Source organism: Rattus norvegicus, chromosome 7, assembly GCF_021556685.1.
Source record: "Rattus norvegicus strain SHRSP/BbbUtx chromosome 7, alternate assembly SHRSP_T2T, whole genome shotgun sequence".
NCBI lineage: Eukaryota > Metazoa > Chordata > Mammalia > Rodentia > Muridae > Rattus > Rattus norvegicus.
Genome location: NC_141540.1, coordinates 56283821 through 56572178, shown reverse-complemented (window position 1 = coordinate 56572178; position 288358 = coordinate 56283821). Strand labels below are relative to the sequence as shown.

The window sequence follows — 288358 nt, the reverse complement described above, 5'->3', positions numbered from 1 at the left end:
GGTGTGGGTACTGGGGACCAAGGTTGGGTTCTCTGCAAACTACTGAGCCATCTCTCTAGCCCCAAGAATTACTGTTCAAATGACTTTGGAAGGAGACTGACTGAAGTCCACATATTCTGTGCTTCCTCGGGAACTATATGACTGCCTCAGTAGAGTGAGTTCTGTCCTATCCGCTCATGCTGGTGGCAGGTATTAGATGTCCCCCTTCAACATGCCCCCTCAAGCATCGGTTACTCCTGGAGATTTTGGGACTCGCTGGTGGGCTCCAACCGTCTCCCTTGGTAACAACTGGATGTTATGGTTAGTTATCTGTGACAAACTGTGCCAGTGGATGAAAAAAGGCTTTGGTATCTGTTTTGTTGTTTTACTATATATACACAGTCCTTGGCCTTTTTTCCTAAAGAACAAATACATACAATGACAACTGCTTTTCCACCAATAATCAATACAAGTCTCAGGGAAAAAAATCTTTGGAGAGCTTTTTTTCCAAGCAGCGGGGTGTGTAGTCCTCAACTCAAGGAGTATAGCATTCTGTCTAAGCTCCACCCCCACGGTTACCTGGCAACAGCCAGGTATGCTTGACACTGTAAAAGGGGCTGCTTGTCCCCTCCTCACTCTCTTTCTCTTGCTCTTCCCCCTTTCCCCTTTGTCCCTTCTCTCCCCATCCCCTTCCCCCTCCACGTGCTCATGCTTGGCCTTTACTCCTCTCCTCTTCTACTCTTCTCTCTAGTCCCTCTCTCTTGTCTTGTCCTTTCATTAAACCTCTCCACCTGGAACCGTGTTGGCCTGGTGTGGTTTGTCCGGACGCCCTCTGAGATTTCTACCCCAACACTCCCAGGTTGTATAATTCAAGGCTATCTTGAGCAATAGCAACATAATGGTTGGACAAAGAATCCTTCCCTTTGGGTTTTTATTTTCCTTTTGTTTTAAAAGTCGCAACATGAAAGGAAGACTTCCAGTTTAAAAAAAAAATCTTTCTAATTTTTTTCTCAATGGTGTCATCCACAACCAAAATTTACACACTCTCAACAGAAATATCACACGGTGCTTCTTGCGTTCTTCATCGCTGCTTTCAAATTTAAATACAAGTAAAAGAGGACTCAGCGGATGTCAGAAACGAAGTCAGTCAAATTTGGCTTCATTATTTCTCAAGTGACTGTGCAGTGACTATTTTCACTCTAACCCCCCTTTTTGAGTTTTGTTACTTTGCATTCTTTTTTTTTTTTCTTTTTTCGGAGCTGGGGACCAAACCCAGGGCCTTGCTTTTGCTAGGCATGCGCTCTACCACTGAGCTAAATCCCCAACCCCGCTACTTTGCATTCTTAATTAGTGTCCTGAGGTACTAGGAACTGAGCCCACAACCCTACTTGGGCAAACACTGCCAATGAACTGCATTCTCAGCTCAAGCCCCAAGCATATAAGTGTAGGGATGCATAGAGTTGCATGGCTTGGAGATGTAAACCTCAGCTAAGGTAGACTCGGAATTCCAAGCTCTCAGAGTCTGCCCCAACAGGGACTTTATTGTGATTCCACGTGGAGCGGAGAGAAGGAGGTAGGGAGGGCAGAGGGCAAAGAGCAGGCAGTGTCTGTGCAACTGTCTAAACGTTACAGGAAGTACAGTGTTTGCTAAAGGGTCCAGATAAAAACGTGCTAAATTAAAGCATTTGCACATTTACTTAAACAGTCAAAAACCATGGTTTTCAGCTTGTGGGTTTCACCCCTTTGGGATTGAACGACCCTGTCACGGGGGCCACCTAGGACCAGCAGCATCACAGGTATTTATATTATGCTTCTTAACAGTAACAAAGTTACGAAGTAGCAAAAAAGATAATTTTTGGGGGGTTGGGGAGTCAGGACAACATGAGGAACAGATTAAAGGGTTGCAGCATTAGGAAGGTTGAGAAGCGCTGCTCTAAAACTTCAACCAGCTAAAGATAAGGATGTGGGTAGAATTTAAACCTGATGCTGTTTCGAATCGCTGGCATTCAATAATAAAAAGCAGACTGATGTTTTCAATTCATCGTTCAAGGTCTCTCCATATAAACCACTGACAGTAGCTAGGTACTCCTCCATCGCTGGGACCCACGGAGAGCAGTACCTCAGAGTCCTTCACCTGCAAGTTTGGGAAAAAACAATAACCCAGATCTGTAAGAGGTTTTAGGGCCAGTGAAACGGCTCAGCTGGCAAAGGCACTTAGCACCAGGCCTGATGGATGACCTGCGTTCAGCCTCCCAACCCCACAGGACTGAAGGAAAGGGCTGACTCTCACAACTTGTCCTCTGACCTCTGCATGTGTATGTACCATAACACTCGTGTATGCATGTGCATGAGTCATGTGTGTGCACACACATCCACTGAACTATCGAATGCGGCAAAAAAAAATCCTTTTAAGCATTTACAAATATTCTCATGCATTATTTCCTTATTTCTCAGAAAAAGCAAACAGAACCCTGAAGATTATAGTGCCAGCCCAGGGAGTTTGTGCGTTTGAAAGTCTTTTCATGTCTTTGCTCTGCATCAGACTGGCTGACCTGAACTGTGAGAATTAATTATTGCTTCTTATTGCTAAAGCTCCCACTGTAGCCATAAAACTGGTTTGCTTTGTTTTTATAACAAAGAAGTGACAGCATTTATGAGGGCCTGAGTCTAATTCCCATAACTGTGGACATACATACATACATACATACATACATACATACACACACACACATACACACACACACAAGAGTGACACAAGGTCGCACTCTTCATCCCAGACTTGCCTGGACTGGAATTCTCTATGTAGACCAGCCTGGCCTCTAGCAATCCTCTTTCCTTAGCCTCCCAGGTGCTGAGATTATGGCTGGAGCTGCCACATCCAGTTCCTTTTTTTTTTTCTTTTAACAGCTTAATTTAGAGTTTGGGACTTTGAAATAGGAAACATTCGTGATTGGCAGGACAGATTCGGGGAAGACAAAGCTCTTGGTACCAGCCAGAGTAAGCCTACTCCATAGGATGCTATAAGATACCACATCTAGATCAGAATAATGCATCACCCCATCCCCAAATGATAATAGCATCTATCCTCCTGCTTTACAAAGTCCTTTACAAAGACATTCTATCCCTCCAAACAGGAATTTCTACAATAATCAGGGTAAGTTTTGCCTATAGTTGGGGGTTTGAGTCATAAAACAGGAAAGGCTAGACAAAGCTAGGAGTGTTTGTGCTGGGGTTTGTTCCAAGATAGAGCAACTGCCCAGCACTTATGAGGGCCTGAGTCTAATTCCCAGAACTGTGGACATACATACATACATACATACACACACACACACACACACACACACACACATACATACATACATACACACACACATACATACATACACACACACATACATACATACATACATACACACACACATACATACATACATACATACACACACACACATACATACATACATACATACACACACACACACATATACATACATACATACATACATGTGTGTAATAGGACCCCAGACCTTAGCACAACTGACTCCATGATGGCAGCACCATTCAGGCTGTAAAACTCAGCGTGTAGACAGCACCTCCTACCAAAATGAAAACAAAGACCTAATCCATCAAAGTCCTTAGTTCTAGGAAAGTCTCTAAATGTGCTAACCTTGTTTTTTAGCTTCTGCAGTTTCACGGCTGGCTGCCGGATCTGGTTAAGTGAAGTATGCCAAGCCAGAACATGGTATGTGTGCTTAAAAGCTCACCCAGAGAAAAGCTCCGGGCTACACTGGGACCCTGAGCTGTGTAGTGACTGGGCAGCTACTGAAGACTTTCTGTTGCTTAGAGCTGTCTCAGCAGTCTTCTCTGGCGGATACCCCACAACGGTGTGTGCTTCTGTTAGGAATCAGGGTGCCATGGACACTGAAGACTGTGAGATGGAGGACACTAGGGACTTGGAATATAACAAGAGTGTTAAAGCCACTATTTGAAAACTCACTTCTACACTGATTTCACAATATCACAGATCAAATGTGCTTCCGTAGGAACCTCAGGTTACACGTGTAAACAGTCGTGCTCTGACAGCATTGTTTTGGATCAATGGTGGATTGTACACACAGGGACAGTCCCCTCTGACTGCCTAAGCAGAACATGGTGGCACGGAGCCATAATCCCAACATTTGAGAGGTCAAGGATGAGAAGACCAAGGCCACAGTGAGATCACGTGTCCCAACCACAAGACAAAGACCAAACAACATGGGGGTTCCACACATCCGTAATCCCAACACTTTAGAGACTGAGGCAGAGACTAGGATTTAAAGTGAACTTAGACATTCTTCTTTTAAAACTATTGTTAATTGTATTAATTTTTTCATTATATGTGTGAATATATATATATAACATGTGTGTGTGCATGTGTCATAGAACATGTATTAGGGTTCTTTGGAGGAAAGGAACCAGTAGAATGAATCTCTACCTAGATACAGAAAGAGTGGCTCACAGGCTGTGGTCCAGCTAGTCCAACACTGGCCGTCTACTAATAGAAGATCTAAGAATTCAGTAGTTGTTCAGTTCATGAGGCTGGATGTCTCAGCCGGTCTTCAGTACATGCCAGAGTCCCAAAGAAGTAGGTAGGCTCTAATGCCTGTGGAAGAACAGACTCATCTGAGAGCAAAAGCAAACAGGCAAAAAGTGAAACTGTCCTTCTCAGTCCTTTATATAGGCTTCTAGAAGAAGGTGTGTCCTGGATTTAAATCTTCTTACCTCAAAAGGTCTGGACTAAAAGTGGGTCTTCCTACTTCACATGATTTAATTAAGGAAAATCCCTCACATGTGTGCCTAGCTGCTGGGGTTTTACTTAAGTCCAGATGTATTCAAATTGACAGCCATGAATAGCCCTCTCAGACCATACGTAGAGATCAAAGGACAATTTGTAGGACTTGTTTCCTCTTTTCTACCACAGTGGCCCCAGGCATTGAGCTTAAGTCATCATCAGTCTTGGAAGAAAGCACCTTTACCCATCGAGCCATCTCACTGGCTTCTAGCCTGGACTCTACAACCTGTTTCAAAAACACCGTGGCTGGGGCTGTACCTCAGGATAGCGTGATTGTCTGGCATGCACGAGGCACTGTATTCTATGGCAGTCACAATTTAAAAAGATATCATATGGCCTAGTGATATCCAAGGTGTTTTAGTTTGTGAAAGTATGCTGTACTTTACTTATGTAAATCATTTAACAACACACTTCTCAAAATATACCCCAGTGTTTAGGAAATACCTGGCTAGACATATAGTGCATATAAACCTATGAAGTCCATGTATGTGAATGACTTATATACACCATACAGCTTACATGAAAACAGGTAAGTTCCATGCAACCACTTAAAATTATTTTATTTGTCTCCCCCTCCCCAATAAAGACATAGATTGAGATTGAGTTTGGAAGCAATATGAAGCAGATTGGTTTTGCAGTTTTTACTGAATAGAAATAGAAATCTGTGAGTTCATCAGTGTCTGCTAAGCAATAAGTATCCGGGAGCTGAAGTAAGGTATTTGAAGAAATCAGGTGATGAACTGAAAATATTTCTATGTACCTTGTGGACTAAGCACCTCTAGATTACTAACAAGATACTGCATACACAGTCTGAAGAGATGGCTTAGATCACTTGATAGTCTTCCAGAGGACCTGCGTTCAATTCCTGGTACCCATACTCATAGCTTACAACCACCTGGAATTCAAGCTACAAGGGATCCAGCGCCCCCTCCTGGACTGCATGGGTTTCTGCACGCACATGGGCATATACCCACACAGAGATCTACATCTAGCTATAATTTTAAAAATAATAAAAATAAACCTTAAAGTTTTTGAATACATTGTGCAAGCAGAGGAGGGGCTGGTGAGACTGTGTTCGGTTTCCGGAGCTCAACTATGGACTTGCAGAATGTAACTCACTTCCTGTCATGTTAGAGCGGGGATCAAAATTGTAGAAGCTTCCAATCAAGTGACTTTGTCAGAGAATTTGCTATGTGTGTTGACATACATGTATGACAAGGATTTCATATTCAGGTCACTGATTTTCATTAATTTTACCAGCTCATGAGAAATAGAAAGTCTATATATTTTATTTTCCAAAGAGTCTTATGGCACTCGCTCACTGAGAACTAACAGCATGATAAGCAATCTTGTGAGATAACAATTTTGTGAGATAATCACTATTAGTAGCAGAAAAAAAGTGAAGTACTTCTACCTTCCCCCAAACCCTTTGAAACCAGAGACTTTGAGCAATTACAGCACCAGGACACATTAGGCGCATTATAAGTGTGCAAACAAAGCTGACTGTAGCCGAGCCTGCCAGTGAGGAAGATAGGGCACTGCTCATTTTAAGAGCCTTTAGTCTCATCATCCAGGCTTTGACTCATGAAAGGAACCAAAGCAATTTAGCAACCGTGTGCTAAATGCTTATGCTCTAAAGAAGTTAAAACACAGAGACATTATTGACTGATAGAAACAGGCCCATTTCCAACAAGGCAAAAACTCTTGGCTCAAGCCAGGGTGCTAGAAGGCAGGGGAAGTACTCAGAAGACCAGGAGAAAACGGTTCTTCATAAGAAGGTGTAGGAACAAAAGAATTCACATTTAGACCACGAGAACTTAAACCACTGTGGGAAAAAGTGGAAAGAAAACAGTTTCTTCATCCCTGCATTAAAAGTTTACAGCCAACTATTCATAGATCCTTGTGTTTCCTGAAATTACAAGAGCAGTCTTTGCTGTCTGAAGTCATACAGAGCCAGTGTCCTTGTGTACTTTGCTAAACACTAGAGCCCAAAGACTTGAGGGTGGCAGGGTAGGGTGGGACAGACAGGCACCATTTCAACCTGGAGGGAAGCCAAGGCAGGAACTTGGAGCAGAAGCCATGGAGAATCTCTGCTTATTGGCTTGTCTGTTCAGCTGCCTTTTTCAGACAACCTAGGCCCATCTGCCTAGGGATGACACAGCGTAGAGCGGGCTAGGCCCTCTGATATCACTTGGCAATTAAGAAAATGACCCCCATAGACTCAGTCACAGGCTAATCTGATCTGGATGATTCTTTAGTTAAGGTCCCCTTTTCCAAGAGACTCCAGGTTTGTGTCAGCTATGTAACTGTGATAGCTAATAGATGAAGGGGTGGAGAGATGGCACTGGAGACAGAGTGCTCGATGAGAGAGCATGAGTACACAATTCAAATCCCGGGTACCCTTGTTAGCCAGCTAGTTTTGTTGACTCAGGCAGATCCAGGTCCATGAAGAGCTCCTATCTCAAAAGAGAAGATGGAGAACATTAGAGGAAGACAGCTGATACCCTCTGGCCTCCACACACAGGTAGATACAATGTGAATATGTGCTTGCAAACATACACACACATATAGAATCACACACACTCCACACACAAGTACACACCCATTCACACTCATACACACATACACTGGCCCACACAGATACACACACACACATGCACACACTGATACACATTCACATTCACACTCACACAAACACACACACGTACACACACTCACTTATACACACTCACATGCACATACACTGGCACATACAGATACACACATATATATACACGATGACACACACACACACTGACACACATTCACACTGAAACTTATTCACATACACACACAGATACATACATTCACTCACACACACATACATGGACACACACATTGACACACAGATACACAGGTACACACACTCATTCATACACACATACACATACACTGTCACACAGAGATACACACACATTCACACTGACACATACACATTCACATGTATACACACTCACATACAAACACATTGACACACAGATATACACACGATCTCTCTCTCTCTCTCTCTTTCTCACACACACACACACACACACACACACACACACACACACACACACACACCATATGTGTAATAAACACAAAGAGCTGGTAAACCTTGTTCCCTTTTTTGCCTCTAGTGCAGTGGTTCTCAACCTTCCTGATGCCGTGAAGCTTTAAAACAGTTCCTCATGTTGCGGCAACCCCCCACCATAAAATTTTTGTTGCTACTTCATATTTGCAATTTTGTTACTGTCATGAATTGGAACAGAAATGTCTGATATAAAGGATATCTGATCTGATATGTGGCCCTGGAGGATCACTGCCTACTGGAAAGGCTGTTAGTTTTCAGGAAAAACTCTGAAGGTGTACACTGTTGGGCTATTTCCCTGTGTACACGGGAAAGGTAATAAATCAATTGTGTCTCTAGTGTTTTCAACCACACTAAGGAAAATGTTGGGAGGGTTGATGAAGGCTTTTACCTTAGTGCAACATCAGCGAAAGTCTTTTAGCGTTGAGGAGAAATGTATCATTAATTAAAGATGCCATCTAAATGCATGTTCCAACCACTCACACCAACAATTACATCCACAGGCCATACTGTACCTTCCGAACCAGTCGCAGATACTTTATGTCGGGGCCTTCCTTAGAGTCCATCGTTTTAGGACGTTATCCTAAAAAAGGTGGATTTTATGAACACAGAAAAACAGTTGTTTCACATTCATGGTGCATATTTTTTTCCATTCATTTCTTTTAAATCTGGAGTATAATTCCCTGTGTGGAATTTTCTTTCCCATGTAGAGAAAGTGCTCTGTAACAAGCTCAATGTCTGCCTCCCAGGTTCCATTTAGGCTTTGCTGCTGCTTTGAGCAGAGTTCAGTATGTAGGTTTTGTCTGGTCTAGAACTCACTATATAGATCAGGCCAGCCTTGAACTCACAGAGGTCCACCCGCCTCTCCCTCCCAAATGCTGGAATTAAAGACCTGCCCCACTACCGCCGGCGGTAATTTTCTTTTTTAGATTTGCAGAGAATGAAAGTGGACCTGGCTGCAGCTGCTGTCAAAAGTGTAGAAGATGGTAGGATGGAAGGCTGGGTTGTGGGTTGAGCTGTAGCTGTAGGCACAGTAATGTCCTTAAAGCTACAGTTACTGCCGATTTTCACCAGCAGTCGCTCCTACCTGCTTCTCTACCTTTTACCCACAAGCAGTCAGTGGTATTCACACAGGAAGCTTTCAGTTCACACAGGAAGTGTTCATGCAGGAAGTGTTCACACAGGAAGCGTTCACATAGGAAGCATTTACATAGGAAGCATCCTCAGCACTAGTGTCCAGGCAATATCTGTGGCATACAATGCTCCATGGGTCCTTCTGTCCCTTTCAGCACTGCCGTGGTGAAACTCATTTTTAAGTAAATAAATGATTGAAACAAATAAATAACCAAGTCAATGTCAGTAGGCATGCAGGTCTTAGAATGATACTTAGCATGTAGAACATCTACTGGATAGTTCATACTCAGCTTATAGAGCATCAGGACAGTGACTACCTCATTCTTTTCTTTTTTCTTTTTCTTTTTCTTTTTCTTTTTTTTTGGAGCTGGGGACCGAACCCAGGGCCTTGCGCTTGCTACGCAAGCGCTCTACCACTGAGCTAAATCCCCAACCCAACTACCTCTTTCTTTGATGTGAACATGGACACAGGACTGGCACCGGCAATGTATGGTTCAGGTATCCTGTAGTTTAGAATTCTTTACTGTTGTGACCCTGAATGCTTTTGTTAATGAGGATGAGGCAAATAGGTATGGGTCTTAACCTGCAAGACCCATCCCCAGGTCTTGAGCCACTGGAGAAGCTACAGATTCTTCAGGAATGACTGCTCTTAGCCAGACTCTTTCCCTTGGTCTCTACCTGGATAACTTTCCCTCACCAAGTCTTGGTTTTCTTCCAAAGAAAGGTAATGGTAGTGCTTAGCTTCAATGACCCTTGTGGAATCAGATGTGATATAAGCAGTGGCATGATATGCAGCCTTAAGCAGGAGGCTGGAAAATATTGGTAGTTATTATGTGCTTATATTTCACACAGAGTAACTGACTTATCTCTCTTATGAGTCAACACAAAAGACCAAACTCTAGAACCTGTCAAATTGCAAGTCATGGTGACACACGGCTATCTAAGAAGATCACCTTTAAAGATGTCTCCATGGAAGTTGGATCTGTAGGTGCAGACACAAGTCCTCTGCTATCTGTCCCTCTAGCTGTCACTTCTGTTCCCCTCTTTGTGTAACTCGGCTTTCTTGTTAACCTCGGTACCCACTGACCAGTGCTACTGTTGCCTCTCGAGATACTTGATAGCATTGTGTGCTTGTTTTGTTTTGCTTTTTTTTCCCATCTGCTGCCAAGCTGAAGAATGATCATCATTACCCCTGTATTCTGTTCCAGCTTTGGTATCTATAAATATGAGAAAAGACATTGTCTTAGTCAGGGTTTCTATTCCTGACAAACATCATGACCAAGAAGCAAGTTGGGGAGGAAAGGGTTTATTCAGCTTACACTTCCACATTGCTGTTCATCATCATAGGAAGTCAGGACAGGAACTCAATCAGGTCAGGAAGCAGGAGCTGATGCAGAGGCCATGGAGGGATGTTACTTACTGACTTGCTTCCCCTGGCTTACTCAGCTTGCTCTCTTATAGAACCCAAGACCACCAGCCCAGGGATGGTACCAGCCACCATGGGCTGGGTTCTCCCACCCTTGATCACTCATTGAGAAAAATGCCTTACAGCTGGGTCTCATGGCGGCATTTCCTCAAGGGAGGCCCCTTTCTCTGTGATAACTCCAGCTTATGTCAAGTTGACACATAAAACCAGCCAGTACAGACATAGAGGAAAATTTGGGGTAAAGTCATGATTTTAGAATATGTGAAAGTCGAGCTTGCACGTGACAGAAAAATCTCCAGGTGGGTAGGATGACCGCCCATGATGCTTAGGCAAGGATCACGATCGGAGGCACAATAACCAAGTCTGAGAACCACTCTGCCTCAGTGGTGGCTGAGGTATCCAACACTCCCAGCCACCCCACCACCACCTCCACACAAGCTCTAGAACCTAGGCGAGAAGGAGTTTACAGAACCCAGATGATTCCGAGACGAGCCATCACCTCCTACGCCAGCTCTGACTTCAGGTCCCAAGAATAGCAGTGTGATGGGGTCCTAGTATAATTCTGGACTTTAGAGCTTCTGCCTTAAGTTCTCTCCCGAGACTGTCTTTTGTCTTGCTCTAAGCAGTGCCCAGTTCTCCAAGTTAGGACCAGGATCTTCCTCTTGACTGCTAGGCGTGTGGCTGAGATCTTACGTCATGACGAAACTCTCTGACATCAATAGAGGTTTGGCAGAGACTCTGGGTCCTTGTATCTTCCTCACCTGAACCCTGCCTCTTTGGGACTGCTGAAGATGACCATCATTACCAGTTCCCACAGCCTACTCACCAGAACTGTGTTTTGCCAGTCTGGTAGAAAACCTAGTCTCAAGTCTGACTCAGCTCTCCATCAAGGAGTACTTATAGCTCCCTGCTCCTTTAAAATTTTCTTGCCAGTGCCTACCAAGTGTCCGGGTAGACAAAAGGCTCTACCCAATTCTATCACAAACTGTATGACAAATGCCAGTACTTGATAAGCCAGAAACCAAGTTACCCATAGGGAGCAAGGGGCTGCATAAGAACATGGAGTAACTACAGAAATTAGGAAACATAAATGGACCATAGGGGTAGGAAGAGGAATTGTAGGATACCCTGGTGAATTGAATATGCTTGGCCCATGGAGTGGCGCTATTAGGTGTGGCCTTGTTGGAGTGGGCGTGGCCATGGACCTTAAGACCCTCCCCTGCCTGGTAGCCAGTCTTCTAGGGGCCTTCAGATGAAGAGGTTGAACTCTCGGTTCCTCCTGCACCATACCTGCCTAGGCATGGCCATGCTCCCACCTTGATGGTAATGGATTGAACCTCTGAACCTGTAAGCCAGCCCCAATTAAATGTTGTCCTTATAAGACTTGCCTTGGTCATGGTGTCTGTTCACAGCAGTAAAACCCTAAGACATATAGATTATATAAAGTGGGAAATGGAATAATGGTGAGGGAGCTCCAACTGGGGGAGGAGCAAAACACATCAGTCCAAAAGGAGAAGAGACAAGGGACACATCACACCAAGGTTGTTTGAGAAAGACTCAAAGAGTCACACTATTTTATTTTACCTAAAATTATATGTAACACATAAATACATTATATATAATGCATATATACACCATCTATATTTTTATATAGCTGGAAGTTAGGCCACTTAGGCAGACTGTGCTCCCCACAAGAATCACAGACAATAAAAAGTACCAGGCACCTCCTATTGAATGGTTGGCCAAGGTAGTTCAAGTGACTCCCTCCTCAAATAATATTATATTATTATATATTTAATAATGTATTATTAATAATGAGTTATTAACTTAGCTCTTGATTGCCTCTCAGGGGTTGAGGGTGGGCCACTATTGTTGATGACACTGCACAGAAAGTACTGTGGGACATAGGATGTCGATGGTTTGAGCTGGATCTGACCTGAAAGTCTCTTTCATGTAGTCTAGCTTCCATGGTTCTGAAAATACTATGCACGCTGCCAAGTGAAGGAGGGTAACGTCCTATTCAGCTACAACACAAACGTGCCATGACAGTTACCAGTATGGAGAGAGATGCAGAAAGGCACCAGAAGTGTCACTCACACGTCAGTGGCAACCAACAGCTGTCTAATTGGACTTAAGACCCACTCAACAGGGGGAAAACGTTCCTGGCACCGGTACCTACTCAGTTTCCTGGGGCTAGTGAGGTCATGGACTGTAGAAAATAACCGACTGCCACCACTGTGCTAGACTAGCATAATCGCTTACTACCTTCTACATCTTATCCTTACACTGACAGATAAGTTATGGCTGCTGCCTCTCATCAAAGAAGCCTTTCCTTACAGCAAACAGAGACAGTTTAAGGGTTATTATTGCCGTGTAAAACACCACAACCAAAACAATTTGGGGAGAAAATGGTTTATCTGGCTTATGCTTCCAAATTAGAGTTATCATTGAAAGGAAGTCAGGTCAGGAACTCAAGCAGGGCTGGAACCTGGAGGCAGGAGCTGATTCAGAGGTCATGGAGGAGGGCTGCTTACTGGATTGCTCCTCATGGCTTGCTCATCCTGCTTGCTTGCTTCCTCCCTCCCTCCTTCCCTTCCTTCCTCTCTCACTCCTCTCCTCATTTCTTTATATTTAAATGTATTCTTCTCCCATACATCTGCAGAAAAGAGCAGGGTTATCTCCCAGGGATATCAACTACACATGGCATAGCACATTACAATAAGACTAGGCACAAAACCCCATAGCAAGGCTGGACGAGGCAACCCAGTAGGCGGGGAAGGGTCCTAAGAGCAGTCATCCTGCTTTCTTATAGAACCCAGGACCACCATCCCAGGCATGGCACTACCTACTGGGAAGGGCCTTTCCCATCAATCACCAGTTAAGAAAAAGCCCTGCAGGCTTGCCTACAGCCTGATTCTTATGGATTTAATTGGTTTTTAATCAAGCATTTGAATGATTTTAACTGAGATTTCCTCCTCTTAGATGACGTTAGCTTGTGTCGAGTTGACATAAAACTATCCAGCAGAGACTATCTCAGAGATCTACTGCTGTAAACAATGCAGAGAGCAACATGTCACGGGGAACCCAAGCCCAACGGCTACATCTCTGTTACATGTTACAGCTCGTGTATCTATGGCCCAAGGAACATCTCAGCTGCGGAGGCAGAAAGATTATAAGAGCCAGAATACTAGGACATTTCTGTGCAACAGTATCTCTTAGAACAAACGAGACTTGGGCAATGGTGGTCTCAAAGGACGTGGAAGGTGGAAGGGGGAAATTTCCATGGGCTTCCGATCCTCAGACAAAGAACTACAGGCAATTAATGCCGGCTGGGAGTCAGAGAACTAGCCTCTCTCTGGGACGAGTACCATTATGGGTTGTCCAATGAAGGGTGGCCATGCCTGAATCCATCCATATACATACAAACAACAAAAATGGACTCAGTAGGCTATATTTCTATGTGTTTGTGCACACACACATTATATGTATATAACAACGATAATTGAGAAAGAGAGGGGTCAGCTTGAGACAGGGATGCGTGGGAGGGGGTATGGGAGGGTCGGTAAGGGGCTGGATGGGGCAAGGGAGGGGAAAGTGATGTTTCAGTTTTAATTAAAAAACGTATTTTAAAACCGGCTGGATATAGGACACAGAAGACTAGATTTTCATTGTCATTCAATTTAGATAGTTACTGTCATAGCAGATTATGCCTTCCCGCTCCGTGTCTTCAGTTTTTAAAAAGGCGCTAGGAAACCAACCTGGGGAAAGGCGTTTGTTTCTCCTTCCTAGGATAAATATAACATTTCAGATTTAAAGGGCTTTTCCATCTGTAATGAAACTTTCCTTAGTAAAGGTATCTAGCCCAGGAATATAGCCAGCTACTCCTAAGAAACTTCTGACAGCTGAAAGACTTTTATATGTACAACCTTATAGATAAAGGCAAACTTTATTTATAACACATTTTACTTCTCCCGTTTCCACAATTCATCTCTGCCAACTGCCTCAGAACCCCAAATCTCTAGTCGTCCTTTCTTTACCTGGGGATGATGTCTAAATCTCATGGCTCTGGCTTCTTCCTTGTATGGTACACATTTGTAGGACTTGCATATGCATGTGCACTCCTGCTGGGAATGACATATTTTTAAAATATGCTTATGCCCTTCCCTTCAACTCTCAGACTGTCAAGACAATAACCTGAAGAAATCGGTACTTTCCCAAAAGTCTCTTGTTGGGACAAAGAAAAGCCTGGAGCTCTTGGGTCAGCCAGAGGAGAGGATTTGACCCCCAGGAAGAAACTTCAAGAGTGCAGACAACTTGCTCCCTCTTTCCCCCTATTTAAACCTCAATCTCACATCAGGGTGGACTGGGTGTGGGGTCACATGACCTATAGTTCCTCATTTCAGTGTGACGGCATTGAATGGCTTTCTTTCCTCTCTTATCATGATTTATCTGTTTAATTGGCTCAGTGAGGGTGGGTGAGAATGAGCAACAATGTTAGGCCGTTATCGCTTGGGTTCTGAACTCCAGTACCATGGACTTCATTAAAATTGCTTTTCTCCTATTGACCTGTCCCATGCAAATTTAATTCTTAGGCCAACCATAAAACCTAGAAGGGTAGAAGAAACCGTTGTCTTCCCTCGCAGAACCATTCATCCCAGATCAAGAGAAGCCCAGGAACAAGGGCCCAGTCTTCAAGTTTGGATTTTTCATAATTATATGAGACTGAATATGTTAAGTTTCTAAAAATAAGACTGCCTCACAGTTAAAAGTAATTGACCCCAAGAGCAGCACAAGAGCTTTTCTTTTTTCTTTAGTTGACAAGAGAAGTTCGTCTCCACTGGATAGTTTAAAGTGATGGAAAGAAACGAGAGTACTGTTGAGATCGCATTCTGTGGGCTTGCATGGCTGTGCGGTTATGTAAGTGCAGAGCAGCACCTTCCCTAAGAGAAGCCCTGAGCTAATTCTGTCTCCTGCATCCTCAGTCCCAGCTCCCAGGATAAAAATGTCTACTGGGAGAGGATCTGAAACAGCCGGGTCTGGAACTTGTCAGCTGGCAGGGTGCCGGGTGACTCAGAGCCGGGTGACTCAGAGCCGTGTAATGCAATTAAGTGACTTGCACCGTCTCTGCCCCCCCACGTGCTGTGGGAATGTGTGGTCTTGAAAGCGGTAGCCACCCTTCTCCAGAAACAACCCTCTCCTCCAAGCACCCAAGGAGCACCATCAGTCAAAAAGATAGGAAGCTCAGACACCAGCAGTACAACCTGCTGTGTTCCTCTCAGGCAGGGGAAGGAATGAGTCTAAGAGAGGTGATGGTTGACTCGAGTTCTGACCAGGGCAGAACGGGAACTCTCAGCCTCCCTCATCCCTCCGGGATGCACCTGAAACCACTCGAGGTACCTCAAAACCACCATGCCCCGTTTCTGAGAGATTCCACTTTATTTCCCGGGTTCCTGCCTGGGTATGAGGATTAATATTTTTTAAGCATACACACACACACACACACACACACACACACACACACACACACACACACACACACACAAATCACACATACCATATATCTACACACATCACACACCATGCACACACATCATACACATATCACATATATACACATACACCACACAGGCTATCCTACCACCAATGGCCACCATGCTAGGAATCTTTGGGGGTTTTGTTTTGTGGTCGTTTGCCTATTCCACTAGTTAAACTTACAAGTAGGATTAGAATGAAAAACAGATTTCCTTCCTTCTTGTGTCATTATGCACTTTTGCCCCTCCCCACCCAGCAGTCTTTTCTCTTTGATATTTTTTGTTCCTCTTAACCAAATGGTGTTCTCACTTATCCCATGCCTATCCGCCCAATCTTCCTTGAATCCATTATTTGTGATCTGACAGCTCATCCTATTATCGTTGACTGCCACTCTGCAGACAATGGCGTGTGATGTCAGAACTTTGAAAAGAACGTGTTGTTTTCTTTATTGATAGGTTGAGTAGCTTGCTTCGTGCTTCAACTTCTTTGAGCGAAGTTTAGTCAGTCATCAACATGTTGGCATCTAACAAAAACCAAAAGTAGCTTCCCAGCCAGTCCCTCTTCATACCCTTCTGGAATCCCTCATGCTGCGCTCCACCATCCCCTTCCGCCAGGTGCCACCTCACTGCATGGAGTGGCCAGGGTAATGGGTAACTCACCCTTGTAATTTGAAGTTCCGCCCTCTTCATCCCCCGGCCCCAGATTTTTCTTTAATCCTTCCTTGCATGTTTGCCTCGGTCCTGGGCCTACCTATGTGCAAAGCCAAGAGGCGCTACATCCTGCTCATCACAGTGCCTCTGAGGAAGAGCAAAGGCGGTCAGTTTGCTCACCTCAGAACAATGGCGAACTGGTTAATGAGAGAGATAAGTCCTGAAAGGAACATGGTCGTGTGACAGCTGTGTTGGGTTTCTATGGCTGTGTTAGAGCACCTGACTCAGGGCCATGTGGCCCCTGGACCACCTCTCCAGTCCCATGGCTACTTTTTTGACCTTAGGATCAGGCAAGCCTAGAAAATGGAGGTCACATTGCTGGATTCAAGAAACTGTGCACTGTGGTTATGGACCCTTAGAAAATAGGCGATGCTTACTAGAGATCCCACGACCTTAACGTTTGTCCCAGATTTAGGAGATAACGAAATTTATACTGGAAAGCACGATCCATCTAAGATATTTCAAACAGAAAGACACAGAGCACCTGCCCTGCTGCCTCCTCTAGTAGCCCCAGGCTTCCCTGACACATCCTCACAGCAACGCCAACCCCCATTTCAGGACGAATCAGAGTTCTCATGCTCCTGACTCCCTATGTCCAGTTTAGATTTTCTGTCAATCATAGATAATCCCTGAGAGGAAACTGTCACTTCCACTCAGACGAGTCTCCACAAGAGTGCCAACGTGACTGCTACCTCAGGGTCTTCCCCCTCAGTGCTTGTGAAGTCGGAGAGCGCAGAGAGGGTACAGGAATCCTAGTGGGATGCTGAGCCTGTTCTCCTTCTCCTCAAGTTTTCACCCGCACAGTGTTAGTCTAAAATCTGCTACGGGAGCTGAAGCAAATAACGAGATGAGCTGGGGTGCAGCTATGCTGCCTGCTCTGGAGTCTCAGACAAAAACACGAGGTCTGCGCAGACTCAAAGGGTCTCACTGGATCTCACCACACTGAGCGGTCCTCTCACTCGCCCTCTCAGGAAGGATGCGGGAATCAAACTTCCTGGTTCTGAGAGTCTCTTCTTTTTAATATCAGGAGGGGTGTGTGTGTGTGTGTGTGTGTGTGTGTGTGTGTGTGTGTGTGTGTGTGTGTGTGTGTTATTCTCCAGTTTTTACTAAGGTAAAAAGTGTGAGTTTACGATTTTTCAGGGTTATCTGTGACTTTAACATATTCTGTGAGGTATCAAGTATACCATGGTAGAGCACTTGCCTAGCGCACACATGGCCCTGGGCACCATCCCACAAAAGTGTGTATGCGCGCACTACACATTCCTTAAATGTAAAACAAGATAAATACAAAAATAAATCCGGACCTGGTAGCTCCCATCTGTAATCCTAGCACTCGAAAGGCTGAAGGAAAGAGATTGAGAGTCTGAGGTCTGCCCCAAGCTCCAAGGTGAGATTCTATCTCAAATCAACAAGAACATGTAAAAATCATGCATCACGGTTGTGTGACCACTGTCTCCCAGGGCTACATTAAAGAGTGGGTAGGTGACATTTGTAACAGTATCTCTTCAAACTCCCCAAATAGCCCAGTTTTCCCCAGGGAGAAGATAGTTTTCATAATACCAAGCATTTGTCAACTTTCTGGACACCAGCTGCACAGATTGCAATGTACTCATGATGCCAGTGACCCAGAATGCGTTCAGACCCCACAGGCTAACTGCTTGGTCCCATGGAATTGTCTTATACTTCTGCTGTCAAAGGTTCCAGGTCAGCATGTGTATCTCTGACCAGTTTGTTATAAACTGGAGAGACCCCCCTCCCTCCTATTAGATAATTTTCCATAATTGTTTATGGAATCGATTATTATGTCTGCTGGTATATTAATAAGGGACATAATAGCCAGCCATGGTAGCACATGACTTTAATCCCAGCACTCAGGAGGCAGAAGTAGGAAGATCTCTGTGCGTTCGAGGTCAGCCTTGTCTACCAGCCAGGGCTATGTAGTGAGACCCCCATTTCAAAAACACAAACAAGCAAAAGGCCATAAGAAAGGATGCAGATGAATAAACTAGATAAAGAAGTTCATTGAGGGAGGTTTAGAAAGACTCTGAGAAAAGCGGCTTCTAGTCCTTTGGAGTTAGGGTCTGTTACTCTCTTGGCAGGCGCCTGTGACCAGCAACTTAGCAGCCCTGGGCCCATCTTTTGAGAGTTTTTATGACACCATCACCATATAGGCATTGTTATTCTCCGGTTCCTATCATCTCCCCAAAGGGTGGGGTAGGCACCTGACTGAAACTTCCAAGCTGCTCCTAATCATGCTTGGTCCTTCTGGTAGACCTCCCGCATCCTGAAGCTGTTAAAGAATCCACCAAGAGTCACTTCATGAGAACGAAAGATGTTCCGGCCACCCAAGAAGTCCCAAGGGATTTAAGAGCTCTGAAATCAGGAATCAGAGTTAGATACCAAATATTAGAATACAGGATACTCCCAGCTTCTTTATCACTCAGTAAATAAAAGTTTTAGGGGTGCTCTGTCAGAAACTAGGGGCTGAGACTATATATATACATAAAACACATGCATGTGTATAATTATACTAAGCTGTGCAATATTATATATGTATAGATGTTGACATCAAGCGCAGTATTATGAATCCGAATGGGGTTCTGTTGCCCACTCTTGGCAGTCCTGGTTTTCTCTCTGCCATGTTCCCTGAAGTAGCAGGAGGAATTTATGTAAAAGGATTTCACAGAGTTTTCCTGAGAGAGTTGCTTTGAGTTTCTGTTGTCTGCACTGATTATCTCAAACGCAATACCTGACCTACTTTATTTCCTATTTCTTGGCTTTTTAAAAATTCCAGTCACGAAACAGCCTCCTTTCCCCCCTCTCCTTTCTACCCTGTCATTTTCATAATGGATTTGTGGAAGTCACCATGGAAGCTTTTGTAACAGACATGGGGTTAGGCTGAGCTGTCATCGGGTGCTTCAGAGAGAGCTTCGGGGTGTGGAGGTGACTTCAAACAGCCAGCCAGTAGCTTCCACATCCACTGTACTCAGGAAAGGAAGCTACCAGCGGGAAAGGGAGAGGCTTGCTTACTGTTGGCAACACTTAAGATCAAGCAAAGCAGTGGGGAAAGGGATTGACGCACAGGAAGATGGCGTCTTCCAAAAACAGCCAACGATTTATTGTGAAGCATGGAACAGAAACAGAAGAGAAGACACAGGAGCAAGGAGAGCGGAATTCTGCCTTAGCAAGTCACAATCTGACCCTGCTTAGGAGCAGCAGATCAGTATGACTCAAGAGTCAAGGGGACAGAAGACTCAAGAATGGCTGTCGGTGGGGGCTGAACACAGACAAAGCTGGGTCTCCACGACAAACAGGCAGCCTGCACAGTCCAACCACTTGTCTCTTACCTGCGTCAGCCCCCATACTAATTTCCTAACAATTGTCTATAGACTTGGTATTTTGTTTTATGATATTTATTTTATTTTATAGTTTTGGTAACAGGGTTTCAAACTGTAGCCTAGGCTGGCCTAGAATTCACTATGTAACTCAAGTTGGCCTTAAATTCAAGAGATGTTCCTGCATCAGAGTCCCGCCCCTGCTGATTTAAAACAGCAGACATTGGTGGGGTTTGGTGATGTGAATTTGTAATCTGAGTACATTGGGAGGCAGAGGCAAGGAGAGCTCATGTTCCAGGATGGTTTAGGCTACCATGGGACCTTCTCTTAAACAAAGCAAATAAAACAACATCGAACAGCCTTAAATCTATTCCTTCACAGTTACAGAAGCCAGGAGTCCAAACTGAACCTCACTAAAAATTGCTCCAGGGAGAATTGTCTCTGTAGGCTCCAGGGAGACTGTCCTTCCCTGCCCTTGCTCTGATGATACTTGGCATCTGTACCTTGTGGCCATGTCCCTCCAACTTCTGCCTTCTTAACCACATCACTTCTCTTCTGTGTCCTCTGTCACATGTGTTAAGTCTCCCTCTGTACCCCTCATAAGATACATGCAATGGCCTTTACGGCTCACCTGTACAATCCAGTGTAATGTACCTATCTCAAAATCCTTATTACCACAGTAGCAAAGGGGTTTTGTCGTGATGGTTGTTGTTGCTGCTGTGGTTTGGATGTGCTTCCTTCCCAGGCTGTGGGTTAATGGAGGAAGGAGCGCTCACAAAACATCTGGGCTGGCCCAGGGTGTCTCCTCTGAACACTCGTTTGCCTTCTGACTTTTCCCCATGGCATGACGACATGTGATCCTGGAACTGTCATCCTGCTTGTGGACTTTATGGCCTCCAGAACTGAGCACATAAACATCTTTCTTTTAGTTATTTTTGAGACAGGGCCTCGCTGTGTAGTCTGTGGTAGCCTGGAACTTATTATGTAGACCAGGCTAGCCTCAAACTGAGAGAGAGAGAGAGAGAGAGAGAGAGAGAGAGAGAGAGAGAGAGAGAGAGAGAGGGAGAGGGAGAGAGAGAGAGAGAGAGAGAGAGAGAGAGAGAGAGAGAGAGAGAGAGAGAGAGAGAGTTGCCTGCCTTGGCCTCCTGAGTGCTGGGATTAAAGGTACAAACAACCACCCCCAGCTCCATACATCCATACATTACTTTCCTTTATAAAAACTCAGCCTTTTCTGTGATCGCTGGGACAGCAATTTAAGCCAACACACATGAGTGTTGGAGGTTAAGATGTAGAGGGGACCATTTTTCATTCAGTCCCTGAACTTGATACACAATCAAAGAGAGCCACAGATTCAACCTTCCCAGGGGTTCTTCAGCAAGCCACTGTAGCAGAGTGAAGCAGTTGAGGAAGTGAAGGCCTTGTTGCCCTTCGTTGACTCTTTCTCTCTTCTGTTCCCTTCCCTCTCCCTTCCCTTTCTCCTTCCCTCCTCAAATCCTTACCTCTCTTCCCTTTTCCTTTCTCATCCCTCCTCCTCTTCCTGTTCTCCTCTTTTCCCCTTCCTTCCTTTCTTCTTCTCTTTCCCTTCCCCACCAACCCTTTCTTCTCTCCCTTTCTCTTTTCTTAAAACAGAGCATTGCTGCACTGTAAAAGTAACCTTTATTCATGAGATGCGATAGTCATCTCAGAGTACTACTGAATAAAATTGCTCTTTCTTTCTAGCTCTTTCTCAACTCTGGCTGGCAGGTTCAACTCAGTCATTCTGGCTCAAACTCCTCTTCAAACTGACTGACTCAACCTGGCTTCTCTCAGCTTCTGACTGAATTACTATGCTTGGCCTCAAACTAACTGTGGCAATATGTTCTAATCTTCTGGCCCCCTTTCACTCTCTGACTCCCTCTGTCTTCATCTGTGCTTAGCTTGTTCTATTTCATACACACACACACACACACACACACACACACACACACACACACACATATTTTCTCTCTTGCTTGCTGCCTTAGTAGCCTCTTTTCCCCGTGTTGTTCTCATCAGAGTTGGGTGTATCTTATCTGTGACTCATTCCGTCAAATCTTTCTCTGATTTGTCGCTTTGTCTACCCCCTCAATAAGATGTTACTTTCAAACATGTCTTCTTCTTTTGGAATTAAAGGTGTTTACTAAGGGAATTTCTGCACTCCAGCTGGATCATATAGACCTAGAAGGTCTCTGGATGTGATCTCTGGGCTTTCCAGAATGAGTTTGTACTTTCTGCCTTAGGTTTCAAGGGCTGTGATAACAAGTAAGAGCTACCATGTCTAGTTTTTTGATTTGTTTTGTTTGTTTGTTTGGTCGATTGGTTTTTTTGGCTTTTGTTTTTTTGTTTTGAATATGGAGGCCAAAGGCCAATATTGGATGTCTTCCTCAATCACTCTCTACCTTTTGTTATTTTCCTTTTGAGATAGGGTCCTCAATGGGGCTGGAGCACTGATTTTGCTAGATTGGCTTTCCAGCAAGTCTGAGGAATCCTCCTGTCTCCACCTCCTCAGTGATGAAATTACACATATTGTTTTTACATGGGTAATAGGGATCAAACTAGGGTCCTCACAGTTGTCAAGCTAAGCCAAATCTCCAATTCTTCTCCTTCTTTTCCTTCTCTTCCTCCTTTATTCTGTGATTTTAAATGAAGGTCTTGCTATGTAGTCAGCATATTTTCTACCAAATTCATGACAGTCCTCTTGCTAAGTCCTCCTAAGTTCTGGGATTATGGGCATGTACACTCCTTGTTGTAGTGCTTCGTCTCATGTTTCCAATTGGCTTCTTAGACTGAATTGGGTTGGTCTGTTCTTTAATGTGTATTGTCTTAGTTAGGGTTTTACTACTGTGAACAGACACCATGACCAAGTCAAGTCTTATAAAAGACAACATTTAATTGGGGCTGGCTTACAGGTTCACAGGTTCAGTCCATTATCATCAAGGCAGGAACATGGCAGCATCCAGGCAGGCATGGTGCAGGAGGAGCTGAGAGTTCTACATCTTCAAATGAAGACTGCTAGTGGAAGACTGACTTTCAGGCAGTTAGGATGAGGGTCTTAAAGCCCACATCCTCAGTGACACACCTACTCCAATAGGGTCATACCTCCGAGTAGTGCCATTTCCTGGACCAAGTATATACAAGCCATCACATGTGTCTCAGTTGCTCTTCTATGATTATGATACAATACCACGCCCCAAAACAACTTGGAACAGAACAAGTATCTCTTCTTACAGTCTGTAGTCCCTCATGGAAGGAAGTCAGGGCAGAAACTCAAGGCAGGAATTATGCAAAGGCCCTGGAGGAGGACTATTTAGTTGTTTGATCCTCATGGTCTGTTCAATTTGCTTTCTTACACACCCCAGCACCCTAGTGACCTGGGCCTTCCCACATCAATAGCCAAGAAAATGTCCCCCCAAAGCTACCTACAGGTCAATCTTATAGGACATCTTCCTTTCTTTGTTTCCTTTCTTTCCCTTCCTTCCTTTTTTCTTTTTTTCTTTCCTTCCTTCCTTCCTCCCTTCCTTCCTTCCTTCCTTCCTTCCTTCCTTCCTTCCTTCCTTCCTTCTTTCCTTTCTTCCTTTTTATTTTTCTAGACAGGGTTTTTCTGTAACAGGCCTGGCTGCCCTGGAACTTGCTTTGTAGACCAGTCTGGATTTGAACTCACAGATATCTGCCTGCCTTTACCTCACTAGTGCTGGGATTAGAGGTATATGCCACAAAAAAGGTATATGCCCAGTGGAGAGAGACATTTTCTTAGTTGAGTTTTCCTCTACTCAGATGACTCTAGCTTCTGTCAGGTTGACACATAGTAACAAGGACAATGGAGTTCTTCAACAGGGGCGATTACGGAAAGTAACAGAAACATGCAAAGGGTGTGTTCTGTCTTAAATACACAGTCCCAGCTTGGGAAGTAGACACAGGAGGGAATAACTCAGGGCTTCAGCCTTATAGTTCAAGACCAGCACGGTCAATGCAGCAAGACTCTGCTTCAAAAAGGAAGTGAAGAAGAAAAGAAGGGGAAGAAGAAGGGAGGAGCAGAAACAAGCCAGCTTTTCTTATGTTGAACATCATTCTATGGATTTATCATTTTTACATAGCTAAGAGAAAGCCTTGTTTTTTTGGTCTTGGTGTTTTGTCCCAGTAATAAAAACCCTAAGACAAGTGTATCAAAGCAAAGCAAAACAAGACAAAACAAAAAACACCTTGGTGCTCTGAGGGTGGTAAACTCCTGACTCCCAGCATTTCAAAAGCTGAAGCAGGAAGTCAGGAACTAGAGGTCAGCCTGGTCTATCTAGCAGGTTTCAGGCCAGCTTGGGGTGTCAATCAATCACTCAGTCAATCCTTAGACACTGAAGTGCTTACTGCAGTGCCCCACTCTTCTTTTCTGGGTGTGTTGGGGGGCCGGGCATAGGAACACTTTTATTTTTTTAATTCCTGAACTTGGATGTTTCGTTTGGAACAATAGATGATGACAGATTTTTTTTTTTTTTTTTTTGTGATTCTCTGAACCTTAAACTCCAACTGATCATGTTGCATATTTTTGGTTAAATATTTATGATATCTGTGTGTGTGTGTGTGTGTGTGTGTGTGTGTGAGAGAGAGAGAGAGAGAGAGAGAGAGAGAGAGAGAGAGTGTTAGCATTCTGTCTAAGCTCCATCCCACAGTTACCTGGCAACAGCCAGGTATGCCTGACACTATAAAAGGGGCTGCTTGCCCCCTCCTCACTCCCTTGTTCTCTCTTGCTCTCTTGCTCCTCTCTTGCATTTGCTTTCCTGCCCCTGCTCTGTCCCCTCATTCCCTTCCCCCCATTCTGTCCATGTGCTCATGGCCAGTCTCTACTCCTCTCCTCTCCTCTCCTCTCCCCTCCCCTCTCCTCTCCTCTCCTCTCCCCTCCCCTCCCCTCCCCTCCCCTCCCCTCTCCTCTCCCCTCCCCTCCCCTCCCCTCCCCTCTCCTCTCCTCTCCTCTCCTTTCCTCTTCCCCCCTCCTGCCCCTACTACCCTCTTAATTCCCCTCCCCATGTCCTGAACAAACTCTATTCTATACTATACCATCCTGTGGCTGGTCCCTCAGGGGGAAGGGATGCCTCAACAGGAGCCTGCTGAGACACCTCCTTCCCCCATACCTCATCACACCTCCATAGAACATAGCCCCCTTTATCTTTTTATAAACACATCACAGAGACAGAAAGACAGAGAGAAAGAGTGACAGAGAGACAATGTGTATGTGATGATGCACATGTGTTTATGATGTATGTGCATGTTTGTGTACACATCTATGACACTGTTTGGGTGAATGGCGCGGAGGAGCATGCCCAGTTTATGGTCTCTGGGGATGAACCCAGGGCTTCATATGCTAGGCAAAAACTCAACCATGTCTACAAGTCTACATACCCGGCCAAGAAAAATGCTTTAAAGATAAATACATACACACACACACACACACACACACACACACACACACACACACACCAGCAAGAGTGACACCAGGAACGAGAGACTGTCAAAGCATGTAAGCACAGCTCTCTGGATAATCTCTGAGAGCCTGTAGCCACCCACTGTCTTTTCCTTAAGAAACCACAGCTTTGCCTGACAGGGACTCCTCTGGAACTCTTTCTGCTGCTTAAGCCAAGATCCTGGCTGTATCTGAATAGAAGTCTCTGGACTCCTCGGCAGCTGACAGCAAGGGGTAGTGCCTTCCTCTGGCAGTAGATTTCTCCTTGAAGGGGTGTCTCACTCTGACTGCTTGGCAGCAAGCTATTCTTGGCTGTAGAGGGGTCTCTGTCGCACACTGTGTGATGGACAGTTAGCTGTACCATGGCCTTTATCTATTTGCTGCCCGTAATGCCACCCTCCCTATGATGTGGCAATTTAATGTCTCAGCCTATTATCACTGTGACCCAGTGGGAGGGTGGGGATTGGCAAAAGTACTCCCTGTCTGAACACCCTACTTAATGGAAGACACCCCAGTCACCCCTTCCTCTCTCCCCCTCCTCTCTGTTGAGGCAGCATCTTCTTATGCAGCCCAGGCTGGCTGCCCTCGCCTCAGCCTCCCAGAGTGCCTGGGATTACACACGTATGCTACTGAGCCTGGAAGAAGAGCTATTTCTAAATCTGGGACAAGAGTCCCCTGGCAGGACGAGGAGGGGGAAAGCCAACCCTCAGCCAAAGCCCTAAAATCTTTTCATGGGAGGCAGTCTTAGTCAGTGCCCAAGGATTCCCGTCCAGTCTGCCGCCATGAATCTCTAAGAGAGAAGCCCTTGATCTTACTGTTTTGCTCTTTTTATTTTAGGTATTTCTTACTTCTTTACTAGAAACACTTGAAAATCTCCTACTGTACTGATGTAGAGAGAAGAGGATTAGTATATTTTTGGAGTTCAGCAGGACCATTCACTGAGGTAGAGGGAAGATCACAGAATAGGGCCCCAACCACCTCACTCTCAGTGCTGGCCTGTTTCAGACCAGCAGTTAGAAGTCCAGCTAGGAAGTGCTTAGTAACGTTGTCTGAATCATCTGGTTTCTCAAAAACAAAGCGTGTATTGTGTGTGTGTGTGTGTGTGTGTGTGTGTGTGTGTGTGTGTGTGTGTGTGTGTGTTTGTGTGTGCATGTGGTGTCAGGGGACAGCTTGTAGAATCGGTTTTCTCCCTCTCCCCTGGGTTCTGGGTGTTTAATTCAAGTAGTCAGGTTGACAGCAAGTGCCTTCACAGGGCGAGCCATCCTGCCAGCCATTTTTGAGTTTTTCTAAATAAAGCCGAGAGAGCAGAGGAGTTTAGGAGGAATCATTGGCTATTTTTATAAACTTAATTATATTTGCTTCTGCTCCTTGCAGGCGTTCTGGAATTCTCCGTAGGAGACCCATTCCTTTCTCTTTCCCTTTTGAGAAACAGGTGAGGGAACTGAACAATTAGCAAGCGATTGAATACAAGTTTAAAGACTTTACAAAGCATGGAACCCTGTCTCTCTCTCTCTCAGTAAAGCACTTGTACCTCGTGAACTCCCACAGCAAGCAGCCAGCTTGAGGGGAGGGAAGGAAAATGTTCTTTTACAATCAATGCTTAAACTATTTGGATGAAAGTACTTTGTGTCAGCTAACCGTTCTCATTTAAAAGTTGACTTCCTAGTAGAGCTGGGTTTCTCCCCTTTCCTCCTCTTCCCAGGATGGGGGTCTATGGAAGGGGTAGCTTGTTCCTTAGTGGCACTGGAAAGGTGGGGCTGAGGCTCTGGTAAGCTGGTGTGCTGTGTATGTGTCCCGTGCTCCCTGTGACAGCTGTCCACCCCGTCAGTTCGGTGTGGTAGGTTGGTACCCCTGGGATGCGGGAGGATCTTGAATCTGCTCATCCATGCATCTTGCTGGCCATGGCTGTAAAGTCTACAGCTGCGTTCTTTTGGCTTGGTGAACATGGCCTTCCTCACCCCATGACCTGGCTCAGGCTCACCTCCTCTGCTGGTTGTGACACATTCAATGAGACATTTGTCCACTAATTCCATCTCTTCTCCATCTTACCTCGAGCCCCCCTGTGATAGAATCTCTTTGCCTCCCACCCTACAGTGATGTCACCCATAGGGACATTTTGGGACTGTTAGACTCACCACAGGATTTAAGTTCCTAGTGGGGTAAGAGGTATTTTCTGATTTTCTTTGGGTTATTTTGAGTTGATTATTCTAGGTGATCACTAACACAGGAGAAACAGCTAAAAGAAAGGTAGAAGGCTCTTTTCATCAGGAAAACTTTTATCTGTGAAGGAGACCTTACTCGTGGGTGTCACTTTCTCTGTGCACACATTCCTTCACCGCTCAGCTCTAGACCAGTGCAATAAAGTGAATCATGCAAGTGTGCTCTGGCTTCCCCATGCATGGTAAAAATTATGACTGTAATGTGTAAAGAGTATTGTGTGTAAAAATAATAGATAGCCTTTCATCAAAAATATTTTATCACTTACAAAATGCTAAGGATCAGGCTGGTGGGGAGGCTCAGTGGGTAAAGGCGCTTTACCACCAAGCCTGACACTTGAGTTCCAGAATCCAGATAGACAAAGAAGAGAGCAACTCTCGTCATCCGTCTTCCGACCTCCACACCCATGTGTGCTCGCATACACGTAAAATAAATGAATGGATATAATTTTAGATTAAAAAAAAAAGAATCTACAAAAGTAATTGCCAAGGATTGCTTGGGCCACTGGTGTCTTATGGGTTGTTTGTAGCTGAGGGTTTTGCCTTGATGTTGAAGGCTGATGACTGTTCCAGGTAATAGGGGGGCAAAAGTTGGAACTCTATAGCAATTTCTTAGAATAAGATAGCAAAGTAGTTTACCTGACTGACTGGATCTTGGATGGTGGGTTTCCCTGTGGCATGTTATGCTTGACACACCAGGACTTCCAAAACTAGAATCAGCCCTCCCAAACCCTACTTCCATTTTATCTACCACATTTACAGAATGTTCTAGATCATTGTCACTATTCTAACAGCACTCACAGCCTTTTTACCGAGAAGCCATCTTAAGAAACTACTTTTTCTTATCCCCCTAAAGAGTCAACTCCTTATTCATTGAAGTTTTACCACTAGACTGTTGTGGTCCGCCCCACCCCCCCCCCCCCCCCACCTCCAAACTCCAGCATAACTGCAGCCATTTTGTTCCATGCCTGCCAGCTATTTCATATTGTTGCTGTAACATGCCTGCCAATCACTGACACAGAAAAATAACTTTGACTCAGAGCAGGGCTCTGCTGACCACACCCCCCTGCTATGTTCTGTATGTCCTAAGGAATTCCACAAAACTTTGGGTAGGACCCATCATCAAGTTAAAGGTCAATGTGAACTGTTCTGTCTAAAATATCTTGAGTCAGAACTGACCACTGTATAGCACTTCCTGCACCTGCCTATGAGTTCATGAGCTCATTGTGGGGTGTGCATGTGTGTGTGTGTGTGTGTGTGTGTGTGTGTGTGTGTATGTGTGGGGTGTGTGTGTGTGTGTGTGTGTGTGTGTGTTTCTTTATAAGCTGACAGAGAAAGATGCTCATTTAGTGTCGTGACTCAGTCCCAAATTCTGAGCTATAGTCCTGATCGATCAGCATCAGGGTGTGCATCCAATAAACCATCCTTGTCTGACTGATATCGGCGTTCCAGTGGTTTGTAGAGCACAGCACCCCAGCAAGACTATGCAGTTTGGCCTCATTTTCAGGCTGTACCTCTTCCCCTGGTTCTCTCCACAGGTCCTTTCTCATCTTCAGATACTTATTCTGGAGTCACAAACCCCTGAAAGTCATGAATGGTAGCTGAAATCACCTTCTTCCAAACTCTTTTTTTTTTTTTTTTTTTTTTTTTTGGTTCTTTTTTTTGGAGCTGGGGACCAAACCCAGGGCCTTGCGCTTCCTAGGCAAGCGCTCTACCACTGAGCTAAATCCCCAACCCCTCCAAACTCTTCTTGATGCTGTCATTTTACCTCCTCCTGTGAATTTTAAATGCTTTTATGGACATCTAGAGTGGTGAGTCCTTTCCTGAAGATTTTCCGTTTCCCCAGATCCACCAGAAGAAACTTTTTCCATGGCAGCTAGACTTTACAGAATATCATTCTTTAATAATAGGGCTGAAGCATTGAAATCATCCCTTGATCTGTGGGGCTGTAGAGTGGTTATTACATTTCCAGATACAGAAACAATCTCTCCATGCAGCTCCACCCTGATAAATGACCAGGAAAATTATCAGCGAGCAGTATAGATTTTGAAAATAACCTCCCCGCCCCGATTTTCAAATATCAAAAAAAGGTGCCTGATATATTCAATAATCCATGCTGTATCCAGGCAGGCTGTCCCCACACCTGGTTGTTCTGTTCAGAAAGCACAGGCAGGGTAAGTGTAACAACGTTCTTAAGGGTTCCAGAACCTTCAGAGTAATACCTCCTGAGGAGCATTGGCTCGGACTTTAGGTTACCAGCAGCATTAGCCCTGAGCAGGAGGCAGTCCTGGCATTTTGAAGGCCTAGCATTGCCTTCTCCTATCTAACCACCACAGTGTACCAGAAGGCTGTTTTCCAGGTAGGGAAGACCATGCCTCTTGACTGGATCTTCCGGGAGAGCACCCTGCTGCTTTTACATGACCTCTCACCTCCATGTTGCTACTTTCTTGTTCACAGCAGAAACACTTTCACTTTCCTCCAGCAGCTTGAACCAACCGGTGGCACCTAGTTTTCCCTCCTTCTCACTTTTTCTGTTTGTCTTTCTCACCGAGCAAAATCATTTCTAGCTTTTGATTTAGTCTTTCTCACTAAGTATTATCATGTCTATCTGTTGATTTAAAGTGAGAAATGCGTGATTACTCCTCTTCCTTGGAATGTAGGTCTGAAGAGTTGGTAACTGGCCTGATTTCAAAACTGTGTCTCAGAGGACAGAGAGCCTCGAGGGCAAGGAAGAGAGAGGTGGGCAGGTCAGGAGCACACATAGCATTTAGGGCTTAAGTTACATCCTGTAGGGCTTGAGTGTGTCCTTCTCTGAAGTTCAAGTGGCTGATGCTGAGACCTTTAAGGGGTGTTTAGGTCTTGAGGGCTCCTCCCTTCATTAAGGAGGCTGAGTCCTTTAAAGGAGAGTTCTCACAACACCCAGATACTTTTGTCACACAGACAAATGGAATTTCTCCCCCCTCCCTCCAAGACTGTGTAGCCAGCTGCTATCTTGGAAGTAGAGATGGGGCCTGCACCAAACACTGAACCTGCTGGCACCTTAAACTTAAATGTCCTTGCCTCCAGAACTTTGAAAAATATTCCCCACACAGTGCCTACTCTAGTATTTTGCAATGGGGCCGGTCAACAGACTCAAATGAAGGTCTAGTCACATTTCCCCGCCCTGAACTTATTAAGTCCCCTTATTAGCACCTAGAGGCGTGAGAGAGTGGCCATGTTAGCCACTAATGTTAGCTGCACACTCGTAACAACCAGAGAATGGATAGGGGCAAGGTTATTTTGCTTGGATCAAGGAAGAAGAACCTGGAGGGGAAAAACAGGACCAATCTTTGCATGCCTATAAAGAAAAAATCAAAGCAAAACAACAAAAACAAAACAAAACAAAACAGAAAACAAAAAACAAACAAACAAACAAAAATACAGGTAGAAACCAGCTCGTATTTTTCATTAGCCAAAGCAAGTTGCAGGGTCACCCTTAACTTCCGGATGGGACACGATGACCACATGTGATGTCTACAACCCCCTCTCTAGCAGGGAGGCTGGGGAAAAAGAAAGTTTATGTGGTTTGATGTGTCCGATCACAGTGCATTGCCTAAAGAAGCAGGTGACGGAGAGAATGCTCAGCCTGGCCTTCTACTTTCAATGGACTGTGTGTGGGATGAGTGTGCAGGAGAAAAGGAGAGAGAAAATCAGGAAGAGGACGAGGGGGTGGAGACAGAGAGGTGCAGCGGCTCTGTTACTGGCAGATCAAGGGAGAAGGGAAGGGCTCCGGAGTCTGCCTTTGAGCCCTCCTAGAGCTTCTCAGAGAAAAGCAGAGTTAAGGTTTACACAGAGACATCCGAGAGACAAAAGGAAAAGAATGTTTTAAGGAGGTGTGAAAAGCCCCGCATTCTGGGTGGTCTGATTAAAGCAGAGCCAATAATGTTCTTGTCAAGTTGTGCTTGAGCGGGGAGGGGATCCTTCAGACATGGAATAGAACATTCTGCTCCAGCCTTCACACCTTGAACACAGGAGAGTAGTCATCGCTTTGTTCTCCACTTGCATTTGACTCTCCCAGAGCAGTTCACAGTCAAAGTCAATTCCAAAAATAATAGCCTCCTTTGTCACTCCCAGTGTGGTGGTGGAAGATTAAATTCTAGAAAAATGCTTCGTCATTTCCATGGACTTCTTCCGGGGTGGGGATGCAGCTCAGCTGGGAAAGCACTTAGCGCGTGAAGCCCGGGGAGGGAGTATCTAGCGTCACCGGAGCCAGCGAGGCGGTGCGCACAGTCTCATCACTTCAGGAAGACCAGGAGTTTGAAGTTATCCTCAGCTATACAGTAAAATCAGGGCCGGCCTGAACTACATAAAAAACAGAGGGGGGGGGAGGGGAAAGGGGAAAAGATCGAGAGAGTGAGAGAGCGAGAGTGAGAGAGTGAGGGAGGGGGACCGGAAGGGGACAGGGAAGGGGAGGGGAAGGAGGAGAGGCAGAGGGAGGGGAGAGGAAGCGGGAGGGGGATGTCTGGTTCAGGAGCAGCCTCTGTTTATGGCTTCTGATGTAACTGCCTTCAGTACCTTCCCTCTAAGATCCCTTTCTCTCTACTCTCATGTGCAAATGGCCTCTCTATACTCCCACCTAACAGCTACGGGTTTTCACACCTGTGGAGATTTTCTTGATGTACATAATTAATCTCCCTCTCCTCCATTCTAGTCTGTCTCTTTTGCACAGTCATGCTCACGTAAGGCTCAGTCAACTCTGATTCCCTGGTGATTCTTACCAGAGATATTTTCTCCTTCACACCGAAGCATCAGGGTTCACCTCCTTTTCCCCTCTTCCCTGCTGTCCCTTCCATCGAAATACCTTCAGGTAAGTCAGATAGATGACTCACCACAATTCTTAGGTCTTGAGTAAACCTTGACAGCCTGACCCTCCTTCCTCTCTAATCGTCAGGTCCACTGCCCTGCTCCTTGGTTCCTTGGGACTCTGAGGCTAGTGACTGTTCTCCCTTTGTCCCTATGGGTGACTCAGAGCTTCTCTCCCAGTCTTACCTATGTCTACACTGATGAACTCATCATCCAAGAAGACTCTAGAGATGTTGAGAGTGACCGTGGTCATCGGTCTACTGTGTGTGAGCCTCTGTGCTAAGCGCTTTCCGTAGAGGATTATAATTACTCTTCCCAAGAAATCCGCACTGAATGGGTAGAGCTGGGGACAGGGTCGGGGCACCTCCTTCATGCTTTGGGAAATCTCTGGCTATGCCAGGCTCTACACCATTATTGCTTCACCATCACACCACGCCTAGAAAGGAGGAGACTAGGGATGAAGGGAGTTAGTTAAGCAGTCTATGAAGTAGGTCATCTCGTTGTCAGCTCTGCAAGCCTGCTTGCTCTCCTGCTTTGAGAGCTTTGTTCTGCTTACATCCATTATCCAAACACTCTTCTCTCACAACCACACAATGCCTAAATATTGCCTTCTCCTTGGTTATAAGGTACACACCTATCATCTTGATCATCTTTTCATCTTTGCCCTCGCCTGCCTTACTTTTCTCATCCATATATACCAGTAGCAGACAGGCCCTCTATTTTACTGAATTTTTCTTGTAATTTTGCAGAACTGGAGCCTGAACCCAAGGTCTCCTTCATTCTAAGAACTTGCGCTGCCCCTGAGCTACACTGAGAATGTACGGTTGTATCTGCCGGGGCTCCTTATTAGATTGGTTCCTTGGGGAGTGTACGGTCTCTGTAAAACAACAGCAAAAGCCTGGTCTCTAGTCACCACAAATACTCCGATAATTTATGACCGTACCCACACACCCCCCCTTGTTTCTGGGTGAGCCATTAATTCAGGGATAGTGAGGGGAAGCAGAGGCAAACTCAGTCTATGCTGACAGCATAGATTCTGGCTGTAGCCAAGCATGCCCTGCTGTGTGTAACTCCCTACTCAGCATTGTGCAGAAATGCTTACGTCCAACGCTATCCTCCTGCCCCAACCAAGAGACCCAGCACGGATGCAGAAGGTCAAAGGGGCTGTTTACTCTTCATAACGTAGACCCAAAGCTTGGGTAGTCAGGAACTATTTCAGGACAGTGAGAGAGATAGAGAGATCAGCAGAAGGAGAGGGAGAGGAAGAGGGAGAGGAAGAGGGGGAGGAAGAGGGGGAGGAAGAGAGAGGGAGAGGGAGAGTGTTCCAAAGAGAACCTGCCATCCTCCAGGAAGCAGTTTATCCTGTCAGATCCCCCTAAGTATTCATCATTCACCTCCCAAACATTTGACTGCTAAAACTATAACAACTTAGAGTAACCTAACTAAAAACTACAAGAAGCCCAGAACCCTGCTGTCGGCCTGACTGCCTCTGCATGACGGGAACATCTGATTAAGCAGCTCCCCTTGAGACCCTCAGTAATTGTAGAAGATAAAAATTTAGAGGGAGCGGGGAAACTGAGAAAGTCGCCCAACTGATGGCGCGCTTACTTTAGCATGCATAGAGCCCTGGATCCCCTCCCAGGGCCTGGGGAATCAGCCATCAGTGGCACACAGCTGGTATCCCAGCCTTCAGGGTGTGGAAGCAGGAGATTCATAAATTCAAGCTCATTTTTGGCTACATAGTAGGTTGAAAGCTAGCCTGGGCTACATAAGGAAACAACAGCACAACAACCACACCTATTGAAAATATTCTTTGAATTTGATACATTTGATCTAATTCTTATGCAGCATTAGATAACTACTTACCTTTTCACTCAAAATTCTGCCTCTGGGTTGGGGATTTAGCTCAGTGGTAGAGCGCTTGCCTAGCAAGCCCAAGGCCCTGGGTTTGGTCCTCAGCTCCGAAAAAAAAAAAGAAAAAAAAATTCTGCCTCCACCGGTACACATGACCAGTGCCAATTTCAACATTCTGGGAAATGAGACAATTTGTTTGAAAACATAGGGAGGGTGCTACTGCCAGCACTTGCTTACAAACTCAGTTTTTTCCTGAGATCCTGGTTCAATTCCCAGCACCCACATAGCAGCCCATAACTATCTGTAACTCCAGTAGTAGGGGATCCCACCCCCTCACACCGATGCGCATAAAAAACTAAATAAATTTTTAAAAACTTAAACGACACAAGCTGGTGATGTGGCTCCGTTGGTAGAGTCCTTGCGGGAAGCCTTAGGCCCGGTTCCTCATATCACATAAACCAAGAGTGGTGGCTCACACCTGTAACACCAGGCAGAGGTAGGAAGATAAGAGTTCAAGGTCGTGCTCATCCACAAGGCACTCTGAGGCCACTCTACAGACTGGAGAACCCATCTTAAAAACCAACCAACCAACCAACCAACCAACCAACCAAGATACATGTCGTGGTGATTTTTCTACTTCCCATCTGCTTCAGCTCTGTCTTGCTTTAGTTAACAGTCTCCTCCCAGCTCTTTTCACGCCTGTTCGCCTGCTGGTTTGCTGACTGCCCAGCGTTCTAAGTTCTTGTTAATCAGTGGATGGACACAAACAAACCACAGGGTTGGCTTCTCCCCCAGAAGATCACACTTTTTGCTCTTAACTTTATGACAATATGACTTCTGAAGACCTTTAAGTGGTAAGTTATTAAACCTTTATCTTAATTCAAAAGTTAAAACAGCATCTGTGGGTTTTAGGAAGTAATGTTAATGGAGCGCTTGAAATGCTTCCTTCCTAACAGGTAGGGACCCAATAAATCATTATTTGTACAAACATACAGGCTGACCACCTATTAAGCAGATAAATAAGTATCTAATATGACTTAGAGAACAACTGGAGAAGAAATAGCCACGATACAGCTAGACTCGTGGCAAATGTCAAATTCACAATAGCTACAGTAATTCCTGAGGACTCTCTTATAGCATTTCTTTCCAAACAGAGCAGAATTAGAAACAGAGTCCAGCCCGAGCTACATTAGACCTTGTCTCAAAAAACATTCATAACTTAATCTCTTTAAAAAGCTTTTCAGAAACCTAGGCCTTGTGGTGCAAGCCTGTAGTCCCATCTATTCGAGAGCCCGAGGCAGGCAAACTGTGGAATTCAGGGTCAGCCTGAGCAACTTGGAGACCTTGTCTTTAAAAGACCTGCTTCCTGATGCGTCAGAGAAAAGTCATCGCATAATGACATAGTAAGAAGTGACTTAAACACCCAGGAGGACAGAGGCGTTACTGCTGTGTCACTGTGCCTTTGGGCAAACACATTAACTTAGAACCGCCTGCTCTGTACTGCGGAAAGCCAGGAACGCAAGTCTGTGAAGATACTGGCCTCGGAGAGAATGCTAAATCACCGTTCTGTCAAAGATACAGGAAGACGGGACTTGCAGAGTAGTCAACGATACAAATGCTGATTTGCATTATTTTAGACATTACTAGACTTACACACATAAAACATCTGCCAGAACTTAGTGCTTGATGATTCTCCATGGGAGATTTGAGAGCCGTCTCGGGGAGAGACAAGGACTCTACAGGGGCCATGAATCGGAAAAAAGGGCAAGGGAAGTATTAGAGGCAAGGGAAGAAGAGCACCAAGTAACACACCCATGCCTAGAACCATGCCAACTGGAAGGTTCCAGAAAGAGCTTGTGCTTCTAATGTCCCTAACATTTTGGTCTCTTGAATCTAGACACTTAGAGAAAATGAATGGATTCACCCAGAAGAAATCTATGCCAAAATCCTAATTCCAGATTCTGTACATATTTAGCAGAAATCTGATGGATTTGTGGCCCAAACGTTTTTTGTTTTTTTTTTTTCCCCTTGACCCACAGTGATGAGACACAGAAAGTGAGGCTGTATGGCACAACAAGAACCTCAGACAACCGTGGCGTCAAAGGAAAGCGCAGTTGTGCTGTAAACTACTCCCTCAAGATTTTACAAGGGAAATGAAGACGAACCATAAAAAGACCGAAATCCCAGCACATTCCTGGGGCAACTGCAAGCATTGTCTGGACCAGCAGGAAACGGTACTTCTGCTCATTTTGCACCTAGAAAGATGGTATCGATTTTCATGTGGCAAACGTCATCGAAGGTGGTTCCATTTGTTTGTTTGTACGAGTGGAAAAGGTAGCTAGAAATTTGTCATAAAACATACATTATTATACGACAGCATGAAATGCCTCGTTATGAAACCGAAGGGCTGTGGTACCTCAGGTTGGTTGATTATGATCTTGACTGTACATGATCACTTGTACCCAATTGAATATGCGTGGTCCATTGTGCTGAAAACGTGTGACCCTGTATCAGAGGGATGGAGCCCTTATTGGTATTTAGATAAGCTTGGCTCAGAAGTCGTGGTGCCAGGCATCCACACAGTTCCTGGAGATCATTCACCCAGTTAGTGGCCTTCTGGGTTCTTCTCCTTTCAAACCGGAAGAGTACAATTTACACAGCACAGAGGTGAGTTTCAAAGATGAGATTTTTATAATAAGGAACTTAAGGGAAGAAAGAAGGCAGGCCCCTGGGCAGCTAGAGGGGTCCCAGGAGGCAGACATCATTGACCCGTGACTGAGTGAATCAGGCTTTACCGGATGGAAAAGGAGTGGGCTGGCTAATCCAGTTCCAGGCGGAAAGGTGTCTTGAACTTTCTGTCACGTCTTCAGTGCCCTTTCCAGGAAAGGATTACTTCTTCAGGGGGAAAGAGCTTAGGCAAAACCAGACACCCTTTCTGGAATTCCCCAGCCTCTGGCCACCGTGGAACCAGAGACAGTTTAGTTAACACTTCTGGCATCTCTGGCCTCCGGAGAGGACAAGTCTACTGACAGACTCACCGGCATTTCCAGCTGTTAGCCAAGATGGAGATGGAGGGTGGGGGTGGGGAGGAAGTACGAAGTCTCAGCTTGGCCGAGAGGCTCGTCTCAACTGTTAGTTGCCAGGGAATGTCAGTTTTCTTCAACGGAGTGATAAATGAGAGTATCAGTCACACTCCAGGACAGACCTCATACTCAGGAGAGGTTGGGCAAAACGAAATTCACTGCAAGTTTTTTAAGAGGGGAAAGGACAAGAAGTTGGATGGGTATGGATGCAGGGAAAGATCTGGGAGGAGTTGGGGAAGGGAAAAAAAATTGATCAAAATGTAGTATATGAAGTTCTCAAAGAATAAATAAAAACAGAAAAATATAGCTATTCCCATCCCCAATACCACTCACAATCTCATCTCTCAGGTCTTACCTGCTCTGTGAAGAGTCCGTTTGCAACCAAGACCTCGGATCTCACACTGAACTGGGGACCCCTGTTTATGTCGTGGAAGCCCCGCTTGTCCCAGAGTAAGGCTCATCATAGTATGTCAGTGTTTCTCACCCAGGACAAGGATTTAGAATCCTGTTTACTCCGGTTCCCTGGAGACTTACCCAGAAAAGACCCTCAGTAAACATGTGCTATTTGAAAAACAAAAAAAGTAGATTAAGATTTATTAGATTTGAGATGTGATGGATATATATTTAACATAAGTACTAACGAGGCAAAGAAAGTCGTGAAAACTGGTGGCTACTCCCTCCACCCCCCAAACACCCTCATCGGTTTTTTTTTTTTTTTTTTTTTTTTCCCCGGAGCTGGGGATCGAACCCAGGGCCTTGTGTTTCCTAGGCAAACGCTCTACCACTGAGCTAAATCCCCAACCCACCCTCATCGGTTTTAATGTGCCTGTATGCTCTCAATCTGGTTTCACAACCTTCAGGCGCTGGCTTTTCACAAGTAAGAATGTTATCAGCCTGTGGGTCATGGGCAGTGCTGAGCAGGTGGTGGTGTCGACAAAAGGGATGTGGCAGCCTCCTGATCTCTGCACTTTCCCTCAAAACAGAGCTAGACGACAAGTGTGGTAAAATGAAGCCACCCAGGACAAGATCTAGCCTAGAAGCAACTTAGACCAGGCCACTACCTGATCCACACAGTTTGGTAGCTTTAAGCAGAAGCACCATGCCAAGACAGTGCTGTGTGCCTGTAATTCCAGCATCCGGCAGCTGAGGCAGGAGGATCATCAGTTGGAGGCCAGCCTGGGGTGCATAGCAAGATTCCCCGTCTCAAAGAACAACAAAAGCCATGGTACCCATTACTTAAGCTCACAATCCATTGTCTCACAACTGAGTGGGGCTCAGCTGAGCAGTTCTTGGAAGCTTTCTGGGGCTCACTACTAAGCGTAATGAGCTCCCATCTTGGCTAAGTGATGCCTCCTGTGGGAGTGGACTTGTGTGAATACATTCCCCTGGGAGATGTCGTGACTGCTTCACTTTGTCACATTACCTCGAACAGTTTCTGCTCTGGTCCCCTCTACTAGATTTCCTTAGCTATTTCTCTCACTCACACCCAAAAAGTCCACAGGTACCTACAGCCACAGCTCTACCGTTACAGCAAATTTCTTTTTATAAATTTTATAAATGTGCTCCCTCCTTCCTTCCCTCTTTCCTTCCTTCCTTCCTTCCTTCCTTCCTTCCTTCCTTCCTTCCTTCCTTTCTTCCTTCCTTCCTCCTTTCTAAGATATTTACTACCCAAACTTTCAGTCCCCCAGAACATACCCAAACTGTCCTGGTCAAGACTACTTTTGTACTGCTAGGTCCACAAACCAATTCCCAGTCTTTACCTTTCCTAACCTCTGAGCATGTGACGCAGGTCACCGTTCCCTTCTTAACCCCTCCCCACCCCCACCTGGCTTCCCGGCTTTCCCCCACCCCACTAGATTCTCCCTCTAGTTCTCTAAGGGCACCTCCCGTCTCTCTTGAGATCAGAGTCTCCCAGAATTGGCCTGATCATTCTTTACTGTGAAAGACCCCCAGAGTGGGGAGACCCTCACTCAAGTCTCGGGATGACGCAACCCCCCAAGAACTCACACAAGACCGTCTTTGTTGTAATCACATGAGGTTTATCGATAGCAACCAGTGCACTGGGGTCGAGACTCGTATCCCACGAAGGGGCAGTGGAGTTCGACCCCGAGAGGCTGGGAGAAGAGGTATTTAATTAAAGGGAGAAACCACAGCCCCAGGGGGCAGGGATGGCGTCATAGAATAACAGTGAAAAATCACAAGGAAGAACTCTCTGTCTCCCAAGATTGTTTCCTAGGAGAAGCTGTCTCTTACTTCTCAGATTGTTTAACTTCATGGTCCGCTAGTTCCTAGGAGAAGTTGTTTCCTGCTTCTCAAGATTGTTCTCTAAGATTTATGGTCAGCTAGTTTCTGGGAGAAAGCTGTTGAGCTGGCCAATGTAATTATCCATTCTATAGCCCTAGGAGAGGCTTTTTGGAACATACAATTCTGGGGCCTAACCTGTTTTTTTTTTCTGCTCTAAACTTTGTGTCTAGGGGGGCAACTTTAAAACTTTTATCTTTCAACTGTCTTATCCCCTCCCTAGCTCTCCTCCCTTTTTGTTGGGTTTCTTGCCAATATCATCAGGCATTTGGTTTTAAGTAGTGTCGTATACTAATAATTCACAAGTTTACACCTAGCCTGGACCTCTGTTCCAAATCTAAGCCTATTTCTTTTGCAACCCACCAGATATTTCATGTGGCTCTGGGGTCTGTATAATGCTGATGTACCAAATGAATGCAAACAAAATTGCTTTTAAGATGGCTTAAGATGGGGACTGGAGAGATGGCTCAGTGGTTAAGAACACTGGCTGCTCTTTCAGAGGTCCTGAGTTCAAATCCCAGCAACCACATGGTGGCTCACAACCATCTGTAACAGATTTTGGTTTATCTGAAGACAGCTACAGTGTCCTCTTACATATTAAATAAATTATTTTTAAAACATGACTTAAAACAAGACAAGTTTATTATTTCGTGGCCCCGGAGCTCCAAAGTATAAATGATCACTGGGATGATTCGAGAGGTATGAGCGGGACTGTATTCCTTTCCTGAAGGTCCAGGAGAAATCTTCCTTTTGTTTTCTTGCTTGTGTTTCCTCGTCCAGCTTTGGAGGCAGCCTGTATTGTTCAAATGTGGTCCCTTCCACCCTCAAAGCCAGCAATGGCTGGCTGAGTCTTCTCTGCATCACCAGCTCCTCTGTAGCTTTATCCCCCAATTAAAAGCTTGTGACTATGCAGGGAAATATCTGAATTTTAGGTTAGTAGCCACCTTGTTTCCCTTTTGCCATGGACTGGGCCTTGGGAAAGCTTAGAGCCACTGATCTAACGGATATCATGCTCGTGTCAAACACACAGTATTAGAATTAGATCCCTGAGCTGGCTGAGCCCACCCACTCCTCCCTGAGTCTACACTAACCTCAGTAATGCTGACCTCGCCCTTCTGTCTGCTTAGTCCAACAGCCTCGCTCCCCTCTCCCTATCTCACATCTAATTGGCTAGGAAGTTCTGTGGCCCTTTCAGGATGTCATTAGGCTCTGGTGAATCCCATCAATCCAAGCACTGCTGTCATAGTTCCAGCTTCCCTACCACCCCCTCAGGTTGTTAACAGCCTCTTAGTCATTTTCTAACCCCTCTCTGGTTTCTGCCGTAGTCCAACAGGATTGAGAGGAATGAATACAGAGAGCCTGGGGGACTTGCAGGGAAGTAGACTGCCCCCCACCCCGTGTGTGATTCTGTAGTGTTGGTTGTGTGTCTTTATTATCGAGATATATATATAGACAGGGTTTCTCCATGTAGGCCTGGCTGTCCTGGAACTCACTCAGTAGACCTGACTGGCCTTGAACTTACAGAGATCTACCTGCCTCTGCTTTCCGAGTGCTGGGATTAAAGGTGTGTGCCAGTACCACCCAGCATTACTTGGGCATGATGAACAGATGAATGGTTCAGAATGGGAATCTCTTGAACCCTGCCTGTCTTTCCCACATTCAGAGAGGAGATCTCTCTCAAGTTCCCTTTTCTGACTAAAGAAACTTCCTGCAAAAGAGTTTCCCTTTCTAGGAATTCATCGAATAACTAAAAAGGATTAGCTATCAAAGTCACCACCATATCCCGACAGACTTTACATCCGTTTATCTGAGGGCAGCTCAGGGAGACTGCTCAGGTAGCATAGACAAGCTCTGTGTACAGTGATGCTCATGGCACCGCTGTCTACCTTTGAGCTTACATCCAGTTCTAAAACTAATTTCTTGCCGCTCAAATTTCTCTACATTAAGTCACTTACTGTGTATCAAAACTCCTTCAGTCCTTTATTTCCATCTCTGTGAAGGGCTATTGGGTTATCAAGTCTTCTCTAACACTACCGTGCACATCAAAGAATTTATATGCCTTTCTCTCCTCTTCGTCCGACTGCTGTCATTTCAGTGACCTTTTGTAGGGTGGAGGGCAAGCTCTGCTGTCTCTTTATTTCCTGTTTGTTCAAACTCACAGGATGGAGGTAGGACAGCAAAAGTGAACCCCTGAGAGGAAGTTTGGGCTTCAGGTGGCAAGCACAGGTTAGTGTAGGCTCTCTGATCATAACAAATGTATCGGCCGAGGAGAGAGCGTTGATTGTCGGGGCAGGGGGAACCATGTCTGTGTGTGGACATTTATGAGCACTATCTGCACCTTTCTTCCAAATGTGCTCTAAAGAAACATTATTGTTGGACTGGAGAGGTGGCTCAGAGGTTAAGAGCACTGACTGTTCTTCTAGAGGTCCTGAGTTCAATTCCCAGCAAGCACATGGTGGCTCACAACCACCTTTAATGAGATCTGGTGCCCTCTTCAGACCCGCAGGGATACATACAGATAGAACACTGTATACATAATAAATAAATACATCTAAAAAGGACAGAAAGGTTATTGGGTTATTGTTGTCTTGCTTTGTGATAGGGTTTCACACTACAGCCCAATATGCCCTAGAAGTCACTGTGTAGTCCAGGCTGGCTTCAGAGTCATGGCAATCTTCTTGCCTCAACTTCTGGGTTGCTGGGATTACAGATGTGAGTCAACAATAAAACAACAGTCCCTTCCTGAGATGCCTCAGTTCCATAAAATCCAGCTTTTGCCAAATCCACCATCTCTACCAGTCCTCCCTTGTCTGTGACTTCTTTTCTGGTGTCACCTTCCCCACTAGCCTTTCTCCACTCCCAAGGCCTTCCTGCTTTCTTTAGAGCATACCTGGGGCCCCTGAGCTGAGACGCTTGGCTGTGTTCTTTCTTTTGTAGCGCGTTCTTTTGCCAGGCGTTTGCTTGGGCTTGCCCCTTTCCCTGTCAATCATCCTTCAGCGTAGATTCACACCCAAGCATCCCCAACGGAACCACCCACTCTCCCCTCTCACTCTACTTCATCTTCTAAACTTGTGTGTAATTTACATATTTTGATTGTTTACTTTTTTTGTCTCTGGGGAATCAGAATATGCTATCCCAAAATATTCCACTTTGGCATATGGATTATTTTGAGAAACCAAAGGCATGGGAGTCTGAAAACAGAGTAGAGTTTTTCTTTTCCTATGGGAGATTTACATCTAGGAAGGAAACCTCCATTTAGGAAGTTGTCTCTGAAGCAAGAGGTGGGGAAATGCCTGTCAGTTACAGGAACGTCAATGGGGAAGTCATGTCAACAGAAATCACAGCAGGGTTATTTATAGAGAGAAATGTAGCTTTTATTCCCAGCTTTGGAGGCCTGGGAAGTCTGTACAAACCCAGGAGCATCTAATCAGGGGCACATGGCAGAAGGCATCAGTTGAGGGGCTGTTTCCTCCAGTTTGAAGACAGTCCATCCTGGAGAAGGTTCCCACCACTCAGAAAGTTTGCAAATCTTAGAAGACTGTGGATGCTCACAAAAGATAGGAGGCTATGGCGTTCTCTCCCTCAGATTATGTAAGCAGTTGCTGGTAGAGCTGCATGCAAATTGCAGGGAACTCCAGTGACAGCTTTGTTGAGACCTCAGCCATGCTGGGGGTATGGGGGCAGGGTTAGGGAATGTTTTTCAACAATATCTCTCATGCAAGTAACTCTCCTTAGCCATATTCCTGTAACCTCAGTAAGCCCATTAGTTCTTTGTCTTAGTTAGGATCTCTCTTGCTGTGTGATAAATCACTGTAGCCAAAAACCAAGTTGGGGAGGGAAGGATTTGTTTGACCTATACTTCCAGATCATAATCCATTATTGAAGGAAGTCAGGACAGGAGGTCAAACATGGATGAAACCTGCTAGAGGCAGGAGCTGATGCAGAGGCCATGGAGGGGTGCTGCTTACTGGCTTGCTTCCCCTGGCTTGCTCAGCCTGCTTTCTTATGGAATCCAAGACCACCAGCCCAGGGATGGGACAACCCATAAAGGGCTGGGCCCTCCTCCACTGATCACTAGTTGAGAAAATGCCTTACAGCTGGGTCTCATGGAGGTATTTTCTCAGCAGAAGCTCCTTCTTCTCTGATGACCCTAGCTTGTGTCAAGTTGACACAAAACCAGCCGGTGCAGTCCACTAAGCTAGACTTGTGGGATTGCGTCTCTGGCATGTTGCCAATGAGCCATTTGGGGTGAAAGGACATTTGTTCATGTCTCCCTAGGAAAAGTCATACAACAATATCACAGGATAAAACAGCAAGCCTGCTAGCTCTAGTGTTTCTTCCTGTTTTTTTTTTTTTTTTTTTTTTTGTTCTTTTTTTTTCCGGAGCTGGGGACCGAACCCAGGGCCTTGCGCTTCCTAGGCAAGCACTCTACCGCTGAGCTAAATCCCCAGCCCCCGTTTCTTCCTGTTTTTAAAATGCCACTAAAATCACTACAGGGGCTCCATGGATCCTCGTGATCCATCATTTGTGCAGACTCTCTAACTCCACCCTTCTTAACGTCCCCATCAATGAACTTACAGCTCCTCTGGTGCCCACTGTAGCGATAAAGAAGGTGTAGTCGAGTTGTTATGAACTAAGTTGTGTCCCCCTCAAAATTCGTGTGTTTATATCTTCAACACCAGCAGCTCAGCATGGGACCATCTTTGAAGAAAGGATCTTTAACCCCTGCAAAGCACTAAATGCGTCCTCACTATTAGTCTTTCAAATCACATTCCTTGTTCTTCCTGTAAGGCCGATGAGAGCAGAGAAGGAAAGACAGACAAGAGAACAAGCTCCCAGCAGCACAGGCTAGAGTCATCAGAGAGGAAGAAGCCTCAATTGAGAAAATACCTCCATAATACCTGGCTGTGAGTAAGCCTGTAGGGCATTTCCTTAACTTGTTATTGAAGGGGAAGGGCCCAGCCCATTGTGGGTGGTGCCATCCCTGGGCTGGTGGTCCTGGGTTCTATAAGAAAGCAGGCTGAACAAGTCAGTGAGAGCAAGCCAGTAAACAGCACCCCCTCCATGGCTTCTGTATCAGTTCCTGCCTCCAGGTTCCTGTTGAGTTTCTGTCCTGACTTCCTTTGATGAAAAACTGTGATTTGGAAGTGTAAGGCCAATAGAGCCTCTTCTCCTCAAGTTGCTTTTGTTCACAGTGTTTCATACAGCAAGAGTAGGGCTGGAGAGATGGCTCAGCGGTTAAGAGCACCGACTGCTCTTCCAGAGGTCCTGAGTTCAATTCCCAGCAACCACATGGTGGCTCACGACCATCTGTAATGAGATCTGATGCCCTCTTCTGGTGTGTCTGAAGACAGCTACAGTGCACTCACATACATAAAATAAATAAATAAATATTTAAAAAAAAAAAAAGAGTAACCCTAAGACATTTGGGAAAGACCTGTGAAGGGGGCAGTTCTAGTGTAAGACCTGACCTCAAGAGTTCTCTTGCAGGAAGACTCAAGGTGTTCCTCCTGGGGGTTTATCAGTCTTCTGCTGTCACTCCCTAAAGCTTGTAGCACACAGAATCCCAGAAATTCCAGGAGACACAGGTCCATGTTCACCAGCAAAGGCAAAAGAATGAGAATTAGCTTCAGTGGGAGCAAATGTCCGAAGTGCACGGTAGGATTGGCAGCGTCTTCTCCCAAAGACAGGAGAAAGGCACCTCTCTGTGGCTGTGTGATCAGCCTGGCTTCCTCTCTAAGGCATGGAAAACACCCAGGACGTTTTGTAATGAAGAGGGTCAAAGGGAACTCCTGGCTACTGATTAAAAAATCCAGTCACCTCAGAAAGAATTCTAGCATAACTGACTCTTCCCAGAAATAGGGGAAAGGGAGTGGGAGCTGAAAACTTCTTTTTATTCTGGCCTACAGTAGGCAATGGCTAGGGGTAGCTGTGGGAATGACATGACAGGTGGATTAAAGAAACTCAGCTGCTCTCACGGCTAGCCATTCCTGAGGATAGGGTTAAGAATCTACAAAGCACAGTTGCTTTACTTCCGGGAACTGTTTGACCAAAATGGAGGGGCTGCTCATGGAGTGCCCATGGCTGACATTTCCTGTCCCGGGGAACAGTGTTAGGAAACCCAAAACAAAAAGTCATGAATGGGATTTAGAAGTACAAAGCTAAATAAAATGCTACGCGTTGAGGATATGCAATGAAAACATGCGGATGTTTGCAGTTTTAGATCTGGATTAAAATCAAACACTGTTTACTGCTGGGGCTCCAGGAATACGCTGAAGTTCAGAATACTAGAATGTGTTTCCCTCATTAAGCTTGTACACGCTGATTTTTTTTTCTTCTTCTTTTCTTTCTATGGTGCTGAAGATTGAACCCCAGGTCTATGCAAGCACTCTATCCCTGAGCAGTGTTCTCTGACAACACCCCCACCCCCTCCGGGTGCACAGATCTTACTCTGGAAGCAGCAACCCGGCAGGCTCTTGTCTGCTCAGAACTAACACAAAGGGCAGAGGAGATTAGCTAAATCCTCCTGGCTGCCTTGTTTCCACATGGCTTTGTCAATTAGTCCTGGGATTGGAGCAGGGGCTGCTGAGTCCAGAGATGCCCTATTCTTTCCCAGTTCAAATACTGGCACAAGCAGACCTCACTGATCCTATTTCGAAATGTCAAGTTCCAATGTTCAGAGCATTTGAAGCTGTACAAACATCCTGCCTAAGCAGAGGGAAAACTCAGGGTGTTCCTCCTGTGGATGTGTTAGCCTCACGCTCTCAATCCTTAACGCTTCTAGCCAACAGAATCCCAGAAACTCCATAGGTCCACTTTTACCAGTGAGGACAAAAGAGAATAAGATTTGTTATCTGGAAGCTGGGAGTTAGTGGGAGCAAACTTCCAACCTGCACAATAGAAATGGCAGCGTCGGGGGCTGGGGATTTAGCTCAGTGGTAGAGCGCTTGCCTAGGAAGCGCAAGGCCCTGGGTTCGGTCCCCAGCTCCGGAAAAAAAAAAGAACCAAAAAAAAAAAAAAAAAAAAAAAAAAAAAAGAAATGGCAGTGTCTTCTTCCAAAGACAGAAGAAAGGCACCTCTCTGTGGCTGTGTGGTCAACCTGGCTTCCTCTCTAAGGCATGGAAAATACCCAGGACATTTTTGTAATAAACGGGGACAAAGTGGACTGCTGGCTACTGATTAAAAATCCAGTTACTTCAGACATCATTCTAGCACAACCAACTTGGAAGTACACGCTTTCTCACCCATTTCTGAAGGTTGCTTTGCCAAGTTATACAAATAATTTGCAAAGACATAGGTATTTAGCCAGTGGGATAAGGGAGGTTGGAAGAGAATTTACTTCTGTGTTGAAACAGTCTTTCTTACTAGGTAGCCCAAGCTAGCCTTGAACTCAAGGACTGGGGATACAGTTAAGTCCCACCTCGCCTGGTTTGTTTGTTTATTTATTTATTTACCTATTTTTTTTTCTTTCTTGTTCTGTTTTGGTTTTGTTTTTCAAGACAGGGTTTCTTTGGGTAATCTTGGCTGTCCTGGAACTTGCTCTATAGACCAGGCTGGCCTTGAACTCAGAGACCTGCCTGTCTCTGCTCCCCTAGTGTTGGGGTTAAAGGCGCATGCCACCACAGCTTAGCTATCTATTGTTTTTTTTTTTTCTTTCTTTTTTTCAGAGCTGGGGACCGAACCCAGGGCCTTGCGGTTGCTAGGCAAGCGCTCTACCACTGAGCTAAATCCTCAACCCCAGCTATCCTGCTTCTTCTTGGGTTTGCTCAGTGGCTGGACTGATGGAGACTAGGGCTGAACAACAAGTTTTCCTGACTCCCTGTCCTGTATCCATGACATGTGTTTGTTCCTCTCTTAAAGGTCCCAGCTCCTGTCAGTTATCTTCAGATTTCAGGTCTCTCAGCCATAAGCATGTCTTCCTTCCATAGACCCCGCAGTCACAGGATAGGGTGGAGGCCGCCTGATAGTGCCTGTCTCAGAATGCTGCTGCTGCTGTTGCTGCTGCTGCTCCTCCCCCTCCCCCCATCCTCCTCCTCTCCATCCCCTCCCCTCCCCCTCCCCCTCGACCTCCACCACCACCACCAATAATACTACTACTAGTTTCCATAAAACTTTTGCAAATAGTGCCTTTCCAGGTGCCTAGCTAGAATGTATCCTTTCCTTCTATGACACCATATACAAGTTCAGAAGCAAAACAGAATAACGACTTCTCCTAGCCAGATGAGGTGGCATGCGCCTTTAACCCTAGCACTCAGGAACCGACAGGTGGATCTCTGAGAGGTCCACCTGGTCTACAGAGTGAGGTCTTTCTGATCCTTATTATTGTCTTCTTAGTGTCTATTATTGGTGAGACCCTTTGTCTCAAAAAACAAACACCCCTCCCACCCCCAAAAAAGGGTAACAATGTCTCAGAGGCACTTCGCCCTTCTTTGGTCTCATATTTAACGTCTATCAGAGAGAGAGTTTTCTGTGTTCTTTATGCTCACACTAAGCTAGACCTTTATAACATCCTGATTCAACCTCATTTGTTTTTTGTTTTTTTTTTTTGGTTCTTTTTTTCGGAGCTGGGGACCGAACCCAGGGCCTTGTGCTTCCTAGGCAAGCGCTCTACCACTGAGCTAAATCCCCAACCCCTCAACCTCATTTGTAATGGTGATGTGGTTTGTTTTTTTGAAGACTCCTCTGCGATACACCCAGGGACAGGTCAGGGCGCTGCATCTGAAGACTACGTGGCACTCTATTGAGCAAAACCTTTTTGCTTGTCCTGTCAGAGTGTGCTATCTTGTGGTTGGTGTGCTTTAAAAGGAATAGGAAGGGAGAGGGAGCAGTTGACAGTACAGCGGCAGAGCAGGAGGGCAGCCACTCTTAATCCGTGGAGACAGAAACCCCGGCTCTGCAGAGAACAGGAAGCCTCTTTGCCTGCAAAGGCTGGTCTTCTAATTAGAGGTGGGGTCAGACCCTGAGCGAGCTGCTCAGCAGCACGAGAAAGGATGTCTGTCAGCTAGCCAATGTGTGTACAGCTTTGGTTTGTAGGTGCATTTGATCTTCCAACCGCAGCAAGGTTTTTTAAAAGTGGTTTCCGTGTATTCAGTCCTGGGGCAACACAGTGAAAAAAAAATTTTTTTTTTGGTTCTTTTTTTTTTTTCGGAACTGGGGACCAAACTCAGGGCCTTGAGCTTCCTAGGAAAGCGCTCTACCACTGAGCTAAATCCCCAACCCCAGTGAAAAAAAATTAGGGGGAGAACCCACGCTTACCTCAAACACGTCACCAGCCTTCTCCATCAGCCCACGCATTTCTACCACATTGCTCTGAGCGACATCAGTGGATGTCACCTGCACAGGGCTCCTTGAGTCCTGGAAGGAAGAATTGAGTAGAGGTAACCACCCGAAGGGGCAACAGAGACCACCGATTAGGACAAGATGTAGTTCCCAGTGAGAGAGGTCCGCCAAAGTATAGGGAAAGGTCCACATCCAACATGGGTTTTATGCTACGCACCACGGATTCTCTGGGTCATTTACATAGTGTAGGCTTGTCTGCACATGCTCTGTCACAAGTAATCTTATACATGGTTTCATGTGGTGGCAGGCATTGGTGTCTCACTATTCTCTTGACTCTTCACAATGTGATTTTTAGTATTACCTACATTTTGGGGCTCCTCTGGGCCAGATTCAGTTAGCCTGGGGACGGAAGTGGGAGCCAGCCTTCATCTGTGCCAACTTGTTCTTTCCGTAGTATGATGTTTTCCAGATTTCACACATGCCTTATAGCCCTCTGTCTGCCGTAGCCTCTTGCCTCATTAATAATAGTGATCATATTAGTGTGCGTGATATTGGTTGCTAAATAATAATTTTATTTATTATATAGTTGATTGTCTTCTCTCAACAAAGGGCTATATAGGTACTATGGAAATACCAGAGCTTGGATTTTCTGTAGTAATATAAATATTATATTTCTCTGCCAATAAGATAGCACCTAGCGGGGCTGGGGATTTAGCTCAGTGGTAGAGCGCTTACCTAGGAAGCGCAAGGCCCTGGGTTCGGTCCCCAGCTCCGAAAAAAAAAGAACAAAAAAAAAAAGATAGCACCTAGCACACTGAGACCTAGCTAATGCGACCAAGAAACTAATTTTTTTTTTAAAGATTTTATTCGTTTATTATATATAAGTACACTGTAGCTGTCTTCAGATACACCAGAAGAGGGCATCAGATCTCTTTACAGATGGTGGTGAGCCACCATGTGGTTGCTGGGAATTGAACTCAGGACCTATGGAAGAGCAGTCGGGGCTCTTAACCACTGAGCCATCTCTCCAGCCCCAAGAAACTAATTTTTAAAGTGTTACTTAATGCTAATTTATTTCTATTCAGTTTTAATTAACATGCCAACATTTGTATTTAAATAGCCGATAGCTACTGGGCTTGCTCTTACATACAGAAGAAGCTCCTCTTCTTCTACAGAATACAAACTCCAGAGAGATAACATCATACAAAAGAGGTCCCAACCCACATTGGGAGAGCAATCACAAACTGTGGCCTACAGCTTAAATCACACCAAGAGCATCTATATGTTGTTGTCATCCAGTAGACAACCTGAATGCTAAGAGATCATTGAAAGGAATGGTCATAATTGGAGCTGACAGTTCCGAAAGGTTTAGTCCATCATCATTGCGGAAAGCTTGGTGGAGTGCTGGTAGGTATGATGGTAGACAGGTAGCTCCGAGTTCTACATCTGGATCAGCTGCCAGGAGGAAGAATGATTGATGCTCAGTGGCTAGAGCGTCTGAAACCTCAAAGCCCACCCCCAGCGACACACTTCCTCTAATGAGGCCACACCCACTCCAACAGAGCTACACTCCTAACAGTGCCACTCTCTCTGGGCCCATGGGGAGAGTTTTCATTCAAAGCACTACAGAAGGCTTGTGGAGGAAACAGAATTTCAGGATGGTTGCTGGAGGCAGGAGAAGCTGGGAGCAGAAGAAGGAAAGGATGGAGGGGCTCAAAGATGGAGATCCATCGGAGAGGGAGGGAACTGGCTTGTGTTCCACCTGATGAAAGGCTGGGATGCAAGGGAGGCAAATGTGAATTGCTAGCCCTGATTGGTAACATGAGATGTCACTCATGAATAATGTGGACACTGGGAGGGATAGTGAGCTAGGGAAGAAAACAAACCAAGAGAGAAGGATTCTGCAGAAAATGCTATGTGCCGGGAGGTGGTCTGAGGGGAGGGTCTTTTGTAACTTTCCTCATTTCCTTAGATGTTTCTGCATATTAGGGGATCAGCCAACCAGTTTGTTGGTTTGTGGGCCTGTTCTCCTCATGGGTAAATAGTTGGGGCAATAGTAAAATACACAGTTGCCATTTAATATCAGAGGTAGCCCAACCCTGTCACCACTGATACTTTATTTGCTGTTGTAATTTTCTGCTTCCTACCTCTTCATCTATACACACACAATACACACACACAACACACACACCATACACACCACATACACACCATACACACCACATACAGACCACATACACATTTACCACACACCCACACCCACACACACACCCCCACACACCCCACACACAACACCACATACCACCCACATACACCACATACACATACACACCACACACCACACACACAGACACACAGAGAACACACAAACACCACACACACACACACCACACCACACACACAGACACACACACAGAAAACACACAAACACCACACACACACACACACACCACTCACACCACACACACATTTACCACACACCCACACCCACACCCACACCCACATACCACACACACACACACCACTCACACCACACACACACACACACACACCACTCACACCACACACACATTTACCACACACCCACACCCACACCCACATACCACACACACACACACACACACACACACACACACACAACACCATTTCTGCCAAACACCATTTTTAGGACACTGCCTTTGAAACCACCTGAGGGAAAGAACTTTCTTCTTGTCTGTCATGAACATGTGTTTCTAAAATCCAACAACAGTGCGATTCTAGAGAAATGAAAAGAAATGAAAGATTCAGGCCAAGTTCTCTATTCTTAGACTCAATACAAAACAATAATGTCATGCTGCTTTGAAGCCTTCAGCATCTTTGGCTCCAGTTTTATTTCCATGTATACTGGCAATAATAGGTGTCTGTCTGTCTGTCTCTTTCTCTGTGTGTCTGTTTCACTCTCTGTCTCTCTCTGGTGTGTGTGTGTGTGTGTGTCTGTGTGTGTCTGTGTGTGTCTGTGTGTGTGTCTGTGTGTGTGTCTGTGTGTCTCTGTGTGTATTTTTCTCTCTGTGTCTCTCCTCCCCTTCAGTCCCCTCCCTTCCTGTCCTCTCCTGAGGGTTGGATCCTAGGCCTCAGAAGGCATGCTGGGCAAGTGAACAGCCACTGAGCACCATACATCATTGTCTGTTGGACATTGAGTAGCTTAGATGCATGAAGAGTCTCTCAATTGGTGTATCACATGTGTGTAGAAATATATGTCTTATTTGATCTTCTATCCACTCACATATAGCTTTAAAATAAACCTAGTCACTTTGTACTAATCTTTAAGGGAATGAGATTTTGTTTGGGAAAGCATTTGATTTTTTTTATTTTCTTATAAATATTCATATGTAAAGGAGATTCCCTCCCACACTCCTGCAATGAAGACAGAACACTATTAATCTCTCATACCTAATATGCACCTAAGGGGTCCCAGCCAAAGAAGGGCACCATCGGGAGAGCAGTCACACACTGTGGCATAGCAAACACGTCCACATGTTGCCATCACCCAGTAAGCCATCTGAATAGTAAGAGGTCGTTGTAAGGAAGGCTTGTTGAGAAAACAGATTTTCGGGATGGTTGCCAGAGGCAGGAGCAGAGCAGGCGACATGAAAGGGACACTCTTGATGGGTTTCCTATCAAGAACATCCAGTGTGCTCCTAAACGGAATCCTGTAAGACAGATGCGACCCAGGCTTACAGTACAGCCCAGGTTTGTCATGTCAGATACCGAGCTGTGAATGGGTGGCCAATCTTCCACACACACTCCTGTTCACTGATACACGGAGACGCCGACCATCAAAGCTGGCAGAGAGGCAAGGAAAGCCGTCTTTAACCCTGTGCGAATCGACAAACGTGTACAGGTTTAGACTGTCGTCACGAAAGGCTCATAAACGCAACCTCCTTAAAGCTTTGTTCACTTCAAACTTTTCCGTATTTGAATTTCCCCTTCTTGCGGTACATTTTAGGAGAAAGGTAAAATCGTAGCGGATGCTTAGGGGAGGAAGGCAGGTGCGTGCCATTTGGGGACAGATTAGGGGATCGCTGTGAACCAAAGCTGGAAGGCTGGTGACACTACCTCTCCTCGTCTCCTTAGGACTCAGAGGAAAGTACGTTTTACTTGGTGGCCTGCCTCCTCGTTTTAACATTTCCATCTCACACCACAAAATCAGACTCGACCTTCAGAATATTCAAGACAAAGGCTTTCTTTTTTTTTCTATTAACTTTTTATTGGTGTGAATTCCATATCATGCACCCCAATCCCACTCTTCTCCCTCTCTTCTCGTACCCACCTTCTACCCTTGCACCTCCCTACCAACTGGACAAAAAGATCTCGTTGTGGAAGCTGTAGTGTGTCACAGTGTGTCCTTGTGTCACAGCGTGTCCTACAGTACACCCTTTTGACCACACTTCTTTGCTTGCAAATATTCATTGCAGTGTCTCTTTGGCCTGGTTCTAGACCTCTGGCTTCTGTTGCATCATCAATACTGGGTCCTCGCTGGGCTCCTCACAGATATCCTGTTATTGCCCTGTATCGTGGAGATCCTGTAGATTTGGATAGGTAAGGCAGACCCCTTGATGTATCCAGCAGTTCATGAATGGGATAGATGTTGGGGTGGGCAAATTCAAAGTCCTGGATCTGGGTGTTCTGGCTGGTTTTTTGTGCCACCTTGACATAAACTGGAGTTATCACAGAGAAAGGAGCCTCCCTTGAGAAAATGCCTTTGTGAGACCCAGCTGTAAGGCATTTTCTCAATTAGTGATCAATGAGGGAGGTCCCATTGTGAGTGGTGCCATCCCTGGCCTGGTAGTCTTGGGTTCTATAAGAGAGCAAGCTGAGCAAGCCAGGGGAAGCAAGTCAGTAAGTAACATCCCTCCATGGTCTCTGCATCAGCTCCTGCTTCCTGACCTGCTTGAGTTCCTGTCCTGACTTCCTTTGGTGATGAACAGCAATGTGGAAGTGTAAGCTGAATAAACCCTTTCCTCCCCAACTTGCTTCTTGGTCACGATGTTTGTGCAGGAATAGAAACCCTGACTGACACTGGGCTTGAGAGGAATCTGAGCTGGTCAGGCCCCGGCTCTCCTGCCCTCACGTTCTTGGAGCCAGCTCGCCAGCAACCCCCTCAACCAGGGCCAGCTCTGTCCTCCTGCCCAGGTGAGGTGCAGGGCATGCTCTCCAGAGTGTTGCAACCAGTAGGGACATGGCCAGTTCTCCCACTCTCAGAACCCCAGGGCCAGCTCCTCTGCCTGCCATGGATGTCAAGGGATGGGGACAAGGAGAAGGGCATCTCTCCCTTGTCTGTACCAGGACAACAAAGGTACAACAGGTAAACAAGAGTCAGGATCGGCTCTCCCACACTCATGCCCTTGGGGCTGGCTTACCAGCAACCTCCAGGACTGGCATTTCTAAGGCAATGGGGAAACTTTGGACATGTTATATGTTAGACTACTTCATTGTGTCACATGCAACTTCTTTGGGAGTGAAGATGGTCCTCGTTTTTAGGAAATGGGTCACATGATACGTGTCGGGGGACTCACGTTGCAATGTATTCTAAAATGGTTCAGCCTTAAAATGGTACACATTGGCAGAAAGTCACTGTGAAAAATGTTGACAATTGGTGGAACTAAAAACAGGTTACTTTTAACTCGTGCGGGGGGCCTGGAGCAGATGTGCAGATTGAGGTACATAGACTATACTCTGATATTTTAAATTCCAAGACAACCTTTAAAAACAGCAGGATATCCTTACGCCTTTTGTTTTAACAATGCATCTTTACAACGATCTACAAGCTGAATTCAGATTCATCATTTACAAAATCCCACACGTTTTGCCCTAAATAGGGCAGTGCTGGGACAGCCAGCCCCCTCTCATCTGACCGGCACTCAGCTCCTCTACTTTCCACTCCTGTACCCATTTTAATATAAGAGAGCACCCAGCCTGTGCATCCAACATCACCCATATCATCCCTCCCATTCTCGTATCCCGTCCTTGGCTACACCAGGATCTGGGCGGTCTACCCTCAGGAACAGACTCCAGAATATGAAAGCAGCAGTAACTTCGTCATCTGAGATACCCAAAACTCTCAATAAAATAAAGGACTGAGAACGGAAGATGGGGACCAGCAAGACATAGCTCAGTGGGTGAGGGGACTTTCCATCAAGCCTGACGACCGCAGTCTAATGTCCAGGATTCACAGAGCAAAAGGACAGAATCAATTCTTGTGTGCGGTCCTCTAACGTTCAGACATGTTTTGTCACAAGAACACGCCCATACATACATATCGTGCACACACATATAAATAAACATAAAAGAGTACACATAAATTAAAAAATTGAAATATCTTTAAAGAGTAGAAGGTGCATCCCAGATGGGCATGTGTCTTGGTTCATAATTCTCCTCATTCTTTTGTGGGAGGCAAGCTAGAGAAAGGATTGGAGGAAGAAAGGTCAGTGGGGGGAGGGGTATGAACAGAATATACACGAATCAAAACTTTCTAATGAAACCATTATTTTTGTATGCTAACAAAAAAAAAAAAAAAAGACTAGAGGAAAGCAGCCAGACCTCGTTAAAGTCGGACCTAGGCAAAGAGATCAATTATTTTCATTGCACTTAAATCTTTCAAAAAAGCAAAATACATTTTAAAAATTCCTAAGCCGGGTTTGGTGATATATACTTACAGGCCAAGCACTCAAGAAGGCGAGGTAAATGACTGCCATTATTTTCAGTTCATCCTGGACAACATAGCAAGATCATTGTAACCAACATAAGAAAATGGGCCTGCAGAAGTGACTCAGCTGGTGGGTGTGCTGATTGGGCAAGCACAAGGTCCTGAGTTCAAATCCCTAGCAACTACATAAAAATCTGGGTGTGACCCAACATGCCAATAACTCCAGTGTTGTGGGAGTTAGAGACAGGAGGTTTGCTGGGACTGCTGGATGGCAGCCAGGCTCCAGGTTCAGTGAGAGACCCTGCTTCAAAGGAATAAAACAGAGAGGAATAGAACATGACCCTAACATGCTCTTCTGGCCTCCACAAGTATGAACAGGCACACGTACCCATCCCACATACATGCACATACACCACACACATACACCTTCCCACACACACACACAAATTGAGAATAAAAATAGGAAATTTTAGGTCATATGAAAATTCATGTTGCACTTACACCATTTTACACACATTAGCAGTCACTGCTTGTCACATGATTAAAAAACTTTCTATAGATGCTGTTTTTAATATTTATAATCCAAAAGCTAAACATCATTTTGACACACTATTTCTAAATTCTGTCAAGGTATTGGTTTTAATTTTTCATCAATTACTAATATCATCATGACAGTCTTTGTGTTACTACTTCAGGGGATTCAGTCTTTCACATGGAAACACAACAAGGCTCATGCCATAGATGACCAAGTACTTTGTAGCAATTTGTCTATGTTTGTGTGTGTGTGTGTGTGTGTGTGTGTGTGTGTGTGTGTAGCTTGTCTATTCACTTATGAAAGAGTATTATTTGCTAAACCTTTCCAAGCACACATTACACTATTGGCTGGCTTTCTTCCTCCCCCTCAATAAAGCTTGCTATTTATTTTTTATTTAAGATTTATTTATTTCATGTATATGAGCACACTGTAGCTGTCTTCAGACACACCAGAAGAGGGCATCAGATCCCATTACAGATGGTTGTGAGCCACAGTGTGGTTGCTGGAAATTGAACTCAGGACCTCTGGAAGAGCAGTCAGTGCTCTTAACTGCTGAGCCATCTCTCCAGCCCGTATGTATGTATGTATGTATATATGTATGTATGTATGTATGTATGTATGTATGTATGTATGTATGTATGTATGTATGTATGTATGTATATGTATTTGTAGTTCTGGAGTATCTGTTGTAGGTATACAGACTTTCACTGCAGTTGACATCAGGCTACTAAAGGCTCACTGAGCATTAGAAAGCCCTAACCCCGGGCTTTCTGAGTTGGTTGCACCTGGCTCCTACACACACTGCATTTCCCTTGCTAAAACTGCCCAGCTCACTCACTGTGGATGCTAGAACTTCACTGCTTATTTGCACGTACCTGAGACTCTAGTGGTATCTCCTTGCTAGCACAGATAGTGACTGAACCCAGTGGTTCTGAGGCCAGCAGGCCCCTGTGTGACATCCATTATGGGAGCAAGGACCTTCTCCAGTCAGCTGCACAGCCAGCAGCTCCTTCGTCTGGCATCTGTGGGGGCTGCTCAGTGGCTTCCCTCACATGATGTCAAGCGCTTCATGAGGGTTCAGCCTGGAGACCAGCGACAGCCTTCCTAGGCTCCCAATCCTCACCCTGGGTCAAATCCTTTCATTTGGGTGGATTTTGTCGTCTGCAGTTGAATCCTGTTCAACACAATCCTGGTTCCTTACCACAGACCCAGGTAAAACAGCTTCGAGAACTTTCTAAAGTGGGAAGTTAATAGTTTCTGCGTATAGTTTTCAAAGTAACATATTGAATGAATATAAAATTATTTTGCCTCCTGCTTAAAATTTGCTGGAGCAGGCTGTAACCTATACATTAAAAATTCAAATTTAAAAAGAATACTATAGGAACAGTGGGATGGCCCCATGGGTAAAGACGTCTCTGCCGACACTAATGACACGCATGTGACCCCCACGACCCACAAGGTAAAAGAGAACTTGGTGTCACGAGATGTCCTTGACTCCCACACACATATCATGATACCCATATAGACACACACACACACACACACACACACACACACACACACTTTTTTAATTTAAAAAATACAGTAAAATGCTATACAATATAAATAGTACTAAAAGTGAATTTTCATGTAGAAAAAGTCTTTAGAGATAATAGTTCAGCATATTACAAATCAGAGGCCTTGCCTCTTTTACAACCACTGTGGTTTGTGTAATGAATCTGAATCATTATAGATAGTGAATCTATATAGATATGGGAATCTCAACTGTATTCACACTCCCCAGATCAGAACCTGAGAACTAGAGAGTCCCTGGCGCAGTATATTCAGAAAGTTGATCTGTCACATCCCTCAGCAGATCTCAAGCAAGTGGGCCCAGGGGCCGCTTGGGCACTTAACACCGTAGCTCATGAAGCACTATGTTGTGTTTCTTGGGTTCTATGGTCAAGTGGCTTTAAACTCTAGAAAGCCATTTTATTATATTTTAATTGGCATACAAGATTATTTCTGAACATCACCCCAGCAAACAGTAACTGTTTTTAAAAAGACAAAGACAAAGACTATGGACAGGAAGGTTAGCGCACATCAATAATTCCAGCATTTAGAAAGCTGAGGCAGGAGAATTGCAGTAAATCTGAAACCAGCTTGGGCTATACATAGAGAAACCATCCCAGAGAAACAAAGACCAGAAGAAACAGGGCTGGCAAGATGGCAGACAGGGCGTATGCTCTTGCCACCGAGCCTGATGGTCTGAGTTCTGCCTCACACGGTGGGAGGTGAACCCCAAGCCCTTTGCAGTATCTTCTGACCTCCACACGTGCGCTGTGGCTCTTCATGAGAGCACATATGTGCATGCACACATAAACATACATGCAAGCACAATACACATACATACACACATACAAATAAATAAGTAAACAAACATAAATAATAAAAGTAAGAGCTGGAAGGATATGGAGAAATGAACCCTTCCTGGTAGAAATGTAATGTACCCATATTGATGTGTTTATAAAAAGATAAAGAGAGGATATGTCTCGGGTTTCAGTACCAATGCTGTGTTTATTGGGGGGAATTAGAGGAAGGATCGAAAGAGTTGAAGGAGCTTGCAACCCCATAAGAACAACAATGCCAACCAATCAGAGCTCCCAGGGACTAAACCACTAACTGAAAGACTATACATGGACTGACCCAGGGCTCCAGCTGCATATGTAGCAGAGAATAGCCTTGTTAGGGCACCAGGGGAAGGGAAAGCCCTTGGTCCTGCCAAGGTTGGACCCCCCAGGGCAGGGGAAAAGGGAGGGCAGTAAGGGGGATGGATGGGGGAATACCCATATGGGGTAGGGGGAAAGGGAGGGGAAGGGGGGGCTTATGGACAGGAAACGGGGAAAGGGAATAACATTTGAAATGTAAGTAAAGAAATATATCTAATAAAAAATTAAAAAATGTAAAAAGGATAAAGAGCTGGGGGGTGGATATATTCTATGGAGGTCTGGGGAAAGGGGGTGCCTCAGTGGGTCCATGCTGAGGCATCCCTTCCCCCTGAGGGACCAGCCAAACGATGGTATAGTACAGAATAAAGTTTATTCAGGGCATGGGGAGGGAGTTAAGAGGGTAGTAGGGCAGAGAGAGAGAGAAAGAGAGAAGTAGAGAAATAGAAGAGGCCAGGGGAGAGGAATGGGGAGAGAAGGGACAAAGGGGGAAGAAGGCAAGAGCAAGAGGGAACAAGAGAGAGAGGAGGGGGCAAGCAGCCCCTTTTACAGGGTCAGTCATACCTGGCTGTTGTCACGTAACTGTGGGGGGAGGAGCTTGGACAGAATGCTAACCCATATGATAAACAGTACAGAGGGCCCTCAAATATTTTAAAGTAGATTTGCCATATGATCTAGCAATTCCACTATTTCTATCCACTGTATATGCATATATACTAAATGTATATAGACACTATATATGTACACACACACACACACACACACACACACACACACACACTCATTGGAATATCCATGGTGCGCTGTTCCTATGGACAATACATCAGTTAAAAATAGAACTCTAACAGGTGGCACTGGAGTGGATACTTTCTGCCAAGTTCCTCATCTGTCTCAAGGTCTCTCTGGAAGACGCTCCACCGTAAAGTCTGTCTTTGGATATCAACAGAGAACACTGTGGAAAGATTAGGATTGATTGACACCAGCACTCAGGCTAACTGGGTTGGGGGCCGTTGCTCCCCCATCCTTCTCCCCTATAATGAGAGGACATAAACGTCTAAGTCTGACGGGCTATTGAACCCTCACTTACCATTCTTGTAATGGTTTCCCTGCCTGTATAGATTTGTTTTTCTCCTGCTAATCTGTCTGCTTGTCAGAATCTTTCATTAGGTTAGGTCACCAAACCTTCATTAGATAAAGGGGACCCCTTTTGCCCCTATACCAGATATTAGAAAGCGGTGTCCACCAACCTAAATGAAGAGGGGCAGATGCTGTCCTACAGACAGTTCAGGCCTTTCCATTCTTGGCTATTCATTTGCCTTTCAGCCAAGACCTTCAGGGGAAACGGGGTTTCTACGATTTTGCCGAGAGAACATCTGAAGGGGCCATTGAAAATGAGCCGCTTAAGATAGCCCTGTTGTGTGCTTACCATCTCAGACAGTGATTTAGTCCATTGTGGTCCCAAGTGCTTGCTGGGAGCCGTACTCTGTCATGGCATGGCTATCAGTCAACTCTGGTTCCTGAAGCTACAGGAAATGACCAGCTTAGCCTCAGATGCCGACAGTGACAGAAAGGAGCAAAAGAAACCAATTGGCACAGATTGACTCCCTGGTCAAGAATTACAGTGATCAAGGTGGTAAGCCCGGGGCATTGTGGGTCATGATCAGGATTCATACTTATATGTTGGACTATACCCATGATGCAAGGTGGTGGGGCAGAATCTTTGGGATTTGAAGTTATCTTAAACATTGTTACTTTCAGGGATTACAGACAGACTTTGGGCCAAATGTATGATACAAATGTGTGGCCGAAAGGGATTTTAAAAAAATTGTAGTTTTAAATGTGATTTGGCCAGGTGTGGGAGCACACAGCATTAATCCCAGTTCTCAGGGGAGGAGGCAGAAGCAGGTGTACCTCTGAGTTCAAGGCCATCCTAGGGTTTACATAGTAAGTTCCGGGCCAGTCCTGCTATGCTTTGGATGAGAATGTCCTCCCTAGGTTCATGTGTTTGTATACTTGGTCCCCCATTGGTGGTGATCATTTGGGGAGGTTTAGTAGGTGTGGCCTTATTGGAGACACCGTGTCATTTGGATAATTAAAGACTGGCGCCACTTCCAGCACCCTCTCTGCTTCTTGGCTTTAGTTCTCGGCCCCCAGGTCCAGCCGCCATGTCTGCTCCTTGCTGCCGTGGCTCTCTGCCACGATGGCACGTGTCCCTCTGGATTGGCAAGCCCAAGTAAACCCTTTCTTCTACAAATTGCCTTGGCCATGGTGTTTCATCACAGCAGCAGAAGAGCAACTAAGGTAGACTGAGGGGGAAAGTGTGATTCGGTAGCATATTTAGGAATCAAAAGGTTTTACGAGAATTCCCAGTTTCTTTAAAAAAAAAATAGGCTTCTCAACATGGGTCCCACATTCCTTCATAAAATCCATCTAGTGGTTCTGAGTGGCAATTGTGCTCCACAGAAGGAGTACGTACTAGTGCCAGGTCCAAAGGAAAACTCCATTTCCCCAAGTTCCAAAAGGCACAAGGGACAAGCGGCTCTGGAGCAGATTATCACCAGAAAAGTCTTCTCGGACATCAGTTTAAGCCGATTGAAAGTGTTTATTAGCCGGCCACAGACTACATTGGGCATTAGAGATCCCAGTATAGCCCCAAGCCTTTCTTGAGGTGAGCTTTTAAATACAGACACCATGCTCTGGGTTGACATACTTTGGTTTCAAGAATGGTTAGCCAGAAGCAGAACTATGGAAGCCAAAAAAAAAAAAAAAAAAAAAAAAAAAAAAGCAGAGTTTGTGAGCATCATTTAGAAACTTTCCCAGAATTATGGACCTGGATGGATTGGGTCTTTGTTTTCATTATGGCTGAAGGTGATGTCCGTGTGATGGGTTTTATGCCCTGAATGGTACTGGGTGAGCTTTATGCCCTGAATGGTACTTGTGTCATGGAATCAGTTGCCGGGTCTACTAAGGTCTGCCGCCCTGTTACGGTTTAGTCAGCTCTAAACATTAGGACTGTGATAATTTTGAACTGATGTATACCACTTTCCAGCATTTTACCACAGAATACTAACAAATGCTGCTGTAAAATTTGCTGATCCCTTAACCCAGCTCTGGCATGTACGGACAGGTATGGGTCATTTCCTCTCTTCATTTTTTTTTTTTACTTCTTTTTCTCCACAACAATATTTCTTTTGTAGCAAATATTAGAGTAACTTCTATGTGTAAGACATCACATTGCTGCAGGGAGATATGGGGGGGCAGTAAGGTGGATGTATGGGGGAATAACCGTATGGGGGAGAGGGAGGGGAAGGGATGGGGAAGGGGAATAACATTTTAAATGTAAGTAAAGAAATATATCTAATAAAAAAATTTAAAAAAAAAAGAAAAAAAAAGAAACCCACAGGACACTGGAAAAAAAAAAAAGACATCACATTGCAAACTAGAAATTCAAACATGGATACAACACAGACTTTAGAGGCTAGAAACCAAAGTATTTGCAAGTTAGCTGACTAACGTAGCTTCTGTTGCAGCACTGGGCCGGAAGTGCACATCGGATTCCCACAGTTGGGTGGGCCAGCCTACTTGTTAAAAAGCAAAGCAAAACAAAACAAAACCATGTTGTGGGGCATCAGGAGAACACGTGCATGGTTTGGAAATGGTAGAATGTAAAGGTGATATGTCCAAAGGAGCTGAATAACCAGCTATGGCTCAGTGGGGACCTGTGAGGAATTGGCTTTTGTGTTACGGATAATGACCTAAATTGTCTTTAGACCATTAGTGTAGCTGAAATATCACTTTGAGAGCCTGCGGGTTTTACTCAGCTGGTAAAGCGCTTGCCTAGCATTCACAGAGCCCTGGTTTGATTATTGGTACCACATAAACATGGTGTGGTGGTGTATTTGTGAAATCCCAGCACTTGAAGGGTGATGCCAAAGGATCCAGAGTTCGAGGTTATCCTAACTACATGATGAGTTTAGGGTTAACCTTGGCTACGTGAGACCCAGTAAAAACTATGCGAGGAAAAAAATGGCTTTGAGGATTCTTCCAATATTGAAATCATTTTTTCTGCAAGTAAGTTCTTCTTAGATTGTATTGAGAGAGAGAGAGACTGAGATAGATTGAGAGTTTTAGTGGGAGAGAAAGAGGAGAGAGAGAGAGAGAGAGAGAGAGAGAGAGAGAGAGAGAGAGAGAGAGAGAGATTTAATGCACACACCCCTGTGTCATGTGGAGACAGAGGACAACTGTTGGGACTGGTTCTTGTCTTCCACCATATTTGGTCCTTCTGCCGTTGGCTTCTCCAATCTCTCTATAAGAGTTCTGGCATCCAGATTCGCACCACCTCATCCTGGTTTTTATGTGGTGTGATGGTTTACATATGCTCGGCTCAGGGAGGGGCACCATTAGAAGGTGTGGTCCTGTTGGAGCATGTGTGGCACTGTGGGTGTGGGCTCATCCTAGCTGCCTGAAATCCAGTATTCTGCTAGCAGTCTTCAGATGAAGATGTAGAACTCTCAGCTCCTCCTGCACCATGCCTGCCTGGATGCTGCCATGCTCCTGCCTTGATGATAACGGACTGAACCTCTAAACCCCAATTAAATGTTGTCATTTATAAGACTTGTCTTGGTGACGGTGTCTGTTCACAGCAATAAGACCCTAACTAAACATGTGGGTTAAAGTGGGTAGAACTCAGGTTACAATACTTCCACACCAAGGGCTTTGATCTGCTTGAACTATCCCCCTGCCCCTCATTTTGCAATCTTTGGTTTCTGATCATTTCCTTGCTATTTGAGACAGCCTGGATATGCAGTTCAGACTGGCCTCAAACTTGTGATTCTCCTGCTTCCACATGCCAAGTGCTGGGACTGTTGGCATGAGCCACATCCTTACGTGTTCGTGGATAATCTGGCAGTGAAAGGTGGACAGGCATGGAGAGTAGAGACTGGGAAGATCTTCTGGCACCAGAGCCCAAGGACGGAGCTCAAAGGTTTTCTTTACCCTCATTTGGCCCCACCTTCACTGAACAGAGTAAGGAGGGCCAACTTCAGTTTCTGAACTTGACAGGGCTGCTTTAGGGAGGATAACTTACTTCAGCAGGGCCTTCCCACAAGTGCTTGGAATAAGAGGATTTTGGGGATTTACACAACTCTTGGCTCCATTGTAAGGAAGGAGAGGAGGGAGTTCTCTGTTTCACTTCATCTGCTGGTCTATACCAAACACTCCAGTAAAGACACACAAAGACTCCAAGCTCCATCATTCTGCAGAACAAATGCCAGGCAAAAAGGAACTTGTTGGAACTGCAGGAGACAGCAAACCAGACCAGGTATCACAGCTATAAACCATGTCCTAGGCTGATTCCCACAGTGTCGGCCTGCACAGCCCCAGCCCCTGGACTCCTGGGCAGCTGTGCTCGGTGCGTGGCTGGAACAACATCTCACAGGAGCACAGCCAGACCCGGAGGCAAGGTGAATCGTGATCTGCGACATCACCCCTTGTTCCACGTTTCCGCCCCGGATAGCTCATGAAACGTAAATTTCATAAAATTTAAAATTCAAGGTCACAGATGGGCCCTGTCCTGGTTAGTTCATGTTGGCTCTCTTGTATGGGTAAACTCCCCAAGCTTTTTAGATAAAGCAAAAAGTTATCCCAGCCCAGAACCTTTTTGTCATATTTACGATTTCAAGTGTTGAGATTTTATTATGAATAAGACTTATACACATAAAGTGAAATCAATCCTTAACCACCCTGAAACAAAAATATAGACATATAACAGGAAACACTTGAAGTGAGGTGTGGCTGTGTCCCCCTCAAATTGCCCCCCAAGATCCTATGCCCAGTTTAGTGCTCTATCTGACAGGGAATTTTAAATTACTGTTTTCTTCAATCTGTCCCTTTTCAAATAGGGTCTAACTTAATAGAATAGGACACACTCCCACACTATGTAAAGGAAACGGAATGTGGCTGGTCTTTACCTGGCTGACCAACCTGACATCCTTGTTACAGAGAAGCAGCAGCACTTATAAATGGACCTACAGAGATGATTCTCAAGGCGTTATTTTAGGTAAGCTTTTTATTATGTCTGTGTGTTTCCACAATCGATAGAGAGTCTTCATTTTATATTTCTTATGTTTTATGTAACAGATATTTCCAGTCCACATACTTTTTCTCTCTCAAGGTTGTTTTTTACGACCCGAGTGACATGTTGCCTGTGAATCTTGCCTAGTAATTTAGTGTTGGTCTTCTGTATGTGACGGCATTGTGAACCGATCCCCAGATTAGGAAGCATGGTCTTTCCTTGGAAATAACTGGAGAGTTACAAGCCTGTCTGCAGACAGAGAAGTGATGGGATAGGGAAGGAGGTGTGCCCGGCAGAATGGCAGAACGTGCTGTTAGGAAGAATCTGAGAGGTGCACTCACTCGGGAAGATGTCCAGGGTAAAAGTACTAAGCACATCGAAGAACGTTGGTTTCGTTTAGATATCTAAAATATTAGATATAGAAACGTGTGCATTTACTAGCTGTGCACGGGAGAGCCCAGACACAGTGAGCACAGCCAGTCAACCCAACAGAAAGCAGATAAACTGATTGACACAGCAGGGGGACCGCGTGGGATCCGAAAGCTGCAGATTTTCGGCTGAATGCCTCTGAGGAGTTAGATTGAGAACGGCCATTCTAACCCAGAACAATTGTGAAACATTAAACTGAAAAAAGAAGGTGACAAATTCTTTGCTTCAGACTTGCCCTTGGTGCTAAGTGTTAAAATAACACCTTCCAAACACCCCCTTTCTCTCCTCTCCCTCAACGTGTCCCAGAGCCTCAAGTGCCAAGCTAATGCCTCACTCCTGTGCCAAATGACGGACCAGTTCACACGGCCTCGTGAGTAATTGGTGTCATCTCAGCCTTGCCTCTTCCCGGAGATGTTAGTGCATTTCGAAGGGCTGTGGACTATGTTAGCTCTGGGTGCTTCTGCCACCTTTCTGATTAGATGACCCAGGAGCAGCCCTGGGGACAGAGGGTCCTCTGGTGGCCATCACTGCTTCATCTTAGTGTCCCATAGGTGCAGGGACTTCATCAAGTGCATAGGTGCAGGGACTTCATCAAGTGCATAGGTGCAGGGACTTCATCAAGTGCATAGGTGCAGGGACTTCATCAAGTGCATAGGTGCAGGGACTTCATCAAGTGCATAGGTGCAGGGACTTCATCAAGTGCATAGGTGCAGGGCAGGGCAGGGCAGGGCAGGGAAACAACCGCCACCCAGTCACCCACCAACCCACTCACCCCCAGCCCAAGCCCTTTAAGGTCACACCGGTCCTTTCACTCTCGGTGAAGAACTAGATGAGGGGCTGGAAAAAGGGTGTCCTGGACTTCAGAGTTCAGGCAGCTCACATTTGCCAGTACCTCCAGCTGCAAGGAAGCTTGACTCCCACCTCTGGCTTCCTCAGGCACTTGTACATTCGTACGAATCCCACATATATGCAGTACGCATCACGTACTTAAAAATAAAATCAAGCTAAAGGCATTTTCCTCTTCTGTTTTCTCCCTGCCCACTATGCGAACTCCCTGGATCTGCCTAGAAACCCACGGTTACTAACAAATCTTTCGCCATGTTGAGCTGGCTACCAGGATCTATTCTGCAGAGACAAAAGGGTCTGGGTTAGTCTGCTCTGTTCATAAACTCGGGGCTGTTTATTAGTGTCTGCAATGCAGCTCGGCTGATAACTTCTCACGTCACTTCCCTTGAAGCCTCCGAACTCCTGCTTCTGACACTAACAGCAGTCGCTGTCCTGTGGTAGCACGACCACATTCCCACCGACCCCCTAGAAACTTCACGTAGCTCATTACCGTCATTATCAGGGACCTACCTTGGGGAATTTCAGTTTCGATCCAAGTGTGAAAAGATTCCACCCGCGTTTTTTTGAAGAAAATACTTAAGATTTTTCCATTCCCCAAACCATGCCAAGATGTTCCACATGCGTGAACTCAGAGACTACAGGATGTCTGGACTCATGTAAGGAAAGGTCCTTACATAAAGAGCAACATCAGCTCCCAGGAAATGCCACTGGCACACCCTCGGACCATTAACTTTGCAGTAACCAATGGCACATATCAATTTGGTGTTGTGTTTTCTTTTTCAAGACAGTGTTTCTCTGTGTAGTCCTGGCTATCCTGGAACTCACTCTCTTAAGCAGGCTGGCCTTGAACTTGGAGCTCAGACACAGAGCTGCGTGTCACCTGAACTGTTACTGTACACATCTGTGCAGTAAGAAACAGTAAGAGAGACGTCCAGAGTTCTAGGCATATAATAGATGACAATTTTTTATCCCTATTCTAAGCTGCTCTCAAGGTATTCATCCTTAGCCGTCATTGAAACACAACGAAAACTATACTGGAACTAGAGACATGGTGGTACAAGCCTCAGAGGCTGAGGCAGGAAGGTCTCGAATTCAAGTCCAGCTGCCGATGAGGCTGGGGAGTAGAATGCTTGTCTGACACACACGAGGAGGTGACGCCGTGATTTCCTGGACCTCGTGAAGGTACAGTTTCGGGAGTGCTTATGGCAGATAACTTTTTACACAAACTTTATACAGGTGTGTTAGCAGCATTCAAGAGACTCACACTTTCGATCCCAGCATGCTCGAGGCAGAGGCAGGCAGATCTCTGGATTCAGACTAGCCTGGTCTACATATCAAGTCCCAGGATAGCAAGGGTTACACAGAGAAATCCCTTCTCAAAAAACAGAGGGTGGGGGAGGGAGGAGCGGGGGAGAGAGAGAAGGAGAGAGAGGGAGAGAGAGGAAGGGAGGGGGGAGGGAGGGAGGGGGAGGGGAGGAGAAAAGAAATGTATGGTACCAGAGAGGGCAGCATAATCACAATCACACGATCACAGGACTCTGGGGCTTAAGTAGCTCATTTAGCTTCAGAAAAACAATAAAGGGAGGGGAAAGTGTTGGGTGGCCAGGCACAGGTGTTGGGGTTGATGGTGTAGATTACTGTCATAACGAGCTGGGTGGAAAGATACGGTTGGCTGCAGTCGGTGACTATGAGTTGTTACGTGTAACATCCGGTCCACAAAGCAGGGCGGTTCTCCTTCTGCTACTGTAGGATGGTTGTTTGTTTGTTTGTTTGTTTGTTGTTTTGAGTTTCTTGAGCCAGAAAAAAAAAGCAGTAGACAGCATTGGGTTGCTTCAGGTTACCTTCTTATACAAACTGAAGCAAAAGGCATTTCCTTCTGACTGACTGGGTCTGTCTTAGGGTTGACTGCTAGGCATCTTCTGAGGAGATAAATCTCTGGGTATAGAGTGAGGATGTAGGAAGATCCATCCTAGTTGTCGGTGGTAACTGTACCATGGGATTCCAGGCAGCATAAAAGGAGGAAGGGAGGGGAACCCAGCAACCATCCAACGGTTGATGCAATGTGACCAGCAGCCAGGTCGTGTCCCCATAACCTCCCACCGTGATATACTGTGCCTTCAGACTTTTAGATAGAGTAAGCCCTTCCTTCCTTAATTTGCTGTCCAATTTCGGGATTTGTTGCTGTGAGAAATGCCAGCCAAAAGCAGCTTGGGGAGGGAATGGTGCATTTGGCTTACATTGCTATGTCTCAGACTCCATTGCAGAGGGCTCCAGCAACGACTGAAGCAGGGATCGTGAGAGTATATTACCGAGTGGCTCTCTTTCTGCTTCTGCTCAGCTAGTTTCTTTAAACAACCCAAGACCACCAACCCAGGGACGGCATTATTTCGTTGTCCTGACCCCTGTCTCTCCCTTGTCTGTGAAGATGCAAAGAGAAAATAGCCATCTGCAGACTTGGAAGCATCTTCTCCAGAAACAGTCAGTGGTAACTCCAATTGGTCCCTCAGAACGAGGAGGAGCACACGTTTGTTAATTTTACCACTTGGTCTGGGGCATTTTGCTATGACATCTCGGAGCCAACAAACTCACAAGTCAAACATGCTAATACTATTTCAGTGAAATTATATTTAAACTAAGTGCGCTAAAGACAATAAATACTATTCTTATTTATAATAGGTCGCTTTTAAAAAGCAGTTAGATATAGATTTTAAAATATCCTAGTGCGTTTTACTCTAGGTACTACGATTGAAAGCTAAAGGATCTTTCTCCTCTATATGCTAACACACTGTACAAATCTCCTTGTAGAGTAGCATTTGTCTATTACGTCAGTTACCAGTCACAGATGGACAGCCCGTTAATGCACCAGGGGAAGAGACAGGTAGGTCCCTGACAAACAGTCCCTTATCCTCAAAGCCAGTAATGGAGAATCAACATGTCAAATCTCCCTTCCTGGACAGATGGCCTCCTTTTCATGTGTTCATATGACAAGATCAAATGACCAGACATGGTCTCTCTTTCTTAGAGAGATCTGCACCGTAGGCTGTCACCTAATTCCAGAAGTGCTTGGCCCATTATAGTCACAGTCCGTGCCTCAGTGAGGGAGTCTACAGAGATCTACCCAGAAATATCAACAGGAACTTCACCATTGACACTATAAATAGTTCCACAACTAACAACTACCTAAGACAACACCTGACAAACGTGTCAGGTCTGACGCTTCACCATTACCAGGAATGATTACAGGATGTACTTTATGATGACTGTAAAATTCAGTGGGTAGCTGTGATAGGTTAAATGTTATATGATGTGTTATGTAGTGGCTGCTTGCTTGGTCAAACTCTCTCTGGCATTGTGACGTTATCTTGTAAATGTGATTGGTGTGAACCTTAAGTAAAGGAAATTAGCTTGTTATTGTGCTATGCGTTATGTATATATCCATCAAAGATATCCAATTGATTTTGTTTGGATGAGAAAAATCCAACCTAGTATGTTGTGCTGGCTAGTCTTATGTCCACTTGACACACAAACTTGAGTCATCTGCAAGGAAGGACTCTCAATTGACAAGATGTCTCCACGAGATTTAGCTATAAGGCATTTCTCCAATTAGTGATCAATGGGAGAGGCACCCAGCCCATGGTGGGTAGTGCCAAATCTGAGCTGGTGGTCCTGGGTTCTACAGGAAAGCAGGCTGAGCAAGCCATGGGGAGCAAGTCAGTGAGCAGCACCCCTCCATGGCCTCTGCATCAGCTCCTGCCTCCAAGTTCCTACCCTGTGTGAGTTGTCTTGACTCCCTTCAATGTTGGACCACAATATGGAAGTGTAAGCTGAATGAACCCTTTCCTCCCCAGCTTGCTTTTTGATCATGGTATACGCCATTGCCACAATAGAACCCTTTACTAAGACACACACTAACTTTCTGAATGTTCACACCGTTCTCACTTTTCGATTTTATTGTATTTCGTAAGTTGCTGCTGATTGGTGGCATTTGCTCACTTCCTTGGTGTGAAAAGCACTAACACATGGTTGGGTGACAATGTTTTCCTGTTTCCTATATGCTCTTGACCCGCCTTTCACTGAACATCTCCTGTGAGTCACCACTCGGGTTTGAAGTCACACACCCTGCTTTGACTCTGATGTACTACTCTGCATTATGACAGATGTCACCATCCATGACCCATGTTCTATGGTAATGTCACTCAGTGCATCGTTGATTGCAACAGATACTCCCTCTTCACTGGTCTGTGCAGGTTCAGCATTAACACATTTTAGGATGGATTGGACTCCAGATTTTAAAATAACAAAGGCACACAGCGGGCACATGGCGGGCATGATAGCAATGGGCAGCAACACTGAGTCAGGGACAGTGGGATTAGCAGTCAAGACTGCTCTGTCCTCATAACAAAAGGCTCCTGCTTTTGGTGCCTTGGGGATTTTGTAATTACCGGGAATGGATTATGGACCCGTACCTGCCTCCTGATGAAATGTCACATGTTTTGAAATGGGCTTGTCCTTGTTTGAATAAGTATTAAGACAGAGTGTTCTCTGCAGGGAGAGTTCTTCCTGCCCCCTCACTTTTGTTGCATGTGGGACATTAATAAGATGCCAATGATCTCATCCTCCTGGCTTGACTTCCTTGGCTGAAGCTCCACAGAAGTGGCAGCAAGAGGCTCCAGATGCACTAGGCAGAGCTGGCTGGTGAGGTGCCCAGGCTCTCAGAGCTCTTAGGTCTCTTCCGAGACCTATACACTCAGAAGGCATCTGTCTCTGCTAATGTCACACTCTACAAAGCTTTCTTCTCCCTCTCTGCCCTCCCACTTCTGTTATTACCTTTTCTTGTTAAAGGCTCAACATAAATACATAAAGTAGGAAAGGCTCCAGAGTTTCAGTCCTCCATGGTCCATTGATGCTAAGCCTGTTGTAAAGGGGAATAAAATGGCGGCAGGAATGCTCAGTAGAGGAGGGTGCTCACCGCATGCCTGGCAGGAAGCAAACAGCAGCAGAGAGGGTCTGGGGTAAGGTAGAAACCCAGGATTCATCTTTAGTGACTGATTTCTCCAATCCAGGACCCACCTCCCAGCATAGCTTCTACTAGCTTAGAGCAAGCATTCAGCTTGTGAGACGGCAACAACTCTGACAAACATGCTTCCTTAGTCCACTGAATCTAGTTCATCTGCCAGGAAGATGGAGATGGACAGACTGACGGCCCAGAGACTCCCAATACCCAAGTTCCGTTTTGAAACAGAACATGCACAGAAAACAATTAGAAGCGAAGAAACATGTTCTCTTTAAATGGGTTTTGATACAACCAGCAGTGGGCCACATAGACTTGAATGTCCAAGTCTAGTCTGGATAAAATACATTCAAGTCTATGTGGCCCACTGCCGGTTGTATCAACCCTGTAGGCTCTGAATGCTGAGTAAGAGCTAGAGCCTACAGCCCAGCCATAGGAGAAGTAGAACGAAGAAGCTGGGGCTGTCTCCTTGCCAATGGCATCTCTTGAGTTTGGTCCTGTTTATTTATTAACCATCCCTGTTATGCAACGGGTTCCACATCCATCCTTATCTAATCTGACTTTGGGGGGAATCAAAAGTACCCAAAGAGTCAGCCTCAGCAGAACATCTCCCCACAAACTGTTAATCATGTAGAGCCTTTCACAAGAGCTGGCTCTCCAGAAACCTGCCTGAGGGGGTCCTCCTGCTTTTGACAGAAGAGCAGACCGTGCAGGAGGGTGGAACTCTGAGCTGCTCACAGCTGACCCAGTGGATGCTGTATGAAATACCATATGAAGATGCTGTCTGAAGACAGAGTACGGAAAAACAAGCCATCTTCTAATCGGGAGCATCCCCTTGCATAGACTATAGTACAAAGAACAGTGCTCAAGGGACTGGGGACAGAGCCTCCTGGCAAACTCTTGCAGAGCATGTGCACAGACAGCCCTGGCTTCGAACCCTAGCACTGTAAGAACCGTACCCAGCAGGATCAACTGCAAACGTGGATGCTCAGACCTTTTTTACCTCCTGCCTCAGAGGAGGTAAATCTCTTCAGCTTGGGAAGCAAATTAAAGACAGTGGATATAGGAATCTGCAGATCTCAGCAGACCCTCTCGGGGTAGAGGTTACCCTCAACACCAAAGCACAACCCACAAAGTACCTTCCTCGTCCTGTTTTCCCCAATTAGAATCTTGGCCCGATGCACTCGCCCGTTTGTGCCTTTTCCAGAAGTGTCTAGACCTGAGATCTGATTGCCCTGCGTGTGAGAACACCCGCACTGATGGCATTACACTAGGCCCTGTCATCTCTGACAAGCTGCATCCTTTGGCCCAGATTTGTCTCAGTCATCTCACTTGTGCCTGGATCTGTCTGGGGGAAAGGTCGTTTTGATATCTGGTGAGATCCGAGCATACTGTCAAGTCACAGTGGAAAGTCACAGCTAACATAAAAAAAAATCGTTTGTTAATTAACTAGACTTCTATCTCTGATGAGCTAGTGGCACTCTCTTATTAATTATCATATGCTAAACAGTCTGAAACACCACCCCCAGTGTAGTTAATACAGAAGCTACTTTGGGTACTAGTGTAAGTAAAGGCTTAATACTTCCCATAAATAACAAGTTCAAGCAAGGAACAATCTAATTTAGTCTCCACCTAGAAGCCAAGAAATGGCTAAGACTGTGTCCAAGCCTGTTTGATGCCATTAATTTGAGGAAACTGAGGCACAAAGAGATAAAATGTGTGATAAATGCTCCGGATTACACAACTGAGAAAGCTAGCCTTTGAACTTCAGACATTGTATACGACTGCACCTCATCACCAGCTCCACTTTTCAAGGCCATGAGGACTTCTGGGATCATTCTTGGTCAGGATTATTCTATTCTAGCCAAACAAGACTTCTTGCTAATCCTTGAAGGATCTCAGCAGACCCTTTCTTTAAGGGACCTGAAACCCTTGTCCTCACAAGCCTTTGTCTCTAAATGGCCTCAGGTTTCCCCCTAATACTTCTTTTGGAATCTAATCAATTATCATCTCAATAAAGCAGCCTTTTCCTTTCTCTACACATCATGGCCCTCCTCACCTTCAGTCGTTCCTTCTGGATTATATCTCCTTGTGGCACTTACTAAATGATCCAGTGTCACCAATATATTCATGCTTCGTACAGATAAACTGGACTGCCATGTTCACCACTTTTACCAGCTCCTAGAATAGTAGGCTGAGCACATAGTAAGCACTCAATAAATTTTCGCAGAAAGCAAGGAATTGAGGCAAGAGGTTGATTAGTTCAATACGATTATGATGTCGATTATCTGATCAGTAAACCACCACCCTGTGTGATTTTCACCACATTCTTACCTGTAACTCCAAGATTTGCTGTGTCATTTCTAGAGTTAGCTAAGAATCCTCGCTCCAGCATTCTTAGTGCCTGATAGTCGCTTATGTATCGATTACAGCACTTAGTATTGGTATTTATTAATCACTTAACTGGGCCAGCTTCAGAGTGGTGATAGATCAGATCTGTATTGCTGGCACACAGTAAACGCACACACACACACATACACACACACACACACACACCAGATACACACACATACACACACACCACACATACCACACACATACATACACATACACACATATACACACACACACTCACACACATACACACACATACACACACATACACACACACCAGATACACACACACACACACATACACACACACCACACATACCACACACATACACACACATATACACACACACACTCACACACACTCACACACATACACACACATACACACACACACTCACAGACATACACATACATACACACACTCACACACTCACACACATACATACATACACACACACTCACGCACACACACACACACACAGACACTCACATACACGAGAGAGAGAGAGAAGAGAGAGAGAGAGAGAGAGAGAGAGAGAGAGAGAGAGAGAGAGAATAAATAAAGGTAAAAAAATTAGGAACAAAAACAACAAAGAAAACAAGCCAATAGCCGGGCTCTGACCTACATGCTTCCTCTGGTTTATCTCATTAGGGTGTATACATTTTACATGTTGTGAGCCGTGGGGGTTAGTAAGCCACAATTAAATGTTTTCCTTTAGTAAGACTTGTAATGTTCATGGTGTCTCCTCATAGCAATAAAACACTAAGATGTCCCCAGTACCAGGAAATATGCTCTACCTGGGACCCCCAGTGGCCACACGTGGCAGAGACTCAGAAGCACTACCCATCAGGAACCCACAGCCACCACACTCCTAAGATCTACAGAACGGAAACCAATGGACAGAATTTCATCCAACAAAGATAAGGCCAGAGAGCAACAGCTAGAATCACAATCATCCTAGACCCAGATGCCTAGATACAGGCGCAAAAACACCATCACTAACACTGAAGATAATATACCTCCACCAGAACCCAGCAATAATGTTCTGCTCTACCAATGGAAGGGGAAGCCCTGGGTCCTGCTAAGACTGAACCCCCAGTGAACTAATCTATGGGGGGAGGGTGGCAATGGGGGGAGGGTTGGGAGGGGGACACCCATAAGGAAGGGGAGGGGGGAGGGGGATGTTTGCCCGGAAACCGGGAAAGGGAATAACACTCGAAATGTATATAAGAAATACTCAAGTTAATAATAAAAAAAAAATAATGTTCTGCTCTACTCATAGGTCGGTGTCTTGACCAGCCATCATTGGACAAGCTTCCTCCAGCAGGAGACAGGAACCAATACAGAGTTCCTCAACTGGACAGTGAACAGAAAATGACAGTCCTTGGAACACTCAGCCCTAAAAGGATGTCTTCACCAAATCCCTTCCCTCAGGACTCATAGCTGTGGAAGAGAAGGCAGAAAGACAGTAAGAGCTGTGGGCAACGGAAGGCATCAAGGGAACTAGCCTTCGAGAGAGGACAGGACTGACATGTGTCTGAACTCAGACAGACTGTGGCAGCGTGCACAGGGCCTGCACAGGTTCAAGCCAGAAGAGCCCAGTCCTGACAGGGGACAAAGACAAAAGCTCCTACCCCTAGCCAAGAACGTATCTCCAACTGACAACCTCTCCCAAAGAAAAGAGTAATTTCTCCAGGGAAGTTCTCTGCATATACAAACCGCACTTAAGGTCAGGCCCATGCCCAACAGTACATGGTCAACACAAGATGAACCCAGGGGTGTTTTTGGAGGGTCTTGCTTGATAATGCTTTATCTAGGCTTCTTCCCTCCACCCCAGCAGGTTTTTTTCCCCTTAGATTTTTTTTTTTTGCAATTTGTGTGTGTGTGTGTGTGTGTGTGTGTGTGTGTGTGCATCAATATATGTTCCTTTTACTTTTTCTTTGGCTCTTTACTTTTTGTTGTCTCTAACTCTATTTGTTGTTGTTGCTGTTTTTGCTGGTGTTGTTGTCCGCACGTTTTCTAATGAGAAAGAAGAGGGATGTGAATTTCGGTGAGCAGGGAAGTGGGAAGGACCGGGAAGAAGTTGAGAGAGGGGGAACAGTGATCAGAATATACTGTACCAAAAAACCAAATGCTGTTTTCAATGAAAATGAAAATTGTTAAAACAAGAAAAGTCAACAAAAGACACAGACAGGAATTTCACGAGAGGTCACCAAGATGGCCAATGAAATTTGCATATGTATTTAAATCCGGAACATGTGAAGAGCTCTCAATTAACATCCCAAGGTTAAAAAAAGTCCAGAAGAGTCATGGTATCGGGATGAAGCGTATATAAGACAGAAATCCCCGATGTAGTCAAGTTCCAGTTCCCAGACGTGGAGCTAAGGTTTGAAGCACGAAGCGCTAACATAGCTTGAGTCTACATAAAAGAACGAGAAGGCTCGGAAGAGGTTGTGCGTGAACTGTGTCCTGAGGGACGCACACAGGTCTGGCAGAGGCAGCTTCTCCTTAGCGGCTGGGCTGGTGGCATTCTTGATAGCAGGAAGGACAGAGATCAATAGGGGGAAGTCTCAGCAAGTCTCCCAAAGTGGCTTAATGACGGATAAGGCATTGTCAGTAAAAAAAAAAAAAAAGAAAAGAAAAAAAAAAAAGAAAAAGCTCAAGGTTGTACTGTGAGTATTCAAAAGAAAATTGATCAAAAGGAAACGCCTCTGTGGGTCATCGCTCCACCCCTCCCTCCACCCGCGTGGGGCAGCCCCACTCCTGCCCCGCGCTTACGCACTGTCAATCATTCCGACTTCCAGGCAGGCCTTTTCTTTCAGACCACTGAAATTGAGGCTTCTCTGCAGCCTGTATTGTTCCCCGTTTTCTCCAGGGGCTCAGGGCCGAGTTCACACCACTACAACTCATTTTTCCGTTTCCTTTGGTCTTCTGTGAACTCACTCCTAGGGGTCTTTGATCCGCAGACGCTACTGGACCCGGGTTTCTGCTCATTTGTGTGAGAGCCAGAGTGGCCCCTTCACACAGTTTCAGTGCTGGGCTTCACAGAAAGGACGAAAGCTCTGTCTGACACTGAGATGGCTGACTTCAGAGCCCCTTTATCTCTTCAGCGAGGGCACCCAGGGTCAGAGTCCTTTGATGTCAGTCATTCTAATACAGCAGCTCTCTACCTTCCTACTGCTGCAACTCTTGACACAGTTCCTTGTGTTGTAACAATTCCCAACCATGAAATTATTTTCGCTGCTACTTCACAACCAAATTTTTGTTAATGTTATGAATAGCAATGTGAATATTTTTGGAAATAGAAGCTTGTCTAACGGGTCCCGACCCACAGACTGAGAACCTGTGCTTGTTACTATGTGCACACAAGCATCCCTGTAGTCCTCAAAACTGTGAGCCTCTTGGAATCTTCTAGTGAAGAACTTTAAGAAGCAAAACAACAGCATCCCCACAACAAAGAGCACTTTCCAGAGAAAATAATTTCCAAGTGATTTTTCTGTTGTTGAGAGGTTCTCACTATGTAAATCAAGAAAGCCTCAAACTCACAGAGACCTATCTCTGCCTCTGCTGCTTACCAAGTGCTGGGATTGCCACTACTCTCAGTTCTAAGTGAAATTTTTAAAAGATATTTTATAATCTCTCATGTCATAGATGTACAATGTCATATATATATGCAGTGTCATATATACATTTATATATAACATTATATGTATAATCTAGAATCCATAAATCAGAAATGCTGTTGTTCCTTCCACATTGGAAGACCAACCACACAGCTCCAGTGTCCGTGAATAAGGAGAAAGGCAGCAGCAGCAGCAGCAACAGAGTAGACGCACACACCAGCTAGGGGTGAAGGGAGCAGGTAATAGCAGCATGGCTTCTCCCTTGGGCCTCTATATATGTGTCTTCTTGGGGACAAGGTGCTGTCCACTGTGGGGCAGGGTCTTCCCCACCTCAGTTAAGACTTCCAGGAACACTTTCTCAGAGCCGCCCGGAGGCTGAACTCAGTTCCAACCAAGCTGACAAACAAGACAGGCCGTGTGGCAAGGCATCTTCCTTTCCTAACACTCTGCTAAGGCAAGGCAGTGGCTCTCAACCTTCCTAATGCTGTGGCCCTAGAATGCAGTACCTCAGCTTGTGAGTCCCCCAACCATAAAACAATTTTCTCTGCTACTAATTCACAGCAGTAACTTTGCTACTGTTAGGAACTGTATGTAAATCAGATGACATTAGGTGACCCCTGTTAAAGGGCTGTTTGACCCCTCACCCTCAAAGGTGACATGACCCACACATCGAGAACTGCTGTCCTAGGATCTGTGGAGGATTGTGGGAAGTGAGGGGGAAATGAACAAAGATTCTTGAATGTGAAAAGAAGTTCTTAAAAGTTGAATAGGGTTTCAACGGACTTTCAAACAGGTCCTCTGATAAACGTCTTCTGCCATCCTTCATCTGAGGGTGATCTACTCTCCCGGTGTCTCTTAGGCCATCGAGATGAGGGATGGACACGTTCTGAATGAACGGCGGTGTTTTCCAAACAAAACCCACAGGCTCCCTCCTGTCCACCTGGAGGTGGCAGCAACTTAAAAAAAAAATGAGAACATTCTAGGAGTGCAGCGATTATGACCCAGAGAGAGTAGAAGTGGCACAGTTGGAGTATGTATCATTTTATGTCAGGGACTGGCACGCATGGAGTGCGTGTTAGTTTTACATTTGCAGCGTAAGAATATGGATCATAAGCTTCACAGGAGGCTGAGACGAATTACTACTCCCTGAGTGCCCTGGGCTAGACTTGTGTTCCTGTTAATACCAATAACGTATGATGGTGGTCTCCAAGAGCATCTCTGGTGGACGGCTTCCCAGGTCATGGGATGAAGGAAGCACCATGGAGGAGCTAAGAGACCAGGAAACCCCCGTGTCTCCCCATCTGAGTAATTTATAAAGCACCATAACGGTGTGAGAAATAACCCCATTGCTACCTTTCTTCTTGCAGTAAGAAATAGGAATTATCCAGGGACAGCATTTAACAGCCGAGGACATGAAGGCATTTCTCACCGACCTGAAGGGAAGCAGAGGGGGGCTGGACACCTTCACACACTCAGTCACTCTACGTGCTTTCTGAGTCTTTATCAAACAATCAGCTTTCATAGGCCCATAAATATTTTTCATTCATTTTCATTCATTCATTCATTCAATTAGCTGACTAGTTTTTGTCTGTCTGTTTTGAGACGCTTTCATTATGAAGACAGAATGGCCTCAAATTCATGATCCTAGCTGGCAAGTGGTGGGATTGGAGGCCCACGAATTCTATAATACATTTTAAATCAAGTTGTTTGTGTACATAGCCACTCCCAGTTTGCCCTCATGGGCTGAGAGAGACACCCCAGAAACAGCTCTGCTAAGATTTTTGTATTAATAACCTAATCAACCTCTGCTTTTGTTTTTTGTCTTCATTTTTTAGTACGTCACCCAAGCTGTCAAGTGTAGGGCATGTGGGACCGTGCTACCAGACAGGCGTAAGAACTGGTAAGGTTGCGTGAGCCCAGACTCCTCTCTGTGCCTGCTGTGGTACACGTAACCATGACACCCTACCGAAAGGACCATTGGCAGTCAGTCACGTAAAACAGTACCTGGAGTCCTTCCCCGTGCAAATAGAGGATCAGTAACATCTCAAGCTCAGCCGATGGAAAATATCTACCCCCTAAATCCCATCCCGCACCCCAAGATTTCTCTAGTCCCTGTCCACGTGGTGTAAAACACACAAGGATTATCTGAGAGTGGCTGTCTTTACTGAGCTGCAACACTTGGGGAAGAGTTCTCTCTCCTGAAACGTTCATCCCTGGATCTCGGACCTACCTGGCTGTCTAGGCTCACACCACCACCTCTGCTGCTGGCGTTGGCTCTGTCACTGCAGGTGATGGGAGACCCAGGGCCCCGGCTGCCTGTGCCTCACAGGCTGCCCAAACCTCTTGCTCTCTTCTAAGATCTATAACACTCCCAGCATTTCCAGCCTGACTGGAGCCCCATGGAACCCGCTTTGCCCCGTCTCAGTCTAGATTGGCATACGGAGGCTTCTGCTGCCCCAGAGGGAAGTGGGCAGACAGCAGAAGACAGTCAAGGTACAAATCTGATAGAATTTTTACTTCTTAAAGAGCCTTCAGTACGTAGGAAAGCAAATACAAATTCCTTGGCTTGGTATATAATTTACGATCTGGCTACATCTTGCTTATTTTAACCTCCCCCTCTGTGTTGAAACCACACTATTAGAAATTTCAAAATCCTCAGTGCTCCCAGTAATCTTCCCACACTCACTGTGTCAGTCAGCTTTCTACAACTTTAAAAAATACCTGGGGTTGGGGATTTAGCTCAGTGGTAGAGCGCTTGCCTAGGAAGTGCAAGGCCCTGGGTTCGGTCCCCAGCTCCAAAAAAAAAAAAAAAAAAAAAAGAACCAAAAAAAAAAACCTTAAAAGTAAAACTGATCCTGTGCCCTCCCTTTCCCCCTTTGCTAGTCCCCTGCATTGTTCCAGGTCTCTTACATGTCACATATGACACATGTGGTTTTATGTATCTATGCATAATCTATGATCCCATAAATGAGGAAAACACATGATACCTGCCTCTTTCTCTTTAAAACTACTATAAATCACAATGTCTTAGTCAGAATTCAAAATTGGTGGAAGTTTAAGTCCAGAACAAGTTAGCTTTATTGTTCTGGGCAACATCTTAGCTGTAATGTGTGGTATAATAAAACCAGTCCTCTCATGGCTTAGATGGAGAGAGGAAAGACTGGGGGAGGGGGAGGCAGACAGACACAGACTGGGGTCCGCTCTCCCCTTCAAGTTCACAGTCTCAGTAATCTGAAAGCCTCCAACTCTGCCTCTTCCCAGAGGCTTTACCACCTCCCAGTAGTCACCTGGGGAGCAAGAGTTTCACCATATTGTCCTTTGGGAGTCACTGAAATTCCCTTAGCACCACTTGCATTTTCAGTGACTGTAATCGTGACACTTACAGCCTTACATAGTCTCTTTCCAAGCATAACCTAACACTCGGCCTCTCATTCCCCAAAATAACGAGTCCGAGACTACTGAGTTATTGTGAAGAATTGCCTAGACCACGAGCTAGGGCTTGCTCTCTGACTGGATTGTAACTCAATTAACCTGTTTATTCTAGCTGGTCACCTTCCTCTCAGTTTTTATGTGACCATCTTCCTCAGAGTTTCAGGGCCAATCTCTCACACCTCAGACTCTCTCCCAGAATCCGTTCTCTCTACGGGAACTTCTATCTCCCTATTTTTCTGCCTCAGCTCATAGGCCAACAGCCTTTTGTTGACAGGTGAAGCTTCTACACATTGCACATTCCCTCTACAAGTGACCCTGCATGTCTAGCAAGGCTTACTTAGTTCCCCACCGCAGCGTCCTCTCTCCCAGAGAGAAGCAGAGGACGAAGGCCCAATATAGCTTGAAAGCAGGGGGTGGGGTAATAGTTGAGGTCAGAGGAGATGGGGTGCCTGCGAGGCCTCAGGATGTTTTGCGCAAAGACATTAGGAAGTCATTGGGTGAAACCTCTACCAATTTTGTTCCCCAAATCCCCGAGCTGTCTGTCTCTGTGACAGTGTTCTGGATCTATGTCACAGAAAGCATGGAAGCTTCCGTTTTTGCCCTCTGAAGATTCCCGATATTCAGCTACCCTGTGGAAAGGCCATGGGAGGGGGACCAGTTGGAGAGAGACAATCCACAAGACCATATGGCCCTAGGAAGAGATCACGTCAACAGAAGCTTCTATCCATCCTTGGCACAGGGCCAGGCATGCGGTGGAGCTATTTTGCACGTTCCCACCCCATCCACAGCTGCATGGGAGTTCTGTGAGAATTCTACCCAACGGATTGGAGACGGGGCTCATTGAGGTGCATACTTCTCTTACAGAGGCTCTGTATGTTGTCAGCACCACATCCGATGGAACATAACCTTCTAGAATTCCAGCTCCAGGAGGATCTGACGTCTCTGCCCTCTGAGGGCACCTGCATTTATGTGCACATAACCAGACACAGACAGATAGTTCAAAAGCAAAAACAAAAACAAAAGGAGAGAAAGAACCTGCCTGAGCCCAGTGAACCCATGGAATCATGAGAAAGGATGCGTGTGCCGAGCTAGTAAGTGAACTGGTAAGCAAACCCAGAGCCCACAGCTGAGAGAGAGCTTCCCTTCAGGCTTCTTTCCATAAGAGTGTGTCAGGTAGTTGATGTGCAGCGACTGTTAATGAGATTCGTGTCTGGTGTCATAACGCAGGATTCAGTGAAGACAGGTGGGCAGAGGGCGAAACTTCACATCCAGCAAGGGGTCATGTACACACTTGTCGACCTAGACAAACCTTGCTCCCTCTCATCCAATCAAGAGCTGTTAAAGATGCACAACTTGAGCATGACCTCTTCCCAAAGCTGGGACAGGCGGGAAGGGAAGGCAGCCATCCAACTAGCAAGAATGGGGGAGGACAGGGAGCCAATATCTGATTAGATGCTGCAGCAGAAATGGCTGACGCTGATTACCAGCTAGCCCTCTGAACTTCTGGTCAAGGACACAGATTCATCCCATCTCATTTGGCTTTATGCCACAGCCACGGACCAAACCTTTAGCCCTGGCCAGCTGTCCAAATTGGATGTCCTCCACTGGCCTTGAAAAAGCTAGAACAAGACACAATGTCCAATTCACAGCTTTTTTTCCCCTCAGGAAAATGCTCTACTGTGTGAGCCCATCTGTAGCACCAGCACCAGCATCTGACCAACAGCAGGATTCCAACGTCATCCACGGTCTCCTCCCTCTTTCCTTTACAGCATCCTAAAGTTGGTCCTCTATTTCAACTCCCTAATTTGGTTAATAAGACTGGTTATCCCCCCCACCCCGTTTAAGACCGTGACATTGTTTCCTCTTTTCAGTTGTGTTTCTTAAATCCATATCTATGTTTCTTAGATCCATCTTAAAGCCTTCTTTAAGCATTGATTTTTTTTCTTTTTTTTATGTATTGGATATTTATTTCCATTTCAAATGTTATCCCCTTTCTTAGTTTCCCGTCCATAACTCCCTATCCCACCCCCTCCACCTTCTTCTATGAGGGTGTTCCCTCACCCATCCACGCACCCTTTTCCACCTCTTCTATACTGGGGGGGGGGGTCCAGCTTTGGTAGGACCAAGAACTTTTCCTCCCATTTGTGCCCAACAAGGCCATCCTCTGTTACATATGCAGCCTGGAGCCATGGGTCTGCCCATGTGTGCTCTTTGGGTGGTGGTTTAGTCCCTGGGAGCTCTGGTTGTTATTGTTGTTCTTGTGGGGTTGCAAACCCCTTCAGATCCTTCAATCCTTTTCCTAACTCTTCCAGTATGTGTGTGTGTGTGTGTATGTGTGTGTGTTTGAGACAGAATCTATACATCTATACAAGTCAGGCTGCTATCAGACCCACAATCCTCCCGTGTCAGACTCCTTGGTGTTAGGAGTATGGGTGTGCACCACCAGTTGTGTCTTCACCTCCTCTTTTACATTGCTATTAACCTTTATTTTTAGTTAGCATACAAGGTATTTGTGTGCATCCTGAGGACTTCAAACATATGTATCCCTGCCCCTACCCACCCCTAATGTTTACTACTGGACACTTCTTGGCGTGTCTCCTAATTCCTACTTCCATAGCGCTTGCTTGGGTGTGCATAGCTCTTACACAGGGTTCCAATGCTTCCTCATGGCTAGTGCAGCTTCCAGGTTTGCTTTCCTCCAGTCTGAGTGTGCTCGAATTTTTCGTATGCCCGCAAGAGGCTTACAGTCTCAAGACTGCAACTCAAGAACACTGGGAGTTTTCGTCACTCCTCTGGTGAACTCAGAGCATGAATCCTGCTGGAGGCGCTTACTACTGAACCACCTCACTAATTCCACAGAACCAGAGCTAGTCTACAGCTTCAAAGCTGTCTAAGCTTTCAGTAACAAAGTCCCAACCCAAAGCCTCCAGTGTCACTGTGTAGCAAGCACTGGTGCCATGACTCTCCTACCCATGGTTAAGGAAACACCATGATTCATAGCGATCTTTCCGGTTGGGCTCAGTGCACCCTCAGTGCATCCTCCTCACAGCCCTTCAGAGAGCGACTGTGTAAGCTTAACATGTTCATTAACACCAAGCTGTCCCTTATAGCCTGAGGAAGTCCAGCACTGTACTGACATGCCATGTAGACCAGAGTCCTCTGGCATTCTGAATAAACCCTCAGGCCATGCTCCCCTCTGGCACTCAATTGGCCACCCCACAAGCTACAGGGTCAGTCATGTCTGGTGAGTAGTTCTTTCTCTAGATCATGAATTCTCATCCTGGTAGGTTACTCAAGAGATGCCTGGATGAGGGTCCATTTCAGCTAAGGCATAATTCATGGACAATCACCACGATGATTGACTAAGAATTTGTTTAGGTAGTATGGTCTTGTTGGAGGAAGTGTGTCACCTCGGGTAGGCTTTGAGATTGTACAGCTCTACCTCCAGGTCATCCTCTCTGCTCTGGGCTTTTATTTACATAATCTTTCAGCTTCCCACTCCAGCCACCAGGCCTCCCTGTGAGAATGGTTCTTTTATTCCTCTGGAACCATAAGTCAGAGCTTCCTTCCATAAGTCACTTTTGGTTGTTGTGCCTTATGCATGTTGTTTATAGCAACAGAAAGTAATTAATACAGTCCCCTCTCCCCACACCCCACAGACGAATCAAATGCTGGCTCCTGATCCCAGCACCCCTCCCCTACTTCTGATGCTTTAGGTTAACTCGTGTGCAGCCTCGCCAGTCCCCACATCCTGGATTTGGTGGGTCATTTGCTAGTATCTATGAACTAGCTCAGCTCCCCAGAAGCATCCAGTTGGCTCAGCAGTATGAGAAGTGTGTGGGAGACATAGCTATGTTACATTGTATCATGGCCATAATGGACACAGTGGGTGGTAAGATTTCTCCGTGAAGACTCATTCCACTTTGTAGACACTGGTTCAGTGACTTGTGATCAGCTCCATTTTTTTTTAGATCTCACTGAGTCAGAGCCAAAGACATCGGTTTTCCTCATTGTTTGGCAAGACTTTCATCCTCTTTTATTAAAAAAAAAAAACAACTGGCTTTATTTTTTTATCCTATAGGAGAAAGTAAGACAGATGTTAACAGTATTTCACGCTGGAGAAAGGACTGAGGTGCTGAAGTGGTTTGCAACCCCATAGGAAGGACAACAATTATCAATCAAGCAGACCCCCCCAGAGCTCCCAGGGACTAAACCACCAACCAAAGAGTACACATTGACAAACCCATGGCTCCAGCTGCATATGTAGCAGAGGAAGGCCTTGTTTGGCATCAATGAGAGGCGAGGCCCTTGGTCCTGTGAAGGCTGGTTTCCCCAGTGTAGGGGAATGCCAGGGTGTTGAGGTGGTAGTCGGTGGGTGGGAGTGGGAGCATCTTCATAGAAGCAGGGGGAGGGGGATGGAAGGGGGGAAGGAATAACATTTGAAATGTAAATACGTGAACTATCCAATTTTAAAAAATTGGGGAAAAAAAACCAAACAGTATTTCACGCACTAACTCAGAACTTCAAGGGTAAGGACGAGAAAAGAGCCACTTATTTTATGAGTTATTTATGTGTGGCCACTTCATTCCCAATAATAATGATAGTAAATAAAATAAAAAAGAATCACTCTTATTTGCTTTCCTATATGTATTTGGTTTTGTTCAGGAGCAAATTCTGCTAAGGACTACATATATGTGTCCCTTCCGTCTATAAGATTTGTGACAAATGAGCACAAACTCCCAAAGAATTAGCTACACCCTAAGACATGGAATGACATGAGATCCATGCCAAGGACCATTTCCAAAGGCTTTTTTCCAGGAGAGCCATTAATGTCATCTACACAAAAGGTTAAGGGAACAACTCACAAGAAGTACCTCCCAACCAAAAAGGAGGTGCCTGTGTCTGCTTCTGTCTTTACTAACGACAGAGATACTGATATGGATGCTGGCCACTGTGGTGGCTTCGTGCAAAAGGCAGATCCTGGTGGGAGAGAACCCCAGAACCACCTATAACTCAATGCTTGTTCACCATTGAGGATTCTCAGCTGTGACTGTAGCACTGCCCTCTGATTGGCTCAAGGGCTGCACCCTCCCAACCTCCCAATAGCTTAGATCGCATATCCAAGAGGTATCCATCAAGTCTGCTTAGAGATATCCTTCTAGACCTCAAGGATGACCAAGCGCATGGAGCTGTCATTGATGACAAGAACTCATGAGGAATTTCTTTCAGCAGTCATTTTAGTTTTTAATGGCCATCTTCTTTCAGTGTAATTGAAAAGATCCCTTTCAGAGAAGACTGTATCATGCCAGCTTCCACCGTGGTGCAACCATAAGTCTTTGTTTCATTAGCCATGGGGTAACTCTAATGAAAAATCCACGCTGATGAGCCAGGCCTGAAAGTAACTGCCCAGCTGACAGTCTGTAGGCTACGGATGAAAGCCTTATCTGGTAAGAGTGACCTACAGCAGTGGTTCTCAACCTGTGGGTAGTGACCCCCCAAAAGACTATTGGAAAACCCAGATACTTACATTATGATTCATAACAGTAGCAAAATTACAGTTACGAAGTAGCAATGAAAATAATATTGTGGTTGAGGAACTATATTAAAGAGTCACAGCCTTAGGAAGATCAAGAAGGATCTAGAGGTTATGTTGGGAAACTGACAAAATTATAACTCTCTTAATGATTGTAGGGATTTTAGCTTCTGTGTTGTTAAGACATCATGAAGATGTGGGTGATCTTGGAGGAGCAGGGGGAAAGGAAAGAATAGGATCAAAATACGTTGTATAAAAAAAAATCACACCCAAAAAAATCAAATCAACTCCCAAAAGAACAGGTCTAATTAAGAAATATAAATAACCAGTAAAAGATTTTTATAAAATCACAAGATACCATAAACTAATCATTAGAAAAACTTCCTAGAAAATGGTTACCTTTGCCATCAAGATGTTTGTTGCAAGGCATCATAGTCAATCTCCACACAATCATGGGGTTTCCTTGCAGAGCATTAGTAGTTAATCTCTTGCTACCTCTGATTTTCTTTCTTTCAGTCTTTCTTTCTTTCTTTCTTTCTTTCCTTCTTTCTTTCTTTCTTTCCTTCTTTCTTTCTTTCCTTCTTTCTCTCTTTCTTTCTTTCTTTCTTTCTTTCTTTCTTTCTTTCTTTCTTTCTTTCTTTTTATATAGAGGCAGGTTTATTGGGAAGCTGCTCTTGGCCCGAGGACCAAGGCCAGGGAAGTCACCATGGGGAAAGACAGGATGGGGGAGGGAGGGAGAAAGAGAGAAGGGGGCACATGTGCAGAGAGAGGAGAAGCATCTCTAATTTTCTTAAAGTCACCCTTTATGTTCCTCATCACTCAGTTCATTTCTCAGCGGATACTTAGGTTTCTTCTTTCCTGATGTATATGAAGTTATAATAAATCTCCTGTGACCCATCTTTGTCCTCTCCCTGCTCAATACTGCTGTAAATGGTGTGCCAAGCTACGGGCTATGTGACACTCTCTGAGTTATTTTGAATTTGGGGCTGTAAATAAATCATAAATGTTCCACATGGTTCATGAATAATTCATTTTGCTTGTGCTTTCTATAGAACGCCATGACTCCCAAATGAGATCCACGCTACCATTACCTTGGGGGGCGGGGGTGCAGGGGTTCGGATCACTCCAATCACTGCCTATTGAGCCCTAGAGAAGGAGTTTTTGCCCCCACCCGTGTCCACATAGGTTAATACCTAGAAGAAAAAGCAGACTTTCCCACACCTACCAGTGACACAGAGAACACAAGGAGCTAAAGATACAAGTCACAGTGCTATGGGGGTGTTCCAACAGAAATAGAAAACAATGCTTTCTCATCGTATCCTTACCCCATCTTCAGCCCTGTGCCCCAGTTCCTAGCTGGGTAATAGGGATTAGCCTCTTTCATAAAGGAAGCCAAGGCTGTACCCAACTTACCAGATGCCTCAAATCTCCAAAGTTTCATTCAGAACTTGGTTGTTTGGAACAGAACCATCACACCTTTCCTCAAAGAAGTAGGTAAGTGATTCCATCCCCAGGTGAACCACAGACTACTAAGTCACAGAGTACCCTAAGCAGGGCCAAGTGACAATCTGGACAATGGCCAGAGAGTGTCACATATCTCAGACAGGTTCATTGTGGAGCAGGACGAGCAGCTCTGAGCTTCCCTTTGTGTTCCAGCTTCTTCCCTTAGCCCCACCCCCAGCTTCTTACCAGCAGGTCCAGGAGTTGGAAGAGTGGGAGCCAAGGAGAGGGCCAGGGTAGGATGTGTGCCCATGTGGAGAGGTTGTTCATTTATTCCAGAGGTCTGGGGTCCTGTTTATGTGTGCTTTCTGTCTACTTGTTCTGAAGCAAGGCAGTCTATTCAATTCTTTAAAACACTGGTTCTCAACCTCCCTAATGCTGTGATCCCTCAATACTGTTCCTCCTGTTGTGGCGACCACCAAACATAAAATTAATTTTGTTGTTACTTCATGCCTGTAGTTTTGCTGCTGTCATGAATCATAATTTAAACATCTGATATATGACCTCTGTGAAAGGTTGTTTAACCCTCAAAGGGATCATGATTCACAGGTTGGAAAAACCACCGATTTAAAAGACTTAGTTTATTGTATGTGTATAAGTGATTCCCACGTGTGTGTATGTGTGCTAGATACATACCGAGTGTCTGTGGAGGCTAGAAAGGGTATTGGATTCCCTCTAACTGGTGTTATAGAGAATTTTAAACCACCACTGGGTGCCGGGAATTGAACCCAGGTTCTTTGGAGAAGCAGTAAAATTTCTTAAACACTGACCATCTCTCCAGTGCTCCATTAGATTCCTTTAGGCTCTCAAACACCCACACTGGAATCCCTCACACCATCATTTTGCCCTCCTGTGCAGTCCCCTGAGACATTTGGAATGAGTGAAGGTTCCCCTGCAGCCTGAGCTCCAGCAATATCAGATTTTCACATCAAAGTTCATCTCCCTTCTGGTACCCTGGAAATAGAACCCCTGCTCCAGAGGAATTTTCTAATACTTCTTGCTGTCTGAGAAGAAAGGAATGCTGACTCAGAATTGCAGATCTCTCCCTTTCTCTCTCTTTCTGCTATAGAGACACTTTCTTTTCTTGTGGATTTGGCAAGAGAACAATGAGGAAAATGACTCCCAGTCAATCCCAGGCAAATGCTGTGTATGGAAGGAAGACTGTAGGGCAAGAAAGCTGAGAACCACCGAGGTTGTGGGAGTGCAGAGAGAGAAAGGACTGCAGCTACTCAGGTCAGCTGCGGTGGAGACAGAGGAACAGATTCAGACAGGAAAGGAAGGGAAGGGGAAGGGACAGAACTCCTAGAATAGCTGGCATTAGTGCACGCACGCACACACGCACGCATGCACGCACGCACGCACGCGTGCGTATGATTACGGACTTTCAGATGTGCACCCTTGTCTCTTTGGAAAACATGATGAGAGCACACGCCTGGCCTCCTGGATCCCAACCTCAGAATGCTCCAAGGTTTGATGCCTTCCTTGAACCCGTCTGTCTGTCTCCCTCGGGTGACTGGCCAGCGAGGAGTGACACCTGGAAAGGTCCAGCAGGAAAGGAATTATTGAGGTAAAGGGACCACATGTAAGAGAGAATATCACAGAACTTCTCAAGTGGGGACCAGAAGGAGTTGCTCAGTTTTATAGTGAAAATACCTGAGAGTACAAAGACCCCATTTATCTGGAGTTTCTCTTTCCAGTTCCAGTTTCCCATGGTCAACCATCATCCAGAAATATTAAACAGAAAGTTTAGAAATAAAAATGTGTGACTTTAAAATTGTATGCATTCTGAGTAGCGAAAGTGAAATTTCACACTGTCCTGCTGTCCATCCAGACATGAATCGTTTTTTTTTTGTCCTGCAAATCCAAGCGACATATTCTATGACATATTCTATGTTGTCCCTCTTCCCCCTCAGCCACTTTGGTAGCCATCTTGCTTGTCAGATCATCTGGCAAAGTCTCACGATGCCTGTGTTCAAGAGACCCTGATTTTATATAGCAATAGCCTCAACGTGCAATCATAGCGACACTGGCAATTTAGACACAAGGGGCTGGATGCCCTTCCTTTAAGCAAAATAAAGAAAAGGTATTAAAAACAACTCTTCATGCAGATAGTTCTAAACTTTACAGTAAAAAAAAAACTGTCTTTGAAATTGTGAAAAAGGAAAAAGAAATCTGTGCTAGTTTTTCTGTGTGTACTTCAAACTACAAAGGCGATGTCACGATATGTGAAAACAGTTAAAATGGAAGAGAAATGAAATTTATGTGCGCACTGCGTTAGCTTCACCGTGTCTGTGACAGAATGCCTGACGTAACTAAAGACAGGAGTTACTTATTTTGCTCTAAGATTCAAATGTTTCAGTCCTTCATGGTGAAGAGGGTACCAAAGAGTCACCGTTAGGCACACAGGAAGTACAGGGGTGCAGTAACAGGAAGTGCCGGTGCAGGAACAGGATGCAGTGGTACAAAGCCAGGAAGGGCAGTGGCACAGTACCAGGAAGTACTGGTGCAGGAACAGGAAGCAGCCCGTAAGGCAGGATAGACAAATAGAGAAGGTTAGGGGGACATCATTTATCCTAGCATGTGTAATGATATTTGTTGTGATGGTGGCAGATACAGAGATATTCCTTTTATACGCAGATGTCCGAATAAGAATGTTAACATAACAGTGAATCGTGCTTAATGCCTAAGTATGATGGTCTTTCTACGTTGTCACTTGTAAATCTACAGTTTTCTAGAAATCTCTCCAGAAACCCTGTTTACAGTAAAGATCACATCTTACCTGCCTTGTGTAATGTGTGACTCAAAGTTTTAACTTATCAGTTTATAATCCTGAGGATCCTCACCAGCCGCTTTCTAATCTCTTGAGGAAAATAGGGGGGAAATGGTTCTTAGCAGCTCATTTAGATGTAACTAGACAGCCAAGACCATTCCTAGGCCTACCAGTGAGCACCTACAGACAGCTGTCCTTTGAGAAGCCAACCCTTTCTTTGAGAGCATCTCTTATTATTGACGCTGCTCTTTTTTTTTTTTTAATTTTTAAATTTTTTTTTTTATTAACTTGAGTATTTCTTATATACATTTCGAGTGTTATTCCCTTTCCCGGTTTCCGGGCAAACATCCCCCTCCCCCCTCCCCTTCCTTATGGGTGTTCCCCTCCCAACCCTCCCCCCATTGCCGCCCTCCCCCCCATAGTCTAGTTCACTGGGGGTTCAGTCTTAGCAGGACCCAGGGCTTCCCCTTCCACTGGTGCTCTTACTAGGATATTCATTGCTACCTATGGGGTCAGAGTCCAGGGTGACGCTGCTCTTAAATCTGTGCTAAAAACTTCCTTTTAAGAAATCTAACTCTATGGGCTAGAGAGTTGGCTCAGTGTTTAAGAGCACTGACTGCTCTTCCAAAGGTCCTGAGTTCAAATCCCAGCAAGCACATGGTGGCTCATAACCATCTGAAATGAGATCTGATGCTCTTTTCTGACAGCTACAGTGTACTTATATGTAATAAATAAATACAATTAAAAAAAAGAAACCCAACTCTATTTCATACTGGCTTGTTCTGAAATTCTCTTCTGTAGCACAATCAAGGATCTGACTTTACCTGAGTGGAAGTTCCTAAAGCACAGGGAAATGCCTCTGGTTGCTAGTGGTACTTCTGGGCAGTGTTTTGCTTCACCACCAGCACCATGACAAAATATTCTCCAAGGCTGTGGACTTACTGGCTTTCTTCCTCCAATCAGGCCCTATCCTTCACAGTTTAACACCTTCTAAATTCTTTCAAAAATTAAATCCGTCGATGGGTGGAACCATTCATGATATCAGAGCCCTTGTTACTCAATTCTTTCTAGAAACATCCTTGCAGAAACACCAAGAGTGTGCTTTGATAACTTGTAGGCATTTTCAATCTAATCAAAATTAACCTGGTGTGTGTGTGTGTGTGTGTGTGTGTGTGTGTGTGTGTGTAGAAACACTATATACCAGGCTCAGAGGTTTCTACAGTTGGGATTCTCAGCATGCACTGCTTGTGAATAAAGAGAATTCATTTTGGCCAGAGTGTGACTGCTTTGAGATAGACTTGTGAGACAAATTGCAAAGTTTTCCTGAAAATGGAAATTTAAGTTTTTTGGTTGACTGAGCAGATCCATGGTCTCGATGAGTAGGAAGAGGAATTACTTAATCTATGCATAACATATGTCACAGAATACAATGGAGGGGTCTGCAAGGGGACAGGAACATGTCCTCCAGAGAGTCCACAAACATTGCTCACAAGAGAAGTTGGACCAGCTCTTGGTCTTTTTCCAGGAGAGACGTTCCGCAGCCAAGAGTGATGTCGAAACAACACTGGCTGAATAACATTTTCTTCAAGTCTTATTACCCCTCTTCCCCTCTATCCTTTGCTCCAAATGTGCAGGAATCAGTGGAATCCTGGGGGACAGAAACAGAGAAGGTAGGAGAGCAGGCTGGCCCCCTTTCCCCAACACAGGTTCTCAGCAGAGGAGAGAAGACATTTTTAATTAGGGAACTAAAAACTTGACCTTAAATCTGCCTGGATTTCCCAAGAACTGTAAATAAAATTGTTTCGTTATCTGAGGTGATGGGTGAAGCAGAGGATCTGGTAAATCAGAAGATAAGAGGTAAGAGAAGCAAGAGAGGTTGAAACAGTGGAGGAAGAAAACCAAAGGATCCCACTCAGAGCCGCCATCTTTAAGGCAGTGATCTTGGCAGTCTGCACACACTGCAAGGGATGGGGACACCAGTAAGACCACTGTTGTCCTGAGATAACGTAGACAAGCCCAGGGCTCGAGAAAGGCATCCTCAAGCTGTGCTCTAGATTGCTACACCTCCATTCTGCAAACTGACATTGCACATGATGGCTCCCGTCTCACCGGTTCCCCAAGCTTGCTCTACTCCATTTCTAGGTAGGTTTTTTTTTAATTTATTTTTATTTTCTTAGAGTCCTCAGGTAACTGAAAGGCATTACCAGGTAGAGGTTTCCCCTCAACCCTTCTCCAAAGAAATAAATCAGCCAAGAAACACAAGTAAAGCTGAAATTAATTTAACCAAAGTGACAGGACATTCCAAAGACAGCTAGGAGTGGGCTGACCTGAAAGGAGCAGGTAGAGTCTAAGCTCTTTGGGTTCTGTATGTTTTCTTTTTTAAGGTTTATTAATATTTATGAAGCACATGATGTATTCATGGAAGTAAGGTGGCCCTCCCTCCTCCTGCTGCTCCAAATCATGATGGATCAAATCTCCCTTTTAGGATATTTCCTTCCATAATCCTTTTCAAAACACCAAAAGATATGGTGGGGCGGGAAGGGAGTGTCAAAAATGACAGTGGAAATGACATTATAATGACTCCAGGGTCTCTTGGGGGTACAGACCCTTTGTTAGTGCAAATGTGGTCACCGAGAAAACCTCTGAGGTCTGGGATTCACTCATAGCAGGAAAGATCCAACGGTGTTCAACCACAAGAGGCATGCTTAGCACTGGGAGACAGGGCTACCAGGACACAGCTGTAGTTTCCATGGTTACCGTTATGTAACTGCTTACTTAGCAGGTCCCAAGATGGTGCAGTGTATCCCTTAGCAAAATGCCTTCCACTTTGAACTTAATTGTCAAAAATAGCAAAATTGTTTTTCTCATTAATGACTGAATGGTATTCAGTTGTGTATACACGGAAACAATTTCTCAGTCTCCTTACCTGTCAATTACACGCAGATGCAGTCAGTAGCACCAAGAGTGGATAAATAAACTTGGGTGTTTTTTCATTTCCTTCAGTCACATACCCAGAACAGGAATGCTGGACCCACAGCTGACTTACTTTTAGTTTTGTGGGAGCCACCCACACTATATTTTCCATAATGGGTGTGTTAATTTCCTAATTTCTAAGTGTACAGATGCAGGGAGGTTCCTCTCTGTTTAATTCTGGCAGTCCTGCCTTGCCACAAAGGCCAGGCTTACTGCAACTTGAAATCCTCTCACCTTCACCTCCTACGTGTTCCAGGCCTTCCAGGTACTTGACCGCAGGTTCCCTTTCCTCCCTGTCTTCACCAGTACTTAACTGAACTTACGAAACACTCTGACCAAGAGCAAGCTGGGGAGGACAGGATTGATCTGGCTTACACACCCACAGCACGCTCATTGTTGAATGAATTCAGGACCGGAACACAAACAGGGCAGGATCCTGGAGGCAGAAGCTGATGCAGAGGCCATGGAGGGGTGCTGCTTACTGGCTTGCTCTCCATGGCTTGCTGAGCCTGCTTTCTTATAGAACCCACGATGGAGTGGGCCCTCCCATATCAATCACTAATTAAGAAAATGCCCTACAGGTTTGCCTTATGGGGGCACTTTCTTTTTATTTATTTATTTATTTTTTATTAACTTGAGTATTTCTTATATACATTTCGAGTGTTATTCCCTTTCCTGGTTTCCGGGCAAACATCCCCCCCCTCCCCTTCCTTATGGGTGTTCCCCTCCCAACCCTCCCCCCATTGCCGCCCTCCCCCCACCAGTCTAGTTCACTGGGGGTTCAGTCTTAGCAGGACCCAGGGCTTCCCCTTCCACTGGTGCTCTTACTAGGATATTCATTGCTACCTATGAGGTCAGAGTCCAGGGTCAGTCCATGTATAGTCTTTAGGTAGTGGCTTAGTCCCTGGAAGCTCTGGTTGCTTGGCATTGTTGTACCTATGGGGTCTCGAGCCCCTTCAAGCTCTTCCAGTTCTTTCTCTGATTCCTTCAACGGGGGTCCTATTCTCAGTTCAGTGGTTTGCTGCTGGCATTTGCCTCTGTATTTGCTGTATTCTGGCTGTGTCTCTCAGGAGCGATCTACATCCGGCTCCTGTCGGTCTGCACTTCTTTGCTTCATCCATCTTGTCTAATTGGGTGGCTGTATATGTATGGGCCACATGTGGGGCAGGCTCTGAATGGGTGTTCCTTCAGTCTGTTTTAATCTTTGCCTCTCTCTTCCCTGCCAAGGGTATTCTTGTTCATGGGGGCACTTTCTTAATCAGGGTTTCCTCCTCTCAGATGATTTTAGCTTGGGCCAAGCTGATGTAAGAACTAGCCAGCACGTGTACCTTATTGTCATGCTTGCTATCTTTCTGCCAGTCGACAGCGCCTGCGGTTCTGACTTGCATTTTCTGGATCATGACTGATGTTATTACTAAGGAAAGTTCTATTTTTTTCTTCATGCCTTCTATCTTTTGAAAATTAAAATGTTAACCAATTATCTGTTAAGAAATAAAATTCATCATCTATAGCCACTGGTGTTACTAACTTGCATTGATAGTGTTTAAGGCAGTTTGTATACATTTGATATGAGACAATATGCTATAGCTATTAGGGTACTCAGTTAAGGAAAATATCATGTGGGTTCTATTTTTAAAATAACCACTATGGGCTATCAAATTCTAGGTTGGGTCCACTGAGAAGCTGGGCTACAAGGTCCTTGCTGACACAGTGGGCCCATAAGTAGTTTAGAGTTTGTTTGTGTATCTTTTAAGGATTTGATCATTTGCTCTGATCAAATGTTTAATGTAGCGGGGAAGATGAAACTAAAGAGGTGGTTAGAGGCCAGTTTAAGCACTAGACTGAATACTCACCACCGTGTGAAATCAGAAGAGGCTTGTGTGGTGGGTACAGACTCTACTGAAGTTTACAGGAGATGGAGTTTTCTGTGGCTCTTTAGCCACCCGAAGGGAGAGAGTGGGCCTTCAGGGGTTAAATGAAAATGGAGTTCATCCCAGAGTAGGAGGAAAGGAGACAACTAGGAGAGCAAACCCTTGCATTGCCTCAATTCCTTAAAAAAAAAAAAAAAAAAAGTCTCTACATCTGTGCTTTAATTATAGACTTAGAGGATGAAATCCAAGATGTCGTGTGATTTAGGACTATTTTCTTCTTCAGCTTTGTTTCTGGCCACCTCCGCCCCTAGACTCTACACTGCACTACCAGAGCTACCTCAGGAAGCACAGTGCTTAGGTGTTGCTCCATCTGCCAAGTTTCTTGAGACCAAACCCTAAAATTTATCTTAGTTCCTTTCTTAGAACTTCTGAAAACCTGATAGCCAAAGAACAGACTACGTTGCTGGACATCAGAGGGGAGGAAACCATGTATAAATAAAGTCATCATTTCCCCAGGGGGAGCTAAAGCTGTACGATATTATCTCTGTACACCCTTATCACACACACTGAGAGATGAGCGGCCTTCAGCTTGGATCTGTACCAGCAACTATCGTGGACACTGTTTTACATGCTATTGTGAGATGCTAGATGACCACTGTGTACAGAGGGAGCTCCCTTATGTACTTGGATGGTGCACTCATTAGCAATCTACTTCTCCTATTTCCCAGCCACGGAATATGGGTTAGTTTCTCTTCTCTCCTTCTGTTACATCGTCTTCCTTTTTCACTGAACTTTGTCACGTGCTTGCCAGAGTTGGTTATGAAACCCATCTGGAATTCTCTCCTGTCATTGGAATTCCAAGAACTTTCTTACACATTGCTTGAGCCCTGTTCCACCAGACAACATATATTCTGCATTACAGACTTAGAGGCAAACTAAATTACCTCTCAGGGATAGGTTCGTTTTCAAAAGTATCTCAGGTATTTCAGAGCCCACTGCCTTAAAGACTCATCTTGATATCTGATACCTTGAATTCATAGTTCCAGTGTCCAAAGAGGAATTAGGACTGTTTTTTTATGTTTGTGTGATGCTAAGAATCAAACCAACAGTCTCACATATGCTAGGAGTGTTAGGTTTTTTTTAAAAGAACAGAACTGATAGAGTAAACATATGAATTTATTATATTGGCTTACAGACTATGGTCTGGACAATCAACAATGCCTGTCTCCCAGTAGGAAGGCTAAGAATTCTGTTGTTTAGTCACAAAACTGGTGTCTAAGAAGTTCCAATTTGGTGCTGGAGTCCCGAGAGCCCTAGAGAGCTTCTGGTCTTCATTCTATATCTGAGTCCCAAAGAAGTAGGTCCTAACGCTGGGCCAAAGTGCCTCAGTAACAGGTAGATGGACTGGCCAGTGAGAGTGAAGGCAAGCAGGTGAGGAGCAAAAGCTCCCTTCTTCTGTGTCCTTTCATATGGGCTGCTACCAGGAGGTGTGGCCCAGATTCAGGGTGGGTCTTCCTACCTCAAAGGCTTTAATCAAGACAATCCCTCTTAAGGCTTTTGCCCAGCTGCTTGGGTTTCAGGCGATTCCAAATGTAGTTAACTTGGCAACCAAGATCAACCATTGTGCTAGGCAACTGCTCTTCCTCTTGACCATTTTTGAGAAGGACATCCACAATTGGTATTTGCTTGGTATATAGGTAGTGGGTAAATTTTCTCATAATTCCCCAGAGATTGGTTTTAAAGGGGGAGTGGGTTAAAAAAGGAGTGCTCCCTGAGCACAATTCTAGGTACCCTCACACTTCCTGAGGTACTCCTTGGCCTCCAACAAGCCGAGAACTAAAGGGTAGGTCCCAGCTTAGGAAATGCAGCAGAACCTAGGGACAGCTTGTCTGTATTGAATCTGTCAATCTCCCGTCATACCAAGCGTCAAGCCTTTGAAGGATGCTCTGTAGCTGAGGTGTTTCAGGGGAAAGGTTCTGGCAGCAGTATATAGGGGGTTGGAGGAGATACGCCCTAGAGCCAAGGAACTCAGCAAGCCTGATGAATGCCCTTAATCAGAAGGTCATGCTCTAAGTTAACTTTCCATCCTAAAACAAAACATCTGGCATCTTACACATATGAAGAGAAAACTGGCTTAGCGCTCAGCCTCGGAGATCATAGTCTGTGACTGAATCTAGATCTATAATGAGGCAGCAGATCTGGCAGAAGCATGCGTAGGAGTGGATCAGCTTACCACATTCCTGGGAAGAAAAAGTCAGGAGAGAGGCCATGGTCAGGTCATTTGCCCGAGGATCTCCTGTGTGTGCCTACCTTTTAAAGACTTCCCCACCTCTTAAAAGTGTGGAAAGAGCCAGACCTGGGGTCAATCTAAGGCCAGCGGGAAAATTCCACCACAAACCTCCGAGTACAAAGACTGCTCCCTTCCAGGGAGCAGAGCTAGTTTAGTTCCTGGAACAACTGCAAACCAACTATCAGACAAAGCCACCTGTGACTCCCCAACTGGCTCCCTTGGAAAGTCCCAGATGGTCCACTGATCACAAGTCAGTTTGAAGGTTGCTTCGCCCCACCAATAGTAACCTGCCTAGTTACCATTGTTCAAATTCTGCCCTTATTGTTTGAAATCTGCCTCTATCAAAGGTATATAGCTCCCTGTTAGAGTCTGCTCAGGGTCGTGAAGTAGAGCAACCCCAGCGCATTGGCATAATAAAGCTCCTCTTGCTTTTGCATCGACCTCCACCTCCGTGAGTCTCACTCAAGGTTCAATTCAGACCTCACAGTGCCTCCGATACACAGGCCTTGGGAAATGTTTAAGGACTAAGCTGTAGCACTAGGCTCTGTGTTGGAGGAGAGAGAGAGAGAGCTGAACTGAGTGTCTTCTCAGCCCAAGAAGGGCAAAGGCTCTTTCAAAGCATGTAGGTTGAGGGCCAGGTCTCAAGGAGCAATGTCAGGTCAGAGCAGGACCATATCAGCCTATTATATCAAACGACTGTATCAGCAAAGCATGTAATCAGCGCACATGAAAATGGAAAACAACCTCTGCAATGTCAAGTGACACGATGTGAGTGAAGAAGAAAACTGAGGGAAGAGGCAGCATGGAATATTGACTCTCCAATTACCAGAACTCACCACGAAGAAGTGCAGAAACATCAGAACCTCAAAGGGTAGCCAGTGGTTATGTGATCTATAAATGAAAACTCAGGAGAATGCATACTAAGTTGTTGTTTTATTAAAACAAAAATACAAGTCATCCCATGAAGACTCCAGAGCCCAATGCTGGGGTGAAAACCTGCTACCTCAGAGAGCCAGAGAAAGCACCCGACTGACCTTCCCACTCCACCGATGTGTCGGAAGGGAAAAGCCCCTTCTCCACGATGTCTTAAATACCCTTCAACTCAATGACCCTCCTCTCCTCATGTTCATTCCTTGTCACTGGTTGCTTGCTCTGCCTCTTGACCTAGGGTTGACTTTATTTAGCTCTTGCATTAAAGGTATGTGTTAGGGCTGACACACTACAAGTACTTGTTTATGTACAATAACCAGAAAACTCTTGAGTTAAAGGTGTGATCAAGGACTGAGCCACACCAGGTTTTTCTAGTTTACAATCCTGGGATTCACAAAGCAATCAAATATCCTTCCACACTAAAGTGGCGTCATGCCTATGTCCTTCTTGATCATCTTTTTAACTTGAATACTGATAGCTGCAGGGAAGGGAGTGAATTTTTGCTTTTTTTTCTGGTGACATTAAATGTTGAGCAAGAGAAGCACTTCCGCTGGACAGAAAGCAACAACAAGGCTGAATTCTGCACATGTGCTAGAGGTAGACCCCAGACTCTTCTGGAATAAGAGGACATGTGGAAATTTTCCACCCACTAAGCAGATGTGCTGTCATGCCAGGCATGAGCAGCAGGAGTTATTCACAAGGCCACAACCCCATGTCCTCTCAGAGGAGCCATGAATGCGTGAATTGATTATATGAGACCCGGAGTTACCTTCCTATATTCCTGGGTAATTTTAGGTCCATGTTTTCCAACTCTGTCTCCATGACTCTCATGATTCTTAAAAATACAAAAAGAAGATCTTTCTTATAGCCTGGCTTTTAGATTTCATCAATGGCTTTACTTCCAATGGCCTTGACTCTCACTTTCACACATGTGTAGGCTTTACTAGGAGAACCTATGCAATCCTGGTAACATTGGTGGGGAGGAGAAAGGAAGACCTTAAGGGAGGAGGGATAATAGAACACAGGTGATGTGAACAGGGAAGAAGAAATAATAGGTAAAGAGAGACGCGGCAGGGTAGAGCAGAGGAGAGGACAGAAAGGGGCATAACTTACAGTAAGGGTGTTTGAAAAAGCCATACATAAATCTACTAAATCTAAATCTCTCTGTGTGTGTATAATATTTACATAAGTGTTTATGATATATAATCACTTGTGTGTGTGTGTGTGTGTGTGAGAGAGAGAGAGAGAGAGAGAGAGAGAGAGAGAGAACATAATTGAAGTTACCCTACACAGACAATAATGCTCCTACAAGAAACCATTGATTGCCAACTTAAAAGCCCAGTGCCAGTTGTGAGATACCTCCTTATGATTTGTTGGTCAAGTACATCACAGAATCATAGACACTGCCCCCAAACCAACACAGGATACTGCCATTGCTCTTGCTTGCCCAGCAGAGCTTTATGATAAGGCTCTACTGCTGAGACACCGCATACTCTGGTCACAGGACTTGGAAAGATCAAGTTATCACCAGGAAGCTTTCTTCCCATTGGGTAGCTTTCGTAGTGCTGGAAGGTGCTCTGTAGGCTTCTGTGACAAAGTCATCAACAATGTTCCCACCTGATACCCGTGACCTACAGTAATGGTCACCATAGTAACATGTGCCCATTGTACCATGGCTGCTAGAGGTAATCAAACTCTTTCTATTGAATATAAGAACCACTTCCCAAGAGGAACAACATGCCTGATACTATAAATCTGGCCAAGAAACCATGGTTGGGGACCTAATAGTTGCTAAGGGTGAACCTAATACTATTTTCTGCTAAATGGACATAACATCAGTCTTTCTAGACTTGTATCTCTATACCGATAGATTAATGAAGCTCTCAGACCTCATCCGAGGAGTTCTGTCATGCAGTGGATGCTAGTTAATGCTAAAACTCATGACTGATCAAAGTGCAGGGAGTAAGTGTAAGGCTCAGCAATGAGCTGAGTGTCTGTACCACCCCTTACACCCAAAGGCTCAAGGGACATTTCATTAAAGGGGTAGGGGAAGATTGTAAGAGTTAAAGGTTGTGAAAAACTAGAGGGAAACTGAGTCTTCTGGGAATCATGGCCTTGCTGATCTTAAGACCACAAAGCTGTGAGTAGCTGTGTAAGACCTGTATAAAGATCAAGACAGCTAGTATCCTATCAGGGAAGGAGACTGGGCCCATAAGTCCCACCCCTAACTGAGAAGATATTGACAGTTGAAGATTTCTAGGGGAGAGTCACCTTTCTTTACAGGTGTGCCTGGTAGGCCAACCCATGCTCTAGTAGATGAGTATATGGTCAGCACAAATGTAACTCAGCGAGTTGTTACAAAGGAAAGAAAGGGAACACAAGGTTGGGGGAGGTTGGGGAGGTGGGGTTGGATCTGGGAGAGATTAGTGTGAAGAAGCTAGGGGTAAATATGATGGAATGATGTAAGACATAAACTGTCACATTGTTCTTCTGCCTTGAGCCCTACAGTGATAGGTCACCTCCATGAGAATCAAATTCAATCACTTGGTCATGGAGGCATGGACACATTTCTGATACTTTCTGGCACTACCGTACCTACTTCCCAGTTCTCTGACTCCTGTCACTGATGGGGCAGGATCGACCATTGGTCCTGCACCTCAGGCATTATTCCTCAAAATTTCCTTCAAGTCTCTGCCCAAACCTTATTTCTTAGAAATGTTTTCTCTCTTCACAGTAGACAAAATGGCAGCCTTATCCCACGGAGAAAGGCCAGGAGCCCTGCGGAAGGAGATAGAGAGTAGAGTGGCACACAAGTCGTTCTCATGTAGGAACATCTTCTAACTGCGTTATCAATACCTAGTTAGAAGCGGTTTCCTGGTCACATGTGACTAAGTGATCATTGCAGTGTAAGCAGGTGACTTAGAGATCGAGCTCCTTTTGGAGGAGGTTGGAGGTAGATTTCTCTGTGTCTACCATGCCATTTTTGGCTTTGAGTTATTTGAATATGACTGACCCAGAAACAAAATAAAACTTTAAAGCGCAGACCCGTCCATCACACACAGAGAGAAAGCTCTTGAAATAGTAATAAGGACCTTGATGTAAGAAATACAAACTGCCTGTGAAAGGAAAGCCCTGAGAGTCAGAGCGGCAAATCAGCGGGATGGTGACGGTACAAAGGGATGTGGCCAAGAAAGAGAATACTCTATTAGCTCTGCCTGCCTGGAAAGTTTTCTTTTCCTCCATTTGTGGAAATGTGAGCTCCTTGCTTAGCAGGCTACAGAGAAAGGAGGGCGAGGGGAGGGGCAGCCAGTTGTGCAGTGTCTGTTTCCTTGGGAAATTTCACAGCCCTGTGCTTGGCTCCTTGGTCGACTGTTCTCTAACAGATTTTGCCAGCGTACTGGATGACCTTCTAGGGAACTCCTGCAACCAAGCTTGTGGATGTGGCCAGTTTATCGGAAAAATTGTCCCAGGAACTTGACTGTTCCAAACCTAGACAGCCAGCTTTTCTTTATTGGTTAATGTGCACGAGGAGTCAGTGTGCTTTGCAGGAAGCATGGGATCAAACCAGGAGGGGTCAATGCACTCCACTTCCTTTTAGGCTGTTCATCCTCCAGCTCCCCAAGAACAGACTGAGCCTCCCATCTGACCATACCCGAGTCCTAGGAGATCTTGTTTTGCTCTGTAGTTTAGACATTGTGGGATGCTCATGGTTCCAAGTTTTATAATTTTAGCTCAGACTTATTTTCTGAATTTACAACATATGCATCTAGATCTATCAAATGCACAGAGGATGCTCCTGGAATAGTACTAAGAACCCTGACCGAAAAAGATCCAAACGACAGTAGAGAAATGAGTCCTTTCTTCCCCAAGTTGCTTTTGCCAGATATTTTATTATAGCAACAGAAAAGCAACTAAGACACCCACAAAAAGTTGAAAAAAATACAAGGAATGTGAAATATTGCCAACTGGCATTAACCAATTTTATTTACATATATACGTGCAAACACAAACACACATAGGTGAACCATCTCAAAGAACCATCAAAAGTGTAGACACATTTTTTCCCCCTAAAACTACAATGCATGTCTCATAAGCAAGGATCTTCCCCTATATTGCTAGGTGGTTCTTGGGAAATGTAAATCAAATTATGTAATTCCTTTGCTAAAAATTCTCCTAAGGTTTCCTTCCACACAGAATTAAGGAAGAGAAGGATTTAGGTAACTCAGGTGTTAGAATCATGGGAGTGCTAGCAAAGGACAATGTACTGAAGAGGCTCATGGGCAGGAACAGGGCACAGCAGGGAGCAAATACAAGGACACAGGCCCCTGCTGCTCATCTATTTCCAGCAATGCATGCTGGGTCCGCTAACAGGAAACCAGCAGCTGTCAGGACAGAGAAAAAGGTCATGAAGAAAGTTTGGGGAGTCATAAATTTTTTTTGTACCTTGATTATGATGGGTATAGAACTGGGTGTACTTGAGCACTATGTAACAAAGGAGCTGGGTTTTGTTATTATGGAAATTATTATTTGTAAACTACGTTTCAATAAGTTGGACATTTAAAAATATCCTTCTTGTGTTAGCCAGCTTGTCTGGGTTTCCTTGCTGTTTCAGTGATGAAATACCCTGACAAAGAGCAACATAATGGAAGTTTATTTGGCTTACAGTTCTAGGTTACTGCCCATCGTTTTGGGGAACTCGAGCCCGGAACTCAACAGCTGGTCACATCATGTTCACACTCTGATCAGAGAGAAATGAATACACTCACATCACCTGCTTCCTGATTATCTAGTTTTCCACTGTTCCACATAATCCAGAACCTTCTGCCTAGGGAATGGTGCTGCCCACAGTGGACTGTTCTTCCTACATTAATGAACAATAAAGACAGCCACATACACACAACCTCACAGACCAAACTGATAATTAAAATGTGCTCTATTGAGACTCTCTTCTCACATGCTTTTGAGTTGTGGCAAGTTAACATTTACAACTATCACATCAGCTTTCTGTTAGTGTAACAGAATCCCTGAGATAATCAGCTTTAAAAGCAGGGAAAGTTAGTTTTGGCTCACAGAGTTGGAGGTTCCAGTCTGAGGTCAGTAGGCCTTGTTACTCTTGAGTCTGAGACACATTGACCCATCATGTAGAGCAGATGAAACAGAGGAAGCTGAGTGCCTCACGTGGCTGGAGAGCAAACAAAAGAGAAGAAAGGAGCTAGAGTTTGCTCTCACTCTCCCTTTTGAGGAAATAACCCCAATGACATAAGAACTCCCACCTAGACCTCACTTAAAAGCTCCACAACCTCCCCATAGCATCAGGTTGTGGATGAATTCACAGCCAAACATTAGCATTTTCCATACAGAAATTTTAATGCCAATGCTCTGTAATACTGAATTTTTCTATTTTTTTCAGTCTAAACTATATTGATTCCTAATATATCAAAAAGAGTACAGCAGTGAAATTTAACTCATAATGTGGTTTATCTATAGTTAGGCCCTAAATCAATGATGCTGTACTGGTGAAGGTACCATCTTCAGTCAAGAGCTGATCCGTCAAGCTTCTGCTATTTCAAGAATAATGTTGTTAGTGGACTTAAAGAATAGAGTTTCTCTGCATAGCCCTAGCTGTCCTGGAACTCCCTCTGTAGATCAGGCTTGCCTCAAACTCAGAGATCTACCTGCCTCTTGCTCCTGAGTGCTGGGATTAAAGGTGTGGGTCAACACTGCCTGGCAGCACTGGACTTAATTTTCAACAGTCCAGCTCTTCAGAAGGTCAACATCAGATGCTGTTTATGAAAATGAAATATGGAGGGAGGCTAGCAAGATGTCTCAGTGAGCAAAGCCACTTGCATCAAAAACCCAAGGTCCTGAGTTCAATCTCCAGGACGCTCATGGTGGAAGAAGAGAACTGAAAGTTGTCCTTTGACCTTCACTAGTGCACTGCGGCTCATGTGTATGTGCAGGTGTGCACTCATACACAATCAATCAAGCAATCAGTCAATCAATAAGATGAAATTGATAGTACTCCATTGAGCAATCAGTCCATCTATTTGTTACAAAGCAATGGGGGCGAACATAGACAACAGTGGCTGCAGACAACACAATGAATGACTCTCACAAACAGAAAGTTCCAGATGCAGAAGAGCACAATTTCACCTATCAAATATGTAAAACCTGGAAAAGCTACCTAATATTACAAGTGTGTCTGCTGCAGACGAGCTGGGAGCTGGCAGCTGAAGGAAGCCATGACAGGATTTCTTGGTGTGGGCAGTGTGATTTGATCCAGAAAATGGCTGTGCAAATGCATTCTGTATTACTTGTTGAGCTAAGAGAGTCATTGTCAGCAGTCACTTCTGCTGATATCTGAGGGTTTTTTTCTTTGTCAGCACCAGTATGTTTTAGCTGGTTCACAGAAGAAACTCAAACATATATCCCCTGTCTAGACCATGCCCTCTCATTGTCTAAGGTGCAGCCTTTTAATTTAGTGTCAAAGTCTCCAGAGCTGAGAGTGGCTTGGGAGATCTTGGAACTGCAACCAAGAAATGTGCAACTGAATGACATCTTCCATTATCATCAGTTTTCTCTCTGGATTTCTATCTGGGCCCTTGTGTGCACAGGCCCTTGTGTGTTTCTCTGTGTGGGTGTACATACGTAGGTATGTACGTGGAGACGAGAGGTTGAAGTCAGATGATGCTTCTCAGGGACCATCTGTCTTGTTTTTTAGACAGAATCTCTTCTTAGAGGGACCTGGGGCTCACTGATTAGCTATGGCTGGCTGGCCAGCAAGCCCCAGGTATCTGGCTGTCCCTGCCTACCCAGCACTGGGATCATAAGCATCCCCCCTCACACACACACACACTGTGACCAGCTTCTACATGGGCTCAGTGGATTAAACTTGTGGCCTCACACTTGTGTGGTAAACTCTTTACCAACCAAGCCATTTCCCCCTTGGGTTCCTTCGGGTTGCTTTGGTTGTTAAAACCACAATGTTGGGACTTGTCTGAACTATAAACACAGCAGGTCTCCAGGTCAGGATGTTCAAAATGGCTAACGGTGTATAGCCTCCCAAGATCTCTTCAAATGACAGAGATAACTTAATAACTCAAAAGCATTGGGGACACAACCTAATAGAAAAGGGCTTCAAGAAGTTGAAGATGTAAAAAAAGGAGGGTTGGGTGACCGGAGCGAGCCCAGAAACCCCAGTAAAGCATAAGCCCTGAACTTTAAGTTGGTTTCACTGTTTCTTGATGAGTTTTAGTAGTTCTTTGTGCATTTTTGGTAGAAGGCCTTCATGAGACATTTGCTTTGTATACATTTTGTCTGAGTCTGTTACTTGCCTTTGATTCCACACAGTGTTTAAGTTAACCTTAAGTCTATCTTTAATATCAGTTTTTCTACATGGATTTGGCCTACACAGATTTTTCACCCATGGTTCCTCTGAGAAGTCTTATAGTGTTTTATAGCATTGCATGCCATATGTATGTCTGTGATTAAGTTAAAATAATCCTTGGAATATCTATTAATACTTTTTTCAAAGACTTGAAAACCTTTTACATTCTGTGTTTGGGTGTGTCTGTATGAGTTACAGGCACATGGGTCCTGGTGTCTGTAAGGCCAGAGGCCTCTGATCTACCCAGAATTGGAGTGACAGGTGACTGGTGAGCCACCCAGTGTCGGTGCTGAGAAGTGAGCTCAGAGCCTCTGTGAGAGCAGCACATGGTCTAACTCCTGAGCTAATCTCCAGGGCAGTGTCAGCATCGTAGGAAGAAAAAGCAGGAGAACAAGGATCAGTGAGTTTCTACCCTCCAGGCCTAGTGTGAGCAGGATTTATAGTGCACTGTATATTTCATAAGATCTCTCCAAGTTAATTATCCAATTCATCTCTAAGGGCAATGATCCACATGACTTCTTTGGAAAACTATCATGATATATTAATACTGGAAAGCTGATGGGGACATCCAGTCTGGGTCTCTGCAGGGAAATTAGAGTTCTTTGGAAACCAGATTCCGGTTCCCTCGTGGTCTCTTCACTGAAAAGCAATAGAACCCAGACCCACTGCAGCAGGAGGAACCCACAGAGGTGACACATTGGAGTCCACATGTCTCCCTGTGTGAGGGACAACGCCTTCTGAGATTCTTCTGTGAACCACATTAGTGCTCTGCCTCTGCTGGCCTGACACCCAGGTTCTGGGGATGGGACTTACGCCATCAACAATCGTGGTGAGTACCTTTGCCTGCGGAGCCATCTCACTGGCCCTGACGTATCATCACTACTTTCTTGTTAAGCTGACAAAATATTGAGGTCTTGATTGAGATGAAAATTACTTGCTAAATATTGATTAAATTGCAGGATAAGTTAATTCGGAACCAATTGCGATTAAGCAATTACATCTCTAAATTAAGGAACTCTAAATGCTATCTATGCTATACATCCCTGGCTGTATTTATTAGTAACAGGCTTGGGTGCAGGACACAGGGCCAGACTGCAGATTGCTTGGCGCAGTGAGACTTTGGGAAGATTACCCTCCCTCCAGGCTCCTTCTCACAAGATGGGCATCATGAGGATCATGAGGTAATTCTTTTTTTAAAGATATTTTTTATTTTAAAAATGTGTGTGTGTGTGTGAGAGAGAGAGAGAGACAGAGACAGAGACAGAGAGACAGAGAGAGACAGAGAGAGACAGAGAAAGACAGAGAGAGAGAGAGAGAGAGAGAGAGAGAGAGAGAGAGAACACACCTGAGTGCAAGTGTTCTCAGAGGCCAGAAGAAGGTGTTGGAGCTCCCGGAGGTGGAGTCACAGGCTGTTTTGAGCTACTGAAAGTCGATGCTGGGAACTGAACTCAGCTCCTTTACAGGAATGGCAAGTGCTCTGAGCTGCCGTGCCATCTCTCCAGCCCAAGGTAAGGCGATTTTGAAGATTAAGTGATTCCACATACTGAGAAGGACATAACCTGGGTCTGAGCACGTGGTAAATTCTCAGCGTTCTATCGCTGTGAAGAGACGCCATGGCCAAGGCAGCTCTTATAAAGGAAAACGGGGGCTGGCTTACAGTTTCAGAGGTTCAGTCCATTCTCATCATGGCAGGAGGTGGGGAGAGCATGCAGGCAGGCAAGTGCTAGAGAAGAAGCTGAATGTCCTGCATCTGGATCCACAGGCAGCAGGACGTGAACGCCACACTAGGCCTAGGTTGAGCATCTGAAACTTCAAAGCCCGCCCCCACAGAGACACACTTCCTCCTACAAGGCCACACTACCTAATGGTGCCACTTCCTACGGACCAAGAATAGAAGCACATGAATCTGTGAGGGCCATTCCTAATGAAACCACCACACCCAGTAAGTTATACCTGAGATCCATAAAGGACTTAAGTATTTCATTCAGATGAAAAAAGGACCATGTTTTCGTAACCTAATTATGGTTCTCTTTTCCTTCTTTTTGCTATTCTGTCTCAATATCTTTGTTACCCTTCCTCCCTCCCTCCCTTCCTTCCTCCCTTCCTTCCTTCCTTCCTTCCTTCCTCTTCTACACTTTTATTGCCAACCCCTTGGTTTTTCCTTATTGTGTCCAACTGTGACAGAGTCCATAATTGGCTCACTTGTCTTACGCAGCAGATGAAGACCATTGTGGAGAGACATCATGCTCAAAATGGAGAGAACTCCTGACCATAGGATGCCTGGCCTCAATCAATACAATTACAACACAGCCCTACTCTTAAGGGTCAGGAAGCATGGCAAGAGAGGGGCAGAAAGATTATAAGAGCCAGGGACAGGACATCTACGAGATGCTTTCTTCTGAGAGACAGGAGGGAGGAGGAGGGAAGCTGGAGAAAGAGGGAGAGGTTGTACGTCAGAGAGGAACGGGGTGGGTTTGGGAAGAAGTGTGAGGCTGAGCTGGAGGAGTTTGATCAAGACTGAATGAAATTCTCAAAGAATTAATAAAATATTGTATATTGACACACTTGTGTGTATATAAGAGAGAGAGAGAGAGAGAGAGAGAGAGAGAGAGAGAGAGAGAGAGAGAGATTTTACCACCTGTGAGGTAATCTGAGTCCCTTTTTATCCCCAAATTTCATTTTTAAAAAAATAAATGAGGGTCTATGAAATCTACATACTCTATGTATTTTCACATCATGTATTTTAATAGTTATTTTCACAATTAAATACCTCAAAACAAAATTGACTTCTACAACTTGGGTTTTAGTCCAAGCCAGACACATCAAATGCATAATCTCTGAAGTTTGAGATGTGTGTCTGTCATTTTCCAAACGAGACCCAGGCTATTGAGGTTAAGTATCTGCCCAAACTCAGACAGCATGTGGCAGGCCAGGATTCAAAATCCTGATACTCTGACTCTATAGTCCATGATTGCTCTTTTGGAAAAACAGGATGTTTCCTTTCCCAGAATCTTCATTTTCTTTCTTTCTTTCTTTCACTAATGTCTATGTTCATTGGAAGGACCTTTGGAAGGTGGGGAAGGGAATTGTAGGAAATGCACAAGGAAGAAGATGAAGGAAAAGCCTTGAAGTAAGACTCGGAGTAAGTCAAATTTCTTTCTATTCCCTGACACACAGCAAACAGTAGTCGTTTGAACGGTTCTGAAGATCACAGAAGAATGGTAGTTGCTAGGGGCGAGGCGCTGTCACCCTGCTTGGGTCTTGGAAGTCCTCAGGTTGGCGCTTTCCCGCGTGGCTTCACATGTGGACCACCCTCTGTCAGCAGGGGCATCATGCCGGCGTAGACCAGGTTGACTCCTTCCTCCATCACCGGCACCTGCTCACCTCCCCTGCTTCCCGTCTCAGTGGCCACGCTACCTCCTTGGCTCCAGGGAGAGGTCAGCGGTGGTTCTTCAACCTCTTCACACGCCACAGCAAATCCTTCTGGCTAGATGTTGAAGGCTCGAGACTGAACATGTGAGATTTTCCACTCGGCCCTCTCATCCTCCTCACTGCGGCTGCTCCTCCCCATGTCCTTGCATGGCGATGACCCTCACTACGCCTCCCACATCCTTTGGTTAGTTAGAACTGTAGTCGTCCAATGACAAGAGTAATTTTCCCCTTTTTCTGGGAACCGTCTTTGACCAGATGTTCTTGAAACTGGCTGAGCTTCTGAGTGCCCCTCTCCTGAAGTCCTTTAACCAACCATTTCCCCATCTCCTCTCTTCATACAGATTCTCCTCCCTCACAGCGAGGAAGTCAGCTTCGTTTTAAAGCTGGACTAATTGTGCTTTTTGGGTTCTTTCTTTTCTTTTCTTTTCTTTTCTTTCTTTCTTTCTTTCTTTCTTTCTTTCTTTCTTTCTTTCTTTCCTTCCTTCCTTCCTTCCTTCCTTCCTTCCTTCCTTCTTTCTTTCTTTCTTTCTTTCTTTCTTTCTTTCTTTCTTTCTTTCTTTCTTTCTTTCTTTCTTTCTTTCTTTCAGAAATACAAATAAAAAGGTGCTGAGATCCTAGCAGCAGGTCCACAACCTGTGCAGAAGCCAGCCTAGGAGACAAGGGTGTGAGAGAGGCAGCAGACAGTATCTAATTCTCCACCCTGGTTCGTTAAGGCCAGCACATCTGTTTCCCTGATTTGCTCCCTGTGGTTATGTAAACAAACTAGTTAAAAATAGGTGCAAAAAGGAGAAAAATCGAAACAAAACAATCCCAGACAGCAGTCCCCACACTTGACTGTAAAAATGTACAATAATTGTAATCTAGAACCTCTAAGATATCTAATCCAGAACCTCTAAGGTATCTGATCCAGAACCTCTAAGATACCTGATCCAGAACCTCTAAGATATCTGATCCAGAACCTCTATTTTGTCCAGCAAAGGTGGTAAACATTGCCTTTTCAGATAACTCTTAACTCAGGTTCTCCTGAATATGTTACCACCTCAAAACTCTGGGTTCTCCCTTCACTCGCCTACTGTTTCTTTTGAAATTGAACTAAGTTGGCAGAAAATGAGTTTATTAAAGGGCAATCTTAAAAAAAACTCTAAAACGAAGTATGTGGAAGGTTGTAGCTTCTTCCCTGTGAGGTGAGGAAACCAGCCTCAAGTGTTGGCTCAAAAGAGCGACTCCAAAAAAAAAGTCACCAGTATCATCTTTCAGGAAGACTAATCTGACCTCTGCTATTGGTTGGTTGGGGGATGTCCCTCCCAAGGTCCCTGAGTTGGCTTGGTCTTCAGTGCTCACAGGCAGGGCCTTTGGGAAGCGACTGGGCCTTGAGGCCTTTGGACTGCAAGGAGGTGCTGGGAACTTCAGGACTTGGCATAGTTGGGGCAGTCCCTGGAAGGGCATATTTTGTCTCCAATATTTTGTATTATCCATCCCTCTCTTCCTCCCTCCCTCTCTCTAAATCCCTTCCTACCTCCATGACATGAGCAGCTTTGCCCCATGGTGGTCTCCCCACCATGATATTCCACACCACAGGCCCAGAGACAATGGAGCCAGTTACCATGAAACCATAAACCAAAAAAACCAAAAACCCGTTCCTACTTTTAGGCCAACTTTCCCCATTAGTTTATCACGATCGCAGGAAGCAAACACACTGGGAATGCAGAACTCGCCTCCTTCAGAGTGGGAATGACCTACCGTCACTGGACAGCGTTCATCAGGCTTTATACAAGTCTTTAAGTGATAGATAATGATGTCTACAGAAGCTGAAAACACACTAGAAGATACCTCCTCCAGAGTCTTTGCCATACATTCAACTTGTAAAGCTTGATCCCCACATAGGACCCAAAGACTGGCCTCAATCTGTGGGAGAGTTGAATAACTGAGAACATGTCTTCCAAATATAAAATTATAAGTTGAGTATCATTGTGCTTTGAGTCCAAGCTCCTCCCCCACAAATCTCATGTGCTGAACCCTAGGTCCCGGTTGATAATGGTAGAAGGTACTGGAAACTTTAGGAGGTGGGGCTGGTTGGAAGATTTTTGTGCTTCACACTTGAAAGGGTGTACTGGGACTCTGGCCCTTCCATGGCTGCTATGAGCTAAGCAGGTTTGATCCCACCATGATGTCGAACCTTGCCACGGTCAAAAACCAAACCACACAACCAATCAAATACCTATCAGGTGACTACAGACGCTAGCCACAAACCACAGCAGGATAACTCTTTTCCCATTTTAAGTATATTAGGCATTTGGTCACTGTGGTGCAAAGCTGCCACAGATATAAAACTAAAAATATTCTTCTTTTTCCATAAAGCCTTCTGATCTAATCCACAAGCATTTGACAACACGAGAATCATGCAGATTTCTTTCTTCTTAAGATCATCTGTCGGTCAGCCAGGCATTGAAAAAAGAGTCACAAGCCTGTGGAACTCCCTTAAGACACGTGTGCAGGTGAAGAGCTGTCTCAGGATCTGCCTCTGTAGGAGGAACAGGTTTACAGACTGTGCGGGCTGGCACTGTGGGTCTCTAGGTAAAGTCTTGGAGCCAAACGAGGTCATGACAATACCCACGAACAGCACTCCAGTTCTCTGGCCACACTGGCATCTTGGACAGTCCTTCCCTTGACTTAGATGCTCCCTTGTGACTTTCTGCATCCAGAAGCTCTATGTACACTGCTTCCTAGGGAAGGATTCGAGAAATAAAAACGGCCCATAGTGGACTTCCTAGTTCAAAGGAAAACAAACGGAGTGCTTCGGGAGTCTGAGGGACAGCATCCCCATTTGTGTTTGACCAGGAGATGGAGAGAGAAGCTGAGGCAGCGATGTGATGATCCGAATGAGGGCTGTACGGGCAAATGATACATCGCAGGGATGAAGAGCACGAGTCACAGCTGTGCTCACTTGGTCTTGCTTAGCCTGAGGCAGCCCTCTGGCTTAGGGAAGTTGGTATAGCGTTCACTGCGGTAGCACTGAGTTTATGCCGTCATTTCTTCTTTCATACACAAACTAAGGCGCACTGGGCTTTGCTGTTTTTAATCCCAGTGACTTAAGGCCCTTGTTGTTGTTGTCTTGTTATTTGGAGAAAGTGTCTATGGAGATCAGGGCCTATAATCTCATGTGTTATATATAAATTTAAATTTGAAAAAAAATTACTTGAATTGTATGCCATATACTACGTAGCCTTCTTCCCGATGAGATTTTATGGTCTCATCAACCTCTCAATCTGTCTGTGGATGGTTCTTCTTTTCTCTCCATTTATTGCCGATTTATAATGGGAAAATGGTACCATGACAATTCCCTATCAGTTCATGAAGTTCAGCTCAAAGTTTGAAATCACCAATGCCCACACACCACAGAGGATGGTATAAAACATTGTGTGCTTCTTCTTAAGAAAGTCTTGGAGAAGTTCAGGCTGAATGCTCAGTGGACACTGCTTCTGAAGAGAACTCTCATGACTATTTAGAGGTCCATGGGTGTGTGGCACACAGTACCAAAATCTGTGGAAACCCATTGGTGCAGTTACTGAACCAATTTCAGATAAGTGTTTTAGTCCATGAGGGATAGTTAGGAGGTTCAGGCAATTGGGAAAGTGAAAGACTGTTTCTAAGGCTGCTTCCTCTCTGATGGATAACCTTCTTAATCCACACTCTGATGAGAACAAAAAGCCCTGAAGATCTCCATGTTGGAAAAAGGATACAAGGAAGATGCTCAGATTAGAAAAAAAACTCATATCCCTCAGTGCCATAAGCATGGCTGTCCCTTGAGGGAGTACAAAACTCAAAGTGCTTAAACACTAATTAGCTGGTCCAAGGGCTAAAGGAATTAAAACAGTAACATGCATCTGTATAGGACCGGAGTTCAAATTCAGTTTCCAGTTAGTCATTGTCATTGTGTGATTGACAGTTATCAATTCTGGATCGTGCTTAAACCCATCTCTATCTCCAGGGGAATCTGATGCCTTTGGCTTACACACACACACACACACACACACACACACACACACACACACACACACCAGATACACATATAGTTATTAAAGATAAAAAAAATAATCTTAAAAATATCCAGCCCCTGGAGTTGCCACGAGACTCTCAATAGAGGAGATTATGCTGCTAGTGCGTTGAGAGCATTTCTAGAAACTGAAGTGTAGTGTTATCTGAAGTCTGGGCAGCTGATACCACAGAAATGCAAGCCATTTGTACTTGAATTGTTTTCATTAAATATATTTCACAGCCACACTCTCAAACCCCCAGAGCAAAAGCATCTTGGAAAACTTACGTATTCAGAAAAGTTGATAAAGTCTCAAACTACTGGTTTTGCTATCTCAAAAATGTATAGTTTTTCTTACAGTCACAGCAGAGGTCTTTTGCTGGAATAAAGGTGGAGCCACCATAACAGAAGGCAGAAGTTTGGCAGTCGATTTTCTTCTCACACAGACCTTGAGTGTATACACCAGGGGCTTGGAACCACCCTGCTTGATTATCCTAGCCCCACCCCTCATTCCTGTGCCTTTCACCCCTCAGGGTACTGTCCTTGACTAGGGTCAAACCCTAGCTACAGACAAGTCCGCATTCCCATTCACGGGTAAGACGGAATGAAAACCATATTTTCCTCCATGTCAGCAAACAGAAGTGCATGCATCCCTTTTGGGAGAAAAGGAGCAATTCTGGATCGTGTTTAAATTGCATCCATCTATCCCATTCCTTTCGCCTTGACACATGAATCCGGTGACATTTCTTTCCTGTATAGCATGAGTAAATAGCTCTTTTGGCTGAAGCAGCTCAACGATGTTCAATTATTTAATGCCTGTTGGTTTGAAGATAAAAATGGCTGGTGTAGGCTCAAGGTTCCTGGAGGTTGTGTGCTTGTGGGAGGTAGGTTTACATGACACCTCACTAAAGCTCGGCCGAGGTCCTTCCTGTGGCACAACAGACTGTATCTCCAAGCAGCTAGCTGCCTCCGTGTACCAAGTCACACACTTACAATGTGACATCGACACTCCTGCCATCGGGGTTCTCTTCCCCTGCACTTTGACTCACACTGGGACTCTGCCCTGAGAAGTCCAGGCGAGCTCAGCCAGCCCCAGAGGCCCAAGAGGAGTAAGATTCTTTCCCAAGTACCCAGATTATTTATCCTGCAGCACTGGAAAACGACGACAAAAAAGATCCTGATTTTAAATCGTGTCAACATCTCTCGTTGTCCACACTGAACATTTCAGAACCTTCTGGTAACTTGGTTCTTATTACACGTCCCTTCAAATCCCTTGTGGAATTTAACTTCAGTTTAAAAAATGATATACTTGCTGGGCAGTGGTAGCGCATGCCTTTAATCTCAGCACTCAGGAGGCAGAGGCAGGCAGATCTCTGTGAGCTCAAGGCTAGCCTGGTCTACAGAGTGAGTTCCAGGACAATGGAGTCACATAGAGAAACCCTGTTTTGAAAATCTCCAGAAAAAAAAAATCTATTTGAGCCAAAGATCTAAACACTCCAGTTTTAACTCTGTAAAGATCACTCATTGTTTTAACACCTATGAGGGATAAAAGTTTAATTTCAGAATTATTTTATACAGAGCAGTTCTACATCGCTCTGTTTTCCTTCCTCCCTCCTTCCCCCCACACGCCTGACTTCTTTCTCAGTTGGTCTCCAGTCTCCCAGACTGGCCTTGAACTCCTGACCCTTTAGACGGTACCTTTCCAGCACTAGGGTTACAGGCACATCCTGTCACACTTAAGTGCTCTCTTCTACACTTTCTGTCCTTCTGAGATTTTTTTTTTTTGTTTTTGGCTTGTGGAAATTTTTAAGAAAATTACGACACCATGAGATTCCCTATGAGCACCTTGTGACTAATTCAGTCAACAAATATGCCCTGAGCACACTCTTATTGTAAAGTCACTTATGCAAACTGGAACATTAGGTGCCAAACTTTCAAAGACAAACTCTCAGTTTACAGAAGTCTGACTACTGCAAGACTGAGGAGTTTTTGAAGCAACAAAAGAGAAAAAGAAGCAAAAATAACCCAACAGTCGGTTAAAAATGAATAGAAATGTCATACCGTGATTTAATGTAGGTTCATTTGTCTCTGAATTGAGATCATTTTCCCTGTTTCTACAAAATAATGCATCACAGGGCATTAACTTTTAAGACAGCGCTATATGTAATACAAAGCTCTGGGACTGTGTGAAGGCACTGTGGGTTTGTGTGGGGCATGACACAAACAGGTTTGAATGTACAGATGCAGGTATTTGGGGGAGAGTTCAAGTGCAAATGCACTTATGGGGGGAGGAGGGAGCCCATTTTGGATATATCTCTTTTATTGCTCTCCAGTTGGTTTGAGAGGGTATCCCACTGAACCTGGAGCAATCAATTGACTAGACGGGCTGGCAGGCAAGCTCCAGCAATCTGTCTGTCTGCACCCCAACTGCCACGCCCGGGCTGCTAAGCCTGGCTCCTAGGAGATTCGGACTTGGGTCCCTCGGGCCTGTGCAGCAGACCCCTTTCCCAGAGCTACCCCTGTCCACTGCAGTTTATACAAATGCTACTAGTCAGGTTTTCAAATATAAAGACATTTCTGTTTTACTTTTCCTGAATGCAGTCAGAACCAATGTTGTTGACTTAAGCATAGCAGACGCACTGTCTAGCCTAGTATTTGCACAGTAAGAATGTATTTACTGAATGAACTAGAAGCATGTATTTAGGGAAATGGGTTGAGCAAACACTGCTGGTTAACAAGCTGGCGTTAAAAATACTTACTAAAAGGAGAAGACACCGTCCTTATCTATGACTAGATGCACAGTAAAGTGACAGGGAAACACTTGTGATCTTCACTAGAAATAGCTGTCAAATTGTCGTTACTGAAATCTGACCATGCACTGAAACTAAGAAAAACTAGCAACTGCATGAAATCCTTACAGGATTTAGGAGCCAGGAGAAAGGAACAAATTCCCCATCTTTTCTGGCATTAACTTCTAATTATAAAAGGTGAAGTTACAATGAATAGTCCGATTTTTGAACAGGTATTCAAAGGTGCAGATTTTGGAATTATTTACTCTCTTTCTGTCTCCCTCGTCTCTCTCTCTCTCTCTCTCTATCTCTCTCTCTCTCTCTGTGTGTATGTGTGTGTGTTTTGCGTGTGTGCGCGCATGCGTCTGCTCAGTGCACGAGTGGAACCCAGAGAACAGCTTTGTGGAGTAGGTTCTCCTTCAAATTCAGGTTGTCAGGCCTGCATGGGCTAACGGATTGCTTGCTGAACCATCTTCCCGGTCCCGAACCAGTTGTTTTCAATAGAAATAAAGGTAAACCAAATAACACCCCCAGAGGAAAACGAGTTCATACGCTTTTACAAGGGAAATTTGACTTTTATTTACTGCTTTACATAGTCAGGAGATTACCTGGCTCTATGACAGACAGAAAGTTCAAGGAAATGAAGTGGAAAAAAAGATACAGAAAGGGGAAATATAGACACAACCTTCCTTACACAGAGACTAGCAGAGACCCGAGACAGGAAGGAGAGATATTTAGCCAGGTTTTGTTCCACAGAGCTGATCTCTGTGTCTGAATGGTCTGCTGGACTCAATGTATTTAAGGACAGGATTGGCTCCAAAGCCAGCCAGAAGCCTGTTTTAATATTTACCTTGAGATGAATACATTTTTCCTTCATCCTCTCCTTCCACCCTGGGTGTTGACCCCAGGTAGTCAGGTTTGGCATTAAATGCTTTTGCTCACTGGGCCATCTCCCTGGCCATAGACTGAAAGTTCGAGCAACAACATCAACAACAACAACAACAACAACAACAAAAAACAACAACAAAAAAAACCTGAGTGTTAAAGTTCGTCTTCTGATTCTTGGTCACCAGTTTTCTGAGGCTGTCTCTTGACGTTGATTATTAAATCAATGGTTAATATTTTCATCAAACACTGAAGAACTGAAGTTAGTAATTGGTACTTACCAGCTACTGACTCGAAGCCTGACTGACCACTTACTATGGGTTGCCTGGTTTGCAGTGCACGGAGAGCCCGAGTGTATATGTGCGGGAAACTGTCTTTTCCCTTCTTGGGCTTATAAAGGATTTTAGGGACGCCTAGAAGAGCATTAGCTATTAACATGCTGATGACAGCGTCGTCTGATTGCCGGCATTGCTTGGCGTAGTTGAGAAGGTAGAAATGCATCAAAATCTCAAAATGTCCACCCATGGGCAGAACACAGCCTGCTGGTACAGCTGATGAACAGTGAGCCTGGGAAGGACAGGTATCTGGGGACTTGTATGTCACTGGCAATGTGTACCCTTCTCCAGGATTATCTGCGACCTGTAAATGTTTGAAAGACATTTCTGTCCTAGTGTCTTCTGCTGTAGGATTTCCAGTGGGATTATTTTCAAGGAACACTTCACAGTTATCAACTATCCTACTTTTTTCTGGAGATAAGCGCTTCGGTATTTCATTTGTTTGGGATGGATCTATTGATGTCTCCTTGTGTGCTGACCACAGCTTACATGTTATCAATTCTGTATCCGAAGCCCCCAGACGTGGATATACTTCTAAACGTGTTTGAGTTTCCAGTTTATCTTTGTTCTTTGCTACTACGTCCTGATACTTACCAGTTTTGGGTGAGTGACTGCTCTCTCTGTTACTGCTGTCAGCAAGAGGGCTCGGGTTACGTCGCTCTTTGGTCTGTATCATGCAATTTAGATCGAGGTCAGTGAACAGCTGCCGAAGCATCTTAAAGGCTCCATGGAAAGCACTCTCATGCTGTTGAACAAGACCCAGAACTGGTCCACAAAGGACTACACAGTGAGGTACGAATGCACACGTGCTAACCAAGCCGAGATGAGCATACCTTCCGGACCTAACGATGAGGGGTTTACAAAACCTCACCAAAGCACTGTCAGCAATGTGACACTGTGAAGCGAGCTCTGGTAGGACACAAGGAGAAAGACCGGTGATCCTCTGGACGAGAGAAACTTCCTCAGATGATAAACACTCCACCACTGAGATGCTATTTAGTCTTGCACAATAAGTAACTAGGTCTGGTTGCTTCACACTGGACAGGAGCAGTTTTACATTCTGACTACGCAGGTGGTTCATTACGGTTTTTGTCCTGTCCATGATCCAACTCTGAGATGCCTGAAACTGTGTTTCTGAGTCGAGAACAAATTCCGAGCTAGACGATGAAAACAGAGGCTGGAGGATTTCGGTTACTATCACCATCCTAATGCCACCATCTGCTGGGCAGTACACAGAAAAGTCTCTGGGAAGCACAAGGCCATCCACAATTCTAGACTCTGAAACAGGAAGGCCTGTCACGCCAACATTCAACTCCACAAAACAGTTGTCCAAAAACTCAAATACTTCAATCCCACTTTCACAAGCCATACACTTGAAAACGTAGTCACACATCAACTGTGAAATGAATCTGTGGTTGTTTCTTCCCACTCTTCCACAAAAGTATGGTTCCAGGAGCAACTCCAGAGAGCGCCTGCACAGTGTTCTTCCTTCAGCAGATGAAGAAAAGGCAGAGAGGTAGTGCCTGCTTAAATGTTGGTCTACAATACAACCTAACGTTTGTGTCTGAAACCTTAGCAGAGCCCGGGAAATAGATTTCCACTGGCAGCAGTTTTTCCAATGCCTTTCATGGCTCTGAATATCTTCAGAAGTGAATGAGTCTTTTTCTTTTTCTCCGATTGCATGAAGTCCTCTGAGTAAATGGCAAAGAAAAATAATAAATGTTTTAGCACCATCTCCTGTTTTTTTAAGGTGACTGGAAACACACGCCACTATCATCCTGTATAGGAAGGGAAAAAAAATAACTCAGATTTTCTGTGTTGGTGCTAAGTTAAACCCGTATTTTCACAGGTACAGACAGGCAGATTGTCTTTTTGACGTCCAGCCTCAGCTTTATTTTTCCTTTATTTTAACTACTTTATTCTAAGATATCAGAGACGGGAAAAGAGTGAGAAGTGCTCTAGGTAGGTGAGGAGGTTTGGGCCCCGGATTAGTAATTTGGGCAGCGCTCAGATCCGACCTCCACACTAGTTTTATCCAGTATTAAGACCGTTTTTATACAGGTCCATGACCTCAGGGATCTGATGGGAGGTTGAGGGAGATGCGCGCCGAACGGACTACAGGGGAAGCGAGGTACCTGGCTAAGGGATGCTCTAAGTGCAGCGCCTCCAGGAGGCAACCTCCATCCCTGCTAAGCAGCACCTCGCCGGTGGGCTTCGTACACAACACCAGGCCGCCCTCGGGCCCCACGCAGCGGTTCGCGATGGTTTCCAGCACCTCAGCCACCCGCAGTGCCGCTGTCACAGACCCCTGGGACGCCATGGAAACGGAGCTGTGGGTAAATACTTCTTTAGAAGGTCAGGACCGATGGAGGGCGGAAACGGAAGAGGCGTAGAGAAAGGCGGAAGTGCAGTAGCGCTTGGAGGAAGAGCCCAATAGGTAGGGTGGAGCCCGCCAGCCACAGTCCTTTAGTGTCTACCTTCCTGGCTCACGGCCCGGCCCGCAGGCGTCTCTGGCCACTACACGGCTAGGTCTAAGAAGGAAGGGCTCGGGTGAAGGGCATGGGTACCGCCCCCATCTCGGGCTTACTTCTCTAGTGTCCCTGCCGTATCATTTGCTCTCCTTGCCTTCACGCAAACGGTTTTAGGGTGCAGGACAGACACGGAGAACTTGGACATGGCCATTTCTAGGCTTGTGTCTTCCGCTGGGGTGTGCTACCTTGTCTGCATCCAGGTTTGGAAGAAACCCCACCTAGTTCAACCACTTTAGCAGAAGTAGATGTTTGCCCTTTATTCACATTGTAAGATTCAACACATTAACCTCATGTATTGCATACAATCCCAAAGCAGAAACGTTTCAGGTATGGAAACACAGAGGCTTCAGGGAGAGGATGAGTGCTGGGTTCATAGCTGTGCTTCTTTCAGTCATCCATTACATCCAGGAACTGTCAGTGTTGGCAGGAAAGTGATCTTGTAGATACTCAATGATGTTTAATGACGTTTCCTTATTCCACATTGCCATTATTTCTAGAAGTAGCAAGTGGATTCTGAGGAGCAAGTTAAAATGGGGAGAAAGGAAGACAAAATCAAGAGTAAAGCTTTCCTGGGGCTTATCTGAGGCTCACTCAATATGGGCAAAACAGCATTTCAGTGTTTTTTAACTTGTTGCATTCAGCGCTGGGCTTTAGAGTGAAATAGTGGGTTATTTCAAACATTTAAACAGTACAATCAAGGTTCTACTTCAGTGCACTATGTAGTCATGATTCAGAAGGGCTTTTACCTGAAAAAGACTGCCTTGTGTAGTTTTTGGGGTCATTTAAATATGCTGAGCCTCATTTTTAATGTATGAAATAGGTATAATTTCCACTTATTTTTAAAAAAGAATATGAAGTACCAAGTAAAACATACATTAGGGATACTGTCACAATCCGTGTCAGGCCTGTACCCATCTTTTTCACACACACACACACACACACACACACACACACACACACACACACACACACACACACACACACACACAAAATTAAAAAAAAGTAAGAGGATGAATTTAGTACATTATGCATTAATACATTATATCAAGAGTCACTCGATCACAGATTGCTCTTTTAAAAAAAGTTTATTTAGAATACCTACTTGTAGAAGTTAACATAATTTTACAGATTATTAGAAAAATTCTTTTCTCTCTGCAAACATAACAGGTTAGGAATAATAGATTAGAAATGTATACATTACAAAACCGCCTGTGACTATCTATACATTTACTATGCACCTTAAGAGAATTCAACAGTGTGCTATATTTACACTGCAGATGACAACATACTTATATCCTATCATACAAAACTGACCAGTGCTAGTGCTTGGGTTTATAAACCCAGTAACTGAAGTATTTAAAATTGAACGCATATTTACCATGCCCAAAGTGGAAATGAATTCAACTGAAGTTATGTGGCTCATCATTCAAATGGTTCATGACTTTTTTTTCAAATAAAGAATTTCAATATTATGACATTAAAATAATTTTTATGATAAATAAAGAGGCTGATTTTTCTACATACTTCATGTAGTCACATTCATTTTGTCACGGTTTTCCTGTGGCCCTCACTAAGTATGTTCATCTTATTAATAAGACACTGGTCCTATATGATGTTAACAGTCCATCTTCAATTAAAAACTAACAAAATAGTACTTTAATTGTAACAAAAATTGGAATATACTAAACCCATACTATATAACAAAATGAAATCAAATTATACAGTGGTGGCAGGTTATACATTTTAAAGAATCTCTTTTTATATTTAGTCAAATAAGAAAGAAGTTGAAATGTAAGCTTATTGAATTATGAAAGGTTCCTTCCACTGGGTCAAATTGGAAAATTGGATATAAACATGAATATTTTCTTTATTTATATTTAACATAATTCAAAATAGTCTACAGTCTCATGTGTGGCTCATCTTATGCCATCAAACCTGTAATAAGACAAAAAAGCAAAATAAAACTCTTTACTGCTAACTATAAATGCTAAACACGGAAAAAAGATGTTTTATACATTTACTTTTTAAATTTTTGATGAAGATATTCTTCAAAAAGTTAAAACTGCCTTCCACAAAATTCTGTGAATATGGCACAAGTTGACACCCAAAACAGTGTGAATTCCATCAAAAAGGCACTGTTTACAATACTCAGAACGATCTGACAAGTTTACTTCATTGATGTCTGAGTATGAAATATTTGAAATAGTTAGCTACACAAACCCTTATAAAAGTACAGCATTACTGTTTACATATTCTTCAGTTATATAAAAGGAATAAAGTGACAAAAACAAATGACCCTTTTCATGACGAATAAGCTAGAACACTGAACACATCATGGTTCTGTAACAAAAATAACAAAAGTATTTCCTTAAAGGCACAAAGCATGAGTATAAATGAGGATTGTATCTCACAAGGCCAACTTTTCAATGGAATGCAGTTGTCAACTGAGCTGTGACAAAGATTTCTACTTCCTCTTTCTAAGTCACACTAAGAAACAGAAGTGTGGGAATTACAAATTCAGTGCCCATCGCTGTAGCACACGGACATTCACAGGCCTCGCTATCTTAGCCAGCAGTATCTCACTAGACGGGGGACGGGGGACAGCTAAAGACATTTAACAACAGTGTCGATAATTGTGATTATCTAAAGTCTTAGGTGAGAAAATGAAGTTCTGGATAGATGAAAAAAAACTGGTCATAGTCACAAAGCCTAGAAACCACACTGAGTTTTCAGCAGTGAAAACAGTGAGTCACACACACACTGTGAATCCATTTATGAAGAAAGATAACCCTTAGATCAGATTGTTGGAGGTCAGTCACACAGTCTGCTAAACTCAAGTTCAATTACATGTTGTTTAAAGGACTTACATATGAATCCACCAATTCCTGAGTTTTGTGTTCAGTTCACAGAAAGAAACTTATACAACTAAAAGCATCAGAGAAGCATCTGATTGAACATTAGCTTTTAGTGTATAAGAAACAGTCACCCTGTTCATTAGTTTCTGACTCCTTGGGTAAGGATCCATTAACATAAGCTCTAAGGTGAAATTTAAAAAAAAAACAATTACCTTTCCAGTCTTGGGTATTAATACAAATAAAGCACTGTTCAGATCACAAACAACACAGAGATTTAAGAAAGAGCCCTAAGGCATGTCACCAACAATTAACATTTCAGGGTTTAACAATGAAACGACTTTTTGTGATCAACCAATCAAGTTATATATAATATAAATTAATAGTAATTTAAAATCATATAAAGATCAAGTTGTACAATATTTACAAAATATCACATCAATGAATAGGCAGTCGAGCATAATATTGGTAGTAGAGTATGAATACAAACAATATATTGAGAAATATGAAATATAACCCAAAACTCCATAATGAAATACTGGATACAGGTATGTCTTGCTTATGCTGTTAGAGTTTAAAATATTTTCATATGAAACACAGCACTGTTTTGCTAACACCACATTGGAAATGGCTTTTTATAGGAACCTATGGATACTCATTCGTTGGGAAGAGGAGGCTTTCCACTTTAGCAAGGTGGCTGTCTTCTCGAAGCAAGCTGACTGGCTTTACTTGATCTCAGTCTCTCCTTAGTTGAAGGCAGATGTAGCCAGACTGTCAGCTCTCTCTCAGTTGTCACTTAATAAACCCTTCTAAAACCTGTAGGTTGAAGAATTTACATTTTTGACGTTTGAAAACTTAGCTACCTTTTAAAGAAGTCTTTTTGACAATGATAAATATTTATGTAAAAACACAATATTAAACTGAATAAATAGGCAAGACCTCTTAGGAACAGAATTTGCCTGAGCTGGAACAGAAAGACTTGTGCAGAACTGTGGCTTACGGAAGGACGATGGAAGGAGATGATAAACTCCATAATTTGATATTACCCAATGCTCAACTTATTGCACATTTAAGCAAATTGATTTGAATATATTAAAATAAAGGCCACTGCAGTCTTTTCTTACCACCTTCTTTGACTTTTGAAGTAAGATATTATATTTTTCTCTTCAATTTACTCCTTGAGCTCTCTTGTGTCTAAAGGAAAGCTAAAAAGTTTTTCATAAAGAAAACCCAAAACCATCAGGATTTCACATGGCCTGCATAAACACTCTGACTATTCCTTTTCCAGCAAGTGCTTAAGGTGGGGCTGTACCATACACATCCATGTAGCTGCTCACCCATCTTTAATAGTGAGATAGATAGATAATATAACTGTGTATTCACCTATATCTGTAACATTAAATGCTAGGGGCTACAAAATCTTGTGTAAACTCTTAAAAAGTTTCTACTTGTCCCTTACAATACATTAATTCTGATCACCCACATATTTTTTTTGGTCTACCTAAGAAGACAAACTGAGCTAGATAATTTGGAGGTGGTTTTACAGCATAATGTATTGAATTACTCATAACATCTATTATCTATCATTTCCCCACTGTAATTCCCTAATGAAAGTCAATGCCGGTCTTCTGAAGACAGTAGTTGACCACAGATGTATTTATAGGAGTGGCGGCATCTCTGTTATAAACACTGGCATCAGAATACTTCACAGCACACTGCAGAGCATAGGAACTGCTGTCAGGGAAGAGCTCTGGCACACGTGTGGGCTTACTCGCATGTAGGCACAGTCTCATAAAAGTGTTCTGGCACTGAACACACAGCCGATTGTACTAACAAACACAGTAGCTCTTGTTTCGGGGTAAGGATAAAAGATGTGAAAAGTAGGCAGACATTTCTACATTTATCTCCTAGTTTGTTTGCTTGATTCAGAAATATTGTGATGCTTTAATAAAGAGCAAACCAATTTGAACATTGGTCCCAGGTCACATTCTAATCGTTCTAGTTCATTGATTCAACTGTTGAGAACTTCTACTTAAATATAAAGTTTATTATGACTTGAAGCAAAATCAGCAGGAAAATGACGAAGTAATCTTTCTGTTGCAGAAAATAATCCGTAGCAGGCGTACTTGAAAGTAAATGATTTCGAAGGGCCATAATATTTCTGCAAAATAAGCAACATACATTTTATAATTATCTAGAAATGTTATAAAACATTATATATCATGGTTATAATTTGTTATTTTACTGTCACAAGGTGTCCGATTACATTACCTAAGGTAACCAGCTCAATCAACCACCACCCTAAACCAGACCCGAGACGGAGACGGCCAGGGTTCAGGCTAGGGTGCTTAAGGTCCACTGACTCAAGCATCTTACTCAAACAGTCATCAGTGTTCAATGACCCAGAAATATTTCTTCTATTTTTAATGTAATATATAATATATAAATATAATTTTATATAACATAAATTATATAAATATGGAATAAAATATAATTTTATCTTTTCTATTACAAGAGTGTAGTTTTTTTTGTTTGTTTGTTTTCTTGAGCTGGGGACCTTGTGCCAGGGCCTTGTGCTTGCTAGGCAAGTGCTCTATCACTGAGCTAAATCTCCAACACACAAGAGTGGTTTTAAGAAGGGCATTTGCAGGGTTGGGGATTTAGCTCAGTGGTAGAGCGCTTACCTAGGAAGCGCAAGGCCCTGGGTTCGGTTCCCAGCTCCGAAAAAAAGAACCAAAAAAAAAAAAAAAGAAGGGCATTTGCTCTTTAGTTGGCTAAGTGCCTTTTATCTTTAATTGTGAGACAAAAGCGGAGTAAAAATTCCAAATTTTTCAGGAAAAAAAAAAAAAGCAGATTTTTTTAAATACTGTCAAACTGAAGAATATTCAAGAGCCTTTTGGGGGTTGGGGATTTAGTGGTTCGGTCCTCAGCTCCAAAAAAAAAAAAAAAAAGCCTTTTGATGATACAAAATGTTAATTAGGTCATGAAATATACTTATAGCATCTTCAAAAGGAGCTGATGAGTTAATCACCATGACTTTTCTTCTTCTTCTGTTTTTTTTTTTTTTTTTTTTGAAATGTGCTATGAAAAAAAGAAGGCAAAAGCAACGGAGTAGGCTTGTACATACACTTAAACTGTATAATGCAAACACCACTTTACGGCTGGTAATACTCAGGATGCACATGCCATCCCGTCTGCTCTGAAGTTAGGCTCATGTACAAAGCAGGGTAAAGATTAGAAATGTTACCAAAAAGGTGACATTTGAAAGTAACCCAGGGTTGGGGATTTAGCTCAGAGGTAGAGGTAGAGCACTTGCCTAGCAAGTGCAAGGCCCTGGGTTTGGTCCCCAGCTCCAAAAAAAAAAAAAAAAAAAAAAAAGAAAAGAAAGTAACCCAATGGATATGCCGAGTTTTTCCTTTTCTGTCTGTTTTTTTTTTTTTTTTTTGAGACAGTGCCCCCCTCCCCTCTAGAATGCTTTATACAGACCAGGCAGAAATCTGCCTGCCTGTGTCTGAGTGCCATGAGCAAAGGTGTGAAGGCTTAATATTCAACATGTAAGCGCTCACATAGCTGGTCTATGTAAAGGACAGGAGCATGAACTGTGCTCAGGCCCACAGTTAAGTGTCAGTAACTATTAGGTGCTACTTTTGGAAAGGTGTGTGTTTCAGGGCAGTGACTGTTCTGCTATGCAGTATTTCAGTTATTTTAAGAAATGGCATGCTACAACTGCATAGTAGCCACACACAGAGGGGACTGCAGGAGCAAGTAAGTCTTTCTGAGAAAGAACTCTTCCTCCACCTCTACCCCAGCCACATTCCTAGCATGCCATTAGCAGCAGAACATTCTACCCTCAGAGAGAGAAAACCCTCAGGACTCCATCTTTCTGTTAGCAGTCAGTGTGGGAGGAATTTTTAAGTTTGAGAATTCAGGTAACAGAGGTGGAGTTATGAAAATGTACAGTGTGCATGATTTCCTTAACAAGGTCCTGACTCCTGGACTCAATGACTAGCCACTGTCAGAATATATTACCTTTTAATCTCTTCCTGTGTTTGTTTTATAGACTCAATGGAACTTTGAATGTCTCCCAGGTCTATCCCCTTCTTTCTTCGTGTACTTGGTTTTACAGATTGAGCTAAAAAGACATTTAGAATGAAGTTGTAGTCACAATTATGTAATAACAATTTTTCTAGGCATTGTGTTTGGATGGTTCACAGACAGATGGTTCACAAAATAAATGCAGTATTCTGCATTTTAAGTATTAAACATCAAATCAAAACTAGAACACTGAATAGAGGAATTAGAAATTAATTTGTGTAATCAGTTTTATTTTTTTAATTTACTAAAACAAGCAAAAGTAATCCACTTAACATCTGTGTTAATAGAGCCGGGAGGTGGCTCAGTGGTTAAGAGCACTGGCTGTTCAGTTCCCAGCACCCACATGGCAGCTCACAGCTGGCTGTAACTTCATTTCCAGGGGGGGTTAAAAAATCCTCACACAGACATACACACAGGCAAAACACCAGTGCATATGAAACAAAGATAAATAAATGTCTACAAATCTGAATTACTTTGGTGAGGATACTGTCTCCCCTGGCTCACTGGCCCAGATCTGAAGAAGGCAGCACTGAGTTCCTGTCAGCTCCTAACACTATTGTTACTTTCAGTGCCTTCCCAGCTGTGCCCACATCTTTTTCTCAAGGTTCTAAACTAAAGATCACAGGCTCGCCCCAGCTCCACAGTTGTAAGGCATCCAGTGGTCAATTAACATTAGCAAACACATTACAGGTAATACAGTGGTACCGGTAAGAGAGGCGAGTAAAGAGCTAGAGACATCTGTACATCTAATGTACACACACTCCACACACTCATCCTCCAGGCTCCCTGACCTGGCACAGGCTAACTAATTCCAAGGGTAAGCTGGTTTAGTCTCCTCTATCCTACAGTGAAACCGTAGCATTCTCTTTCTGCCACCCCCCCCACCCCCCATGCTCCAAGCCTAGGGTAGCAGGCCACTGAAGAATCTAGAAACTCATCAAGAACTTCCCCACCTGGACTGAGCTCCCTTTCTTGTAAGGCCCTCTTCACACATCATCTCCTGACCTCATTTACTACTTAACCCTCTCATGTTACCTCTGCAAGTAAATCAGGCTCCCAGCTTACGGTAAACTCACAGACACTGTGTTTAAAGCAGATTGAAAATATTTTTTCAGCTTCCTACAATGTCAATGGGTTAATACCTTCTTAATTGTATCTCAATACAGTTGAAGACAGTTCACACTGTATCTGACTTGGCCAAGACTCTATTTCATGTAGCTGTCCATGAGTTTTTCATATTTATATTCTCATTTGTCGTGACCTCCAAATACTACGCTTATTTAGGATGAGAACCTCTTTTGAAAGCTGAAGTGACTCAAGACTTAGCCCATGCTTCTTGAACGCAGTCATCAACATTTCACCAAAACGCAGACGAGCTGTTACTGAAGGGTGCAGGCTTTTCCTCCCACGCCCGTGCCTTTACCTCAGTGACGCTGAGCTGTCTGCTCATCCACAACCCAACAGTATCCAGACCCAGTTCCTGTTTCCACAGAAACTCCTACATCCTCAAGTCAATGTGAAAACCACTTACATAACAGCAGAGTAAAAGATTTCCTTAAAAAGGATTCCCAGTAGCCAGTCTCTGATACATATCTCACCTTCACTTCCAGAAGAATCCTGGACGTCAGGCTCTGGGGAAGAATAGCCTTTTGCCACTTTCTTTTGTTGCCTTGTTGGTTTATGTTTCATTTTTGGAACACTAACCTGAAAAAGAATGCTTACTATGTGAATTTTCACTATAATGTATGTAAGTGCACAGCATGTACAACTGGCAAAGCCACCGACAGGTTCAGTGCTTGGGAATGACAGCACGGACATCTAATGATATGACAGGATATGCTGCATTTAGTAATCAGCCCTCTTGCCTGAGTTTAAGTGAGTACTAGGACTAAAAATGGAGAAATGTATGAAGAAACTTCCCTCCACTCCTGACCTGTGTACACATAACTGCTCCTTCCTTCACCGACTGCATGCTGTCAGTTGTGTCCTCCTCTTCACCCTCAAGTCCATACAGACACGGATCCATCAACCCAGCTTGTGCATCTGCCTCAGAGAATCGCTAGTGTTTCATTCAGCAGTGTTTAAAAACACCTTCTTAAGTTGGTCTCATGTTGAACACAACCACTGGATGCTGTTAGGTTACTTGGGCCATGCAGAAAGCAGTTTACGGTAAATTGAAATTATACTTTTTGCACTACACTTAACTTTACTAAAAATATCTATGTGTAGGCATGAGATTCAGATGTGGATGAAACACTAGCTAGGAATAATAAACTGTAAAGTAGTAATTAATAGGAAATTGTGGTCACCAGTTCCAAACCTAAAAACCAAAATCAAGACAAGAAATGAATCAAAGGTAAGGGACTGTGCATGCTTAGAAATACAGGAAGACAATGGTCACTCATCTTTAACTTCACCATTTAAACAAAAGTGTCCTTAGTTATTCCTTGGAATAATTTTATAAAACCTTACGTATGAATCTTAAAAGGAACACCCCTTATAATGTATATTCAGAAGGAAGTCTATCCTACTTGAAATACTCAGGTTCTCAAAAGGACAAACGAGAAGTAGTAACAGTCCACTTAGAAGGAAGAGCATACCTCATGTGTCTACCATGTCAGAGAAACACGATTTAAACATATTTACACCATTAATTTCAGTGCTACAGAGGCACAGACAGGTGGGTCTCTGTGTCTGAGGCCAGCACGGTCTCCAGTGTGAGAGCCAGGCCAGAGAGGGCTACACAGTGGGATCTTTACTGAAATGAAGAAAAAACAAATCCAAACAAAGTTTTGCAATTTAAAATTGTAATAGCATGTGTTTCTAGCTGGCACTCGGACCTCACTGATCCTGGCCCACAGCTCCCTGCTCCCAAACCTCGTGGGAGAGAGAGCAGATCGCCCAAAAGTGTGGGCAATCCTGAGACTGCAGGGCAGGAGAAAGTGCCACTTCTGCCCACCTTTGCCCACATCCCTGGCCTAAGATGAAACTGTACAGTGCCTCTGGGCATGGGAAGATGGCAGCAGTCAAGCTGCAGGAGCCCTGTGGGCCAGAATGCGCCTGGATCTGAAGGGAACTGGTCAAACAACTCCCTGCACACAAATCCCGTGGGAGGGAGAGCTAGACCTTCAGAGGGGCAGACACTCCTGGGAAGCCAGAGGAGACTACTCTCTGTCCACATTTCTGACTCCAGAGGAAAACACCTAACGCCATTGGACCCCCTGTGCCGGAAGAAGGAGGGGCAGGCTCTTCCAGTTGCTGCCCTCATGGAAAGATGAAACCCAGCTCTGAAGAGCGACTTCAGGCCCAAGACCAGAGGTAAGACCAACTTTTCTGTTCCAAGTGACCTGCCTGGTGGACTCAGGACACAGGCCCACAGGAACAGCTGAAAGCCAGTGGACACGAACGACTACACAACTGAAAGCAGAACACTCTGTTCCCATAACTGGCTGAAAGAAAACAGGAAAACAGGTCTACAGCACTCCTGACACACAGGCCTATAGGACGGTCAAGCCACTGTCAGAAATAGCAGAACAAAGTAACACCAGAGACAACCTGATGGTGAGAGGCAAGCTCAGGAACGCAAACAACAGAAACCAAGACTACATGGCATCATCAGAGCCCAATTCTCCCACCAAAGCAAACACTGAATATTCAAACATACCAGAAAAGCAAGACCTAGATTTAAAATCACATTTGATCATGATGATGGAGGACTTTAAGAAAGACATAAAGGATTCCTTTAGGGAAATGCAGGAAAACACAAGTAAACAAGTAGAAGCCCATAGAGAGGAAAAACAAGAACCCCTGAAAGAATTCCAGGAAAACACAATCAAACAGTTGAAGGAATTGAAAATGGAAATAGAAACAGTAAAGAAAGCACAAAGGGAGACAACCCTGGATATAGAAAACCAAAGGAAGAGACAAGGAACCGTAGATACAAGTATCACCAACAGAACACAAGAGATAGAAGAGAGAATCTCAGGAGCAGAAGATTCCATAGAAATCATTGACACAACTGTCAAAGATAATGTAAAACAGAAAAAGCTACTGGCCCAAAACATACAGGAAATCCAGGGCACAATGAGAAGATCAAACCTAAGGATAAAAGGTATAGAACAGAGTGAAGACTCCCAACTCAAAGGACCAGTAAATGTCTTCAACAAAATCATAGAAGAAAACTTCCCTAACCTAAAGAAAGAGATGCCCATAAACATACTAGAAGCCTACAGAACTCCAAATAGATTGGACCAGAAAAGAAACTCCTCCCGTCCCATAATAGTCAAAACACCAAATGCACAAAACAAAGAAAGAATATTAAAAGCAGTAAGGGAAAAAGATCAAGTAACATATAAAGGCAGACCTATCAGAATTACACCAGACTTCTTGCCAGAGACTATGAAAGCCAGAAGATGCTGGACAGATGTCATACTGACCCTAAGAGAACACAAATGCCAGCCCAGGTTACTGCATCCAGCAAAACTCTCAATTAACATAGATGGAGAAACCAAGATATTCCATGACAAAACCAAATTTACACAATATCTTTCTACAAATACAGCCCTACAAAGGATAATAAATGGTAAAGCCCAACACAAGGAGGCAAGCTACACCCTAGAAAAAGCAAGAAACTAATCATTTTGCACCAAAGAAAGAGAAGACAAGCACACAAACATAATCACACCTCTAAATACAAAGATAACAGGAAGCAACAATCACTATTCCTTAATATCTCTCAACATCAGTGGACTCAATTCCCCAATAAAAAGACACAGATTAACAAACTGGATACGTAATGAGGACCCAGCATTTTGCTGCCTACAGGAAACATACCTCAGAGACAAAGACAGACACTACCTCAGAGTAAAAGGCTAGAAAACAACTTTCCAAGCAAACAGTCTGAAGAAGCAACCTGGAGTAGCTATATGAATATCGAATAAAATCGATTTTCAACCAAAAGTCATCAAAAAAGATAAGGAAGGACATTTCATATTCATCAAAGGAAAAATCCACCAAGATGAACTCTCAATCCTAAATATCTATGCTCCAAATACAAGGGCACCTACACACATAAAAGAAACCTTACTAAAGCTCACACCACACATTGCACCTCACACAATAATAGTAGGAGATTTCAATACCCCACTCTCATCAATGGACAGATCATGGAAACAGAAATTAAACAGAGATATAGACAGACTAACAGAAGTTATGAACCAAATGGACTTAACAGATATTTATAGAACATTCTATCCTAAAATAAAAGGATATACCTTCTTATCACCACCTCATGGTACTTTCTCCAAAATTGACCATACACTCAGGCACAAAACAGGCCTCAACAGATACAGAAAGACAGAAATAATCCCATGCATCCATCAGACTACCACGCTGGTCTTCAATAACAATAAGGGAAGAACGCCCATATATACATGGAAGTTGAACAATGCTCTACTCAGTGATAACCTAGTCAAGGAAGAAATAAAGAAAGAAATTAAAGACTTCTTAGAATTTAATGAAAATGAAGGTTCAACATGCCCAAACTTATGGGACACAATGAAAGCTGTGCTAAGAGGAAAACTCATAGTGCTGAGTGCCTGCAGAAAGAAACAGGAAAGAGCATAGGTCAGCAGCTTGACAGCACACCTAAAAGCTCTAGAACAAAAAGAAGCAAATACACCCAGGAGAAGTAGAAGGCAGGAAATAATCAAACTCAGAGCGGAAATCAACCAAGTAGAAACAAAAAGGACCATAGAAAGAATCAACAGAACCAAAAGCTGGTTCTTTGAGAAAATCAACAAGATAAACCCTTAGCCAGACTAACGAGAGGACACAGAGAGTGTGTCCAAATTAACAAAATCAGAAATGAAAAGGGAGACATAACAACAGAATCAGAGGAAATTAAAAAAATCATCAGATCCTACTACAAAAGCCTATATTCAACAAAACTTGAAAATCTGGAGGAAATGGACAATTTCCTAGACAGATACCAGGTACTGAAGTTAAATCAGGAACAGATAAACCATTTAAACAACCCCATAACTCCTAAGGAAATAGAAGCAGTCATTAAAGGTCTCCCAACCAAAAAGAGCCCAGGTCCAGATGGGTTCAGTGCAGAATTCTATCAGACCTTCATAGAAGACCTCATACTATCCAAACTTCATAGAAGACCAATACTATCCAAACTATTCCACAACATTGAAACAGACTGAGTGCTACCGAATTCCTTCTATGAAGCCACAATTACTCTTATACCTAAACCACACAAAGACCCAACAAAGAAAGAGAACTTCAGACCAATTTCCCTTATGAATATCGACGCAAAAATACTCAATAAAATTCTTGCAAACTGAATCCAAGAACACATCAAAATGATCATCCATCATGATCAAGTAGGCCTTACCCCAGGCATGCAGGGATGGTTTAATATACGGAAAACCATCAATGTAATCCACTATATAAACAAACTGAAAGATAAAATCCACATGATCATCTTATTATATGCTGAGAAAGCATTTGACAAAATTCAACACCCCTTCATAATAAAAGTCCTGGAAAGAATAGGAATTCAAGGCCCATTCCTAAACATAGTAAATGCCATATATAGCAAACCAGTAGCTAACATTAAACTAAATGGAGAGAAACTTGAAGCAATCCCACTAAAATCAGGGACTAGACAAGGCTGCCCACTCTCTCCCTACTTATTCAATATGGTACTTGAAGTCCTAGCCAGAGCAATCAGACAACAAAAGGAGATCAAAGGGATACAGATAGGAAAAGAAGAAGTCAAAATATCACTATTTGCAGATGATATGATAGTATATTTAAGTGATCCCAAAAGTTCTACCAGAGAACTACTAAAGCTGATAAACAACTTCAGCAAAGTGGTTGGGTATAAAATTAACTCAAATAAGTCAGTAGCCTTCCTCTACACAAAAGAGAAACAAGCTGAGAAAGAAATTAGGGAAACAACACCCTTCATTATAGTCCCAAGTAATATAAAATACCTCGGTGTCACTTTAACCAAGCAAGTAAAAGATCTGTACAATAAGAACTTCAAGCCTCTGAAGAAAGAAATTGAAGAAGATCTCAGAAGATGGAAAGACCTCCCATGGATTGGCAGGATTAATATAGTAAAAATGGCCATTTTACCAAAAGCGATCTAAAGATTCAATGTAACCCCATCAAAATTACAAAATTCTTCAGAGAGTTAGATAGAATAATTTGCAAATTCATCTGGAATAACAAAAAACCCAGGATAGCTAAAACTATCCTCAACAATAAAAGGACTTCTGGGGGGGATCACTATCCCTGAACTCAAGCAGTATTCCAGAGCAATAGTGATAAAAGCTGCATGGTATTGGTACAGAGACAGACAGATAGACGAATGGAACAGAATTGAAGACCCAGAAATGAACCCACACACCTATGGGCACTCGATTTTTGACAAAGGAGCCAAAACTATCCAATGGAAAAAAGATAGCATTTTCAGCAGATGGTGCTGGTTCAACTGGAGGTCAACATGTAGAAGAATGCAGATCGATCCATGCTTATCACCCTGTACAAAGCTTAAGTCCAAGTGGATCAAGGACCTCCACATCAAACCAGATACACTCAAACTAATAGAAGAAAAAGTGGGGAAGCATCTCGAACACATGGGCACTGGAGAAAATTTCCTGAACGAAACACCAATGGCTTATGCTCTAAGATCAAGAATCGACAAATGGGATCTCATAAAACTACAAAGCTTCTGTAAGGCAAAGGACACTGTTGTTAGGACAAAACGGCAACCAACAGATTGGGAAAAGATCTTAACCAATCCTACAATTGATAGAGGGCTTATATCCAAAATATACAAAGAACTCATGAAGTTAGATTGCAGGGAGACAAATAACCCTATTAAAAAATGGGGTTCAGAGCTAAACAAAGAATTCACAGCCGAGGAATATCGAATGGCTAAGAAGCACCTAAAGAAATGTTCAACATCTTTAGTCATAAGGGAAATGCAAATCAAAACAACCCTGAGATTTCACCTCACACCAGTGAGAATGGCTAAGATCAAAAACTCAGGTGACAGCAGATGCTGGTGAGGATGTGGAGAAAGAGGAACACTCCTCCATTGTTGGTGGGATTGCAGACTGGTACAACCATTCTGGAAATCAGTCTGGAGGTTCCTCAGAAAATTGGACATTGAACTGCCTGAGGATCCAGCTATACCTCTCTTGGGCATATACCCAAAAGATGTTCCAACACATAACAAAGACACATGCTCCACTATGTCCATAGCAGCCTTATTTATAATAGCCAGAAGGTGGAAAGAACCCAGATGCCCTTCAACAGAGGAATGGATACAGAAAATGTGGTACATCTACACAATGGAATATTACTCAGCTACCAAAAACAATGACTTTATGAAATTCATAGGCAAATGGATGGAACTGGAAAATATCATCCTGAGTGAGCTAACCCAATCACAGAAAAACACACATGGTATGCACTCATTGATAAGTGGCTATTAGCCCAAACACTCAAATTACCCAAGATGCATAGAACACATGAAACTCAAGGATGATCAAAATGCAGACGCTTCACTCCTTCTTTAAAAGTGGAACAAGAATACCCTTGGGAGAGAATAGGGAGGCAAAGTTTAGAACAGAGACTGAAGGAACACCCATTCAGAGCCTGCCCCACATGTGGCCCATACATATACAGCCACCAAACTAGATAAGATGGATGAAGCAAAGAGGTGCAGGCTGATAGGAACTGGATGTATATCTCTCCTGAGAGACACAGCCAGAATATGGCAAATACATAGGCGAATGCCAGCAACAAACTACTGAACTGAGAACGGTACCCCCATTGAAGGAATCAGAGAAAGGACTGGAAGGACTGAAGGGGCTTGAGACCCCATATGAACAACAACGTCAACCAACCAGAGCTTCCAGGGACTAAGCCACTACCCAAAGACTATACATGGACTGACCCTGAGCTCCAACCTCATAGGTAGCAATGAATAGCCTAGTAAGGGCACCAGTGGAAGGGGAAGCCCTTAGTCCTGCTAAGACTGAACCCCCAGTGAACGTGATTGTTGGGGGGAGGGTGGTAATGGGGGGAGGATGGGGAGGGGAACACCCATATAGAAGAGGAGGGGGAGGGGTTAGGGGGATGTTGGCCTGGAAACCGGGAAAGGGAATAACATTTGAAATGTAAATAAGAAATACCCAATTTAATAAAGATGGAAAAAATTGTAATAGCATGCATGTGTGATAAATGTTTCCATCTTTAAACTATTGTGTAGTTAGTTAACTATCATTAACTATCTCACAGTGTAGTGTACCACCTCCCAGGTTCTGCAAGTCCTCATCCTTTCCTTTTCAAGTCACTGGGAGTTTGTAGTCTATTTGATTCTGGGAATCTGCCTACTTGGAAACTGTAGAATATTGGTCCTTTAGCGTATAACCATGTTGGAGCATGGAGCAGAACTGAACTATTTTTTTTTTTCCTATTTTTTTTTTCGGAGCTGGGGACCGAACCCAGGGCCTTGCGCTTGCTAGGCAAGCACTCTACCACTGAGCCAAATCCCCAACCCCTGAACTATTTTTATGCATGGATAATTTTCCACTATATGGATATACTATGTTTTGTATATGCATGTATCTGTTAATGGACCCTGCAGTTTCTCTCTTCTGGGCATTGTGAACATTCTCAATAAATACTGTTTCATTACATTTATAGTTCTGATTTTCTTTTCTTTTTTTTTTTCTTTTTCTATTTTTTTTTTTTTTTTTTTTTGAGTAGAAGAGCTGGGCCATGTGGTTATTTTGGTTATATATTCTTTTAGGAACTGCTAAACTGTTTTCCCCAATGGCTGCAAATTTTATGTTCCATCAGCAATGTACTGGGGCTCTGGTTTCTATATCTTCACCAACACTTGTATTTTCTTCTCTCTCTCTGTCTGTCTGTCTCTCGCTCTCTGTCTCTGTCTCTCGCTCTCTGTCTCTGTCTCTCTCTGTCTCTGTCTCTGTTTCTCTCTCTGCATAGTAATCAACTAATTGTGGTTTTGAGTTACATTTCATATACTAATATTTTTCTGTGTTTTTTGTTTTGTTTTGGCCATTTGTGTCTTTGGAGAAATGTTTAATCTAGTCATTTGACTTTTTAAAAAATCCAGGTAGTGCTTTTGAAAAGGCAGGGATTCTTCAATAAGTTTGGATATTTAAATATTGTTAGATAAAAGATTAGCAAATTCTGACCCTGTATCTTGTCTTTTTGCCTTCTTCGTGGCATCATCTGATGTTTAATAATGTATGGTGTGTGTGTGTGTGTGTGTGTGTGTGTGTGTGTGTGTGTGTGTGTGTGTGTGTGTGGTTGCTTTGCCGGCAAGTATGGACATACATAGGCACATGTGTGCCTGAGCTGGTGCAGGGCACATGGGGACACTGGATGCCCTGAAACAAAGTTATGAACAACAGGGAGTTGCTCTGTAGGTGCTGAGAGTGGAACCTATGTCAAACTGGGGTTTTAACAGCTGAGCAAGCTCTCCATCCCCCCAATTTAACTGTTTAGTGGTGGTTGTCATTTGTGCTCTTACTGTCTTATTAAGAATCTATTTCCAAACACAAAGTCATGATGACTTACACTGTTTCCTATAAATTTTATAGTCTTAGCTCTCATTTTGTGTATAGATCTAAGTTATTTTTTATACATTGCAAGGCAGGTAGATGTACTTCAGTACCATTTGTTTAAGAGACTAGTCTTGTCTTCTCTTTGCTTGCTCCTTGCTCTTGCCCTCTTGCCCTCTTCCCCTCTGTCCCTTCTCTCCCCATTCCCTTTCCGTCTTCCTCCACGTGCTCATGGCGGCTTCTACTCCTCTCCTCTTCTACTCTTTTTCTCTCATTAAACCTTTCCACATGGAAGAGAGAGAGAGAGAGAGAAAGAGAGAGAGAGAGAGGGGGGGGGGAGACTAGTCTTTTTTCCAAGGAGTGGGAGAGATTATTGCCAAAAATAATTTTTAAAACTATTTTGAAAATTTATTTCATTTTTATGTGTATGCATGTTTGCCTGAGTATATGTTTACCTTAGGAGGACAGAAGAAGGTGCAGCTCCCCCTGAAACTATAGCTACAGATGGTTGGAGCTGCAGCGTGGGTGCCTGGAATGGAACCCAGGTCCTCTGTCAGAATGGTGAATGTTCGTAACTGCTAAGTAACTTTTATGGGTTTATGTCTAGACTCAGTTTTATTCCAATGGCCTATATGCCAAGTCTAACCTTTTATCAAAATGACTGCTTTGATTACTGTGGCTTTGTGATAAACACTGAAACTGGAAAATGTCTTCCAACGTTGTTCTAAGACAGACAAACAAAGAGATTGTTTTAGCTATGGACGGACCCTCACAATTCCCTAGGACTCTGAGGATCAGCTTTCCCATTTCTGCAGACTGTTCTGGGGCAGTGTTGCACTGTAACAATACAAACTTCGCTAGTGCAAGAAAATATGCTCTCTTCATTTCCTGTTGTCTCATCAACGTTCTTCAGCAACACGCTGCAATTCTTACCACACAAGCCTTCCACATCTTCGTTCTGTTTACTACTGGAAATTTTACTCAAGCTGAACTGCTTTTGAAATTTCCTTATCCTTTTGAAATTCCTCACTATAAATACAAATATTATTTGTGTGGCAGGACTCTGCAATGCTGCTGGATTCAGTAAAGTTGTCTGGCTATTTTTGAAATCTTTAGTATTATCTCTCAAACATTACATGACAGGTTCTTTCTTGCTGCCTTAAGGTTCTGTGTGTTTTTGTTTTGCTTTGTGGCTTTCAACAATCTGAACTTATTCTATTGAAGACTGTAGAACTTCAATTTATAGATTCCTGTCACTAAACCTGGGAGTATAGGAGCCTTTCTTAAGCATATTTCACCCACCTCTGTCCCTGGTCTCCTTGGGGATTCCATAATTCCTAGGAGTTATCAAAGAGTGTCCCAATGAGACTCTGAGGTTCTGTTCACACTCTCGTGTGTTTGCTCCTTCTCTTCTCATACTGGGTCATTTGGATAGTTCTCTCTCTTATGTAACTGAGCTGTCTTGTACCTATTGAATCCATTGGTAGATTCCTCTAGCGAGTTCCCATTATTGTACATTTCAGCTCCTGTATTGTTTGATTCCTTTGTATAATACCTTATTATTGATGGTCTCAGGATTGAGTGCATCCACCCACATGTGCCCTCTAGGTAGCAAGTGTCCTGATGGGCATGTGTGTGCACACAGGCTGTCTACTTCGCCCTTTCTGGATTCAGGGACTTATGCTGGAATACAGACCTCACAAGACTGTAGCTGTGCTCAGGGGATGTGAGACAGGTACCCCTACAAGGCCTTGAAGCCTTTTCTTGGTCCTTGATTCTCTTAGTTGCTCAGTATTTGCAGAGTTCTGGTAGTTTTTGATTTCTTTGTTTTCTTTCTTTATTTTTTAAATGTTTCTTTGGGGTGTGAAGAGCTGCCTGTTATATCATTTTACTTATGTAAATTTTAAAATTTAAATCTAATTGTCAAGGACACTAAAGATTTAGCAAGTTGATAAGCCTTTAGGATCTAGCTACTTTTATGTTACATACCATTGGAGTGCGATGTTTCACTTTGGTCTGGATAACTCCATCTTTTTCAAATTGTATCATATCATTAAGTGGGTCCCATGGTCGGGTACTAAATTTAAAAAAAAAATTAAATAGCTATAGAACTTAGTTTATTAGATCCCGTTAAGTAATTACAAATGCTATCCTAATTTTAAGATTTTCTGTATCAAATCATCTGATTCTTAGCTCATTTAGAAGACTATTATCCTAAAGTGTAAAATAACACTAGAATATCAAGTTTAAAATCTCACACTACCAAGCTAGGTGTAATGGTACGCCCTTCAACCTCAGTACTGGGAAGATGCAGGTATATTTCTGAGCTCAAGTCCAGCCTGGTCTATATATCCAGTTTCAGACAGCCAGAGCTATCTAAAAAACAAACAAACAAACAACCCCCCCAAAAAAACAAAAAAAAAATAAATAAAAACAAAATTTCATTTTCTAGGTCCAAGAGGTAACTTGGTTAAGAGCAGTTACTGCTCTTGCAGAGAACCTGAGTTTAGTTTCCAGCACCCACGTAATGGCTCACAACCATCCTCAACTCCAGTTCTGGGACCTAAGACCTCTCCTGACATTCATGGTCTCCTGTATACACTGGCACACATCAACTCAAAGGCTCATACAATACACATAAAAATTTAAATCATAAAATAAAATTTCACACTAATTCATAGGTTGATAATAAATGTACTAGAAATATAAAGGTAATAGGTTCTATTTTTTAAATAAACATTTAAATTACTTACTCTGAAAACTTATAGTGCCATTCTCCTGTGAGTGGGTCAAGTTCAAATAACTTACAAGCCCACTCTTCATTTTTTGTTTTTCGATCTCTGGCAGCTTGTCTTTGAGCTTCTTCCAAAACATACTTTTCTTGAGTGGCTTCTGTTTGGTCTTTGGCATTTATAGCTTTTGTCACTCGTTGCCAGAGTCTAATATACATGTAAAAATAATATTTTAAAAAAGCAATCAGAAAATGAAGTATATATAGGTTTTTCTGTTTTGTTGAGAGCCAATACTGCTTATGCTTATTGCTTAGAAAGGAGTCAAAAAACGAAGCCCAGCCTCAAATCAGAAACACTTGCTCAGCTCTTTTAGCAAGAGAAATCAATTACATGCATTCCTAAAGACACAGTGAAAGCTGCTGTCTGAGGCTGACAGGAATGTAGAGGAGGAAGTCCCCACAGTCCTGACCCACACACACTCTTTAGGCGTCTAAGACCTCAGGATGATCCACCAGAGACCTTGGATGCAGGGATTATCAGAGATTTTAAATCCAGTCTCTAGGAACAGGCTGAAGAGTGGATTCTAATGCTTTCTAGACTTACATACACCAACACTGTTGAGAGCCACTAACTTAACAGCATGAGAAAATGCTTCCCGTATTGAAATCTAGCTTCTTTCATCAGCTAAATGAGAGTATGACATAACCTTTGTCTTACCTGTCTCAGAGGGGCCATGTCAACACTGAGAGGGGCTTTGAAATTTGTTATGCATTCTACTTAGCTGGTTAAAAAAAAAAAAGGTTTCTAAGTCTTACTACCTCATGCTTAAAATACGTTGTGCTAGCCCAGTATAATCCCAGTATTGGGAAGTAGAGACAAGAAGATCAGTAATACTAGTTCATGATCAATCTCAGCTATACAGCAAATTTAAGGCTCTGGATAAAATGCCATAATAAAAAATAAAAATATTGAATTATATACACATATCAAAAATGGATATATGTGTTGATTGCATGTCCTTTGGGACAGGGGGCATCATGTGACTGTTACACGGGGAAATAGAATTTAAAAACGGATACATACACATTTTCCAATGCTGATAACCTAGATTTTTGTGTAGAAAATAAAGTACATGTAGGCTTGAGTCATGGAAGCAGGACCACATCTAAGGACTCATGGGTATCACATGTGTACTAAAGCAACATTTACACAGAACTCTTAAGGAGGAGGTACAAACTTTATCCAAGTCAGAGAGTTCCTGAAAGAAGTTCGTCACTTAATAACAATCTACGGTAGTGCCCAACTACCTGCCCCCTGTGGAGTCCACAGCATCAGGTGGCAGGCACTATCTGTTTCAGAGGACACTTCACCTTCTGGCCTAAGTCAGAGGAGAAAGCAGATGCTAGGCAGAAACTGAGAATCATTGATTGCTTCTGTAATTTTATGCAAACAAAAATTAAAGCACTGGAGTAGAAGAGAGAAAAAGGAGGACATTTTAGCTCTGAGCTACAGAGAATCAAGATGATATGTGAAGTTTCCTGTGTCACATACACCAACCCAGAAGGCTTCCAATCCCACAAATGACAAACTTTCTTGCAGAGCTAACAATACAGCAGACAGACAGAAAATAGTGTGACTACATGATTATGCAACTCAAAATACTCCTTGATTTTCATGAAATTAGCTAAAAATGGTGTACTTACTTCTCTGATTCAAAATCATCCTGTTCTTCAAATTTTACAGTGTGCCTTATTAATCTCCACTGTTTAATGTCAGGAGTTGGATTCCAGAAAATCTCTGAGTTATCAGTCTTTTTGTCATTAATGAAAACTTCACTATCCTATATTTAAAGGAATTAAAAATTACTACGGTTATTTTATTTAGAAGAGGATCACACAGTATAATAATACACTAACAAATTCTTCCTGCTGATGAAGTCTACTAAAAGATATCCTAAAACAAATGTAATTAGTACACTTCTCAAAATCCCAAATTCTTTCCATTTGTATAAAAAAATAGGCTGGCTGCACAAAAAGTTCATGAGATTTTATGTTTTACTTAACAAATTTCAATTAGTACAGGCAAAGCATACTACATTTGAACTGTCAAAGAAGAGCACAGTGTTTGCAGTCATGAGATGCTGTGCACAATGGAGATCAAATTACTGAAAAACATCTGGCGTCTTTCTTACCATTAAAAATTGAACACAGTCTTAAGACACTTTATGGTTTTAGAACAACTATTTGTCAAGATGTGGTGGCACAGGCCTTTAATCCCAGCATCCAGCGGGCAGAGGCAAGAAGATCTCTGAGTTTCATACTAGCTAGGGCTGCAGAATGAGACCCTGTCTCAAAATGACATAAAGTGACAAAGATGGCTTTACCAATATTCCAAATAATATTCAGAAAGAAGGACCAGGGAGATGGCTCTATGGGTAAAGACATTTGCCACCAAGCCTGATGACCTATTCCTGAGACCCATACTGTGAAAGGAAAGAACTGACCTTGCACACTCGCATGCAAACAGGCAGAATTTAAAAAGCCACTTTGCAGAAGCTATGTAGCCATTGGCTGAGTCCTTAAATCTAGCTTCATTTTCCATCATACTTTTTTTTTGCATATCCTAAGTGAAGACACATCTAAAACCACGCCACAATCCACTTCAGTCATGTAAGCTCCTTGGGGAGTTATATGAGTATGAGTCTGGGTGGCAGAGAAGTAAACCAAAACTGTTACTGTTAAATACTCCTGCACCTTCCCATCTCCACAGAAGAAATCCTTGTCTGACTGGGAAGTCCTGTCCAGCCAGAGTCAGGGCTCAGCTCTCAGCTCACTGCTTACTTTACGCTAATTACTCAGATGCTCTGTGCTTTACTCTCCTCCCTTTTCAAATAGAGGCATCTTGTGTATGTGTCAGAAAGGTGGCTTAGCTGGGAAAGGTGCCTGTCACCAATTCAGATGACCTGAGCCTGATCCCTGGAGCCCTTGTTGTAGAATGAGAGTGCAGACTTGTGTCCTCCGACTTCCACATGTGTGTCATAGCACATGTACAGACGCACATGCACACAAAATAAGAAAAATATGAATGGACTTCATGAACTCACTTCATGAAGTCGAACTCACTTCATGAAGTCCAACTAAGTATTAATAAGTATTGATAAATAAGAGCTACATTCCTAATAATGTACACAGTAAGCGCCATATAACTGATAGCTACTTATATTCATTTAAAAATCTTAGAAACAAAACATTATACAAAAGAAAGTGTTACTGGCAACAGAACAATACCAAAATACCCGCTTTTAAGATAAAGTTTATTTAACTAGTGTTACTTTTACAATATGATTGCCCATTTTCTCCATCAGATAAAATTATTTTTATAATGCTGACATGTAAAAATACTTACCCAATGGCCTTCCAGAGTAGCGAGGACTTCTTTTCCCAATTTAAGTTTCCCTGATATTTGATTAACATAATCACTGCTCCCTAGAAATGGCTTTTAAAAGAAGGAAAGTAATAGCATTTTAGTTTATATTTACGTACATTGTAGAAATCCACATTTCAAAATAGTACAGTTACCATACTTGTGAAAATAAGAACAATGAAAATGATTCAAATTTAAGTTAGAGACTTTTAAGAAAGATAAATTTTGATTGTGATTGTGTAAAATACAGCTAAAAACAGACTGTGACATCTATGTAATTTAGAAGATCATGCAGGTATACGGATCCACACCTATGCAGTCTGAAGTGCTGCTCTTGCCCAACCTGCAGGACTGTACCCTATCGATATGGCAACACACTAACACCTCAGAAAACCGAGGGAATTAAAAAATTAAAACAATCTTTCAAAAAAATAAGGTTAGAAGAAAAATGTAACATTGCCTAAAGTGTTTGCTCAGAGAGCAAGTTTTGATGCTTGAGTTTTCACGACATTAGTGTTGTCTAAGAGCATTTGATGTTGCAGCTGGTATCACCACACTGTGAGAACTGGCAAGGCAAGGGGGCTGCACCACGTCATACTTAGGAGTTCCTTGTCTTTAGCAAAGAGATTTCAGTCACTGAAATATCAACATGGAGGCAGTTAACAACTGTCATTATAGCTCCTCTTTTTATTGAACACAGTGTACTAAATTATAACTGACATTGTGAAAAGGATTCAAACTTCCCTTTTGTTGACAAAATTTTCCAAAGGTGGCTTCAACAGTGCCTACTCCTGTCCTCTCCGGCCTCACACTCTTCTTCAGTGAGATCTTGCCACCTCCTGAGAAGTACCATAAACATCCCCTTTCCCCTGCGCTTGGGTGGGTGGGTAACTCTTCAATACACCATAGTAAAGATGTTGTAAATTTGACTTCTAGGTCTAGTGATGGAAGGCAGTTGAGTTCTCACCTTGCTACCATGACTCTTGTATCTGGAAACCTCATGCTGCTAAGTAAGCCCTCCAGCTACCTTGAAGCGGCCATGCTATGAGAAGCTAAGCCCCACAGAAAGGCCACAGGAATGGGTGCTCAGTGTAACAGTTGTGACCTTTCAGGCCACAGACTCATAATGGTGCAAGTCTTTAGAAGGTTCTGCTCTCAACTAATCACTCAAGTTTTTCAAGACTTCCTGGAGCCCAACATTTTTTAAGAGACAAGCCATCTCTAATGTGCCCTATACAAATTTTTTAGCATATAAATATGATGATCACGTGATTATTCATAAGCATGTGAGTTCAAAGTAATTTTTATGCAGAAATGATAACTAATATAAAACTGTCTTACTGTACACAACCAGAGTGTCATTCATATCTACCTTCTGGGGTCTTGTAAAGCAACGTTTGAATTTACAGAGATACTTCAGTCACTTAAGTCGTATTTCCTCTATAGCACCAAGTTTTATCGTGAAATTAGCAAAAGGAATGGTGGCTTTAATATTAGTTTACCTCAGGTTGTATCAAGATACTGGCAGAGAATGCCTTTGGATGTATTTCTCTTTGATCTGACATAATCATGTTTTTTATTTAGTTCTTATTTCACAGCTCAATTTCCCTTCCGTATTTACAGCACAACTTCCCCTTAGGTGACACCACCGCAAGGAGAGGTCAGCTCAGGACCCCCAAGACCAAGTTTTCAGCACAAAGGAGACTTGTTTTCCCCAGAGGGAGAAAGGGCATGGATAAGGGACAAAGACGGAAGAGGGAGAAGGGGCTGGGGTAGCTGTCTGAAAATGGGACAAAGGACTGCCTCTGGACAGAGAGAAGACAGATATGGCACACAGGAAAATGGCAGTTTGTGAAGATAAAGTGGAAACCCCATGTTAGGATGAGGGGTTTCATTTTAATTGGGCATGTTAATTAGATGATCCAAAGGGGCTTTTGATAGCTGGACTTTGGTAGTCGGCCTCAGGAGGATGTGGCCAGCATAGGGGAACAGACCTGGGTGACGAGCTTTAGGAATGTGACCTAATGGTTTTAGCGAGCGAGGCAGAAGGAATCGGGAGATGGGCAATGCCTGCCAGGCCACAAGCTCCAGCGGGCTAGTGTCCCTTCAACCTTTTACCAACCTTTAGTTTAAATTCAAGTATCGCACTGTACCCAGTCTTCTGACAGGTAATGTTGACAGTTCCACCTAGTTCCAGTGTCATTGTGCCATAAAGAATTCCTAAAGAGAAAAATACAAAAGCTGAAGACAGACACTGATGTAAAACAAGCAGTGCTCTGTAATTTTATCCTTTCTAGGAGGAACCTGTCATCTAAGAGCGTTCTGTCTCATGCAGACATGAAGCCTGTTTCACAACATTCAAAGTGTGTTCGTATTGTGTTTCGTTGGTAGTTTTACCAACTACTTAAAGCACAGAGGTGGGCCAATGGGATGACATGTAAAAGCACTTCCTGCCACACCTTAGGCTCTGAGTTACACCACTGGCACCCACCTAGAAGGTAGAAGGAAAGATCCTACGCCTAAAGGCTACACTCCACATATACACAGTAAGTATAATAAAGATTTTTTTTTCTGAAGAATGACCAAAATCAAATCTTTATTTTTTATAACTGTATAAATGTGATCCAAATGTGTCCACCACTAGTTTTTCCGAAAGAAACATGCTATAAATAAGCAAACTACAACTGCTCACTGATATGTATGGACTCCCTAGATGTCTCATTGGGCTTAATTATAGACCACTCACAGTAATAGCTTTTTAGTATCAAGTGTAGCATGATGTTAAGCCACTTTAGCTCTTGCACATACATGTTGCACTTCTGGCTGATAATGGAGAAAAATTTGCAGCATTACACTGTTAAGCTAAGTTGCATCCATCCTTTTAAATGGCATCAATATCAATGTCATCCTTGTTGTCAGACTTCACAGTTTCAACTTTTGGTACACTGGCAGTCTTCGAATATACCACCTCAATATTTTCATCTTCGTCTTCTTCCTCACCACCAGAAGATTCCTCCTTCGCTTCCTTCAACCATTTAATAAATGGCTCTGCTTTGACACGAATCTCTTTGGCAAGTTCTTTTGAGACATATTTCTTAGAGGCCTTTTTTGACCAGCTGATAATGACCTCTTCCTCTAAAAGGTCTGCATCATACATCTCCTTCAAGATATGTGGAATCTTGGAGATCAACTGAGCTTGATGCATTGCTATTACACATTCCAAACCATGAAGAAGGTACCGCTGGGCCTTTTTGTTGTTATGACAAAATCTTAAAAAATGGCGCCTGTATTTCTTGATTTGCTCTCTTATCTTCTCATCAAAGAGAACTTCTGTCAAAACGAGAGGGCCCATGGCTTTTACATCCAGTCTTTCTGCCTCAGCCGAAATGTCTTTATCAGATGAATCAATAATGCCCTCTTCTTTCTTTTTCTTAACAAAATCAAACAGGATGTTAGCTCTTCTACAGTTCTTTCCAAATCATCGCTAAGTGTCAGACGTTTTGCATGGTCACTGATTTCATCCATTCTGCGCCTTTGAGCTTCCTCAGTTGTATCCTCCCCCCAATCATCATCTTCCTCTTCTTCCACAGCATGTGGAGGACTAATTTCATTTGGTGGTGGAGGTGGTGGTGTCTCACTGGTGGATACAGAGCCATTTTCCTTGTCCTTGCCCTTTCTATTTTTCTTTTCTTTCTCTTTCTTTCCTGTACCAATGTCACTATTCTCAGGGGGGTTTTTGAGAATGAATGTACAGAGTTTATGATGTGTGTCAAGCATGCCTCGGTATCTACAGGCTTTACAAGAATTACCTATTGTTTGCTTCTTTGGATTGACATGCAGATCTGTTTCAGGATTCTCACACTCAGGACAGAGAACAAATTTTTTAATGAATCCATCCAACATGTCTTGCCGCTTATTCACCTCATGAGATTCATTGACAATGTAACGGTCATTCTTAACATCAAACTGGGTCTGTGCTCCCAGCTCACAAACAAAATATTTGGTGGGATACGTTGGAGGCCGATTAAGCGCCTTTGCAACGTCAACCATGTTGACTATAACTGTCTTGATTCCATTTCCTTTGCCCTCAACCTTAGCAATCAAACAGGGCATCTTGTAGCGATAGAACTGGTCTGACACACTGCGGTTGACGTTGACAGACATTTTGGCTTATTAGTGACTTTACCAATAAGATGTACAGATCTTTGATTGCAACTTTTTGGTATCTTCTGTCTGGAGAAGAAGGGATGACATAAACGACTGAAAGAGTTCTCGGTCTCTGACATGAAAAATTTTTCGCCACTGAGGCTGTAAGCTTCTTGCTTGTATGCTATGTTTCCCCAATACAGGTACCAATGGCTGCGCAACAGCTCGTTTTCGTCAAATAAAGACATTAACCCAACGCGGCTCGCCCGGGACTGGGAGGAAGAGGCGCTGGAAACCGGGTCCGGAGCGGCGGGCCCGGCAGCGAGAGGAGGGGCTGCTGGGCAGGTGCGGCCGCCGAGCAGCGGGAGGCAGAGACGACCGTCTGAGTCCACACCAGCAGCGCCGAACCTGGCGACCTCTGGAATGTTCTCGCTCTCTACAATAAAGATTTTATCCACATGGGGACTCCTCTGTGCTTTGGGGAGTAAGCTGACGCTGAGGCAGAACTAGGCCCACTGTGTTGTTTCAATGTCCATACTTCTTCTGCAAAATATTTTCATTATGTGTTCTGTACTTTTGTATTTTGTGATGATTTTGCTGTTGAAAACTGCTCCAGTGCAATGCTGCAACACTGGGGTATGGTGTTCTGAAGTACAAGGTTATGATGACACCTAGAGAAATATTTGTTACTGCTTCATTCAGTTGAGCTATAGTGCTCTGTGTGTGTGTGTGTGTGTGTGTGTGTGTGTGTGTGTCTGTCTGTCTATCTGTCTGTCTGTATCAATGAATCAGCAATGTAAGGAACAATGAATAAAATTTCTAAATACAAGCACACATAATACAAGGTTATGTGCTCATTAGTTGATGGAAATAATGTATGTAGTAAGAGACTCCAAACAATGTAAACTCATTACTTTCTCTAGAAACAATATGTGTTGATTCCATGTTTGTTACTTATAGAATATAATTGCTACAAATAACAAGAACCAATTTCAGATAAGTTAAGCAAACAAACACAAGCACAAAATAAGTTCTGTGTTGCAAACCATTCTAAGCTACAGAAGGTTGAACAGGTTTGTTCCAGTGCATGTTTTATGGCGTCGGGCAGCTGAGGCGGCCTTTGCTAAGCAATGGACAATAGTAACTTCTGAGAGGACACAGATAATGAATGCTGCTTCTCAGACTTATTTCATCATGGGACTCCCCTTTTATAAAATAATTATTGAAACTTGGCAACACAGAAACACATCTGTTACCATGATTGATTCTTATTCATTTAAAACTGTAAGTATTTTATTTCACTTTTATTTTAAGAGCTGTATGCAAAGCTCTGAGCACTATCTGTCCTTTTGCCAAATGTAAACCAGGCATTGCAGCCCCATTAGTGATCTCAACACTAGGGAGTCTGATGCCCGAGGATCCTGACTTTAAGGGCAGCCTTAAAACTATACAGCAAGGCTATGACTCAGAAACTGTCAAATAGAGTGAGGAAAATAATTTAAAGGACTTGCTACATTGAAAAATAGCAGATTCGACTTTATAAAGGGTATTAGTGCAAGAGTGCATAAAACAACTTTTAGGGATTCTAAAATAGGTAGTTCCATTTAATTTCAAAGCCTTTATAGGAGATAAATGCAAGGAAATTCCATTGTTATTAATCAGGTTCTGAAGGTATGCATCACAAAAAGGTAAGTCTGTATGAATGACTTCACCATTGAAGTAGTCAGCAAACAGCAATATGCTCACAGAACTATGAGTCAAGGCTTTCAAACATATTTCTTAGTTTATTTCAAACGCAACAAATTCCAGGCACATATATTTACTTACAAAAATGTTCTAGGAAACACCTGCCAACCGAATGGGAAACAGTTACCTTTACAGTGAGCATACGGCATTGTCATAACATAGTCTTCACCTCTATTCAAGAAAGTCAACCGGGCTTCTCCCTCTAATATCGCAGATAATGAGTTTCCTAAATAAAAAAAAAAAAAAAAGTATTACATTTCACAAAATTAATCCAACCATATTCCTGCAGTAGAAATATTTAAAATATCTTAATCTCAATGCATGTACCAAAACATGTATTCAGCACCTTCTAACTGAAACATTACTTGATTCATATTCTCAATCTTATAAGACTTAATTTGATTTTTCTTCTTTTGTTTTTTTATGGGCTTTTTGAGACAGGGAGTCTCTGTGTAACCCTGGCTGTCCTAGAGCTGACTTTGTAGACCAGGCTAGCCTCAAACTCAGAGATCCAGCTCTGTCTCCCAAGTTCTGGTATGAAAGACATTTACACATTCAGCCAGGATGTGCCCCCATTGCCTGGCTGAAATGAGTATTTCCAAAAGGCATACCTAAGTATTTGTTTAGTTAAGTCAAATGAAAAATCCCATCATGACTAAGTCCAATATATGTAAATCTAAAGTTTTAACTATTTATAATTGAGTTGATAATTATTTAAATGCTTTAAAAATATGCAGAATTCAAGTGATAAAATGTCATAGTGATTTCTTCTAGCTTGGGTCTCATGTTTTTCTTTCCTTAACATCTAGATCTTTAATGGGGTAGAATTAACGTACAGTGGATGGCCTATTTTAAGCATTAAGTGTACTAGTACGTGGCTTGGTAGCACATACCTCTTATCAACATTTGAGGGTAGACACAGGAGGACTGGGCTCCAGCATCAGCCTGAACCACACACAAAGGTCTTAAATGACTATCTCAAATGACTAAGGGCTGGAAATGTAGTTCTGCTCTTATCTACCATGCCCAAAGGATAGGGTTTGATCCCTGTTCACTTGTCTATCTGCCTGCTTAGGTATACATGTACTCACCCACCTCCTTATCTGTCTAACCCATTATCCTAAACCATCCCTATTATCTCTGGGGAAACAGTGACCTGTTTTCTATCTTTCTATTATTACCAAATGTAGCAAGCATTATATTTTTCAGATTTCTCTATGCTACTGTATCAATCATTAGTTTTAAAAATTTTAAAATCAGTATTCTACAGCTATGAAAAGTCTATAGGAGCTGATGTTGGATATATGCACAGCCGTGACCTTCCCCTGGTTTCCAACCAGCCCAACCTCTGGTAGCTACCATTTCTACTGTCTCTAGATCAACTTTTCTAGACTTCAACATGAGAGATGCCATGGTTATTTGCTTAATAAGCTACTTCATAAGTTATATATGTATATATAGTCTCCTCAGATGTCTGTATTCAAAGGAAAGCAAATGAGGATTTAAAAAAGAAACATAAAGTACCCTTGTGAAGTCTGGATTCTTTCAAATTATAAAGAAATAAGTTATGTAAGTTATATTACATATAATAGTAATATAGTCATATAGTTATAAGTTATATTACATATAAGTTGCATTAACACATAAAAAGGAAGCAAGATGCAGAAACAACCAAAACATCAAGCATGCACCTGGTGCTCAGAAAGGGATGTCTACAGGGCGGAACAAGGACTCAGTAAAGCCTCTTCCAATGTAGCTGGGATAGTAAGGGAACTGAAGCTTGAGAGGAATAATCTCAATATAAAATATGTGGAACTTTTGGAGAAAAAAATTCAAATCAAAAGCAAAATTGGTGTGGGGAAGGGGGTGTTGAAAAACTAAAGGGACATGCTATGGTGCTCATGACAGAAGCTGTTATACTATAGGTCTCCTGTCACAGACCCGTTTCTGATTCTGACCACTCACATCACTAAAATCTAGATTTCTGTTTACATATTTTAGCTTTTCTTTTTTCACACTTATGTTTGCTTTCTCTCAGGTTTAAAGTCCTTAAATTTAATTCTCTGAGTTTTTAAATATCTTTATAATTAGAAAGCCAAATAATAGCATTTAAAGATAATATTCTACCACTCACAATTTGTAACTATCTTCTTTGAGTTGTCAAAGGCATTGTATTAAGGTTTCCTACCATATTTTTCTTTAGTCCTTTCTGTACTCACAAACATTTTCAGTAGTATGTTATTAGCCCAAGGTTAAATACCATTACTGAATGACCCAGGGCCAAATTGGATTCTCTCTATACTCAAAGACTAGAAATGACAGAGCAATTCCCTCAGGTACACTGAAACAAAACCAGATAAACCGATGAGAGAAAGGCAAAGTAAACGCACAAGGCATGAGAAGGATGTGGTAGGCACTCACTGTGCCCACCCTTAAGTGATGCTTTACATATATGTGCTGACAGGTAAAATATGCCTTTTTATAAGAACTAAAAAGGGCTCAGTTAAAGATGGTGCTTAAATGACACGAAATCCTTGCCAAAAATGTCAAATAAAATTTATTTACAAATGAAAACATATCAGAAACACTACATTTTGGAGAAGCACAGTTTGGGACAAGGCAGCACTCACCATAGAACTTGGACTTAGCCAGGATGCTCCCACTAAGGCAAAACCCATCTTTTCGGTTACTGACATAAAAGGCAGATATTGGTGGGTGATGGGACACCTGGTGAACACAGGAGAAGTCACAACATTTAACAAAACAAGCTTGCTATTATGCTAGTATCTAAAGTTCAAATATGAGCATGAGTAAGAAGGAACAGTTGGTAAGCAACAGAATAAATGTCAATCATTACAGCAACCAGGTTTCTGTCTCTAAGGAAATGTATCCACTGGCATTCACACCACAAGAAAAAAGAGTTCACGTTCAGGTAGAATTGATAATATACCATTTCTAACAAGATTATAATAAAGCTTCCAGAGGGGAGGGTTTTAGGAGTCCCTCCAAGCCTGCCCCCACCCCCACCAACAACAGGCGCACAAAGCTCAGAGTAACCATTCCTTGTGCTGTTAAAAATGTAGGATCTAAATTCTCTTCTCAGAAGTCAAGGATGATCATGGAAACCCATCATCCAGCCAAATGTAAGGAGAACTATAAACTGGTGGAAGCTTGACTAGAGCCATGCAAGAGAGCCAAACGATGACAGCAATGTTCAGCAGTGAGGTGTTTTGTAGTTCCCAGCACCAGAACATTCAGTGCTTGTCAAACCTTACCTAACAGTAAGCTAGAAACAGTGATTTACCAAGTTGGCATTTCTCATAAAAATGTCCCAGCACCTCCAGATCCTTTTCACAACACGCACTTCTCATACCTGTTCAGCAATATAGAAAGTCTTGCTGTTTGTTCTGGGATGAATCCATAAACAACGGAAAGTCTCACCAAGTATAGGATTATATGGTTTCTTCAGTCCCTGGTTTTTTAAAAAAAGAAATCACTCTTAAAATGTACAAACACAGGTTTAAAGTTAAATTATCTTATCTAAAAGACCATCTTATAATGTTTCACAGTAAATAAAATTTACATGAAATAAAAATATAACTTCAATCAGGATTCAGTCTAAATACAAACTTTATAATTTCATGGTAACTACTAGTAAACAATATTAAGATTATACATAAAAAATTCCAAAAGAGAGAGAAAACCCAAGACTATATAGAGATGAAAGAGGGCAATGGGGTGGAAAATGGCCAAACTGTAAGACTATAACTCTGTGAGATGCAGGATATTGTAAGTCACCTCACACGAGCAATGGTTACCTTAAAACAGCTGCAGATGGACGGACCCACACCTGTCCATCCCTGTGCTGCAGGCCGAGTCTGGGCTACTCTGCTTACGGCAAGGACAGCATGCAGCCTTTGAATACAGAGTGCTGGGCTTGGTTTTTACCAGATGGAGGTGCCAGATAACACAGGCTGTTATGTCAACATCTCCATCTTTTGGATCTTTTCAGATAGACCTAAAATTTGATTAGTCCAGGTTCACAGATATAGTTCATAATACTTTTAGAAGTAAAAACTAAAATTTCAAATTGATGTTGTGACGTTCTTTCCATGAAGTTCTATTGTGTATTAGTTCTCACTGCCTGACCAGTACAATGCAAATGTATACACTCTCCTAACTGAGGGAGTGTGAAATCTACTTTAGTAAAACCACACTTCTCTGTGGATAGGGTGATGTCATATCATTAGGTGAGTGGTGGCACCTATCCTCAAATGGCTGCTTCATCTTTCTAGTTAAAGCATTTTGAGTCTCTCATAATTTTTCCCACCGCTGTACTTTCAGACACATTTCTTTTTTTTTTTTTTTTGGGTTCTTTTTTTTTCGGAGCTGGGGACCGAACCCAGGGCCTTGCGCTTCCTAGGTAAGCGCTCTACCACTGAGCTAAATCCCCAACCCCTTCAGACACATTTCTAACTCATGCTTTCTGACTGTGGTCCTTAGAATGGAATAGACAGAGGAACTAGACCAGAGGAAGGCTGCTCTAGCTACCACAGTAACACGTATCAGTTATCAGAACGATGAAGACCACGGATGATCACAAACATCAACTGCACTCAGACGCTGTTGAGACTCAGTTGTGCTTCTATGTACTTAGTAGCACCAGAGGGCCAGGGAGATGCCTCAGCAGGGAAAGGCACCTGCCTCCAACTGCTGACTTGTTTGATGTGCGAGACTCACATGATGTAAAGAGACCTCCACATATACACCATGGTGCTCACATACCCACACAACATATAAATGTAGAGTCTCTTAAGGGGAGGAAAAAAGCAAAATGTAAACATTACCTTTGGCTTCTTGTAAAATCCTGACAAATACCATTTCACAACCCTCTTCAAACGGAAATATGGATTTTCTTCCAGAGCAGCTCTAAAAACCAAAAGTGGTAAATATAATCATTCTATGCAATCACAAATTCTTCAATACTTTCTATGACTTACAGTTGGAAATGTAATTCATATTCAAAAAACCGGTAAAATGATTATATAAATTTGCTTCTGGAATACTTCTCCTCAGTGCTGCAGAGACGGCTCAGAGCTTAAGCTGCTTGCTCCTCTGGTTGGCCAAGGCCCATCCCTAGTGTCCCGTCCAGTGGCTCACAACTGCCGGTCACTTCAACTCCAAAGCATCCAAGCCCTCTTCTGGCCTCTGTAGGTATCTACATTTGTGTGCACATTCCTCCCCCGACCCCCTCCTACCTGCTACAACAAATATACACATAATTTTTAAAAATAAATCTTTAAAGAATCTTTTTTAAAAATCTGTTTACCTTATCTCAGTTTCTCCTGATTCTTTGATGTACTACCCAGGTCACTGCTGAAAATGTTTTTGAAAATTCCGAACCAAAGTTTCCAAAATGTGGTTCTGTAGAACCAGGATAAACTAGGACCTCTGTGGTTAACTGTGATTAGAAAATAAATACTCTGCTTTTCAAATGGGCTGAAGATGTCATCTCTCAGCTTCCTGTCCAGGCCATCTACTGCCATGCCTCCACAAGACTGGGATTCTCTCAGGAACCATAAACCCAAAAAAGCTCCCCTCCCCCCAACCCTCTTTCTTTCATAGACACAAAGAAATATAGGTTTTTGAGATTTGTGCATCGTGTGGTGCCTTGAAGCCCAGTCAAAGGATGGGTTAAAGGTCTTCAGCTCCACCTGTCATGAAGGATCTTCCGTCACGGTTCACTTGGTTGCATGCAATCTGAACAGTTGGTACTAAGAGAGTAGCAGTACACAGAGGAGAGAACAGGAGGCTGATGGAAGCCTTTCAGATCAAGGATTGTGTGACTACATCCCCGCTACAAAGCTGATGCTTCATGTTACAAGTGTGAAAGAAGAGTTAAGATGATTCCAATCAACAGTTTCCTCAATCATCATTCTGCACCCTTCCTGTATATGCTAGCAGGCTGATTTTCCTCTTGAACAAACTACTAGGGTGCCATCTGCACTGTAGAGAGGAAGTCTGGAGGAACCCTGACTCAGCTTCCCTCTCTAGTAGCTGCTATAAAGTAGCGAGTGTGACTGTTCAAAGTGACTGTTACAGACAAGTTCTTTTCATTTTTGCTGCTAATACACCCATTTATTAGGCCCTTATTTATGAAAAGGTACTCTTGTTCACAAGTGTATCACAGTGGAGTCTGACTTTTGAAGACACACTGCAAGGTGACAGAGCCTAGGTCTAGGTTTGCTGACAAACACAATCATTTGGTTTTTTCTTTAGTAACAACACACTGATAGTTCTCCTCCTAGTTTTAAAATCCTTATTAAGATGACTTATTTACATTTACATAAACCTTACATTTACATAGTTCAAGAGCCAAAGCGATAAAGAAGCCTATTAAATGGCAGCATAGACAACTCGAGCGCACACTGTATCAATTCTGTTTGAGTTCTTCACAGTAAACCCACTTACTCTTGCAGATCCTTTTGTAGTGGTTTAAGTAAGCCAGGAGTTTTTTTATTGGGGATGGGGAATAAATCAGTCCTGCTGTGTAACCCTGACTAGCTGTAGGCTCACAGAAATTGCCTCTTAAGAGCTAGGGTCACAAATGTATACCACCATGCTTGGCATTAAGAGCTCTTTTTATTTCAGGAGAATTAATACTTTTATCTACTATATACTATGTAAAGTTTTCCCGTAACAAACCAATAATCTCTTATGATGATAAAGTTTATGATGCCTTCGATATTTACTAATGCAATAATCACTAAGCACAACTAAAAAAACACTGACAACACACACAGTCCAACAGTGCCGTGACACTCAGGAGCGCAGCAGGGAAACATGGATGGTTGAGCACAGAACTGCCATTCCCCAGAGGGTGAGCTGAGGTGCAATTCTTCTCAGGTCCCCTACCTGGGCTACTGAGACAGGGTCTCTCACTGGCCTTGCTGAGTCCAGGAACGTACCTTTTCCCACCTCCCTACTTCTGAGACTACAACTGCATGCCACCATGCCTGGCTTCCTGTTACTTTCTCGAGATATTCTAACTCCATACAGGGATTTTCTATTTCCAGAAGACTCTACTTACTCAGACAGGAAATCAGCATGGTAATAGTAATCTGAAAGTTTATCCAGGAATGAACGAGGCTCCAAGATAAATGTAGGAAGAACCACCCTGGATAGATCCATGCCGGGACGGACTTGCTTGAGCAGAGTCCAGATAAGGCTTTTGTTTTCTTCAGACACAGTTTCTGTTTGAGAAGCCTCACCTGCCTTTAACAAGCAACAGAGCACACTGAAATATTATATTTCTTGTAGATACAGACACATAGACAAGACAGTGAATGATAAAAACATGGCTCTCCAGGACTACTCCAGGCATTATGGAAATGTACAAAAGCCACTGAGTAATAAAATATAGTCTCTAAAAGTAAACACAGGGCTTCAAGAAATATCAAAATAATAGCATGTAAAAAAAGAACTAAAGTATTATTTTTTTGTTCAGTTAATTTTAATTTTTCTATTGAAACAAGGCCTTGCCATGTAGCCCAGGCTACCCATGCTGTATGGTCTAGCCTGCCTTGAAACGTGCAGACTTTCTGCTTCATTCTCGAGTGCTGAGATTACAGAGCTGTGGCACCAGACCCAGCTGTGTGGTTCACTGTTTTATATACACTGACTTCCGTGCACTGGCAAGCAAGTTTTAAATTTATGATTACTTGCAATTTACTTTATAAATGACAATGACATCAAGCAATATCCTATTTAAAAAACAAACATGAAAATGTAAACTGTAAGACCACACTGGCATTCGGGTATTTTTTTGGTTACTGATAAATGCAAATAAAAAATCCAAAATGCACCTTTGAAAAGACATGTGACACATGAATACTCTTTGGGGAAAACAGGCCAAGCAAATACTATGTCTAGTTCTGTGTAGAAATGCTCTAGAGTTGGTGAGTGAGCGAGGCTCTAACAATGGAGTCCTTACCTCTCCCAGTTCTTCGTGGCTCTGCTCCATGTAGGTGGTCTCCTTTAATGGCTCCACGGGCTCAGGGTCGATGTATGAGTCATCTTGCCTTTCTGACGTATCTGTGTCGCTCTCTTCACTTTTCCCTAGCACCTCGTTGTCAGACTCGTCATGTTCCTGGTCGTTCTCTTTGTCGGATTTATCGGAATACATGTCTTGGTCCTTAAAGTGCTGCCTTTCAATCTCACTGTCATTCAACCTTAGTGGGATTACAAGGAAGACAAAGGAAGCTCAGAAGACAAACGCATAAGTGGGAGTAACGTGGCGTTTACTGGAAACTTACTACGTGCTATACATAGTTCTCAAAGTGTTTTATTTAGTTTATTTAATCTTTGAAATTATCATGTTAGGCAACATTCTTCTTTTACAGGTCAGTGGACAAAAGCATAGAGACATTAACCAGAAGCCTGAGATGGTGAGCAGTGACTAACAAAGCTCTGGCCTCTCTACTCTTGGGGCCAAAATAGTCACAACGAAATACAGACTGCACTTGCTACACCTGCCCACCTCCAGCCTCACAACCAGGTTCCTGGAAGCAGGGTCACTACCACGTCTGGTCTGAAGAAAACACTAAGTCAGGATCATCAGGTTCTCAGTCAGTGAAGTCTGACTTCCCACCATGAAGAGCTCCAAAGTAACCCAACATAACTGCTAAGAATCAGATGGGAAATGCTTTGAGCTTTCAACATTTTCTGATAGGCTTAATCGGCAGGGGTAAATTTCCAGGGAACAATGAAAATAACAATTTCAGTTTAAGGGAAAAAAATCTGTAGCCCCAAATGAAACTTTAAATGATAAGAAGAAGGAAGGCTTCCTTTTTATTTCTGTAAAGCAACAAAGGCCAGTTCTCCCAAAACATCCGTGTACTGCACCACAGTTTTGCCAGAAAGATATGTTAGTTTTAACTACAGTGAATACTTCAAGAGGTAAAACCACAAGCCAGGTAAGTTACCACTCAAAACGCGTCCATAGGACCTAGAGAGGCTCAGTGGGTAAGAGAACTGGCCGATCTTCCAGATGACCCAAGTTCAAGTCCCAGCACCCAAATCTCATGTAACTCCTGTCTCAGGGGCCTGACCCCCTCTTCTAGCCCCTGAAGGCACTGTGGGAATATGGAGCACAGACATGCATACAAACAGGCAAACCACACCCATACACATTAAAAAACAAACATAAAAAGCTTCACAGATAGCAGGCAAAATCCAGTGCCATTACAAAACATGCTAAGACCAGGATAGTAGAAGGAAGAGTGAACTCATTGTTTCAATGTAAGACAGCTTCATATGGGATACAATGTTCAAACTGATTTTGAAATGGGATTCTAACAAAAGTAGAAATCATTCTTAATGGAAGGTACATCATGCACAAAAACAAAGGAGATATTCAGCTCACTTGTACCTGGAAGAAAGAACAATGACACAGGCTAGAATAAAGAAAATAAAGCCCTATGCCTGATTTATAGCAATTTTAAAGGTCTTAAGCCATGTAATAATAAGGCACGCAAATTTCAATATTATACACATTACTAAGGTAGTAGAAATGATAGCTAATTTAACAAGCAGGATGGTCTCCAAAATCATTATCAAATTAGCAGTGAAAACCACTTACTGGAAGTTGTCGCCACTGTGGAGGTTGTTAGCACGCAGTAGGCCGTACAGAGTCACATGTGTGCTATCTGAGGAAATGCTCAAGTCATGCTCCTTCCCGTCCCTCATCATTGTACGCTTAAGAAGACCAGAACACTTCAAAGCCAACTCCAAAGCATCCATCCAGCACCTTCCTAAAACACAGATTTAGAAACAAGAAAATTGATGAAACTAACCCTCTTACCTTTAAACATACTGTTTCTTTGACAAGCAAGCACAGGAAACAATTTAAAAGTCCGTCAGTATTTTAATACAATCTTGTTTTTTTTCTTTTTAATAAATGTTTTTTGAATTACAAGCATTTAAAAATCACAATAAATAGGAGACAGCCCGTATTTTGTAAGCATATCTAATCTAAAACAAACTTTATCTCTGAAACCTTAGAACATTAGTATACAGCTTCAAAGTATCAGACAAGGACATAAAACACAGGGAAAGAACATGTTTCTACTGACTGCATGCTATTTCATTGTTGACTGCATGTCTGTCCTCAGGCGTAGCATCCATTCTACCTCCCTGTAGGAAATATTCTGTCAGCTGCACTGTTCAGTCCCAGGCCTTGGGACATTCCACACGTGTTCTCATTCTAGTCACCCCAGCCCTCCTCAGGATTCCCACATTCCTCTCCCAGCACTGGCAACTACTCTCATATTGGTGTTTAGGTTTCAAACATAACAGAAAGCATGTGACACAAGTCCTTGAAGTCCTGCTTATTTTGCTTAACACAAACATTTTAAGCCAAGAAAACACCTATAGAACGCTATCATTAACTACCATAACTGTCAGCATTAATAGCTTTCTTTTATAATTTCAAATTGTTATTAGTGGAATTATGAACTATGTTCATATATTTAAGTACTGTTAAGATTTATATGCACTTGTTTTAAGATCTGGCAAAAAAATTAAACCAAATAAAACATTTTCATATTGAAATCTGATGTTCATACCATAATTTTCTAGTATTATAAGAGTCAGCACTGGAAGGCTGTAAAATTCCTTACAACAAGCTAATATAGATCATAAAATGTTGAGAGTAAGGAACAAATCCATTATCAATTATAAAGCTTTTCGTTATATTGCATATGTATGGGTGTGGTTTGTTCTCTCTGTATTATTTGCCAAGTGAATTACATATCTGGCTACAGAGGTGTGTATGTATATAATTTGCTTGTATTTTTCTTTCTGATGTAAAATATAACCAAACCAGTGTTACCTGTCCCACAAATGTTAACTTAAAAGTATGAAAGCTTATAGGTTGCCTATCTTTCTTAAAATGATAGCATATAATGAATTACTACAAAGAAATACTATTAAGTCCCCAAGGCATTAATGTGTCAGTGGAAAGTGAAAGAAAATCTGAGCTGCTAACACTGCCTGCCCAGTTACAGGTGTCCTCCTATCAGGGTTCTTGCCTGCAAAGCTAGTAATGTGCTTAGTGTTCTACATAGTCTATGATTACAGAATTTTGCTTCAGCTGTCCTATGAACACATGATTTTCTCCAAGGTTAACACAAAGTAATATGCAAAATAATCCTTTAAAACTGAGATCCAATCCATCAAAGAGCATTTACCATCTGACTCTGAAGTAGCTCGGATAATCAAGTAACTGCTAGGCAAAGGCTGAGTTATGGATCCAACTGCTTCACCTTTGGGACCCTTAAAAGAAAACAGGTGGAACAGGTAAGTATTGTGAAAGGCCAATGATATTTGGCAATGATTATTGTCAGATATTGATTTAGCAGGCACAAATACTAATTTAAAAACAAACGAGCTTTAATTACATCCTCAAGAATGCTGTTTAGTATTAAAGCCTTCCCAACAAACATTCCTCCTTAATAGAAAATTGAACAAATGACAGCATTTATCATTCAAAATTTCTATCTTACAAGTTTTACAACAAGAGAAATAATGTATTCCTAAAAGTTTTTTAAGTTACTGTAAATATAGTTAAAATTCACTAGATAAAGAGAGATGAATTATATATACTGTACTTTATAATCAATTACCATTTGTTTTAAATATTGATAGCAAAAAGCCTTGACTTTTTACAAGCCAAGACGGAAAATTGCTTCATAACTGGTTATTTGAACACACACACACACACACACACACACACACACACACACACACACACACACACACACACTACCCCACAGGGAACACTGGTAAGTAATTAGTACCACACCAAAGCTAAATTTAGGTGTGGGGCAGTCCCTAGAACTAAGGTACACTAGGACCTAGAATCAGACTTCCTAGATTTTAATCTTGTAGAAAAACTACTAAAGTAACCACTTTAGTATTCAATCTTTTATGTCTGTCAGGAGAAATCTGTATCCTTCTCATAAGTATGAGGATGAAACAGACTTCACTGAAATACCTCTATGGGTTAAGTTCTTTGCTCCATCCACACATATTTGCTCATATAGCAAGAAAATCTGGAATTAACTATACTAATACAATTTAAATGTTAGAAAGAATTTTCACCCTATAAGCCTAACTAGGTGAGAAATATTATGCTTCTAGAAGTATAAACTAGGTAGATGGACATTTAGTTATAACTCGCTAGTAAAATAAAATTGAATTCTAAAACTCTGTAATCCTAAATTTATTCCTCAATGAATCTAGACTACTGTGATTAACAAGCCTACATCTTCTCCTAGGCACATCAATACTGCCTGGCGCATAGTTAGTCCTTTATTCAAGGTGAACTGACTAAACTCTCCTAGACTAAAGCAATGTGAAGGCTTAAGGTACGGTGATCTAGTTAACGTAAACAACACTGTGGTCTGGAGAACTCCTTGATCATAAATCAGAGAAAGCATCTGTTTTCCCACTTACTTCTGCTTTTACAGCATGCAGGGACCATACTAATACTTTTAGTTATCAAACATTAGTGCTCTATCTTTAAAGAAAGAGCAAACAGGACAACTGATGTTCCATGCACCCCAACTCACATCCTCATCACTACAGGGAAGGCCACAAGAAGTAAAAGTCTCTGTTTTAGACAACCACTCTGAAGAAATTGCACAAACATGCAATCAACATTATACAACTTTAAAAAGAATGAGGAACCACGATTAATAAAAAATATAAATTTAATCTTCAGTGACAAAAGAGAAAAGATGTAATATATTGAGGAAAATTTTCAGAAAAATTGTTTTAGGTCTTAAAGGCAAGAGAAGGGTTTTTGGTGGTGGTGGTGGTGGTGTTTTTTTTTTTTTTTTACAGAAACAATCTTCTGAGTTTGGCCAGGGACAGAAGGCCTCTTGACTGACTCACGGTACTTCTCACCGTACCTCTACCTTTTACTTCACCAAGTGCTCACATACCTTCACTGCCCAGATAGACTGCTCCAAAGGATGGAAAAGCTTGAAACAAAAGCCATCCTTTTTTGATGGACGTTCGATGATCTCACAAGCATTCAGAAGGACTGTTCCAACCCACTGACCATTTTTTTGCGTTTTATAGATCAGAAGCACTCCAGGTTTCAACACGCACCACAGCTTGGTCCAGCTCTTTAGGGTACCACGAATCTACAGAAAGATAAGTTTATTTTAAAGACTGATAATTCTTCCTCTTTCTAGACTACAGGATAATAGGCTGAATAATGGCCACCAAGAGGTTTTAATCTAAAGCTATATGGCATATACATTTGCACCGAATACATCTTTAGTCAAAAGGCTACTTCATGGCAATGCACTGGGGACAGATGTTGAGCTGACACGGCTCCTGAGTCTCAGAAGCTCAGGTTTTTGTGGACTAGTAGGCCAGCGTTTCAAATACATTAAGTAGAATTCCTAACCTCCTTGATCACTCAAGGGTCATTAAAATAAACTTCCATAGTACTGAAATTATTCTTCTTTGTAGCGGTTGTTACAACTGTAATTTTTGTGAATAAATGACTATTCTTTTTTCATTTTGCTTTTCTGAATGTCCAAGACTTGTCCTAAATATTTGGTAAGTAGTAGGAAGAAGGAAGAACCTCTACCCAGTCCCTAAATGTGCCCTGCTTGGATAAGTGTTCCCAGTCATTACCTGGGTGTGCTATATAAATGTCTAGGAGGAAATCTTTAAATGTAGGCACATGATGTATTTTTATGAAATATTCCTCACCTGAAGCTCTAATGCCACCAATAATTTTATCAAGTGTTCCTATCACTTCCTACCTCTGCACTCATTAAAACTTGTAGCTAGGCAATTCACTGGCTTAACAATGCTGAAGAGGTTGCCTCTATTGTATTTAGGTTTCACTAGAACTGTCTTCACATTTGCTCACTCAGTGTAAATGAACTGTGAATGCACATGAACATGGGGTAAATGAATGTACAACTCCTTAAGGAACAAAGTGGGCAGAATCCTAGTAATCCAAGATATACAGAGTACGGGAGACTGAAGCCAGGAACAAAAAGAGAAAAATAGTCAAGGAGAGGGTGTGTGTGTGTGTGTGTGTGTGTGTGTGTGTGTGTACATCTCTGTATATAAATGAGATGGTTAATCAAGAGAATCAAAGAAAAGACAGTTACTCTGATGTAATATTCTTAGAGATGTAACAGTAAAAAAAGGGTCAGCTGTCAGAAATGAGGCCTGTTTTAGAGACAGCCACGGCCTCAGGTGTGGTGGTGCACACCCATATAACCACCTCAGTGTGTGAGAAGCTGAGGCTAGAGCACGGCCATGTGCCCAAGGCTGGCTAGGGCTGCACAGCAATGCCTTGTTTCAAAAGGACCGAGTGTGTTAGGAAGAGGAGGTACAGTCCGTCCATCCTGAGGATAAGTGTGACTCTGGAAAGAAAACAAGTAGGATCCAGAGCTCATGTGCTTGCTCTCAAGAAGAGATAAAGTAAGCTGGAATTTATTGTCAGCACAAAACTGAAGAAGATCCTTGCAGTATTTGAACTGTGGGTAACCACGATGAAGACTCTCACTGTAAAGGGAGACTTGTTCTTGATGTCTCTAGAAGTCACTGGGAAGCAGTTCTGCTAACTCACCTACTTTCAAAGTCAGGAGTAAAGCAGCTGTCTGTCAGGCAGAAATGGGAAAGGACAGTGACAGTAGGAGAAGGAGACAGGAGAACAGTGTGGAACAGCACTCACTGCACAGCACTTTTTTCTTTTTCTTTTCTTTTCTTTTTTCTTTCTTTTTTCTTTTTTTTTCGGAGCTGGGGACCGAACCCAGGACCTTGCACTTGCTAGGCAAGCGCTCTACCACTGAGCCAAATCCCCAACTCCAGCACTTTTTAAGCAAAACCTTTACATTTGTATTTTGTTTTTCAAGACTGTAGATCAGACTGGCCTAGAATTCAGAGATTTGCATGTAGACCACGCTGGTCTCAAATTCAGAGATCCGCCTGTTTTTGCCTCCCAAGTGCTGAAATTAAAGGCATGCACCACCACTATCTGGCTTAGGTAGAACTTTTATATCAACTTGTCCTTATTTAATTATAAAATTCCAATCTGCAATAATACCAAATGATAAGTGGAATAATAAAATATTTGTGTAACGGGTTATATTAAACAACATGGTTTCATACTAGTCAAAGTGCCTTAACAAGTGCTGTTCTGGTGCTACTAGAGTTCCTTCTTGTAGGCACATAGGACACAAAACAAGCTTCTCTCTCACTGAGCATCTACTGTTTTGCCTCACACTTTCTCATCCCCATGAGTAAATGCTCAGTGGGAGTTCCAACCCAAGCCCTGACCTTCAGCCAGTCGGCCATGACAATGACAGAGGGGTCTGTGATGGTGCTGAGTAACTCCTTCGTGGCTCTCTTCTTCTCTTCACGGTAATTCTTCTTTTGTACCTAACATAAGTGGAAACAAGACACTCAGTACAAGAAACAATTTCTCACAGTTCCAGCATTTTCAGATAAACTAGACAGGAGTCTTTGACAGCAGGTTAGAATCTGGTCTCCATGCTCACTGCCCCAGCCATCTGTGTCCTTTAAATCACTACCATGCCTTCAGGTGCACACCATCTATAGAAACGCACGGCTTCTGTATTTTTAACATTTGATTTTCTTTGTGAGTTTCTATGCCTACCATCTTCTTTTAACTGTGCCACAAGATTCCTGGCATAAATAAAATATTGGCAGTGTTAGCACCGAGTGCATTGGTGAACTGTTCTGATTCTAAACTCATATCGATAACATTACTTCATTTAATCACCACAATAAGTTTCTCAGGTAGAATTATTATCAGCTTTATTTTATGTTGAAGAAAACTGAGGCAGAGACAGTAATGTGCCCCAAACCACACAGCTAGCAAAGTGTGAAACAGGATCCAGAGGCAGACTGGCTTCCAAAGCTGTGCTCAATGTAGAAATCCTCTTAGCGACTAGCTTTTGATTATTACAAGCAACGCTGTAATTTCTCCCAAATGGAAATTGTGCCCTTTTTCTTACTAAAATCCAAGACAGAAACTAAGAAACTATGAAATCAATTTGCTCAAAATATTAAATGTTTTACTTTTATAGGTAAATTATTTCTTTGAAATATCACAGAAAGCAAAAGTGAACTAATAGTTCTATTGTTTTGTTATTTGGATGGGGAAAGAGTAGTAACCTATTAGTGTCTACATTTTTTTTATTAAACGATAAGACAAACACCTATCAAAGTTAAATTTAATTGAGACTATATACACATAATAAAGTTTAACTGTTAACTGCCTCTAACACCTAAGACTTGTGGTCTTTTACTTTAGGAGGTTTTTACTTATTTATATTTTGTGTGTGGGTGTTTTCCCACCAGCAAGTATGTTTGTGCATTGTATACATGCAGTGTCCATGAAAGCAAGAGAAGCCAGCAGATCTTCAGGAACTGGAGCTACAGAGGGCTGCTAGCTGTCATGTGGGTACTGGGGTCCTCTGGAAGAGCAGCCAGTGCTACTGAACAGGTTTCCTATGAGACTGCTGATGCAAACGCACATAGCACCAGCCATGGAACACAGGCGACTGTGATGGACGAGCAGGGAACAGTCCTAGTAGAGAGCATGCGCTCTTTAAGTTCCACGTTCTATTGCCATTCAGGGAGGTAACCTCCACACTACACATTTCTTAAGATTCTAACTTCTTGTTAGAAATCTGGATTTCATTGTCTCAAAATTCAAGACATGATACAGGTCAAACAAAATATATATTCCTATGAGCCTGGAAGTTAGCAAACTAACTTAAGTGGATGCCAGAAGTGACCACTGGCTGTTCCCCATACAATGAGGTGCTCTCTTTGCTCTGTTAAAGCTGGGAAGAGATACCTACTCCAGAGCCTGTGCTATGAAGAGCTGTGGCCTAAAACAGCCTGCTTCGGAACAGCAGTCTTACCGGCTGACTTCACGGCAGCATAAAAATATGAACACTTTGCATGTGTGCTTGCCTTTCAATCCTCCTGGAGGTTTTTTCCTCTCCTTTTAGGAGGATACACATCAATTTTTCTTATTAGCCCATATTCAAAAACACATGCAAAGCACAATGTCAAAGGATCATCGACTTTGCTGTAAGACTGTGGCTCCTAGTAACACCAAAAGCTGTATCCCTAAGGTCCCACCACACCAACATGACAGAAGCTGAACAAGGAAAGCACCAGTCAATGGGCAATGCCCACATGGACAAGGGAAACCCTCACAGGCCTCAACCCCACACACAGAACTATGTGCAACTGAGGAAATCTGGAATGAGGAGAAGTGGCCTTCCTCAGAGAAGAACACACCAACTGCCTATTCAGTACCAATGGTCAGCCTTGAAAACATACACACAAGTAACATTATATGGACCAAGTAGGTTATATTTAGGACTATACAAACATGCATGCAATAACAATTAACAAAAGAAGAGGCCATGAACTTTCAGGCAAGCAGGGAGGGTTATATGGGAGGGCTTAGAGGAGAGAAGGGGGGGGGGAGAAATATAATTACAATATATATGAAAAGATTAAAAAATAACTATAGAAACTGACCTTAAGAGACTCTTTCTTAGTGAGCTTACTTGAAGTTGAACTGTCCTTTTCTGAGCCATTATAAAGTTTAGATTCAGACTGAGATGAAAATAAGAAGATAATTAAAACTTACATTTATTTTACATACATAAAACTTAACATTACCTTTCTTACACTTTTCCCATTTGCTGCTGTGATTTAAGCAAATGAGGATTTTAATACAAAGTTTTCCCCACATGGTATTTGTATTTACACATGCATGCATTCACTGTCAAAAATTAATCTGCAACGTGAATTTACTGTTTCTAAATTTTATACAGCATTTCTCAGGGCATTTCTTAGAAAATATATAATTGTCCAGTTATTCTTTTTATAAACATTGCCAAAGCAGTGTTAAAATGACAGTTGAAATATGCTATAAAAGGAGACCATGTAAGTTTTCTTAAATACACAGATACCTACTACCTCAGTTCCTCCATCTTCAAAAATTCAGGTAAAGCCAATTCAATTGTGTAGTTCAACACAGTACTCCTAGGATCTATTTCCTCCCACTTCTCCAGGGTATTTAAATTGTGATTAATGACAAAATTGTTTTTGTTTCTAAGCTTATAGTTAAGAGTTGGTCTTCATAAAACTTTAAAAACTGAACAACACGTGTTTCTGTATTCACTTTACATGTCAAAAAAAAAAAAAGGCTCAGAGAGGCTAATTTCTCAGACACAATTGTTAACATAGCAGTGACTGGAAACTGGCTCTCCTGATGCCGTGCCCTCAGTCTTTCATTAGGGTACAAAAGCATACATTCGAGAGCTATCTTTATACATTTTAGAACAATAACATCCTATTCCCTCAATTCCCTACAGGTTTTCATTTCTACCATTGTCAGACACAGGACAGCATACTAGCATTCTTAGGAATTCTCTGGGTATACATGACTTGATCCAAATGGTGGCTTCCAAATGGTGAGCAGATACACCTGCATATTACTAGCTTTAACCAAGGATCCTTCACTCAATTATATGACCCATGGTGACAGTACCATAGTTATTCACTGGTGATAAGACAGCCAGTGTACCAGCTGAAGAAAAGGAATGAGCTAAACATTTTTGACCAACTAACAAAATGGAAATGTCATTGAAGCTTATTTATCTTGTTCATGTTAAAAATACCCCTGGTGGTTGGCATGAAAGACCTTTACATAAATGGGGCATAGAAGAGCTTATGATGATGGTAGTAAATTGATAGGAAACAAGCTGAAATTATTTTCAACGCAGAAAACAGAGCTCAACCTGCTTAAACTTTTTTTTTTTTGGGGGGGGGGTTCTTTTTTTTGGAGCTAGGGACGGAACCCAGGGCCTTGAGCTTCCTAGGCAAGCGCTCTACCACTGAGCTAAATCCCCAGCCCCCTGCTTAAACTTTTAAGTTGCTGACTTAAGTAGCTTGAAATACCATATTGCTTGTCCTCATGATGATGGCACAAACTCTGATACCAAAACAATTTTCATAATTACTCCTGCTACACAGCTATCTGTTTCCCCAAACCAGACAGCCCCAAAAGATGACACAGCTTCTGTCAGAGGGTGCAGTGCATTACAACTGTCACAGAACTCTACTTCCTACAAACAGGAAGAGCACGTTAGATAATACTGTCTAACGAACAACACTCGCCTCGTTTGTTAGGTTGAATGTTGATGAAATTAGTGGCTGCGTACTACTTACAAGCATTGTGTATGTACCACCTCACGGAATGCTTAAAGCAACGGGAGATGGAGTGGAAGAAAGTTGTACCTCAGATTAAACAGCATCCCAATCATACAGTGAATTCTGTGCCCTGTGAACACTGAGCTTCGTGGTTTTGGTAAGCTCACTTCATCGGGTTATTGCTTTTGAAAGCTCTTCATACAACCAGAATCAATGTGAAAACTTTTCTTTATAAATAAGAGAAAATGTTTCCCCAACAACTGCAAGTGACAACATTTGGTTTGGCTACTACAGGACTCCACTGTCATAAGTTGTTCTGGGGGTTAAATGAGGTGACACACATAAAGTGTTTAGCGTAATACTTGTTATGTGCTCTGATTCAGCTTTCCTTTGGGTATCACACATGTGGTGTATAGATATATATGCAGGCAAAAGACCTATACACATACAAATAAAAAATTTTAAAATTTAAATTTGTTCCCCCAAATTACTTAAATAAGAATGAGTAGGTTATACATTAAAATATTTAGGAACAAACTAGTTACTATAGTTCTCTTGAAAAATGGCAGAATGAGTGAATATTACTAATACCAAAAGTATTAGGAGTTATTCACTATGGTTTTTGCTTGTTTGTTCAGGACATGGTCACATGCAGTCCAGACTGCGCTCCAATTCACTACATTTGAGTTGTTTGACATGGGAGCCACCAGCCATGGGCAGTTACTTAGCAGCTGAGGTGTACCTAGTAGAATGAACATCCATTTAATTTTTAAAATCAACACACCAAATACTCCTTTATACAAAAATCACCATAAGGCCCATTTCTGTTTCCATCATTGGTGTCCATCAAGAGTGCAGAGTTCAGAGGTTGGGGATTTAGCTCAGTGGTAGAGTGCTTGCCTAGGAAGCGCAAGGCCCTGGGTTCGGTCCCCAGCTCCGAAAAAAAGAACCAAAAAAAAAAAAAAAAGAGTGCAGAGTTCAGTCTCCCTGCTGTTTCCTTATCTCTCAAGGTACATATGGACGGCACATGGCTTTGAGACTCTATTTATTAAAGCTCCTGCACAAGGATACTGCTAAACCATATTTTCCACAATTCCAGTACTAAGTGCTTAAAATAAGCCTTAAAAATAATCCTACTGTATTTCAAGCTATGAGCAGGATATGCTTTTCTTTGACTTTAAGTTATAGGTTCTATATAATGAACAGCAGAGCTCAGCACACAGTGCTCCAGAATGCAGCGTCTCAGCATACTGCTTATTTTAAGACAAAGGAAGCCAAGAGAAAAGTGCAGAAGGAAGAAGCCATTCTGACTGCACCTTATCTGTCTCCCTTTGACAGGCCACAAACGAATATGTAATTTTAGGTGGAGAGAATCCAATGACACACAGATACTGAGAAGAATCTCCACAAACAGGCTTGCCTTCTGCCCTTCCTTATCCTCTCTGTGCTGCTTAGCTTTTGTCAACTCATCACAAACTAGAATCATCTGAGAAACACGAACTGAAGGATTACCTCCATCTTGATTGATGACTGATGTGGGAGGGCCCAGCCTGCTGTGGGCAGTGCTACCCCTGGGCTGGCGGTCCTGGGTGGTATACTAAGTAAGCAGGCTTAGCAAGCTGGTAAACAGCGTTTTCTTCTTCAGTTCTTGCCTCAGGTTCCTAATTAAGTTCCTGTCCTGACTTCCCTCAGTGACGGACTGTAGCATGAAGTGCGAGCTCTCCTCCCAGAGCTGCTTTGGTCAGTAATTTATCACAGCAATAGAAAGCCAACTAGAGCACCCTCTGAATGCTTTAAGGAGCTAAGCCCTGGATGAGGAGCTCGCCACCAGACAAGAGCTCTAGCCCCTTTGGTAGCCTTTTTGCTCAATCAGGCCTGTGCTCTTCATCAAACCGAAACATAAACTATATAGGTTTCCCTATTCGTTTCTAAAGGCTCCAACATTATGTGACATTACATTAAATAAATGTGTATATTTTTGTCTTGTTGATATGTCTTTTATTATAGGGATTCAGCTATAAACCTTGCAAAGAATAAAAAAAGAAATACATTTTCCCACCTACATGACTAAACATTTCCCCATGTATGCTATATAAATACACTGTACTGGGGCTGGAAGATGACTCACTTGGGAAGCATGAGGTCCTGAGTTAGATCCCCAGAACCCACACAAAAAGCGGGTGTGTGTGGTCATGTGTGCTTGTAATTCTAACGCTGAAGAGTGGGGAAGCAGAGTCTCTATGCTCACTGTGGCTAGTCTCACCTACCTGGTGAATTCCAGGCCAATAGGAAACCCTGTATATTAGAGAAAAGATGGGTAGTGCCTCTCAAGGTTGTCCTCTACCCCACATGCCTACATGCACACATGTACCTGCACACATATGCCCAGTAAATAAATGTGCTGTGAAACTTCATCCTAAACATACACCCTGAAGTGATGACTATTCTTAATATTCTTATTCTGTGTTTAGTCTGTACACAACGGCAATCAAAACATGCAGTGTAATCCTTTCAACTATTCCTAAGAACAGGAGAAAACACATAAGGTAGGATGAACAAAGCCTACTGCTAGGACAGCAGACACTTCACTGGCTTAAGAAATAGGTTTCTGAGCCTGGAGAGATGGCTCAGTGGTTAACAGCACTGACTGATCTTCCACATGGTGGCTCATAACCATCTGTAATGAGATCCAATGCTCTCTTTTGGTATGTCTGAAGACAGCTACAGTGTACACACATCAATCAATCAATCAATCAATCAATCAATCAATCAATCAATCTTTAAAAAAAGGAAATAGGTTTTCTTTCAACCTATTTGATACCAAAAACTTTTAAGAAGCTCTCATCATTGCTACTTAATCTTATCAGAAAAAAGTTGGAAGTCAAATCCCTTGACAAATTTTGAAAAACTCATTCAACTTTTATCAATCTATAGATTGCCACTATATAACCCTAGTGGTATCACTCTAGTGGTACTTTTAAAAAATATTAACTTAGAATAACCATGTCCTATTTTAATTATAGGACACTACTGTAAAGTTTTTGTTCATCATCTGTTAATGTATATGAAGTGGAAGTTTTTGGTGGTGTCATGTGATGCAGACTCCTGTGGTATTTTGCTGAGGCAAAACCCAGGGGAGGACACATGACGTTTGGAGAGAGTATGCATAGGACTTAATGGACATTGACGGGGCGCTTGCATAGCTAGCTGTGCAACACGTCATTGGTCTCCTACCTTCACTGATCTTGCTTCATTGAAAGAGGCATGGCAGTGAACTGGCAACCCAGCTGGCTCTGGTTATTCCCACTGACTTGCGCAGTTCGGCAGAGGCTGGCTGTTATTTGCTGGATCATGTCACCACTGCTGATTCATGTTCGATATTCTGACACTACTGAACTGGACTGCAGGTATCCTGACAAATGGAGGTTGGAATTGCCCCCCAAAACTCCTTCTACACAGGCCCACATCCCTTTGTCCTTATTTACCATCTTTTCCCCTTACCTTTGGATGGTGGGCTAGGAGTAGGGGGGATCAAAGTGTTTGAGAACCCCTGTTGAAAGTAGGTTTAAAAAAAATCTAAGCCTACATGTATATATTTTGACTGTCATAAATAAATTTAAAATAATTAAAAATGTCTTGTTAAAAACATGAAGCCTGAAACATCTCTGAGTGAAGCTTTGAGATTTCAGTTTGAGAAGGTCTACTGCAGCCCACATACCAAAACTAGTTCCTCTGAAGAGAGCAGGGGTTACCAATCAGCACATTGCTCTGATTGTACTGCACTGCACCCCAGTCAGTCCAAGCATAGACCTTTATACTTTTCATATATGCTGTGTGGTTTAAAAATACCAAGATAAACATTCCTATGAACACTTACAGGGTTTTAGTTTAGTGCCTGCATTTTAAATGTCAGAAAAATGTCCTATCACACACTGAGAACAACAGTATGCCTACCTTGCTCTTTGACATTGAAAGTGAAGAGTCATCTTTATTTTGAGAAATGTCTTCTTTTCCTCTTTCAAAACCTTTGGGGGAAATGGCAATATTCAGTGATTACAACCTTTGAATATACAGTCGTTAATGTTAAAGAGCAAATATGAGCCACTCAATTCAGACATGCTTGCTGCTATTCATGCTCATAGAGTTCAAACTACTATGGCTTACAGTCATCTCACTGTTCAAATTAGGAGGAGCCTTAGAACTCTCAGCCCTAGCATAACTGTCTCTGAGAGGCTGCATCCAACAGCTGATGGAAACAGATGCAGACACCCACAGTCACACACCCACAGTCACACACCCACAGTCACACACCCACAGTCACACACCCACAGTCACACACCCACAGTCACACACCCACAGTCACACACCCAGACACACACCCACAGCCAGACACCCACAGCCAGACACCCAGTCATACACCCAGTCACACACCCACAGTCACACACCCACAGCCAGACACCCAGTCACACACCCACAGTCACACACCCAGTCACACACCCACAGCTACACACCCACAGTCACACACCCAGTCAGTCACACACCCACAGCCAGACACCCACAGCCAGACACCCAGTCATACACCCAGTCACACACCCACAGTCACACACCCACAGCCAGACACCCAGTCACACACCCACAGTCACACACCCAGTCACACACCCACAGCTACACACCCACAGTCACACACCCAGTCAGTCACACACCCACAGCCAGACACCCACAGCCAGACACCCACAGTCACACACCCACAGTCACACACCCACAGCCACACACCCACAGTCACACACCCACAGCCACACACCCACAGTCACACACCCACAGCCACACACCCACAGTCACACACCCACAGTCACACACCCACAGCCAGACACCCACAGTCACACACCCACAGTCACACACCCACAGCCAAACATTAGGCAGAGCTCGAGGACTCTTGTGGATGAGTTGGGGGATGGATTAAGAGAGCCAGAGGGAGGAGTCAAGGACACCATGAGAAGACCTACAACGTCAAGTAACCTGGGCCAATGGGGGCTCTTAGAGATTAAACCAATAACCAAAGAGCATTCAGGGGCTGGACCTATGCCCCCTACACATATGTCACAGATGTGCAGCTTGGTCGCCATGTGGGTCCCCTAACAAGCGGAGCAGGGGCTGACTCTAACCGTTTGTTACCTGCTTCTGTATCCCTTCCCCTAACTGGGCTGCTGGTCTGGTCTCAATGGGAGAGGATGAGACTTAGTCCTGTTGTGACTTGATGTGCTAGAGTGGGTTGGTACCCATTAGAGGCTTCCCCTCTTCTGAGGCAAATCAGAAGGGGTAATGGGGAAAGAGGAGCTGCAATCAGGATGCAAAATGAATAAATTAATGAAAAAAACTACGGTGCTGTCAAACCAGATTCTGTGGTTTTTAACTTGGAGAGATGGCTCGAGGGCTAAGAACATTTGCTATTCTTCCAAAGGGCCTAAGAACTCTCAGGCAATTCAGAAATCTGCCAACTCCCTTCTGGCCTCACACATGGTATTCATCCACATGTATACGTTAATAAATCACATGTATACGTTAATAAAAAGAAAATTTAAAAGAACAAAGTTAGGCAGGAGGTAGGTGGAGGAAGGAGGGGTGTATCTGGGAAGAGTTGGGGGAGGCCTGGAAGGTGAGTGCTTATATGACAGAACTATGTTGCATGCATTGTGCAATTCTCAAATAACGAAGAGAGAGGCAACGAAGAGTTCCCCTGAGTCCCCCAGTGTCAACTTGAATGTTATTTTCTGTGCAACTAACTGGATCAATTCACATGACATCATCCTCTTAGAGCTTTTAGCCAAGCAAGCTCTGGTGGCTTTTTGTTTGTTTGTTTGTTTGTTTTGTTTTGTTTTGTTTTTTGAGATAGGCCCTGGGATAGCTAAGGCTAGCCTTAGACTCTATATAGAGCCAAGAAAGATCTTGAACTTGTGATTCCTTTTGCCTCCACTTTCTGAGTGCCGGGCTTACACAGGCTTGCACCACTTCACCCAGTGTATATAGTTATGGGGAACACAATCATTGCCATGTAAATGTTAGAAATGTTCTCTGCTAATCAAGGTAAATACCCAGAATACCCGTGAGCTGATTTCTGAACTAAAAGAACCATACAAACCAGCTTTTCTCTTTTATTGTCAACTAGGTGATAAAGACATGTGGGAAAATAAATCTTTAGTAAGAATACATCAAAGTGGGGTTGGGGATTTAGCTCAGTGGTAGAGCGCTTACCTAGGAAGCGCAAGGCCCTGGGTTCGGTCCCCAGCTCCGAAAAAAAAGAACAACAACAACAACAAAAAGAATACATCAAAGAGAGGGGAGAAGGAACAGGAGAGGACACAGAGCAGGGAAGGAAGGAAAGAGGAGAAGGAAGGAGGAAGAAAAAGAAATAAGAAAAAAAGAGAAGAAAAGGAAGGGAGGGAAGAGGCAAGAGAACTCAACCAAGCAGTCTGGGTGTGGGGCACGTGCCTGCAGTGCTAGCTGTTTGGAGGGCTGGGGCAGGAATCTAGCAGCTTGAGACCAGGTTAGGTAACATGGTGAGATGTCATTTTTTTTTTTTTTTCGGAGCTGAGGACTGAACCCAGGGCCTTGCGCATGCTAGGCAAGCGCTCTACCACTGAACTAAATCCCCAACCCCGTGAGATGTCATCTTAAAGGGGGAAATAAATATCTAATAATGTACTTATTATAAGAATTAAATGAACATGTATATAAACAGTTGAGATAGAATTTTACATATAGTCTATACTGAGCTAATGTTGACCCTTATTTATAAATAGTCTAAAACTGTGAATCTAGAATTCATGAATGATTATGAGATTATAGAAAGATTATGGTTATGAGCAGTGTTCTTGTAGAAGTTCGAGATCAGTTCCTGGCACCCACACAGTGGTTCCTAATCATCTATAATTTGAGTTCCAGGAGATTCAACTCTCTCTTCTAGTCTCTGGGGATACCAGGCACACACAAAGAATACATATATACACAATGGCAAAAGGCAGATACAAAAATAAGTAAATCTAAAAATAATGCTCCTGTTACTTGTAGGGCAGACAGTGTTAGCTCTTCCCACACCTCACAAAGGTGAACCCACAGCAGAACCAATGCCTGAAGCATTTCAAAATGATTTATCATTTATTGTTTTGGGTTTATAATTTTTAATTCTATTCTACCTTATTAATTCTAATATCTTTACTAAATTAAATATGTAGTATGAAAATATTTCTCTAGAAAAAGCAAAGATGACTCAGTGGGGGTGGGAAGATTTTCATAAATGCAACATGGATTTCCAGATGAAAACTTACAGAAATTTGAAACAAATATAAAGCAAAGTTACGAAATCAAACTTGAAACTTAAAAAAATGTACTCAATGAAATAAATATACCCATAAAGAATTGAACTAGAAAATATCATCCTGAGTGCGGTAACCCAATCACAGAAAACCACACTTGATATGCACTCACTGATAAGTGGATATTAGCCCAGAAGCTCAAATTACCCAAGACACAATCCACAGACCACATGAAGCTCAAGAAGGATGACCAAAAGGTGGATGCTTCTCTCCTTCTTAAAAGGGGGAACAAAAATATTCATAGGACGGGATATGGAGGCAAAGTTTGGAGCAGAGACTGAAGGAATGGCCATTCAGAGCCTACCCCACATGTGACCCATATATATCTATACAGCTACCAAGACTAGATAAGATTGATGAAGCTAAGAAGTGCATGCTGACAGGAACCAGATATAGATGTCTCCTGAGAGACACAGCCAGTACAGAGGTCAATGCTAGCAGCAAACCATTGAACTGAGAATGGGACCCCCGTTGGAGGAATTAGAGAAAGGATTGAAAGAGCAAAGGGGCTTGCAACCCCATAAGAACAACAATACCAACCAACCAGAGCTCCCAGGGACTAAACCACCACCCAAAGACTATACATGGACAGATTCATGACTCCAACTGCATATGTAGCAGAGGATGGCCTTGTCAGGCATCAATGGAAGGAGAGGCCCTTGGTCCTGCCAAGGCTGGACGCACCCCCAGTGTCAGGAAATATCAGGGTGCGGGAAGGGGTGGTAGTTGGGGAAGAGAACACCCCTATAGAAGAGGTGGGGGGGGGAGATGGGATGGGGGCTTATGTCTCGGAAAGTGGGAAAGGGAATAACATTTAAAACATAAATAAAAAAAATCCAATAAAAAATTCTACAAAAAAAAAAAGAATTCTCAATACTAATGACTAATATACTTCAAAGAACCTGTAGATATACACAGGGAAGTATACATTGTTTAAAAGACTTCAGTTTCCCCAGTGTTGTTTTAGTCTCAGCTCAGTCTATATCAACCCACTTGCTAGGTTAAGAAAAGGTCCAGCTCACTGTGTCTGCATCCACGCACATATTATTTCCAAACTAGAACAGTAATGACAAGAGCACTCTAAATTAGACATTGTGTGTATATGTGAGTAAGTTCCTGTCTGTGTATCTGTGGTTGATATCAGTGTCTTTTCAATTACTCTACACTTTATTTTTTGAGATGATCTCCTGTGAACCTTCTCCATCTGGCTAGTTATCTAGAAACCTCCCAGCAAACCTCCTGCCTCCACCTTCCCAGCACTGGGTTACAAGTATGTTCTGCTGGACCTAGATTGCTCATGGGTGCAGAGGATCTGAACTCAGGCCCTCATGTTTTCATAGAGCACCATACAGCTAACCGAGCCATGCCCCAGCACTACAGCAAACATTAACAAAATGCAATCTACAACGTCCTAAATGTTAGAAAATGGTAGTCATGAACCTAGGTTATATACGACTTGTCAAACCATATCAATGAATTCCATTTTAACAGAGTGCCATATTTTAAACTAGCAAATCATATAATTAGCTTCATTCATAGTGCATGATTAACTTTAAATTAATTTTTCATTTTATCTATAAATGGGTGAAATTAAATGCTTTCTAAAATATGCAAATCTGGTCAAATTCCTTAAATGTCAACTAAAAGTTTTAAAAAGTGGATGATTAACATAAAACATACAGAACATATAAAAACACTCCTCTAAAAGCTCTAAAACAAAAATTTTCCAAATTGCACACTGGGTTTCCAAGGGGAATTCCAAAGCAGTAACACAACAAATTGCTGCTAGTGTTTATGCTAGATCTTCTCCAGACTGGACGGATCTGAAATCCTAAAAAGGTACAAAATTATCTATCCTAAGAACATCTGCCATAAAGTTTAATAATCAGGACCTTTTCTTTAAAAGTTATGCCATGAAAGTCTATTTATTAGGACCTTTGGGGCTTTGTCAAAAACATTTAGCAGTGGTCCATTATGGTGGTGCCCATCCCACCCTTAACCTCTGCACTTGGGGAACACAAGCCGGTGGATCTCTATGAGTCTGAGGACAGCCGGGTCTACAGAGCAAGTTCTAGGTCAGCTGAGACAACCTGTGTGAGCCTGTGCAGGCCACTGCTTCCTACTATTCAGAAAAAGCTACTGTCCAGAGAAGAGCCGAGGACTCAACAGAGAAGTGTGACACTACAACAGCTTCTCATAATGAAGGCAGGAGAACAGCTGAGAGAACAGGGAGTGGGATCCAAGCACTAGTGCCATCACTCATTAGCTATAGAGTTGGACAAGCAATTAAACCCAGGGCTGCCATTTTGCTACAGGGGAGAACACTGGAGAGTCTGAAGAGAGTGCCACAGTACTCTGCAAAATCAAAATGCACTGGTGCCGTTCCAAAATGTTCTCATCAAAGCTGATACAAAAGAACTCCCTAATAACAGCTCAACCAAAAACGGTTTAGTCACATGTAACCTGGCACTTAAATACCTACGGTATCCTTTTGTTTTGACGTCTTCATATTTGGAATAGTCAGGCTTACGATGATTCTATTGAATAGAACTCGTCTATAAATCCATGCCAAGTTTTGTTTAGCTTCTAGTGACTTTAGTTTCTTGTCTAAGTGAACTTTCTATGAGATGATTTCTTAGCACAGAGTTGACTTCTACTAAACAGGATTATGGTTCTGAATAAATCAGCTTTCTAAAGAATATGAATGCTAGCAAAATGGACAAGATGCATTCCAAGAGCAAAACTTGGCTTGTTTAGATACAACATGAAACACTTTATGTTGCTTTGGTCTTTTAAAAATTGCTTATATTTTTACAAATGCAGGTTTAACTAACAGCCATCTACTAAGTAAATGTACACAAACACTTACTATGCTGAATATCCAAGAACTATAAAATCGTATGGAAAAAGAATGCTAAGAGGGTCCAAAGGGTGGATGAGCATGCACCGTGCTTGCCAGCCACTAACCATGGCAACTGTGTACAATCTCCAGGGCCTTCATAGTGGAAAGAATCAAATCCTGCAAGTTGTTCTCTGACCTCAACATGAGCCCACAGCATGATCACATATACATGCACAATTGTAATTTTAGAAATTTTTACCATTTATCTGTGTGTATTTTGCTTGAATTTATGTATGTGTACTACATGCAAACCTGGTACTCATGGAGTCCAGGAGAGGGTGTCTGAACCTCTGAAACTGGAGTTACAGGCATGGTTAGCCATCATGGGTGTGTTAGGAATGGAACCTGTGTCCTCTGAAAGAGCAGTCAGTGCTCTTAACCACTGAGCCACGTCTCTGGGCCTGAATAATTTTTTTTTCTTTTTTATTTGAGAAGTAAAACATTACTTTTAAAAGCCTGAAGTAAAGCTTATAGTCTATTTCTTTGCTAAGGGTTTCCCACAATTCTTAGGTAGCATTCTAGAAACAAGTAAAATGGCCACAGCTGTAAATCAGAGTTGAGCTTTCAAGATACAATTAGGTCCAAAGTAAGCCAAACACACTGCATCCCAATGTTATGAGCACACAGGCAAGGGTACAGCTCTGGGTACAGCTCTTTATCAGCCAAACAATGCACTGCTTGGTAGAAGGGTGTGGGAGTGAAAAATAGAGATGAAGCAGAAATAGATAAAACTTCCTATAAAATATAAAATAGGTAAAATTTCCAATAAAAATTAGAAGTGAAAAATAACTGATGTGTAAGATAAAGTTATCATTAAATATCACTGACTTAGAATTAATTCTCCTCGGGGTTGGGGATTTAGCTCAGTGGTAGAGCACTTGCCTAGCAAGCGCAAGGCCCTGGGCTCGGTCCCCAGCTCCGAAAAAAAGAAAAAGAAAAAAGAATTAATTCTCCTCTAATGTTACTAGATGAAAGCAAATGCATCTAAGATAATTTTTCAGGACAATAAAATATCTCAGAAGACATCAGATGCCTACTTCTTTTTACCTTTAATTTAAATACATAACAAAAAGCCCATTCTCTGGGATACTGGATTCTACTGCTGGGCTGATAAAGCTGATACTCTGAAGAGCTTTTATCACAGAACACAGATGAAGCCTTACAGGATTTCTCTACTAGAAGAACTGGGAGACACAGCAAATCATTTATTCCTTTGACAAAATAAACTCACAATGATGCCTTTGGTTTCCTAAGTAAGTACATATCATACTTTCAGACAGGAAAGTTTTCTACTGTTTACCAAGGTCACTGATTACTCCTTCATGAGAAGCAGGTCTGCGGCGTGAAGGTCAACAATGGCCTGTGCTATTACACCTAGCAACGGCTAAACAGTCAAGAACAGGAGCTAAGTCTCAGGTGAGCAAAGGCTGCACGTGACAGTATTTAACAGCGTCAGTATAGTGCACCTTAAAGTCACTTCTGAATAAGGACACATTAAAATTTACACTGCTTAAGGACATAAACAAAGCGTGATTGTAAGCACACTATGTTAAGAAGACAATACTGATTAACTACTACTCAAAGCTTATGCTACTTAGGTATAGCTTAGAACCGTGGTTTTATTTTATTTTTTTTAAAATGTTGTTAGAAAAGAATCTGAAATTAGTGAATTTATAATAATATATTTAATGTTTAGGTATCTCAAAACAATGCTTATTGTCATCATGGTTATTCACAAAGACACAAAAAGGTTAAGATAAAACAGAAACTCTACTTCAAATTAAAAAATGTAAATGTCAAAAAAATATATATTAGTAGATATTAAAATGAATAACCAAATATTTTGTCACAATAAATTGTTTTCAAATAAAAGTTCAAGTTGTCTACATCTTATTGACCAATCATTTAATGCCTAAATGATAGCTTTAAAATATCTAATTTCATTTAATAAATATTACACTGTATATAACATATAATTTTCTTAGCAAAAATTAACTCCACATGAATAAGTCTAGCAAAAAATATATAGTAAAGAAAACTTTACTATAGTCAAGAATTAAAAGATTGTTAAGATTAACACATATGTTAAACATTAATTATAATGACTACTTTACAGAAATGGCTAATTATTCATGTTTAATGTCTGGGTTTCATCTGCTAAAACCTCTGTCAATATCATTTCTTTACAGGAATATATATGTATTGTATAAATCGAATTCAGAAATGCTTTAATTGTCATCAAGGGTCATATATTTACTTCTATATTTAAATCAAAATGCACATGGTAAAAAGAAAATCAAGATTTCTATTTTCCCGACTCATTAGCTCTTAAGTATTAGCTGAAGAGACTATTACGAGAAACTGACAGGAAGCCCAGCCATAGAGAGGCAGTCACTGAAAGCTAAGCTCTCGCAACAGAATGGTTTCAATGAAACATAACGATAAGATTTTAAAATCCCCGTTTTATTTTCACTAAGAAAATGTAAGAAATTAAGACAAGAATGCAAGATTAAACAAACAAACCTTGTAAGGAAGGAGAAAGTTCATTGTATCCTCCAAATGAAGCATTCCGGACAAGCTTTCGGCCATCAATACGTGGAGGGAATAAAACAGACGAAACCCCAGTACATGAAGAAAATCTACGATGTTGTGAACTCTCTTCTTTCATGGCTTAGAAGGCCTATTTAATATATATGCTCACCCAGAAGGCTAATTAGCCCAATATGGCAAAAGCAGGCTTTTCTCTCACATCCAAATGTAGCCAACCAGCACAAACAAAGGACACACACATTTAACAGAAAGGAGGACCAGAGACTGTCAAATCAGCAATAAACAGATAGAGAGACTGACGGCAAAGGCACTGAGCCAGACAACTGGTTCCTTTTCAAAAAAAAAAAAAAAGAAAAAGAAAAAGAGTTGATTAAAGGGCTATTCCACTAACGCTTTGAGTTTATATCAAAGGAACGATTCCCTGCACTGAACTGCTCGCTGCTTTAGAAAAACAAAGCAAGATCAATACTTAGCCATTCTCAATGAAGTAATAGGGTCCCTTCTTTTCTCAAGATGACAAACCTTTCACCACATCTATTATGTTTTTGTAGTATCTGGCCACATCTCCCTCCTCTCCTGACTCTTTTCTTTTCAGCTTTTGGTTACTTCAAAAATAGATCTCAACATTATACTTTTTATCTTTCCTGAAGCTTCTAGATTTATATCTAATCTGCTGCTTGTCTTGGCCATGATTAAGAATTCATAAGGAAAGATATTCTTTCAAGTACAAATTTGATGGATCACAACTGCTAAAGCAGAGAGTTAACATATAAGTTTTACTTCTAAGAGGAATACAGTAGTCATTAAGACACCATTAATGTGAACCAATTAACACAGAAGATTAAATGACACCATAAAGATGCCACACACTCTAGCATACACTCCCTTGAAGCATTAGCTGCTACAGATCCTCTTCCTGGTGTTTAAAACATTCAAAATGCATGATCTACCAACTACTTTTGCCCATATAAAAACAAATAATTTGCTATTTCAAAAGTAATAACCTATACCATCTCCTTATGCCTAACTTTTAAAATTCCCAAGAACTCTTCTCGTTTTATTAAATTACTTTTGCCTTACCCTAACTCCATTCAAGTTAAACTTGGTGGTTTATTCTTCCAAGAATTTTGCCCTGAGATTCAATTTCTTTCTTACTATGCACACATTTTAAAGCCGACCGAGTCTTGGTTCACATACAGCATCATTCCATATAACCTTAAGAGTATTTCTTCTTAAGGAAAAAAAAAAGCATTAAAAACACAGTTTCTGATAGTGAGGGTGGTACATGCCTTTAATTCCAACACTCAAGGGGCAGGAGCAAGCAGACTACATAGTGAGTTCCAGGCCAGCCAGGGCTACATTAAAAAACAACCAAGTTTCCCGTATAATGTTATCCACCTTGTACTTGGGCAAATGCATTTCAAAATCATTGTAAAATTAAGTTTATGGTTACTCTCATCAAAGCTATGGTGTTGTCTGAGGGCCTCTGTTTTTGCCTTGTTTCACTCTTCCTCAAACCATAAGATGTAAATTACTAGTAATTGTAGGCAAGCAGAAAATATAATTAATTCATATAGTTGGTGCTTGCCTTTAAAGGAATAAAGAAAAGGCATTACCCCTTACAGTTAAGTAGGGTTTAAATTTAATGGTGTCTCCATTTCCTTCTCTATAAAATACTCAAGAGTAGCATCTGTATTGTAGGATTATTGTATACAGTCTGCAAAGGTTCCAGGCAAAAGCATTAGAATAACGTGTTCTCTCCTAAATTTCAAGGAACATCAGAGGAAAGAACTTGTTTTTGTTTTTTTGAAGACCATAAACAAGAACAGGAATCCATCTGCACACAAATTTCACAATGACCCTGAGATGCACAAATATAGGCTCAAAGAGGCACAAAAGCCATGTCACAGGTCAGTCTTTCTATCAAAACGTCCTTCTGTACACAATTCACAGCAGCAACTTACACAGGATTACATGTCAAATGGACAAATTAATATTTTAAAATATCCATTAATAATACTGGAATCTCAAAGAGAATGGTGCCCCATTTAGAAATCCTAACCCTGCCAAACTCTCAATTTTGCACATTAGTAGAATTTAGTAATAATATTTAAAATATTATAGCTTTCAAAAACCTACTTTGCACTCATTTTTATTTACTTTTGTGTATTTTTTAAAGAATCCTCAAGTGCACCTCTTGTCAGTTCAGGTTCTAAAATACTCAGATTTGATGCACAAGGTACCCAGAGCTCATGAGTTCACTATCCCCCAAGCCTCTGTATCATCTCCAACCAGAAATCATGTGACTGTCCCCACCCATCCCCTGTTCTCTCTCTGGTAGAATTGAGAAAATACCCATGTAAACAATCTCCTCTAGGGCTTACTTCTGTCCAGTCTACCAAGTAGAGAAGACTGTACCAGCATAGATACTGTACCAAAAAAAAGTAACAGTAAATCAGCACTGTTTAGGGTATAAAAGATCATCAAGTCAAATCACTACTTTTACCAAAATATCCCCTGCCAGGGCACCATCTTTTACAAGGGGAGCTGCTTGGGTCACCTCCGCCCAAGTTCTTCTCTGACCTGAAGCTTGTCCTCGTGTACATTATAATTTTGTCTCTTTCCCTAGACCCACGTTTGAATTAACTGACAATATCTCTAGTATAAGAACATGTCCTACTTTTCATTTGATAGGCTACTGCAAGCTAAACAGTACAACATTCTTCTGCTGTATTCCTGCTACCAGCAATAGCCCAGAACCAAACTACAAGCAATGCTGAGCCCTGTGTTTTCCAGCACTCACTAGTGATTATGACTAGTAATCCACTGAGCATTTTATGACTGCAGCAAAATAACTGACATACAAAATTGAAAAGGAAAAAAAGAAGGGCTTTTGGCCCATGGTCTCAGTAGGGTTTAGTTCATGTTTGGTTTGGCTAGCCCTATTGCTAAGGCGTGCAGTGAGACAGAAAACACCACAGTGGCAGCAGCATGTGACAAAACCTCCTCACTTCACAGTAGCCAGGAAGCCAAGGAGACAACAGGACCTAAGGACAAGACTGACTGACCTTCTACTAGTCTATTCAGAAACTAGGTTTTATCAAGGGCTTATTCCGCCGACAAAGTTAGAGCCCCTGAGATCCAGTTACTGCAACAGCCCCAACACCAGGGGAACAAGCCCAAAACACATGATCCTTTGAGTTCATTTATATCCAAACCATAAGATTCTCAAAGAAATCAAGGCCACACTACAACCCAGAGAATTTTTATTGCCCCTTCTTTTTACACAAGGATTTGTTGAATAGGCAGAAGACATTTAGACCGAGGCTGTCTCGGTAATTTGAGTTCCTACAAAATGAACTACAAAACAACTTGCTTATAAGTGAATGTGAATTTAACCTGGTGTAATTTTGCAATGGAAAGTCAAATGTCAGCCAAGATCATAAAACCACTGAGCCAATTACAGGCCATGCTCAAATGAGGCAAAAAGCTACCTTGTACTCCACTTTAGAGTTCTGTCTGTCAATATTCACTGTCCTACATTCTTTGAGCCTCTGTCCAGTACAGAATGCTGTCCAATACATGAATTATTCTTGTTCAAATAAACTGTTAAATTTATCTAAAGTTTTTCATTGAACACTTCCTCAGTCCTTCTGAATAAATGCACACATGATAGTACCATTACTATAAATACAAGGCAAGAAAAAGCCGTAGGTGACAGGGCCAGTAGGTGTGACAGTAAAAGCCAATTAGGAGCTACATATCTAGGGACCTCTGAGCACTCGTACTGATCCCTTCTCATTGTGCATGTACATAGAATAGTTTATTGTACTTACAGATACTAATTTCCTTTTAACAAAAGTTGTTCAATTATTGCCTATTGCACAGAAAGCACAAAGAGAATATATTGAACAGAATTTAAATTATAATTTAATACTCATTTGTTTGTTTGTGTGGGCGTGCATGCAAGTGTGGGGGGGTGACAATCACCCCCTGGCACACTTATAGAGGTCAGAGGACAACATGCAGAGACTGACTCTTTCCTTCCATACCATTTGGCTCTCAGGGATCAGACAGAACTCAGTCAGGTTTGGTTGAAAATACTTTCACTTGCTAAGCCATTTCATTGGCATATTGTTCACAGCAATAGTTCTGCTCTACATTTATTAAATATACACTGAGACTCTGGCTCTATATTCCTCAGAGAAGGGAAAGTGACAGCATCCGACTGAACGGAAGCCCTGTTGTCACTTTGTAAAGAGGAGAGCATACTCACCCAGATTTTCCAAACAAAGGGCATTAAATCCCAACAGCAAGAACTAACTAGTAGAGGTAATATCTGATTACCCTTAAAGTATCTTAACTTAGAAATACACTTAAACAGTTTTTCAAGGAAAGAAATGGTCCTTGTTACTCTTATATTCCTCTTTCTACTTTGATTTAAAAAAAAAAAAAAGCAACTTAAAAGGCCTAGCAAGGCTAGACCAGACCTCCCAAATCTCTGCCAAGATGCTCAAGACAAAGTCATTCCCAATTTTCAATAAATGCTTTCGAGTTATTTTAGTTTCCTTTGTAGACACAGTGTTAAACACAGATATTATAACATTTGATAAGAGGAATTTAAAAATATCCTACTCTTTCTTAATTTCAAAAAGTATGATGTTGACTTTCATTATGTTATGAAGCAGCTTCCTAAACACAAGGAATTTCAAACCAGAAAATAACATCTAAAGAAGTATTGGTAACTTCAGAATCCAAGGCATTAAGGCCTCCAAACCTCAGAAGGTGCCACAGTCTGTAATTTAGACTATTTCTAACAAATAGTTGGAAGCCAGCACCAGAACTCAGAGGGTGGAGTTAAAGATGAGGGAAAGGGAAAATCAAAGTCCTCTTTCGACATACAGTTCTCATGAGATATAATACATACACATTCAAGAACAAACACATCTGTGTGTTTATGGCCAATAAAGGTTCAAACGTCTTACCGAGGAAGGAAGAATTGCTTCGGTTCATGGAAGAGAGTGACTTCTAGGTGTCTTTGTACCTGTGAACCCCTTTCCTAAAGGTTCTCTTGTGTCTGTCATCTGAGAGTATACCAGCAGCACCTACCATAGCCACCTGGGGAATATGATCCAACCCGCTAAGGTAGAAAGCTCAGTAGAAAGCTGCTGCACTGAACCTCTCTCCTTTACGCTCATGTTTTCTCTTAGCTCTAGATAGAGACTCTTATTTTTAATTCTGCCAGAACAAAGAGGGAGTTGCCTTTAGGTTTCAGAGTATTTACTAGGGGATAACAGAAATGCACTGGTTTACGTTAACTTGGGTAAAACCCTAATTACACAAAGGCTTTTGTTATATCATTCAAAACTGTAACATTTAAGAATTAGTTTGAGCCATACATGCCTGTAATCCCAGCACTCAGGAAGGCAAGGCAGGAGAATTATAAATTCAAGCCAGACTGAGATGTAAAGGGAACCTGTATGTCAAACGAACAAACAAACAAACAAAACAAAAGTATGAAATGGGCTGAAGTTTCAGCAAGGAACATGGGCTGTTCTCTCAAAAAGCAAAGTATTTACAAACTAGCTTAAAAATAAAAATGTAGAAAATAGCTTTTTACAACAAAGAAGGTTAGCTACCAATCACAGCACACCATGAAGCCTGACCATGAGTCCTGAGGGAATGAGCATCTCTTGAGATGAGCTATGATTTAGTCCCATGTTCCTTCGGCTCTCTTGTTCTTTAAAAACAGTCAGAGAAATGGAGAAAACAGGCTTAATTAGTCAACATGTCTGCCTTTCCTGAACAACAACTGAAAGATACACTAAGCCCAAACAGTAAGAGTGAAACCCATCTTACCCTTTCTGAGACTATAATAATACTTAACTTAAACTACTAGGAGGTAAGCTCATTTTTAAAGAAGCACTGACTACTCTTCAAGTTTGGTCCCTACCATCTATCTGGTGGCTCTCTGCTGTCTGTACTTCCAGTTCCAGGGGGTCGATGTCTGCCTCTGGCCTCTACAGCACCAGCCATGAACATGGTGCACAGAAGCACATGCAGGAAAAATGCACCCACATAAATTTTACAAAAATTTTAATGGTAAGATAAGCTGATGAGAAAAAAATGTGGAAAATGTACAGTTTTTGGAAGAAACCGAGTCATTGCTCTAATGGAATGTGTAAGAACTAAAGATTATCCTGACAGATGTGGGTTGAGTAAGCCTGTCTCTGCAGATATTCCAACAAAAAGCAGGAAAATCTCTAGAAAATGGGAAGAAATTCTATTTCAAAAAATCAATCATTTTTAAGTAATTATGTTCTCTCTTAAGTTGATGAACCAATTTACATGAAAAAGACACAAAACACTGAAACAATGAATTTATCAAATAGTAAATAATGTCTTATTAAGCTTATAACTTAAAGTATTTAACTCCCTTTACAAACCTGCATGTTGAGTTTGAATCTAAATCCTACTCTAATAACCATATAAAGGAGCAAATTATAAAATCTCAAAAGTACTGATATGGTATTTTGAAAGTAACAACAGCAATATCATTTAATAAGGTCCTATAAAGGAGTAATATTTAAGCTGCACTTTTAGGTCAGGAAGGGAAGTGCACATCAGTAATTTCAGCACTTGGGAGGTTCCTAGGTAGGAAGGAGTTCAGATCTTGCTTAGGGAGGGGAGAGAGAAGATCTAGAGTGTTTGGTATTCTGTCTAAGCTCCAGCCCCCACAGCTCCCTGGCAGCAGCCAGGTATGCTCCGCCCTACAGTCGCCTAGCAACAGCCAGCTGTGCCTGACTATATAAGGGACTGCTTGACCCCTCCTCTTACTCCCTTCTTACCCTCTCTTGCTCTTTGTGTTCTCTCTCTCTCTCTCTCTCTCTCTCTCTCTCTCTCTCTCTCTCTCTCTCTCTCTCCTTTCTCCTTTCTCCTTTCTCCTTTCTCCTTTCTCCTTCCCTGGCCGGCCTTTCCTCTGCTCTATCCTTTTTCTTTCATTAAACCTCTCCATGTGGAACCATGTTGTCTGTATGTGTTCTGTCCTGAGATTTGAAACACACACACACACACACACACACACACACACACACACACACACACACACACGGCGGGGGGGGGGGAGCAAGAGCAGGAGAGCAATGTCCTGACACTATAAAGGTTGTCAGAGACATGCATAGCATGTACTCACTTATAAGTAGGTATTAGCCATAAAGTACACAATAGCCATGCTATAATCCACAGAACTAAGTAACAGGGAGGGCTCAGGGGAGGATGCTTGAATCTCACTCAGAAGGGGAAATAAAATAGACATCAGAAGTGGGAGAGTGAGTGAGTAAGTGGGAAGGGGAAGAAGGAGGGGGATGAGGCATGGGGAGAGCACAGGGAAGGGAGGAGAATGAGGGGGGGAGGGGAAATTGTTGAGCGGGCATTTCTAGGACAAGTCAGAGCACCTGGAACAGGAGAAGCTCCTGGGAGTCTATAGGGGTGACCCTAGCTGAGACTCCTAGCAGCTGGGGATATGGAGCTAGAAGTGGACACTTCCTGTAGCCAGCCAGGGCTTCCAGTGGAGGAAAGGAGACACCAACCCACCCGCAATACCTCCAGCCCAAATTTGCCTTGCCTACAAGATGTGTAGGGATAAAGATGGAGTAGAGATTGAGAGAATGACCGACCAATGACTAGTCCAACTTAAGGCACACCCATGGGAGAAAGTCAACTCCTGACTAATGATACTCTGCTATGCTTGCAGACAGGAGCCTAACATAACTGAATTTGAGAGGCTTTATACGACAGCTGATGGCAGATACAGTCACCCACAGTCAAACATCAGGCAGAGCTCAGGGAGTCATGTGGAAGAATTGGGGAAGAATTGCTGGCACCAGAGGGGTCAAAGACACCCTAAGACCCTAGAGTCAACTAACCTGGGCCCATACAAGCTCACAGAGACTGAACCACCAACAAAAGAGCATGTGTGGACTGGATCTAGGCCCCATACACATGTGTAGCAGATGTGCAGCGTGGTCTCCACATGGGTGGCCCAACAATTGGAGTGGTGGCTGTCTCTGGATACCTTCCCCTTAGCTGGGTTGACTTGTTTGGCCTTAGTGAGAGAGGAAGTGTCTAGTTCTGCTGTGACTTGATATGCCAGGGTGGGTTGGTGGCAGAGAAAGGGAAGTGCCTCTCTCCTCCTCTTCAACGAAGGGGAGGGAGTATGGGGGTGTGAAGAGAAAGGGAGGCTACCATCAGGAAGTAAAGTGAAGAAACAAATTTTTAATGAGAAAAGCTTGGGGGAAATTACAAAGCTATCTACATTAAAGTTAAAAACATCTGTTCTGTCAAGAACATTAAGACACTTATATGGCATGCCAAAACTGTAAGAAAATAAAATACGAAGCCATTAAAAAATGGCACAAATATATTTAATAACTGTTAAAACTCAATACTAATGAAAATGATATTTTTTGTTTTGTTTTGTTTTTCTAGACAGGGTTTCTCTGTATAGCCTTAGCTACTCTAGAACACACTTTATAGACTAGGCTGGCCTTGAAATCTGAGACCCACCTGCCTCTGCCTCCCAAGTGCTGGGATTAAAGGCTTGCACCATCACTGCCCAGCATGAAAAGCCAAATTTGTACATGGACCAAATAAGAATTGGTATTCCTAAAAGCTACACGGGAGGCATAAGAATGTTCAACATGAGTCAGTAGGAAATACAAAGCCGAACAAACAAATGAACCCCCAGAGTATGATCACAGAGGACCAGTAGAATAACCAAAATGAGAAGGCCGAAGCCCACAGAGTGACAGTTCGGCTCACAGGCTGCCAGCAGAAAGCAGAGGTGCGGACCTACCTCAGGACAGTGTGCAGCTATAGCCCAGCTCTCAGCAAGCAGAAGCTCAGTCTCTAGACTATGGACTACATGGGGGCGGGGGACCCTGCTCCCAACCTTCTCACTGCCTTGAAAACAAGTGTGGCAGTATTAGACCTTATAAAAATGTGAGCGATTAAGAACTATATTTTTGTTTTAACTATTCAAACATGGATATATAATAGTGTTTAATTTCTCCATTATAATAATCAAAAAATAGCTTAAAATCTAAACCAGATTATCACCACTGTAAGTAGACTGCATATCATTATCCTGCAAAAGAGATTAACAACTATCCTCTATAAATCATTGTATGCATGTAAAAGGATTATTAAAATCTAAAATCTAGATGAAAATTCTTTTCCAGATTAGAGTTGCTTTGCATACTGTGCAATGTTAGTCAGGAAAAATCACTCTTCACAACTACTTGAGTTCATTTGTAAATGGGGGAAATGACTTATACATTATATATGCTCCTATAGGAATTCTGTGAGCTAACACATGTAAAAGCACTAGAAGACATTGACTTAAGCATTAGTCACCATACTTTTATAACTAACTCTTCTCACTCAGAGGCTGAAATGCTGGTCTTGAGTATTTGACATACTGTGGACTCTCAAGGTTTTCTAGATGTGATTATCAGCTATCATAACAGACCATCTCATCACAGACTTAACAGATCTTATTTCTTTTTTGTAATGAGGGGGGCTGTTTATTTTATGTTGTGTTTATTTCAGACAGGGTCTCACACAGCCCCAGACCTCCTCATCCTCCCTCTAGCTTCCAAGTGCTAGGGTTATAGGCATGTACCATCATGGTGTAATCTAGTTAAGTTTTAAAATAATTAGTATTAGGTGTGGGCTTATCCACACAAAAAGAAATTCTTTATTTGCTCATTATTATTCTGTATGTGCATGATGTACTGGGGGGAGGGAATGCATGCAGAGAAGAGGATAAATTGATGGAACCAGTTCTCTTCTACCATTTTATGAATCTTGAGGCTCAAAGTAAGGCTGCCAAATTTGCTCAGCAAGTACATTACCCACTGAGGCACTGGGCCAGACAGCCTTATCCTAAAAGAAATTCTAAATGAGCCTATTACCTTCAACCCAAGTGATCATTTTTGTCAAAATAGTTATGACAACTGTTAGTGTAATAATCATATCAACTATGAGGAGTTATATCTACCACATTCTGCTGTAAGTTTTTATGAATATGATGATTTTAAAACTCAAAAAAATATGATGTGCTATAATTTTTGTGTGGAAAGGGATATATGTGCATGGGTGCAGTACCCAAGGTAAGCCAGAAGACAGCTGGACATGAGAGCTAAGATTTGAACTCAGATCCTACATAAGAGCCAACCCCACTCCTAACCAAAGCCATCTTTCAAGTCTCTATTATCTCAATTTTAATGAATGCCTAAGAACACCTAATTTATTCATATCAAAAATTTTACATTGAAAACAGCCAAAAAAGATAAAGAAGATCTCTTCTTTAAAAAAAAAAATCATTGCTAAATGTTAAAACAATATCAAAAGTGGAAGGCGACATTGTTCAGCTGGCTCAGCTTTATGCCACTTTACTACAAGCAGGAGTCATCAAAGAGGAGGGGCCGAGGTTAGGAACCTGCCTCCTTATGATCTGCCTGTAAGGCATTTTCTTATTTAGTGAACAATTCAGAAGGGCCTAGCCCACTGTGGGTGACAAGACCTCTGGGGTAGTAGTCCTAGGTTCTATAAGAAAACAGTTTGAGCAAGCCATGAAGAGCAGCCACTCCTCCATGGCCTCTGCCTCCAGGTTCCTGCCCTACCAGAGTTCTTGCCCTCTTTGCTTTTGATGATGAACTACCATTAGGAACTATGAGCAAAATAAGCCCTTTCCTCCAAAATAAAACCAACCAAGTTGCTTTGGTCATCACTGCAATAGTAACCCTACCTAAGACAAGTTGGTAGCAGGACTGGGGCATTGCTGTGACAGACCTAAGCACCTTGTATTGGAGGATTGTGGACAGACTTTGGAATTTGGGGCTAGAAAAGCCATCAGTATTGACAGTTCAGTGAGCTTTTCTGTAGGGACCTGGAAGGTAAGAAGGTTGAGAGCTGTGCAGATAAAGGAAGCCTGGCTTGTAAAGTTTTACAGGGAAGCAAAATTTCTACTAGGCCATCTGCATGACAAATCTGTGGTTCTGGTCAGCTGGAGCAGAAGAATCAGCTGTGATTAACAAGAGCAGAACCACTAAAGTGAAACCTTTGCTTCACTAGGATACTCAATGCTAGTTAGTAGAAGCTGAGAAATTAGTGATGCTTAACAAGAGACCAGCATCATGAGGAGAAATCTTCTGGAAAGCATTTCCTGAGAGTCAGCACACAGAAACTGTGTTCCAGACATGGCCAAAGTTGTACCTTGTGCTGGCAGCTGAACTTGGCAGTTGTAAGAGTCACCCAGAAGGTGCTGGTTTTGAAGTTGTGAAGGGGTCATGGGGAGCAGCTGAGGCTTGGCAGTGTGTGGCAGGGCTGGAGTCCCCGAAGAGGGCCCAGAAAAAGCTACTGGTCAAAGTGCAGCCAGTTGCAGTGAGGAACCTCAGCAGTTTTGGAGATGCCAGCACTACAGGAAGACCACAGAGGAGAGCAGCAGCAGTCGAGCAGAGCCAGTCACAACTAGAAGACAGACTGTGTGTGCTGCAGTGGAGGGCAGAGCTGGAGAAGTGACCCAAGCACCACGGAGGAACACAGAAAACTGAGTGAGTCCCAGACAACTGGACAGTGAGTATTTATACTCAGAGTATTGAGTTTGAGTTTGCTCTGTTCACATTGTGATTATGCTCTTGAAGAAAATACCTTATGTAATTTTGATTTATACTGGAACCCACAGTTGAAAGACTTTGATCTTTTTAAAGATATTCTGGATTGTAAAAGACACTGGATTCTTAAAGGGGCTAAACTGAATTACTTATTTCATATATTGTGATATCACTGTTAACCGGCCCCACCATGGGGATAAATGAAAAAGGAAAGGTTCTAATTGAAAAGTGATGTGTTTGTCAAGTTGACAATGGGTCAGTTGTACTGACTAGTTTTATGTCAATTTCATATCAGCTAGAATCATCAAGGAGGAAGGAGTCTCTGTTGAAAAAATGCTTCCATGAGATCCAGCTATAAGGCATCTTCTTAATTAGTGGTCAGCGGGAGAGGGCCAGTCCATTGTGGGTGGTGTATCACTGCTGGGCTCTACTAGAGAACAGGCTGAGCACACCACAGGGAGCAAGCCAGCAAGCAGCACCACTCCACTGGTCTATGTATCAGCTCCAGCTCCAGGTCTCTGCCCTGCCTGAATTCTTACTCTCGCTGCTTTTGATGATTAACTGTTACACGGAACTGTGACTGAGATAGACTCTTCCTCCCCGGTCTGCTTTTTGTCAGGGTGTTTTACATCTCAGCAATAATAACCCTAAGAAAACCATCTTTGGGCAAAAAAGACTTACAAGGGGGCTGGAGAAATGGCTCAGTGGTTAAAAGCACTTGCACAACTTCACAGGACCTGAGTTTAGTCACCAGCACCCATATCAGGCAGCTCATAATTGCCTATAGCTCCCACTCCAGAGGATCCAGACACCCACTTCTGGCTTTTGCAGGTACCCACACTCACATGCACATACAGCCACACGCACAAATAAATAAGATCATTCATTAAAAAATTGAGAAGCTCTTGGTTCTGCCAAAGTTGGACCCCCAGTGTAGGGGAATGGGAGGGGTGGATGGGGAGGGGAACACCCTCATAGAAGAAGGGGAGGGGGATGGGATAGGGGGCTTATGTCCGAGAAACTGGGAAAGGGAATAACATTTGAAATGTAAATAAAAAATAGAAAAAATGTAAACTAAACATATAAATAAATAAATAAATAAATAAATAATTTTTAAAAGAAGTTTGTAGATCTCACTAGGTAAAAGGCTGATGGAGACTGGTGTTTGCAGCATTTCCTTTTTACTTAATTAAAGGAGAAAAGCTGCAACTTTCAATAAAGAAGATCAGAGTAGTGCAACTTGAATCTACCACTCATCCACATGCCCCCACTTGTAGGACAACCAGAAATTAAATGAATCCTCACATGTGTTGAAACATATTGGAAAACACATCCCCTATAAAAAACTATTGTTCAAAAATGATCAAAACTAATATAATCAAATCTTGATGTTCTTCCATTTATAGGAAATACAGAAGGTAAAGAAACAAATGATAGTTGCAGGAATCGAAGTGCCAACATTATTTAGGACACTAGGCCAGTTTACTGAAAAGTCAAAGACACGTTCAACTAAAACAAGGGACTCTTCAGGATTGATGACATAATAGCCTAACAATGAATTTGTTTTAATTTCAACAATCCTACTAAATAAAGACTTAGGGCTGGGATGTAGCCTGGTGGTAATGGGTCTTCCCAGCACGCTGAAGGTTCTGGGTTTAACCCCCAATACCACATACACTGGGCCTGGTGGTACCCATGAAAAGAAAATTATACAAATTCTAGGTTTAGAAATATAAAATTAAAAGAGTTAGCCCCAAAAGCCACAAACTCAGGGCTAAGCCCTGCTGCCAGGAATAGCAGGCCATAAAGATAAAGAAAAGGAATGCAGGATCCAGCTCAGGCTATCGAGGACTGACCCATAAACCATCCAAAGACGTCCCCCCAGCTTACTCAGAGTCATACTTTAACCAGATGTCCTCCAGACCCTGATAAGCCCCTACTTGTGCTTTTCAGCCATTGTGTCCTGCAGAGAGCACTCCAAGAAACCGGACAGCCCAAGCCTAACCAGAGGTGTTTCAAATACAAATGCTCCATCAGTTTTGACAAACGTTTAAAAATAATGAGGACCTGAAGACCCTACCCTTCTCCTGATTTAGTAGCTCTGTTCCAGGAACCAGGGGGCCATAAAACCTTCTGGCGTCCCCTTATCTCCTGGAGCCATAAAACAATCTTGTAACTTGTGGTACATTCCCCTTTGACATCCCCCATCCCCTGGTGCTCACAGCCTCTGCCTTTAAATACTCTTTTTCCCAGCCTCTCGGGGTCGACACCTCTGTCTCCTGCGTGGGATATGTGTCAGCCCGGAGATCTCTGTAATAGGTCTCCGTAATAAACCTCGCCTTTGCTTATTACATCCAAAATGGTCTCTCTGTGTCTGGGGTCCGTGATTTCCCAAGACTTGAGTAAGGGTCTCTCTGCGTGGGATCTTTCACCCACATGCCATCCTAGCACTCATGGGGTAAAAGCAGAAGGGTCATGAGTTCAAGGTCACCATTCCCAATTGCATAGTTTAAAGGCAGCTTGCATTATATGGGATGGTGCCTCCAACACAAGGCTGGGGAGAAGAGGGGCTGAACCAGCCTCATCTACAAAGCTAAGTCATGAAGTGAAAACACTAAAGCCTGACACAGCCAGCATAGCTAAGAGAGTTAGAGGTCTAACTGTAACTTTTTAAAGTACAAGATAACTAACAGTTCTGTTTCCCTTACCCATGGGCATTACATTCCAAGACCTCAGTGGATTCCTACAACCACTAAGGGGGCTAAGCCTTATGCAGACTATACTATACAATGTTTAGTTCACTAGTGGGTACCATACAAGAGTAACGATAACTAAAACAACAATACAACAGTGTACTGTAATATAACTTACGGCGGGGATCCCCTCCATACCACATCCAGCAGAATACCCTCAACAAAGGATGATTCTCATTCCTCGAAGGACAAAGCAGGATCATGACAGGATTTCATCACAATACTCAGGAGTTGCTCCTTTCAGGAAGTTTCCATTTAACAATCTCAAACCATCGTTTAGAAGAATAACTAAAATCACCCAAAATAAAAACAACAAATTCAAGTTTTTAAATCTTAAAAGCAAAAGCCTCTCACTGCAGCCATGGAGTGCGGCTGGGGAACTGAGAACGTGCAGTAAAACGCTAGCTGAGTACCAGAATGTTCCATACATCAGAAAGTGCAATCCGCAGGCTTGTGGAGCCTCTAACACCCTTTGGTGGGGTCTGAGAGGCCACAGCCAGTTTCATAACACTACAGACTCTCTGCTGCTGTGTCCTTGTGGGAAACACTGTTTCACTTAAAAACGCCATCAAAGAGGTAGTGAAAGAAACTTAATTTCGAACCTTTATACACAGATTTAAGTATTCTGTGCAATGAAATGAGAAATGTATAAAAACACTACTGTGTAGTACAATTTTAATACAAAATTCAAGACCAGTGAGTTTTAAAGCAGAAAGTACACAAATGGATTTTCCAGTTGCATTTTGCAGTCAATGTTTAAGAGTATTATCCGTCAAGTTTGGTTTGACTACACAGAATGCGTGACTTAGTATGTGTGGTTTTTGTGTGTCCAGGTTTTATTTATATGCTTCAAACCATCGCAGCACAGTGCACTGACCATATAGAAACAGGAATAAAGGTACTCATGATCCAGCAATTCCAAATACTGAAATACAGAACTCAGTATATAAGCAAGACTTGAAAACCAAAGCCTCTCACTTGGAGCAACAGGAAGAGAACTGGAAGACACCACATTAGATAAAGGAGGCAGGCGCAGAAATCAACCACCAGAGGTATGCGAGCTAGAAGAATAGCACAGAAACTAAGGAAACATGTCCTACAGAAGTGGGCGTGAAATAGTGGCTATAAATGACTGGAATGAGAGAGAATGGGCTGTGGGGCAGGGGTAAGAGAAAGAATGGTTAGTACTGGCTGCAAGGGTATAAATGACTTCCCCCTAGTTCTAAAGACAGGCTATCAGCACACAGCCTAGCCTGGCCTGGATGAGTCTACTCCTTTGCCCAGCTACAGAAATAACTTTAGTTCTATGACACAGCAGAAGAACCGTGAATGATCATAATTAATCATGAGTCTCAAAATAGCTAGTTGTGAGGATTTTGAAATTTTCAAATACAAAAGCACAGAAAACGATATTAATTTTTTCATTATTGTTAACAAGTATTTATTACTTTAATTCAATTAATAATCTAATTCCATAAAGTTAATTTATATTGTAGTTAACTTACATGCCACTTAGATAAGCAGAACCTCCTTGAACGTTTCAGTATGTCTTGTTGTATTTGTAAGGAGGCTCAGAAGAACCAATCACGGGTGAGGCTAAGCAAAGGCGAGTGACCAGAAAGGGCTGTGTGTTCATTCTAGGCCCACTGCAAACCGTCCAAACAAAGTAAACAGCGACAACAACTGTATAAAGCCACCTAGAAATGCACCTCGGCACAACAAATGCCGGTCCTTCCACGAGGAGACTTACCCTGGCTGTGAAGGCTGGCGGGACTGAGAGAAGGCTGCAGCTCTCTAGTCGGGGTCGGGTAAGCGTCCTTGCCTTGGCGCTGACTCATCTTCCCTGGGGTCAAATGCTGAGGCTCCTCACTGTTCGCTACCACAGCTCAAGGGGAGAAAAGAAAGAATTACTATTCAAGTCATAGGTTTTATGGCATAATTCATAACTTGGAATAAACTCTTCAATATGTGCCAATACAAGTCATTTCAGAGAAGAAATAAAATGATCGAAAAGTATAAGGAAAGATGTACAGCTTTATTAATGATCAGAAAATACAAATTAGTAGCAAGAGAAAAAATATTTTACATTCAACCGAATTTTTACTGTGGTTTCTAATTTTTGGATGGCAAGTAGGTAAGATTTTGGTCTTTGCTTGTCTTGTCAATTTATCGAGAACATCTCATTGATATTTTTATCATTTTATCTTTTTTTAAAATCTGAGTGCACCGTCGCTGTCCTCGGAGGCACTGTAAGAGGGCACAGGACCCATGATGGTTGGGAGCCGCCGTGTGGTTGCTGGGAACTGAACCAGGACCATTGGAAGAGCAGTCAGTGCTCTTCACCGCTGAGCCACCTCTCCAGCCCATCATTCTATCTTTGAAAATTCAAATTGTTTTACATATTCCCTATTGTCCTAAAGTTTTCAAAATTATATTTTAGGTCCTTATACTTCAAAATAAAAATACAAAACACTCTCATTTATCATCCAAGAAAAGGTATAATAAAATACGTACCCCAAAATAAAATTATCAAACCAAAGCAAAAACTGAAAGCCTATGGATAGGTAACTGCTAAATTTACTTCTCCAGTTACAGTATCTCCCTGACTAAACCTCCCACATGCAGCTGCCAGCCTGCCGCTCACTGCTCTAGGCCCTGGGCAGCTCAGGGGAGCCGAGCACAGCCTTGCTTGGTTCTCCTGTCTCAGCTGCCAGCGCCATGCTGCTCTTCCACTCCAAGGTGAACAGAGATGGTCTGTAACTGTCCTTTCGCCCACACTTACATTCAGGTATCATGGGATCTTTAGACTCTCCTTCAGACTTTTGTATGGAATAACAGTTCATATGGAATGCTATGGCTTCTCCCCACTTACAGAACTCCTACCGTGGGCCCACCTCACTCCCTTTCCACCAGCCCACTGTGTCAGAGGTTCATAGATAACCATGTGCCCTTCCTTCCGCTGTGTGGAGCTCATTTTCATACCAAGGTCTAAAGTCACTATCATTTTAGTTGACAAAGCAAAGGTCCAGCGAATGACTTCCATTTTATACAGTGCTGCTGCCTCAAGTCTGTAATCTCAGCTACTGGGGAGGCTGAAGAAGGAAAACCTCAAGTTCTGTGCCAGCCCAGGCTACAAAGTGTTGAAGTTCACAGTCTACCTTAGCAACTTAGTGAGACTGCCCGTCAGACAGCTTGGAGTTGTGGCAGTGTTAGCCTAGTGCACAGCCTGGGGTTGATCCCTAGGAAAAGGAAGAAAGGAAGGGGCAGGGGGTGGGGAGCTCGAGCGAGCTCTTTTCTCCTTAAATCCACTTCCACAAGAGCCGAAGGGTTTGCCACCTTTGTATCTTTTATTTCTTCGTTTATTGGCTTCTACAATAAGGACCACCTTAGTTAGTATTCCCCCAAAATGCCATCTTATAATTCTCTGAGCCTGTTTTAATTCTTTTAAAATCTCTCGCTCTCTTTTAATGTGTGTCATATCTGCATGTGTATGCCACATGTGTGTGGAGGTCAGAAGAGGGTATAAGACCCTTCTAGAGGTAGAGTTTCAGGTTGTTATAAGTCAGCCAGTGTGGGAACTAGGAACAGAACTCAGGTCCTCTGGAAGAACAGCAAACTCTGTTAACTGCTAAGCCATCTCTCTAGCCCCTTGGGGCCTGGTTCTTGCTCCTATCTAGAATACCCAAGGCCCAGATTTTTACTTACTGTATCCTCTTACTTCCTGTCTGTATTCAAATGTTACGTGTTTTGGAAAAGTCCTTTGGTTTCTTCATGGTGCTTTCTCATAAACAGACTCTTGCTTTAATTCAGCACAATTCATCTACCTCTGTGTTAGTGCCCACTCATCTTAAGCTATTGTCTGCCACCATGGTTGCCACCATGGCTCCTGTCACTAGCTGAAATATGTAACAGTCCCTCTTCTCCACTACACTCAAATACCATGAGTGCGAGGCTTTTGTCTGCCTCATTTCCCCATGACTACTTAACCCTGGTCTCTTCTTCCTGATGCATTGAAGGCACTGCTTCCTGTTACACATAGGTGTGTGATAAAATTTTACTTAGAAGAATTAGTCAAGCTAGGTTTATATTTTTATGAAGTTCTCTATCATGAAGTATACATTTTAGCTTTTCTAGCTTCTAAACATGACTTGTTTGATAGAGTTAAGAAAACTATTTCTGAGATTCAAAATTAATAGTAGGAATGTATGGAAAACTAACTCACTTAAACAGCAAACATTCCAGAAGAACAAGAGACCCTTCATAGGTGTGGTGCAGATACACAATGGGGAAGAGGAAAGACACCAGGTTAGCTGATTAGGCAGACAGACAGAGTCCATCCCTTCTCATAACACACAGGAGGAATGGTCACATGAAATTAAGGAAACAAATGAAACTTTAAAACTTTTAAAATACAAGCAAGTCTCTCTGTAGACTTGGAGCAGGCAATGATCCCTACACAAAGATATAATAGTACCAACAAAAAGGAAATTGATACGCATGACCACTAGGCCACCACCACGTTAAAATTATGAGTTTGGTCATCAGATGATTATATAATGAACCTGAGAAAACACTCAACAGGAGAATATACTTAGAGCGATATAGTTTAAAAAGTCTGTATCTAAAGTGTTTTAAACCTAGAGCTCCTATACACCAACTAAACAGACCTACAGCAACACAAAACTAGGAGGAAGAGCTGAGCTGTACTGCAACAGAAAACACAAATATCCAATAAGTACATGGAAAATATTCTTTCTGCTTAATAATCCTATAGGTAGAAGTTGGGTTCACAGTGGAATATTTTGCAGTCATCAGAACTGAAAAAATTAATAAGCTTAAAGATATGAGATAAGGAAGATGGGGTCATCAAGCTGTCTTGGGCACTGTTGGAGTGTAAATTGATACTAGCACTCTGGGACACAATCTGGGGCTAGGGCAGACTCGATGAATGCAACACAATCCTGCTCTTATCCCTAGAAAAACTCTTATATGCACATACCGAGACAAGAATGAAAACTCTCATAGAATGCTTTTCAGAAAACAAAACAATAACAAAAAACAAAACTCAGACAGCTTAAATACTCACTGATTAAAAAATAAAACGGGGGAGGGGGTGAGAAGTACAGAGAGATGGCTCGGTAGTTACAAGCACTAGGCTCTCCTCAGAGACCCCAACTTTAGATTCCCCATGCCCACATGAAAACTACAACCATCTGTGACTCCAGTTCCAGGGGATCCAACACCCTCATCTGACCTCCACGGGCGTTATGTAAAAAACAGGTATACTAAAGACTAAACATGGACTGACCCTGGACTCTGACCTCATAGGTAGCAATAAATATCCTAGTAAGAGCACCAGTGGAAGGGGAAGCCCTGGGTCCTGCTAAGACTGAACCCCCAGTGAACTAGACTGTTGGGGGGAGGGCGGCAAGGGGGGGAGGATGGGGAGGGAAACACCCATAAAGAAGGGGAGGGGGGAGGGGGATGTTTGCCCGGAAACTGGGAAAGGGAATAACACTCGGAATGTATATAAGAAATACTCAAGTTAATAAAAAAAAAAAAAAAAGCAGGTATACTCATGAAAACAGCAACAATAATAATTCTAAAATTAAACAAAATTAAATATGTTATCCAAGTCTGGTGTACATCATTAATCCCAGTACTTGGAGGACAAAGGAAAGAAGATCTCCATTAGTTGAAGAGCAGCCTACCACCCCTCATAGCAGGTTCTAGCCAAGCCAATTCTACACAGCAAGACTCTGTCTCATCGAAATAAGATAATAAAATGGGTTAATAAATTGTGGCATAAACATAAGCTGCAACAGTATATGGCATCTATATCTAGATCCAACAGCATGGATGAGTCACAGAAATATAACATCAACTACAAAAAGCAAGTTCCCTACATATTACATACACTCAGGTACAGTCCTTTAAAAACAGGGTTGACAGGACACTTGCCTAGCGTGACCCGGGTGCCCTGGATTTATCTCTAGAGTAAAGTGTGTAAGAAATAAAAAGCAAGCAAAAGTCAGTAGTAAAGGCACTTGCCACCCAATGTGATGAACCAAGGTCAGGACCCACATAGTGAAACAAGAGAACTGATACACACAAATTGTTCTCTGACCTCCAAAAGCATACTGTGACCACATGGGTGCTAACGCACGCACGCACGCACGCACGCACGCACGCACGCACGCACGGACACGCACACAGTGAGATACGTATGTAATTTAAAAATTTTTAAATTTGAAAAAAAAATTCTTATCCTTTTTTTAACCAAAAAAAAAAAAAAAGAAAAAAGAAAGAAAGCAAGAAATTAATTAATTTAAAAAGTACAACACAGTCATCGTGTCTGGGGAGTGCCACAAGGTAGAGCAAAGGAGTATTACAGCATGTTTCAGCATTCAGTTAGTAACGCACAGGTATGCATTTTAAGTAACTCCACTACATACCTAAGGAAACAGTTCTGTTCACCTCTTTCCAACCCAGTGTTTATGTGCTTCCTGGAGACATGGTCTCCAGAAATGAACCCAAAGCAGAGAGACCGCATATCTCCTGCAGGTCTGCCTCCCTGATGCTGGGATTACAGGCCTGTGTCTTCATGCCCAGCTCTCAAATAATCTCTTTTTTCAGAGTGCTTTACAGTAAGACAGAGACACCATCTTCCTGTGTGTTTTGTCTCAACTAGTTCACAAACATTTCTCTTCATAACACAAATCATTCTAGAATACCTGAACAGAAGTTCAGTGATTCTGTTTTTGTGTGTATCCACTGGAGCAACTGATAGGTATCAGTTAAATAACTGAAAAGCTATTTGAAAAGGAATCATTGTGGCAGCAGTTTCTTAACAAGTGAGTCACCAGCAATGGTGACACTATAGCGCCCCCTGCTGGCTCCCTTATATTGCAGGGAGCAACTGTGCAGTGCTCCTGTTTAGCAGCACAACAGTACTGGCTAACTAATACTGTGTCTGGTAATCTATCGCCCTCCCTAGATCCTCAGCAACTCATCAAACGTTGAAGAACTGTGAAAATTCTGGCATTCTCCATTCTGCTGCATGAAAGCTAAAATAAGATCCCTAAGTAATCTGCATGTCAACCTGACTGTCCTGATGATTTGAGTCTTTCTTTTATAAATTTAAGGTAGTGGTAAGATTTAGTAATATCTATCGAGAGTTTGAAGATTTATAAATATTCTTAGAATAAAAAAATATGTAAAAAGAGATTTATGTTCTACTTTCATGTTTTACACTATCTGATAATATTGCATGTAATATGTACCATATTTTAAGTAAGAACTGCTGTGATTAAAAAATAGTCTATTACTTTAAATTAGTTTTTTATAAAACTTAAATATACATTTAAGAGCATATTGAGCATTTGAGAGAAAAAACTAACATAGACCAAAACTGATACACACACACACACACACACACACACACACACACACACACTACCTTTTACTAAAACATTAATTATGGAAAATTATGGTTTTCATTATGTAATTATGTAATCACATTCATGCCACCAGTTCCTCTCTCTTTAGAACAATAACAAAAACCCCCTCATTATGAAGAACTTTTGCCATTGTCTTGTCCATTCCCTTTCTTTGACTCCCCCCCCCAAAATGAGGCCTGGAGCACAAAGATGGCTTGCAACAGTGAGGTGACTACTATATATAAATAATAAACTTCTAAATCAGTTTCCTATGGTGTTCAACATAAATCAAAACCTCTGTCCAACTGATGATGGAATAAAATTTTAATGACTTTGTTAGACATGACCTCAACCACACTGCTTTGCTCTCCCTTTTTAGCATAAGTAATAGTAGAACTTAGTGACCTGTACTCCTGGATAGCTGGGCTTCAGGCTTACTCTGTAGAATCAGTACTTTGTTATTCAGTTCAGTGTTGCTAACGTAACAACTACTCCTGTCACTGTCTACATGAACTAAAACAATCTGAAGGGTGTGCTTTATTTGTTTGTGTTTAATCAAAAGTCACCACAGTCTCCCCCATCCAGAAAACAAAACAAAAACAAAATCAGTAAAATCTGCTACAGTAAATTGAATATCATTTTATCTTAAAGGGTAATCTTCTAGATTTCTAAAATAAAACATATTTTCATAAAAAGCTCCAAAATACAAACAAAAATGACAACCTAATCATTATACTAAAATTCTATGAGTGAAAACAATTTCTCAGTTTCATGAGGCAGTAAATAAGTCCTATGCCTGTGATTACACAAGGGTTTTGTAAGAAGGAGGTCTTACTAAATAATGAATTAGTCTCTAACTTAGTGGCTGTCAACCTTTCTAATGCTTCCAAAATACAGTTCCTCATGTTGTGGTGACATCAGCCATAAAATTATTTTCACTGCTCCTTCATAACTGTAATCTTGCCACCATCATGAGTTGTAATGTAAATCGTATTTTCCAATAGTGAAAGGGTGGTCTGACCCCACAGAGTCCCCACCCACAGGGTAAAAGCCACTGCTCTGGATGACTGTGATTTAAGCACAGACTCTGTCTGTGGCTCCCACACAGACAATGGCAGCAGATGAAGAGTGGTCATTGAGCATTTCTACAATCAAAACTGAAATATTATTTTTCATTCATAAGTAACACCAAATATATTATCCTGTCCTCAAAACATGACATTCCAACTTTAGCTACTTACTTGATGGCCCAAGGACATCTTTGCTATCACCAAGAAGCTTTTAATGCAGAGGAATTGAGCAGCAAACAAACACAATCCAAACCAGGGAGAAGCAAACACCGGACGGAAGCAGCAGTGAGACAAAAGGACAAGAGGAACAGTGTTAGTCTGTGAGAAGGAAGCACATGCACATTAGTTTCAATCATCGTACTTTATAAGACATTTCCCTCTATAAACCCCTCCCTCCCAAAAACCCCAAAACCTTGGCTTAGGCAATACCAAATATTTGTTTAAACTTGGGGAAGTGAAACTACGAAGAGAAAATGGAATCATCAAAGTACATTGCTTTACAATTCTCAAACCAAAAGTTCCTTCTGATTACAGTTTAAGATAGGAATAAGCAGAGGTGAAGACCGTTTAGAAATCTAAGCTCACTGAAAGTTACTTACCCTTTTAGATTTACAGCTTAAAGTGCCTACCACTCAGTCACTACTAAGCTTTAGCTGCGCACGCCATCACAGCACTCTACAGAGACTCAGTCTTAGAATATTATAAGACAAGCGAGATGTAGGTTCTACAAGGACACCTTAAAATAGGTCATTTTTTAACCAAATGGCAAAAATAAAAGAGAAACAGTTGTTAGACAAGTAACTCCAGGATAGGTTTTAAGTCAGACATAATTTTCTTAGGACCGACTAAAGACAAGCATAATTTACAGCTACTAAATCCCTTAGGAAGTCAGAAGACACATTCCATGCTGCCCACCCCCAACATGATCTCACTAAGTATCCTAGACTGACTTCAAACCCACAGTCCTCTTCCTTCAACCTCCTAGATTCTACCACACCAAGTAAAAGACTCAGTTCTTTAATGAAGAACTTAAAACTGACAACAGAAAAAACCTCCATCTAGAAACTTTTATCCAACAGCTTCACTCAGGCTCCCTTAATAGGTACACAGCTCTCAGGTATCCTGCACTACACAAACCAAACCTAAAACCTTCCCACTGGTTAGATTGTTTCCAGGCACAGTGAAGGAATCACAATGTGACAAAACAAGGTGAGCCCTTTGCTGCAGGATGCTCATCTCCATGGAGAGATTCTCCTACCTGACACTTCCCGGTGTGATAGCTACTGAGCAGTTATGCGTACCCTGCTCTGGTGTCCACTTCCTTCAGCGCCAGGCCATGCTTACTCTTCTATAACAGAGTCCGGCTTCTCAGAAGACAGCTCTGCTGACAATGAACTCACTGTGCTTGGGTCCTTTACTGTTTGTAAACAGTAAGCTTGAGGGAGATTAAAGGAGTAAAGGACTTGTGTTTGGAATCGGGAATGGAGAAATGGCTCACTTCGGAGAGCGCATTCATGCTGCTCTTACAGCGGACCTGAATTTGGTTACTAGCACCTACATGGGCAGCGGGGTAACTCCAGCTCCAGAGACTCCACTTTCACACTCACACACGCACATACCCACAAAAGGGACACAAATAAACACATCATTTAAAATAAAAAATAAACCTTAAAAATTAAAAAGGCAAAATTACTTGTGAAGACAATCTTAAAATAACACTATGTGTTCCTTATTTCCTGGTAAACAATCTTTTCTCCTGCAGAGTATGCACACTCTCTGAATTTCCTTTTGTTAGTTCTGCTTTGGGTACAGGAGGTATAGGCTTGATTCTAACATGTTATCAGGTTATTCTGAAACCCTTGATCCTCCTGCCTCAGCTCCTGGACTGCAAGCACACATCACCATGCCTGGCTCAGTACTCATGAGGAGGAAATGACAAAAGGATGGCAACCTCTTCTGAGACTGGGTCTTGTTCTTAGTGCTTTCTCCCAGGTGAATGTCTATGGTGGTCCTCCATAGGCCGCCCTGCAGAGGCCTACTAGGTACACACTGAGGTGAGGGGTGGAGTGAGCTTGAAGAGGGTCTCTCCTGTGCAGCAAATCATGTCTTCATCATCATGAGGAAAACATCAACAGACATCCCTCCCTGTTCTTAGCTTCAGCCTCCAGATGACGCAGCCACATGATAAACTGCTCTTGGATGATTCACAAAATTTGAAATAAATGCTCATTGCTTAATATGGCTTAATTCTGGGATAATAATATAAAATATTATATATAATAATAAATAAGTAACAGGAAAACTGTACAAAGGCAGGAAGCTGACAGAGACAATTCTAGCCAACTTTCAAAATGCTTCAAAGACATCTATTTTATAAAAAAATCTTCTTGTGATGATAAATTTAGAGAAAACCTAAAATTACTTTTGTCTTAAAACAACCCCTGCCGAAGCCATGGAAAAACAAATGAAGGGAATTCAGTGGTTCTGCACTCTCTGGGAGGGGAGTGGACCCTTCTCTCCCTCACTCCCTACTCACCAGGGAAGAAGAACCACTGGACACCATTTTGGATTGTCCTCACACATTCTTCTAAAATTTTTTAGATGTTTTTCATTATGAGTTTTTTCCTAGATTTACCAGTAACTTCACAAGGGAAAACTGTAGTTTTAATCACACATAAACACACAAGAGCAAACATGGGTGTTCACACATACACATACATAAAACTTCACATTACAAACATATTTGAAGGTTTTAGAATTCATCTTCTCTTTAGAGTAAATGGTTAATAAGCTCACTTTCACTGGATGGTTTTGTTTGAGATTCTCCGATTCTACTAATTAACAGTACTGTGCTGACTTTTGTGCAGTTTCTTACTCATTCACTCTACAAAACTGGGTTCTAGCATAGCCAGTAAGTTGGGGTATTGTTCCAATAATGGCACCTTTCAGCATGTTTGTGCCATTTGCAGAGTGTGCCACTGGATTAATCCTAACTGGTTCAGATTGACTCAGGAAATAATGGCCTGAAATATATATACTATCCATACAGCCAATACGTATTTACTGAGTAACAACTACAGGCACATAGTGTAACAGCAGAGGACACTAGCAGTAAATGAAACAGACAGAAATCCTGTCTGGGGCTAGGGTTTGTCCTTCAGTCTGTGCCTAACTCTAGCCCTGGGTTTGACTCACACACCACCAAAACCAGAATTCTGTCAAAGTACTACTTATATTTTAGTGGACAAAGTGTAAGAGAACATAATAAAAAGTAATAATTCATAGTGTATTATATAACTGAAAAGTAAAAGAAATAAGCAGAGAACAGGGGTATATAGAACATCAGGGAAAAGGTGCCCAAAGGCTTCAGACAGGAAGCCCAACAGCACCCACCACAGTGGTTCACAAACAAGAGGAAGAAAACTGCCAGAGATGATTCTACATGGAAGGAAAACCATATAGAGAGGGTTGCCATGCAAGCCAGTGCCAAGGGTATGGGAAACTGTGAGGGCAGAAGGGAAGTAAAGAGTAATAACACCGAAGTCAGTATGCTTAAAGATCCTAGATTATGGAAGCCTGTTGGAGCCTTGTTGCCGCTTTGGTAGTATTTTGAATGGGATCAGGGAAGCTTTGAATGGTTTTGAGAAAAGGACTGACATGGTCTGATTGTATTTTAACACAATTGTTCCAACTTACTATTCTGAAATACTCTAAGAACAGGAGTATATGTGGAGTTTACTGAGACAACCTGGGGATAACACAGCAGCCACAGTGCAGGTGGTGAAAGCTTGTTCAGTTCTGAATACATTTTGAAAGTTCAAGAGCAGAATTTCTAAGCAGACCAAGTGGGAGGCAAGAGACAGGGTATCAAGAGGATTCCAAGTGGTCGAAACTGAGTGCCTGCATGATTGAAACACCATTAGCTAAGCAGTTGTGGCTGTGTTACAGGAGAACGCCAAGGAGCTCAGGAGGACATCCAAGCGGATGCCAAGAAGTGTGTACAGAGCAAAGTTGAGGCTGGTAGAAGCACAAATGATGATGTGTGTGAGTTAGGTTTAAGGCCTCAAGGCCTTGATCAAGGACTGACACATGCCATGACACATATGTTCCACGGTATAAAGGAGCAATCACAAGAAAACAAATTATAAAGGACAGCCGATCTACGACTCAGGCAGAAGCACTCAAAGCCACAGCTGGAGCACTATGGGAACACAGCCCGGCTTCAGAGACATTTCCCAGGAGACGTGGATGGGAGGCGTTCCATGGCATACTGATAAAGCATCCTCTTCACCCAGGGTGATGCTAATGGGAAGCAGGTTAGAACAAGCGAGCTTCTTCTGTCCAGTAACTTAGATCACTGAGTGGACCACAGAGAATGACCATTAAGTAGGATAAACATTTTCTTTTTTAATTCAATAAATATTCAAACTCATCTCAGTAATTTGTTACAGAAATAAACCTTCTAATTTGATCGAATGCAGTTTTAACAAAGACAAATAATGTGCCTAGAATGTTTTATTTAGGAATGTGTGCTACAAAACACTTTCACTGGACACACTAAATATTTACAAGATTATTTAAATCATAAAAAGTGTTATATGGGAACTGTGATCTAATTTTATGAGTATTCTACATAAAGGACAATGTAGAAGTTTATCACAAGCCCTTCAACCTAGGACCTCCTATATTTCAACAAACGAAGACAACATCACCCTTTGGTATAGAAATGATTCCACGACATGGTGTATATCCAAAAGCTTTACCTGCACTTTCCTCCCTGTCTATGCAGTGCCTTGACTTAGGCCATTTGGTGAGCATAAGGCAAAGCACAGAGAGGCTACCCAGCAAGGACACAGCTGGGGGCATCTATTCCCCAATGCAGCTGGACGCTCAAAAATTCTCAGAAGCACTCCTGTGGCAGGCAGGTGGCTCCTAGAACCCGAATTTGGGAGGATCACACAAAGCACCTCAGGGTGTTCTGCTCGCTAGCTTTGGCTCTAAGGGTAAGAAACGTCAGAGATGTGTCTATAACGCAGCTGGGAACAACATGTTCTTAGAACAGGAGTCACTCTATACTTAGCTTGAATTTCTCATAGTCTTGTAATCTTCTACAAAAATGTGCACATTTTTTACTTGAGTTTTACATCAAAGATTTTAAAGGAAGCTTTTTTCTGGGAGCGAGAGCTTATCACTATTAGTAGATAATATGCTTTGGCCCTCTCAGTATTCATTCCACTTCACAACAGTTAATATAAGACAAACACAAACACACTTAGGAAAGATGCACAAAAATGCGGTTGAATTTAGAAGGCACGGTTTTACTTATTGTATTTTTGCATAGTATTTAAGTATGACACACTACTATGCATTACTTTTATAGAGAAATAAGAAATGGAAACAAATTTTTAAATTGGTCTTTCTACCTACACTTGAAGTTTTGTATAATGACCGTGTACGAAGTGCAGTGGAAAATATCCACTTCCAACTTAAAATCACAGAAGAGCACAGCAGTGTTAGCATCTTAAATGCAGGATCATACGTTACTCACTCTCTCTTGGACTTCAGCAACTTCTGAATAGTGTATGATCTTAATTTTTCCCCTCAGGAGCAATTTTATCTCAAATTCCTGAGGTCTGAAATTAAAGAACACCCAGAGTTTACAAAAGAGTTAAGTGGTGAAACAATATTCTATCAAGTAGCATTTAGAGGAAGGCAGGGGTGTTCAAGAGTACTTTCCCAGTAGGAACTAAATCCTTACCCTTTCTCTTTTAAGTCCTGTGACTTCAGGAAATTACAACCTGTCAAGCTGTAAAGTTCTCTCTGGAATGTTCTGGAAGGAATACTTATCTGGTATGATTTATGATCTATCAACTGTTCTCTATAAAGGGCTTTACTGGTATTTCCCACGTATACTAATGTAGCCCTGTCTACTGCCTTGCGTGTCCTGTTAGGCAGTGAGCGATCAGAGCAAGTCTCTTCTGCAGACACAGCTTATCTCTCAAAGCACTTCTACCCACACATTTGACACTTTTGGAATTAACTTCTTGTTCTAAAATTCTGTTAGGAAAAGAAGGCTTTTAGGTTTATTTAGAAAGCAATTTTTTTCCTGAAAAACAAAACACTTAGTTGCTCTCTCTCAAAAACCAGTTTTTCCCCATTTATCTATCTTTTTTCCCCACCTACTCAGGCAGACTGCCCCAACCCCATTCCTAACCAAGTCACTAAGTTCTAATTATTCTTCTCCTCTACAACAATGCCTCTCAATCCAGGCTTTTCTTTACCTTGCCACTAACAGCATGCCATGTCTCAATGCTTGCACACCGTTCGAAAGCTGCACGACTTCCATACCACTCATTTGCCATGCTAAATATTGAGATTCAAAATGTGATAATATATGTCTCCTACTGCAAAGACCAACACAAGTACATACTGTATTCCCTTGTCTATCTGGACTGCTCAGTTTTAATCATTCTTCAAAGCAGTCCATCAACTCCTGGGATGTTTCTTTTTCTCCCCTGTGAGCACATTAGTTACTAATCATTTTCTGGAACTACTGTGAAACTTAATAACTGTTTAAGTATACTGTGTGCATTCTTTCAAAGCATGGCAACACAAAGAACCAAGCTGGAGAGTATTCAACCTAAGATAATTTCCTAAATGATCATGTTGACTCTGTTATTCCTCTACTCAAAAGCATTTGATACACTATTCTTTACAAAATATGCCTGAGACTCTGGTACCTAAAACCTACAATTCAGGTAAATTATTCATCCCACAGACATGTTTTGACCTCCTATAAGAAAGCCTAAAAACTCTACTTAACTTTTTGACTGCCAGAACTGATTATGCACAGTGATTTGTCATCTGTGCCACCCCCGCACCAAGCTTTCTTTTTGTTTAGCTGCCCAACATTTTGGAAATCCTCTGATCTTAGTGGCAATATAACCATATATAATTCATTTACAACAGACTTATAAAACCAATTCTGTAACCAAAGCTCAATCTGGAGTTATCCTTCCCATCTGACCCTCAGAGTATTTTTCCTTACTGCGTAGTGTATGCACATGTTATCCCTTGTGTGTTGCCATATGCATAACTTCCGTTAGCATCAGACAGGACTGTGGCAGAGCCCAGAGTCCCACTTCTTCCTTGAAGTACTAGTCCTGCACCTAGCATTTATAGGCCAACTAAACAGATCCATAAGTTCTAAGAACATTGCCACTCCCTGGTCAGGAAACAACCTTTATAACCAGGATTGGTTCTGCAAGTCTGTAATCACAGCTACTTAAAAGCCTGAGGCAGGAGGATTACAAATTCAAGGCCTGCCTAGGCTATAGAATGAATACAAGGCTAGTTTGCAGAACTTAAGCAGACCAGGAACTTACCTCAAAATATACAGAGTGCTTTCCTAGCGTGTATAAGGCCTCATGCTCAATCTCCACCAGAGATGGGGGATATGGGATAGGAAGATGGGTAAGACCTGAAGATTCTACTCAGAAGTTGCTTCTTCAGAAGACTCTGTATACACCCCTCCTTCTCCAGTCTGCGACACTCTCCCTTCCCAACATGCTTTAGAATACAATTTTGTCTCTCACCATTCAGACATCACTTCACTGCACTGAGGACCCAGCCTGTCCACTGCTGTGTTCACTGTGGCTGTTCACGTGCTTACCTGCAGCCAGATCTTAGGGAGGTACATTCTCAATGGAGGTTCCCTCCTCTCACATGACTCTAGCTTGTGTTAAGCTGATATAAAACCAGCCAGCACACAAAGAATTAACAGAGTATAAGTAAGAACTCTCCATTTTTCCTGCCTTAAAGCAACAAGAAAATCTGACATATTACATACAATAAATAATGATGAATAAGCACATGAGTGAAAAAGGGCTCATTAACTATTATAATAAACAATGAGATTCTTAATGTTATTTTCATTGGGGGTATGGGAGGTTCTCTTGCCACAGAGTGCAGGTAGGGTCTAGAGGACAACCCTGTGAAATCAGTTCTCTCCTTTCACCTTTACATGGGTTCTAAGAACCAAACTCAAGCCATCAGGTTCATATAGCAAACCCTTTCTCCAGGGAGCTTACTTACCAGGCCCAGTAAGAAATTCCTTATGTGTAGTTTTCTACATTCCTGTCTGCTAAATGTATTGGTTCAATTTTTCTAAGACCAAAGTAAATCTTGCCTATCCTTTTTTTATTTCCAAAGTGTTAATATATTGCATACCTAATGTCTTGAAAGGAAACATAAGCCAAATAAACCCAGATCATTGTTCATTACTGAAGGAGTGAGGACAGGAACTAAAACAAAACGAGAAGCTGGGAGCTGGAAGCTGATGCAAAGGTGATGATGGACCATTGCTTACTGGCTTGCTCTCTATGGCTTAGCCATCCAGCTTTTTTATAGAACCCAGGACCACCAGCCTGGGGATGGCACCACCCACCATGGGCTTGGCCCTCTCCCATCAAACACTGTTCAAGGAAATGCCCTACATACTTACCTGTAGCCAGACCTTAGGGAGGTGTTTTCTCAGTTGAGGTTCCCTCCTCTTACATGGCTATAGCTTGTGTCAAGCTGATATAAAACTAGCCAGCACATCTAATATGACACACAATGAATTAATATAGGGTATAAGTATGAACTCTTTTTACTGTCTCGACATGTATACTAGGCTAGCCACAACACAGATACTCCCTCAATCCTACAAACATCCTCAGCTGTCATCAACTACATAGTCAGATTTTCTTCTACTATTAGTCTTTTGCTACCATATACGCTTGTTAATCTATACTCATTTTTAGTGATGGAGCATAAGTGGTAATTCTTCTGGTATTGGTAGTTTCTTGCCACCTCCTTCATTTGGTACTTACACAGAAAGAAGCTCAAAAACTGATCAATATGATGTTTTACTTGTAACTAATGTCATTCAAATGGTGGGGCAACAGAAAGAAAACTGTGGTCATAAAGCAAAAGAAATATCTAAAAGAAAGAATTAAATCTACAAACCTTTGACTTCATGAAATATTTTCCTCTAAATTTGACTCAATCAACCACTTACCTGGAAAGGTTACAGAAACAATACAACCAACACCACTTGTCACATCAAAGTCACACCAGGTGAGATATGAGAACCAGTTATATTAGAAATGCAGGTTAGTAAATATTTCTGTTGCTCTTACAATGTAAGCTTAACCCTAGGATGGGTTTGAAACATTTTAATTTTCAGTGTGAAAGAACTTAGCTTACTTGGAATTTCATCTGGCAAATTATATACAATTTACATAGATACATGAATTTTATGTTTGAGGGAAGGAGAGAGGGAGGGAGGCAGGGAGGGAGGGAAGGGGGGAGAGAGGGAAGGAGTCAGGACCAAGATGTGAATGAAGACGTAATAACAAATTTCTTCTTAGCTTCTAGAAGTCTACTCTCTTTCTAAGTATCACAGCATAAAGATCATGGCAAAGTATACCGTGATGAATATTATAAAGCCAGGTAAAGATTACTAATGCTATGGAAATATTGGTTTCTGTGATTCATACCACAGACAAGAAAGTAGTTACTTGTTCTATAGGTCTTAGAAACCATTCAGTGCTCAGTATAGAAATGAACCTCAGACACAAAGACACGATTAGCTACCAGAGAAGCAAACTCCAGAAAGCGGTCATGTAACATATTTTCAAAATGTGCATTATGTTGGAAATAGAATACAACATACTTTAAAAGAATGGTTAAAAGAGTAGGTGAAATATAGACGAGCTTATGATGTAAAAATAGGTCTTTGCATACAATGACAAGAAAACAGAGTTAGAAGATCTGTACTTTTTGCCTGGCTAAGGGACCTCCCTCAAATGGCCTTTGAGAGCCTCAGTTTCTTCATTTCTACAGAGAATACTTACTGTGTGGTATTATAGAGATTCCCATGAAAGTGTGTGAGAGAGACATAGCTCAGAACAGAGCACAGAGTTAAGAATGCAAGAAATAATTTTCTTTTCTTACCACACATGTATAGTAATATAACAATGGTCTAAAAATCTAATGGGGGCAGGGGGTGAGTAAGCAAAATTCAGAAAAATAAGGGTACAAAAACTTTAAAAGTTCTAACAGCTACTAGAACACATATGAGGTATTTATTAATTCTTCACTTACTCTCTTATTCTCTTGATTTTTGCAACTAGGATGGCTTTTTGAGGCAAGGAAATGTGCTGTTTGTCTTGCCCTTTCTCCTCGCTACTCTCTTTTGTTTCTGACACCTTCTCCCCTCCTTCCCCCATATAATTGCTTTTATCTTTCACATTATAAAATTTCTAATCCCGCATACTTCTTTCAAAAATTGTATGGGGCACCTCTGTTTTACTGATAAAATTATTTTGAGATGAATGTACACAATTTTAACTGCCTTAGAGACCTTGGACTACTCGGTATTAGTTATATCCTGCTTATAGCAAGCCTTAGAGCTTATGGAAAATAGTATTTAGTGGTAAATATGAAAAATCCTCAGTCCATCTGTTTAAAATCTGGATAACCATATTATCTATACTGAAAGACATAAGCCATTAAATCCAGTTCCCCTCAAGCCTCTATTCAGCAAAACAAAAAGCTTTCTATTTCAATTTTCTGGCTAAAAATTATATTGTCAATACTGATTATATGATACCTGAGTATAAATCATTTTTTTCCCCAGCACCAAGAAAAGTAATCTTAACAAACAAAAAAACAGCTTTCACATCTGCTGCATGGCACCGTTAACGGCAAGGACGGTGTACAATTCAAACTGCCCTAATTCTTCTGGTTCTGCCCAATTTTAGCATTCTCAGAAGGATCCCATCTCTGATAATGGCAGAAAGTGCAGAGACATCTGAATGGCTCATCTCGTCTCTCATTTCCTTCAAGCTGTCTTTGTCTCTGCTCAATCCGAACAAATCTTCTCATCCTTGCTATGGGGTCTTTCAGGACCGACAACAGTGTGCGGACCCTTCTCTTGGGAAAGGCGCTTTGAACTTCCCTCATGATTCTTTCACTTCTGTTCTCCACAGGCTGGCTCTTAATCCAGAGACAAACCCTTTGACAACAATGATATTTTGTCGGCTTGGCACTGGGGTTCAGGGTTAGCTTTTTCATGACCTTTACTAGTGTTTCTGGTTGTAGGATTTCTGAATCATCCGGTGAATCCTCTTCAACTTCCCTCTGAGATCCATCATTCCATAAATCATTTCTAATTTAGATTTCTGAACTATGAATATGACACATGCAGCAGAGTTGAATGAACCCCTCATGTCCCAACTTTACAATCTTTTTTTTTTTTTAATTCCAGGATACTGTTTCGGTTCACTTTAGTTGTGCTACATGTAAAGGAAATAAAGTTAACAGAAAAGAATTGTTTTAAATAGAGAAAGTAAGCCCCCAGTCACCACTACTATCAACATACACCCCAAGGAAAGGATGCACAAGGCAACTGCAGAACAGGAAATACTTTAGGAAGCCTCTAACTAACTCTTCCACACAACCACAGGTTACGTGTTCTGAGGATTGAAGGGAGAAAAACAACAACAGACATTTATACACAGGTGTAGTGGCGGTCAAGGAAGACTGTGAGTTCAAGGTCTTCCTTAGCTATGTGGTAAGTTAAGGTCACCAATGGCCACACAGTGAGCTCAGGAACAGCCTGAGAGTTACCAGACTTTACTTCTGAGATCTTCCTCCCTAAAACTCCTTAGGCTAGTCTAGTTATAAGAAAAAGAAACCAACTGCAAATAAGAAACAACTTGTAAACTACCTACTTAAAGCCTTCAAAACTGAATAGGTAAAACAAAACAAAACAAACAAAAAAAACAAAAAGGGGTTGGGGATTTAGCTCAGTGGTAGAGCTCTTGCCTAGCAAGCGCAAGGCCCTGGGTTCGGTCCCCAGCTCCAAAAAAAAGAAAAAAAAAAAAAAACAAACAACAACAACAACAACAAAAACCCAAAACCTGAATAGGTGAACCAGCTGTGGTTCACACCTACAGTCTCAGTCCAGGGGAAGCCAATGCGGGATTGCAGAGTGGTATATAGGTCTGTGTGACACAGTGAGGTTAAGCCAGCAATCTATGAGATTCTTCTCTCAACAACAGCAGCAACGAAGTAAACGTTTATTAGATACAAGTTAAGTATGACGACCTGCCACAGCCTAGATAAGCAACCCTGGAACAGAACATGAACATAAGGCAAAACTAAGCAAATCTGAACCAAGAATAAACCAGTTAATAACTTACTGGGTCAGAAAGGTGGCTCAGTGAATAAATGTGTTTGAATTCAACCTGGCAACCTGAATTCAGTCTTCCACATGGTAGGAGAGAATCAACTCTTACAAGTTGCTCTCTGATTTCCATAAGCATACCACAGCATATGTGCACACACAATTAATTGAAGATTTATCAATGATAATTTATCAATGGAGCTGGGGATGTGGCACATTAGTAGAGGGATTGCTGAGCATGCCCAAAGTCCTGTATTGACCCCAAGACCTCCAGACTAGACATGGTGGTATATACCACTGCTTAGGAAACGAGGCAGGGGACAGGAGCTCACTATCATCCCCAGCTATACAGCAAGTTCAATGTCAGTCCTGTATTTAAAAAAAACAAATAAGAATTGAGAGGATGGCTTGGAGAATGAAGTCGTCACTCAACAAGTACTAAGATCCTTGGCCTCCACATTAAACACAGGCATAACATGACATGAGGAACTTATAATCTCAGCTCTTCCAGGCAGAGACTACCCTTAAGGAAAGCTTACTTGGTCATTCAGCCTAACGAATAACTGAGCTCCAATGAGCTCTTGGTGAGAAACCCCATCGCAAATAATATGAAGAACAATTTAAAAAAAATCATTACTCTCTGGTCCATACATACACACATACTTGTGTGCACAGCCACACACATATGCCAACAGGTATGCATGCACATACCACACATACATACACAATTTTTATATACATATATGCATGTATACATGCCATGTGTATGTGTGTATATTAAATCAGTATAGGTTCAAATGTACCATAATAAATATCAAGTAATAGGGGAAAGTAGATACAGAATATATGGAAACTATCTTTGTAACTTTTCTGCAATTCTAAAAAGTCACTTTAAAAGTGAACACTGCTGATGGAAAGTGGCTCTTCAGTCAAGAGCACTTGTTCTTGCAGAGGACGCAGGCTCCATTCCCAGCACCCACACGATGGTTCACACCATTCGTAACTCCAGTTCCAAGGGAACCAATACTCTTTTCTAATCTCTGTGCCAGAACAGACATACATTTGAGCACAACACCCACTCACATAAAATAAAACAAATAAATCCTTTTTTTAAAGGCCAAAATAGCCTGTGGAGAAGATTAAAAAAAAATCACAAGATTTTACAAACATACATTGGAATAACTACCAAATCAGTGTATAGGTACAAGAAAGTAAGAAAAAGCAAAAAGTATCAAATATCATGGTATTATTACAAAGATCATTTTGATCCCACACTTTGTGAAAGCCTTTTGGGAATCCAAGAATCCTAGGACTGTACTTTAAGGTTCCCCAGCAGGACTGGGGATGTAGGTTCAGTAGTAAAGCATTTGCCTGGCATGTTCAAAGCCCTGTGTTCTGTCACCACCAATGGGGAAAATATCTCCAACCAAAAATGTAAATCAATACACACAATATTAGTAGGAAATCTGCTGATGCACTGTGTGGAGAACTGGCTGTTTTTCTTGTAACTAACTCTTCCTTTTACTGGCCTCCCCAAATTCACTGAACAGTCTCACTATGTACTTGGAATGTTTTATTTTATTTTTTATGTAGGTAGACCTACTTTGAATATCAATATGAAACTATGCAATTCTGAGAGGACATTCGCTTTTAACTGTATTTTACTTTAAGATTTTCTTTTATGCATTGAGAACATACAATGTGTGTGGAGCACTCACACAGCAAATAGGTGGAGGACAGAGGATAGCTTGCCAGAGTCAGGTTTTCCTTCTAATGTGTGTGTTCTGGAGATCACATTCAGGCTGTCAGGCATGGTAGCAAGTCCCTTACCCAGTGAGTCATCTCACTAGCCACATACCTGGCAAACTTTATTACCATACTATTCAAACCTTGAACAATGTCAACCTCTAACAATAAAAATGTGCTTAAAAAGATGGGATGTTTAGTACCTGTCCAATAGGAAATGGTATTTTCCCACTTGGGAACTTAATCTCTTCAGCAGTTTCAGTGTGCTGCTGGTCTTGTGTCAGCCGGACACAAACTAGAGTTGTCTGGGAATCTCAGTTGAGAAAACGTCTCCATGAGATCCAGCCGTAAGGCATTTCTTAACTAGTGATTAACAGGTGAGGGCTCGGCACACTGTGTGTAGTGCGACTGATAGTCCTAGAGTCCCATAAGAAAGCAAGCCATGAGGAGCAAGCCGGTAAGCAGCACTCCTCCATGGCCTCCACATCATCTCCTGCCTCTAGGTCCGTCCTGTTTGAGCTCCTGTCCTGACTTTAATGATAAAAGAAGTGTAAGCCACATACACCCTTTCCTCCCCGACCTGCTTTTTGGTCATGGTGTTTTGTTACAGCAATAGAAACTCTAAAACCTCAGTAAAGTTTTTTAAAAAAACTAATAGTTTTGAATACAAAAACATCACAAAATATGATCAGTTAATTGCCTTGCTTAAAGCTCATTAAAGTCATCCTCTCAAGCCCTCGCACTTTCCTAAGCTAGCTGAGTTAATAGATACAAGCAATGATCATCAGTGATTCTCATTTCCTCAAGAAAAACAACACTGTGGTCTCTGGTGGTGATACATAAAACCATCTATAAAGTACTTGTGAAAAGAAAATTGAAATCTACAGCTAAGCAATCCTCTACCTATTCTGATTCAAGAAATAGGGACTGGGGAGCAAATAGCCATGTTTTTCTTTCTTTTTAAGGGTTCAATGAGTGAAGTGCTTGCTATGTAGCCACAAGGGCCAGAGGTCAATTCCCCAGCACCCATGTAAAAGCTAAGCACAGCAGCACACACCCATAACTCCAGTGCATGGTCGTGGAGACAGGGATCCTATAGACTTGCTAGCAGCCAGTCTAGCCTAAATGGTGAGCTCCAGGTGAGGGACCTTGTCTCAGAAAATAAGGAGGAGAGCAAGGCAGAAAGGTACCTGACATCACCTCAGGGCTCCACATGCTTTAGAGTCCTCACTCTCCAAATCCTTTCATATCCTGTGTTCATGCTCACTCAGTCACTCAATAAAAATAGTAAAGGATAATCACCATCTGCATACCGAGTCCAAAATCCTTGTTTTGGCTCTGATCTGCTCCGATCTGCAAATCTGGTCTTTACCAATCATTGGTAATCTTTGGCAATCATTTTCCACATAAACACTACTCATAGCATTTCCAATCTAGTATATTTAACTTCTACTTCCAACTTTAACACCCAATTCTCTGGTGATCCTGGCTGACCTCCTACTTCATCCTGCAATGTTCTCCTGCTCATTTTCAATCAAGTGAGCCCTTCCTAACTCCTACTTCTGCTGGTCACAATTCATATTCTCTTAAAGCTTTTCGAGGTTAGAAAGCTGGCTCAGTGGTTCTGAGAACTAGCTGCTCTTTCAGAAGACCTGGGCTAAATTTCCAACCCCCACCTGGTGGCTATCAACTGTCTTTAACTCCAGTTCCAAGGAATCTGCTGCCCCCATCTGGCCTCCACAGTACCAGGAATGCATATAGACAAAACACCCATACACATAAATAAAAATTAAAAACCTAAAGACTTTACAACTATCCAATATATATAAATAGATTCCAGACTTCTCCTCTTATTGATCTTTAGAGAATTCTTTTAAGTCAAAGCCATACTAAAAAAATCCAATAGTAGCTTTTATCTAATGAATATTTACAATGTGTATAACATTATAATAAGCAATATAAAGATTTCATTTCTATTAATACTCAAAATCACTCTGGGAGACAGATGTTATAATTATCATTACATAATTCATGAGGAACTGGAACCCTGGAAATTTTTCTTTATTGCCCACATCACAAGGCAAAGCTTTTTCCTTTTTCTTATGAGAGGGTCTCACTAGTTAAACCTGCCCTCAAATCCATGATTCTCCTGCACTAGACTCTGAGAACTGAGATGACAGGGTTACAGCCAGTGCAGCTCAGATGTCCAGCTAAAAGCCTTCAGGTCCAAGGTCCCATCCACCTCTTCTGTACGCCAGCTGGCGCAGGGCATGAAGTTCAAAGGCGCTATTTTGTAAATAGGTAACTCAAAAGTGAACCATAATATCAGTTTTAGCTTAATATTTCTGTAGCTTATATTGAAATTATCAGTATTACTCTCTCTACAATAAACTGTAATATATTACAGAAGTAATAATCAATAGGAACAAAACAGTTTTCCTACTTTTTCCAACATTTTTGTTCCAACTTCTCAAGGAACGGAATTTAGAATTAAAAAAAAAAAATCACTGGGGTTTCATTAATACAGACTCTGGTACAGAATTTAATACTACTGATTGTTTTATTTACTTTACTAAATTTATTTTCTGTTGCTGTGATAAAAGACTCTGAACAAGGACAATTTAAGAAGGAAAGGATTTATCCGGCTTACATGTCCGTTCCTAAGGGAAGAGCAGGAAAGAGCTCACTCACAGCCAGGAGCTCAGTAGAAACCCTGGAGGAATGCTGCGTGCTGGCTCCCTGAGGCTGATCTTAGGTAGCTTTCTTTGATAGCTCAGAGCCTCCTGTGCAGAGACTGGTACTACCTGCAGAGGACGGCCCGTCTATAGCCCAAGCCCCATAATTAACAATGTTTTTTATCATCACTAGGGCATTCAACACATTTCAGCCATAAGAACAGCAAAATAGCTTTCCTAAAGATGATGTTATAGTCAAGTAAATACGCTAAATACAAGGTTTATTCTCAACTTTTTCTGAAATCATACAGATAAAATAACCTACCATCAGTTGTCCATTTCTAGCCAGCTACCTTGTCCTCTACAAAGCAATCTCATTGCATTCTCTATTAAAAAGTGATCTTTTTAATGTTTAACTTAAAAAACGTAAGTTCAAAATTTTTTTAATGTTTAAGGAACCAAAACAAATCTGACCCAGAAATTCAAAACAGGTTTGAATCAAGTTAATCTAAGTCATCAAAACTGCATGTTGCTATTAATTATTACAGTGTTCTTAGACTGGAGCCTGAGCAAAGAACATCCACTCAATTAAAGTTTACAAATACCTTGAAATAATAGTAACTCATTTCCATAGTAAATTAAAGACAAGAGCTGGCCCCTGCCTTGCTCCAACAAAGGATTTTCTAAATAAATAAACCATCAAACAAACAAACAAAATCTAAGGATGGGGATTAGCTTAGTAGTAGAGCACCAGTGCCATCACCACTACCAAAAACTATACTCAGAAACACACACTAGTAAACCATCAAGCTACCCAGATATGTTCCACTGAGGACACTTTTACTTTGGGTAAGAGAAACACTGCTAACTAAGCAGCTATCAATCAATATTTAATAGAATCATTCAATTATAAGGGTTAAAATGATTACTCTGGAGCAAAGTCATTTTTATAATGACATTATCATCCACCTAATCTATGCCAGTGACAGTTTTTTTTTAAATTATGGGATAGTATATATTTTACTGCTATGCACATTTACTTTAATTTCAGAATCTAACTCTGGAAGGATTATTTATTAAACTTTCAAATTTCCATAAACTATATAGTACATTTGCCTTTAATTCTTGATTAGCTTAAATGTTTCATTCACTCTCCTTGCTCAGAGCTGCACATGATTTGAGATTTAGAGCTATCTAATTCCCTCTTGGCTTTTACTAAGAGCCAAAAGAGGTTTGAAAAGCAAATACAACTTTTACATCATATGTCTGATGGCTTGGAAGAGACAGAGATGGATGTAAAGTAAAACACCAGAGATACGACAGGAATCTGCTCCACAAGCTTCCACAGTCCACAATGTTCATAACAACATGGGGGTTTGAGTACTATTTTCAAAACACTTTAAGTAAATTGCTTTTGCAAGGCACGTGGCACTTGCCCTCAATTCCAGCAACTGAGAGGCAGAGGAGTCAGAGCTCTAGGAACTCAAGTCTAGCCTGGTCTATCACAGTGAGTTCAGAGCCTGCCAGGGCTCAGAGTGAGACTGTCTCCAAAAAGAACCCCAAACCAAACAACCAAATAAACAAGCTTTTGCTTTCACTGAACGTTTCAGAATAACGTTTTGGTTTCCATCAAGCACTCTAAGCTGTAGATAGCATGTCCTTGCTTTCCTGTCGTTACACTACTCACCGAACACCTGTCAGGTCCTCCATCTGCTAAACCTGCCTCCATAATGGATGGTGGGCTTATGCTCTTCCTTCCATTAGTGTTTAGCCATCCTAGAAGTGTGGAAACCCTAGGAAAAAAAAGTTATTGTGTATTAGTAAGTAGAAAACCATTAATTACAGAAGGAAATCATTTTATGCTAAGGTTACTAGAAAATTCAACAACAAAATAGATTTTGACAGAAGTTTCTTTTTGTTTGTTTTAAGAATTAATCTGTAGAGATGGCTCAGGGGTTAAGAGCACTTGCTGTTCTTTCAGAGGACCTGAGTTCAGTTCCCAATACCCACATGGCAGTCAACATCTATGACTTCAGTTACAGGGAATCCAACACCATACACGTAAAAAATAATGACCATAAATTTTTTTAAAGAAAAAGAAAAGTATCCCAAGCAAAAAGAAATATCCAGAAGCAGATTTAAACTAATGCAGCCATCCAGCATCAGGAAGCAGAGCAGAAGGACTGATGAGGCTGCGTGAGACTGCCTCAAAAGAACAGAACCGAAAGGTTCTCCCATGCTGAACTGTAATATAATATAGTTCTGTCCATGCCAATGGAGCAAAGAAAAGCCAGTTTATTTCATGAATCATATACAGATTAGAACTGAAAGACTTAGGCAGCCTTTCAAAAGAATACTATATATATAAATATAAAAAAATATACAAATATAAAATGAGTAGACTAATGTCAAATCAGACAATAACAACATGCTATTAAAAATTAAATCAAAGAAAGGGAAGTGAATAGGCTGGAGTTGGAGCTGGCGTTGGAGATGTAGGAAATAGCTGGTAAGATAGGATGTGATGTGCACACAGACACCTAAATAAGTAAGATCTCAAAGTAACAGATGCAAACCAAGAAGTACAGTGGTCCAACATTCGCCTCATAATGTATCTATCATGACCCAGGTGTGATTACCTGTGACCTCAGTACTCGGGAGACTGAAACAGGAGGCTGACCAAGAATTTAAAGGCCACCCTGGGGTATATTCACAAGATGCTGTCAAAAAAAAAAAAACAACAACAACAAAAAAAAAACAAAAAAACCAACAAACAACAACAACAAAAACAGAAAACCCAATTCCAACAATTAAAAATCAGTATAAAGGAAAAGGCAATTAACAAAAGAATTTCCTGGGCCACATTCCCAAAGCCGCCCTACCATACCTGAATGACACGCACTCTACTGTGTCATAGCAGCTTTATTTGTACTAGCCAGAAACTGGAAACAACCAGATGCCCTTCAACCAAAGAATGGATACAGAAAGTATGGTTCATTTACACAATGGAGTACTATTCAGCTATTAAAAACGAGGACATCATGAATTTTGCAGGCAAATGGATGGAACTAGAAAATATCATCCTGAGTGAGGTAGCCCAGACCCATAAGGACATGCACGGTATATACTCACTGATAAGTAGTTATTACCCATGAAGTATAGAATACACATGATATTCCCATAGGCCCAAAGAACTTAAACAAGAACGAAGGCCCAAGCAAGGATACTTGAATCCCACTTAGAAGGAGAAACAAAATAGTCATAGGAGGCTGAGGGGAGAGAAATATCTGAGGCAGGGGGAGTGGAATGGGGAGGCAGAATCAGGTGCAGGCAGAGACAGGAGAGAGGCCTAGAAGGCCAGGAGAATGAATGGAAATCTGTAGCTGCAGGGGGTTTGGGATGATTTGTAGGAAGTCCCTGAGACTTGGAATAGGGAAGGCTCCCAGGAATCAACACTGGTGACCTTAGCTGAGATGCCTAACAGTGGGAACATGGAGCCTGAAGAGGCCACCTCTTGTAGTCAGGCAGGACCCCCAATTTGTCCTGTCTAAAAGAAATGCAGAGTTGGAACAGAGCCCAAAGGAAAGGCCAGACAATAACCGGCCCAACTCAGAACCCACCCCATGGGCAAGCACCGATCCCTGACATTATTAATGATACTCTGTTATGCTTGTAGACAGGAGCCTAGCATAACTGTCCTCTGAGAGGTTCTGCCCAGCATTGAATGAAACAGACACAGATTCCCACAGCCAAACATTAGACAGAGGTCAGAGACATGTACAGAAGAGCTGGGGAAAGAATTGAAGGCCCTGAAGTAGATGGGAACCCTACTGGAAGATCAACAGGGTCAAAAAACCTGGACCTCTGGGAGCTCTCAGAATTTGAGCCACCAACCAAAGAACATACACGAGCTAGAATGAGGCCCCTTGCACATATGTAGAAGACAGGCTCAGTCTTCATGGCTTCCCTGTCTGGCCTCAGTGGGAGAGGCTGCCCCTAATCTCACAGAGACTTGATGTGCCAGGGTTAGGGGATACTGGAGATAGGGGGCATCCTCTGAGGAAAAGGGGGAATGAGAAAAGGAACTCTGTGAGGGAGCGACCAGGACAGGGAACAGCGTTTGGGGGGTGTTAATTAACTAACTAACTAATTAATTAATAAAGCAACAGAAGAAACTTTCTGCACTGGAAGAGTAAAGGTCTTCATAATGACAAGAACCCTTTAAAGGTCAACAATGCCTAAGCAAATCTGTGCAATTTCATACTAAATCCTTGCACATTCCTAATGCTACCATGCAGGCAGATGAGCAATTAAAAAAATCATTAGGTAACTTTTTCTCAAGTAACTTAGTAGAGTAAGCGTAATTACCCTTTCCCTTTTCTAAATGACTTTTCAAACATCTAGAGAACAGCATATAATAAATAACGCTGACACTGACCTTTTTGTTCTTAATCATTGGCTCCAAATGAAACTTCACTGTAAGTGTTTTATCATCCCACAAAGTGAGGTAGAAAGATGAAGGCTATGTTGAAGTGAGTTATGTAAGCCTTAGAAGTTCCAAAATCCCTTCTTCCTTACTCTGCCTAAAAGTGTGCTATTTCTTTCCAATATAATGTTCACTTAGAGCAATAAAGAAGACTCGTGCCTAAAACACTTGACATGAGGACCTGAATTCCATACTCAGAAGCCATATTGAAAAACTACCATGGTAGCACATGCATAAAATCATTTAACTAGGAAGAACGACACAGGGCTTCCGAGACTCACTGACTAGCCAATTGAACCAAGTCAATGAGCTCCAGGTTCAGTGAGAGACCCTGCCTCAAAAAAAAAAAAAAAAAAAAAAAAAAGGGCAGAGCAAACCTTGAGGAAGCTACTCAATGTCAATCTCTGGCCTACTCATACACATATATGCACATACACAAGAAGACAACACACACAAGTGCACAAAAAACTTCATGTGACTGAGCCTTATACGTTTAAATTTTTATTTCCAAGGGTGGGAAAGGCATGTCATTAAACCACAGCACATAACCTAGGAATGACCTTTATAGTTTTAAAGGTTTATAAAGAAAAAAATAGAAGTAGTGAATAGGAGAACAAAAATAACACAAGACACCATGAAGATCACAAAGCCTAAAGTACTAACCAGCTTTGTCCTTGATGATAACTGGGTGTCACATGAATGGTTTAACAAAGGGTGACCTCAAGTGTGGGGACTTTAACAATCAAACGGGCAGTCGTTCATTCTGTCATATCACGAAGTCTTTCCCCTTCATGAACAAAGTGGCCATCTTGGCAGGGACAGAATTAGGGATCGAGAACATATCTTTCTAGTCATCAATTATCCAGGAAGCAATCGTTTTCTGGAGCATGACTCACCAAGCCTTTATACATACACATCTGAAAAGGACACCTCCTACACGGCTTCTACACTAGTTAGGATGCGCACCTCTAGAGGTACAAGCTCCAAAGGGAGGAATGATAAATTTTGAGGACACAATAATGATCTCTCTTGACCAGTGGTTCAAACTACAACCTAGTCATGCTCAGACACCAATGCCTCTGAAACAACTGATTACAATTACTACAAGGACCGTACACTGGTATTCCACAACAGACATAAGAACGGCTATATCTAACGTATAGGAAAACACTTAGTAATCTCTTCCCATAACTACGTCTTATGATTAATGTCAGTGAAAAACTATAGTAACACAATCCAAATACAACCACAAGATACTTAATGAGGGTAAACAAAATAAAATGGATATACTAGAAGACATAAATATGAGTGTTGTGACTACATAAGTTACAGGGAATTATAATTTCTTATTTTGAATATGTCCATGTATAAATCAAATAAGTTTCAATCTTTTTCTTTTATTGTTTTGTCATGTAAGATATACTAATCTCACATTATATTTAAAGTCATTGTTGAAGTTACAAATGTAGACATCATTCATGTATGTTTATGCATCTTATCCTGGAAAGAGCAAAAGATTATTATGTTTACAAGGGAGCTGTACCATGGTCAGATGAAGTATGACCTTGTTATTGCCTCTGGGATAAAGCATCTTATTAGTTTACTATAGAGAATATCTTATGTATTGTATGGATGCATCATCTGTTAATTAAAAAACCTATTGCCTATAGTAAAGGGTAGAAGGTGAGACAGAAAGAATCCTGGGATAGAGCCAGGCACAGTCCCGGGAAGATGTAACAAGACCGACCCATGGCACCTTAGCATAGGTAACCAGTCACGTGGCAGGATATACATTAGAATACATAGGTTATTATAGTTATGATCTAGTTAGAGAAGAGCCTAGCTATATGGCCAAGGTATTTGTAAATATATTTTGAGTCTGAGTCTTATTTTTAGGAGCATAGGACTAGGAGGTAGAACCAAAAATAACTTCAACAATTAGGACTCAAGCTTACAGCCTGAAAAGGCCCAGGCGAAAGGGAGCTGGGGTTAAGGGGAGTCAGACTAGCTGGACGAAAGAAAGGGCTGTTCTCTTTTTAAAGAAATAAAAATAAGTAAGTGATGCTTTAAAACCATTTAAAAAGAAGGCCCTTGGTTATAGGAAAGCTGCCTTTAGGCAGAATGGAGGCCTGTAAATAGGTAGCAAGTGGGAATACATGCCAACCTGCTCTGGGCCCACACAACTGAGGACTAAAGCTGTGCACAAGCAGCAACCAGAAGCAAAGGACGAGTGCCCCTTCTGAGAGAGGGGTAAGTAAGCTGAGGAGCTCCAGGCAGAGGGTTGGGGAGGAACATAAAAGCCTCAGTCCTATCCTGCCATGGGCCCACTACCTTCATGGAATGGCCAAAGGCCAAAGGCTCCAATCTAGTGAAGCATGACAGGGCACATGGAGGGCAAGAGCCCCACTGTTCAAAGCTGGCACAGTAGCCTGGTAGCTCCCACAAAACAATGAAGTCTCTGCTGGGACTCCCTGCTGACAGATACAGCTGCTTACAAACAACAGTGTAAAATTTAAAATGTTACATCTTTTCCTTAAAGATACTATGTAGGTTCTGCTTAATAAAAAGTAGGAATGTCCTTGGTAATTTAAAAAATAAATACATATCAATCTTACATTTATATGAAGAGAAAGGGAAATATAGGTATATTAATCCACATAAGGTATGTTCATAATTTCAACTTGAAAGATAATGCTTTTTCTGCCGCCAAAAAGCATTTCACCCTAGGAAGGTAGATTCTGACTTAAAGCATTTCACCCTAGGAAGGTAGATTCTGACTTAAAGCATTTCACCCTAGGAAGGTAGATTCTGACTTAAAGCATTTCACCCTAGGGAGGTAGATTCTGACTTAAAGCATTTCACCCTAGGGAGGTAGATTCTGACTTAAAGCATTTCACCCTAGGGAGGTAGATTCTGACTTAAAGCATTTCACCCTAGGGAGGTAGATTCTGACTTAAAGCATTTCACCCTAGGGAGGTAGATTCTGACTTAAAGCATTTCACCCTAGGGAGGTAGATTCTGACTTAAAGCATTTCACCCTAGGAAGGTAGATTCTGACTTAAAGCATTTCACCCTAGGAAGGTAGATTCTGACTTAAAGCATTTCACCCTAGGAAGGTAGATTCTGACTTAAAGCATTTCACCCTAGGAAGGTAGATTCTGACTTAAAGCATTTCACCCTAGGAAGGTAGATTCTGACTTAAAGCATTTCACCCTAGGGAGGTAGATTCTGCAAGGCAGTGTAGAACTCCAGAGTCAGTCAGAGTGGGGGGCTGCTTGCTTTATCTTTGCAGAAGAAAACCATCCAACTGAGGAATCCAGAGACCACTGCACAAGAAAAACATCTAGAGAAATGATGAATCATTAAGAGAAGACATTCCAAGAAAGAATAAACTAGTGACATATAAAAATACTACTGCATACTAACTGCACAATAAGCATATTAACTATATTGCAATATTATTATCAGCTTGGCAATACAGAATACAAATGCATTTTGTCAAGAGAAGATAAATCAAACACATGTGTTATAGGGACATTGTGATATTGTTTTACAATATGCCTGAGGCATTAAAATGAAAATGAATTTAAATAAAGTTGAATACAGAAAAGAATGTTAAAGTAAGAGAGAGAAAAGAAGGATAAATGCACATAAAAATAAATCTCCAAATAAGGGGAAAAGATAAAAAAAATTGACATATTTTCAGGGATACATATTCATATTAAATCAATAAACTCATGCCTTTGATCCCAATATTTGGGAGACAAAGACACAGACAGATCCTTGTGAGCTCAAGGCCAACCTGATATACAGAGCAAATAAATCCAGGACAGCCTGGGCTACATCAAGAAGCCCTGACTTGATAAATAGTGTGTGTGTGTGTGTGTGTGTGTGTGTGTGTGTGTGTGTGTAATCGTAGAGGAGGATATGTGGACTCCATACAGTCTTGTTTTGATTTATCAACATGAATATGGTTAAGTTTTCAATGGAAATGGTGGTATAGTACATCCTCTTTGAGAGAGACCAAAATAGAGTAACCTGGATAGAAAAGGGCCTGCTAGATTGGATGAGTCTATAGTAATGATGACTTCAAACTTCTAGACAAAAAGTATGCTATGTTGGAAGAGAGGCTTTGTGTTTGTGTCAACAGAAAAGAAGAAAAGCCTTTGGATTCCATCTAAACTAAGAAGAACCAGATTTGATAGAGGGAGACACTCTAAAGATCTTGGCCACAGAACAGAAAGAAAGAAATCAAGGAAAAACAGGACAGGTAACATGATTTCGTGATCCCTCTCCATGGGAATAACCCTGAAATTGGCTGAGACATAACAATTTAAAAGTCTCCAGCTAGAATTTCAGCTACATACAGCCAATGTATCTCACTGGTACAAAGTCCTCAAGACTTACCGTGCCGTCCTTTCACATGGCATGAATAGAGATTTATATTGTAGTTTGGTTATATGATCAAACCAGCTCCTAAAGAAAAACAATTCGCTTTCATCTGCTCAGATAGGGAGCAGAAAATCATCTTTAACTGATCTGTGCACACTGTACATTCCATACATTATAGCAACACTAAAATATATATCACCTCTGAAAGCTTTATTATTCTCAGGAAAACCACCAACAATTCACCTGACAAGATTCACTCTTGGGGATGCTGAAATGCTGAGTGAGGCTTACTGTTCCAGCTCCCTTCATGATTCTCCTTCAAACTGCCTCAACGCTAATTCCTTGAAATTCTACATCCAGGACAGCTTCAGAGAAAGCTGCTATCCCCAATTGGTCCAGCATCACAGACTATTCTAGTCAGGACTTCAGTTAAGCCCTGAACTTTCTCAGCACACAGACTGAAGAGCAACTGTTACAGCTAGCTTTCTGAAAACTAACCATTTTCCCAATTTTCTTGGGCCTCCCCGAAGGAAGACAATGTTCAAAATCAGCAGGAAGCCACTATAAGAGAACTTCACCCCAGTCCCAAGAGGTGGGGTAAAGGAGTTTTGGTCATTCAGTACATGTTAGACGTTTGCTAGCCTTTAAAGAGAGATGGTTCCAAGTACCTGTAATCAAGACAAGGTCTTGGATGGGGAGGAAATCAAATAGGAAGCTTAGACTGAAGGATTTCTTTCCTTTTCTCTATACTTTTTTTCCCCCTTAGGTAAGGAAAAGGAGATTGATGGGTTCGGTCCCCAGCTCCGGGAAAAAAAAAAAAAAAGGAGATTGAAAAGAAAAGAGGGGATATAGAAATACTACCAGAATATTAGACAAATAGCAGTAGATTACTGAATCTACTCTTAAACCTAAATATATATACATACATACATATATATATACATATATACATATATATATATGCGTGTGCATGTATGTGTGTACAGGGAAGACTCATTCTTTAATTCTGTTCCTCTAGAGAACCTGACTAATACAAGCTCTCATAACAAACTACTACAGGCTGGAGGCATAAGCAGCAAGACTGGAAACCTTAGGACAAGGTGTAAGGAGGTGAGGTTCCCAGGCCTCTCCTCTTCATTTGCAGTCAGCCATCTTCTCTCTGTGCTTTCCTATATTTTATATATATCTAGAAACATTCTTATTATAAGAACATTAGAAATTTGTAATTAGCACCAACTCTAATAATCTCATTTTACCTTTGACTTTTTTGTTCTTTTAAATTTTACTTATCATCATCATCATCATCACTATTGTAGTAGTAGTAGTAGTAGTAACAGTAGTACACATATATGATGGGGGATGCATAGGCTATGGTATGTATGTGGAGGTCAGAGCACATCTTATAAATGGTTTCTCTCCTTCCACTGTGGATTCCAGAGATCAAAGTTGGACATACAGCTTGCTTGCATTCAAGCACTTTTATCCACTGAGATGAAAGTGACCCTTCACTTTACCTGTTTAAAGACCCTGTGTCTCCAAATACAGATAAATTCTGAAATACTGAAACTTAGAACTTCATTGTGAATAGTGTAAGATAGAGAAGTCGGTCCTCAGCAAATATGATTTACAGAAGCATGTAAATGTAGGTGCCAAGGTGATTTCATACAACAACTTGGCTACATTACAATAACCAGATATTTTGTCATGTATGAGTCTAGATGTTGCTGAGAAGGTATTTTTCAGATGTGACTAACATTTATACTCTCAAAGTAAAATAGGTTAATTTCCACAATGTGCAGAACTTAAGTCAATTAGTTAAAGGCTATTATTAAATTAACTAATATTAATAAAGACTGAATTCTCTAGAGAGAAGCAATTCTGCTTCTTTATTTCCTTTCATTCAAGACTCCAGTACCAACTCTCTAGGTTTCCAGTGTGCCTTGCATATTTCATAAATACACTCCTCACCATCCCAGTGAGTCAATTCCTCAAAATCGGTAGAGTAAGTGGGCTTCATCGAACTAGCTGGAGCTCTGGGAGAAACTAAGGTCCTCTAAATAAGAAGAAAGTCTGCCTTATAAATTTTAAAGTTTTTTTTTAAAATTGTTTTTAGTGTGTGTGTGTGTGTGTGTGTGTGTGTGTTGTTGTTGTTGTTGTTGTTGTTGTTGTTTGCATAGGGTGACCTTGAACTTTGATTCTTTGGTCCTCATTTCCCACATGGGGATATTAAAAATAAGCATGCACTATCAGACTCAGTTTAATGCAGTGCTGGGACTCAAACTCAAAGCCTTCTGTATGCTAGGCAAGCATTCTACTAACTGAGCTGTACCCAGATTTTATTTCTAAGCCTCTACAATCACATTAACCAATTCTCATATCAATCATGTGATATCCTACCCTACTCCCTTTTACACTCAAAACACACACACACACACACACACACACACACACACACTTGCACAATTGTTTTACTGTTACTGTTATATATTATCCAAAAATATGTAGGCATATGTGGTGGTTTAAATGGGACGTGCCCTATATTCCCAGGCACCTGCAGTCTCGGTATCTAGTTTGGTAAGATTGTTTGAGAAGGTCTCAGAGGTACGGCCTTGCTGAAGGAAGTATGTTTTGAGGTTTCAAAAGCCAGCACTATTTGCAGTGTGCCCTTTCTATTCTTTGTATGCCGTTACTGAGCTCTCAGCTCTTCCTGCTACCATGCATGGTGCTTACCGCCACACTTCCCCACCATAATAATGGACTCTTACCCTTCTGGAACTATAAGTCCAAAATAAATCTTTCTTTAAGTTGCTTTGGTTATGGTGTTATCACAGCTGTAGAAAACTAACTTATGTGGCATATATTCATATGTTACCTGAATGGGCACAAGTAACATGATACATTTCATCATTCATACCTTTTGCTTTCTTCTGCATCGTAGAAGCTAAAAGCCAGAGCAATACACTTTGTAAACATCTCTGTCTCTGAGATTCTGAATGATTTGCATTACATTTGGTAGGTTCAAAGGAGACATAAACCAATCCATTTTTCATCTGGCCATAGTAAATATGGACTTTAATAGCCGTGAGATTCTGGAGTGATTACCAAATGATTCCCTGACAGCTACCCATTTGGTACTGTCAGACAACTACAATTGTCACTGGTGACAAAATGAAAGGGCAGAAACTCATCTGTTTTCACATCTCTAGTTTTCCCAATAAACCTAGTCAGCATCTAATTCCTTATATTCATTTTCTTTTGCTTTAATTAGCTGCAGTAATTTGTTTTTCTCAAAAGCTATCTAACCTGATAATCTTTAAATAGTACTCAGTGCTAAAGAGAAAACGCATGCAGGGAAGAGCACGGGACGGGTTGGGGAGGGAGAATAACACAGGGTGGAAGAGCTCAGAGATGAGTCAGAGTCAAGGTCCCGGTCACTGGGGAGTGAGTCACACAACTGTCCAGGCAGAAAAGTCAGCGAGTCCAAAGCCTCCGGAGCAGGAACACCCTGCATGTTTGCAGAGCAGCAAGGGATTACTGTGGCAAGGTGGGTAAGGAAGAGGATGGCGAACTGTGAGAGGCAAAGGGCAACTAAGTTCTGAATCAGTCAGTTTGGCAAGACAAGCAGGACTTTACTGTGAACAAGATGGAAGGTTACAACGTACAAAAAAGGATTCAATTTCTGTGGGCTGGCTCTAACCGCTAGCTCTGAACAGCGACAGATGAGTACTTGCTGCTATAATTGACATAACACAATGGTGGCTTGCACCACAAAGGCAGCAGACTTGATAGATGGTGTAAACTTTTTATGTTCTGACTATATAGTCAAGTTATTATTGATGTGCCAAATATAAACTACAAAGTAGGTTGGAAAACCTGGCATGGGATTTTGCCCTAAGTAGCTAAAAATAAAAAATAAAATTACCACTAACAGGTACTCAGTATATCGTGGGAAGTCTTGGGAAGAACATAAGTGGTATGAGCTTGTCTCCAGGTGGACACTCACGGGACAGCACTTAAACCTTTGAATGGAGGAGATATCAAGGAAGCAGCTGAAGACTGGAGAGATGGCTCAGCTGTTAAGAGCAGTTGTTGCTCTTGCAAAGGATCTAGATTCAGTTTCCACTATCCATATAGTGGATCACAACTATCTGGAACTTCAGTTCTACAAGATTCAACGCCCTCCTCTGACCTCAAGCTCCAGGCATGCATGTGGTACATAGATATACATTAAGGAAAACATTCATGCAAATAAATCTTCAAATTAAAAAATGCAAAAGAAGCAGTTGAACTTGAAGACATGTCTCTGAGGCAAGTCAATCTAGAAAGCTAAAGTGACAGTCTACACATGTAACAGATGAAATTTAAAGTGGATGAGCTCTTTTGGGGAAATGAGTTGCAAGCTCAGTTCAGGGCCATGTGTTACTTATGTTTTAAAGGATCAATATTTATCTTTTTAAAAATCTCTTTTTACCATTCAATTTCAAGAATCTGCAATCATTACTCTTTACAGAGATAAAGTCACTCTACAGAAAAAGGACACATGCACACAGAACACAAATCTTAATATGAGTAATTAATAAAGGGAGCAGGACACTAGTTTTATAGAACTCACTCTTCCAGATTATAAACCTTTAAGAAAAATCACTTCTTTTGATTTGAAAGGAGTTTTCATAGGTTTATATCACCTGCCTCAGTTACATGTGCCTGTGGCTTTTTGTATAAAATTAAACCAATTATCCTTTCCTTCCTTCCCTCTGACTTTATTTATTTTCTTTCCATATCATTTAGCTTTAGCCCTTGCCTGCCAGGTTTTTTCTCTATTTTACAAGCAAGTAAAATTGCTTAGAGAGAAATGTTATTAAATAAAGGAATTCCATAAATGTTGTTTAAAAGCTATTAAAAAATAAAGGGAGCAGGAAAAGAAAAGCCTAAAATTGAGACTATGTACCATAAATTCATCAAGTTTGAGAACAAAGTTAAGAAACACTGCTAATAGCAAAAATCCTGAAGGGAGAGGTGGTTGAGTCACCTGGTCATGGGTGTCCTCATGCATCATGCATAAGGCTGGACCCCAGATTGCAGATAGCATCAGAGCAAGGTGAGCTGAGTGCCAGCTTCCCTCCATCTGTCTCTGCGTCCTAACTAGTTATGCAGCTTGACCGGGCGCCTCAAGTTCCCTACCATACTGAACTGTACTCTGGAGCCTGGAGCCAAAATACACACTTCCTCCCTCACTTGCATTTGTTGGCTGTTTTGTTACAGCACCTGGAACAGTAATACACACAGAGGCTTAAAACATCTGTGCACTCATTCTCATAATCTCTTAGAGGTTAAAAGTTAAAGACATCTATATAATCCTAAGTCTGAGGAAACACAAGTGTGTTCTTTACATTGAAAACAAGCTCAGTGGCAGTAGGTTCCAAAGCACACGCTTGAGGAGAAGAGAGCGTCTGCTCAGTGACTCAGCAGCTCTTCAAAGTGCCTTGGTTCTACAGACAAACAAGATGTGATAACTTTAAAGGATTCTGTATGAGAACACTCAAGTCTCACTTCTCAAAGTTGCCAAGCAAACTTAAGGCTGTATGTTAATTTCAACATAATTACTAGTTGAAGTCAAAGTTTAAAAAAAGATCATGCTTTCTTTTGATATCAGTGCTCTAAAAAATGTTGCCTTGATCTCTACAAAGTATAGAAAACTTACAAAGTATAGAAAACTAAGTTTTATAATATTTATTTTGTATTCTGGGCTTATCATTTTGGTCACAGAGAAAAAGGAGAGACTCATGCCATTTGTAGCCATCCAATATTACAGGACAGCCCAGAGAGTTGGATGTGGAGAGAGAGAGAGAGAGAGAGAGAGAGAGAGAGAGAGAGAGAGAGAGAGAGAGAGAGATAGCTTGGACAAACACAAGCTTATTTATGTATTTGAACACCTGATGTTACTGTTGAAGGGGACTGCAGCATCTTTGTAATTGTGTATCACATACCTAGAAAATAAACTCAATGTAAATAGTAAAGACTTCTACAATGCATTCAAAGTTGCAAAATGTCACAAAAGAAATAAAGAAAATCTAAACAAATAAGAATATACCATGTTCCTGGCCTGGAATGCCTTGATACTTTTTTTTTTTTTTTTATTAACTTGAGTATTTCTTATATACATTTCAAGTGTTATTCCCTTTCCCGGTTTCCGGGCAAAATCCCCCTCCCCCCTCCCCTTCCTTATGGGTGTTCCCCTCCCAACCCTCCCCCCATTGCCGCCCTCCCCCCATAGTCTAGTTCACTGGGGGTTCAGTCTTAGCAGGACCCAGGGCTTCCCCTTCCACTGGTGCTCTTACTAGGATATTCATTGCTACCTATGGGGTCAGAGTCCAGGGTCAGTCCATATATAGTCTTTAGGTAGTGGCTTAGTCCCTGGAAGCTCTGGTTGCTTGACATTGTTGTACTTTTGGGGTCTCGAGCCCCTTCAAGCTCTTCCAGTTCTTTCTCTGATTCCTTCAACGGGGGACCTATTCTCAGTTCAGTGGTTTGCTGCTGGCATTCGCCTCTGTATTTGCTGTATTCTGGCTGTGTCTCTCAGGAGCGATCTACATCCGGCTCCTGTCGGTCTGCACTTCTTTGCTTCATCCATCTTGTCCAATTGGGTGGCTGTATATGTATGGGCCACCTGTGGGGCAGGCTCTGAATGGGTGTTCCTTCAGTCTCTGTTTTAATCTTTGCCTCTCCCTTCCCAGCCAAGGGTATTCTTTTTCCTCATTTAAAGAAGGAGTGAAGCATTCACATTTTGATCATCCGTCTTGAGTTTCCTTTGTTCTAGGGATCTAGGGTAATTCAAGCATTTGGGCTAATAGCCACTTATCAATGAGTGCATAACATGTATGTCTTTCTGTGATTGGGTTAGCTCACTCAGGATGATATTTTCAAGTTCCAACCATTTGCCTACGAATTTCATAGACTCGTTGTTTTTGATAGCTGAGTAATATTCCATTGTGTAGATGTACCACATTTTCTGTATCCATTCCTCTGTTGAAGGGCATCTGGGTTCTTTCCATTTTCTGGCTATTATAAATAAGGCTGCGATGAACATAGTGGAGCACGTGTCTCTTTTATATGTTGAGGCATCTTTTGGGTATATGCCCAAGAGAGGTATAGCTGGATCCTCAGGCAGTTCAATGTCCAATTTTCTGAGGAACCTCCAGACTGATTTCCAGAATGGTTTTACCAGTCTGCAATCCCACCAACAATGGAGGAGTGTTCCTCTTTCTCCACATCCTCGCCAGCATCTGCTGTCACCTGAGTTTTTGATCTTAGCCATTCTCACTGGTGTGAGGTGAAATCTCAGGGTTGTTTTGATTTGCATTTCCCTTATGACTAAAGATGTTGAACATTTCTTTAGGTGTTTCTCAGCCATTCGGCATTCCTCAGCTGTGAATTCTTTGTTTAGCTCTGAACCCCATTTTTTAATAGGGTTATTTGTTTCCCTGCGGTCTAACTTCTTGAGTTCTTTGTATATTTTGGATATAAGGCCTCTATCTGTTGTAGGATTGGTAAAGATCTTTTCCCAATCTGTTGGTTGCCGTTTTGTCCTAACCACCGTGTCCTTTGCCTTACAGAAGCTTTGCAGTTTTATGAGATCCCATTTGTCGATTCTTGATCTTAGAGCATAAGCCATTGGTGTTTTGTTCAGGAAATTTTTTCCAGTGCCCATGTGTTCCAGATGCTTCCCTAGTTTTTCTTCTATTAGTTTGAGTGTGTCTGGTTTGATGTGGAGGTCCTTGATCCACCTGGACTTAAGCTTTGTACAGGGTGATAAGCATGGATCGATCTGCATTCTTCTACATGTTGCCCTCCAGTTGAACCAGCACCATTTGCTGAAAATGCTATCTTTTTTCCATTGGATGGTTTTGGCTCCTTTGTCAAAAATCAAGTGACCATAGGTGTGTGGGTTCATTTCTGGGTCTTCAATTCTATTCCATTGGTCTATCTGTCTGTCTCTGTACCAATACCATGCAGTTTTTATCACTATTGCTCTGTAATACTGCTTGAGTTCAGGGATAGTGATTCCCCCTGAAGTCCTTTTATTGTTGAGGATAGCTTTAGCTATCCTGGGTTTTTTGTTATTCCAGATGAATTTGCAAATTGTTCTGTCTAACTCTTTGAAGAATTGGATTGTTATTTTGATGGGGATTGCATTGAATCTGTAGATTGCTTTTGGTAAAATGGCCATTTTTACTATATTAATCCTGCCAATCCATGAGCATGGGAGATCTTTCCATCTTCTGAGGTCTTCTTCAATTTCTTTCCTCAGTGTCTTGAAGTTCTTATTGTACAGATCTTTTACTTGCTTGGTTAAAGTCACACCGAGGTACTTTATATTATTTGGGTCTATTATGAAGGGTGTCGTTTCCCTAATTTCTTTCTCGGCTTGTTTCTCTTTTGTATAGAGGAAGGCAACTGATTTATTTGAGTTAATTTTATACCCAGCCACTTTGCTGAAGTTGTTTATCAGCTTTAGTAGTTCTCTGGTGGAACTTTTGGGATCACTTAAATATACTATCATGTCATCTGCAAATAGTGATATTTTGACTTCTTCTTTTCCGATCTGTATCCCCTTGATCTCCTTTTGTTGTCTGATTGCTCTGGCTAGAACTTCAAGAACTATATTGAATAAGTAGGGAGAGAGTGGGCAGCCTTGTCTAGTCCCTGATTTTAGTGGGATTGCTTCAAGTTTCTCTCCATTTAGTTTAATGTTAGCAACTGGTTTGCTGTATATGGCTTTTACTATGTTTAGGTATGGGCCTTGAATTCCTATTCTTTCCAGGACTTTTATCATGAAGGGGTGTTGAATTTTGTCAAATGCTTTCTCAGCATCTAATGAAATGATCATGTGGTTCTGTTCTTTCAGTTTGTTTATATGATGGATCACGTTGATGGTTTTCCGTATATTAAACCATCCCTGCATGCCTGGGATGAAGCCTACTTGATCATGGTGGATGATTGTTTTGATGTGCTCTTGAATTCGGTTTGCCAGAATTTTATTGAGTATTTTTGCGTCGATATTCATAAGGGAAATTGGTCTGAAGTTCTCTTTCTTTGTTGGGTCTTTGTGTGGTTTAGGTATAAGAGTAATTGTGGCTTCGTAGAAGGAATTCGGTAGTGCTCCATCTGTTTCAATTTTGTGGAATAGTTTGGATAATATTGGTATGAGGTCTTCTATGAAGGTTTGATAGAATTCTGCACTAAACCCGTCTGGACCTGGGCTCTTTTTGGTTGGGAGACCTTTAATGACTGCTTCTATTTCCTTAGGAGTTATGGGGTTGTTTAACTGGTTTATCTGTTCCTGATTTAACTTCGATACCTGGTATCTGTCTAGGAAATTGTCCATTTCCTGAAGATTTTCAAATTTTGTTGAATATAGGTTTTTATAGTAACATCTGATGATTTTTTGAATTTCCTCTGAATCTGTAGTTATGTCTCCCTTTTCATTTCTAATTTTGTTAATTTGGACGCACTCTCTGTGTCCTCTCGTTAGTCTGGCTAAGGGTTTATCTATCTTGTTGATTTTCTCAAAGAACCAACTTTTGGTTCTGTTGATTCTTTCTATGGTCCTTTTTGTTTCTACTTGGTTGATTTCAGCTCTGAGTTTGATTATTTCCTGCCTTCTACTCCTCCTGGGTGTATTTGCTTCTTTTTGTTCTAGAGCTTTTAGGTGTGCTGTCAAGCTGCTGACATATGCTCTTTCCTGTTTCTTTCTGCAGGCACTCAGCGCTATGAGTTTTCCTCTTAGCACAGCTTTCATTGTGTCCCATAAGTTTGGGTATGTTGTATCTTCATTTTCATTAAATTCTAAAAAGTTTTTAATTTCTTTCTTTATTTCTTCCTTGACCAGGTTATCATTGAGTAGAGCATTGTTCAATTTCCACGTATATGTGGGCATTCTTCCCTTATTGTTATTGAAGACCAGTTTTAGGCCGTGGTGGTCCGATAGCATGCATGGGATTATCTCTATCTTTCTGTACCTGTTGAGGCCCGTTTTTTGACCAATTATATGGTCAATTTTGGAGAAAGTACCATGAGGAGCTGAGAAGAAGGTATATCCTTTTGCTTTAGGATAGAATGTTCTATAAATATCCGTTAAGTCCATTTGGCTCATGACTTCTCTTAGTCTGTCGACATCACTGTTTAATTTCTGTTTCCATGATCTGTCCATTGATGAGAGTGGGGGGTTGAAGTCTCCCACTATTATTGTGTGAGGTGCAATGTGTGTTTTGAGCTTTAGTAAGGTTTCTTTTACGTATGTAGGTGCCCTTGTATTTGGGGCATAGATATTTAGGATTGAGAGTTCATCTTGGTGGATTTTTCCTTTGATGAATATGAAGTGTCCTTCCTTATCTTTTTTGATGACTTTTAGTTGGAAATTGATTTTATTTGATATTAGAATGGCTACTCCAGCTTGCTTCTTCTCACCATTTGCTTGGAAAGTTGTTTTCCAGCCTTTCACTCTGAGGTAGTGTCTGTCTTTGTCTCTGAGGTGTGTTTCCTGTAGGCAGCAGAATGCAGGGTCCTCATTGCGTATCCAGTTTGTTAATCTATGTCTTTTTATTGGGGAGTTGAGGCCATTGATATTGAGAGATATTAAGGAATAGTGATTATTGCTTCCCTTTATATTCATATTTGGATGTGAGGTTATGTTTGTGTGCTTTCATTCTCTTTGTTTTGTTGCCAAGACGATTAGTTTCTTGCTTCTTCTAGGGTATAGCTTGCCTCCTTATGTTGGCCTTTACCATTTATTATCCTTTGTAGTGCTGGATTTGTAGAAAGATATTGTGTAAATTTGGTTTTGTCATGGAATATCTTGGTTTCTCCATCAATGTTAATTGAGAGTTTTGCTGGATACAGTAACCTGGGCTGGCATTTGTGTTCTCTTAGGGTCTGTATGACATCAGTCCAGGATCTTCTGGCCTTCATAGTTTCTGGCGAGAAGTCTGGTGTGATTCTGATAGGTCTCCCTTTATATGTTACTTGACCTTTTTCCCTTACTGCTTTTAATATTCTTTCTTTATTTTGTGCGTTTGGTGTTTTGACAATTATGTGACGGGAGGTGTTTCTTTTCTGGTCCAATCTATTTGGAGTTCTGTAGGCTTCTTGTATGTCTATGGGTATCTCTTTTTTTAGGTTAGGGAAGTTTTCTTCTATGATTTTGTTGAAGATATTTACTGGTCCTTTGAGCTGGGAGTCCTCACTCTCTTCTATACCTATTATCCTTAGGTTTGATCTTCTCATTGAGTCCTGGATTTCCTGTATGTTTTGGACCAGTAGCTTTTTCCGCTTTACATTATCTTTGACAGTTGAGCCAATGATTTCTATGGAATCTTCTGCTCCTGAGATTCTCTCTTCCATCTCCTGAATTCTGTTGGTGAGGCTTGTATCTACAGCTCCTTGTCTCTTCTTTTGGTTTTCTATATCCAGGGTTGTTTCCATGTGTTCTTTCTTGATTGCTTCTATTTCCATTTTTAATTCCTTCAACTGTTTGATTGTGTTTTCCTGGAATTCTTTCAGGGATTTTTGCGATTCCTCTCTGTAGGCTTTTACTTGTTTATTAATGTTTTCCTGTGCTTCCCTAAGTGTGTTCATGTCTTTCTTGAAGTCCTCCAGCATCATGATCAAATATGATTTTGTAACTAGATCTTGCTTTTCTGGTGTGTTTGGATATTCCATGTTTGTTTTGGTGGGAGAATTGGGCTCCGATGATGGCATGTAGTCTTGGTTTCTGTTGCTTGGGTTCCTGCGCTTGCCTCTCGCCATCAGATTATCTCTAGTGTTACTTTGTTCTGCTATTTCTGACAGTGGCTAGACTGTCCTATAAGCCTGTGTGACAGGAGTGCTGTAGACCTGTTTTCCTCTCTTTCAGTCAGTTATGGGGACAGAGTGTTCTGCTTTCTGGCGTGTAGTTTTTCCTCTCTACAGGTCTTCAGCTGTTCCTGTGGGCCTGTGTCTTGAGTTCACCAGGCAGCTTTCTTGCAGCAGAAAATTTGGTCTTACCTGTGGTCCCGAGGCTCAGGTTCGCTCGTGGGGTGCTGCCCACGGGCTCTCTGCAGCGGCAGCAACCAGGAAGACCTGTGCCGCCCCTTCCGGGAACTTCAGTGCACCAGGGTTCCAGATGGTCTTTGGCTTTTTCCTCTGGCGTCCGAGATGTGTGTGCAGGGAGCAGTCACTTCTGGTTTCCCAGGCTTGTCTGCCTCTCTGAAGGTTTAGCTCTCCCTCCCACGGGATTTGGGTGCAGAGAACTGTTTATCCGGTCTGTTTCTTTCAGGTTCCGGCGGTGTCTCAGGCACAGGGGTCCTGCCGCTCCTGGGCCCTTCCCCACGGGAGCCCAGAGGCCTTATACAGTTTCCTCTTGGGCCAGGGATGTGGGCAGGGGTGAGCAGAGTTGGTGGTCTCTTCCGCTCTGCAGCCTCAGGAGTGCCCACCTGACCAGGCGGTTGGGTCTCTCTCTCACCGGGTCTGGGAGCAGAGAGCTGCTGCGGGCCGGGATCCGCGGGTGTGCCTTGATACTTTTAAAGTGTTAATTCTCAGGTGGAGAGATGGCTTGGCAGTAAAAAGCCCACACTGAAGTGACAGATGTTCCAAAGATCAGTTCAAAGTGCCCAGGTAGGGTAAGGGTTCTCAATAACCTGTTTCTCCAGCTCTAGGGGAATCTGACTCCACTGATCTCCTGGGGCACTACACTCATCAGCACATATCTATGTATAAACAGACAGAAAGACATACACATGGTTGAAAATCAAATTAAATATATTAAAAAGTATTACTTCTTTCAAATTAATTTATGTACTCAAAATTGAAACCAACTGGCCAGCAGACTTTTTTTTAAAAATATGATGATTTTATAAATGGTATATAAATTCAAATGGGAACAGAAAACCGGAGTTCACTCTGAACAGATTTTCTTTTTCTTTTTTAAAGAAAGTGAGTGAATCCCACTCATCTCCCTGTGTCTTTGTGTCCATCCTCCCCCACCGTTGCAACCTCCCCACCAGAAGAAAATAAAATTAGAATTAAAAACCCAAACTTGCTATGGAAGCTGTAATATCACAGTGTGTCATATATCTTTGTCCATATATCTTTACTTGCAAATGTTCACATTGCAATGCTGTGTGGTTCAAGGCCTCTGGCTTCTGCTACATTATCAATACTGGATCCTCATGAAGACTCCTCTCTGATATACAGTTGCTGCCCTGTGTTATGGAGATCCTGCAACTTTGGATGCCCCTTCACATGCTCCAGCAGATTGTAAATTCAGTAGATGTTGGGGTGGGCCACTCAAAGCCCTGGATCTGGGTCTGGGAGGTAGATGGGTTGGTCAGTCTGCCAGCTCTCCTGCACTGGTCTCACTAGGGCAAGCTCTCCAGCACTATCCTGCTGGCTCACCCAGTTCCATAGCTGGTAAGGGGCAGGGGCGGCTCCCCTGTTCTCATGTCCCCAGGGGAGGCTCACCTGTGCCTTCACCGCTAGGGCCAGCTCCACTGTGCTGCCCAGGTGAGGTGCAGAGCCCACTTTCCGAGAACTGCAGCAGTGAGCTGTGGAGCCAGCTCTCCTGCCCTCAGGACTGCAGGCAGGAGGGGAGAGGGGACATCTCTCAGACACCCCACCCCATCACAGATGAAGGGTGGAGCCAGCTCACCAGTGCTTCCACTCCATCAGGGTCAGCGTTATTGTGCTGTCCAGGCAAGAGCTCTTCTAAGTGTGGTGGCCAGCAAGGGACAGGGCCAGCACAGTGCCACAGGCAGCAATCCAGACCAGGGACATCTGCCTGGCTTTGGTGGTAACAGGAGTCTAGGACATTAACAAAGACCCCAAGTACAATAGGACCACAGACCCAGACATGCCCCCATCCCATCAGCAGCCAAAGCAGGATACCCTCAGATATCCACAAGGTCTCCAGTGGCAGCCCAGACCATCCATCCATCCACCTGGCCTTTAGTGGTTGTGGTGGTTTGAATATGCTTGGGCCAGGAAATGGTCTTGTTGGAGTAGGTGTGACCTTGTTGGAAGAAATGTGTCACTGTGAGGGTGGGCTTTGAGACGCTTCTCCTAGCTGTCTGGAAGACAATCTTCTCCTGGTTTCCTTCAGAACAAGATGTAGAACTCTCAGTTCCTCCAGTGCCTTGCCTGCCTTGATGATAATGGACTGAACTTCAAAACCTGTAAGCCAACCCAATTAAATATTGTGCTTATAAGAGTTGCTTGGTCCTGGTGTCTGTTAACAGCAGTAAAACGCTAAGACAGTGGTTAACTCAGGCCACAGACATGGACACAGACTCAAGCTGGAGCAGGACCATGGACCCAGACTTGGCCCTTGGTGGCAGCCCAGGCCAGAACCTCACAATGGCCTCCTCCTATCTGCTTGTTCCTTACCACCATCAACTTCCACCTTTCTCCACAACCACTCAGCCTTGCTTCTCTCCCATCTCTCCACCACATACTCCATCACACATTCATCTGTTGTAGTGGTACCTGAGGCAGTTGCTTGGGTGTCTGTCTGCTGGACGTCCCAGGCTGGCCCTAGCAGCATTCTATAGTAGTGGCTGCTGTGAATTCATCCATATGAACCACTTTTGAAGTTTGATTATTTTAGATTTACTTTTACTTTTTAATATTCTCTCTCATGTGTGATGTGTATGCATGTGTGCATATGCGTGTGTGTGTGTGTGTGTGTGTGTGTGTGTGTGTACTTTGAGTGCAGGTACCTGGAGGACCAGAAAGGGACATCTGATCACCTAGAGCTGGAATTACACAAGGCTGTAAGTCACCCTACATGACTGCTGGAAACAAAACTCTGCTCTTGTAGAAAAGCAGCAAGTGCTCTTAACTGATAAACTATCTCTCCAGCCCCAAGTATGATCACTTTAGACTGCAACTCAGTTGTTCAGTAGAAGATCTCATGGCCTTCACAGACTGGGTTGACTTTACTCCCACTGGCATTGGGGCTGGCAAAGGAATCATACCCTCTGCAAAAGAATATGCAGCTCTGAACTGCTGAGCCATTTTCCACTCCCCAAAGAGCTACAACTGAAAACAGTAAAGCAGTAAGAGTAGAACCATTAGGCAGGAAACAAGAGTAGGTGAGACTCCTGAATATAAACTGCATTAAATGCTTTCTTAAATTTGTTTTTATGTGTGTGAATGTTTACCCAAATGTGTGTCTGTATAGCACATGTGTGTACCTGGGGCCCATGGAAGCCAGGATCCCCTCAGACAGGCAGCTCTTAGCCACCATGCAGATGCTTGGAACTGAAAGTGAGTCCTTTGCAATATCTACAAGTGCTCTAAACTGCTCAGCCATCTCTCTAGCTCCTCCACTAACTGTTTTAAAAGATGAGGGTTTTATTTAAACTACAAAATTAACAAAAACAGCCTTTCATTATCATCTCAAAGCCTAGTGGAATTCTGAGTTCACAGTGTTAAATAAACCCTTTAACACTCTTCCTATTCCCCAGTTGTAATAAAATGGTCTTGTAGTCTTTTTCTGATCTCTCTAGTGTGCACCACACAGCTCTAATGGAGCGTCCCTGTGCCTCATCTTCTCCTTCCTGTCACTCTAGACATCCATGGCTTCAGCTGCCACCACAGGCTGATTATTCCCAGTCCTGTCTCTAGCCTATTCACTGTCTTCTTAGCAACTCTCTTCTGAAAGGCTCGTCTTACCCACCGTGCAGCTTCCCCACACTCCAGCTCTCATTTTCTCATCTGAATTCTCTGAGGCCTACTCTGTGATCCTTCTACTTCTTACTAGAACTCTTTAAAGAGCAAGGGTCTCTAGTGTTTTCAGATTTGTACCATCCAGTATTTTCCAGAACTATAAATCCTATCTTACCCTTTGTTTCTCAAAATTATGTAAAAGCCGTCCCCGATGGTCTTCCCATTACATCTCTTCATGACCTGATCTTGTACTTCTTCTCCAGGACCTGCTGCTATGAGCCACTTCCAGCAGATGCTGTAAGAGCCTGCCTGCTCTACTCTTCATGTTCCTAATGCCTGTATGTTGTTCAAACTGTGCCCAGGCATCCCCTCTTCTGGGAGAAAGGTCTATGATAGAAAGGTTTCCACCACTGAGCTATATCCCAAGTCCCAGATTTCACATTCAAATCCTGTATTTCTGATATATGACTTGAGTTACTTCAGCCCCAATTCACAGATCTTCTTCAAAATTAGCAAGCTAGTGAGATGTGGTGACATATGCCTTCAATACAGTCATGACAGACAGAGACAGGCGATCCCTTCTAGTACAGAGCCAGCCTAGTCTATACAGCAAGTTCCAGGCTTGTAGGGGCCATATAGTGTGACCATTTCAAAATAAGGGAAACAAAAAACAAAAAACTACAACTGGCTGTTCTTCTTGGGGGGCCTGGATTTGATTTCCAGCACCCACATGGTGGTTCCCAACTATCTATAACTCTGGTTCCAGGTAATCTGATGCCCTCTACTGACCTCTATATACACTATAGTGATGCACAAACATCATAGGCCAAACACTTGTACATATATTTAAAAACACACAGCAAGCTACACCTCTGTAAGCTAGAGTTAGTTGCTCAAACCAATGACAGCACAGCTAAAGAACACTAATCACTGAATGACCCCTACGGACAGACTCAAAGTACCCTCTGAGTCTTCCTTGATACAAGCAGCACTGATACTTCAGAACCAGCCAGCATAAGTCTCTGCTGGAGAACTGGTTAAAAAAAATTCTCAGGAAACCAAAAATATAAACTAGGAGGGGGGAGTACCTGAACTTCATGTGCCAGACATCATTAAATTAAACTCTTGTTCAACAATGTTAGGAATGGAGACTGCCAAGCATGCATAAAGCTCCCTCACCAGGCATGGCCTTCCATACCTGGAATTCCAACACTTAGGAGGTAAAGGAAGTAAACCCAAAGTCCAAAGTCATCCTCAGTTCCTGGGAATTTGACATCAGACTACTCTACAGGAAACATGTCTCAGAAAAAAGTATATTAGTCAATGGGTGAGGCACTGGAAAGATACAGTTAGGAGCATTGGCTGCTCTTTCAGAGGACCTAGGTCCTGTTCCTTGCAACCACATGGTGGCTTGCAATTATCTGTAGTTCATTCCAATTCCAAAGAATTCAACACCCTCTCCTAGCCTCCCTGCTCAGAAGTACTAGATGCATACATGCAGACAAAACAACATATACATAAAATAAAAATAAAATCTTAAGAAATAATTTTTAAGTCAGTAGAATTGAGTTTTAAAAAAAGATGAGAAGCACTAATTTGAAAGTAGATTAAAGATTCTATAGCCAGAATTATAGATTACATCTATAATTCTATCATTTAAAAGGTTAAGGCAGGACTGCTGTGAGTGCAAAGTCATCAAAGGCTGCAATATAAGACATTGTCTTAAAAAAGAAAGGAAGGGGTTGGGGATTTAGCTCAGTGGTAGAGCGCTTGCCTATCCAGCGCAAGGCCCTGGGTTCGGTTCTCAGCTCCGGGGAGGTGGGGGGGGGGGGTGGCGGGGGGAAGAAAGGAAGGAAGGAAGGAAGGAAAAAGCTATATAGGCTAGTTCAAGCACGGTGCTCAGTTCTACCAGTCATCAAAGAGATGTGCAGAAAAGCCACAATGACACGCTACTGAAGAATGACAAAGATAGCTAAAGGACTTTAAAATGATAATATGTGTATTGATGACGATGAGCAAGAACCAAATAAAGCACTCTTCCATTGCAGGCCCAAGAGAGATGGAGATGTAGCTAGCCACAGACCTACAACATAGATTTCATTTCTATAACAGCTTCATTTATAATAGGTACAAAGAAACATGAAACAAGCTAAATGCTTGTTAACAAGTGAGCAAATAAATGAATTGTAGCATAGTCACACACAGTGAGACAGTATCCAGAAGCAAAGAAGCCAGACTAGAGCATCTACTCTAACTGTATGAATTGAGAACAGGCAAAAGTGTTAAGACAGAGCCCAGGTCAGCTGTCATCTGGGGGGAAAGTGAGCAAGAATAGGGATGAAGGGAAGAGGCATGTGTGAGTTTTAAAGGGCTACTGGAACAACTGTCTACATTGTGCTGATAGCTTCATGGGTGTCTACAACTACAAACTGCAAACTGTTATTCTAAATGGGTACTTTCTAATTTAAATTGCATGCACCCTGGAGGTTTTAAGTTGTGTTTTAACAATTACAGAGAGAGAAAGAGAAAGGCAAGACTACACTATCCCAAGCAATGCTGCTGGAGACCCTGTACATACTTCTAAGTCTAGCACTTAGAAGGCTGAGACAGAAGGATCATCATGACTTTGAGGCCAGCCTACAGCCTGTGTTACACAATGAACTAAGGCCAGCCTGGGCAACATAGATCCTATCTCAATTCACACACACTCACTGTTAAAATGATAGGGGAATGTTCAAATTTTAGCATAGCTAAACCTAAGAGTATGCCTTAAGAAATGCATGTGGTAAGTAAGAAAATGCATGTGCTCTGTTGTCCTATCTGTGAAATGGAAGTCAGAGTAGCTGTGACAGTTAGATGGGGCAGTTAATCTTAGCACTGCATGGGTGCTGGCAACTCACAGCAGCACAGCTCACAGCAGCACAGCTCACAGCAGCACAACTCACAGCAGCACAGCTCACAGCAGCACAACTCACAGCAGCACAACTCACAGCAGCACAGCTCACAGCAGCACAGCTCACAGCACTAAATCTCGGGTCTGTATGAAGGTAAAGCAAAGACAGTGAGAGTTACATGGAGGAAATGATGAAGGCTTTCTAGAGGAAATAATTTTAGATGCAAGTTTTGAAAAGAGAAGAAAAGAAGGGAGTGTCCAGCAGGTGGAGGGTCAGGCAGGTAGAGGGACTGGCGCTGTGCAGAAGCACGGAGGCGGAAAGGAGCAGTCGTGAGGAGATGCAGAATTAGTGAGCCTATGACATTAAGTCCATATATGGGAGAAAAAAATCAGAGTGTCTTTCCATCGGATGCAAATATCCATTTAAATTGCACAGTAACATCCAGAATTGTAGCTTCTTCATCTAGGAGACGCAATGTTATGTATGAGGCACAGAGCCAACTGAGAGAGAGCTCTTCCTGTTGAAAAACAATGTGAATATCCAAATTTACCAGTTTCACTCTCTTGGAACTTAGCCACAGCCCTTCTCTAAAGCAAAAATAATGATTTAACTATAATAATAGACCTGCAGCATATGGACCTGCTGTGCATCTGTCACCGTGTGCTACAGGAACTTTGAAAGCCTTTACAGTTTTTCAGAATCTCAATTCATTTGGAAAGCTTTCCCCAGAAAACTATTCAGGCATTGTGTCACATGCCTGTAATCCCAGCACTGAGGCAAAGGATCAGGAAATTAAGGCCACAGGTTCCTTTTCTTACAGAGAAAACTCAAGGACAATCTAGGCTACGGGAGACCCTGCTTATAAATAGGTAGAAATTAAAAACTAAATAAAGCAATGACCTCATGACATTATAATATATTTCAAGAAACCGAATATGAACAATCATAATTCTCTCTCTCTCTCCCTCTCTCTCTCTCTCTCTCTCTCTCTCTCTCTCTCTCTCTCTCTCTGTGTGTGTGTGTGTGTGTGTGAAAATTTCTGAGGCAGTATTGATATGCCTCCTATACTGCCTATACTCAAGCTGGCCTGGATTTCTCAAGACCCACCTGCCTTGGCAACCCAAGAGCTGGGATTACAGGTATTGAATAAAATAAAGTAAAAAAATAAAATTCTTTCATTATGAAGAATTTTTTATATTATTTCACTTTAATAATCACTTCTCATGGTCATGTTCAAATGTAAAACTGATGAAAGACTACAGAATTGCTCTTCTTATAATACTCACACTAACAGATTTCTACTGGGATTCTGTACGTACAATAGCAATTTTTTCTACATTTTATTTAGAAAGTATCCTTATTTCTTAGAAAGGACAGCTAAAACACCTAGTTAAAATCTTCAGCCATTTCATTCCCAGCCTAAGAATGATGTGTAATGAGAAAATGACACACACAGTGAGTGAGAAATCAGTAATGTTGACCTTCAAACAAAGCACGGGAGCTATTGCAGGAAGCAAAGCTACAAGATCAAGTCTCTGCCTGGGTGGTTTTATGTCAACTTGACACAAGCTAAAGTCACCTAAGGGGAGGAACCTCAATTGAGAAGATGCCTTCAGAAGATGAGGATGTTCACACACTGTAGAGCATTTTCTTAATTAGTGATGGACAGGACAGGGCCCAGACCATTATGGGTGGTGCCATCCCTGGACTGGTTGGTCCTATTAGAAAGTAGGCTGAGCAAGCCATGAGGAGCAAGCCAGTAAGCAGCGCTCCTCTATGGTCTCTGCATCAGTTCCCCCCCTCAAGGTTCCAGCCCTCACTGCTTTTGATGATAAAGTGTTAACACGGAACTGTGAGAAGAAATAAAGCCTTTATTCCCAGTTTGCTTTTGGTCCTAGTGTTTCACCACAGCAATAGTAACCCTTTTTGGTGAAAAGGTATAGAAAACAAAGGTTTTATCAGATCCATCTCTAACAGCCACATCTTAAGGGCCTTGTCGAATGTAGAGCAGAGGGAGAAGCCTTAAAGAATGTTGCTTTCGGGGTTGGGGATTTAGCTCAGTGGTAGAGCGCTTGCCTAGGAAGCACAAGGCCCTGGGTTCGGTCCCCAACTCCGGAAAAAAAAGAACCAAAAAAAAAAAAAAAAAAAAAAAAAGAATGTTGATTTCTCACTCTCCGACTACATATTTACATACATACATACACACACACACCCCTGAACTACATATTTATACACCTACATTGTGTGTGATATTGTACAGAATCATACGCTACTTCTTATTTATGCTTTTCATGATAGAATTCTAAGGTATAAAATATTTTTAAAGAATTTATCACTCTCAAGAAACATAAATTACCTCTTTAAATTTGGCAAGTTACCCTATTAAGCATAATCCCAGTCTTTAGAGGTGTTTGCTGCTGAGGTTTCAAGGGGCTAATGTTCCCAGTGAGACAGATCAACAAGTAAAGGTACCTCCCTGCTGCTTGGTTTGATGACCTAACTTCAATCCCTGGTGCCCACGAGGTAGTAGAATCAAGACCAACCACTCAAACCGTCCTCTGAGACAACTGTCCTGTGTCCCCACACACACACCACAACTACTCAAACCGTCCTCTGAGACAACTGCCCTGTGTGTGCCCCCCCACACCATTTGAAAATTTAAAAACAGAGGTTAAGAAAACAGTATTTTTAAAATGAGGTTTAGCAAATTTTTAAACCAATGCCTTCAAAAATGATTAGTGCAGGATGGGAGGCCATACACTGCAATCCTCTTTAAGGCTTTATTAGGGAGATTAGAGTTGGGAAATTTGCATGGAACATATATTTGCATATCTCGAACTTTGAGGATGAGTTTAACAACTTAAAAGGGTATTAAGAAAAACTTACACGAAATGCCAAAAGCAGCTATTGAGTACAAGAGAAAATATCCCAAATTTCTTGTTTAGGTAGGAAATAAAGTTTGTATTCATGTTAGAAACATGCTACTCAGGAGTGCAGAGATGGCTCAGAGGTTAAGAGAACTTGCTGTTCTTCCAGAGGTTCTGAGTTCAATTCCCAACAGCCACAAGGTGGCTCACAACCCTCTATGATGAAATCTGGTGCCCTCTTCTGGTATGCAGGCATACAGGCATGCAGAATACTATACTAAAAATAAATCTTTTTTTTTTTTTTTTTTTTTTTTTTTTAAGGAAGAAGCATGCTACTCAACAGCCAGGAGTATTCGAAGAAAGAATATGTGCAGATATAAATTTTTAAGAGAAAACATCTTTAATCTACTAATTTGAGAATCCCATACAAGTATTTTGCTCGTCTTCACCTTTTACTTTTCTCCAACTACTCCCAGATCACTTCCAGTTTGTGTTCCCTGTATACTAATAGGTGTAGGACTATCTATCGGCTGAGGTGTTAATGTACTTACCAGGGTCCCACCCTTAAAGAAAACTGACTCTCCCTCTGCTAGAACCTACCAAGTGTGCACCCTCACGAACCCCTTCCCTTCCATGCTAGACACTGATTGGCTGTGGAAAAGGAAGTTTAAGTTAAAGCTCTCCTTGCATAAGCCACTCCTATAGGCATAGTTTTCTCAGTTATCACTATCCATACAGAAAAGTGTATGGGGGAGCAGTGCTGAATTCAAATTAGGAACAAAGTATACAAAGGCGGAAGTTGTAAAGCTCAGCTGGTGAAGCGCTTGCCGAGCCTCCACAAGGCCTAGTGTTCTACCTCTAGCACCAAAACAAACAAAAAAGCAGAGAATAACAAATTATATATATATATATATATATATATACATACATACATACACACACACACACACACACACACACACACACACACACAACTCATGGTAGAGGGTAAAGAGCATATGGACGAGGAAGAAAAAAGCAAAACCAACTGGGTCTATGAGATGGCTCAGTGGGTAAAAAGCTTTTGCTGCCAACCCTAGCCCACAACCCACATGGTAGAAGAAGAAAACCAACTCCTGCAAGGTGTCCTCTGATACACACACACACACACACACACACACACACACACACACACGTACGTACACACAGGGAAAACTAAAAATAGAGATAAAAACTTAAGAGTACACAAAGATGAAAAACACAAGGAAGTAAGAGTCAACAATTTAACACGAAAGGCAAGAAACCGAAGCCTACCTTTCGTTTGTTTCCGTTTCTGAGACCCATGTAGTCACTGACTTAACCACCTTATACAGCCAACCATGAACTTAATTCCAGATCCTCCTCCTGACACCACGTTCCCAAATGCTAAGACTATAGGTACGTACCCCACTCTGAGCCCCAAAGTTATGCTTTAATAAGCATATAATAGTTAATAATAATAAACTAGTAACAATAATTCAAAAACAATACCTTCATCCAACAATTCTTAAAGCTAAGACTGCCTTTCCCAAACAAGATGGCCAAATAACGTTAGGGCAGCAGTCAGAGAGTGGAAAAGCACAAGCTTTCTGTCAGTGGCGCTCATGCCAGAACCCTATCCAGCTTTCCCAGGGCACTCGCTGTAAGATGATGACCTAATTCTCAAAACAAAACATTTCCAACACCCCCAAAAAATGTGATTTAAATTTTCAATAAAAAATATATTGGAGTCTGGCAAAGAGTGTGCAGGGCTATAATCCCAACCTCTGGAAGGTAGAGACAGAGGATTAGGAATTCAAGAGCAGCCTGAACAATTTAGAGAATTCAAAGCCAGCCCAGGCTAAATGAGGCACTATCCATAATAATGTTCTCTGCCCCAAGTGACACACACACAAACACAACCACCACAAGCTTCAGGGAAGTTATTTTTTCCAGTTTTAGGTCATTGTTATTTGAAAAGTAGCAGGTCCACCTACTGGTTACACTAGGAAATAAGAAATGGTGGTTTTAAAGACTATTCATGGACTGACCCAGGGCTCCAACTGCATATGTAGCAGAGAATAGCGTTGTTGGGGCACCAGTGGAAGGGGAAGCCCTTGGTCCTGCCAAGGTTGGAACCCCAGTGCAGGGGAATGTTGGGGGTGGGGACACCCGTTTTGGGGAGGAAGGGGGGATGGGGGCTTATGGACAGGAAACCAGGAAAGGGAATAACATTTGAAATGTAAATAAATATATCTAATAAAAAACAATTTTTTAAAAAAATCCAATAAAAAAAAAAGAAATGGTGGTTTTGTCTGGTTTCTGACATCCACCGTGCCCCCTACTCCTCTCTGACATCACTTTTAATTTGCCAAGAGTTCATCCCATTAAACGTTCACAGCTGGATTGAGATAATCACTTTCTATATATAATGCAACCAACTGCCTGCCCTTTAAAACCCTAGCATTTCTCAATAGCATTTTAAAGCTGTTAGGAAACTTCAAATCAGCCCTTTCAACACCATACATTTTACAGATGAAGGAACCAAGCACAGAATGACTACATCATCTGCTGAAACCATAGGGCAGGAGGCCAGGTCCTAAGCCTCTTCAGTACCAGACTAATGCTTTAAAACAAAACTAACAAAATTGATTGGTGGGAAAACTGAAAAACATTAGAACACAGCTCTAGTTCTGCTTCTAAAAATCCCACATACAAACATGTGTGTTCATTTGCTGTGTTCACAGAAAGAGAGAATGGAGAAAACAGAAAAACAGTAAGACCAACTGGAACTCTTAACGCCATTTCAGACAGAATCTGGTGACCAAAGAATCAGTCTCCATCGCTACTGGACTTTAAGCCTTAGTGCATGCTGGTACATAAAAATTGTACAAAATTAGTAAAACTTGGTGGTCATTCTACTGAACACCATTAATCCCAGCACTCAGAAGGCATAAGTAGGTGGATCCTGTATCCTGGTATCCTATTTCAAAAAAATAAATTAAACTTTAAATAAGTGTATGTATATATGTGCATGTGCGCACATGTGTAATAAAACTAAAAAATTTGGGTTAAAATAGCTAAAGTTCATATTCTTTTTTTTAAAGATTTATTTTTTATTTATATGAGTACACTGTAACTGTCTGCAGACACACCAGAAGAGGGCATCAGATCCCATTCCAGATGGTTGTGAGCCACCATGTGGTTGCTGGGAATTGAACTCAGGACCTCTGAAAGAGCAGTCAGTGCTCTTAACCACTGAGCCATCTCTCCAGCCCTAACGTTCATATTCTTTTCACCCCTCTTCATCCTTCCTCTCTCCCAACTCCTCCTTCTGTATCAAACACACAAGCTCACCTCATGGCTTCAAGGATAACCAGCACTGACACACAACTGGCCTCCATTGGTCTTCATGTTAAATGTGGTAACAATAGGGAGGCTAAGGTCAGAGAACTGCTTTAGTTCAAGGTTAGCCTTAGACTCAGAGTGAGACCACCTCAAAAACAAGATAAAATGAGTAATTTTTAAAAGTGGCTTTCCCTTATGATAATCACAACCTCAGTACAGTGTGATCCATACCTGTAATACACATCCACATGCCAGAGCCTGAACAGGAGGATAAGGAGTTCTTAGACACTGTTTTGTTTTCCTTTGGTGATTGTTTTAAAAGAAAGCATAACCTTTATTAGAATTATTCTAACATATTAGAATAATTAAAGAAGGTTATGAATTGTAAGATATCTAAAACTTACACACACACACACACACACACATACACACACACCAGTTATTCAAATGTTTCGTTTTGAGGCGGGTCTCGTGTAGCGCACAGTAATCTCTAATTCCTGGCCTTCCTGCTGCTTGCCTCATCCTAGTGTTGGGAATAACAGGCATGTTTGATAAACTGGCTTCACTCATGTTTAAAGGAACACTTATGGCAGGCCACATATCCCGACCTGAATCGTCTCTGTACCTTTAAATATTGTTATACCATATCTGGAAGGCTGGTGAAGACAATGACGAACAAGCTCATTTCAGAATTAGTAGGCACAATAGTAAAACAGTATTATATACTTATTGTCTTAGTCTGTTCTGACTCTATAACAAAATGTCTGCAACTGAGTCATTAAAGGAAAGTTAATTTGGTAAGTCCAAGGTCAGGTAACCAAGCGTGGTGACAGTGGACAGCACATCTCCAGTGGTAGTACAGGGCAGGCGGGCATGCGCCGAGAGACGTGGGGAGGGTAGCTTTGTAACCAGCTACTGAGGAGAATAAATCTGCTTTCCTAAGAAAGATATTAATCACTTCTCTTAAATGACCCACCATCTCTCTTACATACATGACCACATTTCAACATGCATCTTAGAAGCAACAAACTATACTCAAAGCACAGTAGTTGACAACAGACTCTTACAATGTTAGAAATCTTTACTCTTCATCGTCATAGTTTAAAGAGTAAGAGGTATATACTAAGTGAGAAAATTATGTTTTCTTTCAACTTCCTTCTAATGCATGGAAAAGGGATACCCATCCTTCTAATTTTTTCACTACTCACACAAAGATCATTTATTACCAAATCTCTAATGCTCATTTTGCCTCTCCATTCTTTAGAGGCTTTCCTGACCTTCTCAACTGGGGTTCACCATTGTAGCCCAGAGGCTGACCCGGAACTGTCAATATGCTGGCCTCCACCTTCAAGTGCTGGGATTACATGAATGTGACCACTGTCTGGGCTATCTTTACTCTCTTCTCTTTTAAGCTACTATCTTCATGCAGATGTTTTCTGTCCTAGTCACCAGCCTAACACTTGTATTTAAAAAAAAAAATCATACATTGAGGGCTGGAGAGATAGCTCAGTAGTTAAGAGCACTTCAAGATCTCTTCCAGAGGCCCTGAGTTCAATTCCCAGCAACCACATGGTGGCTCACAAACCATCTATACTGAGTTCTGATACACTCTTCTGGCATGCAGGTGTACATGCAGGTAGAGCATCATATGTATAAAATAAATAATAATTAGAAAAATATATCAAAGCCAGGAGTGATAGTGCACACCTTTAATGCCAGCACTTGGGAGACAGAGGCAGGAGGACATGTGAGTTTGATGCAGCCTGGGCTACCGAGCAAGTTCTAAGATAGCTAGGGCCACACAAAAAAAACTGTCTTGGGGAAAAAAAAAAACAAACAAAAAGTTAAAGATCAAAAGGCCTACAGCAAACATTTTAAATCTTTCTTTAAAAGCCTTCCTTTTTTTCCTTGAGCACATCTAATATGCAACTTTTACCAACTCCTACTCCATCTGGGTGTCTAGAACGGCTGGAAGATTTTCACATCTTAAATGCTGACTTCTGCTGCTGAAATAAGGTTCACAATGATCGTTGCTTTTAAGTTCTGTGTGTGTTTGCTCTGTACCCAGCTCTGGGTGTTGGAAAATGCTTGTACTGTGAAAGCCTGCAGTTGAAAAGACTTACTTTTATTTTTAATTGTTTGTGTGTGCAGGCGGCCAAAGGCCAGAAAGGCTTTTGGATCATCTGGAACTGAAGTCTTCAAAAGAGTCAAGGACCTGCATTTCATCTTGGTGCTGGGATCAAACATAAGGCCTTGCCCATGTTAAGTGACTTCCTATACAGCATTCTTAGCCCACCTCCACCTTTCCTGCTTTTGTTTATTTATTTACTCTAGTGGAGGGGAGCACAAGTGTGAAAGGGTCAAGGACAACTGGCAAGAGTTGGTTCTCTCCTTCCACCCTCTCACAGCAGGGACTGCACAAGGCCTTTGAATCATGCTAAGAGGATCCATCGAGGCTGGCTCCCCATGCATGTCTATACTGGAGTATACTGATCTATTGGTAACCTTAGAAAGGACCGTTGGAAGGTACTGGAATGTTTGGCTATTGAGAAGATGAGTGTTCCAGAAAAATTGACTTGTCTGACCAATCGACCCAGCCTAAGCTAGAGATGGAGGAGCCAAGTAAGCTGACCAGCTGCGGGGGAAGAGTGGTTTTCTGACCATTAAGATTCCCACGTAGTTAACCAGGTCCTCAGTGCACATTGGCAGGAGAAGCAGGACCTCTTAGGGATTAGGAGGGAGGGAGGGAGGGAGGGAGGGAGGGAGGGAGGGAGGGAGGGGGAGAGGGAGAGGGAGAGGGAGAGGGAGAGGGAGAGGGAGAGGGAGAGGGAGAGGGAGAGGGAGAGGGAGAGGGAGAGGGAGAGGGAGAGGGAGAGGGAGAGGGAGAGGGAGAGGGAGAGGGAGAGGGGTCCCACACTGCTTCCTAGAGGCAGGGAGCAGGTGGCAGCGGTCCCTCCTGTATTTGGTAGCCACTAGAAAGACCCTTTCCAGGACTACTGATGGATGGTTGTAATGTCTATGAGAATGCTGGTAGGGCTGAACTAGCTCCTGGAGTCATGAGGGGCTTTGAATAATCTAGGCAGTTATGTGGAGTAGGAATAATCTAGACATCTTTCCTCAGTATCTCCCTGAATGCAGCTTTAATCTGCTCTTGACAAGTCCAGAGGCAGTCCACTTCGGTGTCTATGATCCCCGTTGACAGCTCTATGAACTTGTTACCAGACGTGCAACAAGCATCCAGACCTTGCGCTGCAGCCTATTGCAACCATGGATGGCCGATACATGGCAAAAGTGCAATGAGTAGCACAGAGGATCAAAAAGGTCTGGGAGTGCTTTCTGACCAAGGTCTGTCAGTCACTGGACAGAGTCTTGTAGAAACAGGGCCAGGAAATCAGATGCATCTGCAGCAGCCATGTCCTATTTGAACTGCTTTCCCAAGCACTGTAACTCTCACTCCCACACTGACAGGGAGACACTGTTTGATCTGTGTAGATGTTTGGTCTTGGGTGGCTTGGAGGACACCAACAGAAGAATTAGACCAATGAGGTGTAACTGACTTTTTTGTGGTAGGGATGCAGGGTAGGCAGGGAGCAATCCACATAGTTCATGGCCCAGGGAAGGCCTCTCCCTTACGGCACTGTTCTTCATGCACCTCCAGTCCCATTTTCCATACGTGTATCTTGATCTCTGGATGTTCGAGCCAGAGTATGAAATTTAGGGCATGTAATGTTCCTGCAGGCACAGCAAGCTACAGGACGAGTATGCCAGTCCCTGAACAGATGCTCATCCATAGTCAGCCAAGGGTCTAACCAGCCTGGAGGGCCATGATGGGTACCCTAGCAACACAGTGGCTCCGTACCAAGGCAGTTCACAGGTAGAACATAATATGGGCTTGTGAACCCAAGAAATCTTTTTTTTTCTTTTTTCTTTTTTTCAGAGCTGGGGACCGAACCCAGGGCCTTGCGCTTGCTAGGCAAGCGCTCTACCACTGAGCTAAATCCCCAACCCCGAAGAAATCTTAAAACAGTAATCACAACTCTTTTTTTTAATTATTTATTATTTATTTAGTTTTCTCCCCCCCCCCTCCCCGGAGCTGGGGATCAAACCCAGGGCCTTGCGCCTGCTAGGCAAGCGCTCTACCGCTGAGCTAAATCCCCAACCAGTAATCACAACTCTTAAGCTGGGCTTGGCAATACACATCTCTAATACCAGACAAGTCAGAGGCAAGAGCCTAAGGTAGCCAGAGATAAGGTACACATCTTTACACACAGAACTTTGGAAGCAGACAGAGGCAGCTTCCTGGGCAAGCTGGTCTACACATCAAGTTCTAGACTACCTAGGGCTACACAGTAACACTCTGTCACCCTCCCACCCACCCGCCCCCCAAAAGTCAGTCAGACTTGACTACATTCAAAGTCTGAGAACAGCCTGGTCTACTGGGCTCCATGATATCTTGCTTTGGTGCCTAGGAGTTAGGGGTCAGAAAGTGGACAGAATGCTCAAGTTCTTAAATAGTCTCACGCCTCTGATGACCCAACCCTTTCCGCAGTATTAAATCTCTGCTACCTACTCTTTTTATGCATTCCCCCAGATACAGTGAGTTCTTTCAGCTCCTAACAAAGGCCAAGAGGCCCTGCCAGAAATATTTTTTTCCTTCAGTTCATGTTCAGTTCATTTCTTTGGATCCCTTCATCACTGAGGTCGCCAAGTCCTTACAGCATCCTATCCTCCTTCCTGGTAGTGATTTCCACGATGGAGATCACCAAGTCAAGAGGACGAGAAAGGACTGCAGTGGTTTAGTGCTTGCCTGTACCACAGAGTGCCACCATGGTTCCTGGCCATCCTAACTTAGAGAAACAAATCCCTGTCTCAAAAATTAGCCAAGAAATTGACAAAAACAGATATAAAAAAAATAGAAAGACATATAGACATTTTTATTATCTTTTAATCCTTAGAAATAAGGATTCGGGAGCTGGAGAGATGGCTCAGCAGTTAAGAGCACTGACTGCTCTTCCAGAGGTCCTGAGTTCAATTCCCAGCAACCACATGGTGGCTCACAACCATCTATAATGGGATCTGATGCCCTCTTCTGGTGTGTCTGAAGATAGCTACAGTGTATTCATATAAATAAAATAAATATTTTTTAAAAAAAAGAAATAAGGATTCATCATTGAACTCAACCATTTGGGAAAATGACAACTTCAGAAGATAGAATGGATCACAGATTCCTCTGTAATCACACCTGTTTATTACTATTACCCGAACTTAGTGCACTACTGACATTCAAATGCCATGCAGTTAGAATATGTATATATTTATATGTAACCTATAAATCTAAGGGGATTGTTGTCTGTGTTTTATTAGCTTTTGAAATAGGGTTTGAGCCAGCTTTAGATAGCCTACATCCTGCTGGACTGACACAGATGACTCGGAGCTTCTCATCTTCCTCCTCTACCTCCTTACACAGGCCACAGCCTGGTTTATGCAATGCTGAGGACTGAACAGGCTTTCTGGCTCGCTAAGCAAGCACTCTCCCAACTCATCTGCAACCCCAACCTACATTATATCTAAAGTTCTTAAGATAAAATTAAATTCACATGTAAGACTGCATTAGGGAGTGCACTCAAATAGGGTAGCTGCTTGGATTTATACTGAGCCACAGACAATCAAAACTTATGTAACACTAGTTATATTTAACCAATAATTATCATGCAAACTTCTGCAAACTGTTCTGCAAAATCTGACAATCTTTAAAATGGAAAGAATTCATTCACTAACTTATTTCTCCAAAGTACAGTGCCAGATCAGCACAGCATCAGCCTAAACAGGAAACAGAACTAACAATGCAATCTCAGATTATAATTTCAACTAATATGGCAGAATTTGTATCCATATAAAGGTTTCCTCGTGCCAGGCATGGGAACACAGGCCTATAACCAGTCATCTCAGCACCTGGGAGGTAGAGACAGAAGAACCAGGAGTTCAAGGTTATACAATGAGTCTGAGATCTGCCAGGCATACAAGGGACCCTGCTCACAAGACAAGACAAAAAAAAAAAAAAAAAAAAAAAAAAAAGAAAAGAAAAAAAGAAAAAGAAAAAAAAAGCCACACCCATGAAGAGTAGCTAACTTTTGTTGGTTTGTTTTCTGAGACAGGGTTTCATGTAACCAGGCTGGCCTCAGTGACTCCTGACACTCCTCTCTCCTCCTGAATGCTCTATTACAGGCAGGAACCACCATGCCCAGCCAGACTTTTCAGTTCTAGAGACTAGTTAAGCTGTCAGTACAAAAGGGGATTTTGAAACTACTCTTTTCTCATCACTTAGTAAATAACACAAGAATGTTTTCTTCCTCTAGTCACTGTTTATGTTTAACTAAAATTGGCAATTATCATTTTGTTTCATAAGTAACAGTGGTTTGGTTCAGAAAGAGGTTGGTTTTTTTTTTCTTTCCAAACATCAAACTAATTCCCAAAATATCTCATTTACCACACAGAATATATGTTAAAAAATACTGAGGTCAAAGGCACTAAAATAAAATTGAAAGAAAGTCTAGGCACGGTGGCATATGTATGCAGCTCCGTTCTTGGGAAGTAGTGGTCAGGCTTGTCTATTAGCAAGTTCAAGGCCAGCCTGGACTAAATAGGACCTATGTTGGGGGAGGGGGAACTAGGGGCCCTAGACATGTTTTTGAACAATGTTATTACTAAAATACAAGATAACTTTGGACTCACTGATCACCTCCTATACATAAGTTCTGGTTTATCTGTTTAAACACTGGTCATATTTGTACTTTGGGCACAAGCCATAGATAGGTCTGATATATGTCATTAGTTTCCCAAGTGTTATGCTGAGACACAAAACAAACCTATTACAAGCTATAGATTAAGAGATGGAACAATTTTAAGAATAAAATTCGGTGGTCTAATATAATGATGTGGCTCAGGAAAGCTGTGTGGCAAACTAAACAGAACACGGCCACAGAACAAAATAGATCAAGGCTCAACTCCTCACTTGACCTTTAGCAGTTTCACTTAAAACAAAGAGTCTATAAGTGAGTCCATTTGTTTTGGCAATATCATTTACTGTAGAATTCTTATAAGGATCATGCTGTATACCACACTTCCTGATATGGAATCTAATCTCTAATATCTTCCTCAAAAAAAAAAAATCTTAAAATCAGATTGTTCCTAAGTTCCTGGTTACAAAGACTTAGAGCAACTAAGTGGTCTGTCAAGGTCACACCTATCTACCTAGAAAGATAATACACTTCTAACAGGATTCTTATTTTCCTTGTGTTGTCTCTTCAAATACACTGTTTCCTTGGGCTTAACACAGAGGTCTCAAAGAGTAACTCCAGTCTTCCTTAAGGTTTGTGCTCACAGCTATGACGCTATAAACACACTAACAATTTACTTCTATACATCAAATGTTTAAATGTTTTAAATGATACATATTTTAAATTATAGTTAAAATCCATCTGATTCTACATATTCACTATGCTTTCTTGAATGTTTTTTTCTAAGAAACTATTAACCTTGTTTTGACTTGAACTAGAAAAGACGAATGTGCTTCTCACTCATTAAGTATGGCATACAGTTATAATAAACTTAATGAGCTACCCCGTTTCCCACAAGTACAAGTTCACATCCATACTTAAGCTGAAAATCTATTAGTAATCAAAGCTTAAAATGCAAGATCTAATCTTATTTCAAAACAGTCTTATATAATTTTATCACTGATATTCTATTCCAAAAGGAATTCCTTCAGATTTAATGAAGATTTAGAATGGTTTTTTAACCTGGCCATAAAAGAAAAGTATGTGGTTAAATACCCAACTCTGGCCTTGGTGTGCCTTGGTTTTAGTTCTAGGTATAAATTAGTACAACCAAAGTACTCATTATTTTTAATTTAAATGTAAGTAAACAAGATACTTAATTATACTTCCATATGCCAACTCGAAAAATGTCTCTGAAAAACCAACACAACTTTTCCTATTCAAATTAAGAATAGTTACCAAAAATAAGCAATGATGGAAATGACTTAGGTCGAAAGTCTATTTCTAAAAGAAATTCTGATCAAGCTCAAGGTTAGAAAAAGTTTAGTGACTTTTTTCATTGTATAAATATTTTTATGTGTGACTTGGGGGCAGGGCGGCACATGTCGCAGTATATTATCAGAGGACAACTTTCAGGGGTCATTGATCTCTTCCCTAGGAATCAAACTCAAGCTGTCAAGACTTGCACAGTGGACTCTTTATTCCCTGGGCCATTTCATCTGCCCTTGTGAATATTTTGGCAAAAATCTATCTTCTACATCTAATTAAAATCACAAAATGATTAATTTCAGTTGAAAGGTTTGAAGCAACTACTCTCATGAGTTATAACATTCTACAAAGTAGCCAATAAGTAATACCTTACTAGTTAACATACTGGATATAGCAAGCAACCAAGTCTGTAGGTTTAAAGCAGTTTTTCCTCAGAAATGACAAGTCTATTTGGTTTTGGTGATCCTGGGGATTAAACCCAGAACTTCACATGTTGCAACCATTTACTGACACCAAGTAAAACTGTCATTTAAAAGGCCTATAGCCCCAGTAGCTAGTTACCTCCCATTTAACCTAAAACAAAGCCAGCTAAAGGACAGAGTCTATTGCTCTGATCTCCAATGCTCCATCATCCAGAACTCCTGCTCAAAAGAAAAACCTAACACGCCCAGCCCTGGCAAACTCTAGGTCAACCAAAAATCGTGGCATCTAATGGAAAATTAAGCATGAAAAAGAATGATTACAAAAACAAAAACTGACCAAGGGGGATAGTTGGGGATGCTAGTACAACTTAAGTAGAAAAGGAAATTTGTTGATCAACCTGGGGGGAGGGGGAGGTGATGCTAGGCACTGAGGCAAAAGGGAGCCTCTAAAGACAGAACAAAGAATCACAAGTATGAAAGTAAAAATAAGACAAGCAGAACCATTCTAAGAAAATCCTACAAGACAGCAGGGAAATGAAGACAGAACATCACCAAGGGCACAGTAGACAAGCATTTTAGAAAGCTGGAAATGCCTATAATTCAGATTGCAATGGCAACTGTGTATAATGCTGACCCTTTTTGAGGATACAGTGGTTTCAAAGCACAAGCCCTGGCAAAAGGCAGGGAAGAGAGCTGGATATAGGATGTGTCCCCACCAAAACAACTGCCCTTTGATGTAAACTCATTTCCCCAGGTAAAAGATCCTGGCACCTGAGAGTCTGTTAACTAGAGACTCCAGACAATGTCTCAATAGGGTGTCGTCCTCAACTGTAAAGTGAAGTCAAGGACAGTGTGGGCTACATGATTCCCTGTCTCAGAAAGAACAAAAGAGAGCTGAGGACATGGCTCAATGAGAAAGAACACTTGTGAGCAAGCAGAAGAACCTAAATTTGGATCCCCAGCACCCTACAAAACCAGATGGTATGGCCCATAATCTCAGGGTTGAAGGGCCCTAGAACAGGAAGACTGAGACTGAGACAGGAAGATCACTGGGGATTGCTAGCTAGCCAGCCTAACCAGAAAAACTGCAAGATCCAAGTTCAGTGAGACTCTGTCTCAAGGGCATAAGTAGAAGAGAAATAGATGAGGATTCACAACACTCATCCTCTGGGCACACACACCTGAGAATGTATACTTCCACAAGACTATGGGGCAAAAGAAAGTTACATTATCCAATTAAAGAGTTTTAAAATGAGCACTGGACATGATGGCTCATTCCTAGCAGGAAGAGCCTGGGGGAAGAAGGACTGCTATAAATTTGAGGTTAGCTGGGCTAAGCCTGGGCTACAGTGTGAGACCCTGTCTGAAAACAAGCAAACAAAACAGTATAACAAAAGGAAGTTATAGGAAGAGACCTAAAAGTCAAACTGTCTAAACTAGAGCTGACCAGTCAAAATGAAAGCACAGTAGAATGGATGGGAGTAAGGAGGCAGTGCAGGGAAGACTAGGGTAGAGACATACTGTTAGAAGAGGGGACAGGGAAAAATAAGGGAAACAGGAATTCCTATCCAGATATTTTAAAAATTAAATAGTCAGAACCTTGGTATTAACAGCTGCTTGTTTGTTTGTTTGTTTGTTTGTTTTTTTAATAACTACGGGGTTACATAATAAAATCTACAGAAAAGGAATCCTAATCTATGCATACTACCTGACCCAGCCTTAAATAATATTTACATAGTCATAGTACTTGCTACTTGCTTTTATCATTTATAAACAACCTCAGGACATAAGGCAGAGCTAGAGTTATACAGCGGAAAATGTGTTTATATAGGAAATACAAAGTACCCATAATTAGGAGGAGAAGTAAAGAAAAAAATAAAATTTTCAGTAATGTCTTCATTTAGGCTCAGCTGACGTAGTTTTATTGCTGTTTGGAGGGGACTTTCAATGCGAAATTGATAGAACTAAGGAGTTAGACATGGTGGTACATAAACAAAAGGATCACATCGAATTCAGGCCTGCCTAAACTGTACAGTGAGCTCCAGGTCAGACATAACTAAACAGTGAGAGCTTGTCTCAAAAGGAAAAAAATTGGGGTTGGGGATTTAGCTCAGTGGTAGAGCGCTTGCCTAGCAAGCGCAAGGCCCTGGGTTCGGTCCCCAGCTCTGAAAAAAAAGAAAAGAAAAAAAAAAAAGGAAAAAAATAAAAATCCAACAGAAACTGGATCTTTACAAAAACAATAGAATTTCCTTCCCTCCACATATCTAAACAACCTCCCATGAACTCTCATCCATTCCCTAACAGACAGAAAAATTCTTTAACTAAAGATGGTGAATCTCTATAGCTTAAATATCTTTTCTACAGGTTCATTCTGTCTTTAAGGTGGTGTCTCTACTACCCCGCGGGACATTTAGCAATGTCTTTTTTTTCTACCTGTTACAATTACAAGAAGTATTCCTGGAATCTAGTGGGTACAGGGATGGGGTAACCTATTCTCTAACACGTAGGAACTCATAACCAAAAAATTACCCAGCTGAAATACTGTGTGTCAAGTTGGGAAATTCTGCTTTAAGTAAAATCTTCTAATTTTAGTTTTTCTCTCTTCCTAGTTTTTTTTTTTTTAAGATTTATTTGTTTAGTTTATGAGTACTCTGTCACTGTCTTCAGACACACCAGAAGAAGGCATCAGATCTCCTTACAGATGGTTGTGAGCCACCATGTGGTTGCTGGGAATTGAACTCAGGACCTCTGGAAGAGCAGTCAGTGCTCTTAACCACTGAGCCAGCTCTCCTGCCCTCTTCCTAGTTCGTATGGTAATATCTCCATAAAAGACAAAACTGTCATGGGCATGGATACTATCAGCATTCATTAAATACAGACTCAAGGACCTATCCTCTGCATCCTCACAGGCATCTAAATACAGGCTCAAGGACCTATCCTCTGCATCCTCACAGGCATCTAAATACAGGCTCAAGGACCTATCCTCTGCATCCTCACAGGCATCTAAATACAGACTCAAGGACCTATCCTCTGCATCCTCACAGGCATCTAAATACAGGCTCAAGGACCTATCCTCTGCATCCTCACAGGCATCTAAATACAGACTCAAGGACCTATCCTCTGCATCCTCACAGGCATCTAAATACAGACTCAAGGACCTATCCTCTGCATCCTCACAGGCATCTAAATACAGGCTCAAGGACCTATCCTCTGCATCCTCACAGGCATCTAAATACAGACTCAAGGACCTATCCTCTGCATCCTCACATTCATTAAATACAGGCTCAAGGACCTATCCTCTGCATCCTCACAGGCATCTAAATACAGACTCAAGGACCTATCCTCTGCATCCTCACAGGCATCTAAATACAGACTCAAGGACCTATCCTCTGCATCCTCACATTCATTAAATACAGACTCAAGGACCTATCCTCTGCATCCTCACAGGCATCTAAATACAGACTCAAGGACCTATCCTCTGCATCCTCACAGGCATCTCGGGCTGGCCACTGACCCTCACAGAGTCCACGGCGTATGTTCTGTGTATGAGGTCCAGCAGCAACTGAGAATCACCCACCTGAGCTACGACTCTTACAGATCTTAGGATCTCAAATACTTCATCTACTCAGCAGCTTACAGCGGGGACACCATTAGCTGCCTAACCCCAAATTTTCAGTACTCTCAGACAAAACTACGTCCATTGTGGCATGTTCCTATTAATGCACACCTCTCTTCCATCTGGAACCTGTTTGGTTACTTAGAGAGCAGGTGTGTATTCACGTGGGGTGGAGGGTGAGGTGCCGAGATGTAGGTGTGTGTGCAAGTACAAGTGTGTGTGCAGGCACCAGTGGACACACTTTTGTGTGGAGGCCAGAGAATAACCTTGAGTATTACGCACTGTCACCTAGTTTTTTGGAGATAGTCTATCTGAGCCCTAGGGCTTTCTGATTAGGTGAGGCTAGCTGACCAGTGAGCCTAGGCATTTACCTGTAACCAACCTCAGGTCCTCACGCTTGCACAAGCATGAACTATCTACCAAAGCAGGAGGTCCTTGCAAGCACTTTACCAACTGAGCTATCTCCCTAACTCCCCACCCCTAGTTTAGGGGCTCTAGATCCTTTAAACCTATGTCTACTAACCCATAAGACCTCCAGCATTCAGACTTGACTCTACAATTGGAAGAAAGGGTAAAGAAAGAACCCCCACTTCTCTGTCATTTCAATCCAGCAGTGACAGTTCAGCACATCCACCACACCCACCTGATGACAGGGAGGAAGGAAGACTGTGGTAAGCAGTGAACTACACCTGCCCTTCCTACCCCTCACCCCTCCTAACAGCAGCCTCGGCACAAGCTAGCTAGCTCTTACTGCTAATTTCTGTTTATTTCAGTTTCTAGTAATGAATTCCTACATCTCTTTTCTAAGTAAGAACTGTGAGAAACCCACAAGGTTCTATGCCTGGCCTCCCTACACACTTTCCCTTTCAGCCTGTCAATTCAGCCTCCATATGCATTTTCTTCCCTGTGGCCACCCCTGTCTCAGCCAGAGACAGTAAGTAGTTCTGAACTCACAGTCTGGCAAAGCCAATGCTACTCTGCTTCTTTACATGTCTAAAATGACGGTGATAAGAGAGTCCATTACTGCCAGTATCACAACATAGAGGACTACAAAAGCCACACTACACTTCACAGTGCTATTTTTCTTAGCTTCTGAACTGCTCATCTTAAATAGTAGATTAGCCACAAGACACAGAAGTATACACTTAGCACACCTGGCTTCTTCCAGTCCCCAGTTCTCACTTGAACAATGTAGCCGTGCCCTCTTGTCACCAGTTCCTCACCTCATCATTTCTGCTCAAAATCCTGCTTGTATCAGCTCCTCTCTCCCAGAGGTGCGGCACTCCCACTACACTCCCAGTGCTGGGAAAGGAGAATTAGGATCATACCTGAAGTTCACTGACCAGCTAGCCAGTCCAGCCTACTCAGCAAGCACAACACTAGCATGTACACACACACACACACCAGAAAGAAATGATGTAGACGCCTATTGGTCAGCTCCAAAACTACTGAATTCTAGAATAAAACAAAGGAAGCATCTTCATATTCATCCATCTCACTAACTACTTTTAGTGAATGTTATAGCAAATTGAAAACTCCTTGGGTTTTTATTTGTCTGTTCTAAAAACAATGGACAGAAGAGTATGATGATAAAGATAATGTCTTTTAACATATACTCTAGGGGCTGGAGGGATGGCTCAGCAGTTCCAATACTTGCTGCTCCTTCAGGACCCAAGTTTGGTTCACAACACCCATATGAAGTGACTCACCCCGACCTTCCAGATCAAGGGGACTGATGCCCTCTTCTGGTCTCCATGGGCACCTACACTCGTGTGCACCAACCTACACACTGACACTCATATACACTTAACAATTTTTTAAATTTTTACAAGAAAAGCCTAAAGAGTCGGATTTTCTGCCATTCTTGGTTAAAATAGATTTGTGGTAAGCAGCCTTTTCTATCATTTCAAAACTCCAAGTCTATCTCAAACATTCTATATGCATCAGAGTGCTGCATGGATCGTGAAAACTACCAAGATCACAAGATAATGCAGCTTTGAGTCAGGAAGAACAAAGAGGTACTGGAGCTTTACAGTTCCGAGGAGGAATCCAGCATCTCGTGTAGTCTTGACAAGGGGCAGTAATACAACTAAGATTCACTTCTATCAGAAAGCAGTAAGATTTACACAAAGAAAAACTACCTTTGGGGCATGAATGGGCAATTCCTGTAACAACAAAACCAGACTGGAGGATCAGAAATTCAGTGTCAAAACTGACCACACAGAGAATTTAAGAGGAGAGAGAAAGACAGAAAAAGCATAAACTATGAATCTAAAAAGAGATTACCATGAAACAACTAGGTAAGGCAAGGAAATACGAGAAATCAGGAAAAATGGCCTAGGTAGTTCACTAATAGTTCAGTGATAGAGCACTTACCCAAATTAATATTACATGAACCAAAATAGTATTTAAAGTTCTAGATGCAAAGAAAATATTTCATATAATTTTATAATAGTTGAAATTTCTCCACATTTTAAATACTGAGGTTGGCAGTTTAAAACACATGTAATTGCATTCCCCAAACCACCATGCAAGGTAAGGATAGTATCCCCCTCTACAAAAGAGAAAGCCAAGGCCAGGAACTTGCTGAAGGACACATTACTTGTTTAAGATATAATCCAGCCTCCCTCCGTAACTGTAATATTGCCATTCCTAAAAACTGAAGTACTCTGCATTTTCACTTTTGTTTGCTTTGGTTTTTAAGACAGTTTCTCTGTATAGCCCCGACTATCCAGGAACTCCACCTGTAGACAAGGCTGGACTTGAAGTTAGGCTTGCCTCTGCCTCCCGAATGCTGGGGTTAAACACATGTGCCACCCATCCTCACTGTATTTTCACTTTTTTTTTTAAACAAAGCATGCAGATTTTCTTATCTTAGGGGAGGTAAGTACTGGGATGGGAGAAGAAAAGTTCTTCCAAATGCAACAGAACATAAAAGCAATTGTGCTTATTGTGACATTGTTTAACATTTGTTTTGTTAACTGAAACTTGACTGCTTTGTTTGGTAAGCTACATCCCTTCCCAACACAATTTTTTACCTCCTTTTCTCTTTTCTTCTTTTTTGTTTTTGCCTTGAACTCAGAGATTCATCTGCCTCTGACTCCAAGTGCTGGGTGGGATTAAAGACTTACACTGTCACCATGCAGTTCCCTCTACTTTAAGCTAGCTGCCCAGGCTGCTCTCTGGTTCTGCATGTATTCATTATTTTATAGGGAATGGGTCACAGAGGCTGTGTATGGCTATCAGAGGACAACTTAAAGGAGCTGCTGGTCTCCTGCCACCAGAAATCTAACTCAAAATGCCAGGTCATGAGGCTTGGTGACAAAGCCATCCTGTCAGCATGTTACGGCTGATCTTGAAGTCACTCTACAGATCGAGTAGGCTTTGACCTTGTGATCCCCTTATCTCAGACTCCCAAATAGCTGGGGTACAGGCCTGTATCACCAGGTCTAATTTTGGTTCATTCTGTCTTACACACGCTCTGAATATACCAGGTTACCTTTAACTACATGACCTCCACCAAAGCCTATCATAAAAATCCCCTTCTTCAAGAAGGTTCCCAGATTACACGGCTCCTTCCCTTCATCACCTCACTTTGAGTGTCATTAGCACACACTCCACTTGTTCTCCAGTCAGTGGGTAGAACTACAGTAACTTATGAACAGCATGGATGGTTGCTATTTTAGAGAGTTGTCACTGACTGCATTTTGCTTATTAGTTTCCTAGAACTATAACACAGGTAAACTTAGAAGTGTAAGTTCCAGGTGAAGGACCTCTTCCTTATGAGGTGTCAGATTCACAACATGTTTCAAGAACAAAGCTCCCTATGATTGTGTCTTCTAGAGTCTATCTGACTGCATGCTTTTATGAGAATATGCAGTACAGACTAAGGTAGAAGGATAAACCTAAAACCTCAGTTAGTATATACTGCCAGGAAATCTGCACATAGCTCACTTACTTACCTAGGGCACCATGCACAGGAAACCTACTTCACCACAATGCTGCAATTAAGTACTTCTCACCATCTCCTTGCACTTGGACATCTACATTCAACGGTTCTCCAACAAGGGATATGTGTGTGTGGGGTGTGTGTGTGTGTGTGTGTGTGTGTGTGTGTGTTTGTGTAGAGAGAGAGAAGATCTCAAGGCTAGCTGTAAACTCAAGGTAACCCTTCTTCTTCTACCTCCCAAGAGCACCAGCAAACACCACACCCAGTATCTCAGAAGCTCTTGCTGTTCTTATGGCTCATTTATAAGAATAAGATATGATCTTATCATATACTTTTGATTGCCTGGCATCCCAAGATTATTGTTATTCATGTTTACAACTTTGGATATAAGAATATCAAAATATGACACTATGAGTACTGTTGTAGGGTTACAAAACCTCTAAATATCAATTCTTTGTCTAAGTTATCTATCGTTGATGGATTAGTAATTACCCAACCAGGTTGAAACATACTAAAACCACCCAATGTTAAACTAAAACCTTGCAATTTGTCCTTTAAAAACAATGATCTTGGGGCTGGGGATTTAGCTCAGTGGTAGAGCGCTTACCTAGGAAGCGCAAGGCCCTGGGTTCGGTCCCCAGCTCCAAAAAAAAAGAACCAAAAAAAAAAAAAAAAAAACAAAGATCTTTGTGTAATGGCACATTCTATAAGAAAATGTCATTTCAAAGGACTGCAAAGCTATCTCCAAAGTATATTCTTAACTCTCAATTAAAAAATGAATTCAGAAGCAAAAACCATTTTACCAAATATCTAAATCCTATGAATGTGTTAAGAAATGTTTCCTGAGGAGTTGGGGATTTAGCTCAGTGGTAGAGCACTTGCCTAGCAACTGCAAGGCCCTGGGTTCGGTCCCCAGCTCCGAAAAAAAAAAAGAACCAAGAAATGTTTCCCAACTCCAAAAATGTAACAAAAGCCAGGCACAGTGGAATACATGTGACAGCCAGGAGGCTGAGGCAGGAGTATTCTGCCAAGTTCCAAGGCCAGTCTTAGCTACATGATGAACACCATCACTAGGCAGGTAACACAGCAAAACCCTATCTGAGAAAACAAAAGCAAGCAAATAAAAATTACAATTCTCAATGAAAAGACCATTTGCACAAATCAGACATGATCACAACAGTAATGATCGCAACTCAGTACAAGAGGCAAGCCACGTCCAGTTTTAATTAAGCAAGCATTTCTAGGCACCTCTGTTGATCTTTGTGGCTCAAACTGTTCACATGGAATTTGACCGCAACAACTTAATCTCCATAATTAAAGAGCTTTAGGAAGGTCTTAAATTCCATCTATTCCCTTTGCTAACACTTTGAACAAGCGCACTGCAGTCGTTCTTGCTACAGAGAAAGATTGCATCCTTGCTATCATAAGAAAGAGTAACATGTTTGAAATTAGTTGGACTTTTAATAGAGTGCATTTTAAATTGCATGGCCTTTCCCTTCCTTCTCCAACCTGTTTTTATAAAACTAGCATTTTAATAATCTCACTACAAAACAGGTTCTAGCAAGCAAAGTGACTGATTCCAGTCTCTCAGCATGCTCGAATTTAGATGAAACCCCAAGGGAAGAGAAAGAAAAAGCGTAACAAGCAGTTTACCTATACCTCAATTGTTCTTTGGAATCCTTCAAGAGGCAAAAACAAGCTTTAAATGGTTATCTTGAAAGACCTATAGTTGCACTAATTTGGGGCTGCACTAATGTAAGGCTGTTTACAGTGAGATTACTTTTAAGAAAGCCCTGCTATACCCAAGGTATTCTAAATACTACTGTTACTTAAGTCTTCCAGCAGCAAAAAGGCAAAAAACTTCATTAAGTTATTGAAAGCAGATATGCTATCATCAGATAAGTTTTCCCATCTGTTTAGAGAGGAACCCAAGTTACTTCTTATTTCAGACGGCATTTAGTTAAAATGAAATTAGGTTATGTTTCACAACGCAGATGTCGCTCACAAAGAAGTGTTAAATGACTTTAGTGAATGGAAAATCTGCATCTACTGTTGCTTCGCATCAGCCGGTCTTGAGTGGGTTGCTCAATGAAGCAAAAGCATGCTCCATATGAAACTCCCTGGAACCTGATTACATTCTCCACAGTGTAGCAGCAAACAAAAACGTAAAAGTGCAGCGAAGACACCGCCTTTTCTCCAGTGTGGCAAGAAGGCCATCCAAGCTGAGGTTTAAGGAACACCGCGACAGTCTCTGCAAAGGCGGGTGCGGTCTGCCTGCGCGCGGCACAACCTCTTCAGGGTCTGTCACAGGAAAACCCCAAGCCTTGCCTTAACCGCCCCGAGCGACAAAGCGATAGGTTTTCAACCCCTGCGCGGGGGCTTCCGGCGAGCCCCGGCGTAGCCCTGTCAAACTTCAGGAGGGGCAGACTCTCGGGACCCGGAACGCCGAGCCGCCCCCGCCCCCATCCCAGGTCCCTGCTGGGCACTGTACCGCTGCAGACGCACCTACCGCGGGCCCCAAAAACACGCCACCCCCGCCAGCCCTGCCAATCTCCCTCTCTAAAGGGACAAAGGCAGGAGAGGAACTCGCTGCGCGGGGTGCCCAGGAGTGCCCACGGCCCGAGCTCGGAACGTAGGACTGAGGGACTACAGTCACCCCAAAGGCACGACTCCGCTGCCCCCCAACGCCGGACTGAGTGCCACTCACCGATGCGGAGCCCCAAAGGAGGCGGCCCGCAGGCAGCAGGCTTCAACGGGATCACAGTGACGCCGGAATCCGGGGCCCTAGTGTCCGCTGGGACCCCCCAACTTCTCTCGGTCCCAGTCACGGCGGTAACTGCGAGCCAGCCCGATGGAGGGCACAGTCTAGCCGCGGTGGGGGCTCGGCCCGGAGCAACGAGAGAACTCCGACCCCTTCGCCCGCGGGCCAGGGCGGAACCCCTTCCTTCCCTACCGCTACCGCTCTCGGCGGTGGCCGAGTCGAGCGCTGCTGTCGCCCCGGCTGGCTGCCGCTGCCACTGCCGCTACCACCGCCGCCCAGCTGAGAGCGCGTCGCAGCAGAATGCTGTCATCCACCCTGACACCGCCTTTCTGGGCGCCGCGAGCCGCCACGAGCCTTCACATCCCAAAGCCCGCCCCTCTCGCAGCCCCGCCTCCGGCCCAGGGCTCTGGCTACGCCTCCTTCCCGTCACGTGACGCCGCAGGGAGCGGGCCCGGGTAGCTTCTGCTGGGCGGGCGCGCGGAGGAAACTGCTGGCAGCTCGTCGTGCTGGCGAGCTGTCACCTCGCCTCCGCGCCCTCGAGGTTCCTCCTCAGGAACCCCTGAGGTAGAGAGCCGCCCGCCCGCCCGCGGGTCCCCTGAGGTGAGGCCTTGTGGAAGGTGGGACCCCGGCCTACATCACCTGAGGAGGCCGCAAAGCGCTCACTGGGCAGGACCCGCCTCCCGACCTCCGGCCGGGTCCACTTCCAGCCCAACAGCCTAGAGGAGGCTGCGAGTAGCAATTCCGGCTGGAGGAGCAGTCTGGAGCAGCTGCTGCCTATTTCCAATGGCACGCTCACTGTGGTGTCTAATTTGCTGTTGGCCTCACAGGAGGTTTGCAATGTGGTTTTCAGTCACACTGGGATGCGAAGAACCTAGCAGGCTTTTGGGTTGTTTTTTTTTTTTTTTTAAACATTCGTAGTCACGTTCAGAGTCCTCGGTGCCAGCTTTTACAGTCATTAGGTTTTACAGTGAAGTTGGTGACAGTTTGAACAACGTGGCAGTTTGATAGTACCTCTCAATTTGAAAATAGAGCCCAGTTTAACTCTTCATTTTGATGTTTTGGTTTTTGTTTTTGTTTTGTGTGTGTGTGTGTGTGTGTGTGTGTGTTTAGTACCTCAACACTTGGTGTTTTTTTTTTTAACCCTCGACCCCAGGAACCCCTCCCCATCCTGTTGAGAGGAAAGGAGAATTCATCACTGGAAGAAAGCCAGTTACAATACAGAAGAAGAGAAAAGCTACTAGGACTGAGTGCCTCTAACAAGGCTGTTTTGTGTGATAAAAATTCAATTCCTTATTCGATTATCCTTCTACTCTGGAACCGAGTTTATTTTTTCTTTTTTAACTTTACACAATTTCCATTACATTTCTTGACAGGAAATCAGATGACATTCGGATCATCCAGATACTTAAATAGGCCACAGGATTCTGCCTATTACTGATGTACTTCATAGCAGCTCTAAAAAAAAACTGCAGACGTGGCCATTATGTTGCCCACAGAAAGAGCAACTTACTGCCCAGTTAAATTATGCCAGGCCACTGATCTTTAAGACACATCTTGATGCAGATATGTTAACATTTGAAGAACAATTAGATTTTCTCATGAAGGACTGTTCCAATGAGGGAAAGATTCCAAAACGTTCTTCTGTTAAGAAACCTAGGGACCCGAATGGAGGAGTTAGGGGAAGGACTAAAGGAACTGAAGGGGCCTTATCCGGCATTAATGGGAGGGGAGGCCCCTGGTCCTGTGAAGGCTTGATGCCCGGGTGTAGAGGAAATTATATTTGTGTTTCATATAAGCATAAGGGAAGTTTACTGTTTTGTGGTTCAGTTGGTTTTCTTCCTTGTTTTGGTTTTTCGAAACAGGGTTTCTCTGTGTAACCCTAGATGTCTTGAAACTTGCTTTGTAGACCAGGCTGGCCTCAAACTCACAGACAGCTGCCTGACTCTACTTCCTCAGTGCTGAGGCTGTGCAAGGCAGGAAACTTACTGTTATGTGATGATGGTAACATTCCAGTTTAGCAGCTGATCGAAACTTGTCACTTACCTGAAGCAACGTTCTTTTTATCCTGACTAACAAAAGCCAGTTTCGTTTTTTAATGAATTCAGTTTTAATGGACTACAATCTAAAAGATAAGAATGCGTAACATCTAAACCAAGCAAAAATTAGTTTGTGGGAGGCTGGAGAGATGAGCTCATCAGTTAAGAGTACTTGTTGTTCTTGCAAATCCTTGTTTCTCTTCCTAGCACCCACTCGGTAGCTGGTGGTTCCAGGGAGTCCCACCCCTTCTGACCACCTCAGGCACAGGGCATGCACGTGCACGCAAAACTCCCATACACGTAAAATCTTTTTTAAAAGTTACTTTGTGGGGCTGGGGATTTAGCTCAGTGGTAGAGCGCTTACCTAGGAAGCGCAAGGCCCTGGGTTCGGTCCCCAGCTCCGGAAAAAAAAAAAGAACCAAAAAAAAAAGTTACTTTGTGACTAGCCGGCCATAGTAGCCCATCTCTGTAGAATCCAGAGCCAGACTGTTCTTTCTACAGAGCAAGTTCCAGGACTACAGAGACTCCTAAAGAGAGACCCTGTATTTAAAAATAAATAATCAGGGTAAAAATGTGTCCCCTGTTGTTATTTAAATTGTATTTCTTACTGTGACTTGCAGTCAAATATATTTAAACAATGTTTCTAAAATACTAGATAACAAGAAAAATATATCTTCTTGGCTGCGTGGCTGTTTCCTTTGCTTTTACCCTGAGAATTAAAACCAAAGATTGCAACAAAGGAGGCAAATTGCCTTGCATAATTCTCTTCTGCCTCAGCCCCAATTTCTTCAATTGGCCTTTGAAAATCTGACCATTTGTGCACTGGAAAATGGGGTATGAGAAATAAGGAGACCTACATTAGAGACGTAGTTAATTAGATGTGTGTTTAGATAAATTACTCTGCATTGCCAGTTGTGATAAGAGCGAGGCTTTGGACTACATACTGATTACGGAGTGGTATCTTTTCTCCCCCAGTAGATGATGCTCCCCTGAGAAACAAGCTGTCAGTATACAGATTATGCAGATTCCTGACAGACTAGTTGTAGCTTCTTAGCCTCACTTTAAAAAGTTTGGGAGGTGGTCTAGGAGGCTCTCAAGAGTTCAGTTACACAGTGTCTAGGCTAAAGACCTGAGTTTGATGACTGGGACCTACAAGAGGAGAGTCAACTCCAACTTGTCTTATACCAACACATACACACATACACATATGTGCAAATACAATGTTTTTTTTAATTAAATGCTAGAGATGCGAATTAGTGATTAAGAGCTCTTACTGCTCTTCCAGAGAACCAGAATCCAGTTCCCAGCACCCATACTGGATAGCTCACAATTGGCTACAGCCAACTCCAGGAGATCCGATACCCATGTCTGGACTCCATGGGTACCTGTACTCACAAACACATAACTGAAAATGAAACCTTCTTTTAAATTGAATGCAAGTAATTGAAAGTAAAGAGGCTGTTGGAAAACAAATGTAGCTTTCTCAAACACTTCTATATCTCAATGCTAATATTTGTCATGAATAATTAATGGTTCTGACATATCACTGCTGAGTAGAATAAATATCCTCCATAACCAAACATGACAGAACCTTGTAATGGTAGCTATTCAGAAGACTGAGGCAGGAGGATTGAAAGTTCAAATCCAGCCCTGTCTAGTGTATCATAGTTTTTGTCAACTTGACACAAATCTAGACATACCTGGGAAAAGAGAAGGTGGATTAAGGAATTGCTTCCATCGAATTAGCCAATGGACTCTGGGGCATTTCTAGATTGCTAATTGACATAGAAGGGCCCAGCCACTGCAGAAGGTGCTATACCTAGTTGGATGGCCCTGGGTTGTGTAAGAGAGTAGCTGTATGTAAGTCTGAAGGAAAAGTTAGTATGCAGCAAAGAAGATATTCTTCCATGGGCTCTGCTTCAATTCTTGCCTTTGACTTCCTGCCTTACAGTCCCTTAATGATGGACTGGGAGCTGTAAGCCAAATAAACTCTTTTACCCCCAAGTTGGCGTCTTTGTAAAGCAAATTAGAACAGAAATTGGTACCAGGAACGTGAGATATTGCTGTAATTAAACCATGTTGTTTTTAGGAAGATTGTATAAGGATTTTGGAACTTTGGGCTAAAAATCATTGGTGAGTACTCAGAGCTGTTGTGGGAACCTGGAAAGTAAAAATGTTGAGAGAGGCACAACATAATGGAGGCCTGGCTTGTGAAGTTTCAGAAGCAACTATCAGGGCCATTCATGTCATTTTTTTTTTGGTTTGGTTTGGTGGTTTTGTTGTTCTTGTGTTGTTTGTTGTTGTTTTGTTGTTGTTGTTTTGCTTGCTGTTGTTGGTTTTGGGAGGAGGGTTGTTTGTTTTTTGCTTTTTTGAGATAGTGTTTCTGAGTGTAGCCCTGGCAGTCCTGGAACTCATTCTGTAAACCAGGTTGGCCTTGAACTCAGAGATCCTTCTGCCTCGCCTCCCAAGTTTTGGATTAAATGTATGTGCCACTCAGCTCTTGTTATATTTTGAATTAAGAATCTGTGAATATAAAACCTTGACCATGATAATTGATGCTGTAACATTAACGGAGGCTGAAAAAAAAAAAAATCACCTGTGACCAATGTCAGAACCTCAGAGCTGGCTGAAGATATCCAAGACCATGTTCTCGGCACACAGAAGATTGATTTGGCCCAGAAGGACAGAGGGCAGGAATAAGGAACAAAGACAAGGCATAGGGGAAGAGGGAGAAGGTAAAGGGAACAAGGAGAGGGGAGAAAAGGGGAGAGAGAGAAGGGGAAGAGGTATTTGTCTCAGAGTGGGACAAAGGACTGCTTTTGGACAGAGAAAAGTCAAGCATGGCACATAAGCAAATGGCAGTTTATAAAGATAAACGGGGAACCCCCATATTATAATGAGATGTTTAATTTTGATTGGACATGTTAATTAAGTGATCCAATAGGGACTTTTGATTGCTGGACTTAAATACTTTGATAGCTGAACCTTGGTAGTTAGCCTCAGGAGGAGGCATTGACCAAATAAGGGAATAGACCTTGAGGGCTAGCTTTAGGAATGCAATCTAACAGTTTTTAGCAAGGCAGAGGGAACTGGGGAAAAAGGCTAGGCCTGCCACATCCCTGTCTGCCATGCCGGAAGTGGCTAGAGTCTCTTCAACCAATAGCATTCAGGTGAAATCTTCCGGGAAGTATTTCCTTCAGGATCAGCACACAGAAACTGGGGACCAAGGATGCAACTCAAGCTGACAGCTAAATTTAACAATGTGTCTCCTGGGTAGTACTGGCTTCCTCAGCATAAAAGTTGCTGATTGAAGGGGTCATGGAGAGCATCTGAGGGGCGCAATATGAGATGCTAAGGCCATTGGCAGAGATGAAGCCTCAGTTACAGGGAAAGCTCTAGGTTTAAAGGAGCTGTGGAGAGAAGCTGAAGTTGTGTACCACGTGGTACACAGACATACATACATACACAGAAATAAAAATAAATCTTATGTTTAAAAAAACACTTTAACCATGCAACTGTGCTTTGTGTTCTACATTCGGTTTTTATTAAAACAGCTTTGCATTGATTTATGTGTATGAGTATTTTGTGTCTGAATGTAGGTGTGAATGTGCACCATGTGCATACCTGATGCCCATGAGGGTCAGAAGATGGCATCAGATCCCCTGGAACTAGAGATAAAGATAGTCATGGGTGCTGAGAATCAAACCTAGGGCCTCTGCAAGAACAACTAGTGCTCTTAATCACTCAGCCATTTTTCCAGCCCCCTAACTTTGTTTTTTGAAGTTGTTTCTTTAGTCTCTTCTTAAATAGGCAAAAAGAACATTTAACATTTTAAGTGTTTAACATTGGAACTTGAAATTTTAATCATTTCCTGGGGAAGGTAAAAACAATATCCAATGTGCTTAACACCAAGATGTTAGAGATGCCTGAGTCATGGGATACCTGCTGAGGAAAGCTGCTAACAGGGAGTGGAACCAGTCCAGGACGAAGAATTGTGTTGCAGTCAACAAAGCTGAAAGGAGTTGGACATCAGACAAGAGGATGCAGAGCTTGGAGTTTACCCAGCTGATTTTTGGTCCAGTGTTTCCACACTATGACATTTTGGAATGCCAATGTATATCCTATGATGCCAGTATAATCAGTATATGATCTGTTTTTTTAATTTTGATTTTAAAGGGGATTACAGTTGACAGATTGCATGAATCTCAGAAGAAACTTTGAACTTTGGGCTTTTAAACATTGTTGTGACTGTGATAGACTGGGGGGACTTTTGAAGTTGGACTAAATGCATTTTGCATTATGTTGTGGCTACAAGTCTATGGTAACCGGAGAGTGGAATATGATGGTTTGAATAGGTTTTGCCTCTATGAATACATGTGTTTGAATGTCTGACTCTCAACTTATGACCCTATTAGGAGGTATGGCCTTGTTGGAGGAAGTGTGCCACTGTGGGAGTGGGCTTTGTGGACTGCTAGTTCTCAAGCTCTACCCTGTGTAGGGACCCTCATCCTGGCTGCCTTCAAATCAAGAAGTATAACTCTCAGGTCCTCTAGCACTGCAAGTTGCCATATTTCCTGCTGTGATGATAATGGACTGAACCGGGATTTAGCTCAGTGGTAAAGCGCTTGCCTAGCAAGCGCAAGGCCCTGGGTTCGATCCTGGGGGCGGGGGGGGGGGGGCGATAATGGACTGAACCTCTGAAACTATAAGCCAGCCCCAATTAAATGTCCTTTATAAGAGTTGCCTTAGTCATCATGTCTCTTCACAGCAGTAAAACCCTAAGACATCCTCAGAATTAGTGCACCTGACATTTTAAGCCCTGAGACTTTTAGCCTTATAATTTCTTTACAAATGACTGAGTTCATGGAAATTAAAGCAGGTATTTTGACATCAGAGACCTCTAGTTATCACTTGTCCTATGATATTGGCATGATGATGCTTGTGAGAGCCAGTATCAGTTGTATCCCTTATCCATTCGTCTGTTGGTGCTTCTTGTGATTTTAGTGGTTTAATAACTCTCTTATATTCAGTCTTTGATGAGTCTCTATCAATGCCTGTCTGGCATCAGGGTCCGAGTCCTGTTTGTTTACAGCTAAAACCAATCTCTGTAAGAAATCTGTGAAGACTTCTCCAGAGCCTTGTATTATCCTAATAAATGAGGTGGATCTTTTTCCAAGCTCCTCAACTTTATCACAAGCTCTTAAGGCCACCAGATAACATTGTTCTACAAGACAGGACTCCTTCCCTCCGTCTGAAGTGAGTGTCTAGAAATTTCTTCCCTAATGGCAATGACAGCAGCTACCTTGGCTAGAGTGGTTATATTCAATGGCAGAAGCCCCCACCTCTTTTTGGGTACAGTTATTCGATTATCTCTTTGGGCGCATACTTCAGGTTTGATTCATCTAGCTTAGCTCTCAGTTTCATACTTTCACTTTCTGAAAGCTGCAGTTATCTTTCATCTGCAGTTTCAATTCAATATAAGGGGCCAGCTAACTCTCAAAAAAAATGGCTTTAGTCTCTGTATAGACAGTTCTCCTCTTGTGCCTTCATTTTCTTTTTTTAGTGTCAAGCTTTAGCTGAAGTATGTCTATGTAGTAGGTGCTGTGTAAGGGTTGGCTGCTGTGGAAGGCTTAGATTCCATACTTTCACATAAGCTCTTCAATTTCTCCAGATTAGTAAGTTCTTACTAATTTCACCTAAGAGGTATTTTATGTCATCATTCTTCTGTTCCAACAGGACAGACAACCATTCCTGCTGCTCAAATTCGGTTTGAGATCCCTTCATCCTCATTAACGTAGAGATTTGTAACATCATATTGCTCATCCGCTCTCTGGGTGACTGATCCTTGACTTTCATCAAGCTGAGCTAGCGTTCTGCTGCCACCCTTCCACCCTCCACCTCTGTGGACAGAATTTGCAGTTAGAATCCAAGGCCAACTGCACCTGAAGAACTTGACTTTGTATTCAAGCTTTCTCCAGGACATTATAATAAGATGCGGCTTCCTTCTCTCAATCCTTTTTCTTCTTTAAACTGGACTGTCTGGTGCGATAGGGAGATGCTGAACCATCCTAGTTGCTCTTGTTTGTACTACAGCTAGCTCACTTCTTCACACCTCAGCTTCAGTCGGCTCAGTCTACAGAGCCAGCCTCTCCGAAGACAAGCTATTGAGCACACATGTCCGGATGTTAGCTGGAGTTCTTCTGATTCACGAGAGAGAAGTTCCTCCTGGCAATCCAGCTTCTGCTTCAGTTGTTTGTCATTAGGCTCATCGACTTATTTTTCAGTTTTCTGACTTATTTTTCAGGTCATTCACTTCCTGTCTGTGGCCCCTGTGTGGCTGCATTTCTAACTTCACCAGCTGCATTCTCTGTTGACGTCTCACAGCCTCACGTTCCCAGCTCAGACTGTCCTTAGCTCGACCTCTCTCGATTATAATTCTCAGTTGCCATCATCTGTCTCTTCATGGTATTTATCTGATTGGTTCTGCCCTCCAGTTTGCCTCCGCAGTAGCTCTAAGATGTGCTGCGCAGCTATCAGTCGTCATTTTTCACACTCTGAGCTCGTTTTGGAGATCCGTGATACATGTCTCCGTGTTTCCTGTTTCCAACCAACTGCTTCGAAGCAGCCTCTTATGCCATACCTTAGATCAAAACAAAAACCTATCCACATTAACATAACTGGATTTAAAGAAACCAGAACTCTCACTACAGACCCACAATGGCACCTTCATTAACTGCTTTTGGAACTCACTTCGAGCAAGTCTATATATGCAGGACCCTCCTACCCCCTCTGATATTTTGTGGGTTGGTTTGTTTATTTATGTTTTCCTTTCATTGAAAATAGGTTCTTTTCTCAGATAATATATCCTGATTCTGGTCTCCCCTCCGTCTACTCCTCCCAGCTCCTCGCCAACCACCTCCACCTGGATCTACTCTCTCATGAGAAAACAAACAGGCTTCTAGGGGATAATAATAATAAAATATAATAAGATAAAATAAAAATGACATTAGACAAAACAAACAGAAGGAAAGAAGCCCAAGAGAAAGCACAAGAAAAAGTCCCACTCATTTACACAGTCAGGAACTTCATAAAAACACTAAACTGTAAGCCATAATAAATACACAAAGGACCTATAAGGTAAAAAAGGCAGCAGAAAAAAAATGCATGTAAATAAATGTTTTTAAAAATTTAAAATAAGATAAAATTAGGGGGAGGGGAGAGCCCAGATACAACGTTATGAGACAAAGAAATTCTAAGGATGCTGTTTGGGCTCAATTCTGTTGGCCATCTTCTATTGGGCATGCAGCCAGCCCTTAAGAGTAGTTTGTTTCCCCAGTGAACTCCTTGGAGGAAACTAAATTTACATTTTCAAGTGGTTTACAATTAGAGATTGCTTCTGTGTTTGGTTATGAAGGCATGAGTCCACTTCTCTCAGCTCTAAGACCACATCTGGTCCAGACCTGGGTAAGCCCTGTGCATGCCCCCTCAGTCTCTGTGAATTCATATCTGAATTGACCATGTTGTTTTGCCAGTGTTTTCTTGGTGTCCTCTATCCCCTCTGGCTCTCACACTCTTCTTCTCTCCTCTTCAGAGGGGTTCCCTGAGGACTGAGGGGAGAAGTTTCACATTTATTTAGGTTTAAGGGTTCTGTGTTCTCTGCATATTGTCTGGTTTTGGGTCTCTGTATTTGTTCCCCTCCGCTGCAGGAAATAAGTTTCTCTGATGTTGACAGAACAAGGCACTGACCTATATGTATAGCAGAATGCCACTAGGAGTCATTCTATTGCTATGTTCTGTTATTGTTGCTGCTGCTGCCCCTGTTTTAGAACATTAGTAGTATTTGATTTTATTCTAGATCTCTGAGCTATGTATTCTCAGGATCTTGGTCTCCTAAACAGTGTCGGTATAGATTCCATCTCATGGAATGGGCCTTAAGTCAAACCAGACATTATTTGGTTGCTCCCACAGACTTTGTGCCACCATTGTAATAGCATATCCTGCAGGCGGGACATCATTGTAGATCAACAGGGTTGTGGCTGGGTTAGTGTTTGTGTTTCTCCTTTGGTAACAGGTGAGTAGCTTCCTATACCAGAGATACTAGAACATAAAGGTAAGGGCTCTACGTAGGCACCAGCTCAGCTTCTCCCTGTTGGTTGAGTCATGTAGGTGTTATTGTTATCAATAGTACTTAACCATCAGTTTGTGGAAAGCAAGTCTTGGCAACAGCATGGATTGCTTGGGGACTCTCAAGACCCCTTTGGCCAACAACTCAGTTAGGTATAACCCAATCCCAGCAGTAGAAACTTTATTTGATGACAAGAGATGTTCGGTTGTGGCTTTGTCTTTCCCATTATTTAGCAGTTTCATTTATGTAGCCTACTTAAACGAATGTATTTAAGGAAGTATCTACTGAGTTGGGTTTCCAAACTACCCCTCAAATAGCCCTTAGTTTTAGCCATCTACCCCTGCATTCCCTCCTCCCATCTCACTTCTTTCTCTCCTCTACTCGGTCCTTCTGTTCTAGCCTCCAACCAGCCCCAATCCATCCATAACTATTCTATTTCGGTTTCCTAGTCCCCTAGTCCCTTACTCTATAATTAACCCTTATGGTTCTGTGGATTTCAGCTTGCTTATAGTTTGTTAGTCATTTGTATAGAAGGATTACTGATTTTTTTAAGTTAATTTTGTATCAAGCTACTTTATTGAAAATGTTTACCAGCTGTGGGAGGTTCACAGCTAATGTCCACATAAAAGCAATCCATACCATATTTCTCTTTCTGCACCTGGGTTAACTCAGGATGGTTTTTTTTCTAGTTCCATCCATTTACCTGCAAATTTCATGATTTCATATATTTTAACAGCTGAGTACTACTCTGTTGTGTAAATGTACATTTTCTTTGGCCATTCTTCTACTAAGGAACATCTAGGTTCTTTCCCATGTCTGAATGTTCTGAGTACAGCAGTAATGAGTATGGTTGAGCAAGTGTCTCTGAGGTGGGATGAAGCATCCTTTCTGTGTGCGCTCAAGAATAGTATGGCTGGTCTTGAAGTGGATTGATTTCCATCTTCCGGAGGAACTGCCACACTGGTATCCATAAAAGTGTTTTCCTGGGGGTTGGGGATTTAGCTCAGTGGTAGAGCGCTTGCCTAGCAAGAGCAAGGCCCTGGGTTCGGTCCCCAGCTCCGAAAAAAAGAAAAAAAAAAAAAGAGTGTTTGCCAGCTTGCACTCCCACCAGCAATACATTAGTGTTCCCCTTGCTCCACATCCCCTTACCAGCATGAGCTGTCACTTGTGCTATTGATCTCAGCCATCCTGACTGCTGCTAGATGAAATCTCAAAGTAGTTTTGATCCGCATTTCCCTGATGACTAGGGATATTGAAAATGTAAAACATTTCTCATCCATTTGAGTTTCCTCTTTTGAGAAGGCCCTGTTTAGCTCTGTACCCTGTTTTCAGCTAGATTATTTGTTTTCTTCATACCTACTTTTCTGAGGTCTTTATGTATTTGGATGTTAGCCCTCTATTGAATGTATAGTTGGTAAAAATCCTTTTCCATTCTGTAGGCTGCTGCTTTGTCCAAACGACGGTGCCCTTTGCCTTACAGAAGCTTCTCAGTTTCATGAGGCCCCCTTTATTGACTATTGATCTTTGTGTCTGTGCCATTGGTGTTCTGTTCAGAAAGTCTTCTCCTGTGCCAATTCATTCAGGGCCGTCCCTCACATTCTCGCCTATCAAGTTCAATGTTTCTGGTTTTACATTGAATTCCTTGATCCATTTGGAGTTGAATTTTGTGCAAGTTAATAAATATGGACCTATTCAGATTCTTCTGCATGCCTCAATCCGATTTGACCAGCACCATTTGTTGAAGATGTTACCTTTCTTTCAAAGTATATTTCTGGCTTCCTTAGCAAAACTCAGGTATCCATGGGTAGATTTGTGTCTTAGTCTTCAACTTGACTCCATTGATCAATATATCAATCTTGTCATATCTATCAATAAAGCCATACTGTTTTTATTACTGTGGCTCTGTGATACGACTTGAAATCAGGATGGTGATACAGCAGTTTCTTTTATTATTCAGGATTGTTTTATCTATCCTAGATTTTCCTTTTTTCTTTTTTCTGTTTCCACATGAAGCTGAAGATTGTCCTTTCAAGACCTGTGAAGGATTGTTTTGGAATGTTGACAGCAATTGCATTTAATCTGTAGATTGCCCTTGGTAGCCAATTCCATTATATTCATTATATTATATTATATTCCATTATATTCATCCTACTGATCAATAAGGATCTTCCATCCTTAAAGTTTTTATCATACAAGTCATTCACCTGCTTGGTTAGAGTTACCCCAAGATACTTTTATTATCTAAGGCTATTGGTAAAAGATGTTTGTTTCCCTGATTTCTTTCTCAGTTTGTTAGTCATTTGTACATAGAAGGACTACTGATTCTTTTTAATTAATTTTGTATCCAGCTACTGTAATGAAAGTGTTTATCAGCTGTGGGAGTTTTCCAGTGAAATGTTTAGGCTCACTTCTGTAGACTATCACATCATCTGCAAATAATTATACTTGGACCTTTTCCTTTCCAATGTGTGTCCTCTTGCTCTCCTTCAGTTTTCTTATTGCTCTAAAAAAGACTTCAAGTACTATATCAAATAGATATGGAGAGAGTTAATGGCATTGTCTTGTTCCTGATTTTAAAGGTATTGCTTTGAGTTTCTCTCCATTCAGGTTGATGTTAGCTAAGGGCTTGCTGTAAATTGCATTTATTACGTTTAGGTAAGTCTCTTGTATCCCTAATCTCTTCAAGAATTTTATCATGAAGGGGTATTAGATTTTGTCAAAGCTCTTTTCTGAACTAATGAGATGGTCATGTGAGTTTTTTTCTTTCAGACTGCTTCCATGGTGAATTACATTTATCAATTTATGTATATTGAATGATCCCTACATCTCAGGGATGAAGCCTAGGTGGTCATGGTGGATGACCTTTTTGCTATGTTCTTCAATTCAGTTTGCAAGTACTTTATTATTTTTGCATCTGTATTCATAAGGAAAATTGGTCTGTAATTCTTTTTCTTTGTTATGTCTTTGTTTCATTTAGGTATCAGGGTAAATGGTCTCGTAAAATGAATTTAGGCAGTGTTCCTTCTGTTTCTACTTTGTGGCATAATTTGCAAAGTATTAGTGTTAACTCTTCATTTGAAAGTCTGCTAGAATTCTGGAATAAAACCATCCAGCACTGCACTTTTTTTTGGTTGGGAGACATTTAATAACTGCTTCTGTTTTACTAGCAGGTATAACTTTGTTTAAATTGCTTATCTGATCTTGATTTAACTTTATAAGTGGTATCTATTGAGAAAATTATTCATTTTGTTTAGATCTTCCAGTTTAGTGAAGTGCAGTTTTTAAAAATATGTCCTCGTAATTCTCTGGATTTCCTTGGTGTCTGTTGTCGTGGCCCTCTTTCTTGTTTCTAGTTTTGTTAACTTGGATATTTTCTCTGTGTCTGTTCATTAGTTTAAGTAAGGATTTGTTGATCTTACTGATTTTTCTCAAAGAACCAACTCTTTGTTTCACTGATATTTTGTAATTTTTGTTTCTATTTTATTGATTTTAGCCTTGAGTTTGATTATTTCTTGCCACTTACTCCTTTCTTGTGTGATTTCTTCTATTCATTCTAAAGCTTTCATGTGTGTTCTTACTAAAATGAGATCTCTCCAATCTTTTTAATGTAGGCACTTAGTGTTATTAACTTGCCTCAGAGAACTGCCTTCATTGTGCCCCAAAGGTTTGGGTGTGTTGTGCATTCATTTTCATTCAATTCTAGAAAGTCTTTAATTTCTTTATTTCTGCCTTGACCCACTTTTCATTCAGTAGAGAGTCGTACCGTTTCCATGACTTTGGAAGCATTCTGTTCTCTCAGTTGTTGATATCCAGCTTTAATCTGTGGTGGTCAGCTAGGATGCAGCGTGTTATTTCAGTTTTCTTGTATCTGTTGAGATTTGCTTTGTGTCCATGAATGTGATAAATTTTGGAGAAAGTTCTATGAGTTACTAAGAAGAAGATACATCAAGGTGTGTTTGGGTGAAATGTTCTGTAAATATCTTTTAGGTATATTTGGTTTATAACGACAGTTAGCTCCAGCATTTCTCTGTTTGTTTTTTGTCTGAATGACCTGTCTGTCAGTAAGAGTGGGATATTGAAGCCTCCCACCATCGCTTTGTGAGGGTCAGTATGTGATTTAAGCTGTAGTAGTGTTTGTTTTATGAACTTTTGTTTGCCCATGTGTTTGGTGCATAGATGTTAAAATTGCAATGTCCTCTGAGTGACTATATCATGACCTTCCCTGTCTCTTCTGATTAGTTCTGGCTTGAAGTCTGTTTTGTCAGGTACTAAAAGGTATTGGAGTCGACACTTA

General features: G+C 42.3%; 2 protein-coding genes, 2 long non-coding RNA genes and 3 pseudogenes across 16 annotated transcripts; 1 reads left to right on the top strand and 6 right to left on the bottom strand.

Annotated features, from left to right (window-relative positions):
* Nucleotides 1-29626: 29626 nt before the first annotated feature.
* Nucleotides 29627-35763, bottom strand: LOC148004674 (uncharacterized). 7 transcript variants are annotated; one of them, XR_015624641.1, is made up of 5 exons: nt 35073-35762; nt 34448-34913; nt 32768-33017; nt 31740-32080; nt 29627-29743 (listed from the first exon to the last, which is right to left on the bottom strand). It is a non-coding gene; the product is annotated as an uncharacterized LOC148004674 (long non-coding RNA). The 7 variants fall into 7 exon arrangements; XR_015624640.1 differs by having other exon boundaries at nt 35684-35762; XR_015624642.1 differs by having other exon boundaries at nt 32768-33032; nt 35684-35758.
* An 81131-nt stretch (nt 35764-116894) lies between these two features.
* On the bottom strand, nt 116895-119947 carry Bbs10 (Bardet-Biedl syndrome 10). 2 transcript variants are annotated; one of them, XM_087558611.1, is made up of 2 exons: nt 119696-119947; nt 116895-119251 (listed from the first exon to the last, which is right to left on the bottom strand). In XM_087558611.1, the coding sequence occupies exons 1-2, from the start codon at nt 119878-119880 to the stop codon at nt 117382-117384; spliced, it is 2055 nt and encodes a 684-aa protein (XP_087414737.1). In that variant the 5' UTR covers nt 119881-119947; the 3' UTR covers nt 116895-117381.
* A 1210-nt stretch (nt 119948-121157) lies between these two features.
* Osbpl8 (oxysterol binding protein-like 8) lies at nt 121158-274234 on the bottom strand. Of its 4 annotated transcripts, NM_001309455.2 has the most exon segments (24): nt 121158-125104; nt 126973-127075; nt 128637-128742; nt 139650-139737; nt 140414-140599; nt 142096-142232; nt 143798-143887; nt 145938-146035; nt 149835-149933; nt 152338-152434; nt 153081-153179; nt 154555-154636; nt 156798-156982; nt 157701-157938; nt 159348-159519; nt 160957-161041; nt 162715-162918; nt 165083-165184; nt 167330-167407; nt 172964-173034; nt 198010-198144; nt 204940-204976; nt 223112-223217; nt 273850-273943. In NM_001309455.2, coding segments are annotated over 23 exon segments (2667 nt in total). In that variant the 5' UTR covers nt 223154-223217; nt 273850-273943; the 3' UTR covers nt 121158-124971.
* Eif5-ps8 (eukaryotic translation initiation factor 5, pseudogene 8) lies at nt 146392-148398 on the bottom strand (annotated as a pseudogene). The gene has a single exon (XR_015625317.1). The product of XR_015625317.1 is annotated as a eukaryotic translation initiation factor 5, pseudogene 8 (transcript).
* LOC120093586 (uncharacterized) lies at nt 192938-195866 on the top strand. The gene is made up of 2 exons (XR_015625319.1): nt 192938-193468; nt 195460-195866. It is a non-coding gene; the product is annotated as an uncharacterized LOC120093586 (long non-coding RNA).
* On the bottom strand, nt 258122-260019 carry LOC148004673 (G1/S-specific cyclin-D3 pseudogene; annotated as a pseudogene). Its single transcript, XR_015625318.1, has one exon. The product of XR_015625318.1 is annotated as a G1/S-specific cyclin-D3 pseudogene (transcript).
* Nucleotides 274235-281163: 6929 nt separating the features above from the next.
* The window catches only part of Spdl1-ps1 (spindle apparatus coiled-coil protein 1, pseudogene 1), a 16396-nt pseudogene continuing 9201 nt past the window's right edge, over nt 281164-288358 (bottom strand).

Bases quoted from the DNA above. Each gene is read 5' to 3' on its own strand.
- Osbpl8 (XM_087557247.1), bottom strand. From the start codon at position 181,949: ATGAAAGAAGAGAGTTCACAACATCGTAGATTTTCTTCATGTACTGGG. The intron at 157,939-159,347 runs GTAAGTGGTTTT...AATCCCACTAAG, and splicing joins CACAGTGGCGACAACTTCCA to GTTGAATGACAGTGAGATTG. The intron at 125,105-126,972 runs GTAATATATTCT...CTTATTTTGCAG, and splicing joins ACACAGGAAGAGATTAAAAG to AAATATTATGGCCCTTCGAA.
- Bbs10 (XM_087558611.1), bottom strand. From the start codon at position 119,880: ATGGCGTCCCAGGGGTCTGTGACAGCGGCACTGCGGGTGGCTGAGGTG. The intron at 119,252-119,695 runs GTACCTCGCTTC...CCATTTACTCAG, and splicing joins TTAGAGCATCCCTTAGCCAG to AGGACTTCATGCAATCGGAG.